General features: G+C 29.5%; 9 protein-coding genes across 10 annotated transcripts; 5 read left to right on the top strand and 4 right to left on the bottom strand.

Annotated features, from left to right (window-relative positions):
* Window positions 1-70640: 70640 nt before the first annotated feature.
* On the top strand, window positions 70641-71465 carry LOC129975511 (SCAN domain-containing protein 3-like). The gene has a single exon (XM_056088573.1). It carries the CDS (start codon window positions 70641-70643, stop codon window positions 71463-71465), a length of 825 nt encoding a protein of 274 aa, XP_055944548.1.
* Window positions 71466-79022: 7557 nt separating this feature from the next.
* On the bottom strand, window positions 79023-83315 carry LOC129976107 (uncharacterized). Its single transcript, XM_056089490.1, has 4 exons — window positions 83070-83315; window positions 81808-81959; window positions 80793-80936; window positions 79023-79243 (listed from the first exon to the last, which is right to left on the bottom strand). The coding sequence occupies exons 1-4, from the start codon at window positions 83131-83133 to the stop codon at window positions 79175-79177; spliced, it is 429 nt and encodes a 142-aa protein (XP_055945465.1). The 5' UTR covers window positions 83134-83315; the 3' UTR covers window positions 79023-79174.
* Window positions 83316-83572: 257 nt separating this feature from the next.
* On the top strand, window positions 83573-105097 carry LOC129976200 (N-terminal kinase-like protein). Its single transcript, XM_056089649.1, has 19 exons — window positions 83573-83876; window positions 84127-84186; window positions 85425-85505; window positions 86952-87074; window positions 87818-88032; window positions 88763-88853; window positions 90839-90994; window positions 91928-92086; window positions 92199-92306; window positions 92881-92994; window positions 93093-93185; window positions 94660-94722; window positions 94861-95049; window positions 96093-96168; window positions 96575-96730; window positions 98831-98931; window positions 101340-101462; window positions 102546-102714; window positions 104767-105097. Exons 1-19 carry the CDS (start codon window positions 83763-83765, stop codon window positions 104919-104921), a joined length of 2346 nt encoding a protein of 781 aa, XP_055945624.1. The 5' UTR covers window positions 83573-83762; the 3' UTR covers window positions 104922-105097.
* A 1899-nt stretch (window positions 105098-106996) lies between these two features.
* On the bottom strand, window positions 106997-185101 carry LOC129975631 (uncharacterized). The gene is made up of 23 exons (XM_056088715.1): window positions 184771-185101; window positions 141471-141647; window positions 139244-139361; window positions 138890-138968; window positions 137861-137950; window positions 137388-137508; window positions 136221-136295; window positions 135531-135675; window positions 135066-135138; window positions 134839-134968; window positions 133736-133921; window positions 132855-132951; window positions 130217-130314; window positions 129941-130072; window positions 129638-129811; window positions 127846-127908; window positions 127686-127752; window positions 126068-126639; window positions 122998-124006; window positions 115049-117063; window positions 114727-114819; window positions 112980-113054; window positions 106997-111718 (listed from the first exon to the last, which is right to left on the bottom strand). The coding sequence occupies exons 2-23, from the start codon at window positions 141639-141641 to the stop codon at window positions 111620-111622; spliced, it is 5682 nt and encodes a 1893-aa protein (XP_055944690.1). The 5' UTR covers window positions 141642-141647; window positions 184771-185101; the 3' UTR covers window positions 106997-111619.
* Window positions 185102-185701: 600 nt separating this feature from the next.
* On the top strand, window positions 185702-197534 carry LOC129976752 (nucleoporin NUP35-like). The gene is made up of 11 exons (XM_056090485.1): window positions 185702-185840; window positions 186897-187024; window positions 188738-188865; window positions 189884-189986; window positions 190521-190554; window positions 190942-191050; window positions 191714-191767; window positions 194158-194227; window positions 195135-195263; window positions 197007-197165; window positions 197260-197534. The coding sequence occupies exons 1-11, from the start codon at window positions 185801-185803 to the stop codon at window positions 197323-197325; spliced, it is 1020 nt and encodes a 339-aa protein (XP_055946460.1). The 5' UTR covers window positions 185702-185800; the 3' UTR covers window positions 197326-197534.
* A 12609-nt stretch (window positions 197535-210143) lies between these two features.
* LOC129976472 (uncharacterized) lies at window positions 210144-239537 on the top strand. Of its 2 annotated transcripts, none has more exons than XM_056090075.1 (16): window positions 210144-210240; window positions 212821-212946; window positions 214628-214717; window positions 219457-219686; window positions 219775-219872; window positions 220914-221115; window positions 224551-224900; window positions 226743-226958; window positions 227102-227204; window positions 229570-229645; window positions 230599-230715; window positions 231726-232091; window positions 232749-233420; window positions 234543-235223; window positions 236890-236967; window positions 239331-239537. In XM_056090075.1, exons 2-16 carry the CDS (start codon window positions 212881-212883, stop codon window positions 239481-239483), a joined length of 3498 nt encoding a protein of 1165 aa, XP_055946050.1. In that variant the 5' UTR covers window positions 210144-210240; window positions 212821-212880; the 3' UTR covers window positions 239484-239537. The 2 variants fall into 2 exon arrangements, with proteins under 2 accessions (XP_055946050.1, XP_055946049.1); XM_056090074.1 differs by lacking the exon at window positions 210144-210240 and adding an exon at window positions 210465-210616.
* Window positions 239538-244218: 4681 nt separating this feature from the next.
* LOC129976392 (glucose-induced degradation protein 8 homolog) lies at window positions 244219-256645 on the bottom strand. The gene is made up of 5 exons (XM_056089928.1): window positions 256462-256645; window positions 254829-254948; window positions 253259-253455; window positions 250129-250326; window positions 244219-244586 (listed from the first exon to the last, which is right to left on the bottom strand). The coding sequence occupies exons 1-5, from the start codon at window positions 256499-256501 to the stop codon at window positions 244410-244412; spliced, it is 732 nt and encodes a 243-aa protein (XP_055945903.1). The 5' UTR covers window positions 256502-256645; the 3' UTR covers window positions 244219-244409.
* A 4126-nt stretch (window positions 256646-260771) lies between these two features.
* On the bottom strand, window positions 260772-274242 carry LOC129976432 (DNA-directed RNA polymerases I, II, and III subunit RPABC1-like). The gene is made up of 9 exons (XM_056089999.1): window positions 274126-274242; window positions 273259-273316; window positions 271943-272031; window positions 269533-269594; window positions 265324-265463; window positions 265163-265243; window positions 263386-263444; window positions 261114-261192; window positions 260772-261031 (listed from the first exon to the last, which is right to left on the bottom strand). The coding sequence occupies exons 2-9, from the start codon at window positions 273313-273315 to the stop codon at window positions 260966-260968; spliced, it is 633 nt and encodes a 210-aa protein (XP_055945974.1). The 5' UTR covers window position 273316; window positions 274126-274242; the 3' UTR covers window positions 260772-260965.
* A 278-nt stretch (window positions 274243-274520) lies between these two features.
* On the top strand, window positions 274521-288017 carry LOC129976109 (carboxyl-terminal PDZ ligand of neuronal nitric oxide synthase protein-like). Its single transcript, XM_056089492.1, has 10 exons — window positions 274521-275145; window positions 278449-278520; window positions 280022-280114; window positions 280240-280298; window positions 281242-281350; window positions 282401-282530; window positions 283051-283196; window positions 284431-284616; window positions 285616-285759; window positions 286949-288017. Exons 1-10 carry the CDS (start codon window positions 275038-275040, stop codon window positions 287675-287677), a joined length of 1776 nt encoding a protein of 591 aa, XP_055945467.1. The 5' UTR covers window positions 274521-275037; the 3' UTR covers window positions 287678-288017.
* Window positions 288018-288358: the final 341 nt, after the last annotated feature.

Here is a 288358-nt window from a genome sequence, read left to right as displayed (position 1 = left end):
TCGGCCACACGCATCATAGTGGTGGTTGTCGATGTAGACGCTCTACCAATCCGTTCCATTCTGGACGGAAAGTTATAGTATCCATTTATATAGTACCTAATAGTTCCGTCAGCTGTTTAAGTAGGGATGATTGGAACTGCTTGTCTTGATAGGTTGTTATAATTGATGGACGCCGAATCGTGCTATCCACTGCGAGATGAAGCCTCAACAAACTGTAGGCAGTCATATTTGGCATAGGGATTGCTTCTGGCGTGTGAGGGATTCGATGTATGATTGTAAGAAGATAAGTCATTCCTTCTGACACGGAAAAAGCTCCTACGAAAGCTACATGTACATGATCGAATCTAGCATCGGGTTGTAAAAATGTCCCAATTGCAGATTTTGTATGTCATGTAACTTTGACTTGCTGGCTTGGTCACCATTCCCGAACCCATGCGGTAATATCACGCTTTACGTTCAGCCTTGCGTATCGAGTAGTAATAGCAGTAAAAAGTTTTATTGAAGATATCGTAACGGGGGGTTCAATGCATGAGAGTGGTCAAATATTCTGGGGCGAAATTTTTCAGGTAGAAATGGTTGACAAACGGATTGCTTACGTCGCACTGAAAAAATTCCGTCATGTAATGCTGGAGGTGTTAGTTGAATTTTTAACGAAGAGGAATTTTTTGAGTATCTTTTGGAAGTCTTCGTTTCGCTTGCGACAATTTGCATATGGGAAACCATGGTGGATGTGCAAATACAGGTAGTACTTGCAGTTCGGCCAGTGATGACAGATTTTTATTTGGATTTTTTTTTTAATACTTTTATTCTAAAATAACATAAGGCATTTATAAACACCTCATTTAAGAAATATTTTCTTATTTTTTTCAAACACTATGTGCAAATGCATTATTTTTGCGTTGGAAAACAAAGCCATCTTTACCTTTTCTAATTCTACGATATGCCTTCCAGAGTAAATAAGTTTCCTGAAACTGAATTTGCTAACTTTTCAATATTTTGAAATATAATTATCTATTAGTGACGGCAAAAATGGTGTCTTCAGACCTTTTCATTTTATTTGCTTGGCTGTTCCATTCATTTCGAAACTACAAAGTGATAAAATGCTGACTTTTTAGGATTTTTCTGCATCTTTCCGAAAATATTGGGAGATTAAATATTACTTTTGAGGTAAAAAAATAAATCTTATGGATATCTTAACTATTTCTGTGTTACGGATTTCTAGAGTCACAAGCTGAATTTACCATCTTAATGATAAGGTTTGTTAGGAAATTGGTTTTGTTATTGGTGGAAATGAAATCTCCTTTACAACGAATCCAGTACGGGCGTTGTTTTCTTTTACGTTTTTGAAGCAGAAATTTTCATTTACTCTCGGCAGAAACTTGGAATATTTTTTTAAAAAATAATTTCCAATGCTGTAATTGGAAAAGCGCTAGAAAAAAAAAAGTAGCCTCATTTCATGGATTGTTTTTTACTTCCATTAATGAGAAGACTGTATTCTCTGTATCTGGAGCATTTTAAGTTTGAAATAAGAATCGAATAATAACAAAATATCTAGATTCCCTTATTTGTGCTTCGATTTCACATTTTTTTCCTTCCTGATGGAATAATGTTTCATTAATGATTTGGACCAGGTTTCTAAACGTAATAAGGAGGTAAATTGTTATTCTGGAATTTCCAAGTAGATGCTATTTTATCCTCTACAAAATTATTCACATGGTTGCGAGAAAAAATGATTCGACGTCATAAACTGATTTTGGTTGTTTTCAACACAATGTGTCGGGAAATTGCTATCGTTACTTTAAGAAAAGAAACAGTTATTAGATTCGTTTCTCAGACATTTTCTATACTTCCGCAATAAGATTGCTGCAATGAGATTTTTCTGTCGGAGGAACAGATTGGGCTGTAACGTTTTTAGGAAAAACAAAATAGTTTAAATGCAGGAATGAATATTGAGTTCATAGTTTCTTAATTTTATTGGAATAAAAAGAAAAGGAAATAATACGTAATCATTGCTGAGTTTTATAAAATACTGGAATATCTTGTACTTGCTACTTATTATGCTAGGAACAATCATTCGCTACCAGAAAATAAATTTCCTTTTGTTTTCGAGAAGTTCCTTCAAATTAATTCTATAAATACTATTAAAAATCATTAATACACACCTTATTCAGATTTTAGATCTCAACTTGAAGTATCAAAACCTGTGTTACACTGGCAAGTAATCGTGCCTGGCTCAACTTTCTGGTCCGAAACTGAAAAATTACAACTAAAAAGAGCGCAACCCCCCCCCCCCAATTAAATAAATAAAAAATTAAAAAAATAAATTGCTTTACCTTTAACTAACTCTTCATGAATTTTCTCCTTTTCTTTTATAAGAATGGATTATTTGTGCTCTGCTTCCAGTAGCATTTACTGAAAAGTCTCCAAAAACTAATTTGAACAGAATTATTGGCGGTATATATGGCGAATTTAGTTTTCCCAGTAGAAAAACTCACAAGTACAAATATAATATTATTCTTAATCCAACTTTTCATAAGGTCTTTATTTTTTTGCATTTAGAGGAAGACTTTATTCTCGCCATTTCACGCTTTTTGAGCTCATTTCCCCAAAATTGCACCATATTTGTATAAGAATTTTAATTAATAGGCGATTTGATTTCATGTGAATATTACATTTTATTACTAGAAGGCATACAACACCTTTCGATGAATTGGAATGGAATCTGAACAGGACACACAGTTACACCTATTATGCAAACCTTTCGCTGTTTACGTAACATCAGTTTCTATAAAGGAGACTTTTTGTATCTTCTAATAAATATTTTTTTTTATTTTTACGGAGAGCATTCAATAACGACAATTCAATGAATTTGTTGAACTGGGACTCAGTCTTGTGAATATTACATTTCTTGTAAATTATACATTCAAGAAATGTAAATTGTGAATATTACATTTCTTGAATGTACATGTTCTTGTGAATATTACATTTTATTACTAGCAGGCGTACAAGACCTTTCGATGAATTGAAATGAAATCTGAGCAGGACACCCAGTTAACACATATTATACAAATCTTTCGCTGTTTACGTAAGGCGAGTTCCTGTAAAGGATACTTTTTATTTTCGAATCAATAAGGATTTTTTATTTTTGCCAATGGCTTTCAATAACGACAATTCAATGAAATTATTGAACTTCATTGAAACTTCATTTGAAATCAATTTCTGTCCTCTTCCTTGTACCACACCCAACTCTCCAGTCTCTTCAAATTTAATAATCATCTTTTCCAAAGCCTGCCTGGACATAGGCTCTTTCCGCAAGTCTTTCAAGCGCCGATATTCTCGCAGTGCAGCTGACAAATTACTGCTGTTCTCATAAAACAACTTTATCAGTAAAGCTCTTCCTTTCTTCTAACGGCATGGAGAAGAATGATTTTGCGGCAGTGAGTACTGGCTTTTTAAACTACTGTAAATTTGCATAGCGGCCTTTAGCAGTTTTCATGTACGATATCTATCGGTCGAAATTTAAACTATTTTTTATTGCAGATTTCTTTTCCCCGTGATCCATACAACCTAAATATCAAGTTTCTTCGGTATCCTTCCAGTAGAGCGGACACTACGTAGGTCTAAACACGGTAACTTTAATTATAACTAGCCTGCACATAAATATTCTTGATCCAACTTTTCATAGGATCTTTTTTATTTTTTTCCGTTTAGAGGAAGACTTTATTCTCGCCATTTGATGCGTTTTCAGCTCATTTTCCCAAAAATGCACCACATTTGTATAAGAATTTTAATTAATAGGCGATTTGATTTCTTGTGAATATTACATTTTATTACTAGCAGGCATACAAGACCTTTCGATGAATTGAAATGAAATCTGAGCAGGACACCCAGTTAACACATATTATACAAATCTTTCGCTGTTTACGTAAGGCGAGTTCCTGTAAAGGATACTTTTTATTTTCGAATCAATAAGGATTTTTTATTTTTGCCAAGAGCTTTCAATAACGACAATTCAATGAAATTATTGAACTTGGACTCAGTCCGATCTATACAGTTTCGCCACTTCTGAAGAAAATATATTTTTATGATCAGTAAAATTGTATTCTTAGGAGCTGAGAAATTTCCAACAATGAAGGGATATTCTGAATATTTATGGAAGGCAGTTCAATGAAGCGAGATTCAATTTTCCATTAATATCAATTTCTAATAGAATTCAAGGTCTTTTGAAACAAGAACCTTTATGGCACATTTTTTTTTTTCGTGGATTCTAAGAATATATATTTTCCAAGAACTTGCGGTTAATTTGAGTTTTTCAGCTGGCACTCTTTTGTAAAAGGAATTTTAATCGAGGCGGTTTAATTTCATACGACTCCCCAATGGTGAATCTTTATTAAAATTTGGTTAGAGAAATTTTCTTTCCTGTAATGAGGGGAAAATATAATAAAAAGTACTTGACAGCAAAAAATAATTATTGTTGAAATTTAGACTCCGTAAACAATAAAGAGAAAAGAAATTCATTTTGTACACTTGAAAAAGTTTTTCTCGAGAGAGACGGAAATCTAATTCTCTTTGAGTTGCAATATATTTGGAATAGCATTTTAAATTGGTACCAATTTTACCAGAGCTCCTGACGCCAGATCTTTTTGATTTCATTGAATAGGAAGATAATCTTCTGGATTTAAAAACGTATTTCGAAACTGAATATGAAATTGCACCAATCTTGTGACTCATGGCGGAATATTTTTAACAGCAAATTTCAATAAAATTCTTCAAACTTTGGAGAGAGCACCACATTCATTTCAAATTATTTAATTTGCTAACATTGCGCCATAAATTTAATGTCTTTCCCCACTAAAGTTTTTCGTCTCTTGAAAGCCTGCAGCCTTTGTGCCTGTACAAGAGTTTTTATTAATTCTGTATTATTGTCACTGAGCTCTGGCCAATCGAACATATCAAGTTCCCCCTTAATCTCAAAGCCCGAATGGTCCCTCCCTCTCTCCTAAAAGTTGCCCCACAACGTGTTTGAATAAAGTTTCCGATATTCGGAATGCTACACGATTTCTGCTGCATACATCAAGCCAGAGAGTATTGAGGTCGTTAATAATTACTTTGTCTTCATGTCAATTTCGTCGTGCAGCGGTGGTAATTTTTTTTTCCTCTCGTTCTTAAAATGCTTTATTTTTCCGGGAACCTATGGTCTCATTACCCATAGATGTGAAAATCGTACTGGCAGCTGTAAATGTGAGGCTTGGGCTTGTGTCCCCTTCAAGTACGGAGGCGTCACGACCCCGAGGTAAACTGGTGGTCGTGTCTTTCTTCGATTCTCCGCCATCAGTCTGCTGTTTTCTTTCTACTCTCGACGGCAAGAAAGGGAGCTCTCCATGAGACGCCGTCACTGTACTGTTTACTTCTCAGGGACAGCTGAAAAACCCTCATGTTGGCCGTGCGTGGCGTCCCCATTAGACGGGTGATGCAATCTGTCCCCCACCCCCCATGTATCAATTACCAGCGTTTTCTTTCAAGCCTTGCACTATATTGTCTTTCCTGCTTGATAAAAATACCTCATGGCTAACACTTCGCATTTATAAAGTCCATAAAGTTTTATCCATTTATTTGAATCTTGATTATATTTAGTTTTCTCTCGTATTCCCTTCGATAACTCATTAAAATGATATAATTTTACCTATTGTTTGAACCAGCATGGTAAACATCATGGCTCTTTCGTCAGAAAACCGCAAACAACCAAACTAGTTCAATGGACTTGCATGCAATTTGAATTGTTCAACTACTCTACTTATGTGGATTTCAAGATGCGGGAATCCATATTTATGCAGAGGCAAGTACATATATTTTTTATAAATAAGGACTTTTACTGGGAAGTGCATTGCATAAATTTGGTAGAACTTTCGCTATCCCGGATGCATGAATTTATGTAGATATAATTTTACATTAGACAAGAAGAAAAAATTTCTTAAAGCATGCAATGAAGAGATATTGAAGTGAGATGTGTATATAAGTACTCAAATTTTTTGCCTTAAAGTTCTCTAAACATAGGATTAAGAATGTTTGTTGATTCGCATTTTGAAAAATATAAGAAGCACTGTGCCACTTATAAACTAATTCCTTTGAAATATTTATATTTAATTATTTTTTAGAGAATAATGAATCTTGATGTATTTCAAATAATTGATCCTTTTTCATAACGATTTTTTCTTCTATAATGTCTTTGGAAAGAGCAACGATTTTTTCGCAATTGAGAACACAAAAAGAAAGTAGTTCATTGAAAAGTATCTTGACAATAATAAGGCATTTTCTTCGCATCCCAACTTTCAATGTATTTCAATTTTGTTTTTTTCTGAATCTTGCCATGTAATTGAATATTATTGAATCTTTATTTCTCTTGGAGACCTTCTTAGTGTGATCGCAGGAAGTCGGCAAGGTTTATTGCAAAAACATATGACGCAGAACATAAATATGTGCTCGTGTTTATGATTTATTGTATCAAAGTTCGAACCGCAAATGTCACGTCCTTGTATAATACTCTCTTGCTCTTCTGAAAGGCCGCCAGTCTCTATGCCTAAATAAATATCTGTTTTATTTAGTCGGTGTTCTCGTTGCTCAAATCGGATGCTTCCAGCTCGGGCAGGCCTATTTTTACTTCGAATGCTGGATACGAGCCGTCCCCTAAAAACAGCGCCAGCATGGCTTATAGGGCCATGCTTTTTACAGGTGCACTTTTGTCTCTCTGCAGAAGAAATATTTTTTATAAATCTGGAAGATTAGAAAATGCTGCAAATAAATATTATTTACGTTATGATACTGATAAAAAATTTTAATTGAAAAATATTGATTTGATTTCATTTCTTTATTTCATTTCTGCAACAGCAATCTATACATTCTTGTCTATGAAGGTAATCTGCGGCTGGTTGGCTTCCAGTCTCTGTGCAAGACTGAATATCTGTTTGATTAGTTCTGTATTTTCGTCGCTCAATTCGGGTGCTTCAAGCACAGGTAAGCTTCTTTCAGTTTCAAATGATCGGTAACAAAGAAATTGCGCCATCACTTTCCTATATAGGGCAATTCTTGTAACTTGTTGTCCTGAGTCTCTTTGTGGAAGAAATGAATAATTTTTATAAAACTGGAGGATTTGAAGATTATATAATTTGCCTTATGAAACATGTCGAATTTTTAAATGCAAAATATTGATTGAATAGTATTTCTTTATTCATTTATTTATTTTTGTGACATTTTTTACTATCTTCAAGTATTTAGGTACATTTAATACTATTAATTTTTTTCAAAACTAAAATTCAGAATAATTGTTTTTCTATGTAAAAAAAATAGAATAATTTTTACCTTAGAAACAATCAGCATCTCCCTGTTATCTAGATTGGTTCCTTCTGGGGTTAAACGCTCCTGCATCATCGAGTTTATTATGGTCGTAGTAAAGTTTCAATCTCTGGACATAGACCAATTCTTTTTAACTTCGTCTTTGCCTATTCATTTCCATACTCGGTACCTTATATGTTACGTCTGAGAGTCATCGAGTTATTCTGTAAGGACCGAAATAACGCCTAAGAAGCTTGTCAGAAAGTCTCACTTTTCGCGTTAGAGTAAAGACCCAAATTAAGTCGCCAATGCTGTAGTAGACTGGTAGGTGTCTCTCGCCATATCGAGATTTTTTGCTTAATGAGCAAAACTACCAGGATGGTAGTTTTGTCCATTGTCTTGCTTCTTCAGCCGTAGTTATTATTTGTTGTATATAACTGTCGTCATGACTTTGTGTATCATGTGAAAATATGAGGAGTTTCTATATATCTCCCATTAACGTGGGAAATGGGACTGAATCCGTTGGTATTTTGCTTGCCGAATTTTATGCGAAAGTCACGAAGGATGAGAATGTATCCCAATTCTTTTGCTCTACGTCTACGTACATGGAAGTACATCCGTCTACGTACATCCGCAAATGTTTTGTCGAATTTTTCAGAGAAGCCATTAGTTTTTCGATGATATGCGGCCTTTAGAAGATTAGACGTCTGACGCAATCGATTGATGGCTTTTACGAGATTGGATAAAAACGAACCTCCTCCATTACTTCTCATTTCTTTTGGAGCCCCATGTTTCAAAATGATTTCTTCCACTAAAAATTTACCAATCTTGGTCACTTCATCAGTTGGTAATCGTGAATCGCATCAAACAATCTGTACAAATAATGATCCATTGGTTTCCATTTCGCGTAACTGGAAATCTTTCAAAAAGATCAATTCGAATGTTAGCAAATGGTACATCTGGAGGTTTTATCGGTTGATGCTGTCCCGATGGAAGTTGAGGTGAAGATTTCCGTCTTTGGTATTCGCGGCAGTGTGACACATATCGGTGTACGCTTTCATATAATCCGGGCCTATAGTACTTCCTCTTTATTCGATAATACATATTGGCAAATCCGAGATTACCGGTGGTTGGGGCATCATGAAGACTTAAAAACATCAAGCCGAAGTCCTTTCAGCACAACTAGAAGCCATTGCTGACCCGTAGGTTCATAGTTTTTCTTGTACAACACATTGTTCCTCATTTGAAAATTTATATAACTTTTACCTTTCTCCAAAGACTGAATAATGGACTTCTAGCGTTTATCCTTCATTTGCTCTTTTCTATAATCTGCAATAGCCGGAAGGAAAAGAGTTTCTTCCGAGTTCTGAACTGTTGCTTCAATGAGAGGATTTTTTGACAGCAAATTAGCATCGGAATGTCGACGGCTGTTATAAACGATTTTGTTATCTTACTCCTGCAACCTTAATGCCCAGTGTGCAAGTCTTCCGGATGTATCCTTCACATTCGCTAATCAACATAAAGAGTGGGTGAAGGGTCTTCCGAAGATACATGGTCTAAATTTACTAATAGCCCAGATGACAGTAAGGCACTCTTTCTCCGTCATGGAGTAGTTCTTTTTAGTAGCTGTCAGAGATTGGATGCATAGGCTATTGGTCTTTCTTTACCTTCTTGTATCTGTAATAGCATTGCGCCGATACTATAACCACTAGCGTCGGAGTGCATTTTTGTTTCTGTGTTAGGTAGAAAATGTCCTAAAAACAGGGCGACTGGTTAGTAAATTCTTCTGAATCGGAAAATATTCCTTCTGCGGCGTTCCCCATAAAAAATTTTGCATTCTCTTTTTAAATAGTCATACAAGGGTTTAGCAATGGCGAATTTTTATATAAATCTCTTATAATACGAACATACACCACGAAAGCTTCGGACGTCCTCGATATTTTTTGAAAAAGGAAAATTGGATACAGTAGCTGTCTATTGGGGGATCAAGGTAGATTCCATGATTTTCAAATAGATGTTCCAATATCGTAAGTTTCTTCTTGCCGAAGGGTTTAGGAAATTGAGCGAGAGACATTCCTCTTGGATGCACTTAGAAACTTTTCTCAATCATGCTTGGTGCACCTAGAAATTCGGTGCATACACAATGATGTCGTCGAGATACCAAAGACAGATATTCCAATTAAGGCCTCGTAGTACTGAGCCCATCATTCGTTAAAAAGTAGCTGGGACATTGCATAATCCAAACGGCAACTTTGAATTCAAATAGGCCATCCGACATCACAAATGTGGTCTTTTATCTTTTTCTTCGGCCTGTATTTGCCAGGAGCCTAACTTTGAATCCATCATAGAGAAGTTTCGCACCATCTAGGCAGACTAACGGGTCATCGATGCGTGGCAGTAGTTAAACATCGTGATTTTATTCACCCTTTTAAAGTACACACAAAAGAGCCATTCACTATTCTTTTTCACAAGAACGACTTTAGATGACCACGGACTGTCTGATTTTATCCTGTCTTCTTTCAGCATCCTTTCTATTTCGTCTTCAATTTCACTTCTCTCTGTAGCTCATATCCGATAATATCTCTGCTTGATTGGTGCCATGACATCTGTGTTAATCTTGTGCTTCCCACCGTACGATTTTCACGATTTTCTGTGAAGTTAAAAAAAATTGCACTTAATTCTTCGAATAGATTCAACATATCTCCTTTCTCTAAGGAAATTAATTCAGAGTCTAGGATTCCTTTCATTTTTCTCGAGTTATATTTGTTCTTGCCTTGGGTTCATTAGAGCCTTCTCGGTCGCGATCTTTCAGAGAACAAATGGCATTATTTCCTATTGTCATCAAACGGGTTATTTTTTCTTCTTTGGTACGAGTTGACTTTGTGGAGAGAAATTAATCACCTATACTTTGCAGCAATCACACTCAACATTAATGATAGATTCTGGAACAAATCTCTTTCATACATGAGAACTTTGTAACGGATGATCAAAGCCTCGTCTACGTCTTCTAATACTTGATTAAAAGCACATATTTGCTTTGCCAAATTGGCTTCAATTAGATAGTTTGTTGAGTCAAATAAGGGGAAATCTCATTCGCCTACTGATATTTTGTTTTCCGGAAGAATTCCCGAAAGTTGAATTTCTTCATCTAAGTATCATTTGATGACTGCAAGAACTCGAGGAATTCAAAGGGCTTCACAGTTCCATTCAATTTTACTTTTAATACACATTCGGTTTTTCCACATGCAGTTTTTCAGTATGGTTTTTCAATATCAGTAAACATTCAATTGTCTTCATAGTTCTTTAGATATGACATAATAATCGGCTCCTGAGTCGACGAGGGCTTTTAGAGGAAGAGCGGGTAGATCGTTGTAAAGGTGATTGGGATTGTCAGCGGTATATTGAACGTCGAAGGTAAGATGAATTACTTCTGATACTGGAGGAAGTCCACTGAGCATAAATATCATCAAAACTTCGTAGAGATTCTGTATCTATATCACATCGGGGGGGCGGGGGGCGAATATTTGTCTTTTTTCCTGCAGTACTTTAACGTGTCCTGGTCGTCTGCAGAAGTAGCAAAGAGGCACATTGTTGTCATTTCCCCACAGGTCCTGTTTAAGCGCTGCAACAGCGCTGTTCTTTGCTTCGTCTTGGTGACGATCTAATTGGAACTGAACAAACGACAGTTGAATTGAATGTTTGAACTGGGATGCATTTAGAGCCACAGAGTTACGTCACTTAAGCAGAAAATATTTTTCTTGTATACACCAAAAAAACGGTTTAATTTTTGAGGCTTTTTTTATTATAAGAAGAAATTCCGTTTTAATCGAATCCAGAAGATGACTCTTTATGTCTTCAATTTTGAGAAAGGAACCCATTTGTAATAATTATAGGTAGAGACGATTTGTTTCATATAAAAATAGATTTATGTCAAGTACCTTCATTTGTAGGAGGAATTTTTCGTGTATTTTGCGAAGAATTAGAATTTTTGTTTTATGAACAGCATTAAATAGCGACAGTTCAACTTAATGGTTAAACTGGGACGCATTTAGAGCTACGGAGTTATGCAGAAACTTATGCAGAAAATCCACTTATGCAGAAAATACTTTTTATGTACACCAAAAAGAATTTTAATTTTGAGGTGATTAATGGACAAGGTTTTTCTGAAAAACTTTTATGGATAACTTTTAAAAGATCTAGGATGCAATATTGAATTTTTCAACAGCACCGCTTTTTTAGTAAAATGAATTCTGGACAAGAAGTTTTATAAAAAAAGTAATTTTTAAAAAATTTTCATAGAATCATTCGTTTAATTCATTTCAATGAACTGTAATAAAATATGAGCAACTACTTCAATTGCACTATTCGGAAGATATTTCCTTCCCGCTAAAACGATAGCTCATTATTGGTTTTTTTTTCCTTCAATAATGAAGGATTTTTGTGGAGAGCCATCACGTATCGCAGTTCAATGAAGTTGCAACACATTTGAATTCTTCAACTACAGCACTTTCGTAGAAGATTTTAGGAATTCGCGAATTCGTATTGAGGCATAAGGCGAAATTTTATTCTAAAAATAAAGGCTTTTTTTTAGAATGTATACATAAGAATGGCGGAATTCTCTTAACCCTAATTACTTATGTTCATATCTAGAGTAAAATTATACATGTAGCAGACGAAGAATTTTTTGATAGAAAGCACATAATAAAAGCATATTGATGACTTGGGATGTATATGCGAACTCAAATCATTTTTTTTAAAGTAGACAAAGCAGAAGCACCCTTTACAATAGCGCTGAATCCGCAATCTTCGACGAAGCGAGTAACAACTCAACTCCGTTTTGAAACAAAAACAACTTGGAATCAGAAAACTTGGAAAACTGAACAACGTTGTGATCAGCAGCTGAAGATTCTGAACTATTTTCTTTCGGAAATGCAGTCATTTAAATTTAATATGTATATATAATAACTTGTCTTGTTGTAGAAATAAAAGTTAGTTTATTTCTTCAAGAAGAGTAGTTTTTTTCAATCACAGTAAAAGAACCCGTGTACCATGGCGAGTACATGACATGGCGTCCGCGACAGGTCTGTGATTTGAAATCAACGATTCGAAAGGCAAGTGAATTATTTTGACGTTAAATTATTTGTTATTAGAAATTTGTCGATACTTTGAAGTAAGAATAACTGTTTCAGAAAAATTATGGAAGCTTTAAAGCTTAAACGGAAAACAGTTGGATCTGCATTTACTAGATTATTTAATCATTTAGATAAGTCAGCGAAAACGGAAGTAAACATTGCAGAAGATTTGGATTGTTTGGCAACCTTCCAGCTGCTTGGCGATAAAAACAATGAACTTTTGCAATTAAATGAAGATATTTTGAATCTTTTGTTGATATCTGAAGACATAAAGGCAGACGATATTGAAAAAGAATCTCGTTCAGCAGACGAGTGTTCACTCAATTTTAAAAGGATGAGTTTATTAGGGGATCGAAAAACTAATCCCGCTGTTAACGTTGATACATTATCTTCAGTTGGCGGTGAAAAGCGGAAATTCAAGCTGCCTCGTTTGGAACTGAAGAAATTTGGTGGGGAAATTAAAGTTGATGAAGACAACGATATCGATGAAACCGACAAGTTTCAATATTTAGTCCAAGCAACTATTCCGAATTCCAGAGCAAGGAAATTAGTTTAATGTTTTCCCCCTACCTCCGGAAATTATTGCAAGGCGATTGATTGTCTGAAATCTAGATTCGGCAGAGATGATTTGTTGGTTGAATATTACGTTAGAGAATTGTTAAAATTGACACTCGCATAAAATCTTAAAGAGAAACATCAACTGTTTATGATCGACTTGAAACCCAGCTGAGATCATTAGAAACTCTTGGCGTTACTACAGCTAAGTATGCTGCCATGTTGTTTCCCCTGGTTGAATCTTGTTTAAGTGAAGAAGTTTTAAGGGCCTGGCGGAGAAATGATAGAGGATTGGATGCAAAAGATGACGCGAAAGAATCTCGATTGGAAAGTTTGAAATTTTTGAAGAACGAAGTTGAAAATGAGGATAGGATAGTTCTTGCCAATCAAGGCTTCTCTTTGAAAGAAAATAACAAATATCAAGATTAAAAGAGACTTGCCGACAGCTGCGGGAAACCAAAAATCTGTTTTGAAGTGTGTATTTTGTGATAAGAACAATCATGAATCCAAAGAATGTCGTGTTGCTCGAAATTTGGATTTAAATGAGAAAATGAAACGATTGAAGAAAGCAAGTTGCTGTTTCAGATGTCTAAGTAACGGTCACGTGTCAAAGCTATGTAGGGTACAAGTGAATTGTGGGAGCTGTGGTCAAAGACATCATGCTGTGATGTGCCCTGATAGAAAGACCATTGAGTCTTTTAACTCTCAAGAAGCAACGGACAATTCAATACATTGACCAATCCCACATGTTCTACAAGTGTGTTTCTACAAACCCTGGTTGTGGTTCTTCGGGGAGAAACGCAGGAGTTTGCTGTGAGGGCCCTCATAGACACTGGAAGTCAGAAATCTTATATTACGAAAGAAGCTGCTAAGAAAATGAAGTATCCTGCATCAAAAGAAACAACTCTTATTCATACTTTGTTTGGAGGGATGCAAAATCCCCAGAAACATTCAGAATACAAGAATTTTGTAAGTGATTTTAAAAAGAATTATCATTGCACTTTTAACGCATTTGATCAAGATAAAATCTGTGCCGAAATTTGTCAGATACCAACCGGATTCTGGTCAAAGGAACTAGAGGATGATAAAATTCATCTAACGGATCGAGAATGTTTACCATCTTGTTCTTCATCCGCAATCCATTTGCTTATTAGTGCTGACATAGCAGGAAAATTGGAAAATCCTCAATTTAACTTGTGTATTAACTGCCATTGAGACTTTGCTAGGTTGGACACTCTATAAGCATGACAGTGACAAACTTACTTATAAAAGATTGCAATATAAGTGACTTATGGCAGTTAGAAGCCATTGGAATTACTGATCCTGCTGAATCGAAAAAGACTGAAATGCATCAAAGTACTTTAGATTATTTTCGAAACACTCTGACGATTGATGAGGAAGGGAGGTTCGAAGTCGCCTTACCTTGGGTGTTAGAATCATCCTGGCTCCCTGACAATAGACAAATGGCAGAGAAACAACTTTCTTCTGTTTATAAAAAAAACTTGTAGAATCCGAGAAGGTTGGAGTATATGCAGATGTCTTTAAAAATGGATTGCTGACGGCGTCCTTGAAGAAATGGAAGATAGAGTCAAATGTATATTATCTTCCGCACAGGCCTGTATTTAAAGAAAACACTTACTACGAAAGTGAGGCCAGTTTTCGATGCATCCGCACATATAAAGGATACACCCTCACTGAATGCCTCTTTAGAAAGCGGTCCTAATTTAATTGAACTTGTTTCTTCCCTACTGAATCGTTTCCGGAAATTTCCTGTTGGAATAGCATCAGACATTGAGAAGGCATTTCTTCAGATCGGAATCACAGAGGAACAACGATTATATGCGATTTTTATGGAAAACCAAAGACAAAGGAATGAAAATCTACAGACATCCTAGAGTCGTGTTTGGTGTCATCTGCAGTCCATTCCTTTTAGCGGCAACTTTGAATTACCATCTGGAAAAAGCCCCTGAAGTGCTCTTGAATACTGGGGAAATTTTGAAGAATTATTTTATGTGGATAATTGTGTCTGCAGTTTGAAGAATATAGATGAAGCAGATAAATTTATAGTTGAATCGCAAGCGTTGATGTCTTTAGGAAAATTCAATCTACGAGGCTGGCAATCAAATGCTTCATTTGAAATTATCGATCAATCACAAAACCCAAAACTGTACCATTATTGGGCCTAAACTGGGACCTAAAACAAGATACTGTCTTGCATCATAAACTGTCCGAAAGATGAAAACCTAGTTCTTACTAAAAGAGGTCTGCTTTCTTTGGCTCAGAGTAGATTTTACACTTTGGGTATATCTTCTCCCGTAACCATCATTCCAAAGTTTATGGTTCAAGAATCCTTGAATCTTGGACTTAAATGGGATGATGCCCTGCCAGAAGGTCTATCAAAACGATTTTGGAACTGGGTGAAGGATATAAATAATCCTTCAGAGGTCAAAATACCTCGGTGGATGAAACTGAGTCAAGGTGAAGAAGAAACTGTCAGTTTTCATGTATTTTGTGATGCAACTGCCAAAGCCTATGATACTTGTATTTTCCTAAGCGTGATGTTTCGTGATGAAGTGTTTGTTAGCTTTATTCAGTCTCGAGCTAGAGTCTCGCCTTTAAAGAACTTAACGATCCACTTTGAACATCTTTCCTCGCTGCCAACGGAAAATTTCATACTAGACCTGCGGCCTTTTATTGCACGACGTGGACGACCTTCAGTAATATACTCGGATCATGGAACAAACTTTGTTGGAACAAGTAGACTATTTTATTGTATTAACTGGCTATTACTACTACTAGTAGTCTACTACAACTAGACTATTTTAACAGTAATAGAAGGGAAAAAGAAGGAAATTATTTTGAAATTTATACCACCATCAGCTCCATGGTGGGGAGGATGGTGGGAGCGCCTTATTTCCCTAGTAAAAGATCTTCTGAAGAAAGTTCTAGGCCGAACATGCCTGAGTTACGAAGAATTGAGTACGATTCTATGCGATTGCGAAGACATCGTAAATTCAAGGCACATTACCTACGTTTCTGAACACGATTATTTAGAACCTACAACACCATCTTCATTCCTCAAAGAACGTAGGAAAAATGCAATTCCAGATCTTGACCACTTGGAACTGTCTCCTGAGTATTTTCGCAAGCAATGGCTGTATAGGTGTAAACTGCAAGAAGATCTTAGAAATCGATTCCGACTGGAATTCTTGGGGCAGCTGAGGCAACAAACTAAGAAAATGGTAAAACCCACGATTTCAAGGTGGGAAAAGTGGTTATTGTCAAAATAACCAATCAAAAACGTCTTTATTGGCCTCTTGGGAAAATAACAGAAGGATTTCCTGGTAAGGATGGTTCAGTTCGTCTTGTAAAAGTAAAAACGAAGAACGGCGAATTTCTGAGACCTGTACAGCGTCTCTATGCCCTTGAGGTTCAAACGCCTTCAGTAGAGAATCTACTAAAGGAGAGATCATCTGAAATTTAAGATGAGAAAGAAGAGACAGTACAACAGCAATATGTTGAACATCCTGAGAAGCTACCAGAATCGGGACAAAACGTCTCTACCAAATCTAAATACCATGAAAACTCGTTTAGGCCGTAAGATTCAAGCTCCCAAACGACTGGACATGTGAACTGTTTGGACTAAAGAACATTTTGAGTTTTCTTGAAAAGAAAAACCCAAAAGGTGGGAGTGTAGCGTGAATCCGCAATCTTCGACGAAGCGAGTAACGACTCAACTCCGTATTGAAACAAAAACAACTTGGAATCGGAAAATTTGAAAAACTGAACAACGTTGTGATCAGCAGTTGAAAAGATTCGGAACTATTTTCTTTCGGAAATGCAGTCATTTAAATTTAATATGTATATAGAATAACTTGTCTTGTCGTAGAAATAAATGTTAGTTTATTTTTTTTCAAGAAGAGAAGTTTTTTCAATCACAGTAAAAGAACCCGTGTACCATAGGCGAGTACACGACAGGCGCAAAGCTATTGTTTTACCAATCCTAAAACCTGGCAAATATGTATTCCATCATCTGAACTACCGACCAATAGCTTTGAGCTGTCTCTATAAAACATTACAACGTATGGTCAATTCTCGTCTGACTTTTGAATTAGGAAAACGAGCATATATCTCCCTGTTGCAGAGTGGTTTCCGTAGAGGACGGTCTACTGTTGACAACCTCGTCCTTCTGGAAAAGCAAATCCACAATGCATTTGTGAGGAGAAATCACCTTGTATCTATTTTTTTCGATACAGAGAAAGCGTACGATCGTATGTGGTGCCACGGCATAATTTCAACGCTTTTTAACTTTGGTTTTAGAGGAAATTGACCAATCTCTTTAAAAAAAAACTTATCTTATCGAACGATTTTAGTTCATATGGGTAACGTTTATTCAAATTTTATTCAAACTAAAGGTGTTCAACAGGGTAGCACTCTTAGTGTTACTCTTTTTATTGTCCATTTTAGACAAATAATTAATGTCTCTACCTCCATCTATTTAAAGCACATTATACGTAAATGCTTCCATTTTTGTAGGAAACGAGGTATTCATTTAGATCCCAAAGTTCCGATTCGTAATGCTACCATCCCTGTGGTAAATGAGAAATTTTTTGGGAATAATATTTGACCGTAAGATCACTTTCCTTCCACATATCCTACATCTGCGGGAGAAGTGACAGGCCATTAAACATTCTCAAGGTACTGTCCAGGACCATTTCGGGAACAGATGGAACTTCCTTGCTCAGAATTTACCAAGCAGTGACTTTATTCCGTACTGATTACGGAAGTATAGTGTATGGCTCTGCTCGTCCTACGGTTCTGTGTAGACTTGATAATATACATAATTCTGCTTTGAGAGTTAGCTCAGGAGCATTTCGCACCTCGCTTGTGAATAGTCTGTATGTTCTCTGCCATCATCTACCATTAAGTTTACGGCGTGAAAAATTATCTGCTTAATATTATCTTCTAGCACTGTCTGTTCCGAAGCATCCTGTGATATTTCCTGTTAGTCTTCGGAGACTTTATAATGCTCGTCGCTCTCGCGTACTTCCATTCTGCGAGAAAGTGAAACTGCTCCTTCGTGATTATGAACTTCATAAGGTAATCCAGACTACGGATTCATTTTCCTTTACTCGTTGGAATATTCCTCAGTTTTCATTTTTAAATTCCTTCTCTGGTTTTGAGTAGCAGAGTACTGCCCCTATTGTCTACCAGAATCTCTTTAATTCTCATTGCTGTCAGTATTCAGATTACTTAAATATTTACGGATGCTTCGAAATCAGATGGTCATGTTGGTTGTTGTTTTTGATACCGATGCATTTAGTTACCGACTGGATTCCTCTTTGTTTTATCTGCTGAATTATTAGCCATCTTTTATGCTCTTCAGAGGATTTCACTCTCTTCTGATCGTAAATTTTGTATCTATACTGACAGCATGAGTTCATTGACAATGTTTTCCAACTATAATAATCATATTCACCCGGTTGTCGTGGAAATCCTTGATCTTCTAAGGATGCTGGATTCCGAGTCATGTCTCAATCACCGGTAATGAGCTGGCAGACAATGCAGCAAAGACAGCATATTTGCTTTCACGGCGAGATATCCCGTTCTGTGATGCTAAAAATATTTTTCAACGTCGTCTGTACTCACTCTGACATGAATCGTGGAATAATCATATTAATAACAAACTTCATAACTTAAAACCTATCATTTCATCCTGGCCTTGTTTGCCAGTGCGAGAGCTAGACGTCAAATTGTCTAGACTTCGCATTGGTCACACTCGTTTTACTCATAAACACCTTTTATTAGGTGATTAGAGCTCCTTTCTGCTCTAGATGCCAAGGGATTTTAACCGTTCTTCATTTTTTAATAATAATCCTAATTTTAATCATCATCGTTTACGATTTTTTTTGCTTCAACAGTGGACATGCAAATGCTTATGGGGGAACGTCCCCACAAAAACATTTTTTAAATTTTTAAAAGCAATTGGTTTTTATAATTTTGTTTAACATTTAAATTTGTTGCCAATTTTTACAATGTTAGGAGACATGGCCTTGCAATTTTGTTAATCAGTTTCTAATTCTACAGAATCTTGCATAAAAAAACGCTTTTTATATTTTAACCACACGACTGCCGTAGTATGGTTAAAGATGGATCTTGCGCCACTAAATCCCACTATCTATCCATCCATTACTCGTTGATTAAGAAATTCGAGCTCATGGACCGGTTTGATGTTGCTGTCGACCAGGTGGGATACGCCACACATATCTTATTTAGTCATAGGAAATGATTGATAATCTATTACTTTCCTTGCAACGAATAAGGAGTTTTTTTTGGAGAGATTACGAGATTGATGGTTAGATGAACATACATTCAAGAAATTTAAAACATTAAGGTAGGACCAATTATGCAAAGGAATTGCCGCAGAGGATTATTGCTCGCAGAGAGGTGAATTCATTTGTAGGAGCTCTGTTCTGCTGGAATGTGAAACGGATCACATAGAGCTTTCACAGAAGGCAGTTCGGTGACTGAATGCAAACTTAATTTTACCGGTACGCCACTTAAATCTGAGATTTTCATGACGCAGAAAACCAATAAATTTAAGAAACGATATTTTTGTTTTTAATTTTGTAAAGGATGGCGATTTTTTACAAAGGCAATTCTTGAGAACTATTCAAGGAATTGGAATAAAATGACAGCAAGAAATCCATTTTAAATCTGTTATGCGAAAGGATTTTCATGCTCACGAGTGTCCAAATATATATTTACAAAGAATAAGGAATTTTATTACATTCAATAACAATTCCATGAACTGGATAAAATGGAATGTAGTACAAATTTTTCAGTTGCAAAAGGAGAAATTCAATGATTCATCAAGCGAGAATTTTTATTAACAGACGATTTTAGTTCATAGTAAATAAATTCCCTGTTATTTTTTTCCAGAAAAACTGAATACAAGACAGTTCGATAAACAATGAAATTTAGTAAGAGACCCAATTGCCCCTATTTTTCCGGAGAGTTTTCATGCGATTTCGTTTAATGAAGAATTTTTTTATGTGTTTTTCGAATTTTTTTTTTTATCGCGAGCGTTTAATAACGACAGTTTAACGAATTGGTTGAACTGGGACGCACTAAGAACTATACAGTGGGGCCACTTGGCAGAAAATATTTTTTTAATTTACACCAAAGAGTAGTTTTATTTTGAGGTGATTTTGTCTATTTCTAGACAAGAATTTTTATGGAAAACATTTGAAAAATGTAAATTAGAATTTTCTATTTGCACCACTTTTATAGAAAAATATTATGTCTTCTGAATATGAATATTTATAAAAAAATTTTTAAAAAGATTAATTAGTTTTATAATAATCAGGCATTGAATTCTATCAGACGAAAAGCAATAAAATTTGAGCAACTACTTCAGTTGCACTATTCAGGAAATATTTCATTCCCATCGAATGTTTGGTTCATTTAGAGGGGTTTTTTCTACAATAAAGGATTTCTGTGGAGAGCTTTCTTGTACGACAAATATACTTGCAAGAAATGTCAATTGCTCCATTGCAGCACATCCATAAAATGTCTTAGGGTGCGCGAATATATATTTAGGCAGAGGCGAATTTTTGTTCTAAAATTAATGGATTTTTTTTTTTTTCGAATATATTCCGAAGATTGGCAGAACCTTCTTTCCGCTGAAGGCATAAATTCTAGTGGAGTATAATTTTACTCTTGATAAGGCGAATTTTTTTTCGAGAGAAAGCGCACCATAATAAAAGTATTAATTTAGTGGGTTGTATATACGTACTCGCATCATTTTTTAAAGCAAGTTTAACTTTGGATTAAGAACTTTTGTTGACATTCATCTTGAAATATATATGGAACATTGTGCCACTTCTACAAGGATTCATATCGGATATTTAGTTTTAATTATTCTTCAGATAATAAAGAATTTACAATGGTGAGTTAGATAAAGGAATATGAATGTATTTTAAATAAATGAGCATTTTTAAGACTTTACTTCCGTAATTGTTCTTCAAAGAGCAACAATTTGGCCAGATTGAATGAACAAAAAGCAAATAATTCATTTGACACTCTTGTTATATAATATAGCATTTTCTTCGCATTTCAACTTCTTTGTTTCTTTTTCTGGGCCCGGCCAGAAAATTATAGAATCTTCTTTCCTATTTCTATTATATTTTCAGTTTCTTGAGACTTTCTTCGAATGCGGCAGCAGGTAGTGAACTTTTTTTCGCAAAAAAATTATGCCGCAGCACAGAGATATATCCTTGCGTTTATGTTTAATGCATGAGAACTCTAACTGCAAATTTCACATCCTTGTCCACTACTGTCTTTCTCTCTTGAAAGGCCGCCAGTCTCTGTTCCAAGATAAATATCTGTTTTATTAATTCTGCATTCCCGTCGCTCAAATCGGGTGCTTCCAGCTCGGAAAGGCCTCTTTCTATTTCGAATGCTTGAATTGGGAGGTCGCCTAAAAACTGCGTCATCACTCTTCTATATAAGGCCATACTTGCAACGGGTGCACTTTTGTCTCGCCACGGAAGAAATAAAATTTTATAAATATGGAAGATTTGAAGATCATACAAATAAATGTCATTTACGTTATGAAAATGACTAAAATTTTAACTGAAAAACATCGATTCGATTTCAGCTGAAGCAAGTTATGCTTCAGCTTTAAATTCATCAATCATGATTGAAATTTATTTTCCGTGCCCATTTTTTACTATATTCGATATAACGACACATTTTATGTATATTTTAGTCCAAAATTGTATTCAAAGCTAAAGTTTAAAATAACTACTATTCTATATGAAAATAAAAGAATTAAAAAAAAATTCAAGCATTTCAAAACCAATTTTGAATAGCATTTAATGTGCATTTTATTTCTTTTTATTCCAGTTTCTAAAAAAATGTTATTGAAAACAAATCTTTTTTCCTAAAAAAAAAATTTCCAAAATGCCAAGAATTCATTTTTTTAGAGAATAAATGCTGCAGCGGAATTGTTAAAATATTTAGTTGGAAGTTCGTTTTCAATGTACTTGTAAAATTTTGCCAAAAGTTTGAAATAACAATGAAATTTTTGATATATCTTTTTATAAATAGAATAAAAACTGAATGTTCGTTGATAAGGCTTATAACATTGGATTGTCTTTATTAAAAATAGTCTATTTTAGAAGTTTCGAAACCAATTCCATGACTGCAAATAAAAAATTTCATTTTTATGCTATGCAGTGGAAGATCATTGGGATAAAATTAGTTATTCTTCGAATGTAATTAGCGTCCCACCAATATTCTAAAATAACGTATTTTTATTTTTTGTTCAAAACACTACTGAAATCTTTCCTGAACGTCGATCTTTCCTTAAAACAGTTTTTATCCTAAGCAGGAAATCATCTAACGTAATCTGTGTATTTGACACAGAACATGTCAAGTGCTCGAATTTTGAATTTCGTAGGATAGCGATTAAAACCAAGTGCGCATTTTTACATCTTCTGTTTGATTAATTGAAATTTGATGCATTATGTAATTATTGTAACAAGAATTTCATTTAATAAATTTCATTTGATAAGTCAATTCAGACTTTTAATTAAAGGATTTTATATGCATGAAATAAATTGATAGGATGACAACACAATCACAATTTTTGTACGAAGTAAGAGGGAAAGCTATACTTTTGAAATATATGGCACCAATTTTCATGCATTGGGTCTTTATGTTTAAGACAGATTGACATATTACTGACGGATTAATTTCCTAAAGAATATTCAATTTGATAAATACCTGCATTTTTTTTTTCTAGAGCAACATTCGATAATACATTTGTGTGATTTGAAATGTGTTCAAAAAAGGACGAATTTTTTTACATAAGGGGTGTGGGGGGTGGTTATAAATTAGCATTATTCGTTGAAACCTTGCTGACTAGCTTTTCGACAGGCATTTTGCTTACTAATCTCGTTTTTTATATACCAAAAAGTAAAAATTGCAGTTATCACTTTAGATATTGAAGGAAAGCCACATATGGGCGCAGTTTTCCAATTTTTGTTGGGCGCTTCAAACGCCATTGAAATTGTGCTTCGTTTGTACTCGTTTAACTAGCTCTAGAGCTTTCTAAATTGGTAAGTTTTAGTTGCACTAACCTAACAGCAGTTTTTATGAAGCTATAAGTTTAAATCAAAATGGATCCCGAATCGTCGAAGTTTATATTAACAAGAAAAATAAATTAAATGAAAGATTTTTCAAGAACTTTAATGAATAATAAAATTGGGCAGCTTTATGAAAATACAAATAAGGAATTCTTGATTCTTGAAAAAAAATCTTGATTCTCAAAATGAATTTACGGTACATAAACACGTCACTTATTGAAATTACTTAAAATCTTCGTAAAATTATAAATAATTTACTACAATTAACTATATGTCGGTTAAAATCCCATTAAATTACCTGTTGGGAATTAAATTGCAAAATATAAAAGCTTGCATTGGTAATTAGACGTTACACGCGTATGGAAGTTATTTTTCTCTTACATTTTTAACAATCCACCACAAAGAATTCACATCACTAATGATACCATTCATGATATCCTTATATTATAAATAGAAAAATATTCGTAAGATAACATTGATAGTTCTCTTATATTATATATAATATTAAGGCTGAAGTGGTAAAATATACGAATACATTGATCTATATCAGTGTGTCTTCAATTATCAGAGTGCACAGCTAATAAATATTTCATATCAATAAAGGGATTATAAGCAGAAAGTTACAAACGAATGCAATAATTCTTAAAGTTGTTGTTTTGTGTGGAAAAATTTAACTTCATACGAGGTTTGAAAATATAGACATACTGACTTTTCCAATTTATTTGGTAGAATGTTATCTTATTCTTTAAATTCTCATTAATTTTACTCTGTAATTGGAATTCCAAGTTCAAATGAATTCCAGTTTCTCATTCTATTTATTAAATCCTTTCATTTCTTTTGAACAAAAAAAAAATATTTTTCTGTATATTTAATTTGTAGTACTGGGAATGTTATCTCAAGAATTATTCTTACTAAATAGTCGGCTCATAAAGTGGATATGGAGGCCATGTGGTATCTTGTATACTGAATTCATTTTCATAATTCATTTGGAATATAAATTGGAAAATAGAATTTCTGAATGCATATAACTGAATTAGATGCAAAGCAGAAACATATTTATGCTTCAACTGACGGCTTGTAGATTTTCTTGTCCATTACTTTATGTTAGGACGAAAAAAATTACTCTTGCTGTTGGAAAAAACTTTTGAACTCTTTCAGAATGAGAAATATATGTCCAAAGACTAAAATCGTTGTATTTTTGAAGAAAAATCGGTGAGTAAATTATTGCTTTAGTATTTTAAAAAAAGCCAATATTTGCTTGTTTTTACTAATGTATGGCGGTAATAATGACTCGTTACTTAAAATTTCATTTGCTTGTTTTAACGCATGTTCGTGCGCGGAAATTCTTACTTTTGTCATTAAACGAAAAATATCGTTATATGATCCATTGTTAAAAAATTATCATTTTGAGTTTGCAGTGATAAGGACTGTCGTCATCGACTAATACTTTGCTTCATTTCCTTCAAGGAAACGAGATTTCATAATGAGAATGGGTATAAAATTATATCAATTATTTCGTAACTTAATTTCTTGAAATATTTCCTAATTTCTCCTTTTCTGCGGTTTGGAGTAAGAATTATTCGCTTTCAAGAAAATATGCTATTCAGCCCGTTTTCTATTAAATTTACTCCCTAAAATAAATAGTAATAAGAAAAATTAATCACTGAACCTTTATTTATACAACTATGTCTCTTTCTGAATCCACATGAAATGGAAGAATAAAGATTTCATGATTACTGATTTGTCGGAATTTCTAGAACGAAAGGGTGTCTCGTTTGTTTGGGCAAGAATAAAAATCGTTATCCCTTATTATTTTACCTTTCTACACCAATGGAAAGAGTGATGAACAGCTGTGAGAAATCAAATCTGCCTTTCCTTTAAATTTTCAACAGGATATGTGGCGAAATTAGTTGGGTCAATTGAAGAAATAGAATCATTAATTTCTTCAGATACTTTTTCTTCGTTTATGTTGGTGTCAGAATGGAAGATTCAGATTTGATGATTCATATTTCGCTCAGTTTCTTGTAGAAATTCTGAAAGGATATATTTATTCTGATATATCCAGCAAGAAAAATAACTTATTTGAACTCCCTGTATAATCATCACTAAATGTTTTCCTCTATAAGGGCCAAAGAAAGTATTTTTGTTATTTGGAGCGGTGTCTGATAAAATTTCAAATAATTTTGTACAAAAACAATCTATTTTCAATGGCAATATATATAATAATAATAAAAATTAAAATTAAAAAAAAAATTAAAGAAAATTTAGAAAAATAAAAAAGGAAAGTACCAAGTACAGAATTTTAGTGGGAAGATGCCACAAGACGAGTTTATCTACCACTAATGTTTTAAGATAATTACTTTTTCAAAAATCGTATTTACAATGTCTCCAGTTGGTGGAGAGATTCTTGTAGCGTGTCCTATCTCTTATCCACCGCAGCTTCCGAGTGCGGTCTGTGGGTATTTATACCTGCGAGATGTGCCTTTGGAAGTCATGACTTCGTTTGCATAAATTTGCATATGGGGAAACCTTGGTGGATGTGCAAATACCGGTAGTGCATGCCGTTCGACGAATGACTCCACAGGAATAATCCCACAGTGAGGGCCGAGCGATTTAACTTCTTGGTAGCTTGAAACGGACTATCTTGTGCTCCTGGTTTCGCTTGGGCTCCTGTTTTTGTTGCTGTTTGTTTAGGTCTGGAAGGTAAAAGGAGTTCACAATAGATGCAGATTTTATTATACTGTAGTGGTGTTTCCATTTATGTCAATCTAGAAAGTTCGTGATTAACTGCGCATAACTTTATGCGATCCTGTGCAATTCGTGATTTATAGGGGCTTTACTTTGTCCACACGAAGAAATGCATGCGAGCGTGTCTTCAGATCTGGATGAATTAGGAGCCTTTGCCAAATTTGGGAACCTGCTGGTGATGGAGTAATTGATTGCATGATTACCCGTAATTTTGCGACATAGGCAAGCATATCCTAACTTACAGACCCCCTCAAGGGATCGCCTTCTTTAGGTGGGTACGGGTGTCCCAATCCCCAGGTTCCTAGGGATCATTACTCCTTTTCAGGTTAATCTCCTCTTCACCTTCTGCTGTCTGTTTGATCTTTCCATTTCTCGACGGCAAGCGAGGGATCTCTCCATGAGAAGCTGCCGCCGCTCTGTTTGCTTCTTGCTTCTCATGGCCAAAATCCCCACGTGTTGTACTTGCGTGGAAACCCATTACAGGGGGGTGCACTGTGGTCTCCGGTGTATCAATCGTCCAGTACCTAGTCACCTGAGTGGCTAGTCTGTTAAGGATCAAGCGAAGGTGTCACTTCTTGGGCTTGGCGTTAAAGGTAGTCACTGTCCCCGGGGGTGACTATCGGCATATAGGTTCCGGCTGTCACCTGAAATGGATGCCTACGCTGAAAAAAATCAGAGCCGGTAATTGCCTTCCCTTGTTGGGCTCCGTGATGGGCGGTGCCGTCGGGCCTGAACCCCCATCAATATCGTATGAGCAAAAAAAACCATTCTCTTCAATGGGCCACAAAGAAATCCGAACTTGTTTGAAAAACCATTTGATAGATTTTTCATTATAAAACGTATTTCTGGGAATAACGAAACCTTTATTAATGTATTTCTTTTGGAAAAAGGAATTGCAGGAACACTTGGAGAAGTAACATCAACTCGCAAACTCTGCTTCGGAGACCTGCTTGTGGAGGTCAATACCCACAAGCAAGCCCAACAGATACTTAAATTAACAACTCTAGCTAAGTATAACAGTAAGTGCAAGTTCTCATACAGCGCTTAATTCTTCGAAGAGCTTTATAACTTGTGGTAAGTTATTTAACGACTCCCTGAAAAAATTACTCATTAATATAAACCTGAAGGAGTGACGCATGTACGTCTTATAACCATTCGGTGGGATGGACAACTCCTTCCCACAAAGCACTTTATCCTAACGTTTAATAGCCAAAAATACCAGAATGTGTAAAAGTCGGCTACACGAAATTCAGATAGTACTTGCAGTTCGACTAGTGACGACACAAATCTATATTTGGATTGTAATATACTTTCTTGTATTCTAAAATAACAGAAGGCATTTATAAACACGTCATTTAAGGAATATTTTCTTACTTTCTTCAAATACTATGGTCAAATGCATTATTTTTGCGTTGGAAAACAAAGCCATCTTTACCTTTTCTAATTCTACGATATGCCTTCCAGAGTAAATAAGTTTCCTGAAACTGAATTTGCTAACTTTTCAATATTTTGAAATATAATTATCTATTAGTGACGGCAAAAATGGTGTCTTCAGACCTTTTCATTTTATTTGCTTGGCTGTTCCATTCATTTCGAAACTACAAAGTGATAAAATGCTGACTTTTTAGGATTTTTCTGCATCTTTCCGAAAATATTGGGAGATTAAATATTACTTTTGAGGTAAAAAAATAAATCTTATGGATATCTTAACTATTTCTGTGTTACGGATTTCTAGAGTCACAAGCTGAATTTACCATCTTAATGATAAGGTTTGTTAGGAAATTGGTTTTGTTATTGGAGGAAAAGAAATCTCCTTTACTGGATTCGTTGTACGGTCGTTGTTTTCTTTTACGTTTTTGAAGCAGAAATTTTCATTTACTCTCGGCAAAAACTTGGAAAATTTTTTTTAAAAATAATTTCGAATGATGTAATTGGAAAAAGCGTAGAATTGGAAAAGCTAGAAAAAAAAAGCGTAGTCATTTCATGGGCTGTTTTTTACTTCCATTAATGAGAAGACTGTATTCTCTGTATCTGGAGCATTTTAAGTTTGAAATAAGAATCGAATAATAACAATAAAATATCTAGATTCCCTTATTTGTGCTTCGATTTCACATTTTTTTCCTTCCTGAGGAATGTTTCATTAATGATTTGGACCAGGTTTCTAAACGTAATAAGGAGGTAAATTGTTATTCTGGAATTTCCAAATAGATGCTATTTTATCCTCTACAAAATTATTCACATGGTTGCAAGAATAAATGATTCTATGTCATAAACTGATTTCTGATGCTTTCAACACAATGTTTCGGGAAATTGCTATCGTTACTTTAAGAAAAGAAACAGTTATTAGATTCGTTTCTCAGACATTTTCTATACTTCCGCAATAAGATTGCGGAATACCTTCAACTAACTCTTCATGAATTTTCTCCTTTTCTTTTATAAGAATGGATAATTTGTGCTCCGCTTCCAGTAGCATTTACTGAAAAGTCTCCAAAAACTAATTTGAGCAGAATTATTGGCGGTATATATGGCGAATTTAGTTTTCCCAGTAGAAAAACTCACAAGTACAAATATAATATTATTCTTAATCCAACTTTTCATAAGGTCTTTCTTATTTTTTTGCATTTAGAGGAAGACTATTCTCGCCACTTCACTCGTTTTCAGCTCATTTCCCCAAAATTGCACCATATTTGTATAAGAATTTTAATTAATAGGCGATTTGATTTCATGTGAATATTACATTTTATTACTAGAAGGCATACAACACCTTTCGATGAATTGGAATGGAATCTGAGCAGGACACCCGGTTACACCTATTATGCAAACCTTTCGCTGTTTACGTAACATCAGTTTCTGTAAAGGAGACTTTTTGTATCTTCTAATAAATATTTTTTTATTTTTACGGAGAGCATTCAATAATGACAATTCAATGAATTTGTTGAACTGGGACGCAGTTCGATTTATGCAGTTGCGACACTTCTGAAGAAAATATATTTTTATGATCAGTAAAACTTTATTTTTAGGAGCTGAGAAATTTCCAACAATGAAGGGATATTCTGAATATTTATGGAAGGCAGTTCAATGAAGCGAGATTCAATTTTCCATTAATATCAATTACTAATAAAATTCAAGGTCTTTTGAAACAAGAATCTTTATGGCACATTTTTTTTTTTCGTGGATTCTAAGAATATATATTTTCCAAGAACTTGAGGTTAATTTGAGTTTTTCAGCTGCCACTCTTTTGTAAAAGGAATTTTAATCGAGGCGGTTTAATTTCATACGACTCCCCAATGGTGAATCTTTATTAAAATTTGGTTAGAGAAATTTTCTTTCCTGTAATGAGGGGAAAATATAATAAAAAGTACTTGACAGCAAAAAATAATTATTGTTGAAATTTAGACTCCGTAAACAATAAAGAGAAAAGAAATTCATTTTGTACACTTGAAAAAGTTTTTCTCGAGAGAGACGGAAATCTAATTCTCTTTGAGTTGCAATATATTTGGAATAGCATTTTAAATTGGTACCAATTTTACCAGAGCTCCTGACGCCAGATCTTTTTGATTTCATTGAATAGGAAGATAATCTTCTGGATTTAAAAACGTATTTCGAAACTGAATATGAAATTGCACCAATCTTGACTCATGTCGGAATATTTTTAACAGCAAATTTCAATAAAATTCTTCAAACTTTGGAGAGAGCACCACATTCATTTCAAATTATTTAATTTGCTAACATTGCGCCATAAATTTAATGTCTTTCCCCACTAAAGTTTTTCGTCTCTTGAAAGCCTGCAGCCTTTGTGCCTGTACAAGAGTTTTTATTAATTCTGTATTATTGTCACTGAGCTCTGGCCAATCGAACACGTCAAGTTCCCCCTTAATCTCAAAGCCCGAATGGTCCCTCCCTCTCTCCTAAAAATTGCCCCACAACGTGTTTGAATAAAGCTTCCGATATTCGGAATGCTACCCGATTTCTGCTGCATACATCGAGCCAGAGAGTATTGAGGTCGTTAATAATTTCTTTGTCTTCATGTCAATTTCGTCGTGCAGCGGTGGTAAATTTTTTTTCCCTCCCGTTCTTAAAATGCTTTATTTTTCCGGGAACCTATGGTCTCATTACCCATAGATTTGAAAATCGTACTGGCAGCTGTAAATGTGAGGCTTGGGCTTGTGACCCCTTCAAGTACGGAGGCGTCACGACCCCGAGGTAAACTAGTGGTCGTGTCTGTCTTCTATTCTCCACCCTCAGTCTGTTTTCTTTCTACTCTCGACGGCAAGAAAGGGAGCTCTCCATGAGACGCCGTCACTGTTCTGTTTACTTCTCAGGGACAGCTAAAAAACCCTCATGTTGGCCGTGCGTGGCGTCCTCATTAGACGGGTGATGCAATCTGCCCCCCCCCCATGTATCAATTACCAGCGTTTTCTTTCAAGCCTTGCACTATATTGTCTTTCCTGCTTGATAAAAATACCTCATGGCTAACACTTTATAAATGCAAAGTCCATAAAGTTTTATCCATTTATTTGAATCTTGACTATATTTAGTTTTCCCTCGTATTCCCTTCGATAACTCATTAAAATGATATAATTTTACCTATTGTTTCAAGCAGCATGGTAAACATCATGGCTCTTTCGCCAGAAAACCGCAAAAAACCAAACTAGTTCAATGGACTTGCAATGCAATTTGAATTGTTCAACTACTCTACTTATGTCGATTTCAAGATGCGGGAATCCATATTTATGCAGAGGCAAGTACATATATTTTTTATAAATAAGGGTTTTCAATGGGAAGTGCATTGCATAAATTTGGTAGAACTTTCGCTATCCCGGATGCATGAATTTATGTAGATATAATTTTACATTAGACAAGAAGAAAAAAAATTTCTTAAAGCATGCAATGAAGAGATATTGAAGTGGGATGTGTATATAAGTACTCAAATTTTTTGCCTTAAAGTTCTCTAAACATAGGATTAAGAATGTTTGTTGATTCGCATTTTGAAAAATATAAGAAGCACTGTGCCACTTATAAACTAATTCCTTTAAAATATTTATATTTAATTATTTTTTAGAGAATCTTGATGTATTTCAAATAATTGATCCTTTTTCATAACGATTTTTTCTTCTATAATGTCTTTGGAAAGAGCAACGATTTTGTCGAAATTGAGAACACAAAAAGAAAGTAGTTCATTGAAAAGTGTCTTGACAATAATAAGGCATTTTCTTCGCATCCCAACTTTCAATGTATTTCATTTTTGTTTTTTTCTGAATCTTGCCATGTAATCGAATATTATTGAATCTTTATTTCTCTTGGAGACCTTCTTAGTGTGATCGGCAAGGTTTATCGCAAAAACATATGGCGCAGAACACAAATATGTGCTCGTGTTTGATTTGTTTCAAAGTTCGAACCGCAAATGTCACGTCCTTGTACAATACTGTCTTCCTCTCCTGAAAGGCCGCCAGTCTCTATGCCTAAATAAATATGTCTTATTGAGTCGGTGTTCTCGTTGCTCAAATCGGATGCTTCCAGCTCGGGCAGGCCTATTTCTACTTCGAATGCTGGATACGAGACGTCCCCTAAAAATTGCGCCAGCACTCGCGTATATAGGGCCATGCATTTTACAGGTGCACTTTTTCTCTCTGCGGAAGAAATAAATATTATTTATAAATCTGGAAGATTAGAAAATGCTGCAAATAAATATTATTTACGTTATGACACTGATAAAAAATTTTAATTGAAAAATATTGATTTGATTTCATTTCTCTATTTCATTTCTGCAACAGCAATCTATACATTCTTGCCTATGAAGGTAATCCGCGGCTGGTTGGCTTCCAGTCTCTGTGCAAGAATGAATATCTGCTTGATTAGTTCTGTATTTTCGTCGCTCAATTCGGGTGCTTCAAGCACAGGAAAGCTTCTTTCAGTTTCAAATGATCGGTAACAAAGAAATTGCGCCATCACTCTCCTATATAGGGCCATTCTTGTAACTTGTTGTCCTGATTCTCTTTGTGGAAGAAATGAATAATTTTTATAAAACTGGAGGATTTGAAGGATTATATAATTTGCCTTATGGAACTTGTCGTCGAATTTTTAAATGCAGAATATTGATTAAATAGCATTTCTTTATTTATTTATTTTTGTGACATTTTTTACTATCTTCAAGTATTTAGGTACATTTAATACTATTAATTTTTTTCAAAATTAGAATTCAGAATAATTGTTTTTCTATGTAAAAAAATAGAATAATTTTTACCTTAGAAACAATCAGCATCGCCCTGTAATCTAGATTGGTTCCTCGTAACAGGTCTTCTGGGGATAAACGCTTCTGCATCATCGAGTTTATTATGGTCGTAGTAAAGTTTCAATCTCTGGACATAGACCAATTCTTTTTAACTTCGTCTTTGCCTATTCATTTCCATACTCGGTACCTTATATGTTACGTCTGAGAGTCATCGAGTTATTCTGTAAGGACCGAAATAACGCCTAAGAAGCTTGTCAGAAAGTCTCACTTTTCGCGCTAGAGTAAAGACCCAAATTAAGTCGCCAACGCTGTAATAGACTGGTAGGTGTCTCTCGTCATATCGAGATTATTTGCTTAATGAGCAAAACTACCAGGATGGTAGTTTTGTCCATTGTCTCGCTTCTTCAGCCGTAGTTATTATCTGTTGTATATAACTGTCGTCATGATTTTGTGTATCATGTGAAAATAGGAGTTTCTATATCTCTGCCATTAACGTGGGAAAAGGGACTGAATCCGTTGGTATTTTGCTTGCCGAATTTTATGCGAAAGTCACGAAGGATGAGAATGTATCCCAATTCTTTTGCTCTACGTCTACGTACATGGAAGTACATCCGTCTACGTACATCCACAAATGTTTTGTCGAATTTTTCAGAGAAGCCATTAGTATTTCGATGATATGCGGCCCCTTAGAAGATTAGACGTCTGACGCAATCGATTGATGTCTTTTACGAGATTGGATAAAAACGAACATCCTCCATTACTTTTCATTTCTTTTGGAAAAATGTTTCAAAATGATTTCTTCCTCTAAAACTTTAGCAATCTTGGTCACTTCATTAGTTGGTAATCGTGAATCGCATCAAATAATCTGTACAAATAATGATCCATCTGTTTTCATTTCGCGTAACTGGAAATCTTCCAAAAAGATCAATTCCAATTTTGGCAAATGCTACATCTGGAGGGTTTATCGGTTGATGCTGTCCCGATGGAAGTTCTGGTGAAGATTTCCGTCTTTGGTATTCGCGGCAGTGTGACACATATCGGTGTACGCTTTCATATAATCCGGGCCTATAGTACTTCCTCTTTATTCGATCATACATATTGGCAAATCCGAGATGACCGGCGGTTGGGGCATCATGAAAACTTTTTAAGACATCAAGCCGAAGTCCTTTCAGCACAACTAGGAGCCGTTGCTGACCCGTAGGTTCATAGTTTTTCTTGTACAACACATTGTTCCTCATTTGAAAATTTTTATAACAGTTACCTTTCTCCAAAGACTGAATAATGGACTTCCAGCGTTTATCCTTCATTTGCTCTTTTCTATAATCTGCAATAGCCGGAAGGAAAAGAGTTTCTTCCGAGTGCTGAACTGTTGCTTCAATGATAAAATTTTTTGACAGCAAATTAGCATCGGGATGTCGACGGCTCTTATAAACGATTTTGATATCATACTCCTGCAACCTTAATGCCCAGGGTGCAAGTCTTCCGGATGTATCCTTCACATTGACTAATCAACATAAAGAGTGGGTGAAGGGTCTTCCGAAGATATATGGTCTAAATTGACTAATAGCCCAGATGACAGTAAGGCACCCTTTCTCCGTCATGGAGTAGTTCTTTTTAGTAGCTGTCAGAGATTGGATGCATAGGCTATTGGTCTTTCTTTACCTTCTTGTACCTGTAATAGCATTGCGCCAATGCCATAACCACTAGCGTCGGAGTGCATTTTCATTTCTGTGTTAAGTAGAAAATGTCCTAAAAACAGGGCGACTGGTTAGTAAATTCTTCTGAATCGGAAAAGATTCCTTCTGCTGCGTTCCCCATAAAAATTTTGCATTCTCTTTTAGTCATACAAGGGTTTAGCAATGGCGAATTTTTATAGAAATTTGTTATAATACGAACATAGACCAAGAAAGCTTCGGACGTCCTCGATATTTTCTGGAACAGGAAAATTCGATGCAGTAGCTGTCTATTGGGGATCAGGGTAGATTCCATGCTGGTCAAATAGATGTTCCAATATCGTAAGTTTCTTCTTGCCGATGGATTTAGGAACTCTAGCATGAGACATTCCTTTTGGATGCAATTTAAAACCTTTCTCAATCATGCTTGGTGTACCTAGAAATCCAGTGCATACACAATGATGTCGTCGAGATACCAAAGACGAATATTCCAGTTAAGGCCTCGTAGTACTGAGCCCATCACTCGTTAAAAAGTAGCTGGGACATTGCATAATCCAAACGGCAACTTTGACTTCATAGAGGCCATCCGACATCACAAATGTGGTCTTTTATCTTTTTCTTCGGCCTGTATTTGCCAGGAGCCTAACTTTGAATCCATCATAGAGAAGTTTCGCACCATCTAGGCAGACTAACGGGTCATCGATGCGTGGCAGTAGCTAAACATCGTGATTTTATTCAGCCTTTTAAAGTACACCCAAAAGAGCCATTCACCATTCTTTTTCACAAGAACGACTTTAGATGACCACGGACTGTCTGAGAATTTTATCTCGTCTTCTCTAAGCATCTTTTCTACTTCCTCAATTTCACTTCTTTCTGTAGTTCTTATCCGATAAGATCTCTGCTTGATTGGTGCCCTGAAATCTGTGTTAATCTTGTGCTTTCCACCATACGATTTTCTGTTAAGTTAAAAAATTGCACTTAATTCTTCGAATAGATTCAACAAATCTCCTTTTTTTACCGAAGTTAATTCAGTCTAGGAGTCCTTTCATTTTTCTCGAGTTATATTTGTTCCCGCCTTGGGTCCATTAGAGCCTTCTCGGTTGCGATCTTTCAGAGAACAAATGGCATTCTTTTCTATTGTCGTCAAACAGGTTATTTTTTTCTTTAGTACTATTTAACTTTGTGGAGAGAAATTAATCGCCTATACTTTGCAGCAATCACACTCAACATTAATGATAGATTCTGGAACAAATATCTCTTTCATATATGAGAACTTTGTAACGGATGATCAAAGCCTCATCTGTCTTCTAATACTTGATTAAAAGCACGTATTTGCTTTACCAAATTGGCTTCAATTATATGGTTTGTTGAGTCATAAGGCGAAATCTGATTTGCCTGTTGATGTTTTGTTTTCCGGAAGAATTTCCGAAAGTTGAATTTCTTCATTTCCACAATCTATTGCGGCATCAGTAGCTGGGAAAAAATCCCATCTGTGTATCATTTGATGACTGCACTTCAAGAACTCGAGAAATTCAAAGGGCTTTACAGTTGCATTCAATTTTACTTTTAATTCACATCCTGCAGTGGATTCAGGTTTTCCACACGCAGTTTTTCAATATGGTCTATTCTCAATCAACATTATTCAATTGTCGGCGTAGTTCTTTAGATATGACATAATAATCGGCTCCTGAGTCGACGAGGGCTTTTAGAGGAAGAGCGGGTATATCGTTGTAAAGGTCATTGGGATTGTCAGTGGTATATTGAGGGTCGAAAGTAAGATTAATTTCTTCTGATACTGGAGGAATTCGACTGAGCATAAATATCTCCAAAACTTCGTAGAGATTCTGTATCTATATCACATCGGGGGGGGGGGTTCGTGGGGGCTCTAGCGTCAGCGAATATTTGTCTTCTTTCCTGCAGTACCTCAACGTGTCCTGGTCGTCTGCATTGATAGAAGAGAGGGACATTGTTGTCATTTCTCCACAGGTCCGGTTTACGAGCTGTAATAGCTCTGTTCTTTGCTTCATGTTTTGGTAGCGATCTAATTGGAACTAAACAAACGACAGTTCAACTGAATGTTTGAACTGGGACGCATTTAGAGCTATAGAGTTGTCATTTATGTAGAAAATGTTTTACTTGTATACACCAAAAAGAAGTTTAATTTTGAGGGGGGGGGGTATTATTATTAGAGCAGAAGAAATTGTTTTAATCGAATCCAGAAGATGACTTCAGTTTTAAATGGAGAACTAAATTTCAGCAAGGAACCCATTTGCAATAATTATAGGTGGAGACAATTTGTTACATATAAAAAAAATCGCTAGCGCTCTCTAAAGAGATATACGAAGACAACTTGATGAAAGGAAAAGAAATTTAGCAAGATATCCAGTTGCACCCTATTTTCAGGAGAGGTTTCTAGATTTATGTCAAGTACCTTCATTTGTAGGAGGAATTCTTCATGTATTTTGCGAAGAATTAGGATTTTTGTTTTATGAACAGAATTAAATAGCGACAGTTCAACTGAATGGTTAAACTGGGACGCATTTAGAGCTACGGAGTTGCGCCACTTATGCAGAAAATACTTTTTATGTACACCAAAAAGAATTTTAATTTTGAGGTGATTAATGGACAAGGTTTTTCTGAAAAATATTTATGGATAACTTTTAAAAGATCTAGGATGCAATATTGAATTTTCCAATAGCACCGCTTTTTTAGTAAAATGATTTCTGGACAAGAAGTTTTATAAAAAAGCCTAATATTTTTTAAAAAATTTTCATAGAATCATTCGTTCAATTCATTTCAATGAACTGGGATAAAATATGAGCAACTACTTCAATTGCACTATTCGGAAGATATTTCCTTCCCGCTAAAACGATAGCTCATTATTGGGTTTTTTGCTACAATAATGAAGGATTTTTGTGGAGAACCATCACGTATCGCAGTTCAATGAAGTTGCAACACATTTGAATTCTTCAACTACAGCACTTTCATAGAAAATTTTAGGAATTCGCGAATTCGTATTGAGACATAAGGCGAAATTTTGTTCTAAAAATAAAGGCTTTTTTTTTTTAATGTACTCGTAAGAATGGCGGAATTCTCTTTACCCTAATTACTTATGTTCATATCTAGAGTAAAATTATACATGTAGCAGACGAAGAATTTTTTGATAGAAAGCACACAATAAAAAGATATTCATGACTTGGGATGTACATACCGGGTGTTTCAAAAATGACCGGTATATTTGAAAAATCAATAAAAACTAAACGGGCAGTGATAGAAATACCCCGGTTGCAATATGCTTGGGACAACAATAAATTTTCAGGCAGACAAACTTGCGAAATTAGTTACAACTTTCAACAACAGATTGCGCTGCAATCTGGAAAACAATCTAAACTACGATATTTTCCAAATAAACACCATGCGCAGTAATAACAGGGCGTAGTCTCGGAACGAAATAAGCAGAAACCCGTGTAAACATCTCAGGCGGGAGGGCATCACATGCAGGACAAATATATTGCTCCAGTTGTTCAAATATTTCGGGATTGTGGCGATTCACTTGATGTTTCAAGTGTCCTCACAGAAAGAAGTCAGAGGTTCATGTCTAGGGAATAGGGAGGCCAATCTACACCGCTTCCTGTATGTATGGGATAGTCCAAAGCAATCATACGATCATTGAAATGTTCGTTCAGGAAATTAAAGACGACGGCCGCGCACCATCTTGCATAAGCCACGAGGTGTTCGCAGTGTCCTCTAAGGCATTTTGTACCGCCACAAATTCACGAAGAATGTCCAGATAGCGTGGTGCAGTAATCATTGCAGATCTGAATAATGGGCCAGTGAGTCCTTTGGATGAAATGGTGGCCCAAACCATTACTTTTTTCGGATGCAGGGACGATGGGATTGCAACATGGGGGTTTTCGGTTCCCCATATGCGCTAATTCTGTTTATTGATGGAGCCTTCCAAGTAAAAATAAGCTTCGTCAGTAAACCAAATGCTGCCCGCATGGATATCGCCGTCATCAATCCTTTGCACCATATCGTTAGCGAATGTCTCTCGTGCATTCATGGAAGCAGCAATGAGGGGGTGTCGAGTTTGAATTTTGTATGGATAGAGGTGTAAACTCTGGCGCATGAGACGATACTTGGATGTTGGCTTTACTTGGACCGCAGCTGCAATAAGGCGAATGGAAGCCCGAGGCCACTGTTGGATCACCTGTTGCACAAGCTGAACATTTCCCTCAGGGGTTACCTTACGAGGTCACCCTACATTCAAGTAATCGTGCCTGGCTCGACTTTCTGGTCCGAACCAAGAATGAAATCAGCAGTAAAACCACACCATACAGTAATGTAATCAGGATGTAGAGACTGTTCATGCACATCGTTAGGACTTGCAGTATGTTATTCTCATATGCGACATTCTGAGTATCAACTGCTCCACCTAGTGTAAAAGGAGCCTCGTCCAACTACAAAATGTTCCAAAGCCATGAATTGTCAACGGCCATTCTGGCTAAAAAAATTCTAGCAAATTGATTTCGTTTCTCCGGGTCTGCAGGATTCAGCGCTTGCACATTATGGATCTAGTATGGATACCACTTTACAATGAATCGAAGAATCTTCGTATTTTAGACCAAGGGAGGAACAAATCACTTGCCATCGCTCGAGTACTTAATGAAGAATATTGCGAATTGGACGCTCTTTCGACCACTCCAAGAGCAACTTCTTCTGCAGTTTCATTTGAAATCAGTTTCTGTCCTCTTCCTTGTACCACACCCAACTCTCCAGTCTCTTCAAATTTAATAATCATCTTTTCCAAAGCCTGCATGGACATAGGCTCTTTCCGTAAGTCTTTCAAGCACCGATATTCTCGCAGTGCAGCTGACAAAATACTGCTGTTCTCATAAAACAACTTTATCAGTAAAGCTCTTCCTTTCTTCTAACGGCATGGAGAAGAATGATTTTGAGGCAGTGAGTACTGGCTTTTTAAACTAGTGTAAATTTGCATAGCGGCCTTTATCGTACATGAAAACTGATATCTATCGGTCGAAATTTAAACTATTTTTTATTGCAGATTTCTTTTCCTCGTGATCCATACAACCTAAATATCAAGTTCCTTCGGTATCCTTCCAGTAGAGCGGACACTACGTAGGTCTAAACACGGTAACTTTAATTATAACTAGCCTGCACATAAATATTCTTGATCCATCTTTTCATAGGATCTTTCTTATTTTTTTCCGTTTAGAGGAAGACTTTATTCTCGCCATTTGATGCGTTTTTAGCTCATTTCCCCAAAAATGCGCCACATTTCTATAAGAATTTTAATTAATAGGCGATTTGATTTCTTGTGAATATTGCATTTTATTACTAGCAGGCATACAAGACCTTTCGATGAATTGAAATGAAATCTGAGCAGGACACCCAGTTAACACATATTATACAAATCTTTCGCTGTTTACGTAAGGCGAGTTCCTGTAAAGGATACTTTTTTTTATTTTCGAATCAATAAAGATTTTTTATTTTTGCCAAGAGTTTTCAATAACGACAATTCAATGAAATTATTGAACTTGGACTCAGTCCGATGTATGCAGTTTCGCAACTTCTGAAGAAAATATATTTTTATGATCAGTAAAACTGTATTCTTAGGAGCTGAGAAATTTCCAACAGTGATGGAATTTTCTTAATATTTATGGAAGACAGTTCAATGAAACGAGATTCAATTTCATTAATATCAATACAATACAATGGATTTTGAAACAAGAATCTTTATGGCACATTTTTATTTTTTCGGGGATTCCAAGAATATATTTTTCAACAATTTAAACTGGCATGTAATTTGAATTTTTCAGCTGCAACTCTTTCGTTGAAGGAATTTTAATGAAGAGGAGATTTAATTTCATATGACTCCCCAATGGTGAATCTTTATTAAAATTTGGGTAGAGAAATTTTCTTTCTTATAATGTTCTTATAATGTTGCTGAAATTTTGACTTCGTAAACAATGAATAGAAAAGAAATTAATTTTGTACACTTGAAAAAATTTTTCTCGAGAACGACGGAAATGTAATTCTCTGAGTTACAGTAATTTTGGAATAGCCTTCTAAATTGGCACCAATTTTACCATAGCTCCTGACGCCAGATCTTTTTGATTTCATTGAATAGAAATATAAAATCTTCTGGATTTAAAAACTTTTTTTCGAAACTGATTATGAAAGTATACCAATCTTGACTCATGTCGGAATATTTTTAACAGCAAATTCCAATAAAATTCTTCAAACTATGGAGAGAGCACTGCATTCATTTCAAATTATTTAATTTACTAACAGTGCACCATAAATGTAATGTCTTTACTCATTAAAGTTTTTCGTCTCTCGAAAGCCTCCAGCCTTTGTGCCTGTACAAAAGTGTTTTTATTAATTATATATCATTGTCACTGAGCCAATAATATAGAATTAATAAAATCTATACATCGAACACATCAAGGTCCCCTTTAATCTCAAAGCCCGAATGGACCTTCCCTCTCTCCTAAAAATTGCCCCACAACGCGTTTGAATAAAGCTTCAGATATTCGGAATGCTATCCAATATCTGCTGCTTACATCGAGCCAGGGAGTATCGAGGTCGTTAATAATTCCTTTAATTGTGTTCATGTCAATTTCGTCGTGCAGCGGTGGTAAATTTTTCTGCTCCCGTTCATAAAATGCTTTATTTTCCCCGAACCTATGGTCTCATCACCCTTCGATTTGAAAATTGTACTGGCAGCTGTAAATGTGAGGCTTGGGCTTGTGTACCCTGCAAGTATGGAGGCGTCCTGACCCCGAGGTAAACTAGTGGCCGTGTCTGTCTTCGATTCTCCACCCTCAGTCTGTTTACTTTCTACTCTCTTTTGCAAGCAAGGGAGCTCTCCATGAGACACCGTCACTGTTCTGTTTACTTCTCCTGGACAGCTAAAAACGCCTCATGTTGGCTGTGCGTGGCATCCCCATTAGACGGATGATGCAATCTGTTCCCCCATGTATTAATTACCAGCGTTTTCTTTCAAAATTCTTGCACTATATTGTCTTTCCTGCTTAATAAAAATACTTCATGGCTAACACTTTGCATTTATAAAGTCCATAAAGTTTTATCCATTTATTTGAATCTTGACTACATTTTAGTTTTCGCTCGTATTCCCTTCGATAACTCATTAAAATGATATAATTTTACCTATAGTTTAGAGCAGCATGGTAAATATCATGGCTCTTTCGCCAGAAAACCGCAAACAACCAAACTAGTTCAATGGACTTGAATGCAATTTGAATTATTCAACTACTCTACTTATGTGGATTTCAAGATGCGGGAATCCATATTTATGCAGAGGCAAGTACATATATTTTTTATAAATAAGGGTTTTTAATGGGAAGTGCATTGCATAAATTTGGTAGAACTTTCGCTATCCCGGATGCATGAATTTATGTAGATATAATTTTACATTAGACAAGAAGAAAAAAAATTTCTTAAAGCATGCAATGAAGAGATTTTGAAGTGAAGTGTGTATATAAGTACTCAAATTTTTTGCCTTAAAGTTCTCTAAACACAGGATTAAGAATGTTTGTTGATTCGCATTTTGAAAAATATAAGAAGCACTGTGCCACTTATAAACTAATTCCTTTAAAATATTTATATTTAATTATTTTTAGTAAATAATGAATCTTCAATCGACAATAATGCAAATGAATCTTGGTGTATTTCAAATAATTGATCCTTTTTCGTAACGATTTTTCCTTCTATAATGTCTTTATAAAGAGGAACGATTTTTTCTAAATTGAGAACACAAAAAGAAAGTAATTCATTCAAAAGTATTTTGACAATAATAAGGCATTTTCTTCGTATCCCAACTTTCATTATATTTCAATTTTGTTTTTTTCTGAATCTTGCCATGTAATTGAATATTATTAAATCTTTATTTCTCTTGGAGACCTTCTTAGTGTGATCGCAGGAAGTCGGCAAGGTTTATTGCAAAAACATATGGCGCAGAACATAAATATGTGCTCGTGTTTATGATTTATTGTATCAAAGTTCGAACCGCAAATGTCACGTCCTTGTATAATACTGTCTTCCTCTCCTGAAAGGCCGCCAGCCTCTATGCCTAAATAAATGTTTTATTTAGTCGGTGTTCTTGTTGCTGAAATCGGATGCTTCCAGCTCGGGCAGGCCTATTTCTACTTCGAATGCTGGATACGAGCCATCCTCTAAAAACTGCGCCAGCACTCTCGTATATAGGGCCATGCTAAGCACGGGTGCACTTTTGTCTCTCTGTGGAAGAAATAAATATTTTTTATAAATCTGGAAGATTAGAAAATGCTGCAAATAAATATTATTTACGTTATGATACTGATAAAAATTTTTAATTGAAAAATATTGATTTGATTTCATTTCTTTATTTCATTTCTGCAACAGCAATCTATGCATTCTTGTCTATGAAGGTAATCCTCGGCTGGTTGGCTTCCAGTTTCTGTGAAAGAATGAATATATGTTTGATTAGTTCTGTATTTTCGTCGCTCAATTCGGGTGCTTCAAGCACAGGTAAGCTTCTCTCAGTTTCAAATGCTGGTAACAAAGAAATTGCGCCATCACTCACCTAAGTAGGGCCATTCTTGTAACTTGTACTCCTGAGTCTCTTTGTGGACGAAATGAATAATTTTTATAAAACTGGTGGATTTGAAGATTATATAATTTGCCTTATGAAACTAGTCAAATTTTTAAATTTATAATATTTATTGAATGGCATTTCTTTCTTTCTTTTTATTTTAATGGCATTTTTTACTATCTTCAAGTATTTAGGTACATTTAATACTATTTTTTCAAAACTAAGAATAATTGTTTTTCAATGTAAAAAAAAAAATGAATAGAATAACTTTTATTTGGGAACAATCAGCATCCCGCTGTAATCTAGATTGGTTCCTCTTATTAGGACTTCTGGGGATAAGCGCTCCTGCATCATCCAGTCTATTATGGTCGTAGTAAAGTTTCAATCTCAGGACATGGGCCAATTCTTTTTAACTTGGTCTTTGCCTGTTCATTTCCAAACTCGGTACCTTGTATGCTACGTCGGAGAGTCGTCGAGTTATTCTAAAGGACCGAAATAACGCCTAAGATGCGTGTCAGAAATTGTCACTTTTCGTACTAGAATAAAGACCCAAATTAAGTCGCCAACGCTGTAATGGACTGGTAGGTCTCTCGTCATATGGTCATTTTTTGCTTAATGGGCAAAACTACCAGGATGTTAGTTTTGTCCAATGTCTCGCTTCTTCAGCCGTAGTTAATATCTGTTGTATATAACTGTCGTCATGATTTTGTGTATCATGTGAAAATATGAGGAGTTTCTATATCTCTGCCATTAACATGGGAAAAAGTTCTGAATCCATTGGTATTTTGTTTTGCCGAATTGTATGCGAAAGTCACGAAAGATGAGAATGTATCCCAGTTCTTTTGCACTACGTCTACGTACATGGAAGTACATCAGTCTAAATCTACGTACATCAGCAAATGTTTCGTTGAATCTTTCTGAGAAGCCATTAATTTTTCGGTGATATGCGATTTTTAGAAGGCTACACGTCTGACACAATCGATTGATATCTTTTACTAGATTGGATAAAAACGAACATCCTCCATTACTTTTCATTTCTTTTGGAGCCCCACGTTTCAAAATGATTTCTTCCACTAAAAACCTAGCAATTTCGGTCACTTCATCAGTTGGTAGCATCAAACAATCTGTTGAAATAATAATCCATTTCGCGTAATTGGAAATCTTCCAAGAAGATTAATTCCAATTTTGGCAAATGGTACATCTGGAGGTTTTATCGGCTGATGCTGTCCCGATGGAAGTTGAAGTGAAGATTTCCGTCTTTGGTATTCGCGGCAGGGTTACACATATCGTCATACGCTTTCATGTAATCCGGGCCTGTATACTTCCTCTTTATTCGTTCATACTTATTGGTAAATCCGAGATGACTGGAGGTTGGGGCATCATGAAGACTCTTTAGAACATCACGCCTAAGCTCATTCAGCACAGCTAGGAGCCATTTCTGTCCCACAGGATCATAGTTTTTCTTGTACAACACATTGTTCCTCATTTGAAAATTTTTATAACAGTTACCTTTCTCCAGAGACTGAATAATGGACTTCTAGCGTTTACACTTCATTTGCTCTTTTCTATAATCTGCAATAGCCGGAAGGAAAATATTTTTATCAGAGTTCTAAACTTTTTCTTCAACGAGAGGATTTTTTGACAGCAAATTAGCATCTGAATGTCGACGGCTCTTATAGACGATTTTGATATCATACTTCTGCAAGCTTAATTCCCAGGGTGCAAGTCTTCAGGATGTATCCTTGACCTTGGCTAGCCAACATAAAGAGTGGGTGAAGGGTTTTCCGAAGATATATGGTCTAAATTTACTAATAGCCCAGATGACAGTAAGGCACTCTTTCTGTCATAGAGTAGTTCTTTTCAGCAGCTATCAGAGATTGGATGCATAGGCTTTTGGTCTTTCTTTACCTTCTTGTACCTGTAATAGCATCCCCTCAGGGGCTCACCTACTATAGGTGAGTACGGGTGTCCCAATCCCGAGATACCCAGGTTTCTTTACTCCCTTTCTGTTCGCACTCCTCTACGCCTTCTGCTTTTTGTTGTATTTTTTCTCTCCCTCGACGGCAAGCGAGGGAGCTCTCCATGAGAAGCAGTCGCCGCTCTGTTTGTGTCTTACTTCTCATGGACAGCCAAAACCCCCACGTGTTGGCCGTGCATGGCGACCCATTAGACGGATGGTACATTTCGGTCCCCGGTGTATCAATCGGCCGGTATCCTAGGCACATGACTGGGCTGTTCAAGGGGATCAAGCGAAGGGGTCACTCCTTGGGCTTGGCGTTAAGGGTGGGTGGTCATTGTCCCCGGGGGTGACTCCGAGCGTATAGGTAACCGATTAGCACTATGATAAGTACCGAGGCTGGAAGTGTCCAGAGCCGGTGGCTGCCATCCCTTGTTGGGCTCCATGGTGGGCGGTGCCGTTGGGCCTGAACAACCATCGATAACGTATTGGCAAAAAAAACTTTGCTCCCTTCAGTGGGCAACAAAGAAATCCTAATTTGTTTGAAAAACCATTTGACAAATTTTTCATAGTAAAACGCATTTCTGGAAATAACTAAACCTTTCATAATGTATCACCATTTCTTGTGGAAAAAGGAATTACAGGAACACTCGGAGAAGTCACCTCAACTCGAAAACTTCTCTCTGGAGACCTGCTTGTGGAGGTCAAAACCCGCAATCAAGCCCAACAGATACTTAAATTAACAACTCTAGCTAAGTATAACAGTAAGTGTATGTTCTCATACAGCGCTTAATTCTTCGAAGAGCGTTATAACTTGTGGTAAGTTATTTAACGATTCCCTAGAAAAAATTACACATGAATTGAAAACTGAAGGAGTGACGCATGTACGTCGTATAACCATTTGGCGGGACGGACAACTCCTTCCCAAAAAGCACTTTATCCTAACTTTTAATAGACCAAAAATACCAGAACGTGTAAAAGTCGGCTAATGAAATTAGTCGTCAGGCCATACATTCCGAATCCTCTCCGTTGCTTTCAGTGCCAGCGTTTCGGCCATTCGAAGGCCAACTGCCGCGGGACTCTCACTTGCGCCCTCTGTGCGGAAAAAAATCATGATAGCCAGCAATGTTCTGTACAAGAGAAATGTGTTAACTGCGCCGGCAATCGTAGTTCCTTTTCTCGATCTTGCCCTCGTTGGTTAATGGAAAAGCAAATAGTAACGATAAAATTTAAAGAAAATATTCCCTTCCCAGAAGCTAGGCATAAAGTTATTGGCCAGACGCCAAAACGTGGTGTGACTTATGCTTCAGCTGTTCGACAACAATTTTGTGCAAACTGCTCATGCTCTAACTGTGCGAAGAATATCATTAAGAATACCAGTCGTACCCAAAAGTCCCGATAGCATTTCACTTCATCCGTCTGAAGAGGATGATAATGACCTGCAAATGAGTTGCGATTTATCGCCAACTCCATCAAATGCTTCTAGTACCTCTCAAGCGACATTTTCTTGATGGGTACTTTCGTCTCTTGGAACTGTCATGGCACTCGGTCCAAACTAAATGAAATCAGGACCATTAACAAATTTCATCCCACTTCCCTCTGTCTTCAAGAAACTTTCTTGAAAACAAATATTCCGCTAAAATTGAGAGGATATAATGCTGTTCGGAAAGATGCAGACTATGACTCGCATAATTCTGGGGGCGTCTGCATTCTAACCTCCAACTCTTTTCCGAGCACACCTCTTTCTCTCCATACTGAGTTGCAGGCAGTGGCCCCCTCAGGGGCTCACCTACTATAGGTGAGTACGGGTGTCCCAATCCCGAGGTACCCAGGGATCTTTATTCCCTTTACGTTTTACTCTGCACTACGTCTTCTGCTGTCTCCTTTTTTCTTCTTTCCCTCGAGGGTAGGCGAGGGAGCTCTCCATGAGAAGCTGTCGCCGCTCTGTTTGCTTCCTGCTTCTCATGGACAGCAAATACCCCCACGTGTTTGCCGTGCGTGGCGACCCATTTGAAAGACGGGTGGTGCACTGTGGTCCCCGGTGTATCAATCGGCTGGTACCTAGTCACCTGAGTGGCTAGTCTGCTAGGGATCAAGCGAAGGGGCTACTCCTTGGGCTTGGCGTTAAGGGTGGTCACTGTCCCCGGGGGTAGCTCACAGCGTATAGGTACCGATTAGCACTAGGGTAAGTACCGAGGTTGGAAATGTCCAGAGCCGGTGGCTGCCTTCCCTTGTTGGGCTCCGTGGTGGGCGGTGCCGTCGGACCCGAATCTTTTGTAATATCGTATGGGCTCCTCCAAACGTGGTCCCTTCAGTGGGCGTCATAATGTGCATATCAATTCTCATTTTGAACAACTTTTTGATAGATATTTCATAGTAAAGCGATTATCAGATAAGAATGAAACTTTTCAGACAGTGTCTCCATTTTTAGTCCAAAAGGCGATCACAACTACTGTTGGTGAAGTGAATTCAATAAAAAAGATGAGGTCTGGTGACTTGTTAGTAGAAGTCAACACTCGAAAACAAGTCCAGAACATACAAAAGCTGAAAGCGTTAGCAACAATTCGAGTTAGTGTCACTCCACACCAGTCACTAAATACATCCAAAGGTGTAATTACCTGTGGTGAAATTTTCAATCTTCCTGTCGAATTAATCACAGAGGAGATGAAACCTCAGGGAGTAATAAATGTAAAACGCATTACCATCAAGAGGAATGGTGAGATAATTGAAACAAAGCACCACATTCTGACATTCAAATCGCCTAAATTGCCTGAACATGTCTATGCCGGCTATATCAAGTTGCCTGTTAAACCCTACATCCCGAATCCACTCAGATGTTTCAAATGCCAACGCTTTGGCCACTCAAGATTACATTGCCGTGGAACCGCCACTTGCGCGCGCTGCGCAGAAAAAGGCCACGATAGCCAGCAATGTGTCGCACCTGAAAAGTGCGTGAACTGCGGTAATAATCATGCGTCTTACTCTAGATCCTGCCCGCGTTGGCAGCTGGAAAAACAAATCGCAACAATAAAAATTAAAGAAAACCTAACTTATCCTGAAGCCAGGCGTAGAGTTCAAGCTCAGACTCCTACTCCTGGTATTACTTATGCTTCCGTAGTTAAAAAAACGTTTTGTGCTAATTGTTCATGTGCAAATTGTATTAAACAAACTACAAAAACAAAAGATAATATTAAAACCTCTCATTCAGACACTGAAAACTCCATCAGCAGTAACCCTGATCCTCCCAAGGAAACTAGAGAGAAACCTAAGCGAAAATCAAAAACATCGTCGCTCACATTAAGATTAGCAAAACGAGGTCTTTCTCAAAAATATCTCCCATTGAAGCTAAAAGCAGCAAAGTCAAAAAATTCTGTCGCTCTGGGGCTGGCGACGCAGGGTATTGTCCATAAGGACTTATCGTCCATCTTTAGTGGCATGCCCAATAGCCCCGATATAAAGTTGCATCCTTCTGAGGATGAAAATGATCTCGGGATGAGTTGCGAAGATTTGGCAACTCCAACAAATGCGCATTTTCTTTCCCCTTCAAAACCTCTCTCTTAATGGGTACTTTCGTCTCCTGGAATTGTCGCGGCATTCGGCCCAAACTGTTTGAAATCAAGACCATCATTAACAAGTTTCATCCTGTTTGTATTGGTGTCCAAGAAACTTTCTTGAGACCCAATATTGCCATTAAATTACGGGGTTACAATTGTGTTCGGAAAGATGCAGACACTGGAGCTAACTGTTCTGGAGGTGTCTGTATCTTCAGATCCAATCTGTATCCGAGCACACCTCTAAATTTGCATACTTCTCTTCAGGCTGTGGCTGTACAGGTACATGTACGATCTTTGGTCACAGTCTGTTCTATATATTTACCACCTAATGATATCATACGACAACAAGATCTTGACAACTTAGTGGATCAGCTTCCTTCGCCTTTTATTCTACTAGGAGATTTCAACGGCCATAGTACGTTGTGGGGTTCGGATAATACGAATTCTCGTGGACGGCAGATTGAGCAGTTCATTTCTAACAACTGTCTCTGCTTGCTCAATAGTGAAGAGAATACTTATTTCCATGGACCCACACGTACATTCCATAGTCTTGATCTAGCCATATGCTCTCCTGAGCTGTTACCATTGATGAACTTTTCTGTTGAAAAGTATTTATACAATAGTGACCATTTCCCAGTTGTCGTCTCGTATGCTGATGTAGGTAATACGACTGCATGACCCCAACGTTACCTTTTCCAACGAGCAGACTGGGCTGCATTCTTGCAATTGGCAGATATCACTCAAGCTATGGTCAGTACATCAGACGTATCAGAAGCAATACAACATGTTGTTGATATAATAATAAACGCCGCAAATACCACTATCCCAAAAAGTACCCCAGGTTTAAAAAAATTTTGCAGACCGTGGTGGAATGAAGCTTGCCGTGACAGTCGCAAACAGCAGAAAAAATTATGGAACATCTTTCGAAGGTACCCAACAACTGAGAACCTTATCGCTTTTAAAAGAGCCAAAGCGCTAGCACGCCGCATTCGCCGGTATAGCCAGAGAGAATCCTGGATATCCTTTGTTTCTTCTGTTACCTCCAACACCTCTAGTAAAACTTTGTGGAAGAAGGTAACGGCTGCTAATGGGATTTACACTGAAACATCCATTCCTATTTTAAATGAAGGAAATATGGTGCATTCTGCCCCATTAGATGTGGCCAATGTTCTCGGTCAAGCGTTCGCACAAGTATCCGTAATCGATTCCTACAATCCTGCTTTTTTGGCAGTTAAGAAGCGCGCGGAACGGTTGCCTTTACGTTTTAATGACCGAAATACATTCCCTTATAATTGTGAGTTTCAGATGTATGAATTGGAAATGGCATTATCTAAAACCCATGATACCAGCCCTGGACCAGACAGAATCACGTATAACATGCTCCGCCATTTGAGTACAACTTCCCTTTCCAATCTGTTACTGCTTTTTAACAGAATATGGACTGAGCAAACGTATCCTACACAATGTCGTGAAGCTATTGTGATTCCAATATTAAAACCCGACAAAGATTCGTCCAACCCTCTGAATTACAGGCCGATTGCTTTAACAAACTGTCTTTGTAAGATCTTTGAGCGCATGGTCAATGCTCGCCTTGTGTATGAACTGGAGAAACAAGGATGCATCCCCCCGTTGCAAAGTGGTTTCCGAAGAGGTAGATCAACTTTTGATAACCTCGTTTTATTGGAAACCCAGATACGCAACTTATTTGTTAGAAGGAACCACTTTGTCTCCATTTTCTTTGACATCGAGAATGCCTATGACCGTGCATGGCGCTATGGTATACTATCAACCCTTTTTAAATTTGGTTTTAGAGGAAATTTACCCATATTTGTACAAAACTTTTTATCACTTCGTACTTTTCGTGTTCGTGTCGGTAATGTTTACTCAAATCATTTTATACAAGCTGAGGGTGTCCCTCAAGGAAGTGTCCTCAGTGTCACTCTTTTTATCGTTCATATGAGCCAAATCTTGAATCATTTGCCATCATCAGTTCATGGTAGCCTCTATGTTGATGACCTGCAGATCTCCTGTCAGGGTAGCAGCATGAGTGTCATTGAACGACAGTTGCAAAATGCGGTTAATAAAGTGGTAGATTGGTGCGATAATAACGGGCATAAAATTTCTCCTGAGAAGAGTAGATGCGTGCACTTTTGCCGGAAGAGAAACATGCATTTGGATCCTATTATCCAAATACACAATACGCCTATCCCAGTAGTTGATGAAGTACGATTTTTGGGTGTGGTCTTTGATCGCAAACTAACATTCCTTCCGCATGTTCTTAACCTGCGAAAGAAGTGCGAGAAGGCCTTGAATATTTTGAAGGTACTCTCCCGAACATCTTGGGGCGCCGATCGATCCTCCCTTCTCCGTATTTATCAAGCGGTCATTCTTTCACGTATGGATTATGGTTGTATGGTGTATGGATCTGCCCGTGCTTCCGTTTTACAAAGACTAGATACTGTTCACCACTCTGCTTTACGAATCTGCTCAGGTGCTTTTCGTACTTCTCCAGTTGAGAGTTTGTATGTTATTTGTCACCAACTCCCCCTTGATTTAAGGCGTAATAAATTGTCCGCCTTGTATTACTTTCGAAATTTGTCTGTGCCAGAGCATCCTGTGCGTAAAATCACATTGCCAGTTGGTTTTCGCCGGTTGTATGATGCTCGTCCATTTCATATCCTTCCATTTAATGAAAGAATCAAAATTCTGCTACATGACTCGGACCATGATAATATTGTTGTTAAATCACCCGATTTATTTTGCTTCCCACCTTGGGATAAACCGCATTTTTCCTTTTTGAATCCGTTCTCCGGATTCGATAAATCTTCAACTACACCGACTGTCTTGCAACAGCTGTTTCTACACCATCGCTATCAGTATTCTACTTTTGCCCCAATCTTCACGGATGGCTCGAAATCGGACGCCCATGTCGGTTGTGGAATTATACTACCATCTGATACATTGAGCCACCGTATTCACGATTTCTGTTCAGTTTTTACTGCCGAATTGGTGGCTATTCTGTTGGCCCTCCAAAAAATTTCACTATCAACTCAGCGGCAATTTGCCATTTACACCGATAGCATGAGTTCTCTGGAAACACTTTCACACTATCATAATCGGATGCATCCTATTGCAATTAAAATTTTATTAACTTTGCGTGCCCTACAAAATGATGGGTTTCAGATAATTTTTTGTTGGGTGCCGAGTCATGTTGGTCTCTTTGGAAATGAAATGGCAGATTCAGCGGCAAAATTAGCAACGGACTTTTTGTCTCTGGAGATCCCTTATTGTGATATTAAGAAGTCCTTCATAAAATATATTTTTTCTATTTGGCAATTAGCGTGGAATCAGCGAATCGAAAATAAACTGCATTCAATCAAGCCTACTATTGGACTGTCGAATGCTCTTCCTATGCGTGAGGTTGACGTCAAATTGACTCGCCTCCGTATAGGACATACGCGCTTCACGCACAAACATCTTCTGTTTGGTGAAGCTGCACCGAAGTGCCCCAAATGTCGTGTGGATTTTACTGTGAAACATCTTTTAATTGAGTGCCCTGATTTTAACTCTCATCGTACTCGCTTTTTTCATTCAACTTCATTGACTCTTAAGGACTTGGTGGGTGAAAAACACCACCCAAATGTCTTTAAATTTTTAAAAGCTATTGGATTTTATACTTTTATTTAGTGTAACTGATACCTGTTTTATTTAGTACTCGTGCCCACCGTGATAAACAACGATATGATTCCATATTCTTTGGGTTTTTTTATGGATGTTTTTTAAATTCTGAAATTTTATTGATGCACTGTCACACTTCATAAGTTTCAAATTATGAGTTTATAGTACATAATATTTATTATCTGAACTTGTATTTTACCCCTGATGTTATATTTTACCATTTGCATGGCGCAGCTTAGCCAAATGTGGCTCTTGCGCCAAAAAACCTCACAAAACAAACAAACAAACAAACAATGCAGGCAGTGGCTGTTCAAGTGCATGTGCGAACACTTGTTACAGTCTGCTGTGTTTATTTATCACCCAATTCTACGGTTCGTCAGCAAGATCTGGACACTTTAGTTGATCAACTCCCTGTGCCATTTATTTTACTTGGTGATTTTAATGGTCATAATACCTTATGGGGTTCTGAAAATACAAATTCGCGTTGGCGGCAGATTGAAAACTTTATTAATAATAATAATTGCCTCTGCCTGCTCAACAATGACGAAAAAACTTTCACCAACCTACACGCACTTTTCACAATTTAGATCTTGCCATATGTTCCCCCATACTCTTGCCATTGATGAATTTTACAGTTGAAAATGAGTTGTACGATAGCGATAATTTCCCTGTGGTAGTGTCTTATGCTGATGGCGGGGATGTGATCCAAGGTCCACCTCGTTTTCGATTCCAGCTAGCAGACTGGGATTATTTCAAGCAATTGGCCCAAATCACAGAAACAATGATTAATACCGTAGATATATCGACGGCAGTACAGCTTGTTCTCGACTGCATTTTAAAAGCAGCAAATAAAAGTATCCCCAAAAGTTCATACCGTCTACGGAAATTCCGCAGACCATGGTGGAATAAGGAATGTCGCGACAGTTACAAGAAACAAAAGAAGCTTTGGAACAAATTCCGTAGGTACCCAACAACGGAAAATCTTGTTGCATTTAAGCGAGTCAAAGCTTATGCTCGCCGCATTCGACGAATTAGTCAGAGGGAATCCTGGCTGAAATACGTTTCTTCTATCACGTATTCTATACCCAGTAAAAAATTATGGAAAAAAGTAAAAGCAGCCAATGGAATTTATCCTGAATTTTCACTGCCTGTGCTGAAATCAGGAAATATAGGGTGTTCATTAATTATTGTCGGGGTTTCCGTACCTCATAACTTTCGAATAAAAAATATTACGCAAAAACCGTTTACGTATTCGTAAATTACAACTCAAAGAATTTTATTAATGATATTAAAGTGTAAAGCAAATTTTGACTCGAATTGAGGATGATGAAAATTACCTTCGGAAATGGTTCTACAGTGACGAATCCACTCTTCATGTGTCAGAAAAAGTGAATAAACATAACTGTAGAATATGAGGCTCGGAGAACCCGCACGATTGTCAAAAGTCAAAATTTGTTCAGCGAATTTACGAATACATAATCGCCTTCAGCTGAATGCCTACAAAGTGCAAATTGTGCAAGCTTTACACTTTAATATCATTAATAAAATTCTTTGAGTTGTAATTTACGAATACGTAATCGGTTTTTGCGTAGTATTTTTTATTCGAAAGTTATGAGGTACGGAAACCCCGACAATAATTAATGAACACCCTATAAAATATATTCCTTGCCTCTGGAAGTTGCTAATGTTGTCGGACGAGCATTCGAAAAAGTCTCCGCCATTGATTCTTATAGTCCTAAATTCCTAATGACTAAGAATCTAGCGGAAGAAAATCATTTAAATTTCGCTACTCGCACTAGTATTGCATATAATATGCCTTTTAATCTGTTTGAGTTAAAAAATGCATTAATTCACACCCATGATACTAGCCCAGGTCCGGATGGAATCACTTGTATGCTTCGCCATTTGTGTGAGGTCTCTCTAATTTGCTAAAACTTTTTAATAGAATATGGGTTGAGCAAAAATTTCCCTCACAATGGCATGATGCTATAGTGATTCCAATCCTTAAACCCGGAAAGGATCCTGATAGCCCATTGAACTACAGGCCAATCTCTCTGACGAGTTGTTTGTGCAAAACACTCGAGCGCATGGTCAATGCCCGCCTAGTGTTTGAGTTAGAAAAGCATGGATATATCTCGCCCTTTCCGAGTGGTTTCCGACGAGGACGCTCAACATTTGATAATATAGTCCTTCTGGAAACGCAAATTCGTAATGCCTTTGTTCGCAGGAATCATCTTGTTTCCATCTTTCTCGACATCGAAAAGGCTTACGATCGTACGTGGCGTTACGGTATTCTTCATACACTTTTTGATTTGGACTTTAGAGGGAATCTCCGTATTTTTATTCAAAACTTTTTGACTACTCGAATTTTTCGTGTACGTGTTGGTAATTTTTATTCTGACTCTTTTATTCAAGCTGAGGGAGTTCCACAAGGAAGTGTCCTCAGTGTTACTTTTTATCACTGACTTTAGCGAAATTTTATGCCAACTTCCATCTGTTCAAGGGACACTATACGTCGACGATCTGCAGATCGCTGCTCAAGGCTGTAATATGCACTTGATTGAGCGGCAATTGCAGAATGCAGTCAACAAACTAGTTTCTTGGTGTGAAAGAAATGGGTACACTCTTTCTCCAGAAAAGAGTCGTTGCGTACATTTCTGCCGGAAGCGAAACATGCATCCAGACCCAATAATAAATATTCGGGGAATTGCTATTCCCGTTGAAAATGACGTGCGATTTTTAGGTGTAATTTTTGATAGAAAGCTTACTTTCCTTCCGCATATTCTACATCTACGGAAGAAGTGTGAAAAATGTCTTAACATCTTAAAAGTGCTGTCAAATACATCTTGGGGTGCCGATCGCCCATCCCTACTTCGAATATATCAAGCCGTCATTTTATCCCGCATTGATTACGGGTGTATAGTTTGTGGTTCTGCACGCCCTTCTGTTTTGCGCCGACTTGATACAGTACATCATTCTGCCCTTAGAATTTGCTCTGGTGCTTTCCGCACTTCACCTGTGGAAAACCTGTATGCTATCTGCAATCAAATTTCTTTAGATTCGCGCCGTCGGAAATTAAATGCACAATATTATTTCCGAGTGCAGTCGCTACCGAAACACCCTGTTAACCAATTGTCCCTTCCAGTTGGTCTTCGGAAACTTTATGACGCACGGCTCTCACATCCTTCCCTTTAGTGAGAGAATTAAAATTCTACTTCAGGATGCGGGACTTAATGATGTTGCAATTCAGACTTTTAATTGCTTTTCTCTCCCGCCTTGGGATATTCCAAAGTTTTCATTTTTGAATCCATTTACAGGATTTGATGAATCCACAATCGCACCAATTATTTTTCAGCAACTTTTTAACTATCATCGCTGTCAGTATTATTCATACAGAGGTCTTCACTGATGGATCAAAATCTGATAGACATGTCGGCACCGGAGTTGTATTACCAACTGAGACGCATAACTACTCTCTACCTACGTCATTCTCAGTTCTGACTGCCGAATTGGTCGCAATAAAACATGCCCTTCAAGTGATTTCGACTTCCTGTTCTCGCGATTTCTGTATTTATACCGACAATATGAGTGCTCTGGATTCTCTCTAATTTTAATTATCGAATACATCCAGTTGCTTTAGACATCTTGAGTTTTCTTCGCACCCTTGAAAACAGGGACTTTAAAATTTTGTTTTGCTGGGTTCCGAGTCATGTCGGAATACCGGGAAATGAGAAGGCTGGTGCTGCAGCAAAAGCGGCAAGCTCTCTTCTCCACCGAGAACTTCCACATAGCGATGCAAAGACGTTTTTTGCACGCCATGTCTGCATGTTATGGCAATGATCTTGGGATCAGCAGACTTCCAACAAGCTGCATTCGCTCGAGCCAAGGATTCGTTTCTGGCCTACCATCCCAATGCGTGGGCTCGATGTTAAATTAACTCGACTCCGCATTGGTCATACACGCTTCAGCCATAAACACCTTTTATTTGGAGAACCATGCCCAAAATGCACGACATGCCATGCAATTTTAAGTGTACATCACATTCTAATTGATTGTCCTGTTTTTAATAATCAACGATTACTGTTTTTTAATTCAGTTTCCATAGACATCCGTGAGATAGTGGGTGGCAGACCTCACCCTAATATTTTTAAATTTTTACAAACCATTGGTTTGTTTAATTTTATTTAGGTTTCATTTACAATTTTTAAAACATTTGTCGGATATTAATACAATTGTAGTTTAAATTTTTAAAGTGTCGTTTTAATATATTTGGTTCAATTTTAAGATCATACTTTTACCTAGTTTAAATAGCTTTTTAATATCATTGAATTTAATTTTTACCATTTGCGTGGCGCAGCATGGCCAGATTTGGCTTTTGTGCCAGAAAAATCAACCAACCAACCAACTTGAATGCAACTTCCCTTTCAAATCTGTTACTATTATTTAACAGAATTTGGACTGAACAGAAGTATCCCTCACAATGGCGCGAAGCTATTGCGATTCCGATATTAAAACCTGGTAAGGAAGCATCCAACTCTCTGAACACTCTCTCATTATCATTATCAGATGCACCCAATTGCCATTCAAATTTTGTGTACATTACGACTCCTAGAAAATAGGGGTTTCAAAATTATTTTTTGTTGGATCCCAGGGCATGCAGGTATATCCGGAAATGAAAGGGCAGACTTTGAAGCCAAATCTGCAACATTATTTCTATCGCAATCGCTTCCATATTGTGATGCTAAGCTGTCTCTTGTATGTCAAATCTTTTCTAAATGGCAGATGGCATGGGATTTGCAGATCAATAATAAATTACATTTCATCAAACCCACAATTGGTTTATGGCCCATTCTTCCACAACGCGAGGCTGATGTCAAAATGACTCGCCTCCGTATAGGACACATTCGTCATACTCACCGTCATCTCCTTTTTGGGGAGAGAGCGCCAACGTGTTCCAAATGTCGTACTGAACTTAGCGTTCAACATATTTTGATCGAATGCCCTGAATTTAATGTTCATCGTCGCCACTTCTTCCACTCGTCACTTAACATGCAAGACTTGGTGGGTGAAACATACCATCCAAATATTTTTAAATTTTTAAAATCTATTCGGTTTTTTACTTGTATCTGACATTTTTATCATTCAACTGTCTATTACTGAGCTTTTAACAGCATCATTTTTTTTCTCTTTTGGAGTAATTTTGTTATCGTTACTCAATGTTAAATTTGAATTTGGACAATTTTTTTTAATAAAAAAATAATTCATTAATTTCTATCAGAACTTCTATTTTAAATTTTAGAAAAATATCTTGTATTATGAGATGAAACCAAAAACCATACGCTTGGCGCAGTATGGCCAAGAATGGCTCTTGCGCCAATAAAATTGCACAACAACAACAACTATCATTTTTTTTATTTAACTAAATTTGTTATTTAAATCTACGTTTTACCTCACTTTTATATTTTACCATTGGATTGGCGCAGCATGGCCAAATATGGCTCTTGCGCCAATAAACCGCACAAACCAACCAACTAACCAACTTCCGTACACTGATGTGAAGAAGTCCTTCAATAGTCATATTTTTATAATCTGGCAAAACCAATGGGATTTGCAGACCCATAACAAATTGCATGACGTGAAACCCAACATAGGATTATGGCCCGTTCTACCTATACGAGAGGAAGATGTCAAATTGACCCGCCTCCGTATAGGACATACTCGCTTCACGCACAAGCATCTCATTTTTGGTGAAAGGGTGTCAAGCTGATTTTACTATCAAACACATTTTAATTGAATGCCCATGTTTTAACTCGTATCGATTACACTTTTTTAAGTCATTATCATTAACTCTACAGGAATTGGTGGGTGAAAAACATCATCCAAACCTTTTTAAATTTTTAAGAACCATTGGATTTTATATTTGCATTTAACACTTTATTTTGCTGTTTTATCGTCTTTTATTTATTAAATTTTTTCAACAATTTTTAAGTGAAAATCTTTTCTCAAACTTTCATTTGAAATTTTAACTTTTTGAAAGCATTTTATATCATCCGAATTTGCGTACTTTACCTTATATTAGACTTTATGATAATTGATTCTTTTTAATCTAGTAGCATTTCATACTATATGCTTGGCGCAGCTTAGCCAAAATTGGCTCTTGCGCCAAAAAATCCAACCAACCAACCTGTAGAATGAACAACAGTCTTGCAATGATTTAGCAAATATAGTTTTTGAGGAAATATTTTTTTATATAAGTCACATTCATATTTTTCGGACTAGCATGTATCAAATAATGCCTTTTCAAATATTTTTAAGTTTTTAAATTTTTTCCACACACGTTACATTCGAACCTTTCAACTTTTTCCTCAAATGTAGAAATGCCTTCCTCCTCCATGAGACTATCACTGTTACTTACATCACTCATCTTGTTTCAGTGCAAAGAATTAAAATGTATCCAAATTAGCAGTTCAGAAAATACGTCCCAAGAAGCGTTGTTTATTTGACATTTGAACGAGTCCAATTTCACGATTCATGATGAAAATGTATATATAATAATGTACCGTTCGCAAATAAACAGATCATCTAAATCATAGGTTCCCAAAGTGGTCCAGGTGGACCCCCAGGAGTCCATAGGAGACCACACGGGGGTCCACGTAGACGTGAAAAGAAAACAGGGGTTCATAAGTTGTAAGTGGAGGTCCACGAAAAATTTTCTTGTTTTCATAATAAAGAACAAAAATTTTGGCTTGGATTTACCTATCAACGTAGGCAGGTAACATCATTCACTAGGTAGGTACTCAAAAATATTCGAGACTCGGTTCAAACACAGAATTGAATTGAACAATAGATAATAGTACAAGTGTACACCACATGTCGAGATTTGCAAAGTGCCGCCCGTGCGCCCGCTCGTCCGGGATGCGTGTGCTCCTCAGGGGCTCACCTACTATAGGTGAGTACGGGTGTCCCAATCCCGAGGTACCCAGGGATCTATACTCCCTTTATGTTTATACTCCTCTTCGCCTTCTACTTTCTGCCTTGTTTTTTCTTTCCCTCGACGGTAAGCGAGGGAGCTCTCCATGAGAAGCTGTCGCCGCTCTGTTTGCTTCTTGCTTCTCATGGACAGCCATAACCCCACGTGTTTGTCGTGCGTGGCGACCCATTTGAAAGACGGGTGGTGCACTGTGGTCCCCTGTGCATCAATCGGCTGGTAGCTAGTCACCTGAGTGGCTAGTCTGCTAGGGATCAAGCGAAGGGGTTACTCCTTGGGCTTGGCGTTAAGGGTGGTCACTGTCCCCGGGGGTAATTCCGAGCGTATAGGTTCCGGCTAGCGCTAGGGTAAGCGCCGAGTCTGGGAATGGTCAGAGCCGGTGGCTGCCTTCCCTTGTTGGTATCCCCGGTGGGCGGTGCCGTCGGGCCTGAAACTTTGTCATATCGTATGGGGCCTCGCACCAAATCTCCCTTCAGTGGGCAAAAGCATCATGTTTCTATTCCAATTCCACCTCCGTCATTCTTGATTGTAAGTAGAGTATCATCTGAAAATGAAACTTTTCATACGGTGTCACCTTTTCTTGTTGAAAAAGCTGTTACTGGACATTTGGGTGAAGTTAAAGGCATAAGAAAAATTCGATCTGGAGATTTAATTATAGAAGTAGCTAATCGTAAGCAGGCGCAAAAAATTCTGAACATTAAATCTTTTTGCACTATACCTGTTTCTGTTAGTACCCACCGAACCCTTAACTTCTCTAAAGGAGTTATTTCTTGTGGAGAACTATATAATATTGATACAGATGAAATTTTAAAAGAATTACGTAGTCAGGGCGTTACTGACGTCAAACGAATTCATGTAAAAACAAATGGCAGCATTTTGAAAACAAAGCATTTAATCTTAACTTTTGCTTTTCCAAAAACACCTGAATTCATTAAGGTCGGTTACATGCGTTTGGCTGTAAGGCCTTACATTCCGAACCCTCTTAGGTGTTTCAATTGTCAGCGCATTGGACATTCCAAAGCTAATTGCCGCGGGAAACTTACTTGTGCCCGCTGTGCTGAAGCTGGACATGAAAGTACTGATTGCACTGGTTCAGAAAAATGTGTGAACTGTCAAGGTCAACATAGCTCTTTTTCACGTTCTTGTCCTAAGTGGCAGTTTGAAAAAGACGTACTTACGGTCAAAGTCAAAAATTAAATTTCTTACCCCGAGGCAAGGAAAATTGTTCGAGCTCGTACACATGTATCTGGTGTCAGCTTTGCAGATGTAACAAAGGCAATTAACCTTGCTCAAAGAAACCCATCCGATACACCTTCCAATGTTCAACCTTTTGTTTCTGACATTGAACCAGAAAAAGAACTGGATACTTCTGAAACTAGTTTGTCCTCTGAGACAAAACCTAAGATAAAAAAGCTGCCTTCCAAATCGCAGAAGGCATTTGCCCTTAAACTTTCAAAACAAGGTCGTTCTGCAAAAGATGTTGCTTTTTCTCTGAGTACTAAAAAATCTCTAGCCTTGGATATGGCAGAATCTGGCCTTGTCCAGAAAGATTTGACCTCCTTGTTCGGTGGGGGATCCAAAAATCCGGAGTTATTACAACTCCATCCTTCCAATGAGGAAGATTTTCAAATGAGTTGCGATGCATCTGCGACTCCAACAACAGGCACTAACAAAAATTCCCATCAGACAAATTAATGGTTAATTTTCTCTCTTGGAATTGTCTTGGCATCAGATATAAGACTGCACATATTAAAGCTTTACTGAATTAATTTCAACCTGTTTGCGTCGCTCTTCAGGAAACTCACCTGAAGACAAATATTCCATTTAAAATTCGTGGCTATCATTCTGTGCGGAAAGATGTTGAGACTGGGAGAACTAGTTCTGGTGGAGTTTGTATCTTGACCACGAACCTGTATCCCAGTACAACGCTCTCTTTACACACTCCTCTGCAGGCTGTAGCTATTCAGGTTCATGTTAGAACTCTTATTACAATCTGCTGTATTTATTTACCACCAAATGAACCAATTAATCAAAATGAACTTAATGCTTTGATTGATCAGCTCCCTACACCACTTTTTTTACTTGGCGACTTCAATGGCCATAGTCCTCTATGGGGTTCAAATAATCTGAATTCTCCAGGACGACAAATAGAACAATTTATTTCCGAAAACTGTCTGTCTCCTCAATAATGACGAAAAAGCTTATTTCCATGAACCTACTCGTAGTTTTCACAGTATCGACCTAGCTATTTGTTCTCCTTCACTTTTACCTTTTTTGAATTTTAATGTCGGATGTGACCTCTATAATAGTGATCACTTTCCAGTCATCGTCTCCCATTTTGACAGTACCTGTGAGACGCAGCGTCCACAGCGATACCTATTCCAAAGGGCAGACTGGGAAACTTTTACACATCTTGCTGTGATTACAAATACAATGGTCAATTGTGAAAATGTTACCGATGCTGTTCAGAATGTGATAGATCATATAAGACGGGCTGCTGACGTTGCAATCCCCAAGAACTCACCCCATTCCCAGAGATATCGTCGGCCGTGGTGGGATGATCAATGCCGCGATGCCTACAAGACTCAGAGAAAATTAGGGGGAATTTTCCGTAGGTATCCCACTACGGAAAATCTTATAGCCTTTAAAAGAGCACGGGCAACTGCACGTTGCATACGTCGTCGTAGACAGAGGGAGTCTTGGATTCACTTTGTTTCTTCCATCAATTCTTCTACAACAAGTGCACATCTTTGGAGGAAAGTTAAGGCAGCTAATGGGGTTTATCAAGAGTTCCCATTTCCTGTCTTAAACACAGAAAACGTTTGTTACTCCTCTCCAACCGATGTTGCTAATGTTATCGGGCAATGATTTGCGAGTTTCAAGCGTAGATTCATATAGTCAGACATTCCTTGCGACAAAGAATCGCGCTGAACAGGTGCATCTTCACTTTAAAACCCGCAGTTTCTTGCCATATAATTGTGCCTTTCGGATGCATGAATTAAAACGAGCTTTATCGCAAGTTCATTACACTAGCCCCGGACCAGACGGTATTACATACAGTATGCTCTGCCATCTGGATGACGATTCTCTGGCAAACATTCTATGTTTGTTTAATAGAATCTGGAATGAACAGACATTTCCATCCCAGTGGCATGAAGCAATTGTGATACCACTCCTGAAACCTGGGAAAGATCCTTGTAACCCTCAGAACTATAGACCAATTGCTTTGACAAGTTGCCTGTGCAAACTTTTCGAACGTATGATTAATACTAGACTTTTATATGAATTAGAAAAAAATGAATGCATTCCTTCACTTCAAAGTGGCTTCCGCAAACGCAGATGTACTGTTGATAATCTGATCTACCTAGAAACTAACATTCGTAATGCCTTTGTACGCCGAAATCATCTTGTTGGTGTTTTTTTCGACATACTAAGGCGTATGATCGTACGTGGCGCTATGGGATCCTTCGCACTTTATCTGAACTTCATTTTAAAGGAAATTTGCCTATTTTTATAAAGAATTTATCTTATCGCCTTTTCCGTGTTAAAGTCGGTAATTATGTTTCAAATCCTTTTATTCAACAGGAGGGCGTTCCTCAGGGGAGCGTGTTAAGTGTCACTTTGTTTATTCTTCATTTTAGTCAAATCCTTAGAGTTCTACCGACAACTGTTACTGGTACCCTATATGTGGACGACTTACAAATATATTGCCAAGGGTCGGATATGTCTTTGATTGAGAGACAGTTGCAGGCCGCTATTAACAAACTTGTAGCTTGGTGCGATTTGAATGGACACACACTTTCTCCTGAAAAAAGTTGCTGTGTTCATTTCTGCAGAAAGCGAAGTCTTCATCCAGATCCTATAATCTATATCAATAATATAGCTATCCCTGTTGTTGAAGAGACGCGCTTTTTAGGAGTTACTTTTGGTTGAAAACTCACTTTCCTTCCGCATGTCCAACTCTTGCGGAAGAGATGTGAAAGAGCGCTCAATATTCTCAGAGTTCTTTCTAACACATCTTGGGGAGCGGATCGCGTTTCATTGCTTCGCATTTATCAAGCACTAATACTGTCACGCATTGACTATGGTTGTGAAGTTTATGGCTCTGCTCGAGCAAGTATTTTGCGGATACTTGATACATTACACCACTCTGCATTGCGGATTTGTTCCGGAGCATTTAGGACTTCTCCTGTACAAAGTTTGTATGTCACATGTCATCAGTTACCTCTGCACTTACGGCGGAGAAAGCTGCCTGTCCGATACTTCTTCCGCATTTTATCTCTTCCAAATCCCCCAATTCGACCCCTCAGGGGCTCACCTACTATAGGTGAGTGCGGGTGTCCCAATCCCGAGGTTCCCAGGGATCTTTACTCCCTTTATGTTTAATCTCCACTGCGCCTTCTGCTGTCTCCTTTTTTCTTCTTTCCCTCGAGGGTAGGCGAGGGAACTCTCCATGAGAAGCTGTCGCCACTCTGTTTGCGTCCTGCTTCTCATGGACAGCTAATACCCCCACGTGTTTGCCGTGCGTGGCGACCCATTAGACGGGCGGTGCACTGTGGTCCCCGGTGTATCAATCGGCCGTAGCTAGCAACCTGAGTTACTAGTCTGCTAGGGATCAAGCGAAGGGGTTACTCCTTGGGCTTGGCGTTAAGGGTGGTCACTGTCCCCGGGGGTAACTCCGAGCGTATAGGTTCCGGCTAGCGCTAGGGTAAGCGCCGAGGCTGGGAATGGCCAGAGCCGGTGGCTGCCTTCCCTTGTTGGGCTCCGTGGTGGGCGGTGCCGTCGGACCTGAAACTCTATTAATATCGTATGGGGCCTAAATTAATTTCGCAACAAAAGAACGAAAAAAAAACTAATGGAAAATATTTTGATCATTTTTTTATAATCAAAAGAATATCAGAAATTAAAGAAACATTCCACACAGTTTCGCCTTTCCTTGTTGAAAAGGCCGTCGTTGGTACACTTGGTGAAGTTTCTTCTATTCGCAAACTTCGTTCTGGAGACTTGTTGATTGAAGTAAACTCCCGACAACAAGCACAACAGATTCTTAAGTTGAAAGCTTTGGCAACTATTCCTGTATCCGTTACCGCTCACACATCTTTAAATACGTCTAAAGGTGTGATAACTTGTGGGGAGTTATTTAATACTTTCAATGAAGATATCGTAAAAGAATTCAAATCTGAAGGAGTAATTCATGTACGCCGCATCTCAATTCGGCGAGACGGACAACTCCTTCCCACAAAGCATCTTGTTCTCACCTTTCAGACACCAACATTGCCAGAAAAGGTTAAAGCTGGTTACATGCGTCTTGCTGTCCGACCATTTATTCCAAATCCTCTTAGATGCTACCAATGCCAACGTTTTGGGCATTCAAAGATGGCCTGCCGCGGGACACTCACATGCGCCCGTTGTGCAGAGAAGGGACATGACAGCCAGCAGTGTACGGCACCCGAAAAGTGCGTCAACTGCAATGGCGAACACACTTCATATTCAAGATCCTGTCCACGTTGGAAATTGGAAAAAGAAATCGTAACTGTGAAAACTAAGGAACAAATCCCATATCCGGAGGCAAAAAGGAAAATCCTTGCACAAACACCTTCCCCTGGCATAAGTTATGCATCCATTACTAAAAATCCATTTTGCAAAAACTGTAAATGTAAAAGTTGTGTTCAGATTTTAACTGAGAAACAAACACCTGATTCCCTTGTAAAACAAACCCCTGTAAAATCATCTGATTCGGATACTGAACCATCTACAAACAGTGCTCCAGAAACTAATGAAACCAGAAAACGGAAACCTAAACCGAAACCCCAACGTTCTCTAAAGCTAAAACTTTCTAAACGCGGTCTTTCGCAAGAAATGGTATCGGAGAAACTGAAAGCAAAATTTAAATCTAAAACCCACAATTCTGTAGCATTAGAACTTGCAAAGCAGGGCATAGCCCACAAAGATCTAACATCTGTTTTCGGTAACCCGCCCAAAACTCCAGATCTCATCACCCTCCATCCATCTGAAGGGGATGAGGATTTTGAAATGAGTTGCGATGTTTCGGCAACTCAAACTATTGATTCCAAGCACTCTCAACTTGCAAAACTCTTTTAATGGGTACCTTCCTTTCATGGAATTGTCGCGGCATTCGTCCCAAACTCTTAGACATCAAGACAATTTTCAATAAATTTAATCCAGTTTGTTTATGTGTTCAAGAGACCTTCTTGAAACCAAACACCTCTCTTAAATTACGCGGTTATAATTGTGTTCGGAAAGATGCAGACACAGAACCTCGCAGTTCTGGTGGAGTCTGTATCTTCACTTCAAATCTTTATCCGAGCACACCTCTTACTTTACATACATCTCTACAGGCTGTGGCAGTTCAAGTTCACACACGAGCATTAGTCACGGTCTGTAGTATATATTTACCGCCTCATGATGTCGTTAATCAACAACAACTTGATAACCTAGTGGATCAGCTTCCTAAACCATTTATTATGCTAGGCGGACATAGTACTTTATGGGGATCGGAAGATACAAATTCTCGTGGGCGACAGATCGAGCAATTTATTTCAAATAACTGTCTCTGCCTCCTAAATAATGACGAGAAGACTTATTTCCATCAACCCACTCGCAGCTTCCACAGTATTGATTTGGCTATATGTTCTCCTGAGCTCATGCCACTGCTGACTTTCGCAGTAAGTGAGGATCTTTTCAATAGTGATCATTTCCCTATTATAGTCTCCCACGCTGATAGCGGCGGTGCGACATTATGTCCTCCGCGTTTTCTATTCCAGCGGGCAGACTGGGATTCTTTCAAGCATTTGGCAGAAATCACAGAGAATATGGTTAATACTTACAACATCACGGAAGCAGTGCAACATGTCGTTGATAACATAATAAGCGCCGCAAATGCCACCATCCCAAAGAGTTCCCCACATGTAAGAAAATTCCGCAGACCGTGGTGGAATGAAGCTTGCCGCGATAGTTATAAAAATCAGAAAAAACGCTGGAACATATTTAGAAGATACCCTACGACCGAAAATCTTGTCGCTTTTAAAAAAGCCAAAGCCTTAGCTCGACGAAATCGGCGTCATAGTCAAAGAGAATCTTGGATCAAGTTCGTATCCTCGATCACATCCTCAACTTCCACTAAACTTTTGTGGAAAAAGATAAAAGCTGCAAATGGCATTTATAGCGAATCCTCCATTCCCGTTTTAAAAACAGGAAATATGTTGTATTCTGCCTCATTAGACGTAGCTAATATTCTAGGCCAAGCATTCGCACAAGTTTCCGCAGCTGATTCTTATAGTCCGGAGTTTTTGGCAATTAAGAATCCCGCGGAACGGTTGCCTTTGCATTTTAATGATAGTCATACCTTTCCATACAATTGTGAATTTAGGATGTTCGAATTGGAAAGGGCTCTATCTCAAGCCCACGATACAAGCCCCGGACCAGATGGCGTAACATATAGCATGCTTCGCCATTTAAATGCGACTTCTCTATCTAATTTGTTACTATTGTTTAACAGGATTTGGACTGAGCAGAAGTACCCTAAACAATGGAGCGAAGCTACTGTAATTCCAATTCTAAAGCCTGGGAAAGATCCATCAAGCCCTTTACACTACAGACCAATTGCTCTTACCAACTGTCTTTGCAAGACTTTTGAACGCATGGTTAATGCTCGTCTAATCTACGAATTGGAGAAACAAGGCTGCATCTCCCAGTTGCAGAGTGGTTTCCGCAAAGGAAGATCGACTTTTGATAATCTGATTTTGCTGGAAACCCAAATTCGCAATGCATTTGTTCGGAGAAACCACCTTGTGTCCATATTCTTTGATATTGAGAGGGCTTATGACCGTGCGTGGCGCTTTGGCATGCTTTCTACACTTTTTAAATTTGGGTTTAGAGGAAACATGCCCATATTTTTACAGAACTTTTTATCATATAGAATTTTTCGAGTTCGTGTTGGTAATTTTTATTCAAATCATTTTATACAAGCTGAGGGTGTTCCTCAGGGAAGTGTCCTCAGTGTCACCCTCTTTATTGTTCATCTCAGTCTAATTTTAAATAATTTGCCCTCATTCGTAGACGCCAGTCTGTATGTTGATGATTTACAGATCTCATGTCAGGGTAATAACATGAATATAATAGAACAGCAATTGCAAAATGCAGTTAATAAGGTGGTAACCTGGTGCAATAAAAATGGTCACACTATCTCTCCTGAAAAGAGTCGATGTGTTCACTTTTGTAGGAAAAGAAATATGCACTTAGATCCGGTTATAAAGATAAGAGGCACACCAATTCCAGTTGTGACTGAAGTACGGTTTTTGGGAGTGATCTTCGATCGCAAGCTCACTTTCCTTCCATATGTCTTAGACTTGCGGAAGAGGTGTGAGAAAAATTTGAACATTTTAAAAGTGCTTTCTAGAACATCTTGGGGTGCCGATCGAACCTCCCTGCTCCGTATCTACCAAGCGATCATTCTCTCGCGCATGGATTATGGCTGTATGGTGTATGGGTCTGCCCGTCCTTCTGTTTTGAGACATCTTGATACTGTTCACCACTCTGCTCTCAGGATCTGCTCTGGTGCTTTCCGCACCTCTCCAGTTGAGAGTTTATATGTAATTTGTCACCAGTTGCCACTTTGTTTGCGGCGTCAAAAATTATCTACTTTGTTTTATTTTCGGGCACTATCTGTCCCAAACCATCCCATTCATTGCATGGGTTCTCCTGAAAACCTTCAAAGAATTTATAATGCCCGACCTTATCATATTCTACCTTTTTGTCGGAGAGTCAAAAGTGCCCTGCATGACTCGGATCTTAATAACATAGCCATTAAATCTCTTAATCCTTATTCTTTTCCTCCTTGGGATATTCCAAATTTGTCTTTTCTGAACCCTTTTCTTGGCTTTGATAAATTTTCAACTAGTTCTGTTATTTTTCAACAGATTTTCCATGACCACCGCTGTCAGTATTCCTCTTTTACCCCAGTGTTTACAGATGGCTCAAAATCAGATGGACATGTTGGTTGTGCCATTATAACTCCATCTGATACACTCAGCTACCGTCTTAACCACGTTTGTTCTGTTTTTACTGCTGAGTTGATTGCAATTTTTTACGCACTAAAGGAAATTTCCCCTTCTACTGAGCGTAATTTTATCATATATACTGACAGTATGAGTGCTTTGGAAACCCTTGCTCATTTCCAAAACCACATGCATCCAATCGCCTTAGAAATTTTGTTTAACCTGCGGTTACTACAAAACAGGGGTTTTAATATAATTCTCTGCTGGGTTCCGGCTCACGTGGGTATTGCGGGCAATGAAAGGGCTGATGTTGCAGCTAAATCTGCATCAACATTTCAGTCTCAGGCCCTCCCATATTGTGACATCAAAAAGTCATTTGTTTATAAACTCTGTACAACTTGGCAAGATTCATGGGACCTACAGACCCAGAACAAACTACATTTAATAAAACCTACAATTGGTTTGTGGCCTGTTCTACCTATACGAGAGGCTGATGTTAAATTGACTCGCCTCCGTATAGGTCATACGCGTTTCACTCACCGTCATCTAATTTTTGGTGATAGAGCGCCAATTTGCCCCACGTGTCATGTGAATTTTAGTGTAAAGCACATCTTTGTTGAATGTCCTTCTTTTAATCATCAGCGTCATTGCCTTTTTAAGTCAACTTCTCTTAACTTAAAAGACTTGATTGGTGAGAAACACCATCCAAATGTTTTTAAATTTTTAAAATCAATTGGGTTTTATATGAGTATTTAACATTTTTCTTTTTTCTTGATAATCATTTTTGCGTATCATATGTGTCTTGTGTTTTAAAACCTTTATCGCTTTTAATTCAAATGGTTTCTAGAATTGAACTTTAACTCAACAAAAGTCTGGCGCAGTTTAGCCAAGAATGGCTCTTGTGCCAAAAAAACACAAAAACCAACCAACCAACCAACCACCCAATTCGAAATACCACAGTGCCTATCAGTCTTCGAAGACTTTATAGTGCTCGTCCACATAATATCCTTCCCTTTCATGAGAGGATTAAAACTGATATTCAAGTTTTGAACCTGGAGAATATTGAAGTGTATCCAGTTAATCTTTTATTTTTCCCACCTTGGGGTCATCCTGACTTTTCATATTTTAACCCATTTTTAAATTTTGATAAAGCTACTACTGCTTCAGTTGTTTTCCAACAATTATTTAATTATCATCAGCAGGAATTTTCGGCCTATACACAGATTTATACAGATGGATCAAAATTGATACAAACTGTTGGATGCGGTATTATTTTTCCAACAGTAACGTATAGTTACCGCCTGCACAATTCGTGTTCTGTTTTAACATCTGAATTATTTGCAATTTTGTTGGCCCTTGGAAAAATTTCTCTTTCCGAAGAGCGCCTTTATTGCATTTATTCAGATAGTATGAGCGCCTTGGAGACATTGTGTCATTTTATAAAATGCAAACATCCTGTTGCAATCGATATTCATTGTCGCTTAAAAACTCTTCAAACAAAGGGATTCAGCATACTTTTCTGCTGGATACCTAGTCATGTAGGTATAGTTGGCAATGAAAAGGCTGATTCCGCTGCGAGAGCGGCTCTACATAATCTGTCACGACCATGCACTCATTCTGATCTGTTTGCCACATATGATAAGTACATACTTTCTGTTTGGCAAGAATCCTGGGATAGAGAAATGCAAAATAAATTGCATTTTATTAAACCGACTATTAACTTGTGGCCAGCTGTCTCGGTTAGAGGGGCAGATGTCAAATTAACCAGACTACGCATTGGTCACACCCGCCTTACGCACAAACATCTTTTGTTTGGTCAGCGTCCACCGATGTGCTCAGACTGCAATGTTAATCTTACAGTTTTACACATTTTAATTCAGTGTCCTAAATTTAATTCTCATCGTGTGCAGTTTTTTAATTCATTAACATTGGAAATGCATGAATTGGTGGGAGAACACCCTCACAGGAGTATCTTTGAATTTCTAAGAGCTATACATTTTTTCCATTTTATATGAAAACTTTTGGGATTTTAAACATTTTTTGGAATTTTTTCCATAATTGGAGTCATAATTTTAAGACCTTTGTCTTATAAAAAGAAAGCACAATAAGTTTAAAAGTGTAAAACGTTGTTTGTATTTTAACCTTGAGGAAATGTTTCGTTTAACAATCATATGGTAATATACACATACCACTTGTTTTGGCTCTTGCGCCATAAAAATCCAATATTCATCCATCCATCCGGGATGCTTGTGTAGACCTGCAAAGGGATGAAATGCGACTTGCGCTGTGCTTGCAATCTACATTAGTATAAATATGAATGCCAAGAACAAAGCGTTACTCATTTGTTTTTTGAACATAAAAGTGTGACTGTGAGTGAATCGATGTCAGTGTTTGCAGTGCCGGAAAAAGTAAGTATCTGCCTATTTCTTATACATATTTTTATTGTAATTTATCAATCATATTATATTTGTTTTACTATTTGAGTGTAGTAGGTAGTTATTTAGTAAAAATTAAATACTAGAGATTATTCAAAACTTCTATAAAAGAACAAAAAGACAGGGAAGATTAAACTTTAGGTACCTAGGTACTTTTTTTGTTTAAAAATATTTATTTACGCGACGACGGTGATTAATTAAAAGAGCGGTGTTTCCGCGGGCATTTTTTTTATTGCAATAATTCTATTCTGTTGTGTTATAATAGCCATATTCTGGTAAAATCGTCTCAAAAACAAACATTTTTTTACAGGTCACCACTGATACGGAAAATGGCTGAATCTAAGAAGAAATGTCGACAGTACAGTGTGGATTATTTGAAATTTAATTTTCTTCTATCAACGGCAGACAAACGATTGTCCATGTCTTTTATGCAACAAAGTTCTGAGCAATGACTCTATGAATCCATCGAAGCTCGAAGACCATCTAAGAAGGTGTCATCCTGAAAAAATAGGTAAAGATCTGAAATACTTTCAAACATTAAAGGAAAAATATGAGAAGAGACCTAAATAGTATGTTTGCTACAACGTCTCAAAGTAACGATGATGGCTTGCGGGCATCTTACAATATTTCGTTGCTTATAGCGAAATCTGGAAAACCTCACACCATCGGAGAAGAGTTAATTTTACCCGCTATTGAAGAGGTTTTAAAAACTGTTCTGCACAAACCTCCATTTGACGTACTCAAAAGAATTCCTTTAAGTAACAACACTGTACAAAGACGTATTGATGAAATGAGCTCTGATATAGAAAGCGTCTTGTGGGATTATCTGCAAACCACTCATTTTTCTATTCAGTTAGACGAGTCTACTTTGCCTGGTAATGAAGCATTATTATTGGCATATGTTCGATTTGTTATGGACAAAGAAATCCATGAAGAGCTGCTATTCGCAAAAACTTGGAAGTCGGACACTAAAGGCGAATCGATATTTAATGTCCTGAGTGATTTTTTTACAGAAAAATCTATTCCATTTACAAACATTATTTCGGTGGCAGCAGATGGAGCTCCTGCCATGTTCAGGCGATATCGTGGGTTTATAAGCAATCTTAAAAGAATAATACCAGGACTAATTGCAATTCACTGTGTCATACACCGACAACACCTTGTAGCGAAAAATTTGAGTGATAGATTGCACCAATCGCTTCAATTTGTGATTAATGCAGTTAATAAAATAAGAAGCAATGCTTTGAATACCCGTTTATTTGCACTATTGTGCGATGAAAATGATGAAGATTTCCAACGACTGCTCTTACATACTGAAGTACGCTGGTTGTCGAAAGGTGCATGCTTATCGAGATTTTACAAACTTTTCGAATCAGTGATAGTGTCTGGAAACTAAAGCACCAGATTTAAAAGAAAATCTGATCAAATTTAAAGCGGACATTGCGTACTTAACGTCATTGAATTTTATGAACAAATCTGTTAACTTGCAGTTACAAGGGGACAGCCTTAATTTAATAAAAACAAAGGGTGTAATTTCGGCTTTTCTTGGTAAATTGAAATTAATGAAGCAAAATATTAGTCGGCGCGAATTCTCCCAGTTTCCACACTTGTCACAGATAGAATGTCTTGATGAGGATATTTAGACATACGCTCAACATTTAAATACCCTACATCATGACTTCAAAAATATATTTGAAGATATTCTGACGATGGAAATACCACCATGGATCATAACCCCTTTTGATGAAACGGAAGAGGCGAATGTGGTATTTATTACAAGAGGAGCTACTTGAGCTCAGCACCAACGAGAAACTGAAGGTGAAATTTAAAAAAAAAGGCTCAAACATTTCGGCTGCAGGCAGAAATCCCCGAAAAATATCCTGGGCTGTGTGAAATTGCGAGAAAATTTTTGATAGCGTTTCCCTCATCATATCTTGTCGAAAGAAATTTTAGTGCCGTTACCAACCTGTTAAAAAAAAAAAGGAGCAGATTTAACATCACAGAACGGGGAGATTTGAGATTACTTCTTACAAAACTGAAGCCAAATATTGATAATTTGCTGTCTATTCATCAAGTACATCCGTCTCATTAAAAGTATAACTATTTTTTATTGTTGATTTTTTGTCAATTTTTGATTGTTTGTAATAATAAATGTTTATAATTTTGTATAACCACAAGTATTATTTTAATAAATAGGACACAAGAAAATGTGCTACTTTTTTTTTTCTTCTTAACACCCCCAATTTAGGGTGATATTTTTAGGAGTTTTGTGAATACATTAGAAATGTAGCAGCAGGGGGTCTACCGAAAATAATAAAACTTTGAAAGTGGGCCACGAGAAAAAAAAGTTTGGGAACCTCGGATCTAAATGAACGAATTGAAGCAGGCCACTATTTTCTGAGTATGTAGTTCGTTCACAAATAACTGTGGGGGCTCAGCTATTCCTGTTCGTGAATGACTTTGTTGAATTTGCTATTGCAAATCACCAAGAATTGCGGTTTGTCCAAAAGAAGAGGTAGTTATAGGGATGACGAATATTTTTACGAGCGGTTATTAAGTAACCAATATCATAAAGTCACGAATACCAGTGATCAACACTTTTCAAAGAGGGGTAGAGATGCATAATCCATGATTTTTTGAATAACAAATTTTGCTGTTATTATTTTTAAATATTTGTTCCAAATATTTGTTATTTCAATCATATTGATTAAAAATTATTACTTAATATTAAATATAAAATTTATTAATTGTAATTAATAATTAATTTACTAACGTGTGATTGAATTAATTTATCTATTTCAGCTTACTTCTTAAATTTGATTTTTTTTTTTCAAAACTATTTATTTAATGTCTTTATTGGAGTAAACCATTTTCCAAAAAATTTGAATTAAATATATATGTCATTTCTTTAAATTGTTTACTTTTGTTCTATATTCTACCAATAGATGGCGCAAGCAGTAAACAGAATATATGCAAAGTTATGTCACAAGCAATTAAAAACGATTTGTATGGAATAGCGCATCATCAAATGTGAATATCGGACAATCAAGGTCACTCGCATGAAGTGGAGTGGCGACTTCACACTTTCCAGTGAAGTCACCGCTCCGATAAATTTCAGTAATATGCAATTCAATGACACGATAATTCCAATAACCGCTTCGCTCACTTTTCAATCCATTCACAGATTTCTCCTTTTCTGTTTTATTCGAGAGCTTCCATTGGACTGATCGTATCGATTGTTACTTTCCAGTGAAGTCACCACTCCGGAAAATTTCGGTGATATCGTATCGATTGTTACTTTCTATCGTGATCCAAAACCTGAAATTGAAATATCACCAGTAAGATCGAATCAAGGATTTGAATCACACCCCTCTTTGAAAAGTATTGATCACTGGTATTTGTGACTTTGATATTGGTTACGTAATAATCGCTCGTAAAATATTCGTCATCCCTAAAGAGAGGTGTGATTCAAATTCTTGATACGATCTTACTGGTAATATTTCGATTACAGGTTTAGGATCACGATAGAAAGTAACAATCGATACGATCTGTCTAATGGAAGCTCTCGAACAAAACAGAAATCTGTAAATGGTTTGAAAAGTGAACAGACTGGTTATTCTTGGAATTATCGTATCATTGAATTGCATATCACTGAAATTTATCGGAGCTGTGATTTTACTGGAAAGTGGGAAGTCGCCTCTCCACTTCATGAGAGTGACCTTGACTAACCGATATTCGCATTTGATGATGCACTATTCCATACAAATCTTTTTAATTGCTTGTGACATGACTATGCATATATTATGTTTATTGCTGGCGCCATCTATTGGTAGAGAATAGAACTAAAGTAAATATTTTAAAGAAATAACATATATATTTAATGCACATTTTTCGGAAAATGGTTTACTCCAATAAAGAAATTAAATAAATAGTTTTAAAAAAATCAAATTTAAGAAGTAAAATGAAACAGATAAATTAATTCAATAAGACGTTACTTAAATTAGTAAGTAAGTATTAATTACAATTAATAAATTTTATATTTAATACTAAGTAATAATTTTTAATTAATAATATGATTGAAATAACATATTTGGAACAAATATTTAAAAATAACAATAGCAAAATTATTTGTTATTCAAAAAATCGTGTTTTATGCATCTCTATCAAAGACCCCTGCGATATTCAAGAAATAAGTGGCTTGGTGGATAGAGCAACAGGGCGAACTAAAGTTCTTTGCCTCTCTTCCGTTTGAGTCTTGTAGCTGCAAAATAGTTTTATATATGTTTCTAACTTTTTTTTTTAATATAATTCTAAAGTTACTCTGTATTATTCGAAATTTTATAATTCAAATATAAAATTTTTCGTTAAAATATTAATAAATTTATTTAAAATTTTAAGTGTCAATTTTATGCACATGCCCAAAAGTCATTCCTATTGTTAGCATTGTGCTTTTAAACTAGATTCCCGCCTTGTTTGAAACTAGAAGTGGATTGCCGTATTAAATGTAGATGGCGCTCGAAAAATGTGTGACCATTTATTCACCAGTTCAGAGCATTCTGCAGTTCGCCGTTTCGAATCTTTGAGACAATGAATAGTTCTAAATATTTTATCTTCATTTTAAATTTATTTTGTACTTTACATTCCAGAGTAATTTAAAGTTGCTACGAATTATTCAGTTGCTCATATTCCCAAAAATAAATTTTTCTCTCAAAATATCATTAGTATCAATACAATTTTTAATTTCCACATTTTGTGCTTGTTCATAAATCACTCCAATTCATGGCAATGCGCTTTTTGTCATAAAACTAATTCTATTCAAACAACGTTTTTTTTTTTTTTTTTTTTTTTTTTTGACTGACTTCGAAGCTTAAATGCAGATAGTGATGGAAAAATGATGTGACTTCATTGATTGACCAATTCATAGGATTCTGTCAAACGCAGGTTCGAATCTGGGAGATGATGAATAGTATTATATATTTCATTTTTATTTTGTTTTAAACTTTACACTCCAGACGAATTCTAAGATTATTACTAATTGTTATAATGGTTAGACATCCAAAAATAAATGTTAATTTGAAAGTGTCAGTACAAATAATAAAGGTTCTTAATTTAACATATTTCACTGGCTGTGAAATCGCCCTAATTCATACCATTATTCTTTTAGACCAGAATACCATCCTTTTTTATGCTTTGAATTTTTTTTAAATGACTTGAGATGTTAGATGTAGATGGCGCTCCAAAAATGTGTGACTTGATGCATTGACAAATTCAGAGCATTCTGCTGATTACAGGTTCATATCTGAGAAAGAATGAATAGTTTTATATATTTTATCTTTATTTTTAATGTATTCTGTACTTTACACTCAGCCTAATTCTAAGTTTATTGCAAATTATTAAAATGCCAATAAATTAAAAAAAAAAAAAATTTTGTCTGAAAATATTAATAGCATTAATAAAAGATTTTTAATTCCACATATTGCGCATGCACAGAAATCATTCCTATTCATAGCATTGGGCTTTTAGACCTGAAATCGATCCTATTTAAAGTGTTTTTTTTTTTTTTTTTTTTTTTTTTTAACTAACTTTGAATGTTAAATGTAGATGGCAATCGAAAAATCTTTGATTTCATTCATTCACCAGTTCAGAGCATTCTGCATAACGCAGGTTCAAATCTGGTGGACGATGAATAGTTTTATACATTTTATTTTTAATTTATTTTGCACATTACACTCTAGATGAATTCTGAGGTTACTTCGAATTTTTGAAATGCTTATATTTCTAAAAATAAATTTTATCTTAAAATATCAATAGAATTAATATGTTTTTTTTTTTAATTCATCATATTGCGCATGCGTTGAAAACGCTCCAGTTCATAGCATTTTGCTTTAAGATCAGAAACCAATAATAATTCAAGCTTCGATTATTTAAACTAACTTCGATGGTTAAATGTAGATGGCGCTCAAAAAATGTGTGACTTAATAGATTGATCAGTTCAGAGCATTCTGCAGGTCACAGGTTCGATTCTAGGAGACGATGAATAGTTATACAAGTTTTATCTCCATATTTCATTTATTTTGTTAATAAATTCCAGTCTAATTCTAAGGTTACTACGAATTATTAAAACGCTCATACTTCTAAGAATAAATCTGAAAATATCAGTAAAATTAATAACATTTTTTAATTCCACATATTGCGCATGCGTTGAAAACGCTCCATTTCATAGCATTGTGCTTTTTGACTGAAACCGATCATATTTCAAGATTCGATTTTTTTAAACTACCTTGGAACGTTAAATGTAGATGACGCTCGAAATATGCTTGACTTGATTGATTGACCTCTTTAGAGCATTCTTCAGATCGCAGGTTCGAATTAGGGAGGACCATGATTTGTTTTATATATTATATATTCTTTTTTAATTTATTTAGTACTTAGCACTTCAGACTAATTCTAAGTTATCTACTATTTTTTTTTAATGATTGCACTTCCAAAAATAAATGTTTATATGAAAATATCAATAAAAATAATAAAAGGTTTTATTTCCACATATTTCGCATTTGCTGTAATCGCTCTTATTTATAGCATTATGCTTTTTGACCAAAATCCCAATATATATTACGCTACGATTTTTTAAACTATCAAGTAAGGTCAAATGTAGGTGGCGCTCGAAAGTTGTTGATGGATTGACCAATTCAGAGCCTTCTGCTGATCGCAGGTTCGAATCTGGGTCACAATGAATAGCTTTATATATTTTCTCTTCATTTTTAATTTATTTTGTACTTATTTGTATTAATTTAATCTTAGTATTTGGTAATTCGTAGTAAACTAAAAATTAGGGAATTAAAATTAATGATGAGGAAATTAAACGGAAAATTAATATTATCCAAGAGGTCAAAATATCTACCTGCGCCATCTACATTTAGGATTTTACGTTTGAATAAAAACTCATAATTGAAATAAGATGCGTTTCCGGTCTTAAAGTCAGATGATCATGTTGGGTGTGGTATTGTGTTTGGAACGCAAACATTCGGCTACAGTCTACATAGATGCCTCTCTGTTTTGTCTACTGAATTATTTTCTATGCCTTATAGAAAATTTCTCAAAGCTCTGAACACAAATTTTGTGTTTATACTGACAGCATGAGTTCCTTAGAAACTCTTTCCCATTTTCATAGTCGGCTTCATCCCATTGCCTTAGAAATCTTGGATCTTTTGTGGACTCTAAAGAATAGAGGCTATGAATTATTATTCTGTTGGGTCCCAAGTCATGTCGGAGGAATTGGAAATGAACTGACGAATAATGCTGCTAAAAAAACAACTTTGTTTATGCAGCATGAAATAACCTTCTCCGACGCAAGAAAATTTTATTCAATGCATATTCATTCGTAATGGCATCATGGAATCAGCAGATAAATAATAAATTGTGTAGCATAAAACCGACAATTACAACCTGGCCTTCTCATCCAATGCGCGAGCTCAATATCAAATTGACTAGACCCCGCATTGGTCATATTTGTTTAACCCACAAATATCTTCTATTTGGTGATCGAGCTCCTCTCTGTTCGAGATGCCAAGTGATTTTAATGATTCGTCATATTTTTATTGAATGTCCTGATTTTAATTCTCATCGTTTACGGTATTTTAACTCCTCATCACTAGACATGACAACGCTGTTGGGAGAGAATCCTCATAAAAATCTTTTTAAATTTATTAGGGCAATTGGTTTTTATAATTCCATATAAACTCCATAATTTTAAATTTGTTCACTATTCCACCGTTTTGTTTTAATTCTAACGTCGACTTTTAATGCATTGTTTGTTCTTATTAAAGTTCTTTTTAGGTTGTATTAGAAATTTTTTTTATTAACCATACGTCTGGCGCAGTATAGCCTACTCTGGCTCTTGTGCCAGTAAAACAACCAACCATCTGGTCTAAAAACTTAATTCTATGAATTGGAGTGATTGATATGCATGAGCAAGATGTACAATAAAAAACTGTATTAAATTTTTGTTGATTTGAGTTTAAAATTTATTTTTGGAAGTGTAACAATTTTAATATTTTGTAGTGATCTAAAAATTAGATTGCTATATAATTTACAATAAGAATTTAAAAAAGAAAAAAATATGCAAAACTATTTATCGTCTCACAGATTCTAACTTGAAATCTGCCGAATGCTCTGAAATGCAAAGTCTCTCAATTTATTAGGTCACATGTATTTCTTACATCATCTACATTTAAGTTCTGAAGTTCGATTAAAAAATCATAGTTTGAAATAGGATGCGTTACTGGTCTAGCAACGTGGTTATGAATTGGTGCGATTGATGAGCTTGTTAAAGATGTACAACTAAAAATTGTATTACCCTATTGATGTTTTGAGTTAAAAATTTACTCTTGGAAGATTAATAGTTTTAAAAATTCGTAGTAACCTATTGAATTCATAAGTTCTGATATTATTCAAGAATGACAAAAGATACAAAGATTAATATAAAATAATTGATTTAGCTATATGTTAACAGCTCAGATTTTGGTTCAGTGAATATTAGGAAAGATAGATTGAAATAGGAAATAGATTGATAAGAAAGATAGCTTGTGAAATTGTTTCAGGCATTGTTTGGGTAATTGACTTAAGGTGTCATTATGTAGTCTACATTAAAATAATATTTGAATGCATGATGATTGGATGATGAAGCATAATTCATTTCTCAGAAATACAGATAAGTATTTATGAGTATCATATAATCAAAATTCAATCCTCTAGACATAGTAATATGGCAAGGTTCTTCTTATCTTTGTTTATAATGACAACTTTAATATATAGTTGATTTCTGAAGACAGAACAAAATATTCAGTACATTCTATATTTGATGTGAGATGTTCTAAAATTAAACTAAAATATCTGTAAAACTGATGAACATTGAGGAAAATATTAAAGAATTTATAAAATAAAAGTTGTAACATTCATCATATTTCACATATTTATTCAGAAATATGAACAAAAAAACTTAGTCTGTGAGAAACAAAGTTCAACAATTTTGCTATGCAGGACCTTTAAATACAGATATTCTACTTAAGATCCATAATGAAAATGACATGTCCAACCGCATCTTCATTACTGGTACTTGAATAAGCGATCTTTATATTCAACTTCTCCACTTCGAATTTTTTTCTCAAATTTCTCCTAGAAAACAAACAGCAGATTGCATCTTCACATAAAAAATGTAGACTAAGTCAATGAAAACATTTATTTTTACAGAGATAATTAATATGTTATTTTCAAAGCTCACAGAAAAATGAAAGTTCTTTTTATAAAATTAAATTTTTAATTATAATTTTAATAAAGGTGTGTTTTTTTTTTTGTTTGTTTATTATCTAGGCTACTGCTTAGATGCCTGTAACATCAAACTTTACTTTTTTCTTTTTTGGAGAAATCAATTTTTATTCTTTTATCCAGTTTAGAAGAGTAGTACATTAGAACTCATTTAAATTAAAATCGAATATTATAAAAATTTTAGAACATTTTTCTAGCAACATCCCTAATTTATTACCTTTATCAAATTTAATAATTTTTTTGTTATGATCCTAGGTAAAAATATTGATTCATTATTTTTTTTAAAAATACCTGCTTCAATAATTAAATAATAGAATGGTATAATTCCAAATTAGTTCTTTTAGAGATCTAAAATATAAAAATTCATTGAAATCTTATAGGTGAATTTTTTAGATATTTAAACTATTTTAATTTAAAATTCATTGTTTGAAAAAGAATTTGCTAACTAACAGGAATATTTGATAATTAAAGTAAGAGACACCAATTTCTAAAGAGCCTCCTTCAATATAAAAATATTTATTCTAAATGCTTCTACCTCCGTTTCGCAAAGAGTAAAATCATATAGAAACCAAACTTTTACAAATTCTATTAATATTAAAGAGAAAAACTATTGCCCTTTAAGATCTTTTAAAGTATTAATCCAAGATTTTGGTTTCTGTGTTTCTTGTTATGTTAGCATATCATGAAATAAAACTGAAACATGAAGTAATAATTTTTAAAGGAAAAATATAATAACTATGGTTTCTTAAATGGATGAGAAAGGAGAAGGTGGGGCCATTTCATATCAGAAAGAATATTAAGCTATTTTCAATAGTTTAAATATAATTGTTTAAAAATATATAAAGTTAAAATATATAGCTTAACTTTATTTTAGAGTCTTCTTCCCCATCAATGAATACTTTACATGTTATTAATATAAATAGGGGTATTAATTTAACTTATTTCTCTACAAATTTAAAAAAAATATATAGCAAACAATAATTCTATACTTTTGTGTCAATTAAATTTCCCAATTTCAAATACAATAAAAATCACGTTTATATATTATATATATATAGTATTTAAAATTATTAAAATAAGTGAAAACAAATATAAATAAAAAGAAACTAATTTTAAAAAAAACATTATCAAAACTTGCAGAACTGTATCTATAAAATATTATGCAAAATTATATGATAACCTTTGTATTTAAACTTTATTGGAAAGTTTATTAAAGTTTCACATTTAAATGGGGGAGGGGGAGGAAACCCAACTTTTTAAAGAAATTTATATCAAATTAACATGTTTTTAAAAATTAGTTATCTTAACAATACAAGATCAAATTTACATTAGTTAATAAATAACTTTTATTTAACTTTTTTTTCTATAATAAAATTAAAATGAATAAACCATTGCTTACCCCTGACCGCTGCAGATAAATACCAAAAAGTACAATTGGGATAATACAAGTAAGCATGTATTGACACCAATTTTTAAAAGTTGGTATAAATCTATCTGTTAGAGTCATGTGCATCGAATAATATCTTTGCATAAGAGGATCAAACTATAAAAGAAAAAAAAAGTCAACTGAAATAGTTAAAAAGATCAATAGAGCATTGGGAATGATGAAATAAATATCAGAAATAACCACAAACATAATTTTAGACATTACTTATCAATTATATATAGTATACTTTATTAGAAATGCAAAATGTTTAACAATTCGGAACATTTTAGAACATAATGAATGTAGCTAAATTTTCCAAGATGAAACAAGTTGACTGAACAGAAAAGTTTTCCAAATTAAACTATGTCTACTCTTTTATGATAATTATAAATCCAATGTAAAATTGTAATCTGTTAATGATATTACATCATATTTTAAGACTATTTATAATTCAAAAATTTTATTTTCAAATTATTTTATCTGTTCATTGGGCTTTTATTTTTTTTTAATTTCATAAAACCTGCTTTATTAATTGATATGGTGGAAGAAAATATATTAATATTGAATGATTTACCACATTTAAGATCCAAAGACATCTATAAATTTTCTGCTTGAATTAGTACTTGTGTACTATTACAATTATGCTCAGAAAATTTGTGGATTTTTTTTTTCTGTTAATCTGTTACACAATGTAATCGAATTTGGTAATTAATTCACAGATCAGTGCATTATAGAAATAAGCCTCAAGTATCCTTTTATTTTAGCTACAGTTCACAAATATTACAAAAAAAAACCATATAAGCAAATCTTAAATTGAATTTGAATCAAAATAAATTTGTCGTAAAAATAAATAAGAATTAAAAAGAAAAAATTACCAAGAAAAAAAATAATTCACTTTTAAAAATGAAGGTGAAAAATTATAAAAATATATTATAAAAGATAATATTTAAAATTTTACAAGCACACACATATAAAGAAAAGAACATACAACTATAGGTTCAGTAGAATGGGGATCAGTAACTTTTCTCAAGTATTCTGCCCTCAAAGCTTTTCTTAATTTAATTCTTTCATTCACAAGACGAATTTCTTCAGGAGTAGCATCTGGACAATGAAATTGATCTGTTGTTGCCTTGGAGGAAACTAAAAAGTAGATAAAAAATTAATTTTACAAAATTATAGAAGTACAAAAATTATAACAAAAAAAAAATGTATTCGAAGAAATAGGGTTCAAGTTAAAAAGAAAAAAGAAAATTAAACAATAAAAAATGCAGCAATTTTAATAATCTATAATAGAAGATTGATATTTTAATAAATAACAGACAATATTCTGATCAAAGCCAGTTTATGTTACAAGTTAAATATAAATTTTAATGATAATTTAAATTGCCATAAACAGCTGTCTCTCGTGTAAACTCTGTAATATAAATGCTTCTGCATGTTTTAGAGCCATGGAAAGAATTTTACGAAATGAAATAAAATTGTATTTTAAATATAGAGCTTTATCATACAAAATATTGGTGTTTGAAATTAAATTCTGTATAGATATATAAATTAATTTAAAATATTTTATGACCGTCTTCATAAGAGGTCATAATGATTTATATCAGATAATTTAAATTCTACTAAATATAAATTCAACAAAATATGATTTGACATAAATTTCTAATTCAACTAATATCAATGCAATTTATAATTACTCTAAAAATTTTGATTTAACCGATTGTTATATATTGAAATTTATATAATGATTAAAATTAGAAATCTTTAACAAAAAGTATGCATCATATCAATCATTTTATAATGTTTTTCATTTTTGCAATATCTTTTTCAATTTTAAAAATCAGGTAGAATAAAACAAATTAAAAATGAGAATGACAGAGACCCTTAAATATTTTTAATGTTGTGATGAATTTTTAAACAGCATTAAAAAAATGATTTTTCCATACTGAATGATAATTTAAATATAAACTTGAGAAATTAGGAGGAGAAAAAGATTTTCTTTATATATATTTAAAAAGAAAGCCCTTAAATGTGTATATAATAAAATATGTAAGAATACCAAGTTTAAAAAACTGAAATTGCAAACACAGATTTTGAGAAAACCCCTTTTAACAGATGGAACAATTTTCCCTTCTTAAAAAAGTATAATTACAAGAACAATTATTATATTTAAAACTTTCTATTATTAAAAATATAATCTTCTAGTTGTTAAAACAAAATAATATTTCAAAAGTTAAAGCATATACAAACCTAGTCTGCTAATATTTTGACTTAGTGGCTGCCTCAGTTTTGATAAATGCACAAGTCGGTTCATGATTCGCAACTTAGGAGAAGGGGAAAAAATTCTCTTTCTGCTTGAATTAAGAGAATAATATTTATAAATTATGATAAAATTTTGCGTAATCCTACATTAACTTTTTTGAGTGAAAAGGATTAATTTCTTACTCCTTTTCTACGTCCTCTGACCGTTCTTTATTTATTTACCTCAGTTTCATTGCCAAAGTATGAGCGCTGAGAACATATAACGGGGTAAAATAATTATAGAGAAGTGACAACTAAAAATTAAAGTACAAACATTTTCAAAAAAATTCAAGAAAACTTTTATTTTGATCAAAGTAACTTTCCAGAAATGTTATCTCACTAATTTATAATAGTGAAATTATCCGTATCCATCAAACTAAAATCTTGAAAAAAGAAATGAAATGACTTCTGAAGAAATTTAACTGTAATTGCTTTCAGATGTCTAGTCTGTATGTTTACTTTTTTGTAGGAGTAGGGTGACGATTGTAATGTTTACGTGTTGTCATTTCAGATAGAACGATGATTATTTCTTTTGTTTTAATCAGTCTTTTCAAACTTTAAAAAAAAATTCTGAAAATAATAATCCTGGGGGAATTTTTATTTATTTTAATATAAAAACCTAAAGTTCATTATATTCTGAAAATGTGGTCATTTTTTAGCAGAGATGCTGCTAAAGATTTTGGTTATGAATTATCCACAGAAATTGAAAACTCAACTGAATATTTCATTTGGAAAATTCATAATGGAAAGAAAAAAGTATGTCTGTTTTTATAAAAAATTATCTAAGCTAATTATTTGAAATTTACGAAAGAATTTTTTTATCATCTGCTTGGTTTATTTAATTATAATTCATTTTAATTGCATAATAAAATAAACTGTACGCATTTTAAAATTAATGCATTATCACTTTCAAGCTCATGTTTAAAAATACTTGAAATCATTGAATATATTTTCCTGGTATTGTCTTTTGTAGTCATGTGATTACTTAATTCTCTTTTTTTCCTAGATAACTGGAGAACCAGTCACAATATTTGTATTTGAAGCTTCTCCTGAAACGCAAACATTGGTATATATATAAAATTTATATCTTTATTCTTTAGTCGAAAATAAGTTACTTACAAAATTATGTTGTTATATATTATTTTTTGTAAGATTTTGAGAGGATTATTTTAGAATAATTTATCAATATGTTTAGATTTTTTGAGAATTATAATAGTGTTAAAGTAAAGATGTTAGTATTTAGAATAATTTTAGATTATTAATTTAATTATTAAATAATTTTATTAGAATTATTTGCATTTATGTTTGATAAATGGTCAGATTTATGACACTTAGAATTTTCTTTTATTTATGAACATTTATCTATACACTATGTGATATGTTTTAAAATTATGTTTTTAAATAAAATTGTTTTTAGTGCTTACATTTATATATATAAAAGGGCTTATGATATATGGAGAAAATATGAAATGCATTAAACATTAGTGATAACTTAAAAAACTAGCATTTATTTATTGATATATAGTTCACAGTTTCATTATTATCAATGCAAATTCTTCATGGAATCTTATATTTCTAAAATTACACTTTCTTAAATTATTATATCTTAAGCAACTACTCTAACCAGTTCAAAGAACCTGGAATTTTGAATGATCAGAATGCTGGAACAACATAAGTAAAAACTATGGTTGTGGCCATCGCTAATCATGATACAACCCTTCCCATAAAAGGTCCTGTCATCAGTAATTGGTGGCTAACTCTGCAACATTTTTGTACCCACCAGAGGCTGAATATCAACCATACCAGAAGCTTCTCATCCTTTTTGCTATTTAAAATATTATATAAACATTTTTTTTAACTAGCATATTTATTAAATATTTTCAAAATATTGTTTTGCAGTATTTTATGCATTTTGAAGGGAACTATTCATCAAATATTATTTAGAGAAAAAGTGTTCTTTTAAAATTTACATTAATATGTATTGGTATATATTATTTAAAAGAATTAGCACTTTAATTTGAATCTAATTTTAGTATGTCATAATGCTTATGATCATTTAATATTTAAACTGAAGCAGAAGCTTTGAATTATAAAAATATCACTTTATTATTAATGATAACTAAATAATAGAAAATAAAAGTTTGTAAGATAACATCAGTGTTTCTGGTAGCATATAAAGATTAACTTAATTTTAAATTTGAATATTCAGTTGCTATAAAATAAAATCCATTTCTATATTCTGCTAGGATTATATATATATATAATATAATATAATTTTATTCAAACTGTGTTTTGTTTCCTCAGTTAGATATTGCAAAATCTGCTGTCAAACGTTTGAAAACCTTAAGGCATCCAAGTATATTAACTTATGTGGATAGCTTAGAGGTATTTATTAGATTGTTCCATTATTATTACAGTTATGAAATATAGTTATTTGGTTCCTAAAAAAATTCTGTGTAATGCAAAACAAAGCACTTGTGTAAAATCTTTTGTGTTGTAATACTGTCATTTTGACTTAAAAGAATTTGTTCTTTTGTATATTACACATTTTCACATAACATAAAGATAATTACAGTAAAAACATAAATGTATATGCATGGCATAATGCTGAATCAATCATTTTACTTAACTTCCATTCAGATAAAAAAAAAATTTAATAGAGTAGAAAAACTTTTTTTTTCTTTTTAAATATTTTTATTAAAATAATATTTACAAAATATATAATATAAATAATGTGTCTTATACACTTTTTCAGTTTTATCTCTATTAAATCTAATTAACCAAACACATTTTCTGTTTGAAGTTTTATCTTAATTGCTATTCTTTAGTTTTGTTGGGGGGAAAATCTGTGTTTTTAACTGAAAGATATCTATAAAATTAATAATTTAAAGTTTCTCTCTAAGTTTTTCAACCAAGAGGATTCATATAACATTATGTTGGTTTGAGATTTCTATAATATTTTAACACTGTTTTAGGAAGCAGTATTGGGCATTTCACTAATTTGTAATCAGCTTGAATGTACTGGAAAAATTCCATGTTTACATGAGTTCATTATATTTCTTCTCTAAAAATTATAGAAATCAATGATTATTAAAAATTTTATTAATAAAAATATGAAACAACTAAACATTTGTAAAAATTTTAATTAGATTTATAAAATGTTGAGAACAGCATTTATTTTGATTAATTGGTTTTATTTTATAAATGCTTTTCCAATTCAAATAATAATTTCTTAATACAGACAATTATATCTAATTTAACTTAAAATTTTATTGATAATTTTTACAGAGATTATTTTTTTAACTTTTGATGTGATTGAATTGTGTCTTTCAAATGTGTTATAAACTGCAACACTATATATATAGATCATGTACATCTTTTCATAATCATAGTTTCACTTTTTGTAATTATAATTTAAGAAAGATAGCATTTATTTGTGTAATTATCAATGATGTCAAAAAAGTTCAAAATATCTTATTTTCTTTATTTTACCAGCTATGCAGCAGTAATTAAGTATAAAAATAAATGATTAAATTATTTATTAGATCAATTTTCATCAATTGTAAAAACAAATTTGCTGAATTTAACAACATATTAATAAAGGAAGATATATTAAGACAAAAATAAGATTTTTCTTATAACTAAAAATATTGATTGCATAATTTATTATTGTGAAAAAAAAATTACCTTTCTCAGTTAAGGTTGTTTATTGCTCTTAATTATAGCATTGTTTTTTTTTATATGTTATAGTTTAAAATGCTATCAAAAAATTAAAATGAAATATAAATAATCTTTTTTGTAAATAATTTTGATACATTTTTTTTTTTTCAGACTGACAGACTTGTATATTTAGTTGTTGAGCCAGTTGAACCTTTAGAAACATTTTTGTCTAAAAATTCTTATACTGCAAACCAAAAACTTTTAGCTTTATCATGGGGTTTACATCAAACAGCAGTAAGTATTATAAACTTTTTGAAAGTATTACCTCTTGAAAATCATATAGCATTCATCAAATGATTTCATAATGTTCATTTTCTTGTGAAAATTATTACTTTCCTTGATAAACTGTTATGCTAATAAATTTAATAATGATTTTAACATTACATAATAAATTTCATAACTTATCTGTAGTTTTAACAAATACACAGGAATACAGAATATTTCAAAATTATGGCTTTGATCTAAGTATATATAATTTTATTATTTATCTCTGTTACATTTTTTGGAAATGTACAAAGTGTAATTAAAATTTATTTAAAATACTTGACACGAACTTACAAACTAAATTTTAACTTGTAATATGTCTCTCCCTTATCTAATGTGCTTCTTTTTGGTTTAAGAATTTTCATTCTTTCTGGCAATTCTTTTGCATTGTTAGTTTTCCATTCCATTGTTTTTTTGTTTTTTGTGACAACATGCTGTGCTGCTTTTTGTGTAAAAGCTGAATTTTCAGATTAAAAAACAACAATCATTTTTATGACAAACCTCTGCATTTAATTTGCACAGTAAGAAAAACTTAGTATTACATATCAGCAAAAGAAAATTAAAATCATGTCAGAGTAAGAACGTTTTGATATCAAGATAATTATTTTCAAGTACTTTCTTTGAAAAGCAAGATTCATTGTTCATTTATGAAATCACTTTTTTATGTTTTACACTCTCTTTTGCTTATTCAATTAATTAAAGCATTTCTGCAGTCAGGTTTAGGTTTTCTAAACAAGGATTGCATGTTGTCCCACAACAACATTTGCTTATCGTCCATTTTTGTGGATCGAGCTGGAGAATGGAGACTTTTTGGTTTGGAATATGTGGCTTCGGTAAAGGAACCATTCCCAATAAAAGTTCTTCCAGCATTAAGAACATACAATCCACCTGAACATGAAACATCTAGGCAAGAAGACTTTCCGCCATGGTAAATAGTGATAGTTTTAGCATTTTTATTTCTTTGGTGACGAAACTGATTTTTTTTAGTATGTAATATTTTGTCAAATAAGAGGAGTTGTTTATTTTTTAAGTCGTGGTGATAATTTTAATAGTTCCTTTTCATTCAAAATTAGATTTAAAATTTAATATTAAAGTTCGTACTATATTTGTTATGTTATTATTCCATAGCATTTGTTTTATGTTTTTGATATCATGAAATTTTTAAAGTGGTATATGTATGCAATATTCATTAAACTTAATATTTCTTGATTCAACTTTGTGAATAATATATATAATTTATAAGAACTCGGGTTTTTTAAAAAAGAATTCGGTAATAATTTATTTTCTTTAACTGTATGCATACATACTACTTCAAAATATCTTTGCTTAATTTAAAAATATTGTACAAAATGAACTTTGAATGTATTTTATTCATTGCAAATGACAAAAAATTATTTTATTATATAATAAGCCTGTTCAGAATTTTACTAAGTTAATCTATAGAATACTATAAAATTTAACTTAACAAAAAAATACATAATATTTCTCTGTTGCTTAAAGCATTATTTAAATGTATCATTTGCTGACATTCATTATTATATTTTATTACATTTCTATTTTTTAGATATGCTTAAGAATTCTCCTTGTTCTTTTAAAAAGCTTATTATGAAATACATAATTTTGATATGAATGAGTTTTAATTAGAATTTTTTTTTTAGGGCATATGATAGCTGGGGACTTGGATGTTTGATTTGGGAAGTTTTTAATGGTAGATTAAGTAAAGTTTCATCATTGAAAAATCCAGGAAAGGTAATTTTTAAGCATAATCTATTTATTCATATTTTTAAATAAATTTGTTAATCTCACATTTATTTTTTTTAAGTAATTGTTAATATTTTGCTGAAGTATTTTTTGTTGTGAATTTTTTTGTAGAATAATTAATTAAATTGAAGATATTTCTAAAAAAAAGTGAATTACTATTAATATTTATGTAAAAGTCTTAAATATTGTCATTTGTGTTTCATAAATTACATTTAGATAATTATGAATTTAAAATAATTGTGATGATCTTGACATTAAAAATTCTTTTACTTTTATAATAAAAGTTGTTTTCATTTTTATAAACATCAGAAATTAAAGGGATGGTTATAATCTATTCTTTAAAAAACCATAATGAACCCTAAAGTACCATGAAATATAGCTTAAACATTTATCAAATCATATTATTTGAAATCATATTATTATAGATCATATTATGATTTGGAGTTTCTTTTAACTTTTTTAAAGTAATGATACCAAATGGAAAAATTTCATATTATAACTATTGTAACTTCCTTTAAATTAGTTACTCAAAGCTGATGTTATAACTATTTAAAAAACAACAATAAATCATATTTAAAATTCTATGAAAAATGAAATGTATGTTGACAATCAATGATCTGATTTAAATGTATAAAATTTTTAACATATAAATTTTTAACATATATAGTAATGGCAATATTTAAGCATTAGCTATATGCCAATGATAAACTTTTGTCTACTTCACATACCTTTGCCGAACTTTAAGCTTAGCCATAAAGTATTGGCAAATATAGTCAATAGACTAAAATGACAATTTTTGTGATTAATCATCAGTTGTAATAAATATGGTATTTTTATTGATTAATCATTAGATGCAATTGATATGTAGGTATATGATGACAATGAGACACAGATTTGCCATTGCTTCATAAAATATGACAGTTTGTAATTGAAATCACTTCTATATATATATTTTGAATATATATTTTGTATTTTCGATTTGCTAAGAAATCCTAAGAAGTTTATTGACTGTTCATTATGGTGAGAATCAATTTGAGTACTATTTAATATGATGTTATTTTTTTATAAAATTAAATAAAGAAAGAAGTTGTTAAAATTAGGTCAATATGTCATTTTTGAACTGCAATCTTTATTGATGATATAAGTATATGTTTGATAAATTTGGAAATTATTGAAAAATTATAAAATATTACATTTGTGTGTCCTACATTCATTTTTATATAGTTTCAATAAGTGGATGTGAGTATTGAAATTATGTAAAGATCTTCAGAAATTATATAGTTTCATCTCTCTCTTGAATCAGATATATGAAGTTTTGACCTCATTAAAGCTCCTTCATTCTATAATTAAATGATGGAAATAGTTTATTATTCACTGATAAAATATTTTATCATTCCTTATTTGAATTTTGTAAGATAATAATTTTTTTTTAACTTAAAAATTAGAAAGAAGATTTTATGAGAAAAAGTATGATATTACAAATATATTTTTCAGCATCTTTCTATAAGATTTCAGTTTAATTTTTTACTGATAATGAATGAGATTTAAAACCTTTACTGAGAAAATTTATTAAAATAGAAGTAAAAAATTCTCAGAAAAAAGTATAAAGTTGCTTATAAATCAAAAAAAAGTGGTACCAATTTTTTTTCTTTTTTCAGATCATTAGAATTCTGGATTTGCAAATTTTGTGTGAATTAAAATTGATTGATCTGTGCATCTTATATTTAAGAACTGAAAGTAATGGTTTTGATTAAAAGATTTTCATTTAATTCAACTTTTAAATGAGCTAATTATTTATGTATGTTTGAAAGTTTTATTTCCTTCTTGTTTTAGTATAACAAAAGGTTAATACAGATGTTTCATCCATTTCAGTAAAATTTATTTGCTAAAAAATTAACTTACAAGCCTAATACATATTTTATTTTGTAATATATTGTCTAGGAAGGATTATAATAAAGTTTTTACATTTATAGATACCATCAAACTTGCAACCATTGTATTGTGAACTAGTTTGTGCAAATCCAAAGTCTCGACCAAGTTCAATCACATTTTTGAAGAAAGCATCAAAAGGAAATGGTTTCTTCAAGAATAAATTTGTTGACAGCATGCTTTTTCTTAGAGAAATTCATGTAAGTTAATATATGTTCTGTGGATTTTTTTTTTTTTTTTTTTTTTTCTTGAACAGTGTATTGTTATCTTTCTTCAATCTGTCATTATTGATTAAAATATTTTTAAAATATAGATTAAGGAAATATTAATGATTACATTTTAAGACTGAACTTTTTTTAATTTTTTTAAACTATGCAGGTATTAAAAAGTATCTTTGCTCTTTAGCTTTTAATGATGAAAGAAACTCATCTGGTTAAATATTTTATGAAACAGTGAAAATAATTTGAATTTCAAGGCATCAAATGTAATTAATCTATAGTTGAAAATTAGAAAAAGAAATTTTAGAAGCTATTATGGAAAAAAATGGCAAAATTTCTCTTTATTTTCAATTAATTAAAACTGCAATTAAAATTTCAAAAAAAAAATTCTAGGAGGTGCACATTTTCTAAAATATGTGTGCCAAGTTTGATAGCCTGGTCTGTAGTGCATCAGCACACACTTTCAGTTTTATTATTAGTAGAGATATCAGATTTATTGCCATATTGTGTTGTCATTAGTTAGATTGTATGTAATTATTTAAAAAGTTTATGCTGAAGCAAAAATCTGTTGTTTAGACTGCTGCATTTAGCTATGAAAAACGCAGTCTGGTTTATTTAAATATTGCCCTTTATATCATATTTAATAGACCTTTATTTATGAATTCTTTATAAAGCTGGCTTTATTCTCCATAAAAAACATTTTTATGGAGAATAATAGAAAAATAAGTGATTGTTTAATTATATAATATATAGTAAATATTGTTAGCTAAAATGATTTGTTGAGATGAACATTTTTTTAAAATTCTATATTTTTGATCATTGAAATCAAATTTAGCTTGTGTATATCTAATTGATTATTTTCAAAGAAAGATTGTAATTATACTTTAATAGAAATTGTTTCATTTTTGTTTTCAGATCAAAGAAACTGAAGAAAAAATTTCTTTCTTCAACAATTTACCTGCTTCATTAGATTCTTTTCCTCAAGATATTTGTTTATATAAAGTATTACCTGAACTTGTGAATGCTTTTGAGTTTGGAAATGCTGGTTCATCAGTACTGACTCCTATGTTTAAGGTAAATACATAAATTTAAGAAATTGTTATATATTTACAATAAATATATAAGATAATAATTGGAAATTTAAAAATGTGCAATGTTAGTCTTGATATTTGGTTTATTATTTTAGTTAGGGAAACTTTTACCTGAAGATGAGTATCAAAAGAAAATAGTACCTTGTATAGTTAAAATGTTTTCATCAAAGGACAGAGCTACAAGAGCTAAGCTCCTTCAACAGGTGAATATATATTTTTTTCCTTCTTTTTTTTTTTTTTTTTTTTTTTTTTTAATGAAAAAGCTATGTTACTAACTTATTTAAATACATAGTAGTTGATGTAGATAATGGCACTTCTAAAAATGATTATTCCAACTGGACTTTTTAAACAGTTTCTTGTATAAAATTATATATTCATACAATACAAATAAGTTTCTGCCATACATTTTATTAAAGTTTATTTTAGTTAAGTTTCTGCCATTCATTGAATTAAACAATATTTACATTATTATATTTGATTCACTTAATTTCAGTTAATATCCACAAAAGTTTATTTATCCCTCCATGCCAAAGCTCTTGAGAAATCACAGTGATCCATTTTATTAAGTTATTCCAAAATAATTAATTTTGAAATGAGGAAATATTTTTTCTTTACATTATCAGGATTAATTTTTAATCTTCTCTAGGGTGTTACTGTTCTGCTTTTCATAAGATATTTTGATTTCATTATTTATCATAAATATCCAAATTTAATTGTGCAGTGAGGATTTTAACAAATCCATTGCTGATTTTGTAAAAATGTCATGTTTATTTCCAGATAGAACAATTTATTGATCACATCCAGCCATCTGTTATAAATAATCAGATATTTCCAAATGTTGCTCAAGGTTTTCTTGATACAAATCCAACTATTAGAGACCAGACAATCAAAGTAAGAATGTTATACTGTATTCTAATGGCTGAAATATTAAAATTGTTGCATTACAAATTAAAATTATTTTTCAACTCTTAATTTTCATTTGTTTTCAGTGTATGCTATATTTATCTCCTAAGTTAAATTACCAAAATTTGAATGAAGAAATGTTGAAGCATTTTGCAAGACTTCAATCAAAGGATGAACAAGTATATACTTTATTTGTTATTTATTGTGAATTCTATAAGTTTAATTTATAGTAAAAAGTCAATAGTTTTTACAAAAATAATTTTTATTCTTTATAATATACATGTATTGACTACAATCTCGATTTTATTTATAACATTTCAAGATTTTACATAAAAATTGCAAATAAAATATTACTTAACTTCATTAAAACAATAATCAGTCAAAAATGGCAATGGTGTGGTTCAACGAAAATGTAATTCTATTGCCATAGATGATGCTCACTTTTATTTTACACTCTGTATACATATTTCTTTGCATAGAACTCTGACTTATACATGAGAATCACTAGGCTCAGTATTGGCACCATTTTAATTTTTATCTCAAGATTTGCACTAATCATTTATAAACATTTGAACTTACCTAGTATATCCATCAATTGTGAATATATGTGTCATTACCAGTGTGATTTCAGTTTCACCAAATGGGACACTGAACAACATCAAATTGCATCATAAATGATGATTTTCTTTGAATAAATTCATTGGATTTGTCTTCTCAAAAATTTTCTTGACAGACATTATCTTTTCCTTCCTCATAAAATTGCAGACCTTGGTCTGTGAATGCCTTGCATGGCTTGGCAAACAATAATTTTGTAATACTAATCTGTGCTTCAATTTAACATTTTTACTGAATCTATCATGTAATGCTTGGTGACTAATCTGTGGCATTTTGCAATAAGTGTTCCAAAATCGAAGACATTTTAGACATTGTTTCCTAACTATTGAAATCAAAATTTAACATAGAACTACAATTGAAGTCAGAGAATCAAATTACATTTTTTTTAAAAAAATTATCAGGTTTGCATTCTCTTGAGAATACAGACCAGTAGATGGTCAACCCTTTGGCAGATTTGGTTCTAAATTTAAAAGGCATCTATAGTTTAAATGTTAAATTTGTATACCAAATTTTATCCATCTATCTATTTTCTTTTCGTAGGCATTGTGCTAATTAGATAGACAGACTTACTCTAAATGGATTTCACTCAAAGTTTGCTAGAAATCTACAAATTTGTTATAAAGATTATATGCCAAATTTTATTAGTCCTGCTCAAAGTATTTTTGTTATATTTGTCACTGATGGACATAATACTAAAAATATGTTTTTTTTTTTTTCAAATGCAGAGAAGATTAAACGTTAAATTTAAAAAAAATTGCGATTTAAAATACTTTCCTACTATTTTGTATAAGCTAAAGTAAAAAAAAGTGGGAAAACTCAAGCTTTTTGCTATTGATGGCAAAGAATTGTTATGGTAAATATGTTTTAAAAGCTAAATTCCAAGCATTTTAATTCATAGTGAAAATTATATGCTTAGAAACATACAATTTATTATGCATAGAATATTTATTATTTTTACAGATTTATATCTTAGATTTATAATTGTTTATTTCATTAATCTCTTATCTCTCTCTCTAATTTTATCATGCTTGATTTTAGGGTGGAATTAGAACAAATACAACTGTCTGCCTTGGGAAAATAGCATCTTATTTGCATCCTCAAGTATGTATAGGTGATGCCTAAGATATTTTCTGACATAATTTAAATTTAATTAATCTTTTTTATATTTTTTGGTTACTTTATATAAAAATATTTTTTAAAATCATAAATAATATTTTTCATATTATTATTTTTTTCTAGACTAGAAAGAAAGTTTTAATTAGTGCATTTTTGAGAGCTTTAAGAGATCCATTTCCACCAGCAAGAAGTGCAGCAATTTTAGCACTCTCAGCCACTGAGCATTATTATGGTATTACTGATTGTGCTACCAAGATCTTACCTGCACTTTGCCATTTTACTATTGATCCAGAAAAAAGCATTAGAGACCAGGTAAATACTGAAAATACTTACCATAATTTAAAACTTTATGTGTGGGAATATGATGGGTTAACTCCTCTCTGGTAATTGGAAATAGCTTATTCATTTATTTAATAATCAGCAGTGATTTGATAGAGATGATTTTTTATATACTATAATTTAATGTTGTTCTGGTAGAATCTATTGGTAAGATATGCATGATCATTTCCTAATTATTCGTGGGCTATTTTCCAAGACATGCCTTGTTTGTACTGGCCTCTCATTATTGAACAGTTCTATTTGAGAATATATCCAGCTTAGGATTTTTTTTAAAATCTCTCTTGCTAATAAGTTCATGTTGATCTTTTGCTTATATTTACCTCTCCTAAAACCAATGAATATAAGATGAGAATTCATTTCTAACTTATTCGTTTGTAATAGGTGGTCACTGGTAATATTACAACATCATATAGTAAGAACTCGCTGTCTCTTCAAGAAGTGAAGGATTAATTTCCATATATGTTTAATAAATTCTTTTAATATTTATAAATAAAATTGCTTTTAATAATTTTGATTGTCTTAGTCAGTTAACAGGTGGCAGTGTGTTTTATGAACCTCTTTAAAATGTGCATTCAGCTATTTCTTTTGAATTAACTTCATAATCAATGGATTTTTTTTAAAGTTATAAAATGTATTTTTCTAATTTAATACTCTCTTTTTATGATTTGGCATTCACAATTGATATATATATTTACATGTCCAATATTTTAATATGGTAATAAGCCAACTGTAATTAGTTAAATATTCATATAAAGTTTAAACAATTTTTTTAATAATTTTTAAAATTGATACCAAATATATATGTATGTTAATGAACTTTGCGTATCATTTGTCTTTGTACTATTTTTCATAATACAATAAAAAGGAGGATTTTTAATATAGATCATTTTAAGATATCTTTTTTTTTTCTCTGGAAGAATTTCAAAAATTTTTGATTTTGTAGTAAATATTTCGTGTTTATTTATGATGTGGCATTATTTGAAGCTTTTTTTTTTCTTTTGTATTACTATTTTAAGGCATTCAAAGCAATTGGAGGGTATTTGAGTAAATTAGAAAAAGTTTCTGAAGATCCAAGTTTAATCGAAAAAATGGGTAAGTACATTTGTTTTAATAAATACTTATCATTGTGTGATATGAAATTATAAAAAGAATTCCACCCTGTTATGTGATTATTAGGTTAGATTGAATTGTATTACCTCTACTAATATGTGTGATATATATCAAGTTTTTCATTAATTTGTTTGTATTTTACTAAATGTTACTGAAATCTTATAAAACTTATATATTATGAAATTTTTGTATATAAATATAATTTTTGATGTAAGTATTCCATAAACTTTTAAGATAAATGCTTTAAATTTAAATTTATTTACTTTTGTCCTTATCTTTTTGCTAAAATATTTTAATCTTATATTTTTCATAGTTGATGTAATTTTTTAAAAAACAATTTATAGTTTATAATAAATCTTGTTTCTAATGCTGAGTTGTTTATTGATAGAGGAAGAATTGCAATCTACTACACCAGTTTCTATTGCTGCAAGTTGGACATCTTGGGCCGTGACATCCCTTACTGATAAGTTTTATAAAAGTTCTGCCAAAAATCAAGCCCAAACTACAAATCAAAGCATTTCTCCTTCTTCATCAGAAACTAAAGGTAAAGTTTAGTAGTTTATTTTTGTTTCACTTCTTAAAAAATGTTTTTTCACTACAATCAATTGATCTTAATTTTAGTTTTTAATAGGAAAATGATTGGATAATCATATATAAGTCAGATATTCATAGTATGAAGTTAGTATTGAAATTTGTATAGTATTAAAAGTTAGACTCATATGTGCATTAACATTTTCATATTTAGATGTTTCTTTATCAATGCACCCTTTTATAGTTATGCCTTTTTCTCTCTGTATAGTTAACCTCCAAGGTATTCAATTGCCATGTAAATATAGTTTTACTCATCTGATATATTTATATCCCTCTGTGTAATATATGTCTCTATTTGGTTAATAAATGTATATAAGAATAATAATATCTGAATTACTCCTACCATGTCTAAATATCCACGATGACCATCATTATGACAGATTAAAGGTTGGAACTAAGATTAAGTCCTAATAGCGTTTACCTATCATGATGAAATTCCTTGTGTTGGAGACATGGCCAGTCCTGGGAGTGGAGGTAATTCGACCCTACAACCTTTATGTACTCACTAGAGAAGAGAGACACAATTTTAAATTTATTATCCCTATACCAGAGATATCCTTCATTAGAAAAGCATATAGAAATAAGTAACATCACAAGTAGTCATGATAATATACATTTGAATAATTTAAACTGAGGAGAGAAGTAATATCCTTTATCATTTCCAAAATCAGAAAATATTTGAAATTTTGTGTGCCATACATAGTCTAAAAGTTATTGAAGCCTCTTATGGGTAAAAGACGCTTCCTTATTTGATCAACTAATGGAAAAGTGCTTTAAAGAAAGCATATATACTGTTCCTAGTTTTGGCTAAGTTTTGAAAGGTAGGGTTTAAACAGAAACCGACTTTTTGAAAAACCGGTTTTTAAATTCAATATTTCCAAAAAACCGGTTTTAGCCGGTTTTCGAAAAAAAAATGGAGCAAGTTCAAAAAAAAAATGGAGCAAGGAAAAATATTTTATTTAATTTATATAAAATAACAAAGATGAAATCAAAGTCAAAATATTTAAAAAAATTAAGGATTACATATACATACTAACACAAAATAACGAAAACTCAAACAATAATTTCAAATAACATTTATATTATTTTCACTAATTTTAATTTCTCCTAAGAAAATAGGATTTTTGAAAACATAAAATATCCACTGAACGGTGGCTAAGTCTTGTTCTTATTTTGGACACAATATTGCCTGAAATTGAAAATACTCATCCACTAGCCACTGAGTTTGATTTTATAATTTACATGGCATCAAATAACAAATCTAAATTTTTCGTTCTTATATTCGTTACCTCAAATAATGAAATTTCAGCCTTCAGTGTCTTTGGATTCGTAAATTTTTCTTCAGGATCTTCAAGAAACTTATGAATTGATTTTTCCGTGGTTTCTTTTAAAAAAGAATTACTCTGATGAGTAGTTTCTTCGATTTACTCTTCATCAGAATTGGATTCCTCATAAGAATTCGGAAATATCTAGACAATATATTTTCAGATAACTTCATAATTTCGGGTTTTGAAGCTAAAAAAAGTACACTAGGTTTCTTCGCTCAACTAGAAATGTTTTGTGGATTTTGCAAATACAGCAAAAGAGTTTCTAATCCTACTTGTCTTCTTTCTTGCATTCGTTCTTGTAAAGCATATAATAATTTCAAATTTATTTCAGTGTTTAAATTTTTAGTTCATTTAATAGAAATTCAAATATACTTTTTCTTGTTAATAAATTGGTATCTCGTTGCCCTAAGTTCTCAGCTGCTAGATGGATCGGTCCCAACCAATAAAATTCAAAAGATTTGTTTGCTTATTTGAAGAAGAAGAATATTCAGGTGTTCCGGAAAACCGGTTATCTTAATTAAAAAAACAGTTTTTTAAAACCGGGTTTGGAAAACCGTCAAACCGTATTGAAAGGTAAACATTAAAAGATATCTTGAATTTACTTTCTTGTGAGAACAGTCAAGATTCGTGTTTGACTTTCTCTGAAAGATTTTAAAAACAGCTCTATTTTAGTAATGTATTTGTACTTAAAGGAAATAGTCACTTATATTTATACATCTATTTAGTTGGAAGCTCTGAAAAACAGCTGGAGCAACTAGAAAAACCAGAAGATAATAAGAGAGATGTTGATTCGTGGAATGATGATTGGGGTGATGCTCAAGAAGAGGTATTAAAATTTTGTTCTTTACTTCTGCTGTTATCTTTTATCTTTACTTTGCTGTTATCTTTTAATTCTGTTTTTTTTGGGGGGGGGGGGATATCTGATTTTGCCAGACATAAATTTAAACTTTTTCCCCCTCTGCAAAGAAAAAGCCCAATTTTGAATATATATGTATAAGCATAATTTTTGAAGCAGATTTGTGGCCACAGAGAGAGAAGAGACTTTCGATTTTTTAAATTCGTTTAATTTTCATCCCGGCAGGCATGATTTATGAACAAGCAGAAGCGATGAGCACATACACAACACAAGGCGAAATGAGGAAAAGCTAATGAAAATTTTATCCCTGTGAATATATACTGCGAGATTTTAATAGGGATTTCCAACACGTGTCAATCACAGGCAAGGGAATCATAAGGATAGTTAAGAAAAATGTGTTAAAGTCAGCAATATTTTATCCCTTCACTTGGAGTATGGGAACTTGTCAGCTTTTAGCTGATTCAGCAAAAAGCTGAATTCAACTCTCATTGAATTAATTAAATAGAAAAGTAGAATGGGATCAGGAAATAGAGAATAAAATGAAATTGATATGGGGTAAATTAAACTGTATATATATATATATATATATATATATATAATATTCTGTTATTGTTGTTTCATGCCTCTTGCCTTCTTAGATAGAAAAAAAAAAACGATCACAATTATTTTAGTACGTACATTTCATTTAAAAAGATCTTACCAAAATATTAACATTATTTTTATATTGTATCTTTATTAGTAGAATAAAATTTATTTATATCTATAGTAAATGATAAAATGTCAGCTTTATTTTCAAAGTAAAACATTTTTTTTTCTTTCTATAACAGTACTGTTTCATTAGCAAAATTACTTTCTTCTGAAAGAAATGATTATGATTGATTTTTTTTAAATTTATTTATTTATTGTCATGATTTTTCTGTATTTGACATTAAAGGATCTTTATTCTTCACATTGTATTTGTGTATTGAATGATTGAAATCTATTTCTTTTAACCATGTGCATGTTATTTCAAGGTATCAGTGACTACATAACTGATAAATGATTTATGAGTAAATCTGATAAATACTTAAAACTTACTTTTATGATTTTAAAAAGAAAAATATAATGTGGAATTAGTTTAAGATGAACTTGTTTTGAAACAATTGTAATTTATTATTCTTGAAAATTATTTAGCCCTTTTAATATTATATAACATAGTACTTCATTAGTCTAGTTTTTTTTTTTTTAGACATACATGAAATTATAATACAATATAATATGCATAGTTAGGTGTCTTGAAATCTCAGATATCATCCTCCCATTCTAGCTATAATAAAAAAAATGACCTATAAATTAAAATTATGAAGTCCCATAATAAACCTTATGTTACTTTCAAGCAAAATTTTGTGCTATTATCACATGATTAAGTTATTAAAATTATATCATAGGATTATCATTTTACCTCTGGCCCTTCCTGCATTTAGTTATATATATATATATATATATATATATATATATATATATATAATATAATATAATATAATATAATATAATAAGAAAGAGCAAAATACATGTAATGTCTATGGTTTTTGAATTCTTATATTGTACCTCTTAAGATGTTTTAAAACCTTCAGCTCTCATTTAAATTCTAATTCATTAATTAATATTAAGGATTTTGGATAAACAAATATTCTTGTTCTCAGTGTTTGTCACATATATGTAAAGATTGTTTGGAGTTTTTTCTCTAGAACTTGGCAGCATAAAAATATAAAGTTTCTAAGTTGAGGCTAGCAACTTTTAAAAATTAAATATTAAATTAAAGGGAATTCTGATTTTATGAGAAAACCTAAAAAGTTCCATATTACTTACTTAATGCTTCTTTGATTTAATATTTGATGTGATAATGCACATAAATCTCTTATTATTAATGCCTACTTAAAAGATAATTACAAAATTTAGATACACTCAAGTAAATAATTTTCATGGAATGTGTACTAAATAATGCAATGTGTGCTAAACAGAATGTGTAAGTGCATGAAAATAACTATATTTTTTTTAAGAATATTTTCAATACAATATATAAATATATAGATAGATTACGATTTAAATAGTAATCACATAGGGCTCTGATTTAACTAAACTAAACTATTATGTTATGAAATTTAAAAAAATTAACAAACCCTTTTTGAAATAGTCGAAAGTTAATTCATATCAGTACATATTGCCAATATCTCTCAAAGTATAAAATTTAAAATGATTATATTCATTTTGAAAATGATTAGGAAAATAGTATTAGAACTCATTTTTTATAAGAATAAAAAATTCCACTTTAATTATTTGAAATTCATGCTGTAATTTTAAAATGATTATTTACTTAATTCTTTTATTTTTCAATCTAGTTATCAGAAGAAGGTGTTGGAACAAATATGGCATCTTCACCATCTAGTACGGAACAGCTGAATGATAATACTGGATGGGAAGAAGATTGGGAAAGTCTTGAGACTGATCCCAATGTTGTTAAAGTAAGTTTTTTTTTTTAACTAACATTTAAATCAACTTTTGTTTTAAAGCTGCTGCAAATATTTAGAATTTTTATTAATTTTTTTTCTACAAATAAATTGAATAATTCATTATTTCATAAAATACCTAGCAATTCATCTAAATCTTTTACAAAGCTAGTCTTAACTGGATATAGTTTACGAATTAGAAACTAATTCTGATTTATTAAATTCAGATTCAATTCTTAAAACATAATTCAATATCAATCTGCTGCACAACAGACTGCTTTTTAATGTAGTTAATTCTAAAAAAATGTAACATTCTTCCATATTTTAAAAAAAAACTACTATGCTGAAAAAAAATATTACATGTTTAATGGTAACATACTTTGGACATTCAAGTCACTGCATATATGCAGGCTTTTATGCCATGTATAGAACTAGATTATAAAATAGACAAATTTGATTGCAGATCAGAATGGTTCAATTTATTTTACAGATAACTACTTGACTCTCAGATCTATTATCTTGAGTTAGAATATTTTGATTATATTATAAAATGATAAATGATGCTTTTATTTAAATTGAAACTTTAAGTTACTTGAAATGTTTGTTACTCAAAAACTGTTAATATAGAAATTAACTTAAAAGCAGTTAAAAAATATGATTTTGGAAGTTTAGGTGGAGAAATGAGGACCAAAATATACATAGCCTACAGACTCAAACAGAACTTAATCATGCCTTGTATATATAGATTTAAGAGATACAAGCATATTGTTTGCCAGAAAAACACATGCCCTCTCCCCTTGAAACAATGATTTTTTGGTGCATAAAAAGACTTTTTTTTTTTTTTTTTTTGGCTTAACAGTCATCTTGTGCCATACTAAGAATGCTTTACATATAAATAGCTTTCAATTTTTGTGTAAAAAAAATTTCTTAATATATATATTAACGTAATTTTTAACTTCATTTTCAACAACAGAAAGAGTGTCAAAGTTTACTTTCTTCACATACAAAATCATTTTCTTATTTTGCCGAGCTATCTATATATGTGCTTTTTAAAGGTGAAATAGTTTTCAAATTTTCTATTGCATTTTCTCCCTTCAGAATACTGAGAAGCTAAGAAGTTATTTTCCTGAACAACAAGATGACGATCCTTTTAGTTCATTCCAAAAGAAAACTAGCCAGGTTAGACAAGAGTTACCTTCCCCCACTGAAAGTGGAGATTGGGAGACAGATAACTGGGATTCTTGGGAATCCAGTGGAGTAACTAAAAGTAAGTACTGTTTTTACAGTATGTCAATTGAAAAATATTTTTTAAAATAAATGGCAATCAAGAGAATATCAAATATCAATATTCTTCTCAAAACAAGGAAAATGAATGAATTACGGAAACCAGTTGGAGTAGCCTTTCCAAAATTTTATGCATACGTTCTAATAAATGTATTATCTCCATTCCCCTGCATGAAATTGTGGATAAAGCCATGAATGCCTTACATGGCATTAGCGAAAAATAATTACAAAATACTAAACTTAGATGTAAATTTAGTATTTTTACTGAATCTGTCATATGGTCCTCGGCGATTTTCTTTTCAGTTAATCCTGAAAATTGGATTTGTGTTCCAGGTGCGTCTTTTCTAGCTGACTGAAACCATAATTGTCATATACTAAATTTCATAAATTTATTTCATTGCATTTTTGAGGTATCATATTTACAACTTATAAAAGTACAAATTGGCAAGTAATCAACATCTTTTCAGATTTGGCTCCAAATTTGATAGGTATGTATACTTTAGATGCTAAATCTGTCCATAAAAATATTACCCATCTAACCATCTTATTTCTATAATTACTGTGTTATTTTATATTTAAACAACTGAAAAGACAGATTTCATAGGGATAAATTTTGCAGAAAATTGGATAGAAATTTACAAATATAGTGATAGTTTCATATGCGAAATTTCATCTGTCTAGCTATAAAACATTTTTGAATTCTCACATTTACAGACAGATAGACATAATGCCAAAAAATGTGTTTTTCATGCATTTGGAAGGTTTGAGGACCAGGGAGATATTCATCGAAATCTCGAATTTTTTGAGGATTACAATACGAGAAGGTAAAAACCAATGTAAATACCAAAATGCCAACAATTTTCATTTCAAAACAAAATATAAATGAATGACAGAAAAAAAATTTAAGAAATATGTTGTGAATATGAAACATTTTTAAAATCTTATATGAATAAATTAAATTGAAATTTTCATTTTTATAACACTGAAGTCAGCCAAGAGGGAGTAAAATCTCCAGTCCCAAATTGGAACTAGTTGAACCTGCATAGAAAGGAAGTAAGGTCCAGTATTTTGCTTTGAGGACTTACTTGATTGTTAACATTTGTTAGTATATATTGCACTCTTTAACCATTAACAAATCATAATTGACATGCACTGCAATTTAAAAAATAAATAAAAAGAATTTCAATTTTTATGTGTGCTTTTGGAAAATGTTGTAATGATGGTAGGTCTTTGTCATCACTCATTGAAAACATTTAGTATTTTGAGGTAAAATATTTTTTGAGTGGAGAATCGCGTCTTTTAAAGCTATTACAAAGTTTTTGTTTAATTTTCTGGTATATGTAGTATAGAAAAAGTATAATAATTGGCAAAAAATTCGAATACGAGATTTTGACGAATTTCCATATTTTAGATGCCCTTTGAGTTTGAAAACACATTAATGGAAAATGACCGCTCGTTTATGATAAAGATAAATCAAAAATGCTTTGAGCTAGACAATTAAAATTTGGTGTACAATTTTTATACCACATTTGCAGATTCCTATCAAATTTTGAGCAAAATCCATTCAAATGAAGTCTGTCTGCCCAGTTGTTCGAGTATAAGTTAACTCTATAACTTCAAAATGAAAAGAGCTAGATAAATAATATTCGGTATTTCCAAAAACATATAAATGCGATAATTCAAAACTGCAGAGTAACTTATATTAAATTAGGTGTGGGATTGTGTGACTACAAGTGGAGTTTCTTCAAATCTTTGTTTCAATTGATTGAGAGAAACATGTCTAAAGCAAAGTTGGATTTTCAGATACCATTAACCACATGTAAGAGGTTACTTGCCAAGGATATTATGATAACTATTCTTAATTATTGTACTCCAATTCCATGCAAGGCATTCTTGGAGATAACACTTTTATTAGAGAGTACACAAAAAAGTTTTGGGGAGACCACTGCAATATATTTTTGAGTAAATTTCATATTATTACTAACTTTAAAAGCACTTAGGAGGAAGCTATATTAACATTATTATTATTATTTAGAAATTGAATCAGAAAGTGCTTCAGAATCTCAACTAAGCAAGCAAGAAGCAAATCGTCTAGCTCGTGAAGAGAAGCGCAAATTGAGGATGCAACAAAGACAACAAGGAATTCAACAAAGGCAGCCGAAAAAACTGGGAGCTCAAAAAATTTCATAACATAACAGAAATCATGGTATTTATAAAGTTCAGAGGAAAAAAAATTTATATTTTACATGACTTTGTTTTTATCTTTGTAATTCCATATTTCTTGTCTAAGTCATGTCGTGAATGTTTTATAGATGCATCGTTATTGTAAAAAAAATATTGTGAAATAAAGCTGGTACTTTTTACGATTTGTTGTCGTTTAAGTGATTGGACATTATGTCCAAGTTATGCAAACTTTATTATTATAATCAAACAAATTTCTATAGAATTTATTTTTTATGAAAAATGTAAAAATTTGGCAATTTAATATACCCTATATATCAAGAAATATTTGTGTATTTTTGTGTATATACAAAGTTGAGCAAAATGGAATTCATATTTTTGAAATTTCTGTTCAAAAGCAAGTTACTATATCACACATACTGTTGGAAATAAAAAGAATAAATTGCTTTATCTAAAGCAAGTAAAATTTAGACAATAATATTTAGATATACTGCAAGATTTTGAAGCTCGATTATTTTATGTTCAAAAAGTCATTTATCATCTTCTAACAGACTCTGTACAGAGTCGCATGTCAGGGGTTCAAAATTATGCAGCCAATCCCAAAGTAGTAATACAACATAAAAATAGTTTTGTTTTAAAACGATGCATTAATATAACTATACTCTAAACTAGATTTGTTATCTTCCATATTATGATATTGCATTATCAACAAATAGTAAAGAAGAATGTATGTGTGTTGGTGTTCTGCAGGCCAAACCTTTGATTTACATCTAACAAATTTTGCACATTTGTATCTTGGAGAGTGGGAATGTGTACTTCAGAGAATTTTTTTTAAAAATTAATTAATTATTACAGATAAACGGCAGAATTCACTTTAATTTCCAAAAATATTATTGCACAAAAATTGATTTTAAACCATTTCAAAGTTTTTTTAAAAAATTATTCCTTTTAATGATATTAATTAATAATAGTGCAAAAAATTTCTGAGTTTTGGCATTTTTAAAAAAAATATTTTCTTGATTAATTACCAATAATAATTATCCTGAAATTCAAAACATTTTCATTGTGTCATCAAATATTTATTTTCATTATTATTGTTGAGAGTTAAAGAAGAATTCCGTTAACAATCTGTGCAATTTACAAGACAAAAAAGTGAAGTTACAGTACTAGAAAATATATGAACAGCAGATGTATGTTTTTAATTTCGCAATAATGTAATGGAACTGGTCTCCATTAAAAAGGTTAATACATCTATCCAATGAAAATAACTTACGTAAGAGAATTAAAATCACACTGCTTGATTGCCTCACAATTTGGCAGAATCATGGACATGAAAGTATATCTAAACGATTTAAATGGAATTAAGTATAATCAATATCTTTAGAGAACCTGCTGGTCACTAAAGGTGACTAATTTCTGATAAAATTTGCAACATGAGAAAATTATATATCCTCATGAAAGTAAATTCATTTGATTTAAATTCGTTGTAATAATTATTTCTTTGGTATGCCAATGGTATGTCTCCAGGCATCAAGTCTGTTGGCATTTCATACATTTTTAAAATCTGTTTGACGTTTTAGAATTTTTAACCTGTTTCATATTCTGAAATTTATTATCAATTTTTCACTAATTTTTTGATGTGTAGAAGCTTGAAATTTTGTATACTTTTGTGTTTACAATGACAATACATTATTTTAATATTTTCAGAACTTAATTCTGAGTTAATCAATTCATTACATTTTATTTTGTTTCTGTATATGAGCTGTTGTTATAGTGCATTTGAAAAAAAATGACTTTAAGATTAATAAAGCAGAAAATAATTCTAACAAAAGAATATCTACAATACTGGTATAAGTGTGTTACTAAAAATTGTTCTTGATAAAGAAAACTGGAAGGTTTCAAAAAAAAAAATATTACATCAATACTTAAAATTTACTTTTACTATGCAATAATAGAAAAATTATTGAACTTGCTTGATCTGAATAGATGTCAGTAAAAGTCAATGAAACAACATATGAAATAAATACAACAGAAATAGAAGTAAATTTTTGATTTTATATAAATAAATTGCACCAATACCAATAAAAGAAAAACATCAAGAATAAAATCCTGAAATGAACACATGCTTCAAGTAGTAAATGGTGTAAGTAGTTAAAAACAATTTACTTATTATAAAGGAGAGAAAAATGAATATATAAAATCAAAAATAAATAATAAAATTCATAAAAAATAAATGCCAAAAAATGTTATGTATCCTGATTAGACAATAAGCTAGAAAGATGTTTCTAAAATGAAACAACTTCAGCCCTTATGGAATGACAAAATATACAAACATTTCAGAAACTTAACAAACGAAGTACTTTTTAACAAGGACATAAAACATTTCTACATCTTATAGATTTATTAAGTGTATACATTATCTGTACATTCTAGACTTTCAAATGTTAGAACGTTAACAATTTATGAAATGACTGTACAATAAAAGAATTGCTCTATGACAACAAATACTAAGCTAAACACTTCAAGCTATTTTTGTAATTAAAATGAAGTCTGACTATTTAAAATATAAATTAAAAAAATTAGAAACCAAAATGGCACAACCTAATATAATGATCATATATACATGTCAACAATACAAAAAAAATCATGATGAGATTCTTCATTATTTCTAATGAAACACAGCATGGGTAATAAATAAATGATTAAACTTCATAACAATCAACACACTCCTTGCCAACTTTCTTTAAAATTTAGTGCCAAGAGAAAAATTTGTTCAACTGCTATACAAATAACATTATTAATTTGCAAAAGTTTGAATAAATCTGATTAATCACACAGCAATCAATTATTACAAAAAAAAAGCAGTTTCTTAAGTGCACATACAGGGAAAAACACACATTGAATTAGTTTTTTGATTCTTCAAATTACAAAATTTAATTTGGTTTCTCGTTGGCGTTTTTATTAATAAAATGTAACTTTATTGCATAATATAAGCAGAATTCTATTTCTTATTTTAAAAATCTCAATGCAATTTTAACATTGAATATAGTTTTTGGATGTATCTATCATTTTGATTCTCAAGTGACATCCATGATCTAATATAAGCTGATTATGATTGGCACAAGTTTTAAGAAATAGATCTCTCAGCAAAGATAACTTTTTACATAAAAATTGCTTTCGTTGCTGACAAGATTAGAAATAAGTAACATAAGAATTTATTCACAAACTCTAAAGATTAATGATATGTTTCATGTTCAGATAGTAATAAAAATGTGCAATTACAACTAGATTGATATTAAACTACATCTAATCGACTTTCATCTTAAAAGAGGAAAGTAAATTGTGCCACTTTCATCACTTAAAATATGCTATTAATGCAGTTGTACAAAATAAATTAAAACCAGAATTTTAAATAAAATTTAAATCAGCAATTAGTTTATATTCTAAAACAATAGTTTCATTATACTCTACACTGATGTAGCTCGACTGTATACAGCATCTTTTGCCATCAAAAGTTTTATTAATTTTAATTTTAGCTAAAATGAAGTATTAATAATCTTTTCAATAATTTTTTTAATACACGCATTTTTCTATAGAAAACTTGTTTTTTGATTACCTGAATTTTATTATGTATACAGACAAATAAATTTATGATCTTATGTGAAATGTTTAAGCTTTAATTTTCACACACACAAAAAAAAGTTTTATTAGTGTTGTGTCTGTATTAAGTTTAATCCTATATTTTTTTTTAATAAATTCTCATTAGACTTTTTGATTCTTCAATAAATATTATTTCTTTGTATATAATAACATACTTAATTAGTAAAAATGCAAAAAAAAAAAAAATAGTAGAACATAAGTAAAAAGCAATTAATTTGCCAGATATGAAATAACCATTTGTTTGTAAATACAATCAGAATTTACATAGGAACAGCTAACAAGAAAATTTCTTTCTTAAAACAATTAATTGGTCCTTTATAAAGAAAATATAGCTGTGCTATCGATTATTGTAGTCTATGTGAAGATTCATATTCAAATTAGTAGAAGCATATCATTCACACAGTCCATGAAGTGTCCATTCTAATCATGATCCAATAGTTAACTTCTAAACCAAAATTTGAGTCAATAAATATGTTGCTGAAAAAAATTAAAATGTCTACATTTCTTTTACAATCCTTCAGTTCCATTAATTATTGTAAATAATAAGTGAAATGACACAAACATTTTAAGCAAAAAAAAATAATAATAATAAATCTGCAACTATAATTGAGCAAGCTATGAATGTTCTTATTTTAACTCATTCAACAACTAACTGCATTGAGTTAGCGCCTCTCATTGATAGTCAGAGAGATGCCATTGAAATAATTTAGAATAGAAAAATCCAAAACTTCGTTACTCAGCCAGTTTTTTTTTTTTTTTTTTAACACGAAATATGTTTATTATTTATTTATTTATTTTTTAATTTAACATGTCAAGAATATTTTCCTCAATAGAGCTTACATGAACAGACATAATTTTTTTCAACAAAACAACATAATCCAATTCTTAATGCTATTTAAAATATTTTTTTAAATGAAAGAATCTTGGAAATTTGCTACTGGATCACAATCAAAATAGAAATCCTGTATAAATAGTCCATATCTTTTTCTTACTGCATAATATGAAATTTTATACCCATATACAATCATTAAGAAAATTATATTATGAATTTCTATAATCAGTCATTCAAATACATTATGAATGAACTGAATATTTAAAAAAAAATGTTCACATATTTATTAGATTTTATCATTGTTATCAACTTTAAACTTTCATGTAAATACACTGACTCATGGAATTCAATTATAAGATTTTTGGCACAGTGAAAAGCAATTATTATATCAATACAATGTTGTGATGCATCCATATTCGTTGCTTTAGTTCTTAGGTTCCAATAGATATATACATGAGTAATTGTATATCTTCAAACTTCAATGCATTATATTTTCTACATATATATTCATTCTATAAATTATTAAATCTCTCAAAAATTTTTTAATGAATAAATATGTCTTCTGTAAGTAACAAGTTTATATGACACCAACAGGGAGAAAAGTATTAAAATTTTAATCTTACAATAGCTCAAAACATTTAACAATCATATTTCAGTCAAAAAAAGTTAACAATTTTTAAATTTCATTTAAGTTGAAAAACTTCTGAGAAAACTCCATCAATATTAAGAATTAAACAACATTTTTTAAAAAGTTCTATATCTGCAAAGGAATATAGGAAACTGACTCAAGGCAATGCATGTAAATCTATTGAAATCATTCCTATTATAAAGATATCTAAATAAAGAGCTAATTTTATAGAAACTACCATCAAAGGAATCTACTTAAGTACAATTAATGCATCCATTTTTTTTCTTTGAAATTCTTATACACAAAAAAGTAATATCACTTAAAATTTTAATTATTTGGTATAACATTTTTTTGTTAAAGTCAGTACAGGAAAATTCTACAAAGAACAATAAGAATTCAAAAATGGGGTTTATACTAGCGTTTCTACAAAACATTTAATATTGAATATTAGTAGAAATTATGAAGAGATTGTTTTCATAGACACTTTGCCACATATTTTTGAGCAACCTTACCAGTCAAGACATAGCAAACACTGCTTACATTTGTTTCTAAAAAAATGTATATTTAGCATTAATACTAATATCTTAAGTTGTATCAACAATCAAAACTACAAATCTCTCATTACAAATATATATTTTATGTATATATGTTTATTTATATAAATATTTACAATTCAAAAACTTCCTATTGTATTAGCACCAAACATACTGCACACCAACTTTAAAATTTTACAATAAAAGACATTCATGCAATTCAATAAATCAAAAAGCAAAGCAAATTTAATGAAAGACATTTTTTTTTTTTTCAAATGAAATAACATGCTGCACTTTTCTAAACATTGAGACAACATTTCAATAGTTTAGAGCTACCTACCTCACTCTACTTATAAACTTATTTACACAAGAAAAAATTTATAGATCACATTAACTTCGCACATATGAAAAAAGCTCTATCTAACAAATATAAAATGATTTGACATTCAAAATCATGAAAACAAGCTGTATCAGTTTTCTTTTTTCAGAAATATTGTTTTGTATTTCACAAGGGATCCTTAAATTTTATTTTCATTGTAGTATGTTTATTTGCAAGTGAACATTCTTTGCCTGTCACATAGTATTTTCTCTCAGCAAAACAAGTGCTGAAGGAATGGTCAATATACTAAAAGCAATTTTTAATAATAAATAATTTTTTTCACTTGATGAGTCTTATTAAAAAAATATCAAAATGGAAATTATATATATCAATTTCATTGAATATTTAAAAAAATACTTTGCGACATAGAAACATTTAATGCATATTATATATAATTTTATAATAAATAGTAAAATAATAACAGTTGATCATGGAATTATAGCTTTATATGAGATGCAAGATAAAAAATGAAATTGTACATAAAAGTATTAATAAGTAAAATCAGATCCCATTTTTCTAAAATTTTAAACCATACTATTAAAACATTTTTTTTTTTCTCTGCAGCATTTGTTTGCGGAGATACATTTCAAAATGGAACTTATCTTATATTTTTATTACTCTCTTTTTATTAGTGTATCCAGTAACATGATACAATATCACATTCAATAACTTCTCTTACTGTCTAGAAACCATCAATGATACAGTCGCACCACTTTCTTGTAAAAGTGCAAGAGCTTTATTATGGTCCAGCTGAGTAAAATCCTTCCCATCAACCTTTGAAATAAAAATGTTTGCAACTTATAAAAGTGAAGTAATATTTATCGATAACAGTAAAGGAATATTACAACAGATCAGAACCCACTTTTATGTCACTAAAATCAGATATTACCTCCAATGAGAAATTAAGAATTTAAATCAGGGTTTCTTAAGTGATGAGTCACACCTCCTAATGAATTCATGCAAAAAAGGTTAGGGACCACAAAAATTATACAATCTTTTTCAAATTTATCAACATTAATCAATTGCAAAAATAATAATAATTTCAATTTAAAATATTTCATTGAAATTTCTCATATTTTTAATTGAATTTCTCTTTCTTATTGGTCTATTTTCTTATTTATTTCTAAATACCTCCTCTATTATTTCTAGCAATTAAACTTTTCCAACAGAAATGAGATTCCAAAAGTTTTCACTGCTAATGAAAAGAATTATAAGTTGAATTATTTGGCTTCCGATTTGGATGTGACATCAGGACTACTTTGAAATAGATTTTATAATTGTGAACCATAGTTATATAATGAGAATAAGATCTGAATGGATATTCTTTTCTCTAAACTTCCATGCCAGTTCAGTCCAAAGGCAGAAAACATAGAAACCTTTGGATCCAAATGGTTAAACTATAAGAAACTTTTATTTAAATAGTTAAGGGAACTGACTTCAGTTTTTTTTAACGTTCTCTTCTTTAAGAATTGATAATCTTGTAGTTGAATAAAATGACACAGTTTAGATACTACATGTCATGAGTAAACGCTTAAAAACTTTACTTTTAAAAACATACAATAACAGCATAAATAACAAAAGTCTTTCCATATATATCATATAAATTAATCTTGTATTTATTTATTTATTTTCATTTTTTCAATTTTTTTATTATAGATAATTAAATAAAAGAACATAAACAAGTATTATTAACTAGCAATAAATGAAACAAAATTTTTATTAGTTTTGATATTTATTTTAATATTATTGCATTACAGTCAAGCTGGTTTTCCATATAATTTTTAAAGATTAGAAATGATTTTCATTTTTATTCTGTAAAATATTAACTTTCTTGTTGAACTAGAAAAGAAATTGTCTCATTATATTTTCCGCAAAATAATTAAACGTTGTTTCTTTTATTATAACAAAAAGATTTTTACAATAATGTTTCTATAATAGGTATAGAAATTCTATTTTATTTTAAAAATTTCTCAGAGGAAAATTTACATTCTGGGAATAAAGATGAAATACAAAAAAATCGGCGAAGTTGAGTTACCTGTAATATTTTATCACCAGGTTTCAATAAATTATTTGCAGGTCCATCATCCAAAACTTGAGCTACATATATTCCCTAAATGAAAACATTTAATTAGCTTATTTTTTTAGCAAATATTTATATATTTTTCGTACAGCAAAAATTATATGAAAATTTAGTTGTATAATTGTTGAATAATTTTTTAGAAAATTGAAATGCATAATTTTATTATGTTTCAAATACATATGCTTTAACTTGTCATTTACACTAAAGAAATAAGCAATGTGCAATATATTATGATATCTCCAAGTTAACATAGTAGTGCTTCAGAAGCACATATTTATTGTAGCTAGCCTATTTTTATTTCCCCTGAAAAGTGCTAAACAATGTGAATCTGCAATTTTTTCTTCTTTTGTGTGCAGAAAGTTGTAATAAAAAAAAAAAGATTTCTGATATCATTTTTTAAAATGATTTTTGATATAATTTTATTTGATATACTCGAAATTTCTTGCATTTTTTTAACAATAAATACTGTTGTAATATTATCTTGCAAAAATTATGTTTAGAATTATGCAGAAAACTAACAGGTTAATAAAAAATTCATTTTAGAATTCTTGGTTCAAGAGAAATTTGTTATCTGCAATTATTAAAAAACATTCTTTTTACATTACAGGCACTATTTTCCCAAATGAAGTTCAATGATCAATGAAAAATAAAAGCAAATAATGAGATATTTAGGAAATAATAGGATGGTGATTGTAACAACAGCATAGACAGTATCAAAACTTACTTAATACCCATGGCAAAATGGGGCAGAATGCAGTTTAAAATTCTGCAAACTGAAATTGGCACTGATATCAATGCAATCCAAGTTGATCCTCTGTTCTTTCACATTTGTTTTTCGTATTTATTTGTCATTATTTTTTTAAATTCTGTTTAGTGATTTGGAACTAACATTTCTGATACAAAAATATATTATTTTCTTATTTTCTATTTATGTACATGGAAATTTAAAGAAAATCATTTATTGAAAGAAAAATATGATATTAATCTTCTAAAAATTATTCCAAACAAAAATCCTTTTAAGGAAAAAAATTACTCTTAACATTATATAAATGAATTTGTAATGTATGTATGAAAAAAATTAGGTGCATTTATCCGCACTATTGTAATCAAATAATTATCATGTGTAAGAGTTATTTGGTCTGCATTTTACACAAATTTTAATAAGTTGACTAGTAGAGGAAAGAAAGGGTTTATTATCTGGCTCAAAAATTAAGAATTTTATCAAAGAATTAAATTTTAAAAATTTATATTCCAGCCATTAAAATATACTTTTTGCAGCATTTATTAATTTTTTGATTATTGAAATGATAAAGGCATTATCATTGATTCAGCATGATTTTACTTTTTAATTTATTTTATCAGTACTTACAAAATAAAAGATACAGAAAATAATTACATTATCAATTAATTGCTAGAAACTGTCTTTGTTTAAAAAAATTGATCACATATTTTTCTGTCACAGTTTTTTTTAGGAACAGAATGAAGCATCAAACACATTCAGCCAAAAATAATTTAATCAAATCATCATAATAATAATTTATATTAACAGAAGTAAAATAATGCTTAAAAAGAATAATTTTGCAATTTTAATGAAAACGAATTATGCTTTCACATATTAAAGTTCTATTAAGTGGAATTTCTACTAAAATTTAAAGCAATTAATATTAGAAAAAGACATAAGCTCAATTTATTAATCACTTACACTATCATAAGGTTTACCAGGATTTCTTGGAGTACCAATGCCACCTTCAATAGAGAATCCAAGTTCAGGATTTTTGGACAAAATCACAGGAAACTATTTAAAAAAAAAATGAAATAAATAAATTTTGATGCCAAAATTCAATGTACAAAAATACACAACAGAACAAACAAAATAGTGAAAATTTCTATAAATAATTATATAAGAATTTTAACAGCACTGATTTATTTAAATTTTTATATAAAAACTATGCATCAATACAAGATTGAATAGTTAATGATAAATTAAAACAAATAAATACTTTTAATAACAAATGCATACTTACAACCAAAGAATTTTTATGAGTGCCAAAAAACCAAGATTGACGCTTTGGAGATTTAGGAGATTCTGGAATATTATCTTTCACACTTTCTTCTTTATTAAAAGAAAAATTATCTTTAGAAAGCTCATCTTCTTCACTTTTGACACTTTTTAATACTCTATTTGATTGCTCAAGAATAATTAATTCGTTCTTGTCATCATCCACAATTCGACTGAGTAAATCAGGCATATTTCCTTTCTGCAACTGTTCATTTTTTTCATTGTTAACATCTTTGGCTTGAACTATATCTACATGCAGCTTTGAAACCTTATTCATTTCATTTATATCATTCACTTGTTCATTCTCACTCAACGAATTTGTCCTTTCTAATTGCCTACCAGAGATATTTCTTTCTGAATTGTTATCGTGTTTTACAGCTTTGGGTGGTAAATCATTTAATCCGAAATTTATGCCCATAGATGAGCGCTTTGGTGGAATTGTTGGAGGTTCATTAGAATCTTGTTTGGTGGAAGCTGAAGAAGTTTTTGGTTGTGCTGAATGCCCAGAAATTTTAGAAGTATCTTTGTTAGATGTGTTAATTTGATTATCAGTCAGTTGATTACCACTATCCTCTAAAGTCTGGTCAAAATTACTAGGACTTCTCCTTGTATTGCAGGGTTTGAGTTGGAAAGTAGCATCAATTGGAGGTAAAACTCTTTGAAATCTTTTATCTGTGGATATTTTACTGTTTTCCGATTGATTAGATGAAGAATGACTAGTATAAGCTTTGTTTTCAATAGTATGCTGCATTTGTTTACTCTGATTATTTGTAACATAGTCTTTTGAGCTGTGTTGAGTAATTTTCATATTTTTATTATTCTCTGTAGTTATTTTATTTTGCGGATTCAAAGATTTTGATTGTTCAGAAACATTAGCTGTATCCTCCATTACTTTTCTAGGCCTATCTAAGAATTTTTGATTTCTTTCAGCATTAGCTTTATGAATTTCAGGAGGGTAACTTTTATTAAAATTTTGGGTTGCAGATGTATTAACTCTGTTTTCAGATACTGGAATGATATTTCTCATAGTTACAGCAGTTCTGTCTTTCTTGGGCAAATCTGGAGGCCGATCAATTGTTCTATCAGATTGCAATCCAACATTAGTTAATATCTGAACTGGATAGCCAGGCTTAGTAGCAGGCTTAGGTGGAGGCTTTTCTGATTTGTTGCTGTCAATTTTGTCTCTGTCCAATGCATGCTGATCTGTAATACTTTTCCTAGGATTTGATTTCTGATCCAACTCCACTTCTTTATTTTGTGCATTTAATGATTTGTTTAAGTTGCTGATAATACCACCAACATAACCGGAAGTCTTTTTATTTTCAGAAATGGAACCAGATGGATTTGGTGAATTGGTAGTTGAGTGTGACTGTTTAATCTCAGATTCTATCTGAGAAGGCTTCATCCTTGGATTATATGCATCAAGTGCCATATGCTCAGTTGTATGGTTAGCACAAATTTCATTCTTCTTCATTTCAGAAATTTCCTTTTTATCATTCACAACTGGTTCGATTTTACGAGCAACAGAATGTACACTTGGAATGTTCATTGGAACAGCTTGGAAACAGCCTGGTCGCCGGAAACCTGTTTGGTTTTCATTCAAACCAGAACTTAATTTAACATCTTTATTGGGATTTGGTGAGTTTATAACATTTGACTGAGGAACTATTTTACTAGGCTTTGGTGAGATGACAGTATAAGAATTTGCCTCTTGTGAATATGTATCAGCTACTTTTTCATTCATTTTGTTCTTATTCATTTTAGTTGAAGAATCATTCTGAGTATTATCAGGATGTGATTCCTCAACAGCATTAAGATTTTTATCTTCATTCATAGTTAGAGGCTTTTCGTTAAATTTAGCATCATCTGTGTCAATAACGTGATTAGCAGATGATGAGCTATCAGGTTTCGTTGCATTCGAACGTACTGAAGATGAAGCGTCTGAAGCAGGTTTTGTAGAAGTAATATTGGAAGTATCACCTGAAAAAAAAATTAACATTATTTACTCATTATTTACTTTAACATATCATTATATATATAAACTTAAAATAAATTCTGAAGATGTAATTGAAATTTTTCACACATGTAAAGCAAATTATCTCAGCATAACAGGATAAATCACCTGAAAGATAATTGACTTAAATGATAATTCAATAACACTATTTCAGGGGCTGTAGAATTCATGCTTCTCTTCATTTAATAATAAAGTAATGTATATTCAGATATTAAACAAACACTTTATAGTATATGAAAAGAAGTAGAAACTTTACAATACAAAACATTTTAAAAGGTAGCAGTACCAATGCACATATTTTTCACTTATTTTTAAAACAATCTATTAATATTTTGTTTAGTTTTTATTTTATTTATTTGATTTGACTTTAGTGTGGTAAAACATACAGTATTTAAATTTCTACATATAATACATTTTTTTTTTTTTTTTACAAGATTCTTTATTTGAAGATTCAAAATAGGATATGATAACATGTCAAAAAAAAATCTTATACTTCTTAGAAGTTTCTTAATTATGAAATGAATACTATATCTATTATGGACCAAATGTTTCCTGATACAGTACTATTTTTCAATTGTATTCTCTATGTTTAAGTTCAAAAAATCTTGAGCTAAAATAAATAAATAAAAATAATGTGGTGGAAAAGGAAAATAAACATTCAATATATAACTAATAGATTAAAGATGGATAACTCACATTCCAACTTAGTGTTTCAGAATTAAAAAATAAAAGACATTAATGAGGATAGACAAAAAGACCTTCCAATAAACTATAAAAGAATTCTTGAAACTCTTGAGTAATTTTTGCTGATAATTTTTTCTAGATGTTAAAATTTAGACGATTTTTAACTAAGAGCTTTTTGATAAGGAATTTCCACATATATTTAATTACAGCTGCTCTACAAGGCTTAATAATCATTTTTAATTAATTGAAACAATTCACAAAGGAATTTGAAAAAAGCCTCAAATTAAATAATTTAGTTGTAGTGAGTGCATAAATTAATTATTAATTGCTAAGACATCCTTCAATAAAGCAAAAAAAAAACCCTTAAAACTGCACAATTTTAAAATCAAATAAATTATTACACAATATCTACAGAGTATTATTTTTATTAGAAAACTGCATTTCAAAGAAAAAATCAATTAAAACTTATAACATTCTTTTTTTAAAGATGTTTATAATAAAAGGCATTTTCTTTCACCTACCACAACTCAGATATACCAATGTTTTACTTCAAAGGAAAAAAAAAGATTTCGAATTCTGTATAACACCACAGAATCATATTCTATATAGAATATATTCATATGCTATATAAGATTACAAAAGGGAATATAAAAGAATATTGGGGTTTAACAGCTGATACTTTCCAAACAATAATAAGCTACACATAATTAAGGAGAAAAGTAAACACTGGTAACCATAGTCTAATAAAAATTCATCAAGAAAACCTTTTCACACATGGCAAAAATTCTACAAATTGATGTGTTTCTCTTACTTTAATCTGCATGTCTATGATAAAGCAAGTAAATACTACTTTACAAATAAAAAAGACAGCAAATGATAAAGCATATTTGATAAGAACAATTTTTTATAAAAAATTATTCAACCTGTTCTACTTCAGTCTCTTTTTATACCCATGCAAGAAAAATTTCCCGCTATTCTGCATTTTTTTTGAAACATTTTGAAACATGCTTATAAAAGGAATTTGCTTGCCTCTAGCTCCTTTTATAAACACACATCCATTGATGGTATAGTGATTGCAATCTGGCAAAACCATCAATGAACTGCTATTTGGAGAAGCACAATATTTTTTTTAAAGAAAAATAAACTACAAAACACAGAAGGTTGTTCATATGATATCATCAACAATGCTAGTGATACAAACAAGAAGAAATCCAAGGAATTAATATTTATACCTTCATCCACAGACAGTATAAAAAACTGTAACTCCAGTGTTCTTTTTCAGACACTCTGTATTGAGCATTCACTGATAGTTTCTTTTTGTTTGATGATTTATAAATCTCAGCATTTTAAATTACATTATAAATTGTAATAATATATGAAATTTACAATATAATTCAAAACAAGTAATTAATTTTTATTACTAATAATAAATACAATAATTTAAACCCTTTCAATACAAAATTCGATCTTTTATATAGAATATTTTAATTTCAAAGCTAGCTTATATTCATTTTTAATGTATTTTAAAATAAACTTCTTAAAAATAATAAATGAATAGAAATAAATAATATTATAGGTATTTTTGTTGGGTAATAATAAATAAACAAACAAATAATAACACAAAAATTCTTATTTTCTAAAATCATAATTATTTTCAGATATTTATTGAGGTATACTTACTCAAAATAATAGTTAGCTCAGCCAGTATACAAAATAATATTTTAGAAAAATAACTAATTTTGTTCATTAGATAGATATCTAATACAAATTTTCAAATTTCTGCATCTTTTAAATTAACACATATGCCATTTGATTTTCCTTGGAAAACATTATTTTTTCAATGCAAGAAAATTAAAATTCCTTCCCTATAGATAACATTTAAATATGAAAATGCAAACTCTTGTTTATTTATTTCCTACACATCACAAATAACTTCCGTGGATTAAATTTGTGTTTTAAATCTACCTGCTAATATCCATTGTCATCTTCGGTCCATCAATGGCAAGGCAGCTTAGAATAAAATGAATTTCAAAATCAAAGATGATATAAATAATAGCGAACTTAAAAGTATTCAGTCCAAACAATCTTTAAAACAGACGATTTTTTAGATAAACAGCCAAACACATGTATATTTTTCCTATAACACATTGACCATAAGTTACAAGAATTTAAAAAAAAAAGGTCTCAAACATCTAATTAATAAAAAAAGTTATATATTTGTAATTAAACTTTAATCAAACTAAATGTTAGCAACAAATATGCCTATTTCCTTTTTAATGATGTAAAGTGTTAAATAGCAAGAAAATGTAATTATTAATAAAATCCAGTCTCATAATCATGCAATATCAAAGTAAGTATTATATATGCATAAAATAAATTTTACAATAGTTAAGCCCATATATAACACATTCCTAAGAATTTTGGAATGCATTTATATCAATATCTTTCAAGAATGTGTTTTAATATTTTTGCAACTGTAATAAAGCATATCATCATAGTAAAAAAATTTGACAAATCAAACATTTCGGTGTCTTCATTCAATCAGTTGAAAAAATTTGATTTAAAGTTCGTTTTTTATTCCCATGTCAATATGAAGTAGATATATAAAATAACAGAGTCAAGAAGGCAAAATTCACAATTATATCAGTGAAGCTCTTCCATTAAGCATTTTAAGTATTAGAGCATGCTCTTTCCAAAGGAAAGAAGAGAGCAAAAGAAAGTTTGCAAATTAGTTTACAATTTATTGAGAGAGCAAGTAACATTTCATGACTTTCCAGAACAAAATATTTACATTACTGATTTTGAAAATAAGACGAATTTTTAAAGTACACAAATTTGCCTATTATATTAGCTTGATAAATAATTTAATACATACTTTATGTATCAGACAAAATATATTTATACAACTGAAGGTACATGTTCATGTTTTATACACTCATTTTCAATCTTTTCAGTTAAATTTTGTATATTAAGAAATAAAAATAAATATTTAAAATAATCTCTTGTAATATTATATTTTCCAATTAAAATTAGCATTTAAAACATCTTGATGCAAATACATAAACTATTTTAAAAGAAATATAACTGTTTAAAAATAATAATCTGTATTTACAATCATTAATGAATTGATATATTAGTTTTATAAATGAAAAAAATTTTCTAATGTATTGCTGAATGTTAATGAATAATACTTACAACCAATTTCATTAAAACATTTTTAAAATTTAGCAATCAACAACAGCAGAAGAAAAAGGTTTTACCCAAATCTATATATTTTCATAAAAAAAGGTTAGATAAAATATTAATCAAAATTTTTTAACAAAATAAAATTTGAATAAAAAAAATAATATGCATTTCTTTACATTTACTACTTTAATAATAGGAAATTAAGATTTATTAGAACACACAATATGTTTTATAAACACAATTAAATTAGATTAAAAACATTAATTATGATTTTTCTGAGAACAAAATTCAGTTTACACTGAAAGAAAAAACTGAATCACTGTAGAGAAGAAAAAAATAACACAAGGAATGATTTTTAGAAATGTTACAATTTTTTTTAAAAAATATTTAAAAATTTTACTGAAAGAAGAGCAACAAACAACAAAAAATTATCTTTCCATTTCTAAAATTCTGAGTTAATTTTTGAAAAACAAATTTCAATTTTAATATATAATTATACTAATGAAATGATAAAAATATAATAAATACTGAAATTTGTATTAAAAAAATGCATCTCCTTGTCATATCCATTATAATCTTATGAATAAGTATTAAAAGTTTTCATTATTGAACAAAGGAAGAAAATATTAATTCTGAATTAATGATTAAATGCAGATAAAATTTTAAATTATAACACAATAAATAATGAATAATAATCACATCTAAAAAGACAATTTTGAAACAAAAGGCAACAAGAAATGCTTCTATGGTGTGACATAATAATTGATGAAAATTTATTCTAAATATATTTAGATTTCATATAAAGTAATTTCCTTCAACTCCTCAATAATTAGCTATAATAAGTTTCTAAAATGAAATTTAAAGTATGAAATTTTAGTTAAATCTTCTATCAAATACTGTAATATTTACTTTACTGCAGAATATTAAAAGCCACAAATTTACTGTGCACCACTGTAATATATCAAAACGTAAGTCTGATAACAATTTGAATACTACCATTAGAAAAGAATCTACTAGATATATTATAAGCTAAAACAAAGTTTTTCCAAAATATATTAGAAATTCATTTTTAAAAAAATTGTAAGTAGGCTTGATTTGCCCGGTGTTTATTATCAAAATTCTTTTTTTTTTTTAAATAGTTTTTCATGTAAGCTAAATAAACTCACGTAAGAATAAAACATTTAAAAACTAAACAAGCATCAAGTTCTTATAAATACATTTTACATAATTCCACAAGGATCTAAAATATATTGAATAAGATTAAGTTAGCTGTTAATTTGCAGAGCATTGCTTATCTATCAGCATTAATTTACATCATTTATAAAACATAATTCATTACCAGAATTTTAAAAATCATACTGTCATTATAAAGATGTTAGAAAAATTTTCAAATTAAAAAAAGACAAATTTATTACTTTCAAAAGAGCCAATTATATAAAATGTAGCATAAAATGGTGCTTTTGTGTAAAAAATTATTGCAAGATTCTATTTCTTTGTCGTAGAAACTGAAACAAATCTAGAAGAAAGCACAAAATAGTCTTAATGAAAGAAAATCACAATGGCATATGTAATACCTATCTACAACATGAAATATACGATTTATCACAAGTAAATTAATCGCTTTAGCTATAAATTAGCATCTAAAAATAATGCTGACAAAAAAGATGTCATACTTCTTCTACTTTGGTTTCAATTTTTTTTATTTTTTTTTATTTGATTTACATTAAAAATTTATTCTGCAAAAAAAAAAAATCCTGTGAAAAAATTTTGAGTTTAATAGCCAGAAAACATCTGGATTGGGAGCAAAAAAGAAAAAAAAAAAAAAAAAAAAAAAAAGAAGAAGAAGAAGAGGGTAAAATGAATCAATAAGGGAAAAACTTTAAATGGTGATGTTCTTTTCCAATTCCTTTCACTGATAAGAGATAACATTTTACCTAGAGTATTTATTAAAAGTCATATATTCATCTCTCACTTTTTTTTTTCTTTTTTTTTAATGAATGAAAAAAATTAAAAGTTGATACTAATCTTACCTCTCCAGCTTTCGGTATCAGCCAAATAAGATGTTTGAGGTGGAGATGTACTAGGAATGATATTAATGCTTGGCACTGAGCGATTAAGATGCTGTACATCAGCTACACCACATGACTCAATATTTTGTATCTGAGCAGGAATGGATCCACTGCGATAATGTAAAGAGCCAGATGGTGCAACTCCATATTCGGCATCTTGCACTTTTTCAAAATCTTCAGGATTAACAGATGATTGAAGTCTATGATGATAAATTGGATCAAGATTGTCACCTTGAGCATTTGGGGGATAATAAGCAGATTTATGAACATTGGCTGTAGGTACCATAGGATATGGTCTCGAAACCAATGCTGAATCATCTACAGCAGATGCTCCGTAAGGATGTCCTGTATGTTTCATTCGAGGAGATGGTGGTAGAGTAGGATATACAGGTACTGGAGTTTGATAATTACTGTGATAGTGAGAATGGACACCAGGGGGAAACTGTGATGTATTTACAGGTTGAGTTGTGATGGGATATCCTTGAACAGGATAAGGTGGCTGGAAGTGAGGGGGATATTTTTGATATGTCTGGGAGGAATATTGCACAGGAATTCGATTCTCGATTCCAGGTGAAGGTGAGCGTCCTGGTCGAGGTGAGCTATTTGGAACAGTTGGTCTTAAGTTCCCAGGCTGGTGTGGTACTAGATGATACTCTTGAGGTGTACCATGTAAAGGAGCCTGGACACTTAAACACTGTGATCGTTTTAAACGTGGTGAAGCAGTACCTAATCTTCTGGGTATAGTTCCTGGATTATTACAAATTACTGGGGCAGGATTTGGAGGATGTTGCAACCAAAACTGAGGTGCAATGTGCTTATATCCATCACAATCCTCGTAATATGGTTGTGGTGGCAAAGGCGGAGGTTCTGATGGTGGATTTCGATTATATACATAAGAAGTATTTTCTGCACCAGGAGGATATGAATGACTCATATCATAACCTGAATAAAATTGGCCTGAAGCTGGATCCTAAAAAGAAGAGAAGTAAATTATTTTATAAAGGATATAAATTTATATTAGAAATTATTGGATTAAAACAATAAGGTCAGCGTGATTTTTGTTATTAAACAAGAAATTACTGTTTATGCATAAATATATTCACATAAAAATTTTGAAAAGATAAGAATAGTTTTACAATGTGTAAAAATTAAATGCAAATAAAAAAAATTTACTAAAAAAAAATAACAACAATTAGAAAGTCATAAAATTACTATATATTTAGTTATATGGATAGATATAATGTGCCGATATATATGTGGCACTGAAATTGCTTTTATTATTCATAGCCAAATAGCAAAAGTTGTGAACCAGTGAAATTAGTTACTTTTTAAACCTAAATAAAATTTCGTTGTAACAATAACAATGATGTATCTTTTTTTCAGTAGAATCTCCAGTTTCTAGATCTGATAATAGAATTTTCCAATAGTGACTGATTTGAATTTTGTTTTAGAAAGAATATATGCATACATTTGTGTAATTTAAAGCATGTTTTTTTGTTTAGCTCACAACTTATTTTTAATAAAATTATTTTCATTTGTCCTGTTTGATGAATGCATTTACTTGAAGCTTGAACTGCTGGTCAAGGTGACAACTTCTGAATATCTTAAGAGGCAATTATACTTTTATCACCACATTTTTATTCAATTGTTCTTTGTTACGTTAGTCTCAAATTGCTTAATTTTCTCTCTTAAATTAAAGACAATATACCTCGAATTTTTGTTCGTAAATTTTCTTAACTTGTAAGCTAATTTATATGAATTATTTAAAATTATTAATGCAGTTCTATGTATTAATGGTTAAGAGGCTGTCACTAACATAAATGATCAAATGTGACTAATGTAAAAATCTTATTGTTACTATCATTATATCAAATAACAAGATAAAAAATTTTTAAATGCATTCCATATTAATTGTTTAAAATTCAATAACCTGAGCAAAGAAGCTGTGTCACCAAACATGGCTAGTTGAATATAATAACGATTTTGCAGTTAATAATGTCATTGTTTGTATTAAGCAATATTTAAAAAAATATAATAATAAAATATTGAGAAATGTTCTTAATAAAAAGTTTTTAACTAATTAAAGGAAAGCTAGTACATTCATAATTTTGCATATTTAGATACGAAACTAATACAAATACAAATTTGTAATGATTTATATACAAGTTTTTTTAATTGCTTAACAAGGATATCAATAAAAAGCTTAAAAAAAAGAAAAGGGGCATTAACAAATTAATTCATAAGAAATTACTTTGAAACATTAAACTTTAAGAGAAAGTTTCTGAGAAATAAAAAGTTAATAGTACAAATAGTTAATAGCACAAATAGCTAGTAATTTTACAAGCTTAAAAAAATGTAAATACATATATTTTAAGAAAAACACGACTAATAATTAAATAAGTAACAATAGCATTATACAAATATTCAGAAGTTGCAATTTTATTGATATATTGCTTAATATTTTAGTTTTAGAAAAGAATATTTTATAATTACATTAGTAATGTTATCATATTTCAATCAGTTCATTCAATATTTTTTTTAAATTATGATAAAATTCTTTCTTTAGAAAGAAAGAGGAAGAGAATTACATAAGCCTATTGAAAGAATATTGCATGAATTGACTAACAGTAGGGTATGTTTTACATAACTAGCTATTTTTAATTTTTAATTTAAACTTAGATATCATGCAGGAGTTCTTACTAAATGGACAATTATTATAATCATAGGACAGGATGATGCCCTCACATTCCACCTCTTGAGTGATGAAAAATATTCAACATTGTTTCTAGCAATTAAATGGTTACTTGTCTTTATTTAATAATATTATTTACAGACAGGCTGAATCTTCCCAAAACCATTCACACAAAGGGGGGAGGGGGCAAAATTGGAATGATTTTATGGCACTGCTATCTATCTAAATATTAAAAGAGTGGGGTTTTTTTATTGCAGTAACTACCTCAGTTTTATATTTTCGAAAGGCAATTCAAAATTTCTATTGTATCAATCATTTCACAAATCTTCAATTACTTACCATCTGCCAATAATTATTATATGGAGGAGTCATTCGAGCTTGGTATTCATCTTCAACTAAAACAGCACCACCTTCATTAGAATAGTGATAACGGCCATCCCAGGGAAGAACATAACCATCTCTTTCCCCTTCCCCCTTGATTTCTTGACCTTCAGCATGCCCACGATAGTCTAAACTTCCTTGAGGATGCATAGTTCTTGGATAATGTTGAGCACCAGGAACAGATTCTGGATTGACAGGGCCATTATAATTTTGTTTAGCAAGGAAGGCTTCCCAATCACTTGCATATCCATCATGATAACCCTGGCCATATTGGTCCTTTTCAGATATATAAACTTCATGATCACTTCTATAACCTCTGTCACTGTCACCACTTCCTTGTTTCAAAAGGCGTTGCCTCATCCAAGTATCCCTTTTACCAGGAACTGGAACATTTTTTTTGAAAAGTCCATCTTTATCCATTTTAAGAGGATGATTACAACTATCCATTAGAATGCCATCTGGTGTTAGTTTAGGAGATCCAGTTGCTGATGTTGATGTATTCTCACTAGATGATCCATCTCCTCGAGAATCTAGATAAAAATATTAAAGAATTAAAATGAGGTAAAAACATGAAAATAAGGTTAAATTCAGTCTGCTTTAGTTATAGACTAAATAGGATTTAGACTTTTCAGCAAATTTTAACATAAAACAAACGGGATAAATGAAGATTGAAATTAATTTTGAGACAAGGGCTGTTCTTTCAGATATCACACAAATTTTTTATCTGCATTGCTTTCTAATATTCTAAGCTCAAAAGTGTATTTAATATTATACAATATTGTATAATAATAACTATATATCCTAGAATCATTATTTATTTTATGCGATGATATGGAATAATGTTCTCATCTAAATTTACAAAGCAATAAAGGTGAGATAGGAAACTGGATAAAACAATAAATTTGTATAGTAATGATTTCATTCTTCTAGAGTTTTTAATAAAAAATCATACAAAATAATACAAAATACAATAAAATATGTAACTACTAGCAAATCTGTTGGGTTTACACAATCTAAGTTTCAAAGTGAATAAGATGATGGAGATATTTTATAATGAATTATTGGAAATACAGATAAAAAAGACATCTGAATATGAAAAAAGCATGAATATAGTCTTTCAGATACTAATTAGCTGTTCTAAATAAAACTGCACTTTTTATAAAAAACTGAAAGAAATGTTTATAGACAGTCTCACCCATTAACAATTTTAACTAAATAATCTATGAAACAATTTTTGAATAAATATGTTTCAGTCAAAATCAACGACAATTATTATTATTAACACAATCAGGATTATGTGAATGGAATATGATTCTTAATTGTGTTTAATCATATATTTACATTCAATAAGATATAATTCACTGACTTATCCATTTTTTATCATTATAATTAATTATAATAAATTGTTATAAAAATGAAAATAAAATATTTTTAATAAGAAATCTTTTGTAATAGGTTTAAATGATTCATTTGAGACAAAATTATTTCTTTGTGAAGAAATATTACAAAAAATACTATAAACAAAGTAATTAAAATTCCATGACAGAAATAAAAACAACAGGGAAGAAGAACTAACCTCGCCTGCCAAGCATTTTTTCAGTAATTTCAGCCCCAATGATATCAGAACTTGTTTGATGACCAAGCTGAAAAGAAGAATGAAAATCTTCCATAATTGATTTCTTATAAAAAATTTTCTCCCAATGGCAATTGTTTAAGTAACAAATAAGAATAATTACCTGTAGAGGATTTTGCTCCAAAAATGTAATCTGTTTGATTTCACCCTCTTGAGAAGATGGATCCTGTTGGGGAAAAAAAAATAATAATAATCATGCCAACACATTTAAAAGGTTTTAGTTTCTACATCTATGAACAGCATATGAACATCTATTTATGGTGACCAGAACATCTATTTATAGCGTATGAAAAGTAAAAGGAAAATGTTAAATTTGAAAACTTCCCTATATTTTAAATCTAAAAACTAAAAATAGCATCAAAATTTTAGTTAATAATTTCAATTCCTCTTTGTTGTACATTTTTTTACAGCTGTAAAATTTACCTTTTCAAATATTTTACCATTTCTAAGAGATGCAGTTCTATAAACCTACTTTTAGATAAGTTTCAATAAGTAAAGAAATATAATAATTGTTTTGAGATGGGATAAACCAAGCATCCAGGAAGTAAGAGCTTCTTTAATTATCCAATAAAAATACTATAATCTAATAAAAATGCAATAAATCAAAATCAATTCAAAGAAAAGGTGGAGAGAAAATCGTAAAAAATGTTGGAAAAGAATAAGAAAATGAGGGAAATGATAATATTTGTTAATACTATTATATAGAATATTAACAATAAACATATACTTTAAGGACATGATAGCCATATCAAAGCAAATCAGTTTTACACAGGAATACAATGAAACTTGTGATGTGAAAACCTGGTGCCATGAGAATATCAATGACATTGTAAACATAGAGATGTTATTATAAAAATCAAGAAGCCTTTTTGCACCTACTCATTTGTTTTATTTGGAAGTATTTAATATAATATTAATTAGCATTTGTTGCTTAGAATATGTTTTAATTTTAATTTTTATAATATGGTTTCTATTTTTGCATTCTGTTGTTTGTTTGTTTTTAATAAATATGTAATTCAATGGTGTTAGCTTGAAGACGAGAATATAAATATTTTGTGAATCACATTTTTATATTTTATTAAAGTTTTTATTTACAACAAAGCATTTTTATTGCAACATATTAATCAATTTATAGTTTGATTAAGCCCAAAAAGAGTTTTGTAGATACTGACATGAATCAACAAGACTAATTTTACTAATTCATTATAGTCTATTATGCTGAAAAGGATAACAAAGAAAGTTTATGTTATTAAACCGAACATGAAAAATGAATTTTTTATCTTAAAGTATTGAGTTACAAAAAATGCCACAAATTACCAAGTAGTTAAGGTTGCTTTATTTCAACCACAACATGTATAGCAACACTGTGTATAACATATATGATATGGGCAGAAAATAATATATACAAGATAATAATACAACAAGAATTAAAAAAAAAAAAAATCTCTCTCATTATATGCATAATGTTACAACAGGTATTCAAAATACACAACATCTGCCATAATGAGAATTAAATCTAAAAGATACAACTTCATATCATTTTTACTCACACAAATAAAGTTGAGAGCAGGTGTTTATTCAAAATCAATCAGAATACAAATACACATCTTCTTCTTTGTTTTTATTAGCTACTCAAAACACAAATGCATGCATATCACCTTAACGTCATTAAACATTCTATCATATTTTGTTACATCTGACTAAACTAGAGATAGCTCATGTAGTTCATTTCATTCTAGGCATGTGTACATGGCATATCTATATATTCCATTGTAAAATTGACTTATTTTGTTATGCTTAGAATTTCTAAAAGTTTTCAGAGTCCTTCGAAGAAAAGTTTAAAATATTTTTTTTAATCTTATGTTTTAAATAAAAGTAGTTAATACAAATCTTGCCTTAATGTTTGGAATATAATGCCTTTCATGCTTTGGAGGAGAGGAAACAGGAGATCTTGGCTTAATAACAGCTGCTTCTTTCACTTTACTAGATTCTTTAGGTGGGAGTGTAGGTAAAATCATGATATCAGGTGTAGCTCCTGTGGGATGCAAACCTTCAACTGCATCTCCCACCTGAGAAACAAATGAAGGAGAAAAAAAATGTTCTAAACAATTAATTTCTGTATAAGAGAAGAAAATTCTGAAAATTAACCAAAAGACAAGGAAAGAAGAAAGAAAATTAAAAAATAATATTAACTGTACCTGTGAATTTTCTATGACTTCATTTCCATCAGAATCTTTAGAACCTTGCTTCTTCAGGGCATAATTTCTAGCATGGCGAGCATGTGCTTTTAACTCTTTGGGATATGGAGTAGGAGCACGAACAAGTTTGCTCTAAAAATTATTAAACATATATTTTAGGAAACAAAGCAATAAAAGAGTTGTATTTAAAAGTCACTGAATAATTTATAACACATAAAAACTTTTTAAGCATATATATATATAAACATTTACAGATGAGCACTGATAATCACTTACTGGTTGGTCTTTTTCAGCATCAAAAGCAAACTTGATGATGTGTCTGCCTTTGCCAGTATCTGGTATATCAGCTTCAGATTTCTCCACTTCATTAACTTCTAGAAATAATACAAAGAAAATTCTTTATATTCCTTAAAATTTCAAGAATCGTAATACTGAAAATGTTTAGGAATAGCTCTTAATATCAGAAACAAAGAAATTTGGCTCCATATGATAGTATTATAAGTCAACTTATCAACTTTTTGAAGACAATTTTGATATATGAGATTACTTAAACAATAATATTCATAAAGTATACAATAAATTGGAATACAGTTCTATTATTGAAAATAATGAATGTAATTAACAATAAATATGCCTTTATAAAATTGTCATTTCAGTAATAATTTTTTTAACAAAATTTTATTAGGCTATCAAAATTTTAAGACAGACATGACAATATAAATTTAGTAGGTTAATGTCTGAAGCTGCATAGACAATTTGCATTGTATTTTCTGACTTTAAGAAACAGATGACAAGACAAAAACCAAAACCTTTCTCTCGCAACTTTCACATCAAACTAGTTCCGAAAATTTGAGCTAATTGATTTAAGATACACACTCACAGAAGATCTTTCATCATATATGATTTCAAATTTATTTCTTTGATTCCAGAGTTAAGAATCTGCCACCAAGCACTGAAGCCCCATAACAAAGAAAGCAATAAATAAATAAAATAGCTCATTAGTTCAAGTACATTTGTAAAACACAAACATGTGAATTGCATCAAATTTGATCAGCAAGAATGCTTTGTTCTACTTATGCTTTGAAGAAAGGAATGGAGAAAATATAGCAAAATGAAACCAATTAAAAAGCTATCATTAACAAATCTGTAGCTAAGATTAATTAAATTTCACTATCTTCATTAATTCAAACAATTTTATAAAACTTATAAATTGCAGGAAGGACACTTTTGAAATGAAAATTTTACAAAAAGAGGAAAATAAATTGTAATAAATTGAATAAGTATAAAATTATAAGTGTTATCAAAATAATAGAAAAATAACAAAATATAGCATTATTAATAAGGCATAAGATCCCATTTAACAAGGAAAAATGACAGAATGCATTTATTTATTGAATGTACAAAATATGTAAGACATTGGAAGGAATCCCAAGATTCCATCATAGCAGTATGTTCTATTTTTCAAAACCGAATAAAATGGCCTAATGATATAGAGGTTTGGGAACTGTCATGGGGACCCTGAACAGAAATGTGATTCCGAATGTAATTCGTCAAGTGGAACTTAAAACAGTTGACAGTATAACTTTGATTTATTCTAGAAAATATCATTATTTGAGGAAAACTAAGTTTATCTCATAAGAGGCAAGTAGTACACCTAAAATATCCACGCATTTACTTCCAATTGTTTGCATTTTTAGGGTGACAACAGATCTTACAGAAAACATGACATGCTTTTCCAAATTTTGACAGAGTTATCCATGGTCCACAATCAGGCATAAGCAATCAGTATGAAATGTTGATAGAATTTTCCAACATCCAACTTTGGAGATTAATATAAATGAATATCACTTTTGAAAATGCTTTTCTTCAACAAATTTACTCTTTATAGAATTTTCTTCTAGTAATAAATATTAATATGGGGCTTCTGCAAAGGCTGATCAAATTCTACAATCACTTACAATAAGGTCACCTTTTTAAATGTCTAAGCCAAAATATTAACAATTAATATTCTTCCCCTCCTTTGCATTTTTTTTTCTGCTGTTCTTCTTGACAAATGTTGTCTTTGATTGTTGGCAACCATTATTTTCAATATCATAGCTAGAGAAAGAATCATTATGCTAACAATAACGTTAATGATACATTAAATAGAGCACAATAAGAATTTACTCACTTAGAAAGTTCAAGATGTCTAACATTCTACATACTATATATATTTCAGCAGTGGTGTGGTTGAAAGGAAGAAACTTTTGAAATGTTTAACTTCGATTTATTCCATCCTAGGTGGCGTAAGTTACACAAGGTGATTAGCAATGCATTAATCAACATCGCAACACAATATCAAAATTTTTCCCTTCACTGGCTTTACTATTAGATTTTGATAGGGATTTCTTTGACACATGTAGTCTTAGGAAAGGAAATTTAAGAATCTTTTAAACAATGTTACAAGCATTAAGGATTTTTATCCCTTCACTTAGAGTGTTGAAAAATGCTGAAGTGAGCACTTTTATATAGAGTGTGTTTAAAATTAATTATATAAAAAGTGGGAACTGGATCATGAAATAAGAGGAAATTTTGGAATGAAGCAAATATGAACTAAATTAAGGTAAAAATTGGGAAATTAAATTAAGATTTAAATTAGATTTTAAAATATCATTACACACACACACACACACACACACATATATATATATATATATAAACCCCAAAGCTTTATAACAGGTATCTGACAACAGAAAAATGTAAAAGCCTTGTAAACAAGCAAAAAGAAAAAAAAAACTAATAAATGTGGTTGTTATAAATTTTTACAAAAATCATGCATATTAATTAATAAATGTTTCTACTATTTTCCCAACCACCCAGATGTTTTCATAAAATCCAATTTATTGAAGCCAAACCATGGAAATACACTACTAACCTTCTTCCAGAGGTACTTGTGGTAACATAAAACAGGTCAGCACCTTAATTCCTGTCACTCTATCTGTATCAGACTGGAGTGGAATCAGTGGTTTGTTCTAAAAGAGCAATTAATAAAATTTACTGATAACTTTTCAAATCAGAAATATATATATTAAAAAGATTCTGGTGAAACCTTTGAAGGCCATTAATTAAATAGAAGGCAATGATGATTATTGAACTTTCACCCAAGGTACAATATCTAATAATGAATATGTGTAATGAAAGCCTCATTTAATAAAATGAATATTGGGTTTTTCACATTTTTATGAAAGAAACAAGCATGTAAAGTAATGCTACGTAGTATTTAATTTTTCTTTTTAGTCTAATCATCTGATATGTCTAAAATGAAAACCATGTGAAAAAAGCTATGGTATTTGCTTTAAAAATAAATGCTGTTGGCTGAACTTGAGATAAAGTTGCATATACAAGAATGACACAGGCATTTTAATAGAAAAAGTGTACATTGATCAGCCACATAATCATTCACTTAAAGAAGAGGTGTGAAGCACTGTACATAGGATAGAAACTGTGTCAAGACTAAAAATCATCCATTCAAAGCTTCATTTGAAACTTTGAATGATATTTAAATTAATTTTGTTACAAAATTTATTTGGCATTATTCTAAAGTCCCCTTCCCAAAAAATCAAATTAATTGAACTGTAAAACTCAATTTGAAAAACAATTAATCAAATATTTTTCATAAATGGTGGTATAATTTTAAAAAATGTAAAGCTAACCTTCAGAAATTTCATGCAACACAAATTTTAATTTAAAATACAGATATGATAAAATTTAAACTAATTTATTATCTAGGAGGAAAAATAAAACATAAATAAACACCTGATTTTCAGACAGCCATAATGCTTGCAGATTAGGGAGTTTTGCAATGCTGAATGGCAGATACTGTAAAAGGTTACCGCTTAAATTGATAACTTTTAATGCAGTGACATGCCCAAGCTCATCAGGTATCTGTACCAATTTATTGTCTCTTAAAGACAAAATAGTTAGTTTCAGGCAGCTTCCAATCTATAAGAAAATTACAACACAAAACTTATTAAAACCAAATAAAACAGAACAGAATACAAGGTTCATAAAATATATAATTGATGGTTTTCATAAACAAAAATAATAAACAATGAATTCATAAACTTTAAAAGTATAGTTGGTTACATACAAAAATTCAAACAATAATAGTGACTTTGTAAGAAATGTTCATTATCAAAAATATTTACATGCTGATTCACTATATACACAAATGTAACAATGAAATCACATAAAAATATATTCTTGTAAATTGCATGCTTTTCACTTTCTTATACACAAAGAGGAAAATATTGTAAATGTTAAAAAAAAATTAACTCTAAGAGATTTTTACAAATATAGCTCCCCCTCCCCGATTTTGCAAAAAGCACATTTTTGAAATTATGTCTATTTGCAAACTTTATAAAAATGCTTTGAACTAGAACAGATGAAATTTTTCTTTGATCTTTAAACTAAATTTGCATATATTTCTATTAAATTCTGAATAAATTGATACACTGGAAACTTATCTGTTTTTCTATATGAGAGCAAGTGAATACAATAACCTCAAAACTTAAAGAATGAGATGGATAAAATTTAATACACCTAAACAGTATTAGCACATAAAAAGTAGATCCATATTAAATTTAATAGAAAATATTAATCAGATAAATCATAATATATTTAATTTTTCTCATTCATTTTGCATGTAGTCTAGTCATAATGAACTTTAGAAAATGTAACTGGAATCTGATAATTTAAACCCTCTCTTTATTAGAACAAATTTTAATTCCCTAAAATATTGTTCTAATTTAGTTTATCAGTTATTTAACCAAGATAAATGTTATGGATGTCAGTACAATATAGAAATGAATTATAAGTATTGCTACAATAGTTTGCCGAAAATTAACAAATTGACTCACCTCAGATGGAAGTTCCTCCAATAAATTATCATCTGCAATCAAAGTTTTTAAGTTTCGTAATAAGCCAACACTAGGAGGTAAACTTTTCAAGTTGTTTGAACTTAGTACTAATTCTTCTAAATTACATAAACTAGAAGAAAAGAAAGACAATGATGTTGAAGTAATCTTTTATTTCATTTAAAGAACAAGTAACCAAATGAATAAATGAATCAGAATAAGATTCTTACTTTCCAATATTTTCAGGCACTGAAACCATTCGATTTTCATCAACTCTCAAAACTGTTAACCTTTTTAGATTAGCTATGAAATGGAAAAAATAATAAAAATCAAAGCATTTCAATACCTATCAATAATTCTTCAAATAAATTTTTTAAAAGCCCTTCCTTAATATTTGATATTGTTTTATAAATCTAAAATGTTTAAAATATCTAAAAAATTATTTTTAAATATATTTACAAAACATTAAAAACATTGTTTCAATGGTTCTTAAAAATATATAAATTTTCACCCTTAAACAAAACTAAATTTTTATACGAATTCAAATATTTAAAAAGACTAAATTTAGAATAATAACTTAAAAAATTAATTTTAAGGAATTTTTTTTAGAAAGTGCAATGTTAATAATTATGTATTTTTAAATAAGAAATTTAAAACAAATAAAATATATAAGCATATTAAATAAGGTGATATACCTATTCCATCTGGAAGTACTTTGATACGATTAGATGACAGAGTAAGATCACAAAGGCTTATACAACCTTCAATTTCATCAGCAACTTCATAGATTTTATTTTTACTTGCATCTAAATATGCTAATTTTTTAAGACCTCCCAGAAACTAAAAGATAGAAGAAGTCAAGGGGTTAAAAAGTGAAAATCAGTCAAATGCTTTAATACATGAGTTTAAACATATTATTTCCTTAGGATGACAAAAACTGTTTTAACTGTGGTAGTACAACATCAAATAAGTAATTATTTACAAAACAAAATAATACCATGCATTGTTCATTATATAGAGAGAATGATTATAATATAGAATATTAAATTTGCGCAACTATGCATAATTGTACATAAAAATTATTTAAAGGCAATATGAAACATGTAACATAATTACTATATATTATTATACATCATCATGTAACAATGCAACAATCAAAACTATTACAATGATATTTATTGATTCACAAAATGAATTTTTTAAAGAACTTGTCTAGTATTTGTTTAATAAACTTTACAGGCATTCTAAACAAAATTGCAGAATTCTAATCAAAAGAATTTCACAAATCCTAATAGTAATTATTTCAACCAATAAGAATTAAGCTAGTATGTAAACGCAGCACTATTACCAGATGATTTTTTAAAATAAAAGACATAAATACTTACTGGTGGAAGACAGTTCAAATTATTACAGTCACACCACAGCTCAACTAATCTTGGTAAGCTTCCAATAACTTCAGGCTAGTGGGAAAAAAATACAATTATCAATTTCCTTTAACTGTAAGAAAAAATGATAATGAAAATACACTAGTTTATTATATAATGAAAATACTACAACATGGTTTATCAAATCATGGTACATGAAAACCTTCTTATGCTTTTATATGTTATTCAACAGATTAAATAATTTTTTTTATCCTAATACAAAATAAATAAATAAAAAGTGTCAAAATATGTACATATTTTTGTTGGTATAAATTACATTATAGTCGATTATAAATTATTAGATATGATTACAAGTTAAACCCAACTTACATTTGAAATAAATACGGATAAAGTCAGATACAGAAACTGGTTATAAATAAATAGGCACATTTATCACAATACTCATCATTTCTTAAATATTATTACTCATTATTTGTTACAACATATAATATATTTTATTATAATGTAAAAGTTTTATTTGAATACATAATAGAATTATGTTTAAAATGTCTTTATCTTAAATTATAAACAGATTGGATATGCATTGATTTGTGTGTGTGCATGTGTGTTAAAAAGTCTTTAGATGGTTCATATTTTTTGATTTATATTCACACAGTAAAAAATTTAAAAAGGTAAAAAAAAAATTTAACAGAGAATGAGAGAATTGGTGCAATTACATGGCAAGAGAAGTGCTACATTCCAGACCATTCCTGTATGCTTGTAAGATATTTAACTGCATGTTCAGAATATGGATACACAAAAAGAATTTTAAAACATTATTCTGCTTATATACATTATTCAATAGATGAAATAAAAATCTTAAATCACTAATGTAAATAAATAATTATCAAAAAAAGTATGAAAAGTGTCAAAAAATGTGCAATTTTTTTTTAATAAGACAGTGTAGCATGACATCTATTAATACAAAATTTCATTGATTTTTTTTTTTTTTTTCCTTTTCAATTATTAATTGTTAATCAAACAATGTATTATTTATTAATTACATTTTGGTAGATTAATTTATAAAATTTTAATAATATATCATGAAAACATAGATAATAAAATTACATATTTAAACCATATATAAATAAATTACATCAAAATCTAACTTTAGAAATTTTTATTTACCAATTCAGAAAAATCATTTTGCCCAATATCTAGCCTACTGAGCTCAACAAGTCTTGCCATAGATTTTGGTAGAAGCTTTAGATGATTCTCTCTCAACTCCAAAATTCTCAGATGAGCTAATCTAAAATTCAAGTATAATGAAAATATTCAATGACAAAGTTAAGAAAGTGTGAGATTTAATTTTAGTGAAAATACAAACTTTCACAATAAGCATTTTATGATTAATATAAAGTAATAAAAATCTATATTGATAAATTAACTTATTAAGGCTTGTAAAATTTGTGCAATGTGATAATTTAAATAACTATTTAAATTATCACATTTTAAACATTAAAAAAAAAATTTCTCATTAAAAAAAAATTATTATTCATAAAAACAAAAACAAAAAAAGAAAAAAAAATCACCAATAAAAATGAAAGGAAGATTATTAACAACTAAAACTTGCAATAGATATAAAATACAAGTAAATTTACCTTCCAAAATTTGCTGGCAGATATTCCAAAAATGTGTCATTTAGATAAAGTTCATGTAGATTAATGAGAAATGTGAATCCTTCAGGAAGTCTAATAATAAATAAAAATGAAAAATTATCAATGGCATGATAAATGAGAAAATAATAAATGTTGTATTCATCTTTAGCAGAATTTATAGAAATAAAACAGAAAAGGTGTTTTCATTTTATGTTTATTATATACATGCTTTCTAAAATTTAAATTTAATTATGGTTGCACAGCAACAGCATTTTTACAATCAGTTCAAAAAGTTTATTTCCCTCTACTTTTTTTATAATATGTGTCCAATTCCACTTTGTTATATATATATTTTTAAATTTTATTTATTACTTAATTGTCAATATTCATTGTGTTGGAGCAAATATAAATAAAGGCATTAGTTAGATAACATAATAAGAGCAATTTGAATATAAAACTTAATGCCATCCAATGAAAAGATAATGCTATAGTAAAAATTAAAGTACAGGCAACCTATGATAGCAACATAATCAGCGTAAAATTGTGTATATTGGCTCAACGCATTAAATTTATAAAATAACTGACATTTCAATGGCCTTTTCATGGGCTGTAAACATCATAGATTAACAGCATATTCTTATGTATGTAGATGTTATATCTCTAATCCTTTCCCCCCACTGTACTAAACCTATTTACTTTAAATTTTCCTCTTAATTTTAGTCTTTTTTTTTTTTTTTTTACTAAATTTGATTCATTAATTTCAAAATTTTTCATTGTATTTGTTTCCTCAAGTTTAAATCACTTAAAACTTGTTCAATATTTTTGTTATTTTGCAATTTTCTATGAGAGATTTAACACCAGGAACTAATTCTTTGTTTCATATTTATTTTATGCTTTAATAAACATTATATAAAATAGCAGGCACCCAAAATTCAAGTCCAAACTCATATAAACAGATAGTAAAACACAAAAATGAAGAGAAATGATAAAAAATCTCAGCACATTTAAGAAATAATAGGAGTTATTACTTACTTTCCTAAAGGATTCACACTCGCATCAATCACAGTAAGGCACTTGCATCCTTTTATGCTTTCCGGAATTTCTAAAATACCTGAAACAAATGACAGAAATATTCATGTTCCTTTCAAAGTAACAAAAAGTTCAAAAGATTATATCTAGGTACATAAATTAATTCTACAAGAAAAGAAAAATATTAATGTTACATTAAAAAGAGTATTTGTCATTTTCTGCAAAATATATATATAATAAATTTAATATATTATAAAGAAAACCATTTCAAAATAACTTTTAACATTATTAATGACATACAAATAAAGTATATAAATATATTTATATTCATTATAAATGTAATGATAAGATACTAACCATTTTTACTTATATCTAAGTATTCTAAATTTATGAGTGAAGCAATTGCTGGAGGTAATGTTTGAATCTCATTATCACTCAAATTTAGTTTTCTTAGACCATGGCAGTGGAATAAAGGCTGTGGAAGAAAAAAGCATTTACAATACAAAACAAAGCTATTTACTTTAAATTCTAAATTACCAGGTTGATAGATAAAATTTTAAAAAATGTCGCAAGAATCATTACATTATCATTATTTACAGAAATCATTATGAATTACATTATCATTATTTACAGATCATTATTTACAGAAAAGCAACAGATGTGATTATTCTAATTTAGTGAAGTGCAAAGAGAAGTATGGACTATGAATGTTTCTGCATGTGAATAAACAATATAATGTATAAGCAATGAACAAACAACATGTCAAAAAATGATGTTCTTTTGTATCAGGCAGTGAGGATATAGCTCTGATTTGGTACCTTGTGTTTATTTCATTTTTCCACAAATGAAGAAGCATTTGTCAGAGAAAATGTTTACTTCAGAAATGAAATCAATATAACTGTTAAGAAGTGGCTAATTGAGTTAGAACATAACATCTTTCAAACCAAAATGAACAAGTTAGTCCCATGTTCAGATAACTCTGGCTCAACTTCGCAACTGCATGAGAAAGTGATGTGCTGATATCCATTGGCATCAAATTTATATTTTTTGCCAACTGTTACTTCATAATTCTTTATTTGAAATGTATGCTCTTTCTCTGATACTACAATACTGCCACTCAAATAAGGTTAGGAATGATATTAAACATTTACAAAATTATTCATTTGCTGTAAAGGTACATTATTATGCTTTAAAGAATTAAAAAAAATACAACTTGTTTGTCTTTTAAACAAAAAAGCACATCATATTATTAATTTTTTTTATTATCAAAATCAAAAAACATTGAGAATGGTGCACTGTTTGGAACTGTACTTTAAAGGAGTACTTTTAAGGAGCAAAGTTCTAAATAATCACTATAGTATGGATTAATCAAACAAAGCATTTTAAATAAAAGTTAAAGAAATAATATATGCACACTCAAATAAACTATTCATTGTCATTCAAAATAATTCCATCCCAAACAATTAATACAGAAATAGATGCATTTAAAATGTTTATCCTTTGAAATTTATGTAAATAGTTGTGTTAGCATATAAATTTAAAAAATGAAACATCAAAAATTCTCTCTAAAAAATAATTTAGAGTGAATGTTCAGCTCGCAAACATATTAATGAACTTATATTAAAGAATAAGTTAATTACCTGAACTCTTCATCCATTTACCATAGATTTTTATGACAAACTGATTATTCCGTTCCAGAGACTTAACAATGTATAAATTAAAAAAACTTATAATTTCTAATCTTGTTATTTATGTGTAATAGCAAAACAATTTTGATTGGCTTTTATGGTGTGCACATTCTTAATACTTCATTCTCTTCTAAGTTCTATTATAATATCGTTTTTTTTTTTAATACATACTCAGGAAAAGCACTTGCAAAAAATCAAGCGAGTAGAAATTATCTAATTATTTCACATAATGAGTACATATGCAAATGTTTGAATCTGAATTCTAGAAACTATTCATGGATGCATAAAAACATTCATGTTTAAAAATTCAATTTCTGTTTTTATCTGTTTACTATTCCACTGGGGGGGGGGGGCACCTGAAAAATGAGAATGAGAACCTTCCGATATGGTGGTTAGTTCTCGTCACCTTCGTGGATACAGAAAAATGTGGGAGTAGGCTACCTCCAATCAGTGACAGGACGTACTTCTCAAGGGAAGGGTTGTACCGTGACCAGTGGTGGCCCTTAGGGCTCAACCACAGTTCCCGCCAGTGTTGCTATCGCGATGGTCCGTTCATTCAATTTCAACCATGTGCCTTATGGTTCGGAGTAGTCAACTTATGATTTTATCTGTTCACTTACAGAGTTTGCAACTGTTCTTAAAATCACTTTCTGTTTACCAATCTTTCTTATAATGGCATCAGCAATTACTTCCATAATTTTTACACTGAGAGCCGTTCATACTAACAAAGTGTTCAGTAAAAAATTGCAAAAAAAAATTGAGTAAAATATTATGGTTCAATACTAAACATTAAATTCTCTTAGCTCTTCTACCAACTTACGCTTCTTTTACATACTCTATTTTAAAAATTTAAGCAAAATAAATAATAAGATTTTCTTATGAAATAAAATTCTCACTCGTGGAAGATCTTTAATTTGATTGGCATCTAAAAACAATTCTTCTAGGGTCCTTTCATAACCGAACACTTCGTTTGGCACATCATCAAGATTTGAATGACTGTACTCTAAAAGTCGAACATCATCATTCTCGGGACGGAGGCAAGGACAGTGACGGAGCACTGGGGCCATCCCACGCTGAAAAAAAAAATTACATAAATACAGTCATTAAATAAGATTACAAATTAAAAATTTTAATGATACTTTCAGAATTTTAATCATACATTCAGTCAGAAATAAATGAATTAGAAAGTAGTTTTATTTTGCTCCTAATGCATATTCTTTCTATGAGAAGAAATTCAAATTATACACACAATCTGAATCATAGCGCTTCGAAATACGATTCAAAATTTGTTTAATACAGTAATCATTATAGATAAAGCCATCCTTCAGGAAAATTCCATTAAATGCTACCAGTAAGTAATGATTATATCATTTAAATTTAGAATTGCATTCTGCATTGTATCGTTTCAAATAATGAAATGAATAATATGCTAATGTATTTCAGGAACTTTTAAAATGACTTCCAAATACTAATGAATTATTCAATTTTTTCACAAAATAGGTAAAGAGTATTAAATGACATTCAGATTAGGTTTTTCATCCAGTTCAAATACTACAACGATGTGCATAGCTCGAGATTAATTACAGCCATTTAAAACTTCCGGTCGGTAGGAAGATCAAGTTGTGAGAGTTCATTATAATAAGGAGTTGAATGGCAAGTCCCTTCTATCGTCAAATTAAAATTTAGAATATTACATTCAGGTATTCGCAAAATTAACTTATTTACTCAATATCGCTCAATTTAACTTTTCCCTCGATGAAAACCTCGCTTAAATAACAACGATTCTCAAGTTCCGAAAAAGTGCAACCAAGTCAGCGCTGGAGAAGGATTGTAATTCTTATTAATAACCTTATACGAACAATGGCAAAAATACAGAGCTGTGTATGGAATTCGAAGGTAACACCAAACAAATAGGTTCTATCAATATTCATTTTTCTTACAGGCCATCAATAATAAAATGATAATATTTATCATTTCATATAAATTAAAATTTTCGATTATTTTCCTTATTAATTCTACTAAGATTTAGAAAACGCAACAACTTTTTTCTCCCCACTCTGCAATGAGGAAAACAACTGTTGTTGCATTTTTTATTAAATTTAATTTATTAAAGACAAAGTTTTTAATTCTATAAATGAGAAATAATAGACAAAAAAAAATGTAATACAGTGGTAGCTCGATTCTGTCTGTTAATGCTAACAAAGATCAATTTAGACATAAGACTGTGAAAAGTAATCTCCGATAACACGGAAATGTATAAAAGGGGAGTCTTCTTCAAAGAAAGAAAAATAGTCTTTAAAAAATATTATTCTCCTAAACTGTCAAAAACTGTCTGAATTTTTTCCAAAACTTTTATTGGAGGAAATATGGAAAATATGAATTCTCGAATAATGTGTGTTCTATTGAATATTCAATTTATGAAACGATAATATTAAATGAAGCTTATTATGAAATCATTAATTGTATTAATAGTATGAATTGCATTTAAGTGAATTAAATAAATGACATAAAGAAAATTGTCCTTCCATAACCCCGTCCCCATCCTAAAAATGCAGATAGTGATGCCCCCCCCCCTCCTTCCCGATATTGGAAATCAAACGTTCAAAAATTTTGTAAAATCACATAATTCTTTTCTTTTTTTTTTTTCCTAGAATATCGAAAGAAAAATACATTATTTGAAAAATATGCGATGATGAATTTAACAGTCTAGATTTAACGCTACAACGAAGAGATTACGTTAATAATAGGAAAAATTAGACTTTTGTTCTTAAGGAAAATTCCATAATGAAACATTTTAAAAAATTGCCTCTGAAAAACATTCATCTGTCTACAAAAACGGATGAATTACAGTTAATAGAAACCAGTGCATAAAAGAAATATAAAAAGTTATATTATTTCTCGAAGAACAACATGATTGATAAAAAGGATTAACTTCATTATTTTTTATAAAAGTTGACAAATTTTCATTTGATGATCAAAAATATGATTAACTTTATGTTGGATTTTTAAAATTATGCCTAGTACAATAATCTCGTACATATCCAATGTAAGTACCCATCAAAATTCATCTTGGCATATAAAAACTTGGAATTAGCTTCTGTTAATTTCATTTAAAAAAATGTGCTATATAGAAATAATATATTTATATTCAAAAGCATCAATTACATTTTAATTTATTCTTTTTGGCAACAAGTTTTTGTCTGTTTGCTTGTTTATAACGATCAAAATATTTATATGGCATTCTAATTGTTTCATTTGTTAATTTTCTAATTAACTTTCTTTCACAACTTTCCGTCATTTTCTATTATGAGGTAAAACACAAGAAAGTGGTACTCTTTGGAAGTCCAACAACGTCTTTTTCATTACACTTGCTTATTCTTAAAACATTCCGATATCAAATTTGACTTTTCCATTTTCAGACCACCATTATATGCAAATTCCACCTATCCCGTAAAAGAGAGTATGGAATGCGAGAAGAATGAAAAGGCGAATATTTGGAAGACCACAACCGAAGTTTCGCAGAAACTATGAATGAATGAGCAAATAATGACGTCATTCGCGAACTCAACTAGAAAATGACGTCATCGTTGCGTAGGGATTCACCGGGCGTAGGAGTCGGGGGAAAAAATAGTCGATAAATCGATTCTACCTCATCTCGGACGCGTATTACTATTTCCTTATTCCTATTCGGTAACATTCCTTCGGGCAATAAACATGTGGAGGGATTCCGAGATGGTAGGGAGGGAAACAGACGATTCCAGGATTCCAAATGCAAACGATTTTCTGCCGCAGCACCAGTTGCTCCGTTTAAAGAGAATTTTCTCCGGTCATAGTTTTTCGTTTTCACAGAGAATATTAATGTTCCTAGAACTGGCAACATGCAAATGTACGAAAAATAAGCACCAAATACGAATTCTTATTTTGAAATAAAACAAAAATGATAACCTTTCGAGGTATTGAAAATATATTTACATCGCTTTAGCATAATTTTCTCTACCTTTTCATTTGAATAGTAAAATTTGATAACAGAAAATCAGCTAAAACTCACCTTATTGACATATAGAATGAAATAATTATGAACATTACTTTATCAATTAATTATACATGAAAATAAAAAAATATTCAAAGCAAATTTGTTTTTATTCTTAAATATAATAATTCATAAATTTTACCTTTTTTTTAAAAAATCTGCTAATTACATTTTTTCCTATATGATATTCTGTAACTCGATTAAAAACGGAAATTCGCGCAAGCAAGAGTTATAAAATAAAAAACTGCATTTTTATATAAGAAATTTTTTTATAAGAAATCTGTAAAAGTAGAACAAACATATTATATAAATGCACATTATCACTAGCATATTTATAAACTCTCAATGTGACAATTTATTCGCTTATATGAACATAAAAATTCGATTAGTTTAAATACAATTCTTTACGAACGCTTAAACAATTTAATTTTACCTAATTACCTACATATTTATTCGATATTTGCAGTAATTCTTTGTATGGCGGCTTTGTATTAATGTCCGATAGACTGAGAAATAATCATGTTCTTGGTAACTTTTGTTTAACAAAATCGATTACTTAAATATTCAGCTTTTTGTGTTATTTTACAGGGGATTCTGTAATAAAATAATCATAAAAATTATTTACACATCTTTAATTAATTGTGAATTATTTACTACTTCAACATCAAAATTTTTTCTCCAAAATACAGACTTCATGAATTTTTTTTCCAGGCACCTACTATTCTTTCTCTACAACAAAAATATATGAAAAGGAATAAAGAGAATGGTAAAATCAGAATACGAATGATTTAAATTATAGCAAAGAAATATAAGATCTATCAGGCTTCAATTTACTGAAAGGGTAACGATGTAAAGTAACAGGAAGCAAGCTGATACAACATTAATTTTTTAAACGCCATGCAAGACAACTGCCACTATCATATAAAAAAGAAAAGTGGTGAAGAATTCAATTGTTTATTTAGGTTAATGAATGAATTATTACTTATTTTAGTATCTTTTCATCATTTCAACCAATTTAAAAAATACAGCACTATTTTATATGAAGAACAATTCAACGTAAGTGAATATAATAAAAATTTCCATAAGTGGCGCATCATTTTATATTTAGAAAACTCTATGAATTTTGCAAGTTCTTCTACACGTGTAGTGTATTTCAAATACCAACATACAATTGCCATCCATATTTACAGAAAGAAATGTTTATGCACATGTCTGTGGCGTCCAGACAAATAAACCTATCGCCTTCGCAGCCATAATATTTTGCACATAGCTGGTCGTTAAGGTGGCTCGACGCATCTCAAAACCCCAATTTTAATATTTTTAATGCAATTTTTTATTTAATTCTTTGTGTCGTTTTGATATATAACCATGTTATTGTTTATAGTGAATGAAAAAAGAGAAAAAAAAAATCGATGTATCAACGAAGAGAACAAACTTATTGTTCTAAAGTAATTTGTTTTGATACCTTGACGCGACTTGCTTAATTTTGAATTATTTTGTTTCCCCCTAATAGTCATTTTCCCCTAAAAGTTTAAAGAACTAAAACTAAATTTCTTGCAGATGACATTCCAATTCCCTAACTTTTTTTTTTTTTTTTCAAATTTTTTGAGATAATTATTTGAACATTTTTCTCTAACTTAAAAACAAGAACAATCAAGATAACTTTTTTTAGTATTATTCCTGATGAATTCAAAGATTTTCTGAGCGAGGCAGAACACGCGAATGCGAGATAGCTTTTATATCTTCATTGTTCTGGCAAGAAGAAACAAAGGAAACCAAGAATTACAAAAACTATTTTCATATAATTTTATATTCAAATATCATCGTTTGCAGAATAAATCATTAAAGTTGCTTTGCAAGCATGCTGTTTTCATAAAAAAAACACTCATTCTTCAAGATTTATTGTTTTTAGATTTACTAATAGTTTTCGGCGATCAACCATCTGCTCATCATATTAATAGCAAAAATTTAGTAATATTAACTGACTTTGGAATAGAATACGTCTTAGCACATCAAATGGAAATAAAATTTTAAATTGCAATTGTAATTGTACAATAAATATAGAGCATTCTAATGAGTTAGTTATTCACACAAAGTAGAGAGATTAATTGGCAAAAAATTAGTCAGTTTAGTTTCATTCTGTGATCTCTCTCTCTCTCTCTTAAATGGAGTGCGGAGTAGAACAGAGATCATTGACGAAATACCCAGGAGTCATCAATTTTCATCTATACTTATAATAAAGATCAATGTATGTGTGTGTGTGTGTGTGTGTGTGTGTGTGTGTGTGTGTGTGTGTGTGTTGGCGCTCTTCAGGCCAGACCGTTTGACATACAGCTACCAAATTTGGTACATATATACCTTGGAGGTTGGGAATGTGCACCTGGGGTTTCTTTTTTCGAATTTTTAATTAGAATTTTAATTATTAATTAAAAACTAACTTTCCCGCCAAAAAAATCTTCCATTTTCCCCACCGCCAACTTTTCCGCCAAAAAAATCTTCCATTATCCCCAGCGCCAAACGAGAAAGGCTTCAGTTTTTTTTTCTCCCAACAGTAATGAGGCTAGGGTTAAAATTTTTCGGCGGATTATTTCAATCGGTTCTGTTTATTTTCTTAATGTTTGATGCATTTAAAATTAAACATTGTTAATGAATCAATCTTTCAGATTCATTCTGAAGTAATTTTGAATTAAAATAAAACAGAATAAAGAAAATTAAAAATTTCTAATCCGCATAGCGTTACCCCAACTGGCGTAGAAAAAATCACGTATTTGCGTTACGTAACCGGCGAAGAAAATTCACGCATGCGCATTCTGTTCTGATTGTTGCCATGACAACGTTATCAATGGATGAATTAAATTATTTTTGGGTTAGTTGCATGCTTTTGTAAGTAAATTGTATTTATGTTAGTTATATATTTTTTGTATATGCTTATAGTTTTAAGTACATCGTTTTTTAAGTAGTTTTTTTAAAACCTGTTTTCAACCGTTTATTTTAAACGATTCGTTTTATTTTCTTAGTGTTTGATGCATTTAAATTTAAACATTGTTAATGAATCGATCTGCTCATAATGAATCTAAGAAAATTTTGTTGACCAACTCTTGAGATATTACATAAATTAAAAAAGATATTCTTTAGTGCCCATAAAGTTTAAACGCTGAGTGACTCTATTTTCAGTAATCAGATTATAAAAAAATGCTTTGTTTCAGTAAAAAATATTATTATATTAATTGAAGATAAATTCTTTCCACTTTAATTTAAAGCATAAATTCTACCGTTTTCAACCGTTTATTTTAAACGATTCGTTTTATTTTCTTAGTGTTTGATGCATTTAAATTTAAACATTGTTAATTAATCGATCTGCTCATAATGAATCTAAGAAAATTTTGTTGACCAACTCTTGAGATATTACATAAATTTAAAAAGATATTCTTTAGTGCCCATAAAGTTTAAACGCTGAGTGACTCTATTTTCAGTAATCAGATTATAAAAAAAAAATGCTTTGTTTCAGTAAAAAATATTATTATATTAATTGAAGATAAATTCTTTCCACTTTAATTTAAAGCATAAATTCTACGGGTGCTAACAGAAAATGAAAGAGATACATATTACGTTATGACTGAAGGCCTTTATAATATTATGAATGAATTATATGATAATCAAAATTTGAAGTTTTAAAATATTTTGATGAAGAAGCTATTAAAGTAGAAATTGCATAAAATATTTAATTATTAAAATTTTAACGAACATTAAGATTGGCGAACCGGTTGGTCGCCAAAGGCGGCTAGTATGAAATAAAATTTAACCAAATTGGTACAGTGATTGTGACTGGGACGAGAGATTTTTGAGACTTCTCTTGAAAATGAAAGATGGCGGAAGGCAGGTAATCATTCATGTAATATGTAGCCATCATGGGCTTTCATAAACTTTCGAGTTTCATATGAAAAATTGGAGAAACAGGATCAGTGGCTGAGTCTAGGGACAGGTGCTTTAGTTTTCTATTTATTTTAAACATACACACTAAGCCATATCTATCCGAGGCAAAACGTCTCCACAAAACAATAAGCATGTAAAAGTCTACCAATAACATAATGGAGTTAATAATGCCATGGCTGAATTATATGAATCGGAGGAAGAAGGTTATGTTTTCTTAATCAGTATTATATAAACAATGACAGATAGATGCATTTTCAGCAACGAATTATTCCCTGAGGTTGGGCTGGCTTAATTTGGAGGTTTCTCCAAAACAAAACACAAATATGGGCTAATTTCCTTTGAGAGTTTTGCGAATATATAACATGATCCCATATACTGGAACTAACTCAGCTTGCAGGTCATAGCTTTTTGGACTCCAACCCCTTTATGACAGGGATAGGGGAAAATCGTAACCTTTTGGAATTAGTAAAATTCTCAGAAATTATTAATATTAATTTACAATGATTTACGGGACAACATAAAACCTGTCATAAAAGAATCTATAGACATATAGGCATCTCAGCTCCACTAGGAATAGAAAATAAAACTTACTCACCTTAAAATTGGAAATAATTGCCTCAATTTAATGTAACCATTAAAACATAGCAAATAATTTAGAAAATAAAACTAAAGTATAAAGAGAAAATTAGAGCGGAAGCATTAATTAAGAGAATTAACTATCCTAGAAAATATGCCTGTCAAAAGGCAGAATTCATATATTTTAGCGAACTAATACTCGAAGCAAATATCCAAAAGTGATAGAAATTGGGAAATTTTCTGCAACAGAACTTAACAAGAATGTCATTAAGCCTGTTGAAAAGGCATGCAAATATAAAAGAATTTAAAAAAAAAAAGAAACAGAGATTATCTTTTTATTTAAAAGATAAAAACAATGGATGGCAGAATTATTACAGTGTGGTATTTAGATGCATTATCCGATTAAAGTTAAATGACTGTAACAAGATTATCGTCATCCTTCGCAGCATATATTCCATTGTACTGAATCTAATCCAATGGGAGAATTTTAACACCGAATTTAATCTAAGAAGAAAAGGAGAGATTGTATCTCCCAAAGGTAACAGTTCGTGATTGCCTTTTAAAAACAAATTCACTTCTGAAAGTGATCAAAACAGGATCGAAGTTCAAATTCTGCAAAATTTTGAATCTCCGAATCATGGTTGCAGAGAAATTTTGCTGATTTGTCAATTCGTACTAAAATGAAATCCTGAAACCGGAATGCCGCAAAAATCAAAAGTGCATAATTTATTTATTCTGTCAGATGCACACTAGCATTTTTCTGTTGACTTCCTTTTTGACAAACTTCTTCAACATGACATGGCAAATTTCATTCTATGATACAGAAAATCGAACATGCATTTTGGAAAATTATTCTTTGAATAACTATCTAAAATTTCATATGCATCTGCAATCGTGATGTGAAGAGTACACGCCGAATTTCCTTTCATAGCTAGCCATTAGGGATAACTCTAAACAAGTAAATAAATATAAAAAACGCTGCTGTTTTTTTTTTTTTTTTTTTTTTTTTTTTTTTTGCGATAATTTTAGAGAAATTTACTTCGTGCTTTCATTCGCCTTGCAAGGACTGTGTATAGGAATTAGTGCAAATAATAATTTTTAAAAAATTCATTTCTAAACCGTGTTTCTTTAAAATTTCAGAACGAAATTTTCATTTTTTTTTTTTTTTAATTTTTTATATTTGCCTGCGCTCCAACCTCCTCTCCCTATTTACCGACTCCCTAATCAACAGATTGTTTAAATTTTTTTTGTTTTTTTGAAGCATTGCAACTTTTTTACCATTTAGTTTTAGATTACTTTAAAATTTAAAATATTAAGATGGAACCAACCTTCGACAAGGTAATCCACAATTTCATGTTTTGCTCTTTCGCCTTCAAAAATATTTATCATTAAAAATTACTTATATAATAATCTAAATTAAATGTAATAAAAGAGCAATTCCTTTTGGAATTTAGGGAGGGGAGAGACAAAATCCAAAAACTTGCTCTACCTGAGAGCGTCAAGAAGTCTTAATCTGATCCTTCTTGTTGCACATTAGAGTCACAATGTTTCATCGGGTAAAAGTCAACACCTCAATTAGGAAGAAGAACAAGAAGCTGCCATAAGAAACAGAAATGGTGTGGAGTAAGGTTACGTCCACTCTGATGATGGATCACATCTCTTTGTGAAAGGTGAACGCATGGGTCATGCCGTAACGAGAATTATTTTGCGTTCATTGGAGGTCTGGCCATTCAAGTCAATTTATAGGCTAAAGCAGATCGGAGATGGCTTTCACAAAGTAGTAGTATTGGTGGTAGTGCGCGGGGGGGGGGGTCGAGGAATTCAGATATGGTGAGGAGAAACTCCCATATGAAGGTTGCTTCTAGTTTCTTTGGTTCATATAATACTAGTCAAAGGTAAAGTTACTTTTATTCCGAAAAACAGATCGCAATTCTGTAAGAGGGTGTTGGGCTCTGGGGCCGATCGTAATGACAGCTGTAATGAGTTTACCATAAGCTCGCAATAAATTCCGTGACGATACGGTTATTCAGATAAATCCAAATGCTAAGGAATGAAGGAATGTTCTCCATTATGGTTTCTGTGTTAACATACAGCAGATGAAACAGACTTACATATAATCACCCCCAAAACAGATCTACAATTAGATAATAAATCCATTTGAATAATTTCATATGCCTAATGTGTTTTTGAATCGTTTTCAGTACATAAACAAATTTCTTACTGACACCCAATCCGTTACCCATCCGTTTGATAAAAATTTACAATTTTGGTTTAAAGACTAAATATCAAATTCCACTCATTTAACTTCTTATCGTATACGTAACAGACATAAATTTTTAAAAAAATGTGTTCAGACAGGTTTAAGACATAGAGATTCAACAGGATTTTGAGACAAAATTTGTTTGAAGATTGTATTACTTTCACGTTGCGTACTTCCTAAAGTAAAATTTAGCAACATAAATAAGTTAAGGAAGACGTGTTTCATCAGTGAATCAACAAGAAAATCCGAATCACTATCTTGTCCTTAACACTAGTCATTATTGGCTAAACAGATTTCAGGAAAACAAGCAATATATTTGCTAAATTCAGAGAAATATTTTTAAAAATTTAAATTTTTGTTTGAAACACTATTAACATGAAGAGCAATGTCAAATTTTATATTGTTTTAGGTTAGAAAAAGCCAAGTACACCCTTTTTTTAAGAATTTTAGGGGGCCTAACAAAAAATAAGGGAAATGCTTGGTAAAGTGAACAGAATGGCGTAAGGTTTCTGAAAATAGTACGAATTAAAATTTGAAGTTTAATCAGAGGGAATAGTCTCCCCAAAACATTCTCGCATACTCTTTAAATAATTTGTCATGCCAGAGAACGCTTTAAATAGCATTAGTGTGCAGTAGTTACGAAATACTAACTTTTGGCGTGAATTTGGCCTTTTCACTAAATCTATCGCGCCTTGGTGAGTATTTTGGCGATTAATCCTCGGCATGTGTTAATAGTATACAAAAATACCATTTTTTGTTTTACACATGTTTTTTTCAGCCGATTGAAACAAAAATTTCACACAAATCTGTACTTGTAGTTACTAAATCCCATAACAAATTTAATTCATATAAATCATCGAGTTTTTAAATCATCGCATTTACATGTTTCGGAAAGGACTGACCGGCAAACAATCAATTCACAAGTAGATTTGCCTCAAAATTCGACAGATATCTACACTATAGATGTTGTAATGTCTTGATCTAAACTGATCAAATAACGAAGCAGAATTTCCAGACAATTCTTTATTTTACGGCCCTATATATACAAAAGAACAACTTGTTCTAATCTTGGTTAAATAAATAGTTATTTACACCAGTAGTAGGAGACACAACAGTCGAAGTTGAAGGGTTTTCTTGAAACTCAGTTGGTTCTCGGACTCCGAACTCGTGGGCGTAGTCCAACCGTCTGCCTGCAATTCATTTCTTCTCTTCTAAAAAAAAATAATTTCCGCACTTTATTTCGGCGACAATCTCCGCCTCTTAATTTACATTGGTCATTTGAGCTCTCTTTCGGCCAATCGGGGTTCAGCAATATGCTCTCACAGCGGCGCCAGTGAGTCGTGGGAAGGTCCTTTCACATTGAGAAGCATTTAGCATCCAGAGGTTTGGACACCTCTTTCTCTTTGAAGGTACTATCAATGCCTCTTGGACGAGGAATTCCACATGTGGTCTTTCACTGTAGTCGCTAATGAACAGATGCGAGACCACCCAGGTGAAAAGATCCACCATCTGGCTATCTCGAGGAGTTTAGTAAGAAACAGCGACAACACAGCTGGCTGTAAATGCCTTGTCAGTACTGGCAAACGGGGAATGTTATTATGTTAAAAGTGGTCACTGAATTTTATGTGCCTAGCTGTCTTCATTTTGTAATAATCCGGTTAATTTATATTCGAACAACACAACAAATGGACTTCCTGAACAAATGTTACTCAAAATTTGATAGAAATCAGCAAATTTGGTGTAAAGACCGTATGCAAATTTCAACCATCTAGCTCAAAGCGTTTTTGAGTTATCTTAGCCACAGACAGAAATTTTCCAAAAATGAATTTTTCGAACTGAGAGAGATCTAAAACGTGGAGATTCGTCAAAATCTCCAGTTCGAATTTTTTGTTGATACTATACTTTCTCTATACTATGTATCTGAAAAAGTAAAAATATCTCGCTACAGTAACCATTAATAATTAATGCTATGTTATATAAAATATTTAACTTCTTAACGTTATAAATTAATTGACAGAAACACATACAAAGACGTGCATAGTAAGGCATTGTAACCGCAAGAGGACAATTAAAATTTTAAGCAATCATTCATCCCGGCGAGTTAACGGTCGCCAAAGGCGGTTAATAACGCAATAAAATAAGCTTATTATAAAACCAATTCTGATGATTCTTATTTCAAAAATATCCGATGGGATCTTTCAGAAATATGCCAAAAGTCTTAAAATGTTGTCCCCTTTCAAGCTCAAAGTACAATCGAATCTCAAAATGATATCCAGGATAATCTCTCCAGCTCACAAGAAAAAGACGACGGATGGTTGGATACAAAAGATTACAATCTAGTTGCTGCATCAGAAGATTACAGAAGGAGGACGGTTTGTAATAAAGGTACATGAAATCCCTTCCCTGTATTATATTTCATGGTGTTGAATTTAATCCCATGGAAAACTTTTCCTGCGAATCAGAGAAAAGAGAAACAAATTCTATCACCATGGAAACGGTTTTTGGTTACTCTTTCTCACGGATTCGCTTGCCTCAGGCGCCGGCAAAGATGCTAAGAACGCGTAAGAAAAATAAAAATAAAATAAAATAAACAATATATAAATAAAATAATTCTTGTAAAAAATATTTCGAAGACGAAAGCGAAATGCATTGGAAAAGTGGATTGAATTTTTCTATTTCAGAGATGAAAGTAAAAACGTGAGTGTCTGAGTCGAATAATAAGTATGTGGAATTCGGTAGGAAAAGGCTTATGGGAATTTTTTGGGGAAAAAAGTAAATGTACCCATTAAAAAATACTACGTTTTCAAACTGCAGGTAAAAAGTGGAAGATATTTCTAGTATTTTTACGTTCTTATATACGAAGTATACAAAGATAAAGTTTTTAAAAAAAAAATTGATTTCGAGTTTTTGACGAATCTCCAAGTTTAGACCACCTGAGTTCACAAACACATTTCTGTAATTATAACTGTTTGTAAATAGATCTAGATAAATGAAAGTTGGTATATGCACTTTACGTCAAATTAATTATTTTCTATCAAATTTTGAACAAAATTCATTACGAGGAAGTCCATCTGTTTGGTGTCCGAATAGAAATAAATGACTGCGATAACTACAAAACGTAAAGACCTAGACATAAAACATTTGGTACACGGATTTGGCATCTAAAATGTCGATCCATTTCAAATTTTAAAGGTACCCTATTATTGGAGGAGTCGGCGGCTTGTACTTTCGACTACATGTTAACACAACAGCTCATAATGTATACTTAGATCAATGAAATTTTATATACAGTTTTGACAATTAAAAAGTAGAAATGTGTCAAATTTTAATCCATCCAAATTTTAACCATCTATGAAATTGCACTTCTGCATGCACACAAATCCGATAAGCACTTAGATAAATGAAATTTAATATACAATTTTACCATACGATGTATTTTAATGAAATTTTGAATTAAATCTGTAAACGCTGACTTCCTGCTGGTCTGTTCGGTAAATATCATAATCTAAATCTGTTAATAGACATTTAGCAGACGATTCCTTTTCAGATTCATTTTATAACTGCTACCATTTTTATTTTGTTAAAATATTATTAAAAAGTAAAAGCAAACGATTTTTTCTTTGATAAACATATTTTGTTAATATTATTTCGTTTATTTTTTGTATAATAGCTGATGATCAATTGTAAACCTTCTGGAATCTGGCAATATTTGTAAAATACGCTGTTATGTTGAAAGAATAAAAAAGCCGATGGAATTCTAAATTGCTTGGAGTATTATTTTAGTTGTAAGAATTTAAGATGCTCTGCAAGCTGTAGTTTGAAGCTTAAGAAAAAGGGTAGTTTTCTAGAAAACATGCAAAACGGTCTATACATTCTCGTATATATAAACCTGATAAGTGAAAAGTGCAACAACTTAAATAAATGAAAATTGATAAGTGATTTTACTACTACAACTGTAATTTCTGAATTAAATTTTTGATTCAGTCGGCTGAAAAAGATGTCATTTAAAACTCATCCTGAGTTTTCTTCATTTCTTCTTTCATTTTTTTTTTTTTAATACAGCAAAAAAAGTTGCATTTAATATTTTCACAACAAGCGAGAATATAACTCTTTTCCTTTTGTGTTCCAATCTGTTAGCTATATGTAAAAGTATAATGCATTTGGTAAATTGCATATAAAGTTTGTGACAGACCTTAACTGATTTGAGACAAAATCAAAGAACTTTTGTTTCAAAGCAACATACCAAATTTCTTTTATCTAGCGTGTTGTGGTTTAGAACAATAGCATTCACATTTACATAAATACGCAGATTAACAGTGTCAGACATTAAAGAAATCGAATTTGCTCTAGAATCCAATAAAAATATAAAACTCTGTTTCACACGTAGAACTCACTGCGTTAATATCATGTTCGCATATACATGTACAGACAAATAAGATTTATCTTTCGCAGATATAGTCGAAAAATCAATATAGCTTTGATGTAAATATCGCCAATCAAATTTCATTACCTTTTTCAAAAATTTTGTTCACAGACAGATGGGCAGACATAATTCCAAAAATGTTATTTCGGACTCAAAAAGCCTTAAAGTCTGCAATTTGGCAATTGCAATAATTGGTATGCTTCGCATACATAAAAATAAAAAGAAATATCGATATGCATTGCTTATAATCAATTGCTCCAAAGAGTTAAATAAAAAAAAATTATGTATCAATATAATTAAGCATTTAAACACCTACATTTTGTCACAACATTTCGAAAGAAGTAAATATAAAATGAATCCTTGACAGAAAAGCGAAATAATAAAAATAATAATAACGTCTTAATGGTTTCCTGCACAAACATTAACTGGTTTTCGTCTTCATAATTAGAGGCTGAACGCGACTGTTCAACTAAAGAAAATGGGCACACTCCAATGTATTACATAATTACACACTATCAAAAAGCAATCCGTGTCATTCTCGGCTTGGTCGCGTGTTCTCCGGACGGAAATTTGTAGACAATTGTCTAATTATGACTTAATGCGAAAATATTTCCACATGGCGTTCTTACAATATATTAACAATGAGTATCATGATAAGATAACACTATTTATGCATGAAAACAGCATATACAGTAAGGAACAAGTTTTAATCTTAATGGTCATTAAATATTTCGTATTTGGAAGCATCTGCAGTTATAACTAACCAATGGAATGAAACAAAATTTCACATACAGAATACTGCAGAAAGCAATGGAAGTGTAACGGCAAATAATAATTATTAATTTTTACATTATATGTTATAAGTTTTTAAAGCATTGTTGTAATTTTTAAATATTTTCCTTTAACTCACTGCAATAATTCATTGTTGAGAGGGATTACGGCTCATTGGGGCCCCAGCCCCCACCATCCGTAAATCTAAAAATGGTTAACTTTGGAGTGATATGAAACTGACCTTAGTAATTACAGTGCATCATACATGGTTTATTTTAGTTTGGAAGTATTGTTTTCTTGTGTGTGGGGGAAAAAAAGGGGGGGGGGTATGTATTATTTGTCTGCAATTTAAATTGCAAGGGCACAGCGAGGTCTGCTAATTGCAATAATATTTTTGGCTGTTAACTGTATATATAACCTGATTTGTTGTGAAAAACGTGCTGGAGCGCGGATTGATTCTGGCGTTGCTGTGGTAACAAGTAAGACATCGGAGTCAGCAATTTACCAAATAAACAACTTGGAATTTAGCTAAGAAATAGTGGTGGAAATTATTTTTATTTCAATTTTTTATCGATCCTTTCAATTAAGTTACTGAATCTCAATAGTAACTAATTCAACATGGTAGTAACGTCTCTTAACAGAAGCATTCGAAAAAATAAATCTCTATCTCTTCTAATAATAAGAATGGAAGTATGTATATGTTAAATTTAGCGCATATATAAACTCTGGAAAGTGAAAATGTACACCTCGGAGCAATTTTTCGAATTTTTAATTAGAATTTAAATTAATTGAAAATTAAGCTGTATTCTAATATTTTTCCCCGCGATAACTTCTGAAGATATCTAATATATAAAATTCTCGTGTCACAGTTTTCGTTGCCATACTCCTCCGAAACGGCTTGACCGATTTTGATGAAATTTTTTGTGCTTATCCGGTATCTATGAGAATCGGCCAACATCTATTTTTCATCCCCCTAAATGTTAGGGGTAGTCAATTATTAATTAAAAACTAACTTTCCCGCCAAAAAAATCTTCCATTTTCCCACCGCCAACTTTTCCGCCAAAAAATCTTCAATTTTCCCCAACGCCAAATGATTTAGGCTTTAGTTCTTTTTTTCTCCCAACAGTAATGAGGCTAGGGTTAAGATTTTTCGGCGGATTATTTCAAACGATTCTGTTTATTTTCTTAATGTTTTATGCATTTAAAATTAAACATTGTTAATTAATCCATGTTTCAGATTCATTCTGAAGTACTTTTGAATTAAAATAGCACAGAATAAAGGAAATTAAAAATGTCTAATCTTCATAGCGTTACCCCAACTGGCGTAGAAAAATTCACGCATTTGCGTTACGTAAAAGGCGAAGAAAATTCACGCATGCGCACTGTGTTCTGATCGTTGGCATGGCAACCATTATCAACGGACGATTTAAATTACTTTTAGGTTAGTTGTATGCTTTTGTAAGTAAATTGTATTTATGTTATATATTTTTTGTATATGCTTATAGTTTTAAGTACATCGTTTTTTAAGTAGTTTTTTTTAACCTGTTTACAATGATTTAAATTATTTTTAGGTTAGTTGCATGCTTTTGTAATTAAATTGTATTTATGTTAGTTATATATATATTTTTTATATATGCTTATAGTTTTAAGTACGTCGTTTTTTAAGTAGTTTTTTTTAACCTGTTTTCAATGATTTAAATTATTTTTAGGTTAGTTGCATGCTTTTGTAATTAAATTGTATTTATGTTAGTTATATATATATTTTTATATATGCTTATAGTTTTAAGTACATCGTTTTTTAAGTAGTTTTTTTAAACCTGTTTTCGACAGATTATTTTAAACGATTCATTTTATTTTCTGAGTGTTTGATGCATTTAAAATGAAACATTGTTAATGAATCGATCCATTCATGATGAATCTGAGAAAATTTTGTTGACAAATGCTTGAGATATTACATAAATTAAGAAAGATATTCTTTAGTGCCCATAAAGTTTAAACGCTCAGTGACTCTATTATCAGTAATCATATTATTAAAAAAATGCTTTGTTTCAGTAAAAAATATTGTTATATTAATTGCAGATTAATCCTTTACACTTTAATTTAAAGCATAAATTCTACGAGGGGTAACAGAAAATTAGAGAGATACATATCACGTTATGACTGAAGGCCTTTATAATATTATGAGTGAATTATATGACTATCAAAATTTGAAGTTTTAAAATATTTTGCTGAAGAAGTTGGAATTGCATAAAATATTTAATTATTAAAATTTTAACGAACACTAAGATTGGCGAACCGGCTGGTCGCCAAAGGCGGCTAGTTATATCATAAAAATAATTTTTACAGTTTTCAAAAATCAAAAAAATTATCACTCTAATAATATCAATTTAATAATCATTAAAAATTTTCCGGATTCCTAGCATGCTTTTCTTTTTTTTTTTTTTTTTTTCTTTTCTTTTTTTTTTACCTAATTTTTTACAATAGGACCAGAAATTCAAACCATTTTCATTGTTTCCTCAAATATTTAATCGCGTAATTTTCCCCCATTGTTGAAAGCTAAGGAAGAAGGATTCTATTTATTATCTGTGTAGTTTATAAGACGAATAAAAAGTGAATTTGCAATACTGCAGAAGTTAAAAGAGAGATAAACTAGTCAATTGCATTTTTAATAGCGCTATGGTATCATTGGATTGGTCTCCATAAAGAAAATTCATGTACACAAAGAACAAAAAATATGTAAAATTATTAAAACGACATTATTTTAATGTTTAACGAAATCATGGACATGAAATAATGTCTAAACGATTTAACTAAGTTAAATATAACTAATAAAGTCGGCGAACTAGCTGATTGTCAAAAGCGACTTGTAAATATTTAAAAAACGTACTAAAATTCGCCGATAGATGAGATTTCTGTGATGACAGAATCAAAAAAAAAAGCCATAATTACGATGAATGCACGGAAGGTGTATTATGGAAAATTTTCTTCATGTAAAAGCAGCAAAACAATATCCATACAGAAATGAAAGAGATACAATATGAAATCTTCCTGAACCACATGCAATATTTCAAAGTACTGACCTCTCTGTGTATAAGACATTACACCCGGTATAATACAATACATTTTTTTTTTTTTTTTCATTGGCATCCTCTGACAATGCATTTAGTCCTCTGTCAATTCTAGCCCTTAGTGGGTGGGTCAAGTTAACTTGATTTTTTTAATAATGCCTCTCGGTTACAATGCATTGCATTGATTTCCTAGATAAGCAGATATTGAACTTTTAAGTAATATATGAGCCCTTCTAAATTTCATAAAAATTGCAGCAGAATACAGCTTCAGTGTAAAACAACTTTATGAGTAAATGAGAAATAACGAAGAAGAAATAAGTGGCATAACGCATTAATAAAAGCAGGACGAAAAGCATATTAAACACAAATCAACAACCAATCAAAGAACCATTTACTATATTTTAGCTTTCCCTTTTTACTTTCTCATATAAGAAGTGTATAGAGAAAAATTATTGTAATCGTTCGAAATTTTGAACTCGAAATTTTAACGAATCTCTACGTTTCAGACTTCTCCGCATTCGAAAAACACATTTTTGGCCTTCTATTTGTATATGAACACGATAATTAAAAAAACTTTGAGTTGGATAGATGAAATTTGGTATATGCATTTTAGAACAAATGTGCTTATTTTCTTCAAATTTGAACGAAATCCATCTGTCTGTCTTTCTGGTTATTCGCGTGTAAGTGAATTCGACAATTATAAAACGTAAAATGCTAGATAATTAAAATGAAACATATAGGTTTAGAATTTAAAATGTATATTTTTATCAAATTCTGAACAAATCTTTTAAAAGATTGACCGTCCGTGAATCTGTACTTTTGTATGTAAACGCACTGATTTAAATCATTGAAATCCAGTATGTGATCTTGTGACTAAGACTGTAATTTCGCATCATTTCAATTGTTGGAATAAAAAAAAAAGGTGTCCAAGATAATGATAGCTCTATAGATTCAGTAAAAGTGCTAGATTCACGCCAAAAATCTGTATTTGGTAACTGCTGTACACTAACCTCATCCATGTAAGCCATTCGTGACTTTGCCGAAATCCACAATTTTATACGAGAGGAGGATAATAAGAGTTTTGTTGGAGTGCTTACAAGAAAGTTTCGGGAAGACTACTGCCGATGGTTTCATCAGAAATGAACAGGCGCTGCTGTCATGTACGCATGGGAAATCTGCATAGATGATTTAAATCCCCTAATATATGATAAAATCTTCCCTATCAGCGTCTTTAGAAACTATTTTTTCCCCCTTCGTTTTTGAATTTATTTCTCCATGTCATATCTATATATGAAATTTGATTTTATTCCATTAGCTAGTTTTAATTATAGTCGCCTCCAATGAGTGAAAGCTATTTTTACGGCCACCTTGAATTACATCTAGTATCAGCTTAAGGTCAGGCGATTGAAAATGACGTATGTTAACATTTTTCAACAGCTCTGAATCTCTGAAGTCTTCCTTTCGCATGGTTCTTTAAACAAGAGCTCTCGCCATCCGAACCAATTTATTCAACCGCTACGTCAAGAGCAAGTACTTGCGGTGTCCAAACTGCGGAATTCCGTACAGCCAACCATTTCCTGCTATCCTGATTCCAGTAAATACATAATGATTGCCACAGAATTTTGGGTGCAGCCCACTTCCTTCTTACCTCTAATAGATCCTGCCAATAAGGCAATTTAACAAATAAAATACCGAACATTGTCCAGATTCGAAATCTCTTCAGACTGATTACGCCTGAAATGTGAACTTGAATTGAACAAGATCCGCCTTCTAATTAGCATTAAACAGCAAGATTTTTTCAGGCTATAGACTAGCTGCAAATTGCGTTCTAAATGATGCTATCGTTCTTCGTTGCACCTAGAACTTTCAAATTTGGTTAATAGGTGGCAAGAAAAGAGAGGTGTTTTTGAAAATTTTAATTAAATACTGAATTAAAAATTAATCCAAATGCTGGCGTGTTCACTCTAATTCGAATTTACTTTCAGTTTTTTAACACACACATTATTTATATTATACATATATAGAAAAGAAAAAATTAAATAGACAGTTTAATTTTGCTATTGAAGTCATTTTTTAAATTTAAGCCACTTAGTTAAAATTATACACAAAAACTTTCAATTTTTATGTCAGAAAGTGGTAAGAAAATAGTTTTATTACCAAATTCTCGAATATAATAAAAATGAATACTTCTCCCTTATACTTCTTCACAAATATTACGTGTAATAATTATCCTCCGTATAGTGAAAAGGAATAAATTGAAAAATTTATAAAACAGCCTCTTCCCGTAGGACAATTTAGAACCAAATTTGATGTTTTTTAAAGAAAATGAACAACTTTAAATTCATGTATCAAGTTCGTTTCACGCTTAAATTACGGCATTCACACACACACACACACACACACACACACACACACACACACAAAAAAAAAAAAAAAAATAGATAGATAAACTACAAACCAATCAATCCAATGATACTTTCCTCTAAAATTTGCACACATCTACAATTCTGGTTCTTCCTCAGGGCCACAGTGGTCTGGTTGTAAGGTCTCGACTACAGAATCGGAGAATTTCAGGTTGGAGACCCGATTACACCGACGAACCGCCATGTAAGCGGGTCTGGTGCACGTTAAATCCGTCAGGGCCAAACACCCTCCCGCTGGTGTGGTGTGGAAGTTTGGAGATGAGGCTGCCAGCTCAGCTGCCGTCCTCGTCATCTGACCGTGGTTCAAAATTGTTAAGTCCGTCCCAAAATAGCCTTAATGTTGCTTTAAAACGGGACGTTAATATAACTAAAGCTGGTTCTTCCTCGAAAGTTAATACAGAAAAAAAAAACACCAGTTTCACTTAATTTTCTATTAATTAAAATTCATTGAAATTTCAAAAAAAAATCGCTTTGAGATGTATATTCCCGTCTTATTAAGTATATTTGTGAAGAATTTGGTACCTCTAGGCCTAATAATCTACGCCTTAGAGTACAGAAAAATAAACAAACACTTCCATTTATAAGTATTATTTCTTCATCTATTAGAAAATTAAGCATATAGGACAAAAAAATATCCCAATATTTCCAGAATTCCTTTTGAAATATTCCGTAACTAAAAGCTCTAAACGGGCTATGAACGCCAAGTTACTGCATTAAGTACATTCTTTTTATCAATATCTCTAGCAAACACCCAACTCTTCCATAAAAGTCGCCAAACAGAACACTCTGCAGAAGCTAAAAGCCCCACTTGCGTAAAAGCAAACGGTAATGAACGTCAACGGGAAAAACAGTGAGCAGCAGGTAACAAACAGTAAAAGAAATCGAGCAACAATGGCAAGAGAAGCGCATAAAAAGAGGCAGCGAAGCATTTATCCGCGAGATAAACAATAAATACATTACATCTTCGAACAAAAGGAAAGGTGATGGAGAAATGAAATGAGGCGTGAAGTCGCTGCCCGTAAATGGATGAGTTCTCGAATCCCTGAACGTTATGGTAGCTCCCCTGGAGGGATTGGGGATTCCACGAGAGCTCCAACCACATCTGCTGGCAGCCAGATAAAACCGGCTTGTGGGTGCTAAGGTAAAAGCGACTTTCACAATACACTATCTAACGCCGGCTCTGCTGAAAAGAAACGCTTCTTTCTTTCTTTTTGTGTACATGCCCTCTATTCTTTTGTTTACTGATCTTTCATCCGCTAACGAAAAGTTTCTATGTCGACGTCTTGGCAAGAAAAGAAAGAGCCAAGCACACAAAACAAAAAGTGGATATGAGATGGAAACACATATTTCTTTATTTTGGATTTTGTAGAAGTGGTGGTGGTACCAGCTCTCAACAGATGAAGCGGGATATAAAATTTAGAATGTTAAACAGAATAAAAATCTCTACATTCCAGAAGAACCAGGAAACAAATACAATTCAAGATGTATTAATATGATATCGTCAATTTTTCCGCATACCAAAAATCTCCCTTTATCCAAAGAAAATATTGAAATTGCTGAAAAATTCCATCTCGCGATGTTGATGAATTACGATGCCTTACATCACGAATCAGAAAAAGCAGTATGACATAGGAGAATACAGTAACTCAAAACGAAGTGAACTAAGTGAACGAAATTTTTAATGCAGCCTTTTCACTTCAACTCTAAATCTGTATCAAAATGTGATCCAAATCTGCCTACAGGAAGAATCTTTCTCAGGCTATAGAAGCATCATAATTACTAAATACAAAAAGAAAGATGAATAGGATTTGACATATAGCCTTTACACTCCAAATGAAGAAATGTATCTTTTGGATCCTGGAACTTCTATTTTTTAAGTATATACTGCCATTAGAAAGCACAATTAGCAAATAATTCGATTATAAACGCGAATGCGTATTTATTAAAACCAGTTAAACAATAACAAAGCTTCACGGTTCTGCACTACTTTGATATGTAGGATATTCTTAATTTCAAATTGAATGAATAATACTTACCATGAAAAACTAATACCAATAAGCTATGTTTGAAAAGTTTACGCCAGAACTTTCCTAAGGGGCTACAAAATGAAAAATTATACACAGAAAGCGAATTATATATTGACATTTCTGTATATAATTTCACCTGTTGAATAATTCCAGCAGAAAATTACGATTAAAAAATACAAAATTTAAAAGAAACAAGTAACTTTCGGAACTACTGAAGAAAGTTTAAAATTCGATACAAACGCAACGAAAGAATCTGACAGCTGAATATAATATATAGTTTTACTGCAATACAGTATTATCATTAACATCATTAATACAACATTATCATTAAAATTATAATTTTCCAACTGTGAATTAGCAAGTCATATATCTTCCTTTAATATTATTTATAACAAGCTAATAAATATTACAGTAAATGGTAATAAATTTTATACAAACGAGCATTCTAAAATAGCTTCATGAACATAAAATCTTATACAGTGCCCGAAAAAATTATAAGGACACTCGAAAAATCGCCAAATCTAGAAGCCTTGTTTACAGAATCGTATGCAAATTTTTGCAGCAAAAATAAAAGTAAAACTAAAATATTTTATGCGTAAAGTAATTAAAATTTTCAATTTTAAATCTGCTAAAATTTAAATTTTGATTTTTAAACCTAAAAGAAAACGGAAAAAATATAATATAAGTACATTGTATATATATTATAAGGACATTGCTTTTTCTCCAGTAATTATTTAAGAATTTGCATATTTGAAAGCATAAAATGACAATTCCGAGTAAAAAGATTCATTTGCGAAAAGAATTTCCCACTCGGCGACTTTCAGTGTGAATTTTTAAACTATGCCCAAAGGAACTCAACTTTCTGACTCTTGAAAAAGGAAAAATTGTTGCTTTTCGAGAATGTGGATTAAGTGGATGAGAAATTTCAAAACAAATCAAGAGATCTAAAACGGTGGTTTATAATTTTCTAAAAAATCCTGGGATGTATGGTATGAAAAAGCGAACTGGGAGACCAGAAATTCTCACTCGTCGACAAAAAAGAATGATTGTAAGGAGAGCTTGCGAGAAAAGAGAAACAACAAATGAAGTTAGACAAAATATGAGTTTACCATGCTCAACAAGGACTGTTCAAAATGTTTTGAGTAAACATCCTCAAGTTTCTTATGGGAAAGTAGTGTCACGCCCCCCTCTTACAAATCATCATAAGAAAAGAAGAGTTTACTTGGCCAAAAAATACATTTCTCTTGGTCAAAAGTGGGCTGATGTAATTTTTTCGGATGAAAAAAAGTTCAATCTTGATGGATCTGATGGTTTTCGTTATTTTTAGTATGATCTGCGAAAGACCAAGGAAGTGTTTTCCAGGCGTCAATAAGGTGGTGGCTCGGTTATGGTATGGGGCGCTTTTGCGGCAAATGGAACCACTCCAATTGTATTTATCAACCGTAAAAGGAATTCGGACAGGTATGTTGATATGTTAAGAGAAAGTTTGTTACCTGAAGCGCCACTAATTACTTCAGGGGACTATATTTTTCAGCAGGATAATGCTTCGATACACGTTTCTACGAGTGCAAAACTCTGGTTTGAAGCTAATTCTGTAAATTTACTTGATTGGCCGGCGAGAAGTCCCGATCTTAATCCACTCGAAAACTTATGGGGACTTCTAGCCCGAGAAGTTTATAAAAACGGCACACAGTATCAATGAACACAAGATCTTGTCGTCGCTATCAAAGACGCTTGGGAAAAAATATCTGTGGACATTTTAAAAGATCTTTCAGGATCTATGACCTCTCGGCTTATTTAAGTGATTGAAAAAAAAGGTAGTTTTCTTGACTATTGAAACATTTTTTAAGTATTTTACAACATGTCCTTATAATTTTTTCCGTATTTCCTTTAATGTTAAATTTTGTAAAATCAATATTTTGAAGCTAAATTATGTTTTTTATGTGGTATAAGTGTTATCACAAAATTATGCAGCAGAAGTAAGAAATATAAAAAGTTCATTTAGGTGAAATGGAAATAAAGCATATTTTCATGCAATTACATGTTGTCCTTATTCTTTTTTCGCGCACTGTAGTATCCCACCAGTTCGTGCACGAACAAGAATGGTCACCGACAGAAAGAAACATCAGCAAAAAATTCAATACCGACCTGTTGATAAATGTTCATGTTTTAAATTCTCTTGCTTCCGAAAATTCCCTTTTTCTTTTTTTTTTTTTTTTTTTGGGGGGGGGGGTATTATTTTTACTTTTGAAAAAAATAAAAAATTTACAGGCTGACGATAAATACAGCCAAAATTATACATTTATTGCATTCCCATTCAAATATTACCAAAATATTCATATATTATCAAATATATTATCCCATTCAAATATTTATTGTATTCCCATTATATTTATACATATGTATCAAATTTTAGAATGAATGCATAAAGAAATATGCATTTGTCCATCCGTTCATGAACATTGAAATTGGCATATAATTTCATTACCTGAATTGTAGACCTATATAAAAGTTTGCACCAAACTTTTTGTGGTCAATTTGTTAATTGACTGTCTGTAAGTCTGTCATATGTATATAAAAATAGAACTCAAATGAACAATAAAATAAATGAAATTTCATACATCGTCTTGATATAAAAATTACATATCTCCGTCAAATTTAATTGTTCATACCTATCTTTCAGGTCAATAAATTCTATAGTCCAAAAAAGTAAGGAAAAGTTTGTATTCTATCATTTAAATAAAATAATATAAATGAAATATAATATAAATATGCATATCAATGAAATTCATCAAAATCACAAAGTTCCCGATTTTAGAGCACAGGAAAACTCATCAGTTAAAAAAATAGATTACTGAAATTAAAACAAAATTAATCATTAAAAATAGATTTTTTTTTTTTTTTTTTTTGTGACTTTAAGCAAATTGTAGGAATTTAGAGACATTTTTAAAGCAAAAATTGTTTTTGAGAAGAAAAACTAATTAGAAACACAAAAGTTTTTAATATTTTACTTAAAAATTTCTTTTTATAAAAACCATTTTAACATTTTCTATTTCAGAAGAAAAGGTTAATACAATTGGCAGATAAATAAATTAAACTTTTGAAAAATTCCAAATACCGACAGAAAAAGAAACGGAAAGCTACAAGTCACCCAATTACAGTTCATCCACGCACAAAAAAGAGAGAGAAAGAAGAAATCGAATTGAAGGTAACACTGTTCATGACTCGGCTTAAAGTTGATTTCCTAATGAATGTGAATTACTTTCCAATAATCAAATGAAAAAGTTAGATGAGATGTCGAAAGAGAGCAAATTGCCCATACATTTTCTTATTATACTTTCTTATTGAGAATGCATAAGTTTTGGTAAGATCAATAAAATTACGAATGGAAATTAGTATCGGAAGAAATTTACTTTTTGTATTTGAAAAATCTTACAGAGCCATTTACAAGATTATAAAAATATTTTTTCAGTCTTACAGTATTTACAAAACAATACCTTTTAATTTGATTTTCTTGTCGTTATCCCCCCCCCCCTAAGATTGCCTGCTTTTGATAATTTTCGATCTTAAATTAAGCTACTTATAACGCCTTGCCATTTCATGAATAATTTATTTTAACAAGCGAAAATCTGAACTGGCATACTAAAATTAATACCGTTTATCATGTATATCACATGCTTGAAGAAGTGAACATCAGCATACAAAGATCTTTGCCCTGAAACAAGGTTACCACAATTAACAAACATTGATACAGGACGTTTAAATACCAAACAAATAAAGTACTTAAAAATGAGTCGATAATGTTTTATTTTACTCTGTTGAGGGAAAAAATACTTTAAATAAAATGAACGATTGCAATAATAAAAAAGATGCAAGACTAGTCCTTTTTAGCCTAAAGTTGGTTTTACTTCCTTGAGGCAGCGCAGTAGCATCTAAACAATTTTTTAATTTTAATATTTTTATTTATATTTCACGCAGAATACAACTTTATAACTGTTACCCCACCAAAAAAATTCGAATTATTTTTAAAATTTTTATAAAATTTAAATTTTTTTTTTTAGCTTTTTAAAAAAATTTCTATAGATTTTCTTTTTTAAATGCAGATTTTCAATGCAGTTTTCAGTCATCAGTACAATGATATAAAATCCCTCCAATTTGCTTGTAACTTTTACAAAATGTTAATTAATTTATTCTAAATCGTTTAAAATTAAAAAATATATTAAAATAAAATATTATGCATGTTTAATGAAGTTCAGGTGCTACTTTAATGAATTTATAAAGAATAACCTATTAATAATCAACATTTCAAAAATCTTAATCATAACAACTTAAAAAAATAAATACATCTCTCAGAGTTGATTAAATGCATGTTTCTGCTACAAACATGAATTAACAACATATATAAATACTAGCCGCCTTTGGCGACCAGCCGGTTCGCCAATCTTAATGCTCGTTAAAATTTTAATAATTAAATATTTTATGCAATTCCAACTTTAATAGATTCTTCAGCAAAATATTTTAAAACTTCAAATTTTGATAGTCATATAATTCACTCATAATATTATAAAGGCCTTCAGTCATAACGTGATATGTATCTCTCTAATTTTCTGTTACCCCTCGTAGAATTTATGCTTTAAATTAAAGTGTAAAGGATTAATCTGCAATTAATATAATAATATTTTTTACTGAAACAAAGCATTTTTTTTTAATAATATGATTACTGATAATAGAGTCACTGAGCGTTTAAACTTTATGGACACTAAAGAATATCTTTCTTAATTTATATAATATCTCAAGAATTTGTCAACAAAATTTTCTCAGATTCATCATGAACGGATCGATTCATTAACAATGTTTCATTTTAAATGCATCAAACACTAAGAAAATAAAATGAATCGTTTAAAATAATCGGTCGAAAACAGGTTTAAAAAAACTACTTAAAAAACGATGTACTTAAAACTATAAGCATATATCAAAAATTATATAACTACCATAAATACAATTTAATTACAAAAGCATGCAACTAACCTAAAAATAATTTAAATCATTGAAAACAGGCTAAAAAAAACTACTTAAAAAACGATGTACTTAAAACTATAAGCATATACAAAAAATATATAACTAACATAAATACAATTTACTTACAAAAGCATACAACTAACCTAAAAGTAATTTAAATCGTCCGTTGATAATGGTTGCCATGCCAACAATCAGAACACAGTGCGCATGCGTGAATTTTCTTCGCCTTTTACGGTAACGCAAATGCGTGAATTTTTCTACGCCAGTTGGGGTAACGCTATGCAGATTATACATTTTTAATTTCCTTTATTCTGTGTTATTTTAATTCAAAAGTAGTTCAGAATGAATCTGAAACATGGATTAATTAACAATGTTTAATTTTAAATGCATAAAACATTAAGAAAATAAACAGAATCGTTTAAAATAATCCGCCGAAAAATCTTAACCCTAGCCTCATTACTGTTGGGAGAAAAAAAGAACTAAAGCCTAAATCATTTGGCGTTGGGGAAAATGGAAGATTATTTTGGCGGAAAAGTTGGCGGTGGGGAAAATGGAAGATTTTTTTGGCGGGAAAGTTAGTTTTTAATTAATAATTAAAATTCTAATTAAAATTTCAAAAAAAGGGACCCCAGGTGCACATTCCTGACCTCTAAGGTATAAATGTACCAAATTTGGTAGCTGTATGTCAAATGACCTGGCCTGTAGAGCGCCAACACACACACACACACACACACACACACACACACACATTGAGCTTTATTATAAGTATATATAAATAAGAACGCTTTTATTTTCAATATTTCAGAAGCCATAGTGTGCCGGAAATTGTAAACGAACAAAGACTATAAAAACCTCCAATTTAAACTTTTATTCTTACAAGGAAAATGATATATAGAAGAAACTAAGTGACTTACTTCATTTAAATTTAATAATACGAGATTAGAATGGTAGAAAAATGTAATAATTCATTTTTTATCGAGCCGTTTTAGCAGATGATCTGAAAAGCGGGCGTGGCAACTTTGTTTTGCCTCTGTCATGCATCAAGAATTATTCAATAAATTAATAAAAAATACAGAGCTCTAAAATTTTACAGACACATTTAGAAAAAGCCACTTTATCATATAAGATCATAAAAAAAATTCGATTTTTTTTTAATGATTCTTTAGATGTTTTGTCACCTTAATAATATCACTTTCTTCTTTCCGATAATTATAAAGAAAGCAACTTATTTTAAAATTATAATGACAAATCAAACTGCTTCATTTATTTTCACTAACAAACTATTTCTTTAGCCCGCCCATTGAATTGCCATTAGACTTTTATTCCTTTCAATCCTTAGATAAAAATAATGAAATACAGCTTATTTAAACATCCATAGATAATGATTTTATTGATATCACATAATTTAAAATTTACTGTAAAATATATAATATTAAAGTAATCTTGTAAAAATAAAATACAAAGAGGTTTATTTTAAAGTTTAAAACATATTATTGAAAAGCTTTGAAGCTATTTTAAAGAAATTCTAAAAGACTGTATTAACTGGCATGAACCTTTCTATGAACTAAAAATTTATCGTCTGCATTTTAAATATGTTTGAAAATATTAATTATCGTTTGCAATAATGCTTCTTTCAATTAAATGCAAAGAATAAAATTTTATATTATACAAATAAAAAATGCATTATTTAATTTTTCAATTATATTCTTAAAAAAATAGCGTTTGCTTTAAAAAAAAATTAACAATGGTACTAAGATCTCATCTATTGCATTCTATTGCATTTCTGAATATTTCAATTTTAAATATTAATTGGAATAAAAAGAAAATAAGTCATCAGTTTTTTTAAATATATTTATGTTAAATTATAGCGGTTATCTTTTTTTAATACAATATACTGTTATCAAAGTGCAGACATCAGATTAGAAGACAGCCAAATTAGTAAAATCTCCGAACAATGAGGTTCAAATAGAAAAATGCGTTTTAAATAACAAAATGTATGTTCATTACACAAATATACAAAATTTTACAGAAAATTATTATACATGCAATAAATATTACAAAATATAATCCAAAATCGGAGCAATAGACTTTTTTAGGATTTGGCAAGATAACTAACACTTATTTAACAAATTGGTTGACAACTATAAAAATATTCTTAATAAACATTTTTATTGCAAAATATTTCCAGCAATATTTAATCACATTTAAATAAAGAGTCTCTTACCCAAGCAATAAACCCTAGACAAATTTTAAATGTATAGCCATAAAAGTTGAAGAGATTCTCACATTTATGTATATTGCCAAAAAGAGAATAAATATAATTTCAGAAAATAATTTAGTTTATTTTTAAAAAACTGAATTGAAGGAAAAAAAAAAACACTTCACACTCTCACTTCCAAAAAAAAAGATTATAATAAAATTCATTCAAAATTATTTAAGTATGCGTAGCTTCTAGAATTCCTGAAAATTTATCATTTTTACAAAATATTGTTAGTAATTATTTCTGCTCTTTTATTTTTTTATTAGTTTTCTTCATGCTATTAAACTTTAGTCCACGTGCATTTAAACAATTTTAAAATAAGGAAAGAAATCAAGATTGGAAGTCATATTTATTTATTTAAATTAGACAATACAGATAACGTCGGAAATCGTCGGAGTTGAAAATCACTTTTCAGCCTCCAACTTCTAGGCAATTGCAACTATCAAAAACTTTTAGTGCAAAAGTTGTTCGGCTTAATAAAACACTAATTAGTTTAATTTAATTTTTTTCTATCTTCATTCCAAAAGAAGCTATGAGAAAACGAACTTCCGACCATTTCTACCAGCTTTAAGCTAGATGACCTCTCAACAAACTCACCCGAGAATTTTAATCTACTTACAACATATTCCAGGCCAATTAAAATCAAATAAAACTACTCTCGCTATCGAGTTAACAAGATTACATGGGCAAAGCATTATACGCAAACATATATATAAAATTTTGAACAAAGGGTAGTTTGAAAAGGATCCTAATCGGTGAAGATTTGCAGAACTTTCTCCAAAGTCGTGTAGCGAACACCTTTGCAATGCGTTGCCTTTCTATAAAAAATTTCCCTAAATGTATAAATTTTATCAAAATAATTTTAGTTTTATACAAACAGTATATCTTAAACAGTTCTTCTGAATATTGTTCATCTTTATTAAGGAATTCTCATGATTAGATTTTCGCTCCTTCCCAGCGATGAAAACAATACTTGCACAGCATTATATTTTTTGGACTTTTTTAAACCGTTAATGTCAGTTTACCGCTAATCATCAAAATGCTTCAACTTCCCACCATCAAATTATATGCGTCATCATAAAGTAGCGAAATCCCTACGACCTTCTAATCTCGTTTTGGAAGATACAAAAGTTTTCTAAGGATAGCACATATTCTTCTAATAAAATGAATTCTAATCACAGAAAACAGCGCACCTAATTTTTCACGCTGAGATGGTGATGATGACCCCCCCCGCAAACATTTCATACTGTCATTCTACTGAATGCTTTTTGGTTTCTAGTGAAATGTGAAAGGATTATGTCTTATAATCTGCTATTATTTGGTATTTGAAAACTTGTGCCTCTTTTTCTTTCAACTATGGTTATATTCCACGCTTTTAGAAAATTGTGAAAATATTTATTATGAGTCTTAATAAGTCCCTTAACAAAAGTGGGTATTCTATAGAAAAATCCTCTATATCATTTCACATAGTAGTAATAAAAATCCTTCTGTTAAAAACTGGTACATTTTTTTCAAAGAAGACCAGGTACTTACTTACAAGATACGCCTTTTTCAAACAGACATCATATTCAAAGTTTTCTGACCTGAGGCATCCCGTCTTGCTGACCTTGACCTACTCCACTAGCGTCATTCTTTCTGTTCTTAACAGTATCGTCTTCATAATTGGCTAATTGTCGGTTCGTTGTTCTATATTGGAGCTGCAGATATTATTAAAAAGACCCAGCGGGTACACAACCTTATAATTATGAGTCGTTTGTCTGCAGAAACCATATCGCTATCCACAGCGATGCGTATTTATTTCTCCGATTGTTTCAACTCATCTTCTCAAAAATAATCAGCACACTGTGAGTCAGAAAGACACAGCTCTCAATTGCCACATTTGACAAGCCAATGATCTTTAAATGGCTTGGTTCTTTGATTTTCCCTTGGATTCTTTAGATTTCCCCTTCTTTAATTTCTGATTCTTTGATTTTTCCACTTGAATTTTCTCTAGGATTATTTGATTTTCCCTTCATTTCAGGTATCTTGGCCTGAAATCATTAATTTGTTTTTATACTTGTTACTGAAGATTCATTTCATCTGCGTACATTCTTAGTGAAATAGTATGGCCTACTACCACTAAAACGATTTTGAATGATATCAATATATTTCACTGTTTTTTTCAAAACCAAGCAAAACATCCTAAATTATTCTTGTAAAGAAAGAAAGAAAGAAAAGCAGGGACGGTATCCCCGAAATCACTTTCTCGCACACTCTTTTACAAAAGCTTTATCCCCCAGTCTCCATCCGAAATAAAAACTGTTAGGAAAAACAACCATGAGTGCTCAGAATTTTGTTTTCAGAGTCCCGCATATTTATCTGCACCTCGTGTTTTGGAAGCCAACATTTAGTACAAACCGGCAATTTTTAATAACAAGAACACATACCAAATTTCATATATCTAAACCGATGCGTTTTTGAGTTATCAGATTTAATAAATGTAAATATACAGATAATCAGAATGTCGTGTTCACGAACAGAGAGACATTATATTATATTATATTATACTATATTATATATATTCTGACTCTGTGAGGTCTAAAACGTGTAGATTTGCCAAATTCGAATTTCTCTTTGTATGCTTCATTTACTAGAAAATGAAAATCCAAAAGTTCATTCATCCTCATATCTTTACCATTTTTTTTTTAAATATTTCTTTACTTATTTTTTAATCCTAATTTAATATTTCTAATGCCTTAATTCTAATTTAATATTTCTTTACTTATTTCTTTAAAAATCTCTCAACAATATTTAATTCATACTAGTTTTCGGAAACTGCGGCATCAAACTTATGTACGTAAGAACAAAGAAATATTAACGCCTGCACATCTGTTTCCTTACGAGCAATCTAACTCAGCAGTGAAAAAACATATACAGACAAATAAAAATTAAGGGCAATGATTTTAGCTGAATTATACGGTTTATCTCAACAGCAGTGCTTGTCACGAATAATTTTAATTATATTTTAAATATCAATATAAGATGGACAGTCTCTTTCTAGTTTTAAATCAAAATATGTAAAAATACAATGTTACATTTATAATTAACTAAATTATTGAATATTAAATAATTATAATATCCGATACTCAGGACGATTATCGATATCATTTCTGAATTATGTGAAAATCCTAAATTTAAAAAAAAAAAATTACATAATAATGTCGGTTACAATAAATTAAATCAAATGTAAAGTAAACCAATAACATTGCTTAATAAAATGTTCTTAAATACTGTAGTGATTTTTTTTGTAAATCTAGTTTTATTCTGACAAAAATTTACATTTTTGAAATTTATAGGATAAATAGAAACAATCACAATCAGCGCTTCTAAACAATGCAGCAATACAAAGCCATTTTTTTTTTCACTCGAAGAAGAAAAAATAGAAAATTAAAACATTCTAAAATATTTTAATCTTTTTTTTTTTTTTTTTTTTTTTTTTTAAATCCTTCAAGAAAAGTACAAGAATTTCAGATCTAAAATCTAAAACCATGTGACATAATCTCATTCTACAGAATTATGTTAAGGTAAAGGTATGCAGAAAAGATAAAAATCATTTAAATTATATCTACGCATCATTACTTATCCATAAAATAGCAAACGTTTTTTATGAAAAAAAAATCTCCAAATAAACACTATACAGTTAAACATAAATTTAACAAAAAAGGAGTTTTTCTGAAATGTAGATTTATCGCCAGAAATCTTACAATAACTTTTAATAATTCATTTTACAGATTGAAATCATGTTCATTTTCATACATGACTATGTCAGATCATTCATGAAAATGATAACTATATGTAATAGAATAATTGCTTAGTTTATATATTGTAAGTTTAAAAGTGTGAACACAATTCATACAATTTTTTTTTGTATTGTTAGATACAGTGGCTCAAACAATTGAGAGTGCACTTTAATTTTACTTGATAAATCCGACTTTCAATATAAATAACATATTACCGAGAAGTGCAAACATGTTTTTAATTTTCCAGATAACAAATGGTTTACTTTAAAATAAAATCAAAGAACAATCAACAAAAAATTTCTAAATTGAAAAATTTCAGAAACATTTTAAATAAACATACGCAGATTTCTGCCTCAAAAAATTGAGAATACACCAATGGAATTTTTGTAATATCTCACATAAAAAGAAAGTGTCAGTATTTAATTGCAAGTCTTTTGGCTTTTATAATGGCCTCTAAACATCGTGGTACTGATTCGGCCACTTTTTGATGGTATCTGAAGATATTTTACCCTATTCTTTTTGTAACACTTGTTTTAAATGGACTTTTGTTTCTAATTGTTTTGTTTTTGGACCACTGTTTCGAGTGTGGCCAACAGATATTCAATGACACTGATGTCGGCGGACTGTGGGAGTAAGTATAATTGCTGTTTGCAATAAAAAAGACACCACAGTTTGACATTATGTGCATTCTGTTTGGTGTCGTTGCCCCCACTGAAAAATGAAATTTTCATCTAAACCCAAATTCTTAGCACTTTTCTTTAGATTGCTGTGAAGTATATCTAAGTAAACCATATGGTTCATAATGCCATCTATAAAAGCTAAATTTCCCAATCATGACGGAGTCACTACCATGTTTAACTATAGGACGTAATTTTTTGGATTCAAAGCAGTATTAGGTTTTCTCCATACAGTGCAATGGCTGTTACTGCCAAATAATGTTGAATTTAATTTCGTCATTAAATATAAATTTCTTCCAAGGCTTATTGGTCTTCAATTGATGAGTCTTTGCAAACTTCAAATGCTTTTTCTGAATTTGTAAGTTATGAACCGTTTCTTTCTAACTAATTATATTTCGCACAGTTTCAGCGCTTACACTTCTGCCTATGATTTACGAAATTTCTGCAACAAGTTGCATGAACCATGTGATCGCAGCTACCTAAAGGAAGGTGCTAAAAATTTGTGTTTAGATGGAAATTTCATTTTTCAGCAAGACAACGATACCAAACAGAATGCACGTAACATCAAATTGTGGTGTCTTTTTCATTGTAAACAGCAGTTACACACACTACCACAGTCTGCTGATATCAATATCATTGAATATTTGTGGACCAATCTCGAAACAAAGGTCCAAAAACATAAAATTAGAAACAAAATCTATTTAAAACAAGTGTTGCAAGAAAAATGGGGTAAAATATCTTCAGGTACCACCAAAATGTGGTCGAATCGGTACCACGATGTTTAGAGAACATTATAAGATATACAATTAAATACACGCTTTCTTTCTAAGCGAGATATTACAAAAATTACATTGGTGTAATCTCTTTCGAGGCAAAAATCTGCATATGTTTATTTAAAATGCTCCTGAAATTTTTCGTTGATTGTTTTTTGATTTTACTTTAAATTAAACCATTTGTTATGTGTAAAAATAAAAACAAGTTTGCACTTCTAGGAAATGTGTTATTTATATTGAAAGTAAGGTGTACTCTCAATTGTTTGAGCCATTGTCATTTATTTTTTCAACCAGAAGACAAGATTTGTACTCTTTTCTAAATCTAATGATGAATTGGACGTGCTACTATTAACCACACAGAACAAGAAAAATAATAATTTAAAAAAAAACACGTTTTAAATCACTTTTTTCAAAAGAAAAAAAAAAAGAAAAACCAAAGGCCGAAAATGTGTCAATTTAAAGCAGAAACAAGTTCCACAGAAGTATAATAAATACTTCGATTAATTTCATTCTTTGAAGTATTATTTGTAAACCGTTTTTATATTAAGCTCATTTTATAATATCGTACATCTTTGAGCTACAAGAATATCTGCTTTTTAGGTTGGAAATCACTAAAAGCAATAAGATCTACAAATACAATGTGACAATACACAGAGAGCAATGAATAAGTACAATAACGATGAAAGAATTAATACGAGCTTCTACCATATTCAGAGTTACGAATAAACTTCAATAATATTAAATAACTTCATTTTCAATATATTCATACCACACAGAACATCTAGCTGTTGTTAGAACTAAATTTTGTTCATATTAAATATTTTTAAATAGAATATAATATATTCATATTCAAAACTATTTAACTTAAGCGTAATGAATGACACAATTTGTAGTTATTTTCCATGCAATCAATCAAGGAGGCAATTAATTAATAAACAATGAATCTTAAGAAAGGCAGCGGCAGATTTTGTTATTTTATGGCCAAAGACAGAGTACATTATGAGGCCGCTCTTTTAATAAAATGGTTTTATTAGTTTCACACATCAACAAGTTAATGCTTTATTTTAGGTTAATTTTATTAAATTATACTTTAAAAGTTAAATTTATTTTATTGCAAATAGGTATTTGTTCATCTGTTGTAACTCTATTCTATCCGACATCCATGTTTGTACATAATAATATTGAAAGTTCTGAAGTTCGGTTTAAAAAATATTCTAATAATTAAATAAACACATTAAAACAAATAGAAATCTGGCCTTGTGCTTGAGAAAAAATTAATACTTTCCTTAGTATTTATCATTTAAATTATTTTTATATATTTATTTGACAACTAATAAAATAATTTTTTTTTTCAATCAACTTGTTAGCGGCTATATGCAACTGCCTTGCCTGCTTTCCACCATTGAAGATAAAAGACAATTACCAAACGATATTTCTCCAATAAAAAAATTTAAAAAAAAACAGTTCAATAATATTTAATCTAATACAAAGCATATATTAATCTTCATATACTTACTTTAAAATTAGTATTGCCTTTCAAAAAATCACATAATCACATAAGATCACAAGGAATATAAAAGGGAAATCAAACACTGCAAAGCGACAAAATTAAAATTGACAGGGAATGAACGATTCGGCGTAACATAGTATGATTAACGATTTCGCTTTTTAAAAGTGTATTTAATGGTTTATTGTATAACAGATAACCTTGAACACAAAAGCTTTGCATTCTTTGCCTGGGTTTCGAAATCCAATTGTACAGAAATATTTTAAGGACACGATTAAGTTCAAGCTCGAATTCCTTCGCCACTCAATTTATTCGGCAAGTTTTAAACAATTTTCTAAACGAATAACGTTAAACAACAGTGTTGTAAAATAGATATTTCTAATTAACCCAAGAAAAGAGTTTCCAAGTAATAAATAAAAAATTTCATAATTAATCCTTAGACATTTAACATTGGAATTAAAAAAATATATATATTTAATGGATATTTAAAGCTCTAATCTGAAACAACACAAAATGACAATGTTCCAACTTGATTCATATCTCTTTTTATTGTTAAAAATTAGCTCTTAATTTTAATAGCGATAAAGTACAAAAAAAATGCATTTAATATCATCTCCGCGTTCGCGTAACTAAAATAATGAAAAGTATTCTAGTAAAATATAAAAAATATTTCTAAAAATTTATTAAAGTTAAAGAAAAAATGCACAAAAATAAAATTCATAACAAAGAAATGCTACTTTTAACTCTAAAATGATGTAAAATTTGGTTTTATGTGATAATACACCCCGAGGTTATTAACGGAAAACTAAAATTTCAGTTAACTTTTATAAAAAAAATGTAATTAAATTTTGAAAAATCTTTCTTAAAGGACAATTACTAGACAAAAAAGAAGTATGCGTCGAATTTAGTAGATCTAAGTTCAACTATGGAGCATTTTTTATAATTTTTGCATAATGTCGAAATATACGGACAGCAAATTTACTAATTTAGCAGGATAGTAAAAATCCAACCTATACATATGGCATGCTAGCTAGCGTCGAAATTGGCAAATGAAGTAGCATATAACAATTATACTACAGAACATTAAAATAATAATAATATGTTGACTCTATATAATTTTCATGTTTCCCTGCCAAAAATGACAAACAATAATTATTAATATATTTCTTGCTTTAACTAACATTTAAAATACGATTTTTGTCGTTTAAAATAATTATAATTTTAAAAAAAAAAATTGGTTTTATATTTTCGAATTAATGCAAAAAAACGAAAAATGTGCAATTAAAATTTAATATTTTTGATTAATTTATAGAATCAGTTCATATTGGGTAAAACTTAAAAACCAGAGACATGTTTTTTCAATTCTGGGGCTGAAAGGTTCCAACCCGATTCCAACAAAGCTTCCCTACAGACCACGGACAATGTTAAACCTGGCGCCAAATCTCAAATGTCCTCCAGATGAGGACATTGGCACGGCCAAAGGTCCATGCCAAAAGATTTCATGTAGCTTCAAAATAAAGAATTTATAGTAACTCGACTCTGCTTTACAAAGCGCTTTTTTTTTTGTTTGTTTTTTGTAGAATTTAACGTAATTTAAATAATTCAACGCCTCTTTCTTCGTTGTTGTTTTTTTATTATGTCTTTTTTTTCCCCGTTTTTTCAACCCAATATCTTAATTCTTCTACAACTCTTCAAGTACATTAACTTATTTTACTTCCTTTTTTTAAAAAAATGCAGATTCTAAATGGTATCTTCAGCGGTAAAATATCAAACTTTCAGCCCAATAGGAGTAGCTTTGAGGTCAACCATTATAATACAACAATTAATAAAAATGTGTATATTATTTAGTATATTAAATTTTTAAAGACATAATTATATAAAATGGAAAATAACATTCGCCGAGACTGCTTACTATGGTCAGAGAAAATTGAAGTACATAATACTGAAAAAGCTAAAACCGGCCGAATCACCTCTGAAAATTTTTAAGTGCTTTTACGTAGCGTGGCTACATGCACAAAATTTTCATTTTCTAGAAAAATGAATTTTATGACATAGAGTATTGATTAATGATTTTTAAAAATTATTTCAATTATGTTGTGTCAATGATTTTTAAATACGTTCTTTAATCATTAATACTTAGTTGAATGAAATAGTAATAGAATTATGTAATTATTATGCTCCGCTGTTAATTTCCGTTTTCATCAAAGATAGTCAAATTCCAAGTATTTCGCGATCTTTTAGTGTGTGTGGGGGGGGGGTGTACTGAATAATAAATTCTGCTTTTATATATATTTCTCAATAAATATAAAAGAAGAATTTTATGCAAATGAAATTTAGCACGATTTCGCATCTGGAAGTCAAATTTATTGAAGCATGAATTTTGCCAACTAGGTTTCAAGAGAGACAGACGATTTTATTACACAATGACTAAAAACCGAATTTCTCCCATACTTTTCTGTTCGATGCATTTTTCTTCCATTTTTTTTTTTTTTTCCCGAAGTAGATATTTATTGTCTTTTTTTTAACATTCTATTTTCTTTTAATTTGAAACGTATATAATGTTTCCGTATACTATTTACTAACAATTAAACATCTCTATTTTGGTGAATTAAAGCTGATTGGCGCATGTATAAGACACAGAAATTCTATATTTGAGATAAGACACTACCTTTCGCTTCTATTATGCATATTTATTTAATTAATTAATTTATAGTAATACACTTTTTACATTCAAATTAATGTTATAAAACAAACATAAATATTTCGAATTTTATTTAACAATTTCGGAAATTTAAAATTATAACTAAATTAACTTTTTTTTTTTTCAAAATTAAATCAGCAAAGTAAATTTTTAGGCACCCTCGGATCAACAGACCGCCAAAGTTTACAACCCAATTCATCCACTAGATAAGACCTATTAACTGGAAAGTCACCATAATAAATCGCAGCTTTTAACTAACTTCTATCAAATTATTAACACACCTTGGAGAAAAATATTTAAACTACAATGAGTACATTTAAATTTAAATCAATTTCCTCACAAATTTTAAACTTCTGTAATTTTTAAATATACAGGGTGATCAAGAAATAACAGGAGGTGTTCGGAGCCTTGTAGCGTGTTATGTACTGGACAAAATATAACAAAATTCGGTCACCATACACATTAAAATATGCGGTTTCGATTTATCAAGAAAAAAAAATAGTACCAAACAATGCCGATAGGGAAATCCTGATGCTGCAAGCGCATAATGTGTGGAAAAAGAATACAAAACTGCCAATGGACACAGTAAATAGCAACACACCAAATACCAATGAAAAACGTTTATTATAGCAACTTACAAATTTGGCTCAAGGTGACCACCAACTTGATGTTCCAATAATGTATGCGGTACATGAGGTTTTCGATGGTGGTTCGCATCATATCGGCATTTATTCGTCTGGCATGTAACGTTATTTAATCTTTTAAAGTAGGAATGTCAGGAACATATCCTTGATACACAACAACTTTCAAGTGAACCAGAAATTGGCAAGATTCAGATCAGTGTCATCAGTTAATGGGTGTTATCTTACACGGATAAAATTCCAGGATCTTACGCTATATCTTCTGCACCGTCGAGAACGGGATATCTGTCTGTCGTGATATTGAACGTGCACTGCTGGTACCCTGCTCATTAGCTATCGCCTGATCCATAACGGCAGTTGCAACTTCTTCAATTTGTCCCTGCTTGATACCTTTAAATCCTCGGCCTTGAATTCTCGCACACCAAGAATCCCTGTTGTTTCAAATCTTTCAATTATTCTTCGTAAGTTAGTTATGGTCATCAGTCCTCTCGTAACTGTTTTAACCGCCGGTATTCACGAAGAGTAGCACTGGCATTTTCATCTCGCTGATATAACAGCTTGACAAATAAGGCGCGTCCACGTAGTGAGAACGCAGAATGACTTAAAATCCCGCAACCCTTCCTTTTATTTTCTATGTCATGTCACAAAGTACCCGTATAAATTATATAATAAAGTTTTCGATCAAAGTTTCCCCTATCGGCGTTTTCGGTACTATTTTTTTTTTTTTTCCCTTGATAAATCGAAACCGCGTTAATGTGCATGGTGGCCAAATTTTGTTATATTTCATCCAGTACATAACACACTACAGGGCTCCAAATACCTCCTGTTATTTCTTGATCACCCTGTATATGATTCAAACTAACAAATTGATAATGCAAATATTTTATTTTGAACTATTCTAGTCCAGTTAAGACTATTTCAGTTTATTTCATTCTATGAATTTAAAACTATTCCAGTCAGGAAAATTCACATCTATTTTTTTCTTTTTTTCTTTTCTTATTAGTTAACCATAATAAAGTATATCCTTTTAATTTATCTTAAAAATAAGTAGAAAAATATTTTTATCAGGTTAGCAAGCAAAACATCTGTAAAAGAAAAAAAATACCAAGAATCTAAATGGGAAAATAATAATATTAACTGTTTTTTTTTTTTTTTTTTTTTTTGGAAGCATTAAATTTTCTAAAAATCCATTTGGGTCTAAGAATATATACTTTTCTGCTTAATTAAGATAAAACCATAAAATTAAATACCATATAAGAATGAAAAATTACCATGCTAAATAATGAAGGGGGAAAAACTGGACACTTTATGCAGGAAAATAATAATGCATTTATATGGACTGCAAACCAAAATGAATTGAACAAAAAAAGAAATTCTTATTTAGAATATCAATTTCTTCAATTCAATGAAGAAATTAAATGACAATTCAGTTACAGCATTATCTGTATCAAAGATAGATGTCGTAAACTGATTATAATCATACTCATTATATTTTTATTTCTTTGTTTCATCCTAAATTAGTTACAGTTACAGAATTATTTTTGATATTAAAATCAATATATCAAGGTACAACAACAAAAAAAGGCCTTTAAATTACCAAAAGAATTCTGCTTAACATTTTTAATGTAACTAATAAAATAGTATAGGTAATTAAAGATTTTAATGTATATAAGTGCTATATGTGTAAATGGTTCCATAGCTAACTTATTACAACAAAAGTACTTTAATAATTAATATTGCATTAAATCTCAAAATAATTGAAAATGAGAGACAAAAAGACATGAGAAAACTATACAAGATGAAAATATTTTTAATTCTTTTTAATAAAAGTTTTTACAATCTAAAATTCTAGAATTTTTAAGGAACTTACAATTTAAATAATAAAGTATGCACAATCCATATATTGGATATTATATTGATCTTGGATATTAATCTTTTATAAATTAAAGCAATGCAGATGATTAGGTAGTAAAAAAAGTTACAAGAAAAAACATTATATTTATAAAAAAATAAAGTTCATCTGGGAATTAAATCTGAAATTATGAAATGCTGAATCTTGAACAATGAAAGCAAAAAGTTATGATTGAATTATACTTCCTTAAAAAAATTAAGAAAAAATAATTTTAAATGAAAAAAATATGCTAAGAAAGAAATATGGAATAATAATTAAATAAAGTTTAGAGATTCAGGGAAAAAATAAAAAAAAATTAACATGATTTTGGATAATAGCATATTCACAATAGACTTATCAGCTGTTTATATATGAACAGACTTTATTTTACCACAGTACATCACAAATCAGACATAATATCTATAGTTTAATATTGTAAAATTTATCATTGTCAATATTTCACAATCTTTTAATTATGTTCCAAAACAAATTGGCAAGGTTTTGCTAAACTATGTATTTCCTGTTTATAAAGACTGATACATTTTCTCAGATATAATTTAAAAAAATTAATATGACATTTTTTTTAATGTTGAATAATGTTTTTCATTTTATTATTGTTAGCAGTATAATTCCCTGTCCTCCTTTTAAAAAAAAAAATGAATCACTAATTTTTCTACTATCCATTTTTATAAAATAAATAAATTAGTATATACATGTTTCAACAGATACAGATAGTTTCAGAATTTAAAATAAAAAGTCTAAAAATCTAAAATTTTGAAATGGGTAAAAAACCAACATCGTTGGAAAAAAATTTTACTGTCAGTTTTTATATACTCAAAGTGAATACCTGAATCTTTGAAACCTATATAATGAATCTATTTTAAAAGAATTGAAAATAATTTCAGAAAGATTTAAAATTTTATAATTTATTCAATGAGGTAACAAGTGTTCAAGTTGTTACAATTGTTACTTGTTAAACATTCGATGAACTCCTTGGTTTATGAAATTTTATGATTATATGTTTATTTGTATATTTCAGGGGGGGGGGGGAGAATATTTCATGTCAATTTTTCAGATAACAGTAATTTACTATTTACATTAACAATCTTTAAACAACCAATAACAATAAATTATTTTTAAAAAAACTTACTGATTGTTTTTGGTATGATTACTTATAAAATATATCTAAATATCATTGATAAGTAACAATTTAATCATACAAAGAAGTGAATGCTATATTGATTAAGAAAAACATACTAAATTATATCTAAATCGTCTTAATACAATATCCTACCATAATGATCAAGACTATTTTAAAAACTGTATGAGAGAATGTGAGGTTGAAACCAGAAGTATTCGCTCATCAAAGAAATTTTAAATAAATTAATAATGATAACATTTGAAATTATATCAACAATAAATTCATTTCTTACTCACCGGCTTTTATGTTAACTTTCCATCGTTTTGATATAAAATACGATGCAAATTTGTAGGATGAGGACCTATGATGACAGCTCACACTATATTTATTCTTTAGAGATTTTTTTTTATTTTTTTCAGAAAGTCACATAATTTTAAGACAGATTTGAGGAAGAAGATGAAATTTCAATAATCAAATTATTTTACAGATAAGATAAAATAATTTCAGTGTTTTGTGCTTAGTTTTGAAACATTCTCCGAAATACCTACAAATAAGTATCTAAAATTTGAATCTACAAACACAATTTAAAGAACCAAGACTAGCGCTTGTTTGTAAATCCGACGACCCGAAAATCGCTCACTTTTTACCCAGAATGCATTACAATTGAGTATCGTGTTATTGCCACTTTTCAGCATATTCAAAATATTTCAAAGATGTGGGAAATTAAAAAATAATAATTAAGGAATTCCTAAGCCCGTATTTTTCTACATATTGCCTGTAAAAATAATATAATTTTCCTAATTTTGAAGGGATGTCAATTTTTGTCAATGCTTTTGATTTGCTCACACAGAGAAATTCATCAACTTTTTTTCACATTTGTAAGTAATTTGCCAAATAATTACTTATAATTAGAAGTAGTGTAACAGCCAAAAGGAGTAACAAAGAAATATCAAAACTGAATTCATGCAATTTCAGAAACACAATTAAATATAAGTATTCTCACTTCACAGTCACCCGTATAGTTCTAGTGCAACAAAATTTAAAATAATTGAAGGGATGCAATGATTATATTAAGAGGATTTCTCGAGTTATAGTTAGCCAATTAAGATATAATATTTTTTATAAAATGAATAAAAAATCATAAGCATTCATAGCAAAATATTTAAGTAATATTAAATATTTTTGGATGAAGGTCAATGACATTTTTTATAAATTAAAAAGATCTGAAATGAAGTCAAGTAACAATCTCAATAAATAGAGGCAAAATTTTCAAAATTGCCTTAACTCTTTACCTGTGGATTAATAGTGTCATTTTATTAAATTATAATGTTTTCTTCTTTTAACCAGACTGATCATAGATACAGAGGTAATATCTGTTGCTTGCTTTTTCCTTTTTTTTTTATTTTTAAAAGTGTGGTTGCAAGGTTTCTTTTCTCGATAACTTTCAAATAAAAATGAGCAGTTTCCTCTTTCTTTGTTGCTTTTTCCGTTTGAATGCGTTAAAAAAAAAAGCTCGAGCTTTGCGCATGAAATGTAAAATGATACGTTTTAGCGAATTAGTGTTTTTCTAGTGTAATATCTACGGATACACAGATAAAGTATTCGTTTTCCTCAGCTGCATCTGAGTGCTGGTAATGGAGTTGTCAGACTGAAACATTTAAAGTCAACATATAATGCTTCAGCTATTCAAACGCATTTAATGATATGCTAGAGTTATCAATATAGAACATGTTTGACCATCTAATGTATGACTAATGAAAAACGATGGTTGATGCGTTTTAAAATTTAGTGAATTATTCATTTTCTTAATTATATTCTGTGAAGACTCCACAATGTTCATGCATTGGAATTTTCGTTAAGATGTGATGCATCATGTGGCATGTAGTGGCTTCGCATAACTATTGCATATTCTGCTAATGGGAAATATTTCATTTTAACTGACAGATTTTCTTCTGTTTTATTTCATAATTCAATATTTAGTCATGTTTATATTTATGTATTAATGTATCATTAATTTTAAATTGCTTATATTATAGATTATAAAATTATGGATTTTATAGTATAGATAATTATAATAATGATTCTCGTCATTTAACAAAAAAAAATATAGTGGCTAGGTAACAAGTAAAATAACATGCTAGGTTGGACTAAAATTAATGATTGAGACTTCTTAATAAAAGATATTTATAGCTCGAAGTTTGTTTGTTTTTACATTTGTTATTTTTAATTTATTTTTCTCTACTTGGTAATTCATCAATCCATATAATGACTATTTAAAATGTTAGTCTACCTTAGTGAAAATATAGGTAGATTAATATATTATAAAGTGATAATCATTCTAAAATTTTAAAAACTTTAGTTTTTGTAATCCAATTATTTATTCATATGCGGTTTTGTTAATATTAATAATCTATTATTTCAGATGCTGGTAGTCCTGGCAATATTGAACCTATGACAATTGGTTCTCCTGTGTCTAGTCCTAAAAATAAATCATCTGCTAATCAGAATTATTTACCTCCTTATCTTTTTGGAGAAACAGCTTCATCACCTGTAAGTTATATATTCATTGTTTTCATAGAATTGAGTAATACTAGAAAGCCAATAATTATAAGTCAAGAATCCAACCTTGCAATAAAAGATTCATCTCTACAGATTTAAAACATCATGCAATGTTTCAAAAATAAGGTTATTATATTTAAAAATAGGTTTAATTCTAGAATCCTACATACTTGGTCTCTGTATGTCCTGGGATATCCTTTACTAACCTGATTACATTAAATCTGTGATCAAGTGATTTGCCATTTCTTTATACTGATCATATATATATTTTTGATTTCGTCAACAACAACAAATTCATTTCCAAATAAATTGTATTGTATTTATTAATTCTAATTTTTTTTTCCTAAAAATTGATTGAAATAAACATATTAAGCCTTTTTTTTTTTAAATGTTTACATAAATTTCATTTTCTATTACCTCCTATTTCTATTAATTATGTTTTAATTTATTAATAATTTTACCTTTATTATATATTCTTAATATCTCGTTTTTGTGATTTTTAGACTTTACTTGCATTTTGGCTATGTTAAAATAATTGTTTATAGGGAATCGGTAAGCAAAGTCACAATTTAGATTCCAACTTTTTTTAAAAACTCTTTAATTGATTTCTCACAGTTTTTATAAGTATATATTTTTGCTAATTTAAGGAAAAATTTATGAACTGTATTTATTGGTTTCTCCTTTCACTGCTATTTTGAAGATAATAAATAAAAAATAAAAAAAATGACAGGCTAGTAAAATGATAACCTTTATGATAGGCTAGTAAAATAAAAATAAAAAATACCAGTACAAGCATTTCTTTTTTTATGTTGATTCAAAACTGATAAGTATGTTAACTAGCTTTCCTGTCACTTTAAAATAGGACAAAAAAAATTTTATAAATTAAATTTGTAAGCTATTTTAATTAACTATAAAAATACATTGTTATAAAAAGAATTTGATACAATATCAAATAATTAGAGATAATAAACGAGAGATTACAAATTGTAAATAAAATTATAAATCAATATTTTAGATGGATAAGTAATGAATTTTTCTTGTGTGAAATTTTGAAATCTATTTGTTTTTTGGCATCATTCTAAAAGAAAGTAAAATTTATTAAGACCTTGTATTAATATCATGTTTTGCTTAAAAATTGTGCAACTTTTTGAAACTGACCAGTCTAAGGATATAAGAATTAGTAGTTTGAAGGAGGGGAGTGTAATAACAATGCATTGTAAAATAAAGGTGAAATTGTGAAAGAAATTTTGCAAAAACTTTGAATTATGTATTTGATATACTTACTTTCTTTGTATTTATTTCTGCTACTAGTTTCTTGAAGGAATTGAATTTGAAATTTCAAAAAAGCCATTTACTAGAATTCAACCTTTTGTATTCTATATACTTTTACATTCATAATGTCACCAGCGATGTAAAATGTTAATTTGTAATTGAAGTTAATTGATAAGTGCAGGAAAAAGGTATATTGAATTACTCTTGTTATATATTAACTCGACATTATAGGTGTAATATTTAATTTTGTTCTAATGCTTTCTTTGTTTTTAGAAGTTCAAATTTGTGTGATTAGTGTATAGCACAACAATGAAAATGAAGTAAAATGGTCCAATCTGTTAATGTTTATTTTGTATTCAGAGTTCTAGATTTTAATATTCATTATCATTTAATTCATTTTGTGAATGTATCTTTTAATAAAATATCTTTCAGATCTCGTCTCCTACATGGCATACACCTAGTAAACAATCAAACATATCAACCTTCCAGTCTTCTCCTGTTATAAATCAAGTTTCCCAGTTTAGAGAACAACATATTCCTTATCAATCTGCATCTTCTAGGTAAAATGATTATTTATGTTTAGAAATGTATGTTGTACTGAAGTTAAAACTGTACTTGCAATTCCATTAGTTTAAGGAGGAAGGAAAGTTAAATACAAAACCAATCATTGAATCTTCAAATTCCTTGTTATTGGTTTTTGAGAAATGAAAATTTAACTGTTTGATTTTTATTTTTTATTTTATTTATTTATTTATTTTTATTATTATTATTTAGATTGAAGAATAAAATGGGAGCTTTTTGCTCCACGATTTAAATTTTAACATTTATGTATAATCCTGAGATTCCATTTACTTTTTATTTCATATCCTAACAATTTCATTGAACTTGAAAATGTTATTTTCTATTCTTTGTGAATTGTCTAATTAGAAAAAATATAGGAGGGGGGGATCCACAGAACATAAGATTGTATTATTCATTCTGAAGGAATTTAGTCTGTTTGCCTTATGCTCTGTAATAGTTTAATATATTTGTTTCCTGTGGCTGAGTGTAGATCTTGGAGTCTATACAAGAATATACAGATGCATTGTGAAATAGATAGTTCAAATACATCTGAAGGTGTTGAATTTTAAAGCCATTATCATCAATATCACCTTCACAATGATTCGTAAAAATAAAGATTTGGATTTAAAAAAAAATTTCTTATGAATGATTACATAAAGAGTATTAAAAAAAAAAAAAAACTTGAAGCAAAAATAACATTTTTATTTATTTTTTCAAATTAAATCAATTTATAAATTTTCTGCTCTTAAATGGATTGAGTCAGAAAATTGTATTTTATAGCTATTTGAAATATTGTAAGAGTTGGTAGTAGCTACTGGTAGAAGGGGGATTTTAAAATATCTCATTTGTTTGATATTTTTATTTTTTATGATTTAGTTTCTCTCGTATTTGATAAAATTATATATGAATATCAAAGTATTTATTTTAATATTTTTATGAAATATTAGTTAATATCTTTAAACAGCACTAACATTTTTGTTATTTTTGATTGACTTTTATCTTTCTTGCTTTTATTAGTTCAATTATAAGCACTCCTAATCCTGTTAAGAGTGGAGGGCCTCCTGTACAAGGTCTTCTATACAGTACACCAAACCAGAATGTTTCTTTTGATGCTTCTCAGGTAAGAGTTTAATATATATATATATCCACTTTTAAACTGCTAATTTAATAGATATTTTAATTAACAAAGATGAAATTTTTAAAGAGATTTTTTTTCTTTATTTCCTTAAATTTATATATTAAATTCTAATACAACTTTGTTTTCATAAAAGTTTGCACTAAATCTTTCCTTACTATAATTTGTGGACTTAGTAATATGTGTTATGCATTATGATGCTTATGAAATAATAAATCAAAGTAATATTATTCATGTGATAGAGCCTTGAGAAAATAATCCATTAACTTCTGATAGTAGTGATTGTTGGTGAGGAAAATATCCATTTCTTGTTGTTCAGGTTTCTATGGACCAGAAAACGTGTTTTTTTACTTTGTCTTATTATCATTTGGTAATTGCTTTAACAATTATTTGCTTTTCAAATCTTTTTAACAAAAGATATCATTTATATGCACTGGAATTTTTTTAGTTTTATGCATCATTTAGTATAAAAAGGCATTAAAATATTTGTAATATTTTATTTTATTTTTTTATTTTTAGCTGAACAATACACCAAGTGTTGCAGATAGAATAGGTATTTTCTATTTCTTTAATTTCTTTGCAATTACAATTCACTTTCCTTATTTTTTCATCACTGTAAAAAAAAAACTCTAAATTTTAATTGAAATTTATTATTTTTGTTTAGTTAGAAAAAATATATGAATGTAAAAGCTTATAAAATGCATGCAAATCAACGATTTAATTTGTGGCAAACTAGGCTGGATTATAATAGAATCAATTTAAGAAAATGTGGGAAAATTTCTCTTACTATATTAAAATCCAATATTTTAATCATGGATCTTTCATTTATTTAATCCTAATTTTTACAGCATAATTTATTTCTACTTTACACAGTGTTTCATGCATATACATTGCTTTCACTAATAATCATCCATCTCTTTTCTTTCTTTTTTTTTTCCAGCATGTGATAATCATAATTTTAGTGGCATATTGACCCCTAATAAGTCATTATGTGTTACAAATACATCATATCTATCTCCAGCTCAGATAGATCCATTTTATACTCAAGGGTAAGTTTTTTAATTTAAAATATTTTGCTATTTAATCACTGAATTGTAATTTAATTATAGTGAAAGTAGAAAAATATCCATTCTAAATTACTAATATAAATTTTAAAAAAAAATATTTTTCATGATATTATCACTCTATTTTTAGAGACATTCTTAGTATAATTTTCAATATAATCCTTAACATTTTTCTCCCAAAGTTATATTTTTTAAAGTAAAAAGTTACTTAATTTACTTTTATTCTTAAAATTATATATTATTCTTATCCAATGAATGAGAAGGTGCTATATTATGACCTTCATGTGAGATTTTGTCTTCAGGGATAGAATATTTTAGGTTTGAAACATAATTCAATTTAAACTCAACTATGCGTAGGAATCTTTAATAAACGTGACTCGTATTACTTCATTGTTAATTAAGAAGAGTTATATTTATGCAAAATTTGTCAGGATGCTGCTAGGGTGTTTGTCATCTGACCAGTGTTCAAAATTGCTATTAAATTCTGCCCTAAATAACTATCGTGAGGCTTTAAATTAGAACAATAATCTAAGTTATGTAGAATATAGCGCATTGCATTACTACTATGTTTTAAAATTATTGCATTTTTAAATATGCAAGTATGTTTTCATAAGATTTAATTATATGTAAAGTTATTTTTAATTTTAGTGAAGCATTGCAAAATAGTGATCAACTTGATGAATCATGGATTACTGTATTTGGGTGAGTCATTAGATGTTTCTGTTTTATTTTTAAGTACTTAAGTTTGCATTCATTATAGTTTCTTGAATTTCATTTCCTGGGTCATTTTAGAATTGCATTATTGCATAATAAAAATATCCTTTTGAGTATTAACTTTTATACAAATTAATTTATTTGAAGAGACTTGCAATTCTTTAAAATACATTTTTTGATTATTTTTTTCATTGTATACTATCTATAATATGTGATGAATATAATGTACAAAAACACATCAAAACTGTATGTCAACTCAATTTATACTTGCAATTATAGTAATAGCTTTGATATAAATAAAGTATTTGATTTCATTATAGACTTAAAATCAATTAAAAATTTCAATATTCCTGCTAAGAACCCTGAAAAATATTTGTTGCTCTTGTAAAGAATTCTAGTGCTTAAATTCTATTTAAATGTTAGTTTTTTTCTGTGCACGGATTGTACAGAAAAATACAGATTTCTAAAAATTTGAATAAAATAACACCTTTGAGAGTGCGTGTAAGATTTCATTTGAATTGAAATTTATTTTTCATTATTTAACCAATGTATTAGTATCTGTGCATAGCCAGCTCCAACTTCTTTATTCACTAATCAAGATAATTTTCCATCTGGTCAGTACAGAAAAGTTAAATTATAGTTTTATTACCTAAGGATGACAATGATCTTACATGTTTGTAACTATTCAATTCTGTGTCTTACTCTTAAATTTCTTTGTAAAATTCTTATTCATCTAGATTCTTTACTTCTGTATTGATTCTCGGAGACCTTAATATTGAAATTTCCCTAAGCGATTTTCATTTGTTTTAAAAAATTATTAGCATATTGATTCTTGTCTACTTTGATCATTAGTAGAACTGTTGTTAAACTATTTAATCCTGTAAGAAAAATTGATTTCCTTATAGATTTTTTAAACACCAAAGATAAATTTATTTCTGCTGCTATTGCAAAAGATGGCACAGAGTGGTGACAGAATTGGAATATCAGAAAATTCAAAGAATTTTATTGATCTGGAAAAAGCTGTGGAAGATCGTGGAAATTGGTTAAGAATATCTAAGAATTGGTGAAAATTGTTCAAAGCTTGCACATGATCAACAATTTCACACTATAATCTTTGTATACCTGTAGCTTAACATTGCCAAAATTATCATAGCAACCATAACCAGGGACAGTCTTCTTTTAAATATGTAAGGTGACTTTTGTAGAATTTCATTACAATGAAAAAAGTGATAAATGAGGCTAACAGCAGCCCTAATTTGTTAAGAACGATTTTTCGCTTTTCAAAAAACAAAGAGTGAATAAATTTTGGTTTGATAAGAACAATTATTCATTCCGAGAAGAATTGTTTACGACAGTATTTAAGTTAATAATGGAGTAAGTAATTTTGATATGTCAAAACAATTAGTTTTATGTGCAAGGAATTCATGAGCCAAATATGAAGAGTATAAAGAGAAAAAAATGAAAGGAAGAAAAAGAATTAAGTGAAAATTTGGAAGAAAAAAAAGTATATTATCAGCTCTAAAAATTAAAAGCAATCTTCATAAGCAGCTTATAAAGAATTTAAGGAAGATTTGAGAAAGGAATAGCAAGTCTAAAAAATTTTGCAAAAAGAAGCTTTCTAGCTTTTTAATTCACTTAAAGCAATACTAGTTTTTAAGCTATTTTTTATTTGTAATCTAATAGGTGATATTTCAATTTTGAAATTAATATTTGATTATTATTCATTACTTAATTTATTATTATCTTTACTGAAACATATCTTAGGTGCATGTAATCATCAATTTTTATATTTATGCTGCAACAGATAATTCTAGTGCTTATGCAAAAAGCACTTATTAATTATTGAACTGTTTTAAAATTTTGAGCAAAGCTTTGCTGTCAACGTAATTTGTATTGCAAAGAGTAGTTTTAATGCTTCTTGGAATTCTTATACAGTTTTAGATGCAACTTATCTTGTTATAATTTCCAGTATTTTCTTCATATAAGGAATGTAATCTATATGGATTTTAGGACGTTAATTTCATTTTATAAAAAAATTAAATTGATTCTGAATAGGGAGGAAGCCAGGAAGTTAATATAATTTGTAGCCATAAGACAAGAAAATGTTGGGATTTTTTTTTTTCAGTCTCCATATTTATCCTGGGAAAGTATTATGTTTTTAAGTTCAGATATGGGGGGGGGGGGCTATTTATATTGATTGATTACATTTGCAGTTCAAAATGTGTTTTGCTTTATTTGAATGGTTTGAAAAAGAATCTGGAGAGTTCATGAGATTTTATAATATTTATTTATAATTATGTAGCTGAATTACTTATATAATAATGTTGAATTTATTTTATTATCTATTAAACTATTAATTTCATTTTCTTAATTGGCAGCTTTCCACATGCTTCATCTGACTATATCTTGCAGCAGTTTTCTCAGTATGGAAACATTATTGAACATAAGGTATTGTTTACTTTGCAGTTACATAAATATTGTTTTTTTTTATTATTGCTATCAAAATTATAACTGTTCTAATAATTCTATTTTTGATGTTGGTTGCAAACTTATTTGGATCTTGAAATTTTAACTTTTAATTCAGTATTTGTTTTCATTATGCAGCATCTGTATAAACTCCAGTGCTTTATAATCTTTCATTGAATTTTATTTCTAGCAATTATTTTAAATATGTTGTAATGTACTCAAAACCATGCTATTTGCATTATAGTTTTTTCATTTAAATTAAATTTAATACACTTATAATGTAAATAAAATTTTCTTTTCAGGTATATATTGCTGAAAATTTTTTTAAAAATATGTAACCGAGTCTATATAATTGATAAAGAAAAAGTGGGCAAACTGTAGAAAGTTTATCATTCTAAATATAGTTCAGCAAGTAATTTTTCAACAGATTTATTGTATTTGCAGTTCAAAGTCTGTTTTGCATTATATAATCTAAGGGATTGACAAATCCTTCTAAGGCATGTTGGACCTACAAGCTTTTGGTTATTTTGCACAAATAGCAAGTATATTATTATATCCAGAATATTGCTCCACATTTTGCGAATCTTAGTTTTAATTTTACTCTCATGTGTCAAAATTGTAATATTTTTATTTGATGATACATTATATATTACCAAATTAGAAATATTAAGTTTAAATACAAAAGTGGAACAAAAAAAAAATGATTAATCCATCCTGAAGACTTTTTCAAAGGTCACCCTCAGGCTGGGATTCAAACCAGTATATATTGCATAACTTTTTGAATTTAACCAATTTAAACAGACCTGAACTTATTTATTTATTTAAATTCATTTGTAGAAATTTTGTATTAATTTATTTACGTATAAATTTTATGAATTTATTGTCATAGCTTTCTCCAACTGGAAATTGGATGCATTTGCGATACCAGTCTAAACTGCAAGCCAAGAAAGCTTTAAGCAAAAATGGAAAAGTTTTCAGTGGTAATATAATGATTGGTGTCAAGCCTTGCATAGAAATGGTAACCATTTTTAATGCTTCTGTATTTTCAAGTGCATAAATTATAACTCTTTAAGTGACAGAATTGGTCTTTTCCACTCTTAATGTTTAGCTTTGAACCAATTAACCTTTATTTATACAATTTCTTAAAATTGTTAGAAAAGTATTCTAGAAGTTAGAGGTTCCAAATGGATAGTCCAAATAATGAAATAATATAATCTGTATAACGTTTAATCATTTTTAAAACTAATTTCTTACATATGAAAAATATTTTTAAAAATAATAATTGGTTGCTTAGAGGTTTGATTCACAATTTTCTAACTTCGTTAACTAATTGAAATATCTAATGTTTATTGAGATTAAAATCCTTTATTATCTAATACATTTTTTAATTAAATGTAGAATATCAATCTAACTAGGTGATTTTTAAAAATTGTTGCTAATATTATTATTTCTCATGCTAATGTACCATGTTTTTTTTCACAAATGCTGAAATATATGAAAGATTGGCTGTTTTTTTAGTGATTTACTTATACTTTTAAGTTTAGCATAGCTCAAACCGTTAAAGTATAATGGACACTTTTGGAATGTACAAAAGAGGGTGGAAAAGAAAATGCAACGAAATAGATCTAATAGTCTTTTTAAAGCATTTTGGAGCCATGAACCAATTTAAAAAAGGAATGAGGTCAACTTCATTACTACTATTCAAATGAGCCAATTCCTAAAATGGCCAGTATAATATAAATCTAATAGGAGAAACTCATTCGAGATTTTGAAAAATCTTTGTTTTAGAGTTCCTCGAGTCTGGAAAAGACATTTTTTGAAAATGTCCGTTTGTCTATGACAAAGACAACTCAAAAATGCTTTGGGCTAAGTGGGTGAAACTTGGTTTACGATCTATACACAAAATTTGTAGCTTTCTATCAAATTTTGAGCAAGTCTGTCCATTGGACTGTTCAAATATAAGCTAACACAATAACTACCAAATGAAAAGAGCTAAATTAATAAAATTCAGAACACCGATTTAATACCTACAATGTAGACACTTAACAAATCTTGAGCTAAATCTAACAAAAGGTTACCATCTATACTTTCAGAAACGTGTTTATGTGATAACCCAAAAATTTAATGACTTAAATATGCCAAATTTAATATGGGATTTTGTGACTACAATTGTAGTTTTGTGTCAAATTTTAGTTTCACTTGGTTGGGAAAACTAAATCCCATAAATTCGATTTTCAGATATTAATCATATGCTAAAGTTTTAATTGCCAAAATTTTCACCAAGTATCACATGGTAGATTCACCAAAAATGCTACATTAACACCAAAGGTGAATATTTCTTCACTATTTTATGCCATGCAAGGCATTTTCTTGGATAATACCTTTTAGAGAAGGTATGTGGAAAAAGTTTTGAGGAGGCAATTTCCGCTGGTTTTGAATGCCTGTTTTCCAACTAACTTTTCATCATATATGCATAATAACTAATGAAATGAATATAAGTTAAAAATGAAAATAAACTTATGCATATATGCTGGTTAAATTGGGATAAACAAAATGAAATGCAACTGAAAAGAGGAAAAGCAAACTAGAAATGCATATAATCAAGGAAATGAAATAGTTGAACAAAACGAAATGGACAAATTTCAAAGTTCCAAATTTCAACATTTTATATCTTAAAATAAAGACTTATTGCTTTAAATATTATTTATCTCTTCTTTAATGTGTTCAATTAAATTAGTTCATGTGAAAAAAATTATTTTAGGACATCATGGAATCGTGTAAAGAAAATACAGTTCAAGACACAAGCCTTTTATCTTCATCACAGTCAGTTCCGACAGATCCTTTAGAACCTACGAAGCCAAATTTAAAAAACATAAGACCATTAACTCAGGCATACCAAAGTCCAAATGCTCAGTCTCAAGTAGGTTTTATCTGCAATTATTCTTTTGATTACCAAACTGTTACTTATCATTTTGATCATTTATAATTTTAATTATTTTCCTATTTACTTACAGATAGTTGCAACAAAACCCTCTAGCTTAGTCTCCAAGGCATTTGACTATATATGGAAATTACATTGAATGTGTAGATGAAAGTGTATAATTTATGGATTTTGTTTGCAATTTACTTTGTTATATCTGAAAATAACTACAATCATTTGATGATTTAAAATCATTGCCAAGTTTTTAATGTAAATAATAATGTAATAATTTTGCATCTTTTAATTCTTATGGGAAAATCTCAACTGTATTTGTTAAATATTGACGCATGTAAAAATAAAACATAAGAATTTCAGACTGATCTGAAAATAAAATTATTTTTTAACTTTCTGGTGATGCGTTTTTATTTTCTCCTAGGTTCTCAAATTTGAATAGTAAATTTGCAATAGCAATTTCATGCAACTGACTCCTGTCTCAAAATTCTATTGCAGTTTATTTACAAACATTTTTAATAGTGTACTCTTTGATTATAATGCTGAGTAATGTAAAGTTAAGTATAGATAGATGTTATTGCTGATAATGTTTCCATTGAGTAACTTTCATTGACATAAATTAAGTAATATTAAACAAATTTAAAAAATAAATTGGAAATAAAAAGCAGTGTAGTAGGATTATTTTATTTCATTCAATCAAACAACCATTCCTCTTGTGTTAATATGTTACGAATTTTTCATGCTATATTTTTTTAATGCAAAAAAAGTATTTCCTTCAGGAAAGGAAATTTTAAATAAATGATGTATAAGAAGGTTACACATTGCAAATGGTTCTCTTAATATCAGGAAAGGTTAAAAGCTCTGTAGGATTTTCTCCAATCATAATTGTGCATTAATTCGCAAAAATTCTTTTTTTACGAAAAAAATAAATTCTAGCAATCCAAAATATTATACAATATATTATTTGATGTGAAAACTATCCAATATCTCCAAAAACTGCTTGACATTTACTTCTGTGATTTTTCACAGTTTTTCAGTAAAATAATACATTTATATTCAGTGGTATATTAAAAGCCATGTGCATTAGGACCCCGAAGTAAAGACTTTTGTTATTATTTTAATATTGCGATGAATTATTTCCAACTAACCGAATGTAAAAGTGAAGTTGCATTAATTTCACATGCGTTAGTATTTGAACCATCTAAATTTCCTGAAATGAAAATCTAAATTATCTATTCAATGATGAGTTTTCATTTTCAAAAATTATTGAATACTTTAATTATTGTTAGTAATAAAAGAACACTTCAACCAATATCTTATTTCGTTTTCCGAGAATCACTGGCATTCAGTTAGCTATTTGGCTAGTTACTTGATGAAAAAAGATGTAAATTATTTTCTATATCTGTCCACTCTAATTAAATATCTAAAGTCAATAAGAATGCTTTTTCATCTTTGACCTACCGTTTTTTTTTTTTTTCTTGTATACGAAATATAAAAATAGAAAGTATTGTAATTATCCAAAAAATTACACCTCAAGGTTCTGACGAACTTTTTTTTTTTTTCTCCCAGATCACATTGAAATCAAAAACCACATTTTTCGAATTATGCCTGTGAACATAACTATAAAAGGGTTTGATTTGAACTAATTTTAAATTGGTATGTAGGTTTTACAACAAATTTATAAATTTCTATCATATTTTGAATGAAATCCATTCTTAGGAAGCATATCTATTCGTCCGAGTGCAAAGAAACATAACTTCAAAATGCAAAAAGTTTGAATAATATTTTTACTCAATTTTAACAACAAAAATTATTAAAATCCTTCTATGAGTTGACCATACGTCGGTCTGTACATTCCCATCTACTTATATGTGATAACTCGGAAGCAAAATGGCTTTAGATAAATGAAATTTGGTATGCAACCCTGTTACTAAAATTGTTCTGGGGCAATTTTTGGGCCGCGGTGGCTTGATGGTAAGATATCGGCTTCGGAAACGGAGAGTTTCAGGTCGAGCCCCGATTCCATCGAATAACCGTCGGGACCAAACGTCCTCCCACTGGTGTGGTATGAAAGTTTGGAGGAGGGTGCCAGATCAGGTGTCGTCCTCGTCATCTGACCGCGGTTCAAAATTACGCGGTTCGTCCCAAAATAGCCCTAATGTTGCTTTAAAAAGGGACATTAATATAACTAAACTAAATCAATTTTTGGTTTCAGTTGGTCGAAAAAAGATGTCGAAAATGCGTACTTAATGTTTCACCTCTTTGCTCTGAAGTACAAAATGCTCATGGCGTTAAAGTTTTGCCCAAATTTCCCGATTTTGTTATGAAAAGAATGGAGTTGGGGAGGTATCATTTTATTTGTAATTTTTTTGGGCGGCCACTCCTGTCGGATTGGATTATCTGAGGTTTAGTGTATATATCGGGTTTTTTTTTTTTTTTTTTTTTTTTTTTGCTTATTTGTTTTTTCGATATTTTTTTCGTTTACCGATATCAGAAGTGTAGCACGAGGCACACTGATTGCAATTGAGTTAAGCACATATATGTTCAATTATGAAAGTTAGTGCCTTAAATCTCAAATTACATATTTTACGTTTTCCAGGTAAATATAGAGAAAAATTTGTCTGGAGAACATTATTTATTGTTTTGAATAAAAGGTTTAACTAGTAGTTAATGTAGGCATTCTTTTTTTTTTTTTTTTCAACTTATTTTCTTTTCTGCTAGTAAAATTTACATCACGAAAAGGTGTATATGCAACCTGATATTTCGCAATGTCACAAACATCTGCAAAGAGTTAAACACAATTTTTACAATTTATTTTTATGCTTATTTTTGTAAATTGAACGTTTAAATTTTATTTGATACACCGAATGTTATGACGAGGAAATAAACTATCCTAGAGCCTGGAACTTCATAAGAGAATAAATCTCGAAGAAAAATTTCTAAGATAATTAAGGAAAATTCTGCAACTTAATAGGAAAAAGAAATCATTGAAGAATTTCAAACTAAGGAAATAAAAGCTACTTGAAAAGAGGCGAAGAATGGGACAATCGTCCATATACAGAAAGCGAATGACTTTATTAAAATTAATGTCTGATGTGTAAAAACCATGCAACCTTGAAATAACTCGTGTATAACGGCAGGCAAAATATGATCAGCAATATTACATAAGGGGAAGAAAACTTTGGCGAAATTGGGATGAGTGAGGATAGAACCTGGGACCTTGTGGTTCGCTGCCCAATAACATGACCATGATACAGAAGCAATTGCTCGGGTAGCGTAGTGTTAACTGGCTTATATGCTATTCACAACAGACTCTCCCTCCAGTGAGACGAACGATATGGCTGATGATGCGCCTGTACCCATTTCAGTAGCGCTACCGAGCGAGCGTGTGTGGGTGAGTGGTTGCTGATGCTATTGCTACATCAAGTGAGTCTGACGACTTTGAGTTGCTGTGGGTAGATGGCGCCACAACAGCTACACGAAGGTTGAAGGTTCATCGTCCGAGGTCACCAATGTTACGGATTGTGATGTGAGCGGGGATAGAACCCGGAACCTTGTGGTTAACAGGCCAGTAACATGACCATGATACAAAAGCAATTGCCCGGGTAGCGTAGTGTTAACTGGCTTATATGCTATTCACAACGAAACATTCATTAACCATAAGAAAAGCTGACTTCACAAACAAACAAAAAAGTGTGTGGAACGCTTCCACTTATGGCATTCAGTAACGAAGAAAGCTTTTTGTTTTGTTTTCCCACACGTGTTGAATACGATAATTTGAAAGCAAAAGTATGGTCATGAGGGTTTGTTTACCGAATGCATTAAAAAATAATAACAAAAGGGAAGAATTCGGAGAAGAAACTCTGAGTGAAATAGATCCCGGGATTCCAACACTACTAAAATACAATAGTAAGATTTAATGTACTTTTCTTTTCCCTCGCTTCCTCTATTTTCAACAATGTGCATTGTCATTTATTGGAATAGTTAGTTATCCGGAAGGATCACTATGAAGTGCATATTGTGCCATACTTATTGCAATTCAAAAGACCTTCGACCTTTAATTGATAGTATTTTAGATATAGAAGAATTTATTTAACTTATGCCTGGTAAATATATGTTTTACCTTTTATGTGCTGTTAAAGAATACGCAAATTGGTCCGACTTAGGGAAAATAAGTATACAGCAGGAAGATTTTGGTGCCCCAAGCAGATGCATTGAACATGGGGAGAAGTTGTTCTAAAAACATTGACAATGAAACCTATTTAGTACGTTACGCATCCAATCTTCATTTCCGTTAATGTATCGTTTCGGAGCAATCTCTTCAACGACCTAATAAAGCGATTTTACTGGACTATATTTTATTGCTAATGGCGGAGTGTAATTACATTAGTCGAATGCTTAAAATCTAGTGTGATGAGATTTTTAACTTGAAGTCATGGTTTAATATTATTTTTTTAATGTTCCAATCTATTTGAAAACTATTGTTTGTTGGGCATATCTCGCCAAATTTTAGTTCTTTTTAAATAGGGGGAAAAAATTGCTAGATCTGGTACTTAAAATGTTTCAAGAATTTTTTTTAAAAAAAAGGTGGGCTCAAAGCTTTTATTCTACAAGATTTGTATTTTATCATTTTATAAAAAAGCGAAAACATGTTCAAATTTTGTTTTTATTTTTTAATTAAAATTCCAAATAAAAATTTTGAAAACTCCGTTCTTAATGGGCCTCTCATATCTAAAATAAATAACTTTCCAAATTTCACGCACCTAACTTTACTGCTTTACGCTGCGCGTTTTTCTGTCAATCGGGATAAATTTTTATATATAAAGAGAGATTTCAGTGAAGAAAAAAATTCTGAAATTATACAAAGTGTAAACGCAAAAATCGTTATATAACTACAGAATCGGAACTCTGAAGAATAAAAGTTTAAAAAAAACTTATTATTATTATTATATCCATGAAACTTTTAAGCACCAAATCCAGCAGGGTATTTTTTTCCCCTTTAGTAAAAACTATAATCTGGCGAGATTAGTCCGAAATTTAATGATTTTCAAATGAATGGGGACATACAAAGAACCCAGCGAAAGAAATCGCAATCATTAAAAATTTGTGACTTCAAAAAATCTCATCATACTAGATTTTACACGGTCGACTAACATAATTACATACAACAATGAATTACAATTCAATAAAGTACAATAAAATCCGTTCAAGGGATTTCTACAAAACGATGTTTTAATAAAAATGATGATCGAATGTGTAATATACTATAAAGAGGATTCACTAAGTGTTTTTATAGCAGCTTCTCCAATGTTCGATATATCTCTTTGGCGCACCAAAATCATACTACTGTATTCCCACTTTCCCCCGATCAGATCAATATGTGTATATTTCTTTAACAGTACACAACACTTTAAATACATACTTACCAGGCATAACTTAAATAAAATTTTCAACGTCTAAAGCAGTAAAAATTGATATTCGAACCTTTTTCGATTCTCAACAAATATGATACAATGGGTATTTCGTCAAATACGATGCAATGGGTATTTCGTTCCGACCCTTCCTAATTCAAGTATTTCAATAAATGGCAATGAGCATTGTTGAAAAAAGAGGGAGCTGAAAAAAAGACTATTTAAGAGTTATTTTAATATGTATTAAAATCCCTATCCTATAATGTTCAAAGTATGAGGAAACAAAAAAAGCTTTCCTCCTTCTCGAGGAAACTAAGCACTTTTTAAGGACTTTTTTGCCCCCCAAAATTAACCACTTTTAAGGTGCTTAATAGTGGTTTTCAAATTCCTCAGCACTTTTCGTGATACTATGCACGCTGAATAGTAAAGCAAATTATTAGAATCGTTAAAATATGCTACATAATTTTAAAATAATGTGTGTTAGGAAAGGCATGCATATGTAAATATGCTTGTAGAAATACCAAGAAACAGCATCAGGTTTTTTTTTTTTTTTTCTGTCCTTTTTCATACGACATTTCTAACGATCATATGTTATCGTAATAATATTATACAGTATCTTATCTTATTTAGGGCCAGGTGAGACTATAACCATTGTATTTAAAATCAAATGACATTGGAGGGAATCTTTTAATGACCGGATCTAAATCATGTATATTTGGCATTTATCTTAATTGTGCCTTCCCTTCGGAACCAAATCATAGGCCACCTAAAATATTCGCCGTCTTCGTAAAATACTTGAAAATAACAAGATCATACATATTGGTTTGAAATCAAATTAAAAAAAAAAATACAAAAGTGGTAAATTTCATCGTCAAATTTTCATCTATCAATGGGTACGAGAAGGAATTATCTACTGTATGATGAAAATTTTTCAAAAAAACATCCTCACTTTACTTCAAAAGGGTTCATTAACTATACCAAACTAAGGTCAATTCCCTATCTTTTCTAATAATAAATGTGTATCCATATGAATTGCATTGGCGGTCCGCAGGACTATAATATGATTACAATTGACATATATAATTTGAATGGAACAATGTAAACGTCAGAGCGATTTTTTTCTTTCTAAATTTTAATTAAGATTTAAAAGAACTTTCAATGTTTTCTTGCGACAATTTTGAAGTTATGAAGAATAAGTTGAGTTGGCTTCTAAAATTGAAAGTTGGGGTTTTTAGACAATAAAGTTTTCTAAAATAATGCTTGTAATATATATATATATATATATATATATATATATATATATATATATATATATATATATATATATATATATATATATATATATATATATATATCCGAATTTCTAGTTAAAGGCTTCTTGCAACGAAGTCTATTAAGACTAATTAACATATTAAAATTGAGGTTTAATATTTAATTAACATTTTTCGCACCCAATAATTTTGCTAGCTGGCTGGTCTCCAGAGTAATAGAAAATACTCGCAATAAATTGCTGAATGACATTTTCAAATCAACTTCTTTTGCACTGCACGATAATTTCTGCTTATTACGAGAATAAATTTCTGTACGAGTTATTTCACATTATACAATTTTAAAAAAATGTTTCATTTGAGGTAAACCCTAGCGATAAGTCGATTGAGATTTTTTTTTCTTTTTATCTGAAAGAGCATGGGCGCTGATGATGCAACGCGGCATGTTTTTCAGAGCAACATTAACGCCAGAAACTAAAAAGATTCCGGCTTCCGGGCTCAAAAAATACGTCATACTTTGAGGGAGGGGTAATCTCGGAAGATTCACCATTCATTGGCTAAGACATAAGAAACCAAGTTATAGTAGATTAAACAGATTTGCCAAATTTGGCGAATAAGCACATTTTTCTTTCTCCTGCCACCGATCACTGCCACATTTATCGCTATTCTGCCTTTTGTGCTACCTCGTGCAAAATCCGAGAGAGAATTTGTTTTGAAACATTTACTTACAAATACATACAAATTTTTAAAATAATTTTTTTTGAAAAATAAAATTGTTTATTTTTTTTTCAGAAAGTTATCATAAATTTTACAAATAAGCTTAATTTAGGCAAAACATTTTTTATCTGCAGTAAAAGAAAGATTAATAAATATGCTGATATGCATTTCAGAATTAGCTATCATTTTTTGATGAAATTATGACCCATTTTAGAGAAATGTAGGGGGGGGGGGAGAGAAATGTATTAGAAGTGTTGAAAGAAATAATACCAAAGGGTATATTTATTTAAAGTTTTCAAATTTCTTCACAGTTTAATAAAGCCCATTTTTAATTGACAGACTCATAAATCTACAAATCTTTGCTATCATAAGATGATGGGAAAAAAAAGGACTTCTTTTACAAGAAATGTCAATGTAGTTGATGCTTATTAAACAGAGAAGAGGGAGGGTTGGATATAGACCCCTTTAACTTTATGAAAGACATGGTTTTTTGGATTTTTACTTACTTTATTTCCTATCTGTCCATATTTTTTAAGTCTTTACAACTTTTGATTTTCATTAAATGTTCACAGGTTGTTGTTGTTTTTTTTTACTGAATTTTTTAAGATTACATGCCTTTTGACATTTTTTACAGTAAAAACAAACAAACAAACAAAAAAAAATGCAATCCTTCTCAGCTATTATATATTATTTTCATTTCTGAATGGTTTAAAGAGAATACATCAACAATAATCCATTATGATCAAAAACCTTTTTTTTTAATTAACATAACTAATAACAAAAATAACAATTTTAAATAAGTGAAATGATAATTAATGAATAAATGAATTGTAATTTTGATGCTTAATGTCAGTTTATTTTTTTCCTTTTTAAATAAAAGTAAACATTTATGAATTCTATTTTTTTTTAAATTTTATAATGAAAAGCAATATATAATTATTTGATTTCCCCCCCCCAAAAAAAGAAACCATTAAGCATGTAATTTATTTCCAATATAGAGGGGAAAAAATACATTTTATGCAACAGCTTTCATTAAAACATATATTACAAAAAAAAAAAAATTGTGTATGATTTATTATTTTGGTACTAAAATCACAGAAATGGTACTTGTTATTTATCACTGGAAGAATTATAATTATCTAAAGTGAGGTTTTTTTTTTTTTTTTTTAATAGAAGAGAACTAAATAAGGCAAATACAAACATTTATCAAACCCAAACATTTGACATTTTAAAGTTGCTCATTTTATCTTTTTATCAATTTTTTTTATTATTATTAATTAGCTCTTTTCTCTCAACTAGATTAGGAAGGGTTTTTCTCACTCTTTTTTTTAATTATTATTTTTGCAAATAGTATTTAGATCTAAAAAGGAACACGACAAGTAGTTACGTTCAGTAAATTATATTGAAACAATGAAACATTTCCATTCTTGAAGTTTTCAAGTATCAGTCTCTTTAAGTATAGAAGTGGGCTGTACAAAAATACATTTTATATACGACATGTTTGTGTTATATATAATACATTATTCAAATCTTTGATTCTTTTTTGAATTTTTAGGAGTGTTGTATCTTATGATATCACATAAACACTTCATTCTTTAAAAAAAGATTGGGAATTTTTTATCCTTTTTTTTTGTTTCATTGTTGAAAATATGCATTTTTTTATTTTCATTAGATATTTTTAACCGAACATTTCATAAAAATTGAATCTTTAGAAAAATTATAAAATTTTAATGAATTACATATGTGTATATATATATATATATATATAATAATTCTGTGTCAAAATATAATGATTTTGGTATGCTTAATACTATTTACATATATATATATATATATATGTGTGTGTGTGTGTGTAATGATATTTTAAAATTTAATTTAATCCTAATTAATTTCCAAAGTTTTATCTTAATTCAACCCATATTAACTTCATTCTAAAATATTCTCTCATTTCCTGATCCTATTCCACTTTTTCTATTTAATTAATTTAATAGAAGTTTTGTAAAAATGCTTAAGTCAGTGAAGTCTTTCTCATACTCCCAGTGAAGGGATAAAAAATAGTCAACCTAAGCAAATTCTTTTTAAAAGATCCCTATAATTCCCTTACATAAATTGACATGTGTAAAGAAATACCTATCAGAATCTCACAGTATATAAAAATTGAAGGAAATATTTTCTGCACTTTTTCACTTTCTTCTGCTTTTGTGCCCCACTGTGAATGGATGTGTTTTATCCATGCTTCTTGTACATAAATTATGCCTCCCAGGATGGAATAAAAGCAAAGTTTAAAATTGAAAAGTGTCTTTTCTCTCTTTGGCCATGGCTTCTGTTTAATATATATATATATATATATATATAATATTTTTGGGCATTTATCCTCCAAAGAAAAATGTGTGTATTTCATTAACAAAATCTTGATAATATGTTCAAGGACTGTATGTCACTGAGGCCAGTACGTTGACCACAAGCCACTGAGGCGACTTGCCCAATTTTTTTCTTTTGACTCTGAACACATTTATCAGATGTGAAAGACCTTGTAATTTGATGATGCCTTTACATCTGTGAGAAAGGGATAGTAGACTAACCATCACAAATTTATTTCCAAGAGAAATACTTTATCGTTACATGACAGAAACCTCTCACCCAACACCTCTTTGGAAGGGATAATCTCAGCTTTTATTGGACAATTATCTCAAACTGTTACAAATGGCTCAAAATATTGCTCATGATAGAAATAGTAACAAAAACAATTTTTTTTTCAGTTGATACAGATGAGATGTTGAAAAAAATTGCAATTTACAGAACTAAAACTAAACCTGCTTTTGTAAGAGGTGAGAAAATTCTACACATTATTTTATCTTCCAGAAAAAAAATGATTTCAGAAATATTTTAACAGAATTTGTATAAAAGAAATTGAGGTAAGTTACAATATGAAATTGTAATTATAATAGATATAAATATAAAATATGATTTGTATAATAATTTTTAAAATAATGTTTTTTTGATTTTAAAAATGTACAATAGTATAAATAAGTATTTAAATTGAGTCAAAAATTTTTGACATCATTTTACTATTTTATTTAACAATTCTTTTATTGAGAAAATACTTTAGTAAGTCAACATTTTTTAAATAATTAATTTGGTTCATTAAATAATTTTCTTTTAATAATAATAAATTGTATTACTTAAATTTAAAATAGTTATTTTAAGAAAGATAATTATAGTGATTCAATTATTTTTTATATTCATTCTTACTAAAAAATTAATATATAAATATGAAAATTAAGAGAAAATACTATTTTGTTTTTCGGACAGCGGATGTTGACACTGTTTATTCCAGTTTGAAATTTAGAAGGATTATAAGTAACAATATTTTCCCTGAATAGTTTGCTGTTTATAATAAAAATCATTATAAAAAAGTTGTATATATTACTGTTGCATTATATTATAGTCTGTGTATTTTCTGTAGGTGGTTCAAGGTCACATTTTCTACAGCATTACTAGCACCAGATAACCAAAAACAAAGGTAAAAAATGTGACGAACCACATACAGAAAATACGCAGATTATAAAGTCGGTGATTTATGAAATCTTGCAAATTTGTTGAATTGAATAAGTTGCTATTTTTAAAGATTTATATAAAGAAACAAACATGATTTTGCTAAGAATAATCTTTCTAACTTTTCATTTTTGCTTAAATCAAAATTTGAAAAAAGAGAAGAAAAAAAAAAAAGACATTTTAATATGCATCCTACTTAAAAAACATACAAGGACAGAAAAATATTCATTTGTATTGTAAAAAAAAAAAAAAAAAAAAAGGAGTAAAAAATAAAGGCAGAAACTTTATTTGATATATATGTACAAAGTAACTGCTTTCAATTTAAATCATAAATATTAGAAAGTAAGCAAAAGATAAATCTAAAAGTGCAAATCAATTTAGTTCACAATAATTTATCATCATTATAATTTACCTAGAATGGACCTCGGAATAATCTAGCACCTGTGGTCTGAAATTATCAAAATCTGCAAATAAGCATAAATTGTTAATATTGTGTGTGTAGAAAAGTTGGTAAAGTATGTTGTAAGCTTAGAGGCCTAATAAATTTGTAAAAAATATAATTTCTATGAATTAATATATAATAGTACAATATAAACATTTTGTTAAGTATAATTGGCCAAGCTCTTATCTGCTTCGTTACTTTCACTGAATAATCATAATATTTATAAAAACCAAATATCTGTTTACATATTATATACAAAGGTGAATGCCTGCAGTAAAGGGTCATAATCAATAAATATATAAATACAAATAAAATAAAAAAAATAAAACAAACTGGAATAAAGTAGTGTTGTTGATTAAGTTAAAATGTATTGAAATGTGAAACTAAACTGATTATTTTTTTAATACCCCTCCATTGCTTAGTACCCATCCAATTGCTTAATACCCATCCATTATATTCAATAGTAAATATATTTAAAAAAACTGAGAAAAATTATTTTATCAAGATCTTATAACATTAATAAATAAAAAAAGCTAAAATTTATAAATAAATAAAATATAATAAATTAACATAAACTTAATCAAAATATCTAATATTGTATGACCAAAGACATATAAAAACACTACAAAATTATGCAAGTATTACAAAAAATAGAAATTAAATAAATAAAAAAGTTTAGGCTAAAAAATGATAGTACTAATATATTAGATACATGTCACTGATGAGTATTAGTTACAAAAGAGTATTAGTATACTGTCTTTGACAATTAATCTCAAGCAATTAGTTATTATACAAATATCAAAAATAATAATCATATAAATAATAAATATGCACATGAATAATATTAAAATATAATAACCATATATGTTTACCTACCAACCACAGAATAATCTCTCTCTATAACTTTCTTTCTATATATACATGATTTTTATTGACCCACCCACCAGAAAAAAAAGAAAAAAAAAAACATCATGCACTAAGATGTTAACACTAAATCTTTCATGATAACATATCACATTCATAATGTAAAGAAATAAGATCTCTAAGCAAAGTTTCTTAAATAAAGAATTGCCACAAAATAGAGTTATCAAAACTTATTACATCTTGGAAAATTGCATAGTGCTTTCTTGTTCACTATTTTTAAGCTACAAAACTATCTTGCCTTACAAAAGTGTAAAAATGACTCTTATTTGTTGTCTTATTTAATTAGAATATTGTGGTCCGGCTTTCTCTTTTGAGGTCGTGAGAAAGTTTTCTATCCGATCAGAAAAAATATGAAGAAGTCTCGCATTGAAGAATTTGATTCGTCAAAAATGAAACTAACTTTTCAACTTTCGGCATAATATTTTATAGTAACTATGCACACAATTATTCCGGAAATAAAATACATGATTAATGAAACTCAGTTCAGCATCTCAACTTAAAACTGATTTTTTTTTTTTTTTTTTTTCAATTCAACGAATTATGTGTCACGACGAAGCAAATATTCCGCTTTCTGAAAGGAAAATTGTTTCACTGGCAACCATACGAAATCAAGAGTTTCCGCCGCTAATTTCCGGTACAACTTGACTTATTTTCTGTCAATAACGTGATTCCCAATTCTCAGCTGTGCTGGATACAACGTGCTAATGCATTGTAACATTTATGCTAGTGAAAAAATATTTATCTAGGTAAGATATTTAAAAAAATAAAGCAGAAGTTTTTGAGACTGCATATTATGAAATATTTATTAATTTGTGCTTTAAATATTTTTAAGGAAAGAATTTTATTAAAATTGTTTTGAATTTGGATGATGAAATTCGTGTTAATGGATCGTTATGGATGCGTGGATCGTTTTATTGCGCCAGATTTTAACTTGTAAAATAGTTCTTTCAAGATTCATTTGCTTATAATTTTGTGCCTGATAATGGACCTAATTTCCCAATGCGATGGTTCATAATCATCTCCATCTTTCTTTTTTCCTTTTATTTATTTATTGCACTTTGATATAACTTATAATCGGCGAGATATATAATAACAATAATATCTGGAAAATAATTTTTTTTGGTAATAAATATTTCAGTAATGAAGATTTTTTTCCATATGTTGTTATCATATTTATACTTTTGATATATTATTAATTATTTTAGTTATTTATTATTAACTTTTAAAATTGTTGCTTCTGGTATTCTTTTAAATTTTTATTGATCATTATTCTCATGATAGTGTGTCTATTTTTGAAATGCTATTTGTTAAGTATATAAATTCTTTAATTCATTCTAAATTTCTGAAATAATAAAAATCTTATATTATGAGCACACAGTAATCACATTAGTTCAAAAGTAATGATTTTGAATTAACAAATTAACTATATTTTTATAATGAAATGAAAATTTTAACTTATCAGTGTTTTCTTTGTAAAATATGTCAAATATTTTCATGATAAATATTTTTAGTCTGTTATGATAATATCTGAATAAAAAATTTTGATGAGGAATTTTTCAATACAGGTATTTTAAATACAAATCATAAAAACGAATTTTCTTCTTTTAGTTTTATTAATATTTGTAAGCATAATAAGGTGGAAGTCATTATTTTAAAATATATTGTTTAAATTTCAGACAAAAATTTCTTTATTTAAAATCTTTTTATTTAATGATTATATTATTTTTAAACTTCTCTATTTTGTACCTGGAAATTCTCATCCTTCCAAACAGAGAATGTGGATGGAAGTATTTTATGAATCTATATTTTGATGAAGGTGTGTGCTATTGCCAATGGAAGAAATTATGCTGAACCAGCTAATAAATTGAAAGGGATTTTTTTTTTTTTTTTTTTTTTGTGCAAAACTGTAAAACTAAAAACAACAGCTGCTAATAAATTTTGGAAAATTTTTAAATTCTTTATCTATTTATAGAATTGTTTCAATTAATTTAATATGAGATCTTACTGAAGATTTACTTAAGTTTTTTTTAAAGAATGTCCTATATTAATTTGTGTTTTTTTTTAAAGTTGAAAATAGCATATGATTGTCAATTTGGTGTCATCATTTCCTGAGCATATATTGAAAATAATGAAATAACTTACATTTTTCCATAGATATTGGATATCAAAATTATTTATGAAATTCCTACTAAATTACCATAGTTTTTTTTTGTAATGGTGTAAATTTGATTTTGAAATGTCCCTATTATTACAATATATTGTATAATATTCTCCACAGTATTATTTATAATTCTAAATTCTGTACAAAACATTGTGAATATATTATAACAATATTGTTGGGCATTTAGTACTAATTACTTATGATTTAATATAAACAAATTTTAAATTTTTGAGTTAGTGAACATACATAATTCAAAATAATCGTACTATGGCATTCCTTTTAAAGTATAGTTAAGTTAAGTATAGTTTTATTTTAATGTTCAAAGTCTTGATCATATTTATTTAAAAAAAGTGTTGCTTTATGTTTACAATTACATTTAAGAAAATCAATATTACTGATAAAATAACTTTTAAAAGAAAGATGTTATCTTTCATTTATATATTTCGATCATTTCATCTTTACTAAGAATAATTATAAAATGTACTTTGGAATCATATTTGTTATCACATATTTAAATATTGAAAGACTAAATATAATGTATGCATTAGCATACTGCATTATTTGCTTTTTTTGCTTTATACTGGCTATTAATGGGAAATATTAAAAATAGATGGACTATAATTTTTTACGTTGATTTCAAAATTCCATAATTTATCTTTTCATGTATATATTCTTAGAATTTTGATAATGAAATATTCTTAAGATTTCTGATTTTCAGTGAATATAATTCTTTGGTTTATTTTTTATTAAAAGCTATACTTTTAAGTTATTATATGGAAATAAATGCTTTGATGATTGGTTTATTTATTTTGTAATTAAAAATATTTCAGTTATTTCATTTTATTTGTAATTTTGAAATTCCTCTAAAAAAAGACAGTGATAAATAATCTTAATTATTCATGCAGAATTTGTAATATGTTATCTGTACTATTATATGCATTAGTTTGGATATGGGCAAGAATAACTACAAATTTATAAAATATTCTTTGTTCATTTGAAATTATTTTATTTTTATGAATAAACCATGCAAAGTTTCATTTTTCTATTTCATTCATATTTCTATTTTATAATTCATTCTTTACTTATCATCATGTTAAAATTCTGAATAAAATTTCAGAATTGTATATTAATATTTTGTAGTCTGAAAAATTTCTTGTCTTTACAGTTGAATTGCCCCTTAAGTTCTTCTTTTTTCCTATACTTCAGTTGGCATGAAAAGAATAAAATGGAAGCTGAAGGGATTCATAACTTGATAGAGCAAGACCATTTAGTGCAAAGAACATGTTTTATGGTAATGCTGTATTCACTTACACTTATAGCTGATGTTATGTGTAATAGTCTGTTCTGTAGTTAAGTTCATGTAATAGAATTTTTACAGATAATATAATTTTGTTATTCAAAACTAAGCACTGAATGATTTTTTAAATTAAAATATTAAATTTATAAAAATGAATATTTAAAACATTTTTCTCATACATCAGTAAATTTTAAGTAACTACTTCTTTATAAGGAAAAGAAAGATAAAAAAAATAAAGATCTCCTAGAATGCAGGTATAAAAAATATGAATTAACTAAGAGCAATCATAGATTCAACTTAATATATATATATATATATATATATATATATATATATATATATATATAATTTTAACCTGAAACTGGGGCATTCTAGATATAACAAAGGAGTAAGAGATAAGTGAATCCAAAACAAAGATTGGAAAATGAAATGATCCTCTATATATACATTTAGTACAAACTGATATTGGTCATGATAATTAATGTTCAAAAGATTTTTGGTTTTGAATTACTGCATAAAAATAGTATGACTGTATTTTTATTTAAAAATTGGAAAGGAAAATGCTGCAGAGATTATTTTAGGTCATCCCTTTTCAGTGTAAAGAAATTTTTTATAAATTGAAATTGAAAATTTCCTCTACATTTTTTTCAAGCTCGGGTTACATAGTTATGCTAATTGTTATTTACATAATTTAACTTCAATGAACAAGGGGTGATCAATTTATTATTTTTTTACACCCTTCTGCTACTAATATTTGTATATTTACTCTAAAATAATTTTTAAATAATAATAATAGTTGTAATTAATATGATAAAAGGAGAAAAGAACACTTTCTTTCTTCTAATAAATTAGAATTAACTATTCTACATGTAGCAGAAGGAAAAAAAAAAATATTTCCTTTTTCAAAATTAAATTTATTGAATATTTTACTGTGAATTATTCTATAAATAGACAGTGTAGAATATTTTATTCAAGTTTATACAAAAAAAAAAAAAAAAAATCAGTAACATAAATTGTCTTATCTATTCCAGGAAATCTATTGAATTAGTTTTATCAAATGTATTAATATAAATGATATCCAAAGAATTCTGAATATCATTTTCAATAGATTCTTAAAAAATTCTCAAACTATGTGATGAACATTAATCTAAAAGCTTGTTTACCTGCTTACTTTTTAGTTCTTAAAAAAATATGAAAGAAGTTTCTCTCTTAATTGATTATATGCATAATCTAATAAATATTTGAGGTGTTAAAAATTAATTTACAGCTTCTTATCATGTGATCTTATGTTAATTATTTGATTTTTTAAAAATTTCCCTTTTGATTTTGTATTTCATAAATATAAAGTCTTTGAATTCTTATTATAGAAATCATTGCTGGTTTAAATACTTTTTGTTCATTAAAATTTCTTATTTATAAAAGAGATATCTGTAGTCTCTTGAATATAAAATACTGTCCTTATGCTGATACTAAATACATCTTGTAAAATAACATAGATATTGGACTATTCAACAAATATCCTATTAAAAATATGAAAATCAGCTGGCTCTTTATAAATGATTCATTCAAAATTTAAGTAATAATATTTAATAACTGTTTGAATTATATTGAAACTTTTTCTCATTGTTTGATAAAACATACTTTTTTTTAAAAAAAAAAATTGTTTTCTTTAAAGCACAATCAAAAAAGTTTTTCTCAAAGACCATCCTGTGATTCTGACCCAGATGATCTTTTTGACGAATTATCTCCATTAAAAGGTATATTGGTAAGTTAATGAAAATCGTTAATCTTCATTTCTTTTTGTTATTAAAAGAAAATTGGTGCTTTCTGATTAGCTCAACAGTATTGTTTCCTAAAATAAATATTGATGTGAAATGTAATTTTCATCTGGGTCCATCGAAATTTGTTTCTCAGTGCTTTTTATAAATTATGAGAAAAGTAGTTCACAAGTTTTTTTTCTGAATTCATGAAAAATTAGCAAAACACATGTATAAATGTATACACATAGAGGAAATCAAAGAAGTATAATAGCAACTTGCCAGTTTTGAAGAAACTTGTCATAGAATTCATAGATACACTCTCCTTATGTTCCAAATGCTGACATTTAGAACACAAGGAAAGCATATCATTTTGAACTATTGTAAAATGGAGAAAAATTTTATCAAAAAGATGTAAGCATTGAGTTTAGAATTTTAATAATTCTGTTAAAATTTCACCAACAGTTTGAAACTGCTGAGAGGTTTTCGCCTGTTGTGTGTGTGTCAACATATTGCGGCAATTATTGAGACCAATTATGGCTATATGTAAAGTAAAAAAAAAAAAAAAAAAATGAAGTTATTTAAATATTTCTATGCTTTTTTCTTTTCTGAAACAATTATTACATCTGAATAAATTCATGGCACTGAATGTTAATTTTTTTCTGTTTATTTTGTAAAATTGCTGAGTTTTACAGATTGACCATCTTGCTTACAAAGATTACAATTGATCATTTTGCATACTGATTTTATTTCTCATTCTTGTTTAAACTGAAAATTTTGAGCAGTAGAATTGATTGTCAGATTAATGTCATGAGAATGTAATTGCAATAAATATCATTCAAATTTCGATAATTTTCAATTTATCAATTTTGTTTAGTAACAAAATTTAGTTCTGTTGGATTAGTGGAACTCCAAGTATTATGGCAAGCTTTAGTGTTGGTACTATGCATTTAAATAATTGTATTCATCATTAAGATTTGGCTAGTTTAAAGTTCTACTAATGGAATTGTATCAAAACTTTATTTGCCTACTATACCATAATATGTTTGTAATGATAATTAAGACTGAATAATGAAAAATATTGTTATAATAATTGCAATATCAATAAATTGCAGCAGTATATATGAATTACAATATCAGCAATCTCACATGAATAAAAATCACAATTGAATTGTAGGTTTGAGACAGGTCTTCTTATTTGAGATAAATATTAGATAATAGTAGTTTTAAAAAATAACAATATCGTATTTAGAATAAAATATTACATTTTTTAAAAATTCTAAATTGATTATTATTTGTATTAAGGAAAACAATATTTTCCTCAAGATTATTTTAAGCATGTTAGTTTTGTTGTGGTTTCAAAATTGAAAAAAAAAAAATGATTAATTTTTGCAGATGAGTTTAAAGATGAAATGTAAAATGTGTCTTAGTGGTAGGGGATGAGAGGCTACAATCTGCAAAATAAAAAGAAATATTTATCAATGCTTGCTTGCTTGCTTATCATGATGATAAGCTTTAACTATCAACTATTGTCAGTATTGCTTTTTATTAAAGCTAAAAATTTCTTGGGAAATTTTTTTTTGTATACTTATCTATTGTTATATGTCTTTTTGAATATTTTTTATGTTGAGAAAAAATGTTCTAATCAAGTTACTTTGTTTAGTGTTATTTAAATAAAATAGTTTTTCTAAAAAAATATTTTTACAACATTTTTTATGCTTTTTTTAAATTTATTTTAGAATTTAGTGTAATTAAATAATTGTTTTATATGGTGAATAATACCTAGATTTTTTTTAGAAATATTAATCATTGTGCTTTTGTATCAAGTTCAGAAAAAATAAAAATAAATAAATGAAACAAGTCTCAAATGTTATAGTTGCTGTATGAAATTGAAATATTTATTGATTATTGATTCTCTGAAATATCCTGTTTGGAAAAAATAACAATAAACATGTTTATATGATATATATTAATGTTTACTGTAAACTGTTTAATATATGTTTATGATGTCTGTGCTGGAAGTTTGGTACCTTTTTAAAGAATATTTTTTCTTTGAGGCTTTCCTTTTTAATATCTTCAGTTTTCATGCTTTATTTTCATATAGTCTCATTTATAGAAATCCATTTTCTTTCATAATAGTAATATATATTTGTTTATAGAGTGCATCATATTATTAATTTTTAATATCAGTCACAATCAGTTGATATATCAACTAATATATATGTATATGTTTATTATGATATAATATGTTTAGCTAGAAAAGCAATCATGCAAGCTTTGTTAATCTTTATATATGTGGTCTGTCAAAGTTAAAAAACTTATCTCTTACTCTTACTGGGTTGGAAATTAATTATAAGGATGATTAACAATTTTTTGTTAAGCATCAAATAAGTTGTCTTTTGTTTTAATTCCATTAAACTTTCTTCTCATTCACTGTAAGTTTTACAATACCTGGAATTTTAAGTAGAAAAAATCTCTTAGGGAATTTGTCTAATTCGTTTTTTAAAAGTATAAAATTTGAAGTTTCAGCTGTTTTATAAATTATAAATGTTTAAAATTATACTTTAGAAGATTATATTTACAATAATGCATATACACACTTTTAATATAACAATGACAGTTTTTTGGATTGCAAGAAACATATAGGATTTCTAGATATATGCATAAATTTCTCTTCAATAATGTGTATGAAATTATAATTAATTATAATAATTGGTAGAATCATGAAACCTTATCAATAAAATATTTGTAATAAATATTTTTTTATAATTTTTTTAAAGTTATAGCTGATTAAAATAATTAACAGTTAAAAAGATTTATTGAAATCTTGAGGTTTATAGCTTTTTGTATTCAAATTGCAGGGAAAAGAATATTTTAGCATTTTGATGCCCATAAAAATGCTCCAACATGAACATGCACACACACACACACAAAGTATGAATTCAAAAGGATAACATGATTTAAGTCTGAAATTCACCTTTTCAAAAAAAAAAAAAAAAAAAAAGTAGAATTCAAATTTACCTGAATAAAGAGTATTAATGAAATGAAAGATAATGAATTCCAATTGAATTTAAAGAATAAAAGTACTAGTATAAAACATAAAAATATGCAAAAATGTACTATACAAATTTTAAAGAATATGTTTTTTAAGAGTTTATTAAACATCTTCTATTTATTTAACTACTAGTACTCTTTAAAATATTGACAGATTCAATAAAATGGATTCAAATTATATGCAAGTTATAGATATTTTTTTAACCATATATCAATATATTTTAAGGATCCCATACATCCTTTCAACAATCTTTTGGAACCAGCTGTTATCAGTCAAAATCATTAACAAATTCTGTAAATAATAGATATGATACTATAAAACTTTGAGACTTGGCACATAACATTTAAAATTAGTTAGCAAAATCAATGAGTATGTACGAATTGTCAAAATAGACTTATTTACTCGAAGTCCATTTGTTGTATATTCTATATGGGATGTCAGCAATAATTCAATGAAAGCCTATTCTGCTTCTGCACCTAGCTGTAGAAAAGGAATAACATCCATACATTGAGGATAAATATAGCTGTGAAATTGTGCAGGTCCAATCTCTTTCTCTTTCTCTTTCTTTAGACCTAGAGCAAGCTTTGTGGGACTGTCAGGTAAGATAGGAAAAACTGTATGTTATAAATGAAATGTTGTCAGTTTTTAATTATTTTTCCAAAATAAAAAAATATTTTTGTACTGTGATTGAATTGTCTTCTATACAATTTTCTTCAAATCTTATGTTATACTTCTTTCATACATAAAAAGTAATTTAATGTAAAAAAAAAAACCCCAAAAAACCCCATTCTTTAGTTTTTATTAAAAATATTAGTTTACAAGTTAAAAATATTATTAGTTAATTAGTTATTAATTTATTAGTTAAAAATATTAGTTACAATTAGTTTTGAATTTTTTGATTCCATTGTAATATTCTGTATTTTTTTGAAAAAAATTTATTGATCTGTTTTTTAGTATTTTTAAAATTTTTTTAAATATTGTTTATTTTATTACTAACATTATCTTTCTGACATTGCAAATTTTTTGTAATGCTATTATGAAAAAAATGAGCTTATAAAATTTCTTTACAAGTTGATATTTATTTAGAAGATATGAGAATAAATTTTTTATACAAAAGTTGTATATATGAATATTAAATTGCACTTTTGAATGATTTATTTGTATACAAGAACTGGTGAATTTCTAGGACAATATTTTTAATTTTTATACTAGTATTTTATTTACTGATAATTTCTAAAATTCTGTCACCAAGATAGTCCTAAATGTTCAGATTTTGTTATTATTATCATCATTATTTTTTTCAGACTTATACTTGCATTGAAATAATTGTTCAATTGATTTTTTTTTTTGACAAATCTTTAGCTTTTTTTTATTATATGATTCTGATTACATTCAGAGTGGAGGTAGTTTCAACTGCTATTACTATTAATAATAAATATGATATAAATAACATTTAAGTGTACAAGTTTTGGATTCATTTATATGTAATTGATACTTCATGAAATGTAATAAAGCCATAAATGTGTTTCAACATTTAATAGATTTAAAAATGCAGTATTAATATTAATTAGTATTTTTTTTAAATATTGTACTGTTATATCTCATTAAAAATTGGCTAAAAAAAGTGATTAAGAAAGCATATATTTATAAATATATATTTTTTAATCTTGAAATTATTTTCTAATGTAAAAGGTGGGAGATTGTTCAAAAAGATCATTTACTCTTGATGGAGCCTTGGCTATGCCTATCAAGAAGAGGAAACTACAACATGAGGAATTGATCTCTTATAATGCATCCACAGACCAGTGTCTACAAAAGAACGAAAGTGATAAAGACAAGATTACTTCCTGCCCAAATTTTGGAAGTGAAAATTTATGGAGATCAACCCCAAACCCGAGTGAAAAAGAAGTGAATAATAAAGGGTGATATTCTTAGAATACTAAATCTTATTGTATATTTTCTTCTACATATTTTTAAAGGTTACATTTTTTTTTTTTTTTTTTTTTGCAGTGAAATTGAATTTAATTTGCAATCATCAGTACTTGTTAAGACTGAAGATTCTGCAGAATGGATTCGACTAAAATGCTTTGATAGTATCGTAGTTGATGGTAAAGATAAGTTTGTTACTAAATAATAAGTTGCTCTCTTAATTGACATAGTTGATAATATTAATTAAAAAAACTATAAAAATGTAAAAGTTTTGTTGAGAAAGAAAAATAATTTTTCACTGGTAAAACTTATTTTTGTTTTAATTATTGGATTAATTTTAATTAACTCTCATTCTGAAAATTGTTAGTAGTATTGCTAGTATTTTGTTTGGAGTACATTTCATTTGTAAATTATTTTTATCTAAATTTGCCCTTTATAATTATTTTTGGGATTATAAATAGGGATGAACATTGTTTCATTTTGATACAATTCGCAACTAAACTCTGCAACTTTAATACATATTTTTTTCTTTTTTTTTACATTTCTTCTTCAAAAGCATAATATATTGCTGTATTGAAGTAAAATAATAATTCTAGAATTTGTGTTTAAATTTAAATTAAAAATGGGTTAAAATTTGCATTTTTAAAAGAGCATGATATTAGAGCAGAAGTTGATATATTAAAAATGCAATTAATTTATTTGGGACTAGAATTCTGTTTTCTGTAAATTAATTAAAAACTAGTTTTTCATCATTTTAGTTTTTACATTAATTTGAAACTCAATCAGTTTTTGTTTTCCTTATTTAAAATATTTTTGGAATAAAAATAAAATCTCTTGGATCATAATTTTTTATTGTAATTTTCATTGTAATTGAAATTAAGTGATAACATTTTTTTAAACAAATGCACATTTATGGTTCGTTGTTTTTATAAAGGAAAAAAAAATCCAGAAAATGAATAATTTTTATTTATTTTTTTGGTGTATGTTTAAAAATATTGTGATATTTGAACTTTGTATATTTTTATTGCCTCTTTAAGCCTTTGTTATAAAATGAGCTAGTCATTTGTTACTGTCCATACTAAATTTCGAATCATATAACCTATAACAGCTGTATTCATAATTATATTTTTAATAAACATGTTTAGTGTTACTAGTACTAATGCAGTTTTTATTTTGTTTAGTTATAATTAATTATAATTTATTACTTTTTAAAAATTTAGAATCAAACATTGCAACTATTTTTACTGGAGGTCCTATCCAAAGTTCTGCATTTTCCGTAATGCCACATGATAAGAACATAAATCAGTATGTTGCTATAGCTGGAAGCGATGTTATTTATAAGAATCATTCTTATGATAATACTAGGAATTTGAGTGGAATTATTCAGTTTTGGAATCTTGGTCCTCTTTATGAAAGGAAAAAGTAAGTATGATGTTCAGGAATATCATTTAATAATGTTGAATATATTTTTATTCAAAATTTAGAATATATGTATTAAACATAATCATTGCAGTCAACTCTCCTCAGTGCAGAAATGAGGAGACAACTTAAATTTTTTGTGCATTCCTATGCACAATCCTAAATATAATAAAAGTTGTGCATTTTCATGTGATCATTGTTATAAAAATTTTAACATTCGTTACTAAATTATTTAATATCCTTGGAAAAGACTAAATTTGAATGCAAGTTTTAGAATAATAATAATAATACAATTTGGCTAAAGTCTTTCTAGTTAAGTATACTCATAACAATGTTTTCTAAATAGTGCCCTCTTAAAGAAATAATCATTGATGACTTTTAAATGTTCAGGAATCAAAGAATGTTTTCTAAAATTCTTGATTCTAAATTTATTTTAAATGTCAATTCATTTTTAATCATTTATTTTAAATATGAATTGATTTTTTAAAAAGGATTTTAGAGAAATTTTGTTGTTTACTCTCTTTTCCTGCTTGCTTTCAAAAGGAAATCATAATTGTTTATTGCATATGGTCAGTTGGAGAGCAACTCTTCTAAATGTAGAAAGATATTGTACTAAATGTCTCTGATATTTTTGTAATATTGTACAATAATGAATACTAAACAGTATGGCAAAAATACTTTATATTTTTGTTCTACTAGAAATAATTGAACATAAAGTTGTAGCACAATAGAAACTGTTTTGTGTATAAAATAGTATTCATATGACAAAACAAAAATTCTTAAATAATTGTTTAAACAGACCTGAATCATTCAGAACGATAATTATATTCTTGAAGTAAAAAATTCCTATAAGATGTTCTTGATATATAAGCTCAAAGGACAGAAATTCAGTTTTCTTTCAAACGATGCTAGATATCTCTCAAATTAAATAAAAAAAATCTTATTCCAATTTTTCATGCTCCGTGGACATTTTCTTAAACTTTTTTTCTTACAGCTCTGTTTAAGATGATAAAAGGTTTTACAAATCCAATTCTATTGGGGAGAATATTATTTTGATCCCAAAATTTAAATATATAATAAGAAAATGTTGTGAACTCGACTTGAAGGAACTTAACTTATCAACTTGAAGGAAATTTAAGTAAGAATTTTTAAAATATTAATGAAAGTTCTCTTCTAAACAACTCCTGTGTATAACTTTTGAAATATAAAATAGAGGGGAAAGGTTTTATTAGAAATTTATGAATCTTAAGTTTTTTTTTGGGGGGGGGATCCATTTGAAGTTATTACCTACAATTTAAGAAGCCTTGTATTAGAGATATAATTAAAGTATAAAATTTTCTATTCATTTGAAAGTACTGGAAGTTTTCAGATTATGTGAAAAACATAATTTAGCTGATGCGTGGCCGAAAAGAAGAAACTTTTGAAACTTTAACTTCGATTTATTTCCTCTCGAGAGGCAATAATAAAAATACATCTGTTTACACTGCAATCGCGATTCAAGAGCAAAGTGACAGGATTTTCCCGTTTTGTGGTCTCATTATGAGATTTCGATAGGGATTTTGTTAACACATGTTGACTTAATAAAGGGAATCTTGGGTATTTTAAAAACACCGACACAGGCGCCAAGGATTCTTATTCCTTCATTCGCGGAGTGTGAAAACAAATAAAAAGGAATTTTTAGAGCTCGTGTTGGCAATAATTTAATAAAAAAGTGGGATTTGGATCATGAAATAAGAAAACATATATATATATATATATATATATATATATATATATATATATATATATATATATATATATATATATATATATATATATATATATATATATACTAGCCGCCTTTGGCGACCAGCCGGTTCGCCAATCTTAATGCTCGTTAAAATTTTAATAATTAAATATTTTATGCAATTTCTACTTTAATAGCTTCTTCATCAAAATATTTTAAAACTTCAAATTTTGATTATCATATAATTCATTCATAATATTATAAAGGCCTTCAGTCATAACGAAATATGTATCTCTCTCATTTTCTGTTAGCACCCGTAGAATTTATGCTTTAAATTAAAGTGGAAAGAATTTATCTTCAATTAATATAATAATATTTTTTACTGAAACAAAGCATTTTTTTATAATCTGATTACTGAAAATAGAGTCACTCAGCGTTTAAACTTTATGGGCACTAAAGAATATCTTTTTAAATTTATGTAATATCTCATGAGTTGGTCAACAAAATTTTCTTAGATTCATTATGAGCAGATCGATTAATTAACAATGTTTTAATTTAAATGCATCAAAAACTAAGAAAATAAAACAAATCGTTTAAAATAAACGGTTGAAAACGGTAGAATTTATGCTTCAAATTAAAGTGGAAAGAATTTATCTTCAATTAATATAATAATATTTTTACTGAAACAAAGCATTTTTTTATAATCTGATTACTGAAAATAGAGTCACTCAGCGTTTAAACTTTATGGGAACTAAAGAATATCTGTTTTAATTTATGTAATATCTCATGAGTTGGTCAACAAAATTTTCTTAGATTCATTATGAGCAGATCGATTCATTAAAAATGTTTAAATTTAAATGCATCAAACACTAAGAAAATAAAACGAATCGTTAAAAATAAACGGTTGAAAACAGGTTTTAAAAAAACTACTTAAAAAACGATGTACTTAAAACTATAAGCATATACAAAAAATATATAACTAACATAAATACAATTTACTTACAAAAGCATGCAACTAACCCAAAAATAATTTAAATCATCCATTGATAACGTTGTCATGGCAACAATCAGAACAGAATGCGCATGCGTGAATTTTCTTCGCCGGTTACGTAACGCTAATACGTGATTTTTTCTACGCCAGTTGGGGTAACGCTATGCGGATTAGAAATTTTTAATTTCCTTTATTCTGTTTTATTTTAATTCAAAAGTACTTCAGAATGAATCTGAAAGATTGATTCATTAACAATGTTTAATTTTAAATGCATCAAACATTAAGAAAATAAACAGAACCGATTGAAATAATCCGCCGAAAAATTTTAACCCTAGCCTCATTACTGTTGGGAGAAAAATAAACTGAAGCCTTTCTCGTTTGGCGCTGGGGATAATGGAAGATTTTTTTGGCGGAAAAGTTGGCGGTGGGGAAAATGGAAGATTTTTTTGGCGGGAAAGTTAGTTTTTAATTAATAATTAAAATTCTAATTAAAAATTCGAAAAAAGAAACCCCAGGTGCACATTCCCAACCTCCAAGGTATACATGTACCAAATTTGGTAGCTGTATGTCAAACGGTCTGGCCTGTAGAGCTCCAACACACACACACACACATTGAGCTTTATTATAAGTATATATATATATATATATATATATATATATATATATATATATATATAGATAAATGAATTGTTCTTTAAATAAATAATTTTTTTTTATACAGATTAAGTCAACGACCATCGATGGAATTAGCTTTGTATCATGAGAATGGAATAATTACACAAATGAAATGGTGTCCAGCTGATTGTTATGATAAATCTCCTTCAGGTTGTCAGTTGCCGAGGCTGGGATTATTAGCTGTGTCGTCTTCTGATTCCTCTGTATATATTTATAATGTACCACAGCCAGATTTTATGCCGAAACTAAAACCTTCATTTCCTATTTATTTCACTCTGCCATCTATAAAATTGATTCCTTTATTTGGTGGACCCAGCAGCACAACAAAGAAGACAATGGCAACATGTATAGAATGGGAAAAGAATGGTGAACGAATTGTTGCTGGTTATGGAAATGGTAAGATAATAGTTTTTTTTTTTTCAGCTAACAAGATAGTTTTAATTATTAGATGGCTTTAAACTTTTTTTCTTTCTAAATTGCAACAAACAGAATCTCCCCAAAATGGTTTGGTGCAAAAATTTCTTCTTCAAATCTTTGGGACTAATAGTGAATATTAAAAATTGTGTTTGATAATTTGTTATGTCATGTCAGTTTTGTTGTGACTAAAAGCTTGCATGTATTTCTTTATTATAAAATGTATTATTTTATTAAATACAGCATAATTTTTTATAAAAAGAAAAAAAAATGAATAGACAGAAAGCACCAAGGTCACCAATGCATTTCCACATCATTTCATCAAAAAATATTATAATCAATTGCTATTTTTATTTTAAGTAATAGTGACACTTTAATATTGATCGACTTTTGTTTTAACTAATAAATTTGGCAAGAAAATATTCTGTTTCACTAAAAATTATTCATAAATGTAAGGAAACAATGCATAATGTTTGAAAACAGATTATTTTTCATCATAAAATGGATAAATCAATTTAAAATGCTACTAAATTAATCAATTTTTCCATTTGACTATTTGTCATGTGATAAAATGCTTTTAAAATAAAAATAAATCAGAAGCAAGGACAAAACATACTGTTAGGCAAAGCTAAAGCTAACTTCACATGATATGATATTTATTTTGTGAAAAGTTGTGAAGAATGCACATTTGGCTGTTGTAATAATTTATTCAGAATTTATTAAGAAATTTCCTATTTTAGTTTTATTAGTATTCACAAATGCTGAAATCAACTGGCTGCCTGAAAGTTCAGCTAGATGTTTTTTTTTTTTTTTTTTTTTTTTTTTTTTTTTTTGGCTAAAACAAACAGAAATCGCCCGAATTCTTGAACATTTTGAACCCAGGCCCTGTTGTCATTGATCCAGCATCCAATAGAGCTGACCGTAATACTGTCTTTCTTATGATAGAAATAATTATGCTGGGAAGCAGTATTCTAGATTCGTAACAATATTTTGAGAGTAACTGAAATGTAATGCTACAATCACTGAGACTTGCAAGCAAGGTGGTATGGGATCTTTTTCTACTATGAAGAAAAGAGTTAATTTAAGAGAAAGATTAAAAAGTTGTATTTTCATATAAATAGCAATGGTACATTTCAAAATCTAAGTTTTCATTGTATTTTCGTTTAAATATAGGACTTTTTTTTACTGTTGTTGTTATTATTAATTCCAAATAGTTTAGTTTTCTAGACTGCCTCTATCAACAACAAAAAAAGTCGATAAATAACATCAGATTCTTTGAAGAATTTTCTTTTGTAAAGCTGAAAAGTCAATAATGTGTGAGGAGAATACTTGATTAACTTTATATCGGACTTAAAGCATTCCAATAAGAATTTCCGCATCTCCTGGAAAGTAAGTGCATTGATGTGTCCACTAATAAAGTGCGAGTTATTTATCTTGTATTTAATTATTGGAACTACTTCATTTACTACTAGAATTTATTTCAATTATTATTTATAAATCAATAAAACATTAGAGATAATTGTAAAGTAAACCTCTCAATAAAATATTCTCTCACCTTTAAGTTTTATCTAACTGATGAGAATGATTTCCAACTTAGAAGGACGATAAAACAAGATCAATTCAATTATGAAAAAAAAAATATGAAAAGAAACTTAAAGGCAAAAGGATATTTTATTGTGAGATTTATTTTACAATTATTTCTAATATTTAATTGATTTATAAATAATTATTGATAATTATTTTAATGCATAATGCAAAAATTATGAAGTTATTGTATCAGTAATATTGGTATGTGTAATATTAAAGTCTGATTCTTTTATTTAGGTGCTGTTTGTGTGTGGATGATAAAGTTTTCATCATTTAGCTCAAGTATTGCAGTGAAAAAAACCGATCAACCATATATCATACAACCTTATTTATTTTTTCAAGCATCTGGTGCATGCATTGAAAGCTTGTCATTTGCTCCTTTTAGTAATCATCGTTGGCTTGCTGTTTCAAGTATAGATAGGACGCTCAGATTCTTCGATTTGCATGATACATGTAAGCATTAATTTATGCACTTTTAAAGTTTTAAAATTATTATTTTTATAAGCTCACTCTATTAAAGAAAATTCTGATGTTGTATTTATAGCTTCTATAAATAGCTATTAAAAATATTAATCTGTCTTTTTAATTTTTGTCAGCTACACCTTTTCATGTTGTGAAACAAGGATTGGAAAACAGTTGCGCATGGGCAGACACGTTTTGTGGAGTCTATTCTTCTCCAACTCTCAATAGTTTTGGCCAGTATGATTTTTTATATATATATATAAATATAAGATGTCAGGGTTGCCATGGCACCAGGAAAGTCAGGAAAGCACGGGGAATTTAAAAATCATCTATAAAACAGGGGAAATGTAGTAAATTTTGAAATTTTTCTTAAAAACTGGGAAAGTATATATATATATATTTTCCCCATTAAAAAAATGTTGATCTCTTTCAATATTACAAGAAAATAGATTTTTCATCTTAGCTCTAAAAACTAAACATCATTCTCGGAGTCTCACGCTTTTTCTACTCATTTCCCTTTTTGTATGCAAAAATTGACCCAATTTCAAAGACTAGAATAAAAAGTATCGCTATTGGAATAGTGTTTATAGCTACTTGAATACTAATAGAACAACTGAAACTAAACAAAGACATTTTTTATTTAAGTGTTCTACATCAGTGAAGAATGCTATAAAATATATTTGAATGTGTGCTATTTTAAAAGCTGTTTCTTGTTTAAATCTACTTTTATCAAAAAGCAATACAATATTATGTGAAAAGAGAATGGTTTATTTGCTTCTTTATTTCAAAGCACAAATTGCCACTGCAATCTCAGAACGTGCAAAGATCCAATTCGAAATTTTTCTGTTAAAAACTAAAAAATGAATATTAAAAAAATTGACTTGATTTATTTAATAAAGAAATTCATTTTGATGATTTCCATTTCACAAAATTTTCTGATTTTTAGGAAGTCATAAAAATAATTCTTGTATTATCCCATGGCAGAGTGACTGTGAAAAGTGGATTTAACATCGACAAAGATATACTTATTATAAATCTGGAAGAGAATTCTTTAATCAATTTAAGAACTGTGTATGATACCACAAACTTTTATTTCGATGTCTTAAATGTTCCACTCTCAAGAGTTTTGCTACTTTAGATAATCTCTTGCAAAATTAGCATATTTGAAGTTTCTGCTTTAAAAAAGCAGAAAAGAATTTAGAAAAAAAAAAAGAACCTATTAAACATTAAACAAATCTCCAAATTATAAACTGTTGCAAAAGAAAAAAAAATGAAACTGGTGATTGAAAAATCTATAGAAGTCGCAGAAATTGATGCTCAAACATATGAACTGGCAAATTTGAGGACCTTTGACTTTGAAAAAAACCTACATATTCTTTTGTAATACACACTCTTATGATACAGATATCATGATAGCAAGAATGTTTGTGTGATTTTCACCTGAGTCTTTAATTTTGTTTGACTTTAAGTTATAGAGCATGATGTAATTGATCAATATCTTTTTTTCCCCTTATTATGTGAATTTGTCTTTTTTTTCTGTATGTGAATATAAACATTCATCTAATATACTGTTATTTCATGCAATATTGTTTGAATTATTGCTTTGTATTTTCTACTGATAAAAACAAGGGGATGGAGTGTTGTTATTTTATTTTAAGTACCTCATGAGCGTTATTCTCGTGCTTCCTCTTATACTGCATATATATGCATGGAAGACATACAGATTTTTTTCCAGATATGAATGGCAACCCTGAATTTCTTGTATAGACAAAATAATTTATTATTTAAATGTATATCTTGTACTTTTCGGTTAGCCGGACGCATGCAAAAAGTTGCCATATAACTTTTTTTTAGTTTTTTTTTTAGCAGAAACCTAAATTATCTGGTGACCTTTAACCCAGCTAACTGAAAAGTATTGAAACTTATAAGATTTAACTTATTAATACATTATACTTCATAAATTATTTGTTTGCATTTTCAAAACTACAAATTAATTTATTTGGAAGAAGCTTCTAATTTTTGTATATTATGATTATATAATTAAATTCTTGTTATATTTAATTAATTCACAGTCTAAAAGATTTCAATTATTTGATTTGATGTTTTATTTCATCTATTATTTCGCAATATATTATATATAGATGTAGTTGAAAAAATGAATTATCCTGTTAGAAACATTGAAAATATGGAAATGAAAACATTTCCATATTTTCATTGCAATAAAATAATCACAGAATTTAAAATGAAAAATAATTACTATAATTTGATTTGATAACATAATTATATTCTTCATACATAATTATATTATTTTAACAAGTTTTATTTAGATTAAATATTAGCTGCCTTCAGTGACCAACTAATTTACCTCGAATATTGGTTTGTTTGATTTCATTTAAATTTCTTATACAATCACTGATACTTTAACGAAATATTATTGTGTGAATGAAAATCAAAATTGGCAGCATTATTAAACTTCGAACATGTAAGGGTGAATTTCTATAAATGAACTTTGATATTTAAAATATTTGATACATCAAAATTAACAATTTCATTTAATCATACTACTGACTTTTCATTTAATTATATTATTTTTGATTTTCAGTCTTTCATTATCTGCGAGGGAGTGTTGTACAAAATATGCTGAGAAAGGATTGGCATCATTATTTGATTCTTCAACTGTGAGTAATTTTCATTCTATGTGACATGCATCATAAATATCACCCACTGATTATTTTCAGCATTATACCATTCAGGATAGACTGATTGTTGTGAATTTTTATTTGTTATAAATGGGGGTGAAGTTAATCCTTAATATGTTTTTTGAACTGTTATCTCTTCCTGATTATATTCTTATTTTTTGAAGGAAAATATGTTCTTAGAGTTGTACTAGTTCAATTTGAACAGCTTAGTTTAAATTAAATCAATATTCCAGAAGACAGTCATTTACTTAAATTTATTTAAGCAAACATTTATTACATTATAAGATTTATCAGTCCAATATTTTTAAATTTGATAATTGTTACATGATTTGATGTTATCATTCATTTATCTGCTTATGCACTACATTTGGTAGTTGTTAGAGTTACTATTTTCTTATGGTTATTGTGAATTGAGTCTGTAAATTTAATTGTGTGTTAAATATTTTCAGTGCCAATTTTTTAATTATTTATAAATGGAGTTGTGTTTATTTGTTTATACAATATTAGTGATATTTTGAAACAATTTTTTTTCCTCACAGTTTTAAGTATTGACAATTTTTAATACACAAATCACTCTTAAATCGGACACTTTTTCTTTGTATGTCTTACTTCATAAGGTTTTTCTTTTTACTTTATCTGGATTTTATTTTTTGAGTAATAACTGAAAGGAGATATAATATTGTTGCGAATTCTATGCTTTAATTAAAAGAAATTTTAATTCTGACTTATAAAAGTTTTTTAATTATGGTATAATTATTCAAGAGTATGGAAATTATAATTTTTGGGGGGCGGGGATATAAATATATTATCGCATTTATTCATCCATTTCTACAAAACACAAAAGTAAACTTTTGATTATATATAAAATATTGATTAAACTTTTTAATTCATATTTTAATAAATATTTTAACGTTCCATTTTTCTTATTTCAGCATGTTGCTGTTTCTGAAGATAAGAATTTTCATGCAATTGCGGACATGGCTGGTACAGTAACCGTCAATTTTCTACAAAATTTTCACAACTCTTTTGAAGCTTCTTACCTTACCTATGTAAGATATTTGTTTTTTTTTTTAATGGACAGTTATTTAATTCATTGTCCTAACATTTTCTTTTCATATGCATCTCATTTAAAAAATGTCAGACATTTGGGAAAAATGATCTGATTAGTGTAACTTATTAAATAAATAGCATTAAATCAAAATTCAATAAAGGGAAGAGAGTTAGTATTTAGGAATTACAAACAAAGTAAACAAGATATTAAATGAATAGAATGAAAGATGAATTTAATCCTACATACTCATTTTGCTACTAATTTCTGTTATGTTACTTATTTTCTAAAGTGATCCTTTATAATTAATTTTCCTTCTATTATTTGATAAAAGTAACATACTTTGAATCAAGCTTATTATTATACCATATATATTGTTATGAATTCGAGGTTCTTTTGATTTGTTATTCGATGAAGAAACAGTCCTTTAGTAACAACGGCGACTTTTATTAACACGAAGACAAGAATATGCAGACAACAATGCACCACAGAGACGTGCATAAGCAACACACAACTGCACACTACAACAAACAGTAGCACACAAGTAGTAATCCATTATGATAACTACCACAGCACACAAAGCAGTCAGGCTATTGGCTCTATCGCCAGAATTCTGGAAGATTCCAGTATTATCTATTTTGTCGCTAAGCCCTGATTCTGCATCAGATCAGTATCCCACAGAGCTTACCGTAAAGTGGTCTTTCCAGTGATTGAACTTACCTTGTTGGAAAGCAACATTATTGATGCTTAACAATATGACATTTAAAGCTAAAATTTGAAAAAAGGTTTTAAAATTATTATTTTCTTAGCATGCTGAGATGAATATTAATGAATTTCCTAATGTTATACTTATTAAGATATGATATTCTGAAATATTTCAATATTTCTTAATTAAATATTTCCTTATTTTCATAACAGTTTAGAAAAATTTGAAATAGCAAAGAATGTCTTTTGAACTTAACCATGAATTTTGCATATAAAAATTATATCTTGTAAAACTTTATTTTTCAGGTGATTTTTGAAACTGAAATTATGGCTTTAGACAGTATTGCAGACTTAGAACTTAAAACTTCAGAAAGTAAATTAAATATTTCAGGAAATATTCTAAGCAATAATTCTATTAATAATATGAAAAGCACTTTTTGTACTGAAATAAAAAAGGAATCCTCATCATCATCATCAGGTTTTTGTTCTCCAAAGAATGGCAAGACTATTGTAATAGATGCACCCTTGTGTTTTGAAGATGATGCAGTAAATTTATTGAAGAGTCCTTCTAAGTCTTCTACTATGAATGAAATTAAGGATATCAACAACAATGGAATAAAGGAAGTTTTGAATAAACCACTGACTTTTGATGAAGAAACAGATTTTGAAATGGTATGTAAATTAATAAAATAGCTTGTTTTACTATCTTAATAATTTTTATTTTTATTTCATTTCTTAAAAGAATAGCCTCACATTTTTAACTTTTTCAAAGAAAATAAATTTTCTAAATTGAAAAATAATTCTTTTGGTTACATTACATTTATTTTATATTGGCAGTAACTAAGTGAGAGGGGGGATTCAATGAACTCTTCCGAATTTATATTGTACAAGTTAAGATTATTTTTGTTTATAATGAAAGTCACATTTCCAAAGAAGTTAAATCTAACTTCAACTGTTTTATATATTTCAAAGGATCTTTGTGAAATTTATGCATACTCAATCTTATTTCTGGTTTATTTATTCATGTTTTTCGATATTAATTGGCTAAATAAATTGTGTTCTCTAGGAAAATTCTTCTATGGTGAAATTTTAATCCAAATTATATTTTCCTTCATGCATTTAAAAAAAATATCAAACTTCCCATTTTGAGCTTTGGATTATTTTTCAATTTTAATACATTTTATTTGACGTCTTATCAATAAGTGAGTAGTTACAAAAATAAATAATTCTTCTTTAAATTAAATTTTAAATTTGCATTTTTCTTTTATATTATATTGTTCCATTCTTGTTACGTTTCTTCTTTTGTTAAAATTGGTATTTTTTTTTCAGATAAAATGTTCTGAATTCTCTGAAGATTTAATGCATGATCTTTTGATGGTAAAAATTTCAAATCAGTCATATTCCTCACCTCGCACACTACCATTTAATACTAGCAAAAGTTCTGCTTATTCTGATTCTAGAGGTGCCAAACTCTTTTCTGATGGAGCTTTAATTACTTCTGCTGCAGCTAGTGATGAGACAGGTGACACAATTGTATATCCACTGGAGTCTGTCTTCTCTGATACTTCTCACAAAAATGCAACAAAATCTGTTACATCACAGTCTAAGAGCTTTGATTTAAATGAGAAGGGGAATATATTGCATGAGAATAAAATGCACAAAATGAATGGGGAACTTCCAATAAAAACTGAATTATTTGCAGAAAACAGCTTAAATTTTTCTTGTACTGAAGTAAAAGTAGGAAAATTTCATTCCAGTGAGATCTTGTGCATGCAAAATTGCAGTTTAAATTGTAAAAATAGAAATCTCAAGAAAAGGGATTCTTTCAATTATGGCAACAACATTTGTTCAAATGTTGATCACCTTACTTCAAAACATTCTGATATCCTTAGAAAAGAATGTCATCATTCAAAGAAATCCCCAAAAGAAATTATGACACTTAGAGACACTTTTTCCCAAAATCTGGATCCAAAAGGCAATTTAAATTCTGAAAAAGATTTAGTGAGTACATTTTTTTAATTTTCTTTTTTATCATTTTTTTATGTTAAAAAGGCTTTTAACTTGTCTGTTTATTTCCTTTAATTTAGTTTACAATTATTTATTTTGATTTGAAATTTTTATTATTTTTATCTCTACATTATTTTCCTACCTACACTTTATTTTATTTTATTTAAACCTATTATTTTATGGTATTCCTACTTTTATAATGAAATTTTAAAAATAAGAAAAGCCATAAAAAGTGATTATTTCAGTTGTGTTTTGTCTTGCAAATGGGATAATTTGCATTTTGACGGTATATTGAATTAGTCATTTACATTGAAAATTTGAAGAAAATAAGCCTTTAACACTTTAGTTAAATAATTCATTTAAAACTCACTTGGCAGCTCAACAAAAATTGATAAATTAATTACCTTATTTAATCTTGATATAGTATAAATGCTATTTTTGTGTAGTAGTTTTTTGTTGTTGTTTTTTTCAGATGGAAATACATGCAAAAATTAAACAATTTTTAACATTAATGTATATTATTAATTTCAGTAAATAAATGCATAAAATTTTTGAAACTGCTGTAGTAGAAATTTCTCATCATAATGAAAAAAGTACATTTGCTGAATTTCCTTTTTTTAAATTCAAAATTTTTTTAAGCTATAACTTAAAGATGAAACTTCTGTGCATTGTCAGAATTAGGTTATAGTTTCCTTCTCCATATTTATAACAATATAAATGATTAATTGATTATATTATGATATAGTATTGAAAATATGAAATAGTATTTTTTGTGGGCACTTTAATTAAAAATTTTGGATCTAGTTCAAAAGTTTGGATCATTTAGTTTACAACTTTTCAATGCTAAAAGGATCTGGATTCAGAGATAAGGTGAATTAGCTTTAATTGATTCAAAGCAGGAATTTTGAACTCTTCAGAGGGTTAATGAAGAAGAATCTTAAGCTTCCAGTTTATATAGATTTTAATTATAATACCTAGTGTACATAGTTAAATTAAATGCATACTTGTCTTTTTATATTTTTAACTTTTCAGTCATATTTCTTAAGTTCTTTTTTTTTTTTTAATTTCATTTTTTTAAAGTTTTTGTCTAATACTATTAATGACATTTCGTTTCAGGCAAAAGTACTTCTTTCTTTGCATGAAAGTGTCGATGATCCTCTGCATAATGACCTTGAGTCAAAAAATTTAAATCAGTCTAAGCCCTTGCCAGATTTGTGCTCATCTCCTGCAAGCAATGATTTCATTATCTGTGATAGAAATGACAAACAATTTCCTGTTAGAGCTTTAAATCAGTCTTCTGCTGCCAGTGATTATTCAGGTGATACAATTATATATTCGCTTCAATCCTATGACTGTAATAAAACTGATGCCAACTGTTTAGCAGTGGAAAATCCTGGTGCCATTTCTCAGAGCTTATGTAAGAGTAACATAGAAAATACATTCCATAATAATTTATTGCATAAAACAGATGAAGAAAGGACAACTTTATATGCATCCAAAATTGAATTGACAGAAAATTGCTCCTCTTTTAATTCAGAAAGAGAGAGTCAGAGTTCTTTTATTTCAGAAACTGATTCAGCTACTAAAAGCTGCAGTTCAAGTGATAAAAGCAGAAGCTTCTATTGGAAAGAATTTTCAAGTTCTAATTTTCATCTGCTTAATTCAGAATATTTATGTGATAAATCTGAAGAGAAAAACATTGTATTAAATGAATTACCAAAAAGTGACAAGAATCTTCAAGAACTTTCTTATGAAAATCTCATTGAAAGCTTTGGTGTTGTATTTAAGAATAATTTAGTAAGTATATATAACAAATTTGAATTAATAATTTTATCTGTAACACTTGACAGTGAATTTCCATTATTTTATTCTTTGTTTCAAAATTAAATAGTCAACATATATCTTTTTTTTTCTATATTTATTTACTGCTTAAAATTGTTAGATCTCTGCTGGATTAGTGGGACTGTTTCATTTTTATATATATGGAATAATTTCAGAAATTACTGTATTAGCATTCCTGTAATTCTCATAATTCTATAGAAAATTTTCCAAGAAATTTTTATATATCTTAATTATACATTTTCATTCAAAATAAATTATTGTTGCCATTATGGAAACGGAAATCATATTATATTGGTGGCAATTCCTTTAATTACTTAATGCAAACTACTTTTGATTATTAGCTTTATATTTCAACAAATATTTATATAAGAGGAAACAGTAAAAGTTCACATTGAAAGACTTTTGTAAAGAACTATTGAAAGGCAGAAAATAATTACATTGATGTAATTGATTCATTTGTTATTGTAATTAAAACAGATTTTAAAGAGCATAAACTCAATAAATTTTCAATTTTTTCAACAACTTATTTTAAAATTTGAAGCAAATTGTAAAATTATTCTAATTTATTGTGTCCCACTCCCCTGTCTTTGAGAAACCTTCTACTTTCATGTAGCCAGGAAATTTGTCTAATTTACCAAATTAGTTACAACATTCAAAAAAAATAATTGGATGATATGAACATGTAGGAAGATAAGCAATTTCACTGTTCACCTGAATGTTTGTATTCGAATTTTCTATTCAAAATGTCGTCCTGTTGTCAATGGGCAACAAACTTTTAAATAGTCAGTTAAGAAAGAAAATGAAAAACAGGTTATTACACTGTGATGAACCGTATAAGCCAGCTAACAGCTACGAGACATGAGTATTACTTTTGTCTTGTGGTCTTGTTACTCGGCTGCGAACCACAAGCTCCCAGGTTCTATCCTCGCTCATAATAATCCTCTACATTGGTGACCTCGGACGATGAACCTTCAACCTTCCTACAGCTGTTGTGGCGCCATCTACCCACAGCAACATAAAGTCGTCAGACTCGCTTGCCGCAGCAACATAAAGTCGTCAGACTCGCTTGCCGCAGCAACATAAAGTCGTCAGACTCACTTGACGCAGCAACACAAAGCCGTCAGATTCACTTGGCGCAACAGCACCCACTCACCCTTACCGTAACGCTTGGCGCTACTCAAAATGCTCAAATGGGTACAGGCGCATAGACTCAACTGCTAATATATCCCCACTCAACAGCCATATCGTTCCTCTCACCTCCGACTCACTGAAGGAAGAGTACTGTAGTGGAAAGCTTATAAGCCAGTTAACAGCTATGCTGCACGAGCAATTGCTTTTGTATCATGTTCATGCTACTGGACTGCGAATCACAAGGTCCCATGTTCTATCCCCACTCATAACAATCCGCTACAACACTAAAAATAACCGAGTTCTAATTAGTAAAGTTGTGTTTTGTATTGATATTGCTCCTAAGTAGTTTAAAGGGTATTTTGTGGACAGAATTATTATTGCATATAAATCTTATCAAAATTATTAATTTGATCGTCCTATGGGTAGAAATAATTTATATAGATATATCTCTAAAATTATGGCACTTTTTATTTATTTGCATTTTTTTCAGGACGAATCTTCAAATCTAATGAAGAAACAAGATAATGATATTTATATAAAATATAACCCTTTATCTGTGATCAAGACAGTAAGTTGTATTTTACATTTTATTGAATATAAAGTTTTAAGTAATAGTTCGATCTCCTAAATTTACTTCATTTTTTTTTTTCATTTCTTTAAAATTTTATCAATTATTAAAAAATACCCTCAATTTATACGTGAAGGTCAGAAATAAATTATATTTTTTAATGGATCTTTTTTTTATATAATTCTCAAATACATTGAAGATCAGATATAATAATTTTTTTAATTAAAAATGAGAGACTAATTCTGAGAAGAAATTATTTAATTGAGTCGAATTCAGGCATGTTTAATTTATATAAATAGGAAGAAAAAAAAAATGAAGTAAGTAATTATTTTGCAAAAATAACTGTATAAATTAAAATAATTAGAGCTCTTTGGTCTGTCTTCCATGGACTTAAAACTATTTCTCATCCTAATTCAAAGCAGAATTGATTTGTAAATATTTATTGGAATAACATATTAATAAAAGAAATTTTCATTAATTAATTTTTAGTGTATAAAAAATTAGCATATTAAGTACTATGGTTATTGAAATTTTTTTCAAAGAAAACTTGGTTTTATTTACTTAAATTTGTACTGAAATATCCCAAGCACAGTTTAAAATATCTATTACATAAACAATAACATACCTCAAAATTTCATAATTCAACTGCAGAATTTTTTCAATGGTTGAATGAAAGTGTACGAATTGTCGACAGCAGATGGAATTGCAAAAGATGAAATATGCTAATAGTCATTTGGATGCTCAGCCAATCACAATAATCCCTGTCTATATGGCTTAGTTCTGTAATAAATGGGTGATTGACTATAATTTTTTAAAAAGTCGTTTAGATGCATTCTCTTTCAGTAGATTAACTCAATTTATTATTTATATTTGGTATAGAACTCTTATATTTCATGTATCTAGCAAAGAGATATATATCAGGATGATATCCGGAGAACACAGTGATTGGGTTGGATTTAGTACTATCTCTCCTCCTGACCAACTATTTACCAGAATTCTATTTAAGCAGATCCTTGCACCCTGATAATAATAAAGATGCTCTATAAAGTTCTAGCTACTATTCTTTATTCTAAACATATCTTGCATTCACTGCAGAACATACTCTTACTATAAGTTTGTGTAGACATCACCACTCATGATATTCTTAAAAAAAGATTCATTTAATAAGCATGCTGTGATCAGTTTCAATCTTCATTGATCTAATTATTTTAATCTATTGTTAATGATTGATATTCAGAAAATTTCTTGCTCTATTTTTAAGGAAACATCTGGAAGCCATTTTACATGGGATAAAATTCACATTCTTTTTAGCTAGTCTAGAAATGAACTGGGTTAATTTAAAAGGACTTTACTTTAAAAACCTGGGCTTTATTGCCCAGATGCGAGTTGAAATCTGAAAAGCCGTAAATCACTAATACCTGTAATTGAATTTACCAATCAAAATGAATAAAAAAATTGAATGTTCAAGACAAAATTGTAATTTTTAACAGGTACAAAAGTTTACTTAGTATGAATCTACTCAATGCTGCGACATAACTGAACAGCTTGTTCTTTGTAACATTTTGAAAAATCATCAAGTTTTGTAAGACTAATCAATAAATATTGATGATTAATGTCAAAATAAGTCAAGCTCTTTGATATTTTGAAATGTGATATGCTGTATCATTCAACAAATTTGAATAAATAGTTCAAGTATAAACAATATATAAGTGAATTGTTAACCCTCCAGCTGCATATTCCGCTATTTCCACGAGTTGGCAATCAGTCCATTTTCTGTTGCATAGCGTTTTTTGCAGTTTAGAGTGTTTATTTTTACGATTACAGATTTATATCATATTATATTATTATCGTGTAACATACAGTATCATTTCACTTTGTGAAATATTTGAACTTATTTGCAAGTATCGCATCTAACTAGTGATTTTAAAAAATTACGTAGCCAAAGGGTCAAGGAATAATTGCCAGCAAGTAGCAATTTATGAATTTTTAAATTTGTTATTTTTTAAATGATTTATGGATATCACTGAGATGTTATTTTAGTGTTCTTATTCTTTTCCCGTGATACAGTTGAAAACATACCTTATTTTACCCAGTTCGTAATTGTTTTTAAATCTTGAAATGGTAACTCAAATTGTAATTACTGTATAATTTAACTGTTTATCATTTTCATGTCCTTATTATACTAATTTATGAATGTAATAAACAGTAAAATGCAATAATTTATTTTGTTGCAAAATTTTTTTATCATATCCTGTTTTTGTTCGATACAGCTTTGTTTCTTTTATTTCTTCTTCTTATATATTTATTTCTTCAATCTTTCCAGCAATGTATAGTATGTTATTTATTTTGTGATTATTTTATAGATCTCTTGGGACCCTAATGAAGGCTGTCAATCTTGGTTCTTTGTAGGAGGAAATTCGGGTATTGGTCGACTTGTTTTTGTACCAGGTTTTATACCCGACATAAACAAGAAGCCCAAATCTATAAACAAAAAGAAGCGACTAAATGTATCTTGACATAAAAAAAGTTCCTTTTTTTTCACTTACGTAACAATTTTTTTTTTTTTTGTATGCGCCCAAGTAATAAATATTTTTACACTTCTCTATATTTATTATTTAATATTGTTTTAAAAAATTCTTGTATTATAAAACATTACATACTTTTACGCAAAAATTACAGCATCATAATTTCTACACAATCAGAACATTTCATTTAATTTTAGCATTCTTTTTATTTTTTTATTTATTTATTTTTTGCAGTTGCACAAAATTTGTAGCATTACAGTTTTAATGTTACAGTATTTTTTATTACTCATTTTATAAAATGATATTCAAATTCTTTTCCCTATATGCTGTGATCAAATTTTTAATTGGATAACGAGGGAGGATCTGAAAAATTTAAAGCATAAAATACTGTGTTTCTTATAATTTATAAATTCAATTAAATATAAAAAATAAGGATTTTTAATATCCAGAAGCTGCTAAATATACAGATTACATTAAATATAAACACCTCATATTTGGTATGAATTTGCACAAATAGCTAAAACAATGTTTCATATAGAATAATTCTTATTTCTTTATCATGCAAATTTCTATTCACATTAAAATATATGTTTTTATAATTTTAATTTATTTTTATTTTCCTTAGAGATGTTTCAAATAAGGTATAATATAAACTTAATTTTGAAACATATTCAAATAACTGTTCCATGTTATACCAAATAATGTCTGTAGAGTTCCCACCTAAAGTTATTTATTATGTTTTATGACCTAAAAGCATATATGACTAATATTTCTAGTTTTATCAAAAAAAAAAAAAAAATGATGAAGTGTGTTTTCAGAGAAAATAAAATGTAGGAAGTATTTACTTTTAAATGGCAGATAATCAAATCTCAAAATAAATCCAATAACAAAAAAAGATGTTTAGTCGTTTTCCAACCCTATATTACAAATTATATATAATTTACATACTTCTTTAACATTCATAATGCTTTTCAAACCTATGGAAAACATTATAATCATTTATTTATATCAAAATTGTCACCCATATTCAATAAAGGTACAGTGTGCAATATTAGTTACTGTATTTATTCATACAAAACTAATAACTCATATATTGCTATTATTTGATTAAAAATACTGCATATATTTATTTGCATGCTTATACAAATAAATATTAATATGGTTAAAAAAAATCTGAAAAAAATATTTGGATAATCAAACTTTGCTATAAGTGATTATAAAATAATTTTCATTAAGGATGGGGCAAACATTAAAATTAAAAATGTCAATATAGAATTTAAGATATGTTTGTTTCTCATTCTGAAGCAACCCTAGAGCAATTATGGAATGAACTTCACGATTTTGAAAAGTGCTCAGATGATGAGGAAGGCACTTGAGACAACATTTTCACTCCACACCAATAGAAGGATCACCAATTTGATGCTGAAAAATTTAATATTCACTAGATTTGCTTACATGACAATTCTTTTTAGTTGAATTGCATTTTGAATCTTGCCCCTAAGTGCTGAAATAAAAGTAACACAGCCCCTATGACACAGAAAATTGCTCTTTCTTTAATTATAAAACTTTCACATCAAATTGAAATGAATAAAAAAAATTTTTTCACCTAAAATGTTTGATAATTATGCATTTAATACAGGTTAAATGTTTGGTTATGTTAATGAGTATATTGAAGAGAGTGCTTATAAACGGTAATTATAATTACCGTTTATTTAACGGCAATTTTAAACTAATAAATTTTATTTTTTACTATTCCTGTGAAATGCTTCTTGCAAGCAATGATAAACAAAATAACTAATAACTCACTGTGATATTTTATTTTCGCAAATTTGGTTTATGTTAAAAAGCTATTATTACATGATATTTTTAAATCCTTCAGAATAAATGAATTTCTTATGGGTTATTTATAATTCAACAATTTTGGTTGTGAATGGGAATAAGTATAATCAGAATTTAAAAATCATTATACCCAAGATTCATTCTACATTTATTTTTATTAATTGAAGTGAATTCTGTTTTAACTTTTTGTCTGTTTACCTGCATATGAAGTTTATGACAGCGTAAAAAAAAATTTGTTACATAAAACAGATCAACTATAGACTGATAATTCTGCACTTTATATATATATAAAGTTGTACTAGATAAAATATTACATCTAATATCAACAAGAATTCAGCATTTTAACTTTTTCACTGAAATTCTCATTAGCTGTTATTAAATAAACAATTAGAAAGAGTGCCATGCTTTTCAAATGATAATTCATATCTGCATTCCTTTTCCACTTTCATATTTCTTTCCGATTATGACTGAAGAAAAACTAAAATGCAATTTCAATATTATAATTGAGCATTCTAGGAAATATATTTCTGATTTAGCCCTCATAATTTAATCTATGGTTACCAAACTTCAGACTAATGTATATTAGAAAGTACCACTTTAAAGGTTTTTTAAAATTTCAACTAATGAAAAATTAAGTAAAATTTGCCCTTTCCTGCTATAATTTAAAAATAGTCAAAAATGATTTTTAAATTACTTGAAAATTCAAAATATGCCTCTAATGATGCCAATTTTCTTTGAATTTTTAGTCTTTTAAAATAATTTTTTACAAAATATTCAACATCGAAGTTTAAACTGTTGCATTGTTTCATTCAAATATTAAATCACATGCTTTTCTACCATTATTAAAAGCTAAGAAAGAATGCTTCTATTTAAAGTAATTTATGAGAGAGATAAGAAGAGATTCAGAAATTTGACAGAATAGAATAATTAAGACAGGAAAGTAGATAGAAAGTTCCAAAAATCACTATGAAATAAGACTTGATTATTTGAAGAGTTTACTTACAAAAGAAATACAAAATTCTTAAAAAAGGACATGTTTAATATTGGTTACAATTTAATGCTTCATATATTTTCTTTCTCTCATGTGATGTTTAGACAAAGTATTGTAATGCTCAAACAATTCAGATTTTTATGTATTTCAGACTTTTCTGAGTCTAAAAAACACATCGGTCTGTGGCAAAAATAACTCAAAAACACTTTGAGTTAGATGGATGAAATTTAGTATATAGTCTTTACATCAAATTTTAGACAATTTGAACAGATTTATTCAAAGGAAGTCTGTCTACCCAACTATTCAAATATAAGTTAACACGATAACTATAAAATATAGAGAACTAGATAGATAACATAGATTTAACATCTATAGTATAGGGGCCTATAAAATTTTGTGCCATATCAAACAAGGTTTTGGCTAATTGTTGATCCGTATTTCTAGAAGCATGTAAACACAATGACACAAAAATGCAATAACTTAAATATATCAAATTTGGTACATGATTTTGTGACTACACAATTGCAGTTGTGTGTCAAATTTTGGTTTCTATCAGTTGAGGAAAATGTGTCTAAAACATTAATTCAATTTTTTTCAGACTATATATTGATCATATGCCAGGGATTAATTGAAAAAAAAATCACTAAAGCCAGTACAATAGATTCAGTGAAAATGCAGAATTCATACCAAAAAATATTTTGCAACTAATGTACAGCAATGCCATGCATTCTCTAGCTTTCCCAGGATTCACAGTTTTTTTGTGAAGTAGGGAGGAGGATAACACCTTTATTAGAGAATATGCAAAATGATTTTAGAAAGATCCCACCTGCTCATTTATTGAGCAAACTGTACTAATCAAGTAAAGTACAGTTTTAATTTAAATTAAAAACTAGCAATATTTTCATGAACTAGCTAATCACCAAAGGCAGCAAATTTAAATCAAACTAAAAATTTTTAAAAATTGATCATTAGTCAATTTAATCATGTAAATCAATAAAAATTAAATTTAAAAAATTATAACTGTAATGTTAATGTGTCCTTAAATAGTATTAATAGTTAAGTCTTTAGAATTAAAAAGATGTCCATAAGACCATGGCAGTAAGTAACTGAAAATCCTATTCATGCTAGTCCAGAAATCTTTATGAAAAGTGAAATGAAGAAAATGAATATGAAACTATAACAAATGAAATTTTACACCACTTAAAACTGAATTATGACAAGCTAAATTCTCAGAAAAGAGTTTACTTGAATATATAGGGTATCCATAAATTACTCACAAAATGAAAACCATTTATTAAAAGCCGAGTTTTAAAAAACATATCTAATAACTATACAAACAGATACGTCAGTAGGAAGCTAGATTGTCATACATAGGATAATATAACTTCATAATAGTAACACAAACAAGAAGTAATTTGTGTATGTGTGCATATCACAGGGAAAATTCCATTACATAGTGAAAAAGCAATGTTTTGAAACTGTTTGATCAACTATTGTTTAACCCATTGGTATTTAAGGAAAGCTTAAAGTTAAAAAGTTTTTTAAATTAAATTGCTGATTATACAATAAATTGTTTTTCATTCATTTGATTACCATTTTTTTTTTTTTTGTAATAACTTTTACTGTCTAAACAAATAGAAAAATCCATTATTTTCAGATATAACGACAAAATTGCAACTAAAAAAACTATTATTATATAACTTCTAAACATATTTAAAAACTGTATTTTTACCAGATTTTATAATCTAGTGTTTAATTTATAAGCATTTAATTTTCCCCCATTTTTTTAAAAGTAAATTTTTTAAAAAAATGTCAAGCTTTAATACACCAGACTTAAATTTGAAATCAAACTTAGTGATCATAACAGATTAAGTTTTTCAATTAAATACTTCAGTCTTTCATAAAAATTAATATTTATTAAGAGCTAGGAAAATAAATTTACATTCAACTATGTTTTGGAAGTTAATAGGTCGAACAAAATGCAAATATTTACAATAAATATAATAATGAAAAAGTTTCCTTTTCCATCACATGGAAAGTCTTTCCTTCCCATTATATTAAGAATTAAATTTTAAACAAACGAGCATTCATTTTGGATCTTCAATCGTACCAGTGGCAATATCTGTCATTTTGGGATATTTCACTTTTTTCTTTTCAAGTTCTTCTTGTATCCAAAGCATAACTCTCATTAGTGTTGCAATTTTTGGTGTAGTAGATTCTCTGTTTTCCATTTCTAGAATAGATGCATTTACTTCACTGGCTATCTGTTAAAATAAAAATGAATAAATAAAAAAAAAATCAATAACAGACAAGAAAACAAAGTGTAATTAAAACTACGCAAACTTGTTTCAATTAAATAATTCAACTGTTCGTGGAATCTGCATCAACCAGACCTGAAATTATTTTATTTGATTCACTCCCCCCCCACAAAACTTTTTTTCCCCTATTAGGCTAACTAAACTAAAAGATTGCTCATGAAATGCAGCCTAATTTTTTTATTTACTTTTTTTTCTCATTTATTCTAAAGATATATGCATTATACAAATATCTATAGATATGTGTGCATATTTGTAAAACTAAATTTTTGCCTTGGATCCCAATTTTTTCCATTAGATTTCTCTGAACAAAAGAAGTACTCATAAAATAGTGTCCACTTTTCTTTCTTTCTTTCTTTCCCTCCCCATTTGCATACATAGATATGTGTGTAATAACAATTGGTTGGAGTTACAAATCTTTTTAAAGAATTACTTTAATCTAAGTCCCATAATATTTTATTTGAAGTCATCAGTTATTTTCATTAGTAATGAAAAAAATATTCTAAAATCATCAGAAGCAATTTATCAGAAGCATCAAACAATTATTGCAGCTGAAATTTTGTACGAAAGCAATGCTGCTAATTTAAAATGGCCCAAAGCAGAAAGAGGAAGTATGCACAGCCATTACACTTTCAAAACAAAACAAATCTTCAGATTTTTTTTTCTTCTTAGTTTTATGGAATTTTCGATTCTAGCTGATTTGGAAGTTTTATTCCAGATAGAAAACATTATTCTAATCAGCTTTTGAGAAGCCCATAAAAATTAAACATTTACATGACTTATAAACCAAAATAGAAATATTTTCATATTTAAATTAAAGAAGTAGCGTATTTATTTTTAAAAATGTATTTAAATTTATTATGTTTAAGCAACATTTTTTAATTTCTTAAATATTCCTGTCTGTAAGAAGCAGAAAATTGGGAATATTTGGAAGCACATATCCGATATTGAACGTTTTTATATATTTTGTAAAAATATTCTGGAAAGCTTGTGATTTAATGTATGTTTAATAAGAAGAAATTACTAAATTAATAGGGAAAATTTCCACTACCAATTCATGGAAGATCAAAATGCACGGAAAAAGAAAATATATCCTGAAACAGGGTGTGTAATGATAAACTGCTGCAAAAATTAAGTATTTTTAAGCACTTTTTAAGTACCTTAGTCCCAAAAATTAAGCATACGTAAACTGTGTATTTTCCAAGCATAGTATTCCCCCCTTCCCGTTTTATAATAATATATAAATGACACCATTTTATCAAAAAAAAAAATAATAATAATAATAATAATCTTAAAAATTAATTTTAAATGCTTATTTTTTAAATTTTAATATTTATTTCTGTATTTGCACAACATTTTCTATAGTAAAATTATACCTTTATGGATTTGACAAAAGCATAGAAATGATCATAAAAATGAAAATATATATATACAGTGGATAAAAAAAGTATTGGCAATTGCCTATAAATGATCATATTTGCTAACAAAGTATGTTTACAAATTTTATTTTAACATAGCGATTGCAGAAGGAGAAAAGACAAACAAATATAACGAAATTTCCATTTAAATATTTTTTTAGTCAAAATCTACAAGAAAATCCAAAATTTACATGATAAAAAAAGTATTGGCAAAATTATGTAATTGACAAAATTATGAGCGAAAACAAAATCAGTATATGTTTAGTACTTTGTATGCATACTTTCTGCATCTATAACAGCTTGTAATCTATTTCTCATAGAGGAAACTAAGGTCTTTGTTGTACTGTTGGGAATTTTGTGCCACTCTTGCCAGAGTAAACGTTTGAGGTCATCTTTACTTGAAATTTTATGTTTCCTGATTTCTAGATCCAGCAGGTGCCATAAATTTTCAATTGGATTGATGTCAGGCGATTGAGGTGGGGTTTTTAACTGGCAATGAGTGTTGTAGAGTAGCCATTCACGGGTGAGATTCACTGTATGCTTGGGGTCATTGTCTTGTTGAAAAACAAATGATGTTCCCAAGCCAAGATTTTGGGCACTGATTTTTAAGTTATGGCGCAAAATGTCAATGTATGTACGTGCTGTCATAATACCATCAATAAAATACAGGCTGCCAACTCCATTAGCTGCCATACAGCCCCAAACTAAGACGCTGACTCCACCATGTTTTACAGTAGCAGTTAAATGTTGCTCTTCCAATTCAGTATTTGGTCTCCTCCACACATATCGTCATCCATCACTGCCAAAAATGTTAAACTTTGATTCGTCGGAAAAAATAACTGTGTTCCAAAACTCTTCGGATAAATCAACGTGGGATTTTGTGAAATCTAACCTCTTTCTCCTATTTATTTGCGAAATGAATGGCTTCTTTCTAGCTGCCCTACCATTATAACGTCCCTCGTGTAAAACATTCCGTACAGTCTGTACGCTGAAAGTCTTTTGCGAAGTGAAAGCAACATCTTTAGCTATCTGGGGTGCACTTATTTTAGGTTTTTCTTAACCTTGTTAATAATGGCACGTTTTTCTCTTGTAGAAAATATTCGAGGTCGTCCACTTCTAGTCTTATTTTCCGTTGATCCTGTTTCCTTGAACTTTTTTACAACACTTCTGACAGTAAATAAACTTATATTCAACCGCACTCTTATAGCACGATAAGCTAAACCTTCATTTCTAAGCATAATAATCATGTTTTTAACACTAACGTCCAACTCCTTCGATTTCGAAGTCATTTTACTGCAGTAATCGCAAAATAATGCATATACACTTTTGGAGTAGTTTTGCAGACTTTATACCGGTAGAGTTTCTTATCAGTTGAAACACGTGACTTCAATGTAACAAAATTTGCATAGCAGTTAAAACTTTGCCAATATTTTTTTGACATGCAAATTTTCGATTTTGAAAGAAAAAATCGTAGAAAATGCGAATTAAAATAAAAGTTTTACTATTTTTATATATCTAAGATGTCTTGTATTTAATTACGACAGCTAAAATTGCATAACATTTTATTTATTTGTCAATATGAATAAATTAAGGCAATTGCCAATACTTTTTTTACTCACTGTATATATTAATACCAAAAAAATTAAGTCAATTTTATAAGATTAACAATAAAGATCTGTGAGCTTTTCAACATTTCTTAAAATAAAAATAAAATATCAGAGAGAGAGAGAGACACATCATTTCTGAAAATGCCAATAAAGATGTAGAAGCTCAGCATGATCACAAATTTTGTATTTGATTTTTATATAAATAACAACACTTAAAATCCAACATGGCTGGATGGAAAGAGTATTAAATAATCATTTTAAGTAGCACTCATTCTATTAAGTAATTTTATTTATAATCTTATAAAGCTAAAAACTAAAGCATTCTTATGGCTATCATCATACAACTGGCCAAAATGCCATGAAACTTGGTGATAAAACAATGCCATGTTCTAAATAAGTTTTTTTAAATAATTTTTAAATAAAAAAATAATAGCAGTGTTCACAAATGATAAGACTAAAAAGAAATTGTCTTATCCCTTCTTATTTCTAAAGTGCATTAAAAGTCTTTTTTGAACATTAAACATTCCTAAAATTTACTGAAAATCTGCTTTTTAATCTATCAGTAAAAAGTCTTACTAAAAAACAAATTGTAGAAGAAACGATATATATAGTTTCCGAAGAAATGAAAATGCTTTGACAAGTCCTAGTTTTCATAAATAACGAAAACAAGTAAAAAAAATCAGCTCTGTAGTTAGAAGTAAAATGGAAATAAATCAGCCAGAGCACCTCCCCAAAACTTTCTCGCATATTACAGAGAAATGCCTCATGTAGTACTGGCGTATGTTACAGAATATTAACACAAGGCTTGAATTAAATATTTTTACTGATTCTATTGTGTGATCCTGTGCAAGTGTTTTGGGATTAATCTCTGGCATGCAATTGAAAGTATCTGAAAAGCCCATTTGAGTTTTAGACGTATTGTTCCCGATTGATTAAAACAAAAATCCGCCTCAAAACTACACTTACAGTCACAAAATTACATAACAAATTTGCTATATTTTTTAGTTATCGTGTTTACATATTTCTGAAAATACAGACGGACATGTGGTAAACCTCTTGTTGGATTTGGCTCAAAATCTGATAGATGTTTATACAATAGATACTAAATCTGCATACTAAATTTTAAGTATTTAGATCTCTTCGTTTTGCAGTTATCATGCTAACTTATTTTCAAAAAGTCAGACAGACAAAAACATTTCCTCTAAACAAATGTTCTTGAAAATTTGATCGAAATTTACAAGTTTGGTGTGAAGACCGTATACCAAATTTCATCCATCTAGCTCAAAGTGTTTTTGTGTCATCTTTATCACCGTATGCTTTTATCACTTTACAATGCTGCAAAATTTAAAAAAGATGGATGAACTGCTTATTTACATTTTTAATGGCAATATGACAACAGGTCTTCATTTTAAAAAATTGTATGCATACAATGAACAAAACATATGAAAGACAATTAAAATAATATGGCTTTCTGTTTTCACATTTTGATAACAAAAGGATGTCTGTTCACTTTTTTCACAAATCAAAATTAAGAATTCATCTGGCATATATGTCTTCAATTTTCTTCTAACATAAATTTAACAATTAAGTCTTCTATTTCTGATTATTCAATATCTGATGTTTTAAACAGTTCTATTGAAGAAATTAAGCTGATACATATTTTTTTTAATAAATGAATATTCTAGCCACTTTGAAACTTGTTAATTACTACAATCTAAATTTGCAGATAATACCAATTAAGTATGAATAGCGATGTTCACTTTTTTTCTACTAATTTCTATCAAGAAATGTAAGAATTTATATTTACAAAGCGCATGTGCATATTTTTAAAATTTCAACAATTAAGTTCTTATCAAAAATATCACATTGAAAAGAACTACAAGAAATGAAAATTCTGAATGTTTTCTCCATCATTAATTTTCATATATGCTTCACATGTAAATATAAAACAATAAAAAGCCAATTCTTCATTTAACATAATTACAAGTTTTTTTATTGCATATTTCATGAAATGCACATCTGCTTGCATAAAAAGTCTAGAAGAGAGCAATATTTTTCTTGATTTATCTTGATAATATTTTGACTTTCTGAAAGAACCAACATATAATTCAAAAACTCTGTTTCAAATAACTAGGTATAGATGATAAACGAATGTGCATGATAAAAGAAGGTTCAAGATATTAATTTATAATGTCTATATATTATAAAGTATATACTATTATATTCAGTATTTGAAACGATATAATTTAAAACTCTAATTCTAAGAATGGAATGAATTTTATTATGAAAAATTATAATTAGATCAGATTTACAAAGTCTGCTATCGAAAGATATGATTTGCCGATGAACATATGCAAATAGAATTAAAGAACCTTATGATGATATTCAGAATACTGCAATCACATTCAGTTAAAAAGTAATTTAACATATAAATATTAAAAAGTTATTAAACTAAAAAATCATTACTTCTTGACGATGCGAGGGATGCAAAAGGTCACCAAAAGGTGATTTTTCAGGTTCATCAAAAGCCAATAGTGCCAATGTTCTTTCTAGCTCAGCAAGAACCTCTCGATTTTCTTCACCACGTTCAGCTAATTGTTCTTGAGCATATTTTAAGGCCTCTTCAATATTTCTTTGTCGAATGAGCTCAATTAAATGTTGTTGCTGAAAATGTAATTTAATAAACTGTGAGCTTCTCTTTCTCATGAAAAAAAAAAATTCTTATATATTTAAAAAGTAATGATTTTAAAATGGAAACATAATAGCAAAATAGCAAGCAAATTTAAGTAAAAGACCTATATAAATTTAAACACTAAAATATCTACAATGAATCTTTATTATTAACTCACTTGTTTAGGAATTACTCATCCATAAAATAATTTTAAATTAGAAAAAAAAAACATTGATATTAAAAAGAGATTAACAAAAGACTGATACTAATAGTTTGTAAATATAAAGCATGAGATAAATCTTTTTTCTCAAGAAGAGCAATATTTAATAGAAATTGTACATTTAAAACTATAAACTTGCTTATTGTAATTAAAGAAAAGCAAAATTTGGATACACTAAAAAGAACGCAGAATAAAATAATCTAAATAAAATGAAGAGAACTGAATAAATAATTAACTATGAATATAAATAAAAAAAAAAACTGATGCACAAACTATTTGTACAAATTTTCTATATTTCTAGCAAAGTCACAATATAACTCATTATTTTATTCAACAAAATGAAATTTAAAATATTAGAATTCAGTAAAGAGTTAAACCTACTTAAACTGCAGCACATAAGTAAAATAAGTATTTTCACATAGTTAACAAATGTGTGAGAATGCTTAATTTTGATAGTTAAGATTTAAAATTATAATCAAAGAGACATGAATTGCTATTTCTGCAAGAGGAACATTAGCAGAAATAAACGATACATCGGTGTTTGTATCTTGAAACAAGTCTACCTACTTATGGTATTAACACTTTGAAAACAAACTATCGATGTTGTAAGTAAAGCAAATGGAGATCAAATTCTTTAGATTATCAAAAACAGAAATAAATTTTCGTCAATCTAGTACTAGAATCATTCACTATTGTACTTCGAAGATGAAATTGCTTTTATTTTATTGAAATCAAGAATCTAATTACTAAAAACTACAATTTCTCATATTTTTACTTTACATTACAAAAAAATATCTTGAAATGTATTATTTGATCATAACATCAAGTATCAAAAGTGGACAAAGCAAAAATTGTTAATAAATATTAAAATTTTGATAGATAAGATTTAAAATTATAATCAAAGAGAAAGAATTTAACAAATGCTAGTAATTTTTTTTGTATTATTATTATTGGAAAAGGATAAAAAGCTGACGTTTTCATAATCTACATTCTTTTATATCAGAGGTTTTCGACCTCTATTGAACCACAGCTTCTTTATATATATAAAAAAAATTGTTTTAAAGTAGTTAAATATGTATATTTTATCTATTTATCTATTAAGAATTATAAGAGATAATCAAATATAAAAAATATTTGTTTTTACATAAATACAAAATCAATAACAATAAAAAAAAACAATGAAAGTATTGAACCGGGTAGAGTGTTTTAATATTATCATCATTATATCCTCTTTCGTTAATACTTTGATCATTTCCACTGACAAATTGTCAGTGATGTGCAATTTTTTTCCCCTCAGAAAATAAATAAGCTATTGAACTGAATCAACATTTAGCCAAATACAATGAAGGAAGTAATTACCATTTTCTGTACTTTTGAGTCGATAATCCAGAGTAGAGCATTGGTATTGGTCAAAATTCTTAGTATCCATTTTGCATTTTACTTTTAATTCTTTATAAATTATGAGTTTTAAGAATTCCTCTCCTAAATGTAATGAAAATTTTTTGTCGTATCTGCATTTAGGAAAGAATCTAAAATTGTACTCAATATATTCTAGAATTGCTCCCAAATTTTTCCATTAAGTAAAAAAAAAAAAAAAAAAAAAAAAAAAAAATGTTTTTATGGCAGAAATTGCTGATAATACGAGAAAAATATTAGCATTTTTCTCTATCTAGAATTTATTTCAACAGAAGTTTCTCTATAGAAGCAGCTATGGCATTTTTCATTTTTATTATATTTAACTCATCATCTTGCAACTCTCAATACTAGGCAAGTACCAAATCAACTACAACCACAAGGGCATTACTAGGAATTAAAAGTGACCATAGATTTATGATGTAAAGAACGAGGAATTTTTTTTAAAGCCATAGAAAGTTTTTCTTGAAAAAGCTCAATTTTCTTCCAGAATTATCAGCATTGTTCTACAAGATATGTTCAATTTATCTGTAAAGTAATATTTAATGTAACCACTACGAGTTCTAATTGAGTTTCACTAAATGATGTTTTACTAAAAGGTAATGTTTTTGAAATAATACTTAGATTCAGAATATTTATATTATTTTATAGTCCCCTGTTTCTAGTGATAGGAATATTCAGAAGTATGCAATCAATCCAAATCAAGATCTTGATTGAATTAATTGCATCTTTACCTATCAGTTTGCAAAGGCTTGCCACTGATAAGACTAAACTAAATTAGGTATATATGTACCTAATTCATATTTCGATTTTTTAATATGTATTTACATGATAACAATACAAATTTTATATAGCTAGATATGTTTATTCATGAAAACTGTCAGGAAATTCAGTGATTAATTTATAAATAATCTGTTTTTATTTCTAATTTCACATTATCTTCTATGAATTTTCAGTACTGTATCATTAATTTGGATCCACCACTTCACTTGATATCCTAACAAACAGATGCTTAATCAAAATCATATTTGACTTCTGTTTATCTGATAATGACAGCTGATGCGTAAATCTACTAATTCATGCCTTATTATATTAATTTCTCAGATAAGTAATTATGTCAGGATCACCCCTCTTGACTGTTCTGAAAATCTACATGTCTTTGGATTCATTACCATACCCATAGAAAGCTACTACACCCGCTCAGCTATCATTACTTCAGTAGGAAATTTATGATTTAAATCTTTATTAAAATGATAAAAGTTTAATGCTAAGAAAAAATAAAAACATAATACTTGTAGGTGGAAGAAGAGATATCGATCACAATCCAACAGCTCAGGATGAAGATTATTGACCATTTCAATAGCTTCTTGTATTTTACCACTCTGAATAGCATCTCTAATTTTAATTCTTTCATCTAATGTATCAAGATCTACAGAGGGTTGCACACCTGATTCAATGCGAAATTTTTCTGCAGCACCCTTGAATCCTTCTACAATAAAAAAAAAAAAAAAAAAAAAAAAAAATGATAATAAATTATTAATAATTTTAACATTGCATTCCCATTTAATCAATACACATCTTATATAATGACTATTATGATGAATATTATTAGAAACTATATCTGATCTCTTTAATCACTATAAAATTGAAAAATACACTTTCTGTAACAAACTCATTTTCAATATAAAGAGAAAATCAAATTCTTAAAAAAATTGCTTCTAACTTAGACATAAATTCAACCAAACTTTTGCATGAATAATATTCTAATCCTTAAGTTTTTTTTTAAGAGCCTTATTTATGACCCATTTAATAAGAAAAAAACCAACTGAATTTCCCCCCCCCCCCCATTACCACTTCATTTTTTAATCCTAAATCTAACATGGCTTACAAATCTTTTGAACTAATGAGGTTTCTACATACACCATTTAAGGGGAAAAAAGGCTACAGTTTTATTATTGTTGTTGTTATTTAGGCATTTCTTTATGTTTACAGTGCCTTAAATACTTAAAAAAACATTCTAGGAAAATTTTAAATCTGTATCTATGAGATTGGAAAATCTTTTGATAAGCTTGTATTCAGACAAAACTGATATTCAAATAGCTAGATTGTGTTTTTACATACACTCATTTTTTTTAAGCAAACAAAATTTAAATTCAACAATTGCATTTTTGTGCATAATATTCTGATTAATGATTTTGAACATTTTAAATCAAAGGCCACAATATTCATGATTATTGAAAATCAAAACTTTTTCATCACTTCAAACCCACACAAAAAGGATTAGCAAAAACCAAGTGGTGGATAAAATTTTTCATGTTTTTTTTTTGTTTTTTTAAGAAAAACAACAATAGACACTTATCTTTATGTAAGTTGTACTGTAACAGAATTTTTGCACTGAATTAATAATAGTAATGTCAATTTTATGCTTTAATAGTGTAAAATAAAAATAAAAGCCTTTTATCTTTTTTTTTTCCCAACCAAACATAAACATTGATTTTTTTTTCAACTAAACATAAAAAACATAAACACTGATTAAAAACTATAAATCATAGATGTTAGTGAAATATTACACATCAGATGTTCGTAGATGTTAGTGAAATATTACACATTATCCTTGAAAGCCTTTAGTCAAAACATTTTAGACAAAAAAAAAAAGTTAAAAAAAATTGTTATGCAAGAATTATAGGTACTTTTTTATATCAGGTAATTAACAGCCAAAAAAACACCAAAAATAGCAAGTTATATTGACTATATTTGCAAAAGACATTTAAAGTTCCACAGTTGCACGCTGCCAAGCCAAAAGTCCAGCAATGCCATGATGTTAATATAAAAGTATCAAATTATGAATTTTAGAGTAATTACCTGTCACAAGATAATTCATGATTAATCGGTTCATATCAGCTCTTTGCATGTGCAATCCCCTAATCTTTTCCATCCATTCAGTTTTCGTTAACTCGTCGGACTTTTCCACTGTAGTAGAACCTAAGTTAAATTTAATATATCAATTCTACAAAGCAACAAGAAATAAATACTTGAAATTATCATAAAATTAATTTATGGTAAGTATTATAACTTCCAATGGATACCTATTTCATGCAACCATCTACATATCAGAATCAATAATTTGAAGAAATGAACAAAGCAAAACTGTTTTCTAAGAAGGGGAAAAATCCCCTTTCCAAAATCACATACTTTCACCAGACTTTTAAATGAAATTCTTAATAGCAATAATTATTTAATGTCTTTCATTCCTTTCTTACAACTAACAATAATAAGGATTTTTATGTTACTAAACTCATCATTGCAAATGTATGTATATATATATATATATATTACATAGTATTTACAAAATTGAGGATTCAGCTTTTAAAAAATTAGACTAGTGCAGGCAGTATAATATATATTTATTATTAAGAAACAGAAATATAACAAATTTTTGGAATTTCAAACTTTTATAATGAATATAATATTATTAGTTTTCAAAAATGAAAAAAACATATGCCATTATTACTTATCTTCTTTAAACATCAATTAACAAACACACACACATATACGCACACAAAAAAAACATACAAGATGAAATAATCTACCAATTTTAGTTTATCTTCTCTACAGAAATCAAATGAATACAAACGTCACGATTCTGGTCATATGTCATATTACATATATATATATATATTGTATTAAAAAACAGAGGAATTGTGGTATAAACCAGAAATGAATGCAAAGCATATAAAAACTAGATATTAATTACCACTTAATATGAGGGGAACCAAACAACAACAACAAAAATGTTGTAAAAGATGAGAAAATGTTAAAGATGTGTATGCTAATCTGACATTAACTATTTTTTTTCGTTTTGGAGATTTCCTTTTTTTTTTTTTTTTTTTTTTTGTTTATAAATTTCTATTCTATAAATATCTATAAATGCATCATATATATTAATGCATTTCATTATTCAAAAGCTTAAATTCGATAAGGAAATTTAATATTTAAATATGTAGAGACAAATTGTATATTTCATTAATTTTACAGATTAAACACAACTAAAAACAATATGTCACCAAGAAAACGCAACAAGAATAATCATGCAAATTTCTTATAATAATAACTAATTTATCAATTGCATAGTAAATAAAAATTATTTATAATGCTATGTTTATATCACATTTTCAATGTTGAATTTCTTACTTTGAACAATTAAGCAATAAATTATTTCAATAACACTCACTGAATAAAAAGAATAATTAGAATTATGAGGCAAATGAAAATATCGTTAATCGAATACACAATAAATCTATTTCTAAATTTTAAACGAAACTGAAACAGCTAAAAGCTGAAAATTATGGTTAGTGATTGTAGTTATTAAATCCAATTCTTCAAACTGTAGTAAATTCTAAAAAAATTACAAAAATAATCTTATTATACTCGACTAAATTCAACCAATATATGTAAATATTAAATAATGGTAAAGTAAAATAGAATAATCACTTACGGGATTTAATATGTTGAGTCATGGCATCAGAATTTACCATATAAAAGCTGCTGAAAGAGAATTTAAATAATAAATTCTCTTACAATTATCCTGATAAGAATATACTTAAAATGTATACAAAAAAATATGTATTTGTTTACGTTAACAATAATCCTAAGCTTGACAAAACACTAAAAAATTTTTATCACACAGTTAAAGTTGCAGTCATTTCATGGCATATTATTTATTATTTTAATTAAAGCACTATCTATTATTTTAATTAAAGAAATGAACTATCACAAAAACTGTGTTGTAGACAATATATTTAAAATGTCTCAAATAGTCATGATTGAGATTCACTTCATTTTTAAAGTTTCATTATTAATACTCCTTAACTATTTAATCAAGTTTTTGCTACCTTCCACCATGTGATAATTAAAGATATATAAATAAAATCATTGTGATAATTCATCAGTTGCTTGGGTCAATTTTCCAATCTACGGAAAAATTCCTGAGTTTAATTAGAAATACGAATTTATAGTTTTCTAGAAGAAACAATATTTAGATTTGATGTAAAAAAAAAAAAGAAGAAGCTGAGAACGATAGAATAGATTAAAATAATCTGGCCTTGTGGTTTGGTTGGTTGGTTTTGTGTGGTTTACTGGCTCAAAAGCCATATTTGGTTATACTAACCCTCATAAAATCCCTTTCCTATTGTGGTATACCCCATAGGGTTAGGAGATTTCGTCCAGCAGTTGTTAAGCCATGTTTCAACGACCGGTGAATCTGATGTCTGTGCGGGTTTGGGACGCGTGAGGATAGAACCTGGGACCTTTAGGTTAGCAGTCCAGTAACTAACCGATTTTGCTAAAACAGCTGTTCGGGCAGAAGCGCTGTTACTGGCTTATATGCGATTCACCACATGTCTGTCTAGTTTATGATAATTTGTCGGTAAACTGGACAGACATCAAAGAACCCCAGAAAACCGCAAGATAGGGTCAAGGAGGAAAAAGTGCACTCTGTCTGAAGATTCACGGTTCATTGGAACATGGCTTTTATAATCCTTGTTGAAGCTAGTGAGTTTTTGGCGACATTTTTTTAAAAGTAATATTTCTAGGGACTACGGAATGAGTTAGTTCTTTCCCCCCGTTCCTTATATTTCCAATTCTATAAATTCCTTAATTTTTTAACAATAAAATTTTTGTAACTTTATAGTAATATTGTTTATAGTTTGGTCCATCTAATCGAATGATAAATATTTTAACTAAGAATTACTTGAAGTGTCTTATCTGACGCAATGGTGTAATGAAGGTAATCGACGCCCTAGACAAAATGTTATTTCGCTCCCAGTCATTATAAACGATGCAGAAAATCCAAATGGTACTTGGGATTGTTTTTTGTTTTTTTCGCCCTTTCACTATATATTACATTGAAAAGCATTTTGTTTTGTCTCCTTCTCCATGACTGGAGCCACGAGCATATATACTTTCCAGCTCATACAGTACAAGTCAAACACAGTATTAAAGAATAGACTTGTTTCTTTAAGCTTTAAATTTTAATACTTGAACTCGGTATATTCATTCTAAAAATACATTTCAGTTTTGATATTTAAGTAAGCTCATGGTTTCATCATTATTTATGTAAACGATTGATTTAATAATTTATAGCTAATCATTCATTAATTAGAATTGTAATTTTAAAATATTGAAAGAGATTCAAAAATAATAATTTTTAGTTTTTCTGTGCGTTCAAATACCAGAAAAGAATTATTAAAATGTTTATACCTTCATTTGAGTTCACTGAAAAGTTACTAGATTCTCAAATTATCCCGGAAATATTTGTATTGAAATGAAATAAAAGAAACTAGCTGCATAAAAAAAGTTGGGAATTCTAGATTCAAATTCTTCTGAATTTTAATAATTCCTTAAAGATAATCAAAAGTATCAGCTAGTAAAAATATTAACATTTAATAATGAATGCTAATCATTAAGAATGCCAGCAAAAAAAAAAAAAAAAAAAAAAACTTTCAAAAGACCTCCAAAAAATGAAGCTAATTCTTTTCAGCGTAATATTGTCGTAATTAAATCTTATGTATCGAATTCTAAGTAAATCATATTTAATCTTACTTTAGTTAAACTAATTGTCTTAAATCTGTTAATTATTTACATATTGCTAACTTTCATTTGCAGAAAAATAATTTTTTGTTATAATTAATTTATTTACAAAAATCATGCATATTTTTCAAAAAAATTACGCAAAAATTCTCAGCAAAAAATAAATTTTCAATATAAATTTCAATCATTGACAATATAATTGAAAAACGTTACTAGTAATTTATACTACAAAAGGTTCGAACTATGTTAGAAATAAAAATCATATTCGATTTCTGTGCGCGCATTATATTAGTATTAAAACTTCCAAAGATGTTTTTACTATACAAAATAGCAGAGCATTGTTATCTGTGTGATGTACAAAAACATGCAAATATTTTTTAAAAGAAAATATAAACTATTAGGATCTTTAATACATTATATATAAATAGCTAAATTTTATTAAAATCGATGAATTAGAATTGTAACAATAAAATAAAGCCTACAATGATATGTTTAAGCGTTACAAGAACTAAATTTATAGCTGCAGTAATGCTTGAGAAATTTATTAAACTATAAATATGATTTTAAAAAAATTGCAAAATCTTGTTTAGTGTGCTAAATAATTATAGAATAGATATCCTATTTGCAATTTATTTAGTATCGCAATATTTAATACTACAGAATTGGTAAACAAATTTTTCAGGAAAAGAATAAATAAAATTGCGATAAAATGCTTTTTCTAAATTTCAGACGCTGCAAAACCGCACGCTGGTTACTACGGGGAGGACAGATGACCCATTAACACTACGGGTGGTCGAAATCGACGGTTATTTTCAACAAACATCTTTAAAAGAAGGGGAAAGCATCTTCTAGTTTTTCTCACAGAGTGCCCGTATTTAAAGTAACTTTTCCGAGTTCGGATTCCCGAAGCTTAAAGGTTAATCAACTATTCAAATGGAATACAATTACAATGCGATCTCTGAGTTTGTTCTATGAAATTCTACAAATTTAGGTTTAATTGAAGGTGGGTAATTAATTGTCAGAAAGTACGCCAAGTTTAACACAGTTTGTAGTGATTTCACAAAATGGTTGAATCTGAGGGTGTTTAATTGCCGGATCAAGCCATTGGTAGAGGAAAGGTGGTATCACAATCCAATAATTAAATGCGAAATTGCTTTTAAGAATGAATTATCAGGGTTGAAAAATTCTTAAAAGTCAAATGCACACACAAAAATTGGCATGTTAACACTATGCCGTCCGGTGACATCACAGTGATGTCGTACGTAAAGCATTGACAAGTTAAACTTGACAATTTATAATCTCACGATAAACTCAAAAACTGCCGGTGACAAGCGAAGTAGTTTTAATCAATGCTGCTGGTGCTATATGAAGAAATTTTTACGAGACATGCCGACGGCAAAGTGTTAATATCAGTCCTGGTTCTAGGGACAAAGAAGCAATTGGCATTCGATTTCAACTGCAAACTCTATAATATTTTCCCTCGTTCACTAAATTTTCAATTTCTGTAACTCAAACTTTCAATTTCCTTGTCATATTAGTACTGTTAATAAAAAAAAATATTATAATATCTTTACGATACTGTTAGGAAACCAGACTATTTGACAACATTAAGGAGGTAATAGGCTAACGTCAAAAAAGTTAACGTAAATTTATTTGTGAGTGAAAGATTCATGCATTTAAAAAAATGGGCATCAAATTTCAATAAAGACCAATTAAAGATGTGAAAGATATATATGGAATGAATATGCATTAATTTAACACTCTGAACCAGTCTTATTTATATGCCTACATTAGCAGCAAAAATCATGCATGATGGAGGATTTTAGCAATATTTCAAGCATTTAATGAAGAATTGATATAATGATTTAATAAATGGTCATAGTGGCATATTAAGAGTAATAGGCACCCAAGGCATAATATTCTTTTTTGTCCCTTCATAATACTTCATTTCAAAAAATGTTATAAATGAACTAATGCTTTATTCTGATGGCGCTTCATAAGACTGGTACATAGGGCATCAATCTTTTATTTGACTGCTGATCACCACATCACTGATGGCCATTAATGTTTTTCATATCTTGTTCTTACTCATCAAATGTAATTGTTCCAGAAACGAACATTTTTGTAGTGAAATGGCAACTTTAAACAATGTTTCTACATAATTTAATTTGGAAGTGAAAGCAATAAGAACTATTCAATAAATGAACTTTTCAGAGATGTGGTTATTATTTTTTATTACATAATATATTTGCACCAGAGTAATTCAAATACAGAAATGCAGTTAAGTCATGAAATGAAATGACATGCCCACTTGCAGTCTTTATTTTCCAAAAAATGAAATACAGAATGTAAAAGAAGATATTTACATGTTTTATTTATATATATAAAAAAAATGATTGCTTCAGTTATATTCATACAACGAGCCGGTAAGATATATAACGACCAGCTGTTTCACTGTTTCTGATAATCTTGACTACCTATTAAATGGAAAAAATATAAGTTAAGTTGAATAAATATTAATTAAATCAAATTAAGAAGAAAATATATACTTTTACTTACTTGACCCCTTTTAAGACCATAATATCGGGCAACAGGATCACCAGCTTGAATTCTCATCAACTGATTTTCTTTCAGCTTACTATTTTAATCATCAAGGAATAAAGCTTATATTTCAATTACCTTTACACACTTGCTGCCTGAATTTGGATAAAATCTCTTATATGTTCAACATCAGAATATAATATGACAGTATCCAATTATAGGAATTATGAAAATACATAGCAAAGCCTAATTTGTTATTAATTTGAATTTTATCCATTTTCTAAGGGGATGGCCAAAAAATAATAAAGGCTTTTATTATACGTAAGCCAATAATTGATTTTGTAACAACAAATTTTATAATAGTATAATCTTGTATTCATATATTAATATACAGGAACAAATAAGGGGTAACATTATAAACAATAGACATTAATTGCACATTTGAAAGAAAGAGACAAATCTTGTCAAGATCTCATGTGAAAACAGCTCTAAATCATAAACTCTGCTGATCACACAGAAGTTTTTTTTAATAAAGATATTTTAATGGTTCGTGTAAATATGCTTTTAAAAAAAAGCTTGCTTACATAAAAAGAAAACAAGGTTTTACTCAATAAATTGAAAGATAACCAATTATGAATTGTTACAAAATAAACAAATTAGAATTGCATATTATCAGATCAGTTACTACCTACAGTCATTAACTGAAAATTCGAAAACGGTTTTAAATAATAGCAAGCTATATTAGTCAATAAGTAGTGAGTTTTCAGCACAATAATACTCAAATGAAGTTATATAGTTTTGGGAGGGAACTTCTCTTCCTTCAATATAAGCACTTGCAGATCTGCAATGGTTATGTAGAGTGTGACTTTTCAAAAAGATACTATTCAATTTCATTATATTGTCCTATTTTAAAGCAACAATTAATTATATTGTCCCATTTTAAAGCAACAATTGGGCTATTTTGGGATGTATCTCATAATTTTGAACCACAGCTCAGGTGTCATAACACCTCAGCTGGCACTCCCTTATAAACTTCCACATCACATCAGTGGGAGGACGTTTGCCCCTTGATGGAATTAATATGTACCAGACCCACTTACACAATGGTTTTGTGGAGGAATCGGGTCTCAAACCTGACACTCTCTGGTTCCGAAGCTGAGACCTTACCACTAGGCCACTGTTGATTTCATACAGCATGTGTGGATGATTTCAATATATATATTGGCAAAGAAAAATTTTCAGAGCAAGCAGGAATGAAATTGTGGAATATTTAACAATGAAGTTAAATTTGACCTTATTGCTCCATAAGTAAGATGTAGTAATTGCAGTAAATTAATGTTTTGCTTGAAAGCCAAAAGTATCTTTCAGTGCTGAAATTGACACAAAAAGAATGGCAATCGTTATGTAAAAAAACGAGCTATTAAGAGCTAATTTCAAGCACCAAGGAACTTTTTCATTAGTAATTAACTATTTAAATAGTGAATCATTTTCTGATCAACTTAAAAGTTAATTATTCTCTGTACACCATTAAAGTTAAGTCCTTATAATGTTGATAATTTTTGGATTGTACCAGTCATAATTCAGCAAACTTTCCATATTCATAGAATTTTCAAATATATTGAGCAAATATAATCTTTTCTACATCAATTTTAAATCAACTGATATTGATCAATGAATCTGCAAAACTAAAATTTTAATGTTAAAAAGAGAATTTCATATTATTTCCCCTCCTAAATCTAAAATTATTTTTCATTATTCCTTTCATATTTAATATATTTATTAACAGTCATTTTTAATATATTCTATAAAATATGAAAGCATAAATGGTTGAAGAAATTATAATTCTTTTTTTTTCCTTTTAGAAATATTGGTTAAATATTTTCTAATTTCACCACAATTATTAGAAAATAAGAGCTACATATAAATATTAATTATAAAAGCACAAAATATTACTAATCAGTGAAGAAAATTTAAATAAATGCTTCGACACTAGGCATTCACAAAAATTACGGCTGGAATATTAATAAAAATTATGAAATATCAAACATGATTTAAAACTTATCCTTACATAATGAGTACTGATCTCAACAAACAAAAAGAATGTGCAGCTCAAGCTAATGGTTATGAAAAGTAGAAAAAAATAATATAAAACATAGTAAAGAATTATTACTACATGACTGTGAAAGTAAATTAGAAATAATAATCAAACTGCAATTATTCTATTAAAAGATTTAAAAATAAAGATTTCATAAAAAGGAAATACATATAAATTGTCCAAATGAAAGGATACTATCTATTTAAGAGTTCAGTTTTTTCCTCAGGTGTCATTACTACATGTTCCGGAACCAACTGGAAAAAGAATGAAAATCACATATATAATACTACTCATACTTTTTTTAAACTGAACCACATAATCACATATTTTTATTTCAATACAAGATTTAGATTGAATTTTTTTGAAAATTATATATATATATATATATATATATATATATATATATATATATATATATATATAACACATGGATGATCGATAAAGTTGATTAAATTAAAATTTATTGAAGCAGGTTATAGCATTCTTAGGGACAAAATAAAGAAGTTATAAAAATAACTAAAATAATAAAGGCTGTCAACTAAAAAGTTCAGTTAGAAAAATGTAAGTTATATCATAAAAAAAACACAGGAAAAAGTTTTATGAAACCTGAAGGAGATATTTGGGTTTAAATTACATTTTGTGACTTGACAAAAGGGTTTACCTGAAACTGAAATCTGGTATAATCACACAGTTTTATGAGTTAAGCCAAATTTACACTTAAGTGATAAAAATAATAATAATAAAAAAATCTGAAAGATGTACTAGGAAAGGGGAAATACAGAGAACAGATTTTTTTCAATTTTTGAACAAACTCTTTTTCAAATTACAAAAAATTCATGATTTTAATCGCAAATATATGTACCATTTTTACAGATAAGTTCATGAAACTTTTTCTTGTGCTTTTATTGTTTTTGGTACAACATGATTTTAACGGCAACCGTAATAAACCGTCAAATCATGTTTTTTTTAAAAAAAAAGTAGCAAACTAAGAGCAACCACACACACTTTCACTTTTTGTTGACGAGTGATTCTAGTCTGACATCGTTTTAATAGCAGTTGCCATAGAAATCAAGATGTACCTTATTTCCTAATATGTTTTCTTGGCTAATCTCCATTTATTTTTTGTAACTTCCTTATTCAATTCCTAGGGAAGTTGTAACCTGTTTCAATAAAGTAAGCATAATCACTTTACCATAGGCATATGTTACTTCTCTGTCTATACAAGACAGCATTTTAAGTTTAAAGGACCTAAGAGGACTCTGCAAATCATCTTGAATATGTGTATATATGAATCTCCAACAATAAATATTTATTGTAAAATTGAAAATATTTTTATAAATTTAATTTGATTATAATAGTGTCACATGTTTTGAAAATGTATGAGATTTTTTTTTTTTTTTTTTTTTTTTTTTTTGGAACTCAAAATCTCATCTCAAAACTTATACACTTCACCAGAGGTAAATTATCAGATCCTCAACAAATTCAATAAATAAAGTGCCAGTATATATGATAATTCTTCCTTGAAATAAAATTTGATTGGTTTAATGCAATTCAATCAAATGAATTTCAAATCTCTAGCTCATCAGTTATGAATCCTGAAACTGTGCTATAATCTCAGCACAGTTCCTACTACAATCAATCAAGTGCAGTACAATTAATGGCAAATATTGGGATCAGATATTAGATCCATCTGCATATGCTATGCATCACTAAAGAAGCATAATCCTGGTTTTTATTTTACAATTAGTAATAAAAGTGAATCCATTAAAAAATAATTAAATCTTATATTGTTATTAAAAATACATGTTAAAGCTTTCAAAATTTTAGTTTTAAAAACCTACACCTGGCCAAACAATAAGGTTATTTTATTCAGAAACATTAAAATAAAAAATTCAAAGTTAAACAAACAAAGTTAGACTCACACATTAATACATTTGCAATATTTTATCTTTATGAAATTTGAAATATTTACCTCGTGTTCAGTTATGTTGATAAGTAATTCTGATTCAAGAAAATACTCAAGAATATATTTTGGTGCCATATCAACTAAAGCCTACAAAAGTAAAAAAGTAATGTTTAATAATCTGATAAAATTTAAAAAAGGGGAAAAGCCACAAGAACATTAAGTCATACCTGCTTAGCAGAAGGTGTCATGCCATGCTGCACAACTATAATTGCTCTAGATATATTTTCTTCCTGCATTCTTTGACAATATGTCTTGATAGTTTTGATGCCAATTTTGGCTTCATCAGGGAAAAACACAAACATTTGATCTAGAAATTTAATAAGAAAAATACTTTCAACTTTAGAAGAACTAAATGAAATTATAAGTACTTTATTTCAGATATAAACATTCTACAAAGTAATTATAAATGTTTCAGAATTCTCTAAAAATAATAGTCAATAAAAATATTCACATACTTTATTGAACAATATTCTCAACAATGAATTGAATAGTATATCTAAAGATTCAGGTTCAAGCCTGAGTTTTTATATACTATGCTGGAATTAATACAGAACAAAACTGTAGCAGCACAAATAATAATGTTAGTTTAAGAGGCAGAAAGTAGCATTACTATAATAAAAATAATAATAATAAAAACTCTATTTTTAAAACTTGATAATCATTCAGAGTTTGCAAAAAAAACGACCTAATTTTATAAGAGAAGAATCAAATAATGTAAAAGAATGTGGGATGAGAATGCAGTTCATGCACATTTTGATAAAACACATTTAATTATTTCATAATTAATATTATAGAATAATACAAGGCAGAAGTGAGAATTTGAACTTAAAAAGCATCTTGATAGATAAAACATCTAAATAGATATGTTTTAAAATCAGATTGTTTGAATAATATTTATATTATTTTGGTATTATTTTTTTAGAATACAATTTAGGATAATAATATATTAAAACAATTCTGTGAGCAAATTTGAAATAAAATCTAAATACAGTACACTTTTTTTGGAAGAAACGTATAAAAATGTAATATATATAAAGCATATATGCATATAAAATATATATGTAAAGCATCAATTTACCATGCAGATTCAATATTTGTGAGATGATTCTGCAAGAATAATTCTATAATATTAAAAATCAATACAAACTGAAACAAAAGCATACTGTTTTCATTCATCTTTACCTTATTTGGAATTAGTTTATAAAATTCAAAATAAATTTGGGAATACTTAAGATATATATATATATATATAATAAAATATTAAAGTACACAAGCAAGCAAAGCCAACCATTCTTTGTTCATATCCAATACTTCAATTAAACAATTCAGAAAAATTATCCTTGAAAATTTCATTTAAATTCCCAACTAACTATATAGAATGATATTTCTTATATAATGATAATTCATTGATTAATTCATTACTCACTTTATATGAACATTTGGAGATTAGAAAAAATAACTATGGCGTAGATAGATATATATGGCGTGAAAGGTAGAAAATCTTTTCTAGAATTTCTACCTTTATAATTATTAGAATTTTAATTGAAATTTAAATGGCAATTTTTCTTTTTGCATTACCCTTGAAATAAATGAATAAACTGCAACTTATACCATTTTAAAATAAAAATAACTTTTTAAAAGATACTGATTGTTGTGCTAATTCTTTTCTCTAAATTTTGAATAATTTTTCAGAAAAAAAAAGTGCATAATTTTTATCTATTGTTGAAAGCTAAGGAAGGAGTATTCTATTTCATATCTGTTAATTTATATCAGGAATAAAAAAGTTAATTTACATTACAGCAAAAATTAAAAGGTTAATTAACCACGGAATTTTTTTTTTTTTTTTTGAATAACACTATGATGACAAGAGGCTTAACTCTATTAGGACACAATTCTCTAAACACAACAAACAGAACAATTGAAAGTATATTAAAATAACCTGACTTTTATGTCCATTACTATTAAATATTAAAAACATTTTTATAAGCATTAAATTATGTATAAAGATTTAATTGAAAACAAACACAACTAAAGTTTCTAGCGAACCTGCTACCTGTCAAAGGGGCAGTTAGTATTTCATATTTAATATATACAATACATATGTTACACAGGATTATTCTAAGATATCTAGCACATATTTAAGGGAAACTAGAAGGAACTGAACTATATGGATTTTGTAATAAAACATATGACCAAAAAATGGCATTGAAAAAACATAGAGGGCTTTAATGAAATAATGACTGATCAGATTATATTTGCAGATTTGGAGGCCACAATTTTGCCTTTGGCAACCAAAATTCACACCACATAAGAACATACAGTGGTGGCCAAAAGTGTGGACATTTTTTGAAAGTTTCATGTTTTTCAACTTTGCGTGCTTGTAGAATATATTAATTTTCACTTAAATACAAATGTTTATATATCAAATTGAAGGTAATTTAATGTAGGATTTAATAACAAAAACAGTATTACAATATCTGTATTACAAACAAAGTTGCACTAATTTTAGTAAGATGTATCTTAGATTTGCATTTTTTTAAAGTAATACTTACACAATCAATACTTAGTAGGATAACCCTTATTTTTTAAGACAGCTTCACAGCATATTTTCATCGAGTGAACGAGTGTTTGGAGTTCATCTTTCGTAATCACATGGTGCCAAGAATCAATTATAGATTCAATAAGTTGTCTTTTATTGGATGGACGCTTTTGTCGTACAAGAATTTTCAAACGTCGCCACAAATTTTCAATTGGATTGTGATCAGGATTGTTTCCATGGTAATGCATATATGCCTTTATTTTGAAACCATGCTTTGCATACTTTTGCTGTGTGGCATGGAGCTGAATCCTGCTGAAAAATAAATGGTGCTTTGTTGGGGAAGAAATCCCTGATGGAAGGTATCAATTTTGGTTCCAGGACAGTTTCAATGTATTTTTTGGCATTCAAAATGCCATCAATCACTTGAATTCGGCCCACACCATTTGCAGACTTACATGTCCAAATCATGGCATTTGTTGTTGTTTTCATAGTTGCTTCAATGCAATGAGGATGAAGCGCTTCACCTACTCTATGTCTCACGTATTTTCTAGCATCGCTACCAAAGAGCGATATTTTAGTCTCATCGCTGCAGATTACTTGCTTCCATTGATTTTCTGACCATTTAATGTGTTCTTTTGCCTATTTAACTCGTTTTTCACGTTGCTTTTGATTTAAATATGGTTTTTTCCTTAGAATTCTAGCTTGTAGTCCAAATCCAGATAACCTTCTTCTTATTGTTCTTGAACTTACTGCAATACCCGCTGCACTCATTTCACATCTAATGGCATCTGATGAAATTTTTCTATCTTGAAGGCATAGCCGTTTAATTTTTCTATCGGCAGTAGCACTTGTGCATTTTTTTCGGCCTGATTTGGCCTTATTTCCCACTGATTTCGTTTTTTCGTAACGTAAACAGAACTTTCGTACACCAGAACAAGTCGCTGAACCACCAACTTGTCTTGCAATTTCAGCATAAGAGAGGCCATTTTCTCTCAATATGACAATTCGGCTTCTTTTTGTAGATGTCCAATCAGTTCTTCTTGTTGGCGACATTGTTTAAAATTAGTTTAATTAAAAAAAAAGGACTTAAAATATTAAAAAACAGCAGTACTCTATTTAATTGTACTAGTATGCATCATTCTGCAAAATATTTCCACAATAATAACTCTTTTACCATCCAAATAATCTAAACTATAGTTACAGACATTTGATTGGTCCTCAGAACAGTTTTGTGATTGGCTAGTACGCTTTTATTACAAAACATGTCATTATTCAAAACGATTTGTGTTTGTTTGTTCTACTAAAATAAGCGTAACTTTTTTTATAATACAGATATTGTAATACTGTTTTTGTTATTAAATTACCTTCAATTTGATATATAAACATTTGTATTTAAGTGAAAATTAATATATTCTACAAGCACGCAAAGTTGAAAAACATGAAACTTTCAAAAAATGTCCACATTTTTGGCCACCACTGTAGATTTTCCATTAATAATGGCTGACAAAATAGACAATTTCTCAGATGAAGCATGCATTTTAAGTTGGTTGAATAGCCACACATGTACTATCTCTCTTCAAGGTATTACTTGCACCCTCCTACATAAAATACTACAAGCTTCATTTTCATGTAACAGTACATATCACACGAAATAACAGGCAACAACAGTGACAGTTTAATGACTTTATCTTCATTCATCATTTCTGTGCATACAAATTTAATTACAAAATTATGTTCATTTTTATTGATTTATTTACTTTTTGCTTGATTTTAAACTTACACAAAACTTTAAAATCAACCTGTATAAAATGAAAACTTAAAAAATCATAAAGCTTACCAGTGGGATCATCATTATGTGCAACAAGAACAATGAGGTCACTTCTAGCAGGCTTCCTCTCACTAAATAAAATCAAAATGCTGAATTGATAAAGGCAATATAAAAAAAGAATATAGATTTTTCAACATACAGTAATTTCTTTTAAATTAATGTGAAGGAAATCAATGAAAAATAGAATGCTGGTAGAAATTATGTTAGAATCAACATGAATAACATTATCATCAAGAATAAGCAAATGAAATAATAAAATAGTATCATGTTAACTACAGAATTTTATACACTCATGTATAAAATTCTCACCAAGAATGAGTAAATGAACTAATAAAATAGTATCATGTTAACTACAGAATTATATACACTCCTGTCTATAAATTAAAGATAGTTCAGTCATGGAGAAATCGAACTCTAAAACACATATATCACCCATAAAATGACTACACACATCTTCAAAGTCATATGCAAATTGCAGGAAGCCACCAAATGGCACTGATAGTATGTCACAATGACGGAAGTGTAACAGAGGGATGTATAAGGAATACAGGCAAAGAAGTAAAATTGTTCGCAAGCACTTTATAAGCCTCTCAGAGCAATAACCGCATAGTTATGACACAAAGTATGCATTTGGATGATTTTTTACATGGTAGAATTATCGGCCATCTAAAACGTGGGCATACCCAGCAGGAAGTATCCGAGGAACTTGGAATCGCCCAGTGTCATCTCCAGGCTTTGGCAATGATTCCAAGACGATGGTAATGTGAGTAGACGTTACAGCACAAGTCGTCCCCGAGTTACAACACCGAATGAGGACCGATATTTGGCAGTTACTGCTAAAAGAAATAGACGGAGCATAGCATCAAGCCTGTCCCACCAGCTCTCTTCAGCCACTGGTACGACAGTTTCAAGGTAGACCGTATACAGACAATTAGGGCAGATTGGTCTATATGCTCGTAGGACTGTCAGATTTGTTCCACTTACAGCAACTCACTGACACCTGCGGTTAGCCTGGAGTAGAGAGCATGAATTGTGGATACTGCAACAGTATGATGTTTTCCAACGAGTCCAAGTTGAGCTTGCAGTCTGATTCTAGCCAGACTTTCATATAGAGAGCGCCAGGTACCTGTTACCATCAAGACAACATCATTGAACGACACCGTTACGGTGATACAGGATTGCTCGTTTGGGGAGGAATTATTCTGGATTCCAGAACAGAACTGCATGTTCAAATTAGAACCACGACAGGCCAAATCTATCAGGATGTCATTCTGGAACAGCATGTACATTTGTTTTGGGGTGCCATGGGAGCAGAATTCGTGTTTATGGATGACAACACCCATCCTCACCGGACTTGAATCCAGTAGAGCATGTGTGGGACATGCTTGGCCGACGAGTTGCAACCCGCCAACCACCTCCTACATGTCTACCGGAACTTCAGAGAGTGTTGCTTGATGAGTGATGTAATATTTCCCAAGATCAGATCGATAACTTGATATTCAGCATGTCTAGGCGCTGTACAGAGTGTATGGCATCGTCTGGGAGACATATGTATTAACCACCATACCAACCATGTAACATTGATTTTTGCAAATAGTTTTTTTTTTTTTTTTGGTAATTTGCTCCAGGGAGCAAAAAAATTGCAATTTTTATTAATATCAAACATATAGCATCTTTTTTGTTTTTTACCTTTTGCTTAATAAATAGGCGCTTCACAAATAAGTCACATTTGTTTTGCTTCTGACTCTTTCTTTCCACAACTTGCATTATCCTTAATTTATGGACAGGAGTTTTGAAACACCTTAAATAGTAATCTCCAAACATACAGACAAAGCTGTTGTAATTTAAAAGTGCAATTGCTGAAAAAAAAAATCAATGATAATAGAAATACATAAAATATAATTTTTTGAAATTCAAGCAATTTTCCTTCATTTTCTTATTTCAACAGACAAAACTTTTATATAAATGGAGTAGTTCATTTACTAATTTACTATGTAATATGAAAGTTCATAGAAAGCTTCAAATGCTCAGATTATTTCCATGAATTTATGAGTTTTTACATGAAATGTGCAAAATAATGGCAAAACAAAAAATGAATCCAAGTAATTCACGAAATCAAAGAATCTTTTTACATAATTGTTTGAGTTGATAAAATGTAATAAAATTTAACTAAATTAAGCTGATGTATCAATTAAAAATACTTATATACTTTTAAACAAAAGTAAAGTTTGCTTAAATTGGTAATTCATAGCAAAATTTCACAATTACATTGAAATCCAATTGTCCTTTGTTCTCTTAAATTTTATATATTGTTTCTTTATTAACCAATACTTCATAATAAACTTTTTATATGATAAAAAGAAGAAAGGCTTAAAAATAATTTTATTTCATAAAATAAGTTTTATATAGATAATCTCACCTAGGTTTATCACCATACTGTGCTTTAAATTCTTCGAGAGTTTGATCCAACTCTTCTTGGGTAACTAAATAACCTCGATCATGGCACAACTAAATAGAAGAAAGAATATTTTCATCGAAAAATGAGCCTTCATGAAAGATGGAAGTTCTTAAAAAAAATATATGTTAAAATCAGTGAAAAAGAAAATCATAAAGATACAGAATTGATTGAATAAATAGAAGTAGATAATTTAAAAACTATATTATATATATATGAAATCTAATCCAAATTTTTCCAAGTTTAAAACATGCCAAACTTGTAAATACTAAAATATAAAAACATCTTCCAAGTTAGTTAGATAACATAGTTAATAGCATATTTTAAACTAAATTCACATTCTTATCAATCTAAGATTCATTACAAAACGCTCACAAATACAATGATTAGGGATGTTTACAATTATATAAAATTTAGACAGAAAGGGTTGAAAGAGTGAATAAGTTATTAAATTCAATCTAAAATCAGTTTTCTCACCTCAATGAAAATGTATTAAAAATAATAAATTGCTTGTGAATATTTTGTCACATTACAATTCCTTGTCATTAGCTATAAAAAGCACTTCTATATTATGAAATCCCAAATAAACATATACCAAATTTTGGGAATTAATGTTGGCACTAACAAAAAAAAAAAAAAAAAGCATTTTAAATTTATTTAAAAAATTTTGTTTGGGAAAGAGCATGAAGAGTTAATAAAAAATATCAATTTTTACTTTATGTGAACATGTGTCTAATAACTATAGACACAAGACATGCTGATGAACTGTAATGTAAACAAATGCCATATTTGTATATATATATAATGTAATTTTTGACTACCTTGTTTAATTCTATTTTTACTTGTAAAATTATGAATATCATATTTGGAAAATAAAATAATAAATTATACTATGTCTTTAATTTATTTGATTTATCTCTGCTGATTTTAATTGCATTCTAAAGATAAGGCAGCTAATTTTCTAAAAATCTACTCACTGGAAAGTAAATTTAATTTGCTATTGATAAGCTAACAAATCTTGCTTTTTAAAAAAATATTAATACAAGCTTGAAATATTCACAAAACTAGATTTTAAAATTATAATTGCAAACTACAAAATTACAGAATTATCAAAGTAATTTTCAAAAATAAAAAGATATTTTTTACAAACATTTCAGCAAATTTAATTTTGTAAGAGCACGCAAAACAAAACTTGTGAATTATAAATGAATTACGAAAAATAAGCTTATGATTTTTTTTAACAATATTTATAAAAAATTTTGTCTAATTTTTAATATTACCTGCATAATAGTACGTCTAATCCTCCACAATTTGTAGCATTCGGCATCGTCATCCATTCTATATAAAGTTAATTCATATTAAAAATTATTATATGATATCAGATAAAAATTAGCATTAAACAATTGTTGAACAGGAAATATTTGTTATTTGAAATCCATCACAACAAAAATTCTATAAAATTTAAAAAAAAACAAAAAAACAGAATGAGCATACAAAAACAAATTTTTAGTTATGCAACATTCTCTTCAAAAAAATTTTAATTTCATGAAATATGAGTTTAAAAAGAGACATATATAGATAATAGAAGAATATTTTATTATAATTACTATTGTATAAAATGATTATAAAGACGCAGTTATGGCTATAAAATGTACTATAAATATATAAAAAAAGTTTAAATCAGATTTCAAATTACATAAAAATTTTCCTTGAAAATTTATACAAAAAAAGGAATGACGTATTAAATAAATAGATAAATAAATCGTTTATATATATTCATTTCAACAAAACTGATTCACGTTTTAAAAACTTACTGTGTAAAAATCAAAGGAAGTTTTAGAAAATTATAAAATTACAAAAGCTGATCAAAAACACAATGAAGTCGAACACAAACACTCAACACATATATAGATAATAGAATAATATTTTATTATAATTACTATTGTATAAAATGATTATAAAAACGCAGTTATGGCTATAAAATGTACTATGAATATATAAAAAAAGTTTAAATCAGATTTCAAATTACATAAAAATTTTCCTTGAAAATTTATACAAAAATAGGAATGTCGTATTAAATAAAAAGATAAATAAATCGTTTATGCATATTCATTTCAACAAAACTGATTCACGTTTTAAAAACTTACTTAATATGTAAAAATCAAAGAAAGTTTCAGAAAATTATAAAATTACAAAGGCTGATCAAAAACACAACGAAGACGAGCAAAAACACTCAACACATGCTGTCATTCTCCGGTTTTTATTGTTATTACAGTTAAGAAATTTAAATTAAATTATTAGTGCGCTATCATAATTTTCATTTAAGTGCACCATAAAAGTAATAATTTTAATTTATCTTTCAGAATTGTAGATTAAAAAAATTCAGCATCAAAATAAAATATAATAAACCAAAGAAACGAGAACTTTTCATCATACAGAAAATTCTTATTTGCTTAGGTAAAAAGTTTTCATTAGGATGGCAGTAAGGCTATTTGTTGACAAAAAAAATTAATTTTATGAAATACTGTTATTTTGTGCCAGAATCAGTATTTTTATAGCAAAGTTGGGACTAAAATTTTTCTTTTATTTAACCATATGTTTTAAAATTCCCCCAAATCTAAGCATGTGCAACTTTGTACTGTGATGTTTACAAGAACTAATAATATTTAAAATTGTAAATATCTGACAGATTCTTGCTAAATTGAAATTTTCTTAACTAAGACGGTCTAAATGTTTCCCTTCATAATTTCATATTATTTTTAAAAGAAAGGCATTCTTTAGGTTACAACATTAAATATATATGCGATGTAGATATTTTCGTTGGAAACATGACAACCATATGATTCACGCCCATATTTCCTCATAATTAGAAAAATTGATCCAGTATTTACTATTTACACCTGGTTAAATATTTCGTATATATAAATAGATTAAACTAAGAAAAATTCCGAAATGAATTCATGAGCTTAAGATTCATATTGTGATAGTAAAAGTTGTAATTCAATTTTAATGAATCGATGGACAAACTGTTTTAAAATATAAATAAAGCATTATTCGAGATGCCTTCCAAAAAGCAGTATAATTTAGTGAATGACGATGCTTATGATAGCAGAATACCACTGTATAACGATGAAGCTTTTCAGCATGGTATTACATTTCATGCCAAAGTAAGTATTGCTCTTTTTCTATTTTGGATAAAATTATCTTTTGAAATTGATGATTGAAAACTGTTATCATCTTAAATTTTCGTCTTCAATTTCTGTTAATGTTAGTCATGTTGAGAAATTTTCTTCAAATTATGTATATAATATTTTCAGAAGAAACCAGTATAATCTCTTCTGATAGTTTATTGGATATTTTGAATGGTCTAATTTTGATTATTTCATGAAACTTTTTTAAAAAAAATGTAGATTCAGAAATTTGATTGCATTAAGGAACTCACTAGAATTTCCTATAAACGATGAATATGATTTACTCTGCTTGGTGAATGATGAATCTATTATCTTTCCATTAGATGCAGGTGATATGTCAAATCACTTGGATATATTTTATGTTTATTCTTGGAATCATTTTATAGCTGTTTTTTTTTTTCAAGCCCTATTAGCTATTTTCATGAACATTTAAAACATATGTGTTAATCGAATATCTGTTGCAATTGCCTATTGCCAAGCGTTGTCAGATATTATATTTTAAGACATAATTTTTCTTAATTTTATTAAATTAATTTTTAGTGAAATTTGAAATTGAATACTATTATAATTATTTAATATCATAAAGAATATTTTACAGAATTATAAACAATAATCTAAAATTGTACAATTTATCTCTGTTTTGATTTATTGTTAAATGAAATGCACAATCTAAGTAATTATTTTAGGAATTGCAGAATAATTCTGGAATATAGATGGTATTTACTTACAATGAAAATAGAATAAAAAATTTTGAGCTTTATTTCATCATTTGACTAATTTATTATTGATTGAAAATTGTCAAATACATAAAAACTAGAATATTCCCTATCTGTTTTCCATCATATTAAGATTGAAAAGATGATTATGTGAAAGTCTCCTTTTGTAGTCACATGAAAAAATATTCCAAAAGGCATTCTGACCCTGAAAATTATAAGAAAAGATGGAAAAAGAAATTTAATTATTTTATATATGATACTGAATGCTTACATGCATTTAAAAAATATTATTAGATAGAAAAGTGATTGGTAGAATGAATTACTTATGAAAATGATAAATCTAAAGTGGAATTTCTGTATTTGGTTCCATAGCTTTTGGTGTTCCAATTTTTTTCTTTTGATATTTGAATAAATGCATATGTTTGTTTTGACACTTTGGTAGAATGTCTCTAAATTGTTTATATTTAACATTCACTGTGAATCTGTAGATTCATTAATACTTTAATTAATGAATTTACATTCATTTGGTGTTCGTTGAAAAATGGAAAATCAAAAGGAACATTTTCATCATATTTTGCTTTTTTATTTCCGCAAAGGGAAAAATGCATTGCAAGCTCATAAAAAGTTATGTGCTGTTTATGGTGACGAAGCCTTAAAAGAATGGCAGTGTCAAAATTGGTTTGCCAAATTTCGTTCTGGTGATTTTTCACTGAAAGATGAAAGCTCTGGTTGTCCAGTTGAAGTTGATGACGACCTAATCAAAGCAATAATCGATTTGGATCGTCACAGTACAACACGTGAAATTGCAGAGAAGCTTCATGTATCACATACATGCATTGAAAATCACTTAAAACAACTTGGCTATGTTCAAAAACTCGATACATGGGTTGGTTCCTCACGAACTGAAAGAAATGCATTGAACACAACGCATTAACAGCTGCGATTTGCTAAAGAAACATAATGAAAATTATCCATTTTTAAAACAACTGATAACTGGCGATGAAAAATGGGTTTTTTACAATAATATCAAGCGGAAAAGATCGTGGAGCAGGCCAGGTGAATCAACTGAAACAACATCAAAAGCTGATATTCATCAAAAGAAGGTTTTGTTATCAGTTTGGTGGGATTACAAAGGAATTGTCTACTTTGAACTCTTACCACCCAACCGAACAATCAATTCTGATGTCTACATTGAACAACTAACGAAATTAAACAATGCAGTTGAAGAAAAGTGGCCCGAATCGACAAATCGAAAAGGTGTTGTATTCCATCATGACAATGCAAGGCCACACACATCTTTGGTCACTCGGCAAAAATTATTGGAGCTTGGTTGGGATGTTTTGCCACATCCACCATATAGTCCTGATCTTGCACCATCTGATTACTTTTTGTTTCGATCTTTACAAAACTCCTTGAATGGTAAAAATTTCAATAATGATGATGATGTCAAATCGTACCTGATTCAGTTTTTTGCTAATAAAAACCAGAAGTTTTATGAACGTGGGATTCTGATGCTGCCTGAAAGATGGCAAAAGGTCATTGATCAAAATGGGCAAGACATTATAGAATAAAGTTATTTAGTTCCATGAAAAAATTATCTTTGATTTTCTAAAAAAAATACGCAATTACTTAGTTGCCAACCCAATATTTAAAGTTTTTGAAACATTTTTAATACAGAATACTTTTTTTAAATGTACTTTGTAAGTGATGCATCTATTCAAATTAACTGATAATTTATTAATTTTAAGAAGTATTTAAAAAGGACTTAAAAAGGACATATTTTTTTTATTTATAGTAGTTGATTTAATATTTTGGCAATGACAATTTGCATTATCAATTTTCTTTATTTTTGTTAAACCGAAAAAAAATTCTTTATTTTGCATTAGAAGACATTGGGAAATTACAGAAATAAATATTAAAATTAGATTGTACTAATTAAAAAAAATAAATATGTTAAAATTTTTAATAAAAATAATCTATACCAAACTGCATTTATTTTAAAGCAGAAAGCATTCAGTATTTAGAAGGGGGGGGGAGACTTTGGTTAAGCATTTTTGTATAATTTGTGCATGTACAAAGTTGTCGTTTTTTTCCCCCCTGAGATGTTTAATACTTAATTTTGCAGTAATATGCTATTACACACCCTTTAATTTAGTCAGGCAGAAGCACAATGTAAAACATGATATGTTAATTATAACAAAATAATATATAAAAATATATTTGAAATGTATTGTATATATGTATTTTTATGGTTTGAAAAATTTTATAATTTGCGAATGGTGTAGAAAAAATAAATGGTGTACAAGATATAATGTTTATCTGCCTTTCCTTCCCTCTCTTGTTCTAATTTTTTGTTTCTGACTGAAAAAAAATGTTTGCTTTAGCAAACCCTTCCCCCCATATTATATAGTCAGCTATATAACCTTTTACTACATTGACATAAATAACAAGAAAAAAAATTATAACTCGACAAATTTTGCTTCCGCAATAAAATGTGTCATTTCATTGTATACATCTTTGAACACTATAGAGCATTTCGATAATTTCCTTTTATTTTCTATAGTATATTGGTTCTCTTGATGTTCCACGACCAAGTAGCCGAGTTGAAATTGTTGCAGCTATGAGAAGAATTAGAGTAAATATAAATTTTATTTTATCCGACATATATTAAGCAGTACATTAATACATGTAGAGTTTGCTTGTTAGATTATTATTTATTTATAAGTATTTATAATGAATAATGTTTTAAATAGATATATTAATTTCTAATGTTAGTTATATCTAATAACTCTGATTTTTTTAAAATTTAGAATTCATTTCCTTTTTATCTTAATATATATAAATTACGTGTCACGTTGTTTGTCCGCGATGGACTCCTAAACTACTTAACCGATTTTAATCAAATTTGCACACCGTGTGCAGTTTGATCTAACTTAAAAGATAGGATAGCTTATATCTCAATTTATAGCCGCAATATTATTTTATTGCAAATTTATTAATTAAAAACTAACTTTCCCGCCAAAAAAATCTTCATTTCCCCCCCGCCAAATGAGTAAGGCTTCAGTTTTTTTTCCCCCAACAGTAATGAGGCTAAGCTTAAGATTTTTCGGCTGATTATTTCAAACGATTCTGTTTATTTTCTTAATGTTTGATGCATTTAAAACTAAATATTGTTAATTAATCGGTCTTTCAGATTCATTCTGAAGTACTTTTGAATTAAAATAAAACAGAATAAAGGGAATTAAAAATTTCTAATCTGCATAGCGTTACCCTAACTGGCGTAGAAAAACTCACGCATTTGCGTTACCGTAACTGGAGTTGAAAATTCACGCATGCGCATTGTGTTCTGATTGTTGACAATATTATCAACGGATGATTCTTGATTTAAATTATTTTTAGGTTAGTTTTATGCTTTTGTAATTAAATTTTATTTTTGTTAGTTATATATTTTTTTGTACATGCTTATAGTTTTAAGTACATCATTTTTTAAGAAGTTTTTTTTTTAAACCTGTTTTCGATTGATTATTTAAAATGATTCATTTTATTTTTTTAGTGTTTGATGCATTTAAAATTAAACATTGTTAATAAATCGATCTGTTCATGACAAATCTGAGAAAATTTTGTTGACAAATTCTTGAAATATTACATAAATTAAGATATATATATTCTTTAGTGCCCATAAAGTTTAAACGCTCAGTGACTCTGTTTTCAGTAATCTTATTATAAAAAAATGCTATGTTTCAGTAAAAAATATTATTATATTAATTGCAGATTCATCCTTTCCACTTAATTTAAAGCATAAATTCTACGGGAGCTAACAGAAACTTAGAGAGATACAGATTACGTTATGACTGAAGGCCTTTATAATATTATGAGTAAATTATATGACTATCAAAATTTGAAGTTTTAAAATATTTTGATGATGAAGTTATTAAAGTAGGAATTGCATAAAATATTTAATTATTAAAATTTTAACGAACATTAAGATTGGCGAACCGGCTGGTCGCCAAAGGCGGCTAGTATGTATATATATTAGCATAAATAACTATGTAATAAATAAACTTTGCTGTTTTATATTTAATCATTTGAATTCATAAAATTAATATATATTTTTTCTTTTATCCTTTTTTCACTAGTATGAGTTTAAGGCAAATTCCATGAAAAAGAAGAAAGTAAGCATAACCGTTTCAGTTGATGGAGTCAAAGTAGTTCTTCGTAACAGAAGACAAGTAAGTCTGACTGAACATTAATTTATTAATTTTGAGTATCCATTTTTTTTTCAGTTTTATTTATTAATAAGAGTGAAAATCTTATATTTACTACTTATTTCTTTATTTTATTCCTCCTCTTTCAGACAAATAAATGGCCATGGGATGAAAATAAGTTCATTATACTTCACCATCCTATATATAGGTGAGATAGTATTAATGGGCATGAATAATTGTTCATTTATTGTAATATTATTATACATTAGTTTTTAAAGACTCTCAAACAATATATATATATATATATATAACCTCATAAATCAAAATTTCCTCAATTCTTTGTTGCTTAATTAAGATAAAAGACTGTTAATCAAATGATATAGTTTTAATTTTTTTATATTAAAATAATTGAAATCAATCAAAAGTTTTAAATTGTTTTCTTTTCATGGGATTGGAATTGCCATGAAATATAATTATTTACATGAAATATTATTATATATTTATCTTTTAATTTAATTTAACTATTTATCTTAATTAGGTGGGGGTTTTCCCCCTGGTGAATTTAAGCTGTTTAAAAAGTATAAAAATTGGTCATTAATCAATTTTTTATTAAAAATTTTCAAATTTTTTTTTATCCTTTTAGATAGCATTTCATTATATCAGATATTTGCTTTAAATATTTGCCTTAAAATGTAGTTTACAGTTTATTCATTTAATCATTATTAAATTTTTTTTATTATATTTACATGTATTCATCATATTTTTGGTTTCAGCCTTTACCAATTAAAAGTGCATAGGTTGAATATGAATTATTTCTGTATTTATTACTTCAGTTATTCATTATACAAAGATATTGGAGGCTAATTTGATGTAACCATCATGACTATCATAACTCTGTTACGATTCATTAAAAAAAAATTTTCTATCAAATTAGTTTTTTTTAATTACAAGTATAGGTTTAAGTTAGCACAAAATAATTGATATAATTACTTGAAAAGTTATCCAAATGAATAACTAAATTTATGGAAATAAGTATGTTTAATTAATAAACATTTTATTTTTAAAATTTTATAATCTTATAAAGAAATACAATTACTGTCTGTGAGCAAAAAGCTAAAGATATGTAATGCTATTTCATTTATTAATTTTAGGATATTTTATGTTTCCCATGATTCACAAGACCTCAAGATATTTAGTTACATTGCCAGAGATGGTGGATCCAATTCCTTTAAGTGTAATGTTTTCAAATCAAAAAAGAAAGTAAGTTGAAAATTATTAAAATCCATCAAAATTCATCATTTACGTTTAAAAAAATGCAAACTTTTGTATATTAAATATTAGTCAAATGATGGTATTTTCTTATTTGACATATAAAAATCTCTAGATACCCCCTTGATATCTTACTCCACTTTTTTTTTTTTTTTTTCCAAATTGCAAGCAGTTTATATTTGTATATCAATAAATGCATTTAACATTCTGATTATCATATATCTGTGTATTTGATATCTTCAAATGCATGGAATCATCAAACCAAAATCTTTTTGCTCTTTCATGCACTTCATATATTATGTACTGTAACTGTTCAGCTTACTATTTATTTATTATTTTTTTTCTCCTTTTTTAAAAAAAAAATTAAGCATTAATTTATTTTTTAAAATGTATGAAAATAGGCAAAATTAAATTATTTGGTCTTAAATTGCTCATCAAACTTAATAATTAAGTATATTAATGTGCTGCATTATGTCTAGTCCAAATCAGAAAATATTACTGATGGACTATTTTTCTTTAGATTATCTCATGTGCCAAATGGTAGCATTTCAAATTTTCTTTATTTTAATGTTAGTGAGTGAAAAATTTACTTTCTTAATTTGTCAGAAACCCATTTTTAACTAGGAGACATGACAGCCTTGCACTCATATGTTAAGAAATATATGTATAAGCATTTGTCCTCCCCCCCCTTTACTTTTTGTAATTCTATTTTATGTTTTAAAAACACGTTAAGTTTTTTTTTCCAGTTTCACTTAAATGCATTTGATTTTTCAAATGTATTTAATTCATAACTTTAATATATTTACTCATTTTTTATATTTATTTTTTTAATTTCTTGTTATTTTTATTTTATATTTCTTTAAATAAAATGTGCTTACCTTTTTTACCATTTATAATCATATAAAAGCTCTTCGTTATAGTCATAATTTTTTATCATTCTTATGGCATTACAGTTTAGATACAAACTTGATTATTAATTAATAGACTTATCAACTTTTTATGGAAACATTTTTAAATAAATGACATATCTGAACATTGCAGAGTCAGGCTATGCGAATAGTACGAACTGTGGGACAAGCTTTTGAAGTATGCCATAAGCTTAGTCTAGCTTTAGCATCTACATCAGCAACTGGTGGAGCTGATGAGGAAGCTGAAGAAAATAATCAAAAAGGTGAGTGCATTAAAGTATGGATGGAAAGAATTAGACGATTTCAGATTTTTTTAGCTCCTTTAAAAGCATTCATTTGAATTTTTTTGTTAGTTAATGTATTATTTGTTTATAAGATGGTTTTAAATTGAGTTTGTCTTCATCTCTTTTTTTCCTTTATTCTTTAAATGTTTTTTTTTTTATGATGATTTGTTTTATCAGATTTTGCACAAATAATCTGTAGTAAATCTGATAAAGTCTTGTAGTAAATCTGATATATCTATAGCATTACTGTATGCTATTGATAAAAATTCTGATTATTTATATTAGATTTTAAAAATATCATTTATTTTTTGTTTGACTTTAAGAAAATGTGTTTAAAATTAAGAATAGTGCCATTTAAAAAAATTAAGAATAGTGTAACTTTAAAAACTTCTTAAAAACTATTTATATAATTGTCTATATTTAATAGTCACTGGTGCATTTAATATTCATGTCATTGTTGAAATTTCAGAATGTATATTATTCATTTTATTTATTTCAGGAAAATGCCAAGGTGATGGAGCTTCTGAACCAAATAGCTGTGATACTCAAGAAGAAGCTAATGCAACTAAAATTTCAGATGCAGCAACAAATTCATGCCTTCCACGTTCAGTGGGATCTAATTTCAATCCAAAAGATGATAGTGATGTAATTCTCTTTTAATGCCTCATATTTCTGATATATAATATTTTTTAGTCCTTTGCTTCCATTAATGCGCCATTTTATTAGTGTAAATGAAGGTGTTATTTATTTTTGGCATAACTCTAAAATTTTTATACCTATTAATTTTTAATTTCTTGATTATTTTGTGAAGGAAGGAGGCAAAGTAATCTAATAAAATTTCTGTTTTTGTGTACTGATGGAAATCAAAGGAAACATTTTTTTCTTCTATCTGAAAAATTACTATACTTTCTATTTTTTAGTTAATTTAGTTACTGATTTCTTTTTCTGATATCTTATTAATTCAATTATAAAAAGAGAAATAAAGATTTTTGAAAGGGGGTAAAAAAGGAAGCTATTGTCTTTTAATGAATGTGGTACATTAAACTTTTACAAAATTTGTATGCATTTTTAAAGATATTTTTTGTTTAAATTTCTATTTTTTATTCACTTTGAATCATTTTTAATCTTACTATAAACTTCCACAGCTTTAATTTTCTGCTCTTCTGTTGTGGCTTATACTAATTGTGAAATAATTTAAATTGGTTACAGTAAAAATATTTTAAAATAATTTTTTTGAATTTAACAGACTATTTTCAATATATAAATACATATTCGATCAATGTATTATATGTAAAATAATTTATTAAAAGATTTATTTGTAGTTAAATTTCTTGTAAAAAAATAAATCTTTTTAAAAAAACTATTGAAAAGCAAATTCATCTTGACATCAATCATTTGTGAGCATGATTAGAAATTCACCTCTGTTCTATTCATTCATTTTATCTAATGCAGAATTGCTTACTAAATTTAATGCAGTTGGATTTTTTTTCATAAAGTTGATGCATCATTTTCACCTATACATGTATATAAATTTAATTTTTTCCATAATTTTTATGTCATTTATATTTATTAATTTCAAAATGCATATTATTTTAATGCAAAAGCTGTAATAATATGCATATTATTACAGAATTTAACCTTCCATCATTGTATCTTTTGAACTTTGGCACTTTATTCTTTTTTTTTCCTATATCCTGTTATTTCATTGGCCTTGTTATTTATCATACTTTTACATTAGTGAATTACATTATACTATTATAGCTCTGCATATAAATTACTATTCACTTTGTTTTGAATGTAAGTTAGTCTATTTGTAAATGTTGCATTTAAATAGTGATTTAAAAAACTGTGCAGTGATAATAATTTTCTCTTTTTCTAGCTATGTAAAACTGCTGTGTCTCTCCCTACATCTCAGTTACCAGAATCCTCTAGTGTATACCACCATATCCAACTTTTAAAAGAACAGCTTGAACAACAAAACCAACAGATGCAATCTGTTATTGCCCAAGTACAATTGTTAAAAGATCAGTTATCAGCTGAAAAGACAGCTCGTGTTGAAGCTCAAGTAATTATTTTGGTTTCTTTATATTTTCTTAACTTTTAAACCAAACATATATATAAAGCATATATTTCAGTGAATTTCTTTTAAAATATGTTTAAAACACTAAGATTAAGAAATTTGAAATGAAAGTAGAATCTGCTTTTTTTTAAAAAAAAAAGAAAGATAAATATTAAAAAAATTTTATACTTATATGTCTTAACAGATTTCTAAAATGTGATAAAATATCAAAAAATAAAGAAAAATTTAGAATTCCTTTCATTTTCTTAAAATCTGATAAAATATCAAAAAATAAAGAAAAGTTTAGAATTCCTTGCATTTTCTTAAAATTAAATATTAAAAAAATTATGAAACTTTGACTCTAAAATATAATTGGCTGATATTGGCGGATTTGAAAATACATATTAACTCTTCTTTAAAAAAAACAAACAAACAAAAAAAAAAAAACAGAATACATTTAATTTAGTTGTTGAAGTGAAATGAAATTTCTTTTTAAATAGGATGTTGAAAGTTAATGACAAGCCTTCATTTTTGGTATTAATAAAAAATATTGACGATACTTTGCTGGCCAAATTGGGATTTTTTTTTTTACTTAAGTTTAAATTTATTATATGTATGTAGTTAAATATATCATATTTTTTAATTTTTACTTTAAGTAATTTAATAAACTAAAAACATGATTACAATAGGTATCGAGAAAGCTGGTGAATCAGAAATAGAAGATATGACATAAAGCTTAATTTTTTTGTTGCGTACTTCAATTTAACAATTTACTGTTTTAGGATCCTTTACATATCATTATTTCTGAAAGTTTCGATGAGAATATAATCCATAATTATTCAGAAAGAATTTTCTATATCAAATATTTTGCATTAATTTGTGTCAGCTATTTTCACACTTGTGCTAAATTATTTTATATTTTTGAATATATAATAAATATGCATTAATGCTGAATTAGTTTTTAATATTATTTTGCCTGATATTATTATTGCTTATTTTTTTAAGGCTCAGAACCATCATTTACTTGCACATAATAAAGAACTGCTTGAACATATAAAAAAATTGGTGAATCACATTCAAGATATTGAGGAAAAGTTCCAAAAAACAGGAAGACTTACTGAAAATTCCTTGTCTCAATCATTCCTTCAAGTATGTTACATAATTATGTTAAGTTGAATTTGAATGTTTCATTACTTAATAAAAGATGTTTTCATAATTTATGACCATTCTCCATGCATTCTAATTTTTTAAAACTTTGATTCTAATTCTGAAAACTTTGATTTTGTAAAAATGTGAATTGAAGATAAATCTCAGAATTATTGAATTATCCCAATGAAAATGAAATATAAGACCTGAATTGATCTTAAAATTTTAATAATTTTTCATTTCTTTTCCAAAACTAGTTGAAGTTTTTTTTTCTCCCCAATATGGTATTGTCTTTTAATTTGAAACTTGAAAACCTCTATAAATTACAGTATTTTTGTCAAAGACCTGAATATTTATAAATGAATCGGCAAAAACTGCTGAGACTTGTTTGAAATGTTATATCAAAATAAAAGTGCAAATTTTTGATTTTTAAAAAATTATTTTGATTGATTAAGACTAATTGTTATTAATGGATCAAAATATGGCAACTAATTTTGTTTATTTGATTTTTTATTTAAATTTATTATTATTATGTACTTTTTCTTTTATTATTAAAAACTAAATTTAGATAGATTGTAGAAAATTCCTGCAACTTGCAAATAGTACTAAATTATCATTTTTGAATAGTTCATTTAGAATGAATAATTCATTTAATGCACTGATAGCGTTTCTGCTTTGATAAATAATCAATAATTATTTTGTCTTATTTCTGATCTTTTCATAAATTTTTATGGCATTTATTCATGTCATAAATGAATTAAAATCAATAAGTGTTTCATGATTCATTTTTACTAGGCAGTGATTTATTAAGATGAAGTTTTAAGATTAATATCCTCTCATTTTTATCCCATAAATCTATGATTGTTCTGAAACAAAAAAGTTAGAATTCCTACCAGTCTAAAAATATATAATGCTTGAAACAAATAAGTAATAATTAATTGAGAATAAAAAAATAAATAAAAGACAGAATAATATCATTATTTTCTAAAAAGATAAAAATGTAAATAAATATAATCAAGACTCAATATTAAAAGTAAATGGTAGATAAGATTATATTCAAAAAAGATAATTAAAAAGATAAGAATGAGGTATAATAATAGAAATAGGAGATTAGGAATTTTGAATATATTTGAAATTTTTGAATTAAAACAATTTTGTTTGTTTAAAGCATTTTTTTTTCTTTTCTTTTCAGAATCCTTCCTCTAATATGGATTTGCATTTCCAAAACATAAGGCATCAAAATTCATCTACTTCTCTTGGAATGCCACTCATGGATGAGAATATTCCTTCCGATTTCCTTTTCCCAAGAAATTATTCCACTTCCTTGGGGAGGCAATTGTCCGTCCCAGCCACTACACATCAGAGTTTATCCGGCAGTCCAAAGTTTGGTGTGTCCTTCAGCAACTCAGGTTCATCCCTTCCAGGCAGTCCTTCACAGCAAAATTTTTCTTCAAATCTAGATGCAATTTTTAAACCTAACAGTTTTGTCTGCAGCAGTCCAAAAATTTCCAGGAAACCTAAGAGTCCGTGTCTCGTAACAGACAATGCATCAAATGAGAATATCAGCCGATCTCCCTCATTCTCTCAGTCTTCCACGAGTCCTGGTCATTACAGATCAAAGAAGCAGCAAATATTTGATTTTGAGCCCTCTAATTTTAATTCTACAGGATTTTTCAGTCAGGATAGGAACAACCAGAAACCTTTCATAGATAATTCCAAGGATGAAATTGAAACCAATCCTAATAATGGTGCTTATTCTCAAGTTACTGTTCATTATAACTCTCATGAAGCCAGTCCGCCAAAAGATAGTTTTATCGCTCAGGTTACTAGGGATCTTGCAAAAATGTCCACAGTTGAAAAAAGTCTTTCAGACACTAAACCATTTTTAGATTCTGATTTTTCATCTTTATTCAAAAGTTGAATAACTATATAAAATTTTATGCATGTAAATTAAACCTCATTGCATAATTTTTAATATTTTAATTTAAATTTATTAGTTTGTATTAGAAATATATATATATATGTTGACTTAATGTTAACTTAATTTTTATCCATCTTGCAATACTTATATTTTACTCAACTGCTTTAAATATTGCCATTTTTCAAATCATCTCAGTGTAGTTTTTGTAAAGAACATATTTCATTCTTCCTTGCAATTTAGATCTCATAGTCAAACAAACTGTGTTTGCGAACTTATCATCTTGCTGCACATTAACTTAGTGTGTAATTAGTACTTGTAATTTTGCTATTAATTAAGGATATTGCAGTAAAACCTCAAATTATGTTTTTCAAATTATGTTTCTCAAATTATGTTATGCAATAATATTAAAAATAAACAATTTTTTAATAATGTGTAATTTGAAAGCAAATTCTAAAAAATTCTAAAAAAAAAATTATATAGAAATTTTCATATCTTTTTCATACATTTATAATATAAATATCTTGCTAATATACTTGGGAAATTTAATTTTTCTGTGTCCATACTATTTTGATTTTTTTTTTTTTAATAATTTGTCTGAGTTTTTCTGATCAAAACATATTGTTTCATTATTTTAAATTGCATTATGTAGATATTTCATGTTTAAAGAATTGTTTATCAAAA

This window comes from Argiope bruennichi, chromosome 7 (assembly GCF_947563725.1).
Source record: "Argiope bruennichi chromosome 7, qqArgBrue1.1, whole genome shotgun sequence".
NCBI lineage: Eukaryota > Metazoa > Arthropoda > Arachnida > Araneae > Araneidae > Argiope > Argiope bruennichi.
This window is presented reverse-complemented; position numbering and strand designations above follow the sequence as displayed.

Bases quoted from the DNA above. Each gene is read 5' to 3' on its own strand.
- LOC129976107 (XM_056089490.1), bottom strand. From the start codon at position 83,133: ATGAACCGACTTGTGCATTTATCAAAACTGAGGCAGCCACTAAGTCAA. The intron at 81,960-83,069 runs GTTTGTATATGC...TCTACTTTTTAG, and splicing joins TCAAAATATTAGCAGACTAG to TTTCCTCCAAGGCAACAACA. The intron at 80,937-81,807 runs GTATGTTCTTTT...TTTCTTTTATAG, and splicing joins ATTCTACTGAACCTATAGTT to TTTGATCCTCTTATGCAAAG.
- LOC129976109 (XM_056089492.1), top strand. From the start codon at position 275,038: ATGCCTTCCAAAAAGCAGTATAATTTAGTGAATGACGATGCTTATGAT. The intron at 275,146-278,448 runs GTAAGTATTGCT...TATTTTCTATAG, and splicing joins GTATTACATTTCATGCCAAA to TATATTGGTTCTCTTGATGT. The intron at 285,760-286,948 runs GTATGTTACATA...TTTTCTTTTCAG, and splicing joins TGTCTCAATCATTCCTTCAA to AATCCTTCCTCTAATATGGA.
- LOC129975511 (XM_056088573.1), top strand. From the start codon at position 70,641: ATGTTTGCTACAACGTCTCAAAGTAACGATGATGGCTTGCGGGCATCT.
- LOC129976432 (XM_056089999.1), bottom strand. From the start codon at position 273,315: ATGGATGACGATGCCGAATGCTACAAATTGTGGAGGATTAGACGTACT. The intron at 263,445-265,162 runs GTAAATATTTCA...TTCTTTTTCCAG, and splicing joins TCAACATAACTGAACACGAG to TTGGTTCCGGAACATGTAGT. The intron at 261,193-263,385 runs GTATCCTTTCAT...TGATTAAAATAG, and splicing joins ACTGAACTCTTAAATAGATA to TAAGCTGAAAGAAAATCAGT.
- LOC129976752 (XM_056090485.1), top strand. From the start codon at position 185,801: ATGTTTTCTTCTTTTAACCAGACTGATCATAGATACAGAG. The intron at 185,841-186,896 runs GTAATATCTGTT...CTATTATTTCAG, and splicing joins GACTGATCATAGATACAGAG to ATGCTGGTAGTCCTGGCAAT. The intron at 197,166-197,259 runs GTAGGTTTTATC...ATTTACTTACAG, and splicing joins GTCCAAATGCTCAGTCTCAA to ATAGTTGCAACAAAACCCTC.
- LOC129976200 (XM_056089649.1), top strand. From the start codon at position 83,763: ATGTGGTCATTTTTTAGCAGAGATGCTGCTAAAGATTTTGGTTATGAA. The intron at 84,187-85,424 runs GTATATATATAA...TTGTTTCCTCAG, and splicing joins CTCCTGAAACGCAAACATTG to TTAGATATTGCAAAATCTGC. The intron at 95,050-96,092 runs GTAAATACTGAA...TACTATTTTAAG, and splicing joins AAAAAAGCATTAGAGACCAG to GCATTCAAAGCAATTGGAGG.
- LOC129976472 (XM_056090075.1), top strand. From the start codon at position 212,881: ATGGAAGCTGAAGGGATTCATAACTTGATAGAGCAAGACCATTTAGTG. The intron at 212,947-214,627 runs GTAATGCTGTAT...TTTTCTTTAAAG, and splicing joins TGCAAAGAACATGTTTTATG to CACAATCAAAAAAGTTTTTC. The intron at 226,959-227,101 runs GTAAGCATTAAT...AATTTTTGTCAG, and splicing joins CTTCGATTTGCATGATACAT to CTACACCTTTTCATGTTGTG.
- LOC129976392 (XM_056089928.1), bottom strand. From the start codon at position 256,501: ATGGTAAATTCTGATGCCATGACTCAACATATTAAATCCC. The intron at 253,456-254,828 runs GTAATTACTCTA...TTTTTATTGTAG, and splicing joins CATGAATTATCTTGTGACAG to AAGGATTCAAGGGTGCTGCA. The intron at 250,327-253,258 runs GTATTATGTTTT...TTACATTTTCAG, and splicing joins ATCTCTTCTTCCACCTACAA to CAACAACATTTAATTGAGCT.
- LOC129975631 (XM_056088715.1), bottom strand. From the start codon at position 141,641: ATGGCCCCAGTGCTCCGTCACTGTCCTTGCCTCCGTCCCGAGAATGAT. The intron at 127,909-129,637 runs GCAAGATTTGTA...TTTCCCCAACAG, and splicing joins ATTATATTCCAAACATTAAG to GATCCATCTTCTCAAGAGGG. The intron at 113,055-114,726 runs GTAAGTGATTAA...GTTTTCATTTAG, and splicing joins CTGGTAAACCTTATGATAGT to GGAATATATGTAGCTCAAGT.